General features: G+C 44.3%; 3 protein-coding genes and 1 long non-coding RNA gene across 5 annotated transcripts; 2 read left to right on the forward strand and 2 right to left on the reverse strand.

Annotated features, from left to right (window-relative positions):
• The first annotated feature begins 3073 nt into the window (after positions 1-3073).
• LOC141153684 (uncharacterized) lies at positions 3074-60026 on the forward strand. Its single transcript, XR_012247332.1, has 3 exons — positions 3074-3228; positions 3872-3987; positions 59503-60026. It is a non-coding gene; the product is annotated as an uncharacterized lncRNA (long non-coding RNA).
• On the reverse strand, positions 49700-101580 carry SLC38A6 (solute carrier family 38 member 6). The gene is made up of 16 exons (XM_073638717.1): positions 101324-101580; positions 93989-94119; positions 93248-93321; positions 88910-88962; positions 88496-88535; positions 76764-76842; positions 74895-74977; positions 74364-74422; positions 67005-67070; positions 63921-63971; positions 61508-61587; positions 60952-61052; positions 59978-60102; positions 59721-59865; positions 57871-57965; positions 49700-57387 (listed from the first exon to the last, which is right to left on the reverse strand). Exons 1-16 carry the CDS (start codon positions 101405-101407, stop codon positions 57304-57306), a joined length of 1350 nt encoding a protein of 449 aa, XP_073494818.1. The 5' UTR covers positions 101408-101580; the 3' UTR covers positions 49700-57303.
• TRMT5 (tRNA methyltransferase 5) lies at positions 101445-112699 on the forward strand. The gene is made up of 5 exons (XM_073638716.1): positions 101445-101648; positions 103766-104400; positions 105713-105837; positions 106995-107646; positions 109688-112699. The coding sequence occupies exons 1-5, from the start codon at positions 101644-101646 to the stop codon at positions 109753-109755; spliced, it is 1485 nt and encodes a 494-aa protein (XP_073494817.1). The 5' UTR covers positions 101445-101643; the 3' UTR covers positions 109756-112699.
• Positions 110920-239956, reverse strand: MNAT1 (MNAT1 component of CDK activating kinase). 2 transcript variants are annotated; one of them, XM_073638718.1, is made up of 8 exons: positions 239611-239956; positions 222182-222334; positions 218810-218883; positions 214547-214650; positions 211486-211626; positions 206206-206325; positions 164193-164314; positions 110920-111331 (listed from the first exon to the last, which is right to left on the reverse strand). In XM_073638718.1, the coding sequence occupies exons 1-8, from the start codon at positions 239697-239699 to the stop codon at positions 111211-111213; spliced, it is 924 nt and encodes a 307-aa protein (XP_073494819.1). In that variant the 5' UTR covers positions 239700-239956; the 3' UTR covers positions 110920-111210. The 2 variants fall into 2 exon arrangements, with proteins under 2 accessions (XP_073494819.1, XP_073494820.1); XM_073638719.1 differs by lacking the exon at positions 110920-111331 and adding an exon at positions 149922-150015.
• Between the last annotated feature and the right edge of the window lie 4463 nt (positions 239957-244419).

The following is a 244419-nucleotide window of genomic DNA, read 5'->3' on the forward strand; positions in this document are numbered from 1 at the left end:
GCATTTTACTGAAGACACATTTGCAGTGTGTCTTCAGCAAAATGGCGCCGAACAGCGCAGTGCTCCGCCGCCGCACTCCTCCCCCAGCCTCCGGCAGAACAGGACGCAGCAGCTCTTGAGCACAGAGAAGAAAGGTGAATATAACTGTTTATTGTTTTGTATGTGTGCACAGCGTGAAAGGTATGAGGGGGCCACACATGCCAGGATTGGGGGATGAGGGTGCCACACCTACCAGGATTGTGGGTTGAGGGGACCATGCATACCAGGATTGGGGGGGTGAGGGGACCATGCATACCAGGATTGGGGGGTGAGGGGACCACGCATACCAGGGTTGGGGGGGTGAGGGGACCATGCATACCAGGATTGTGGGGTGATGGGACCATGCATACCAGGATTGTGGGGTGATGGGACCATGCATACCAGGATTGGGGGGTGATGGGACCATGCATACCAGGATTGGGGGGTGAGGGGTGCCATGCATACTAGGATGGAGGGATTGGGTGCCATGCATACCAGGTTTCTGGGATGAGGAGGCCATACATACCAGAATTGGGATGAGGGGTGCCATGCATACCAGGATGAGGGGTGCCATGCATACTGGGATTGGGGATGAGGGGTGCCATGCATACTGGGATTGGGGATGAGGGGTGCCATGCATACCGGGATTGGGGATGAGGGGAGCCATGCATACCAGGGTGAGGGATACCATACATACCAGGATAGGGATGAGAGATGGGGTACCATGCATACCAGGATTGGGGTTGAGGGGTGCCACGCCCTCCAGGATTGGGGTTGAGGGGTTCCATGCATACCAGGATAGGGATGAGGGATGGGGTACCATGCATACCAGGATAGGGGGTGATATATGTGTGTATATGTGTGTGTGTGTATATATACATACACATATATATATATAATATATATACACACTACCATTCAAAAGTTTGGGGTCACCCAGACAATTTTGTGTTTTCCATGAAAACTCATACTTTTATTTATCAAATGAGTTGCAAAATGATTGTAAAATATAGCCCAGACATTGACAAGGTTGGAAATCAAGCGTTGTCCACAGGGTATGGCATGGCGTTGCAAAATGGAGTGATAGCCTTCCTTATTCAAAATCCCATTTACCTTGTACAAATCTCCCACTTTACCAGCACCAAAGCAACCCCAGACCATCACATTACCTCCACCATGCTTGACTGATGGCGTCAGGCACTCTTCCAGCATCTTTTCAGTTCTGCGTCTCACAAATGTTCTTCTGTGTGATCCAAACACCTCAAACTTTGATTTGTCTGTCCATAAAACTTTTTCCAATCTTCCTTTGTCCAATGTCTGTGTTCTTTTGCCCATATTAATCTTTTCCTTTTATTAGCCAGTCTCAGATATGGCTTTTTCTTTGCCACTTTGCCCTGAAGGCCAGCATCCCGGAGTCGCCTCTTCACTGTAGACGTTGACACTGGTGTTTTGCGTGTACTATTTGATGAAGCTGCCAGTTGAGGAGCTGTGAGGCATCGATTTCTCAAAGTAGAGACTCTAATGTACTTGTCTTGTTGCTCAGTTGTGCAGCGGGGCCTCCCACTTCTCTTTCTACTCTGGTTAGAGCCTGTTTGTGCTCTCCTCTGAAGGGAGTAGTACACACCGTTGTAGGAAATCTTCAGTTTTCGCATAGAATAGCCTTCATTTCTAAGAACAAGAATAGACTGTCGAGTTTCACATGAAAGTTCTCTTTTTCTGGCCATTTTGAGAGTTTCATAAAACAAACAAATGTAATGCTCCAGATTCTCAACTAGCTCTAAGGAAGGTCAATTTTATAGCTTCTTAAATCAGCCAAACCGTTTTCAGCTGGGCTAACATACTTGTGCAAGGGTTTTCTAGGATTTTCTAAACATCCATTAGCCTTCTTACACCGTTAGCAAACACAATGTACCATTAAAATACTGGAGTGGTGGTTGTTGGAAATGGGCCTCTATACACCTATGTAGATATTGCAATAAAAACAAGACGTTTGCAGCTAGAATAGTCATTTACCACATTAACAATTTACAGAGTGTATTTCTGATTCATTTAATGTTAGCTTCATTGAAAAAAAATGTGCTTTTCTTTCAAAAATAATGAAATTTCTAAATGACCCCAAACTTATTTTCAGTTGTTTCACACTTTTTTGTTAAGTATATAATTCCACATGTGTTAATTCATAGTTTTGATGCCTTCAGTCTGAATGTACAATTCTCACAGTCATGAAAATACAGAAAAATCTTTAAATGAGAAGGTGTGTCCAAACTTTTGGTCTGTATTGTGTATGTATATAATACACACAATTCATGGAAAAGGGTAATGTGTACACCCTGAATCGGTTGTGTATTCTAAATTAACATTCCATTTATTACCATATTAGACACTACCATTAATGGACTAAATAAACCCCATCGTCAATTAAACATGAGGAACACATAAGAAACAAAAGACGATAAAAGGGCCACTGGATTTGAAAAAATTGTGACAAAGTTTATTATCAATAATTAGGCACACAGCAGGGGTAAGTGCGAGTACAATAGGGAAAGCTAAAAAAGCTTAAAAACAACCCACTCCACATGGCAGTCACCATAATAAGCCCTACATTATATATAATTAAGTCATTAATTTGAGACATACAAAAACAGAGGATATCACCATGAGGAACAACAACAAGTGACAACTCTATAAAAAGTTCACAGAGTAATCTATCATAATGCCCTTATAGCATATAAAGAGTGAAAAATCACTCACTAGCTCTTACACATGTATTTTCCCCAGAGCGTTCACCATATACATACCAGGGAAATCAAACCCAGGTCACGAAGCAGTCAAAGGGCAACCAGGAACTAGGGGACATAATAGGAGAGCGCACATGTGGAGCGGGATGCCCCGACGTGCGTTTCGAACTCCGTTCGTCAGGGGACATACGGGTGAGGTGGATACATACGATTTTATAGGCGCCAAGTGGCACCGTAAACCGGAAGTGACACTGGTGTCACCATGGAAATCAAAGACGCAGGCCGGCGTCCGCGTGAACCGGATGTGACGCATGCGTCACCATGGAGATCAGGGCGACGGCCGGTGTCCGCGTCACATGACATCCGGCAGCAGAAAATTGCAGTGCCGCATGCCAATACAGACACAGAAAGCAGGCAGGCGCCGAGAAACCCACAGCACGCATGCGTGCCCAGTCACAACGTTCCCTTGCACGTAGGTACCAGATAAAATGAAAGAGTTCAAAGTTGGATTATAAAGAGTGAAAGACACATGCAGGGGGGAGGGACAAGCAGGCCACTAATAGATCATAGAATATTAAATCCAAAAGATCACAGACAACATAATACAGAGAGGTTACAGAATTGATTATAAATATAATCAGACCAAGTATATCATTTAGAACAGGTAGATAGTTGAAAGCCACATATATTTATGAATATATCACATAGATGGATAAAGAAGGATATATAGGGCAACCTGTCAATGAAAAAGCAGGATGACAATTAGTGATAATACACTAGGGAACAATAAGGTGACCTGGTTCAAACAGAATATAAGTATCTCTAATTTACTGTGGATTACAACAGGATGCACTATACTAGGCCGCAACCATCTACTTAGAAAAGCACAAAAGTGCCACACAAAATTGAATATAATATACAAAGGTTAGTATACACTGTTCATTTGTCTTCAAATAACATATATTGTATTTTATTGTATTAATATAGAACATCAAGGCATATACATACTGTATATCATAACCACGCATATATATGCAAATAACAAAAGCCACAAATGCACACTGTTCTTTTCCATTTTTTCTGTGGTAAATGGTCCTTTGTGATCTTTTTTGCAGATGGAAAATTATATATTCAAACAACCAGTGGAAGGGTCCACGATAAAAAGCAGGCAGGGGACAACCAGAGAGGAAAAATTATCCTAAATGATGTACAAAAAGATAAAGACACTGGGGTAAGTGAACAAATAATAACAAACGTAAAATCAAAGCACGGACCTATTGAACCAATTTAATGTAATATATATATATATATATATATATATATATATATATATATATATATATATATATATATATATATATGTGTATATACACACATATACACATACACACACACACACACACACACACATATATATATATATATATATATATATATATGTGTGTATATATATATATATATATATATAGCTGTGGTGGCAGGTCAGAGAAAGGGAGAGTAGCTTATACTTTCATTTAGGCCATTGGGGTGCAGGGTGTTAAGAGTCCAGCTCCAACGGGACTCCAATTGGGCAAGTTTAAGCCCCACCCTGCCACCCCGTATATTAGGTACTATGCAGTCAATACCCCTTATTTTGAACAGTGAAGCATCACAATTATGATGGGTCTTGAAATGCCGTGGGATGGTTTTTAAAGTGGATGTATCCGTGTGGTCAGCTGCAGCAATAATACCCAACACGTGTTCACGGATGCGTACTTTGAATTGACGGGTAGTCATGCCTACATATATGAGTCCACAAGGACACGTGGCAAAGTAGATCACATATTTTGTAGTACAGGTAATTGATCTACTGATTTTATAAGTCTTAGATCCGTCAGATTTAAAAAATGTGTCACTCTGTTCGACGTTTGGGCATGCCACACACCGACCACAGGGGACACATCCACTTTTCTTTGATTGCCCATCCAAAAATGTGGTAACCGCCGAACCCTCATAATGGGAATGCACCAGGTAATCACGGAGATTCCTGGAGCGTCTGATGGAAATAGACGGTCTATCAGGGATAAACCGTGATATTATATTGTCAGCTTTGAAGATGTGCCATGATCGGGCCAGAATATTTCTCATACGAGAGAATTGACAATGAAAATTAGTGACAAAGAGCACTTGTTCGTTATTATCTCTTCTAGTATGGCTCCCGTAAACTAAGCCATGCCTAGGAGAGAATTTTGCCCTATTATATGCCCTCTTGATCTTACGACGACTATAGCCTCTAGTGTAGAATCTCTCTTTAAGTTCTGAGGCTTGCCTCTCAAAGTCGGAATCAGTGGAGCAGATCCTCCGGATGCAAAGGAACTGCCCCACCGGTACCGACTGAAGCATGTGCCTAGGATGTGAGGATGTAGCATGCAAAAGCATGTTAGTTGACGTGGGCTTACGGAACACAGAGGTTTGTAAACAATCGGATTCATCCCTCCTCAGAGAGACATCCAGAAACTCCACTTGATGTAAATTAAATTGATAGGTAAGATGGATGTTGAGGTTGTTAAGATTTAATTGACCCATAAATGTTTGTAGGGATGATGATGAACCCTGCCAGATCATGAGGACGTCATCGATGTAACGCGTCCAAAGGAGGACACGGCACATCGCGTCCTCACGATCTGACTGGCAGAGGTCTCTTTCCCACAGACCCAGGAACAGATTGGCATAGGCGGGCGTGAAGGCCGCGCCCATGGCTGTCCCCTGGAGCTGCAGGAAGAAGGACCCCTTAAATGTGAAAAAATTATGACTAAGCGTGAACTCCAGCAACTCAAGAATGAGGACCCTTAATGGTACTGGTAGAACCGAAGTGTCGAGGAAGAACTTGACCGCAGAGAGACCATCAGTATGTCTAATATTAGTGTAGAGTGACTCATCTGCAGTCACCAGGATGGTATTATCCTCAATGTAAAGACCGTCCACCTTCCTCAACAGTTCACTCACCAGTGTCCTTAAGAAAGCAGGACACACACTCAACCAACGACTGCAGATGCGAGTCAATCCACTTATTGACATGTTCAAGGAAGTTACCCCCTCCTGAAATGATTGGGCGGCCAGGGGGGGTGGCGGCATCTTTATGGATTTTGGGTAAGAGGTAGAGTGTAGGGAAAGTTTGTTCGGCTACCAAAAGGGCAGAGGCCAATTCCTGGGTGATAGTTTGGTCGGCTACAGCCCGATTAATGATAGACTTAAGTTCAACCACATATGAGATAATGGGGTTATAAGTTAATTTTTTATAACAGGTCTTATTGTTTAGTTGTTGGTATGCTTCTTTCTCATATATTGGCCTAGGCCAAATGACAACATTCCCCCCTTTATCTGCAGGCTTAATTATGATGTCTGGTAGTTTTTGTAGCACAGCCAACCTATCCCGTTCATCCTTTGATAAATTGCCGCGTGAAATATGGCGGGGAAGCGCCAAGAATTCATGCGCGACAATTTTAACAAAAAGATCCACATTGGCGCATGACGTCAGAGGGGGAAACTTCCTAGAACGGGGACATATAGAGTCCGGGATCTTACCTCCAATTGGGGGGTTATGTTCAATGGACAAGTCCTCTAATGTTCTCACCGCAGCCTGTTCCCCCTCTGTAGGAAAGAGATCATGGAGACTACCATCAAAAAAGTACCTCTTAAAAAGCAAAGCCCTTGCAAAGATATGTAAGTCTTTGATAGCCGTAAAGGCATCAAACTGGGCGGCTGGAGCAAATGATAATCCCTTACTTAGAAGGGACATATCAGACTCTGTCAAATTATAGTTGCTAAGGTTAATTACCTTAAAATCATTCCTCTTATGGTCTGGTGATGTATAGTCCTGACGCTTGTAAGGATGAAAGTTAGCTTCCCGCGTTCTTTTGTTGGAAGTACCAGACCTTGTCATCATAGATGAGGTGGAAGCTTCAGAATGATCACTCAGTGATGTAGCAGAGGAATTGGATAATTTGCGTGGAGGATTGGAGACTTGCGTACCAGATTTGCACCAAAAGTATACCTTTTTAAGATGGTAGTCTCTTATGTCTCTATTAAATTTAGATATCTGTGTGTCGTGGATCTTCTTAACAGTGGAATCCAATACCTTATCAATTTGTAACTCGAAATTAGGGAATTTCTCAGGTGGACAATTAGGTCTAAAGTCCGCCTGTGCCGTATCTATTTGGCCATCTAATTCCGAGATGGATTGGGAATTGAGATCCACCAATAGCTGCATCAATGCTAATGAGCAATTAGTACATGTTTCCTCCCATTTGGTAATAAATAGTTCATCATCTACTAGAAATGTGGGAGTAACACGTACACGTAATCCTCGTGGGATCATTTGGCGGGTAATATATTTTCCCAAAAATGCTCTGTACCACCATAATTTTGTTCTTTTAATAAGTAATTTTTGGATTGACAGCGATTTTTCATCCCATCCCCGATCAGCCACCACAGAGCCATCCGTCACATTACCCCCAAAGGCCTGATCAATCTGTGACAGCCAGGATTTCTCCTTGGCCTTGTAGTCCATGGTGCCAGAAAAGACAAAACCTGTGCAAAACACAGCATAAACAGTATAATACACACAATTCATGGAAAAGGGTAGTGTGTACACCCTGAATCGGGTGTGTATTCTAAATTAACATTCCATTTATTACCATATTAGACACTACCATTAATGGACTAAATAAACCTCATCGTCCATTAAACATGAGGAACACATAAGAAACAAAAGACGATAAAAGGGCCACTGGATTTGAAAAAATTGTGACAAAGTTTATTATCAATAATTAGGCACACAGCAGGGGTAAGTGCGAGTACAATAGGAAAAGCTAAAAAAGCTTAAAAACAACCCACTCCACATGGCAGTCACCATAATAAGCCCTACATTATATATAATTAAGTCATTAATTTGAGACATACAAAAACAGAGGATATCACCATGGGGAACAACAAGTGACAACTCTATAAAAAGTTCACAGAGTAATCTATCATAATGCCCTTATAGCATATAAAGAGTGAAAAATCACTCACTAGCTCTTACACATGTATTTTCCCCAGAGCGTTCACCATATTCATACCAGGGAAATGAAACCCAGGTCACAAAGCAGTCAATACAGAAAAATCTTTAAATGAGAAGGTGTGTCCAAACTTTTGGTCTGTACTGTATATATATATATATATGTATATATGTATATATATATATATATATATATATTAATATATTATATAGCCGGGGATGCATGTCTCTGTCTGAAGCCTCGATAGACTGCGCTGCGCATGCGCGACATGCAGTCTGGCTCCAGACAGAAGCAGGCATCCAGCCGTTACAGGGAAGAGGAGTGTATGGCGCCGGAGATCGCGGTATGCGCTGGCACTGAACGCATACCTTTCTCTCCGGCGCCATACTTAATACTTACCTGACTGGGAGGAGCGTTGCCGTGGCGCCTCTCTTCGCCAGAGACCAGGGCAGGAGTGAGGCGTCATATCGGCGCATTTTACTGAAGACACATTTGCAGTGTGTCTTCAGCAAAATGGCGCCGAACAGCGCAGTGCTCCGCCGCCGCACTCCTCCCCCAGCCTCCGGCAGAACAGGACGCAGCAGCTCTTGAGCACAGAGAAGAAAGGTGAATATAACTGTTTATTGTTTTGTATGTGTGCACAGCGTGAAAGGTATGAGGGGGCCACACATGCCAGGATTGGGGGATGAGGGTGCCACACCTACCAGGATTGTGGGTTGAGGGGACCATGCATACCAGGATTGGGGGGGTGAGGGGACCATGCATACCAGGATTGGGGGGTGAGGGGACCACGCATACCAGGGTTGGGGGGGTGAGGGGACCATGCATACCAGGATTGTGGGGTGATGGGACCATGCATACCAGGATTGTGGGGTGATGGGACCATGCATACCAGGATTGGGGGGTGATGGGACCATGCATACCAGGATTGGGGGGTGAGGGGTGCCATGCATACTAGGATGGAGGGATTGGGTGCCATGCATACCAGGTTTCTGGGATGAGGAGGCCATACATACCAGAATTGGGATGAGGGGTGCCATGCATACCAGGATGAGGGGTGCCATGCATACTGGGATTGGGGATGAGGGGTGCCATGCATACTGGGATTGGGGATGAGGGGTGCCATGCATACCGGGATTGGGGATGAGGGGAGCCATGCATACCAGGGTGAGGGATACCATACATACCAGGATAGGGATGAGAGATGGGGTACCATGCATACCAGGATTGGGGTTGAGGGGTGCCACGCCCTCCAGGATTGGGGTTGAGGGGTTCCATGCATACCAGGATAGGGATGAGGGATGGGGTACCATGCATACCAGGATAGGGGGTGATATATGTGTGTATATGTGTGTGTGTGTATATATACATACACATATATATATATAATATATATACACACTACCATTCAAAAGTTTGGGGTCACCCAGACAATTTTGTGTTTTCCATGAAAACTCATACTTTTATTTATCAAATGAGTTGCAAAATGATTGTAAAATATAGCCCAGACATTGACAAGGTTGGAAATGATTTTTTTTTTAGAAAGAATAATTTTCTCCTTCAGACTTTGCTTTGGTCACAGAATGCTCCTTTGCAGCAATTACAGCATTGCAGACCTTTGGCATTCTAGCTGTTAATTTGCTGAGGTAGTCTTGAGAAATTTCCCCCCATGCTTCCTGAAGCCCCTCCCACAAGTTGGATTGGCTTGATGGACACTTTTTGTGTACCATATGGTCAAGCTGCTCCCACAACAGCTCAATGGGGTTGAGATCTGGTGACTGCAATGGCCACTCCATTATAGATTGTATACCAGCTGTCTGCTTCTTCCCTAAATAGTTCATGCATAATTTGGAGGTGTGCTTTGGGTCATTGTCCTGTTGTAGGATGAAATTGGCTCCAATCAAGCGTTGTCCACAGGGTATGGCATGGCGTTGCAAAATGGAGTGATAGCCTTCCTTATTCAAAATCCCATTTACCTTGTACAAATCTCCCACTTTACCAGCACCAAAGCAACCCCAGACCATCACATTACCTCCACCATGCTTGACTGATGGCGTCAGGCACTCTTCCAGCATCTTTTCAGTTCTGCGTCTCACAAATGTTCTTCTGTGTGATCCAAACACCTCAAACTTTGATTTGTCTGTCCATAAAACTTTTTCCAATCTTCCTTTGTCCAATGTCTGTGTTCTTTTGCCCATATTAATCTTTTCCTTTTATTAGCCAGTCTCAGATATGGCTTTTTCTTTGCCACTTTGCCCTGAAGGCCAGCATCCCGGAGTCGCCTCTTCACTGTAGACGTTGACACTGGTGTTTTGCGTGTACTATTTGATGAAGCTGCCAGTTGAGGAGCTGTGAGGCATCGATTTCTCAAAGTAGAGACTCTAATGTACTTGTCTTGTTGCTCAGTTGTGCAGCGGGGCCTCCCACTTCTCTTTCTACTCTGGTTAGAGCCTGTTTGTGCTCTCCTCTGAAGGGAGTAGTACACACCGTTGTAGGAAATCTTCAGTTTTCGCATAGAATAGCCTTCATTTCTAAGAACAAGAATAGACTGTCGAGTTTCACATGAAAGTTCTCTTTTTCTGGCCATTTTGAGAGTTTCATAAAACAAACAAATGTAATGCTCCAGATTCTCAACTAGCTCTAAGGAAGGTCAATTTTATAGCTTCTTAAATCAGCCAAACCGTTTTCAGCTGGGCTAACATACTTGTGCAAGGGTTTTCTAGGATTTTCTAAACATCCATTAGCCTTCTTACACCGTTAGCAAACACAATGTACCATTAAAATACTGGAGTGGTGGTTGTTGGAAATGGGCCTCTATACACCTATGTAGATATTGCAATAAAAACAAGACGTTTGCAGCTAGAATAGTCATTTACCACATTAACAATTTACAGAGTGTATTTCTGATTCATTTAATGTTAGCTTCATTGAAAAAAAATGTGCTTTTCTTTCAAAAATAATGAAATTTCTAAATGACCCCAAACTTTTTAACGGTAGTGTATATGTATGTGTGTGTGTATGTATGTGTATGTATATATATATATATATATATATATATATATATATATATATATATATATAATATATATAGTAGTCATATCCCATGTGATGTTTTTATATATATATATATATATATATATATATATATATATATAACATCACATGGGATATGACTACTATATATATATATATATATATATATATATATATATATATATATATATATAGTAGTCTCAATATATCCTATGTGATGTTTACAGCATTCTCAGTGTATCATGTGTTGCATACAGCACAATTGCAAAAAGAACTTCAGCACTCCATACATGAAAATATAAGAAATATTGTATCTAGACTAATGTCACTTTGAAAAATGAAGGTTTTTTGCGCATAATTTGGCCAATTTATGTGTGCCCATCAACCACGACAAGGTCACCTTCGTATGATGGGAAACTACACTATGCTACCACTGGATATGCCACTCTTGGGCTGTAAGCCTGTATGGACAATATGTCTCTGCTTGGGCTTTTAACCTACAATGTATGGGCTGGTAGAGCTAGTTAAAACCACCTGTGACTGAATGGGAGGGACACATGGTCAGAAAAAAGGCTGTCAAACTTCTAATAGTGTGAACACGTACCTGCTGCAATGCTCCAGGAGCGGGATCCCAAAAATGATTAATAGAAAAAAGAGAGGGGTCGCTCACTGGTCTATTCGGGTGCTCTGAAGAAAAGAGTAATCTCAATTGCAAAAAGAACTTCGGCACTCCATACATGAAAATATAAGAAATATTGTATCTAGACTAATGTCACTTTGAAAAATGAAGCCCATACATTGTAGGTTAAAAGCCCAAGCAGAGACATATTGTCCATACAGGCTTACAGCCCAAGAGTGGCATATCCAGTGGTAGCATAGCGTAGTTTCCCATCATACGAAGGTGACCTTGTCGTGGTTGATGGGCACACATAAATTGGCGAAATTATGCGCAAAAAACCTTCATTTTTCAAAGTGACATTAGTCTAGATACAATATTTCTTATATTTTCTTGCATACAGCACAGTCTCATTGTATCTTATGGCCAAAAAGTTTGGGACTGATGCAAATTTTGCTTTTGTCAAAGTTTATGCTTCATTGTCTTTCAATATTTTAGTCTGATATTTCTATGGTTCTTGACATACAATTTTAAATATTTGATAAGTTGTTAAACTTTTTTTTTGACAAATATGTCAAGTTTATGCAAAGACTTAATATGTACAATGTTGACAGTTATATTTCAATATGTCTGCAATTCAATCTGGCAGCTGGATATCAGCTTCTGGGCCAAATCCTGATTGATAACAGCTGATTCTTGCCTAATCAGTGCTTGGAGTTTCTCACAATTGCAGTGTTTTTGATTGTTCACTTGCTTTTTGAGAATTGATTCCAGCTTTTCAATTGGATTGGATTGATATGTTAGGAGTTTCCTGGCCATGGACCCAAAATTTCAATATTTTATTTTTCACTGAGCCACATAGTTAGCATTTTTGTCTTATGACATGGTGCTTCATCATGCTGGAAATACATTGTTCATCAAAAATTGTTCCTGGATCGTTGGGAGAAGTTGATCATAAGAGGATGTTTAGATCCCATTTTTTATTCTTGGCATTATTGTTAGGCAAAATTGTGTGAGCCCACTCCACGGATGAGAAGCCCCCACACATGAATGGTCTCTGAATGCTTTACTGTTGGCATGAGGTAGGACTTATGGTAGTGCTCACCTTTTCTTCCTGGGATAGTCATTCTCCCAAATGTCCCAAACAGTCTGGAGGAGATTTCATCACCAGTATCTGTATTATTCTATAGATCTACACTGTACAGAACTACTTCTCCTGTCTTGTATACTGGGTGCAATTCTTAGTATAAATATATACACTGCTCAGAAACATAAAGGGAACACCTAAACAACACAATGTAACCTCAAGTCAATCACACTTCTGTGAAATCAACCTGTCCAGTTATGAAGCAACACTGATCGTGAATCAATTTTGCTCGCTGTTGTTGCAAATGGAATAACAGGTAGAAATGATCAGCAATTAGCAAGACACCCCCTATACAGTGGCGGTTCTGCAGGTGGTGACCACAGACCATTTCTCTGTTCTCATCCTTTTAAGCAATTTTGGTCAGTTTTGCATTTTGTCATTGCCCTCAACCTTAGAGATACAGTAGCATGAGGAGGTGTCTACAGTACAACCCACAGAAGTTGCTCAGGTAGTGCAGCTCATCCAGTATGGCACATCAATGTGAGCTGTGGCAAGAAGGGTACCTGTGTGTCAGCACAGTATCCAGAGCATAGAACATTTAACCGGTGACAGGCCAGTGCACCAGGAGACGTGGAGGGGGCCGTAGGAGGGCAACAACCCAGCAGCAGGACCGCTACCTCCGCCTATGTGCAAGGATAAACAGGAGGAGCAGTGCCAGAGCCCTGCAAAATTACCTCCAGCAGGCCACTAACATCCATGTGTCTGCTCAAACTGTTAGAAACAGACTCCATGAGGGTGGTATGAAGCCCGATGTCCACAAGTGGGTGTTGTGCTTACAGCCCAACACCGTGCAGAGCGATTGGCATTTGCCAGAAAACACCAAGGTTGGCAGATTCCACATTGGTGCCCTGTGCTTTTCACGGATGAAAGCAGGTTCACACTGAGCACATGTGACAGACGTGACAGAGTCTGGAGACGCCATGGAGAGCGATCTGCTGCCTGCAACATCCTCCAGCATGACCGGTTTGACAGTGGGTCAGCTCACTGATCCTTCACTGACCTGCCTCCTATTTTACATAATGCATCTAGTAGTGCGGGGCTAGGTAAAATAGGAGGCAGCTCAGTGAAGGCACAGTGAGCTGTCATAAAAGCATACAGATGAATATGTAAGCAGAGCACCAGATAGACCGTCCCCCACAGCCCACCCTGAAGCACGAGCATATCATTATCTCCATACTGAAAGTAAAGATTACACAAGAACCACAGGATGGATTTCATTAACCAAGGTATCATTTTAATCAGTGTAATGTCGCCCACCTGACAGTGTTATGTGGTTTACTGAGCACAATCCTGCTGACAGGTGTACTTTAAACTCATGGTAAAGAGTAGTCAATACACAGCTATTATCTTTTTCAGGGATTCTGATTAACCCCACAGAAAGTTTAGCTGTTGTAGTTGGATTTTCTTGACTTTTTCTTAGTTGCCATGATGTCTCCCATACGCAGCACACACAGGAGGGATTTCTGCTCTCCTGTTTCTATGTAGCACATGTTCAGAAGCTGCTGCAGGATTCACATGTCTTTAGACACTATGTAATTTATTAAGATAACTCTTCACTTTAGTGTTAGATGGGTAAAATTAATCAGTCAGTCTCGTATATTCCATAATTCATAAAAGTGACCCAAGACCCATAGATAGCAAATAAGAAGAATAATATTTGTATTGGAATTAAAAGTGAAACCCTGATACACTCAGAGAATAATTCTTGATGAGAGGATGTTGTCATTAATCCTTCTGGAAACTTGTATTTCTTCATATCTTCAGAATATACAAACCACTAATTTTTTTGTCTGGATAAAAGTCCCAAAACAAAGCCTTGTCTGGAATATATTATTTCATGGCATGAAGGCAGGGGGGAGGGGGATCTGAACGCGAGGTGAATCTATGGATGTAGAAAGCCAAGAACCTGTCAAAGCTATTTAGATTGCCAAAACACATAAATGTTTTAAACATTACTGCTGCCTCATCCCATGTCGGCTGGATGGGGAGAATGCCAGGGTTATTTTACAGGTGAGATTACTCTCCATAGAGAGAGATACCTGAGGAGACCATTACACCAATGCCAGCAGCGCTGTTTAAAGCTGAAATACGACACATCTAGGTGCGCTCTAACCCGTTTATAGGGATCATTGCACTGGAAATAATTATTTTAGAAACTAGCGGAATGTGTGTTGTCCCTGGCATGTACTGTAGGTCTGACCGGCTGATGACGAGGGGGAGGAGAAGCTTTTAAAAAGACAAATTTAGGTTCAGATTAGTGTGAAGCTGTAATAGAGCAGTCATAGTCATAGCTACTGTCTGCCTCTGGACTATAGCGGGGCATACAAATGCTTCTTCTTTTCTTCGTCATCTGATGCCATTTTATGGAGATATTCTTGCTTTTGAAGAATTGCTACTGAACACATTCTGAGCACATTGATTATCTTAATAATAATAATAATAATAATAATAAATAGTTTTATTTCTATAGCGCCAACATATTCAACAGCACTATACAATTAAGCCGGGACATGTACAGACAATTAATACAATGCAAAGTAACACATAGTTCAATAGTTACAGAAGGAGTGAGAGCCCTGCTCACAAGAGCTTACAATCTATAAGGAAATGGGGGGACGCAAAAGGTAAAAAGTGCTTATCATGTACGGTCCAGCCATCATTCTAATAAATAGGGCATTTCATATAAAGCTGCATGAACTGGTCATCAGCCAGTATCTAAGCACAGTTGCCAAGTGTTATTGGGGGGGTTTGGAGGATGGGTATACAGAGGAATGGGAAAGACCAGGTTCTGATGATAATTTAGAAAGAGGGAACAGGGAAAAGTTAGATTAGTGAAGTGAGGTGATAATCCTGTCTAAAGAAATGTGTTCTTAAAGCACACTTAATAATGTGGAGGTTAGGTATTAATCATATTATCTGGGGCACGGCATTCCAGAAAACTGCCCCAGCATGAGAGAAGTCTTGGAAACGGAGGTGCCAGGTTTCAGATCATGGAGGTTGTTAGGCCACGGCCCCACTATCAGTAATTGTCAGTATTTTTTCTCAGGAGTGGGAGACAAAACCAGGTGAGGAACAATCAGAGAAAAGGTATAATAGAAACAAGTCACCAATTCTGCATTTATCACCCACTCCTGGTTTTGGCTTCCACTCCTGAGAAAAAATACTGACCGAATACTGACCATATACTGATAGTGGGGCAGTGGCCTTAGTCTTAGATCAGTTGCAGAATGGAGAGCAAGGTAGGGTGATAGACAGAGATGAAGGAGGAGATGAAGGGCGGTGCAGAATCGTGGAGAGCTATTGCGAGTGAGCAAGATGAGTTTGTATTGTATTCTGTAGCGAATGGGTCACCAGTGTAATGACTGGCACAAGGTGGAAGCATCGTTGTAGCGGCTGAACAGAAATACAACCCTGGATGCCGGATTGGGGAGGACAAAGTTTGGTTAGAGGGAGACCGATCAGTAGAGAGTTGCAGTAGTCCAGACGAGACTCAATAAGAGTGACAGTAAGAGTTTTTGCAGTTTCAAAAGGTGAGAAAAAGTTGGTTTCTGGAGATGTTTTGTAGATGACATGTAACGATAACATGAGCGATTGAGTAATTGGATACAGGGAATAAAGGAAAGTTCTGTGTCAAATATGAGCCCAAGACAGCGGGCGTGCTGCTGGGGATTTATGGTTGAACCCTCCAAGCCAATTGCAATATCGGACATAGGTAGATTAGTTGAGGGGGGGAAACTCAAGGAGTTCAGTTGTGGAAAGATTCAGTTTCAGATGGTGGGAGGACATGATGTTAGAGACAGTGGACACATTATCCCTGGTGTCTTGTATTAAGGTAGGGGTGAAGTCAGGAGATTAAGAGTATAATTGTTTGTCATCAGCTTAGAGATGATACTGGAAACCAAATCTGATGGTTTGTCCAAATGGGGGCCGTCTATGGAGAGAAGAGGAGGGGGCCTAGGACTGAGCCCTGAGGAACCCTGATAGTAAGGGGACGAGGAGAGGAAGAAGAGCCGGCAAAAGATGCAGGGAAGGAGCGGTCAGAGTGAATTCAATATCTTATAAGCAATATAGGCTCTTATCTACTTAAATCAGTAATGCAGGGAAAATATACATCAAAGCAGTCTTATTTTGGACCTTTTTTTTCCTTGTGGTCATATCCTAGCAAAACAGCGGCATATAAATAACTAGATGCGTTTTGTAATATACCCCACATTTCTTTTAAGCTCCCTGCATCAATCCAGTGACGAGCTGTTTGGGTGTGTCATAACCTATAAATGAGAACTTTCTATTCTACAATAATTTGGATCGCTATAGCATTGTGGTATTTGGGTTGCATGAGATTGTAATATTTTTTTCCAGAAGCTGTGCCATTCCTGTCCATGAGATGTGTCTGGCATTGCAGCTGAGCTCCTTCACTTATTTCTGCAATACCAGAAACACTCTATGAACCAATTCGGTGCATTTCTGGGAGACAAGCGCACCCTTCTTCTAATTTCAGGCTACCCACTTTAAGACAAACTACTATATTGTGGAATTGCTAAAGCAGGGGTTCAGCAACCTTAGACACCCCAGCTGTTGTACAATTACAACTCCCAACATTTGCATGGCTGCCATGGCATATTGAGAGTTGTAGTTTCACAATAGCTGGAGTGCTGCAGGTTACTGATCCCTGTGCTAAACTAACATGGTGACATCCACCTGAATGCTATATTCTGCTTTAAAAGGGAATCTGTCACCAGGTTTTTGCCACCTAATTTGAGACCAGCATAATGTAGAGACAGAGACCCCGATTCCAGTGATGTGTCACTTACTGAGCTGCTTAATGGAGTTTAGATAATCTCCTGCTGATGAAAAAAGGATTTGATCACTAGAGGCAGGGCCGGCGTCAGCACCCGGTGCACCCGGGCAAATGCCGGGGCCCTGAGCAGGCAGAGGGGCCCACTGGCGGTCGCGCACCCCGCTGGGCTATGTGCGGAGGAGAGCGGTGTCAGCGCTCGCCCTTCCCCCCGCTTGCTCAGGGCCCCGGCAGCTGGATACTTACCTCTCCCCTTGCCTCCGCAGATCAGCTGTCTTCCTGCTCTGCGCTCCCTGTGACGTATCAGGTCAGAGGGCGCGGTGACGTCTTTTCACCGCGCCCTCCCCTGGCCGTCACAGGGAGCGCTGAGTGGGAAGACACCGACAACGCTGGAGTTCGGACCCGAGCAGCGGGCAGCAGGTAGCAGGTGAGGAGAAGGGAGGTGAGTATTTGATTTTTTTTTTTAATGTATGGAGGCATGGGGCATTATAAAGAGAGGGGGGGACATCCTGCATGGGGCATTATAAAGAGAGGGGGGGACATCCTGCATGGGGCATTATAAAGAGAGGGGGGGACATCCTGCATGGGGCATTATAAAGAGAGGGGGGGACATCCTGCATGGGGCATTATAAAGAGAGGGGGGGACATCCTGCATGGGGCATTATAAAGAGAGGGGGGGACATCCTGCATGGGGCATTATAAAGAGAGGGGGGGACATCCTGCATGGGGCATTATAAAGAGAGGGGGGGACATCCTGCATGGGGCATTATAAAGAGGGGGGGGGATTCCTGCATGGGGCATTATAATGAGGAGGGGTGACAGCCTGCATGGGGCATTATAAGGTGGGGAACAGCCTGCATGGGGCATTATAAGGTGGGGAACAGCCTGCATGGGGCATTATAAAGAGAGGTGGGGAACAGCCTGCATGGGGCATTATAAAGAGAGGGAGGGACATCCTGCATGGGGCATTATAAAGAGGGGGGGGCATCCTGCATGGGGCATTATAAAGAGGAGGGGTGACAGCCTGCATGGGGCATTATAAAGGGGGAGGGGGCAGCCTGCATGGGGCATTATGTGGGGGGTAACAGCCTGCATGGAGCATTAAAAGGGGGGGCCTGTATGGGGCATTATGTGGGGGGAACAGCCTGCATGGAGCATTATAAGGGGGGGGCAGCCTGTATGGGGCATTATGTGGGGGGTAACAGCCTGCATGGAGCATTAAAAGGGGGGGGGGGCCTGTATGGGGCATTATGTGGGGGGTAACAGCCTGCATGGAGCATTATAAGGGGGGGACAGCCTGTATGGGGCATTATGTGGGGGGTAACAGCCTGCATGCAGCATTATATGGGGGCCAGTATCCTGTATGGAGCGTTATAAGGGAACCGGTATCCTGTATGGAGCGTTATAAGGGGACCGGTATCCTGTATGGAGCGTTATATGGGGGCCAGTATCCTGTATGGAGTTTTATAAGGGGACCGGTATCCTGTATGGAGCGTTATAAGGGGACCGGTATCCTGTATGGAGCGTTATATGGGGGCCAGTATCCTGTATGGAGTTTTATAAGGGGACCAGTATCCTGTATGGAGCGTTATATGGGGGCCAGTATCCTGTATGGAGCTTTATAAGGGGACCAGTATCCTGTATGGAGCGTTATATGGGGGCTAGTATTCTGTATGGAGCCTTATATGGGGGCCAGTATTCCGTATGGAGCCTTATATGGAAGCCAGTATTCCGTATGGAGCCTTATATGGGGGGCCAGTATTCCATATGGGGGCCAGTATTCCGTATGGAGCCTTATATGGGGGCCAGTATTCCGCATGGAGCCTTATATGGGGGTCAGTATTCCGCATGGAGCCTTATATGGGGGTCAGTATTCCGCATGGAGCCTTATATGGGGGTCAGTATTCCGTATGGGGCCTTATATGGGGGCCAGTATTCCGTATGGGCGTTATATGGGGGGCCACTATTCTGTGTGGAGCGATTCACCGGTTTCTGAGCTATTGTGGAATTTACAATAGATATCACTCATGTAATGTAAGAAGTGAAATCTTTGCATTGTACTATATATATATATATATATATATATATATATATATATATATATATATATATATATATATATAATATTTCTCCGCCGTATCTCTGCATCATGAATCGTGGTATGTGTTAAAGGGGCCCACTGAGACTCTTTCGCCCGGGGCCCAGAAAAACCTGGAGCCGGCCCTGACTAGAGGACTAGTAAACCTGCTGCCATGTATTCCTCCATATTCATGAGCTCTGTGTAACCCCGCCCCCAGCTCTGATTGGCGGCTTTTTATGTGCACTGTGCATAGGCAGAAAGCTGCCAATCAGTGTGAGTGGGGTTATATAGAGCTCAGAATTCAGAGAACTGCTAGATCGGCAGTAGAGAAAAGATTTTATCAAAACTGCAGCAAGAAGCCCAGTAAGTGATACATCGCTGGAATCAGGGTCTCTGCCCCTACATTATACTGCTCTCAGATTGGGGGCAAAAACCTGTTGAAATTACTTTTAATTATGTTTTTCCATACCCCATACCTGAGAACATAACATTTTACAAATTTGCTTAATAAATAATGTTAATTTCCGTGTACGTGTAGGCAAGGAATATATCTGTACGATTGTTTAAAAATCCTGGTGGAAAAATGAAAGAGAATTAAGCTATGGAAAATATGACAAGGTTACTCCATGTCCAGAATTAATTTAGCAGCCTGATTAATCTAGAAGCCATCATGTAATTCTTACAAAATGCAGAAAGTCTTTTATGTAGAAAAGAAAAAGAATTTGTCTTCATCAAGCTGAATATTGGGTCTGTAACTACAAATAAAGCCGGATTCCAAGATGGTCAGGGCAAGAGATAACAGAAGAAAAAAACATTATCCAAATACTGCAAAATTCATCGAACGTCAGGAGCCTAAGCAGAACCAGGTGCAGAAAATATTCCAGAACGCCATAGACGATAGTGGAGGCTCGAAGACTTGGGTTATAACAAACAAAACTAAATAGGGGAACACACAAGAAATGACTAAATAAATAAAACCGAAAAACAAACCACATGTCCATATCTAAACACAAAATGATGTTCTAAAACAATGTACTTGATTACAGTGAAACTGAGTAAAATAGGGGAAAAAAAGGTTCTCCACAAAACTTTTGTGGGGTGTTCTGATCCGCTTGATCTTCTAGAACATGGAAGCAAAGGTGCATATTTTTGGATAAAATAGAGTCCAGACATCACTAAAGACAACTGGACTAGCATGCTATGGAAGAAACATAGTGCACGGACCGCTAAGTAAGATGTTGGGGGCTTCACACTGCTCCTATCCTGAATTTTTAATTAAATGAGATGTCAAGGATTAAAAAAAATATAGCTGCTTTCTTTCAAAAATAGCATCACCATAGGTTGTGTGCGGTAGCGCAGCTCCGCTGTGTTCACTTCAATATCAGACCCCATGAATGGCCAGGGGTGGCAGGGTTTCTGAATGAAAGCCGCCATGTTTATCTAATCCTGGACATCCCCTTTAATATTCAGAGTTCTACTTTAAAGATATTTTATTTTCCCCCGGAAACACAGGGCCAAACATATCATCGGTGCTACCTGTGCAGCCGCACAGGGGCCCAAGAGGTCAGGGGGCCACTACCATCTACAAAGCAGGTGGAATTATGCATTATGAGTTATTGGACGGCAAATCGCCTGTGTCTTTTGTCTCTCCGCCAGTGCAGATACAGCACCGACGCCTGTAGTTCTTCCCCGTTCAAATAAATGTGGTTTTCTGCACCTATATAGCCTATGGACTAGTGTGACGCAGTTTTTAGGGGGAGGGAGAAGCATTTTTTTCTTCCCCAATGAAAAGGACAAGTCTTCTATTTGTTATTCTCCAATAAATTTACTCCCAATAAAGAAAATATTCTTGAGGATCTTTTATTAGGTTTACACATTGTGGTGTTCCTCTGTTATTTTCCCTTAGAAATCTGGGTAGAATTTTACCATTGGGTGTTACTAATTGAGGTTAAGTTCATTGGACCTTATTCAGTCAATTATAACCCAAAACTAGATAAAAAAACAAACAAACTATACTATTGTGGCACCCCAGGGGTCTGGTTTTCCACAGTAACAGCAATGTTATGTCTGAGAGCAGGTGGGAGGTCTCTTGGTCAGGGATCCTATGCATGCCACACCTCCTGCCCAGTCCTGGGAGGGGAAGAACTTCCCCTATATAAACCTAGGGCTGAGGCAGGGTGAGGGAGTGGAGAAGAAGCAGAGAAAAGAAGCAAATATAAGAAGAAACAACAGGAGCTCTGTGGGAGCAGTGTTACAAGGAGTCAGGGGCTGGCAGCTGCAGAGCTCGCCCTGACTGAGAAGTTATCACCGGACCCGGAGTCCGAGGCTGTGGGGACTAACTCCTATCCAGCAGCAGAAACCGACCGGCAGGGGATTGCAGGTCCTCTGGCCCAGAAACCCGAAGGCCCCGAGTCACCGGCCATACGGGTGAGCACCACACGGTACACTCAGGGACGTGGGCTACTTATACCCGCCTCTAGCAAGGTAGCCAGAAGAGTATCGTTAGTTTGGGAGGCCTGAACTACACAGTACCGTCTCCGAGTGGTTCCTGCTACCCCCATCATCCACGTCGGCTGCCCTGAGGCCATACCCCTCCTGTTGGGGGTTATACTATCACGCTGCACAATCCTACCACCGGCCTCAGCGGTCTGCCCTGCAGCAGCAGCTCCCTGGCTGCACTCAACGGGTGGCGTAGTCGTCCAACATCTACCGCTAAAACAGCGCCACTTAGTCTGACTCCCTGGGCACGGACCGGGTCACGCCACGAGACTACAACCCTCAACAGATCCGGCTCCGGGTAAGCTCCCGCGTGCGCAACGCAGCGCGACACAGGCCCAGGGGCGCGTCAACTTTTGGCGTAGTCGGCAGGATCTCGTGCCCGCAACCACCGGGTACTGCGTGCCTGAAAAAGACTGTGAAAACTTACCCGTGGTGAAGATTCCCGCCATCGGTGGAGTTTTCCCGCCATCCGGCGCCATCTTCAGCCTTCTTCCCGCCATCCGTGGAGTTTTCCCGCCATTGGACGCCATCTTGAGGACGCCGCGCGGGAAGAAGAGGGGCGTGGACTCCGAAAACGCGCGAGAACTGAAGCCCCGCCTCATGTCCGGACGTTGCGTAAGGTCCTGGAAGGAGCCCAGCAGACGCCGACGTCACAGGAGCGCGACGGAAGGTCCTCAACCCTGACGATCCACTGCGGAGCCGCGGCCTACGGAAGAGGATCATCGCAAGGTAGGCCACGGTCCACTAGGGGGGAGAAGGATGTCGGATACGGAGGAGAGCTTCACCGCTCCAACCCCCGCCAGCGCCACCGCTGTTGCGGTCATGCCTTTCACCATGCCCTATATCCCGGGGGCAGCCTGGCTACCCCAGTACTCAGGGGAGTCACATACCCTGCAGGACTTTAGAGAAAAACTGGATAGCCTCTTCCAGGTGTACCCCCTCACAGAAGAGCAAAAAGTAAGCATCCTGGTGGCCCAATTAACCGGGGCAGCCCAAAGGGAGGTAAAGTCCTGGCCACCTGGGGGGAGGACTGTCGCAGGGATACTAACCCGGCTGAGGGACACCTTTGATACCCGCACCTCAGCCGAGATCAAGCTTAGATTCTACGGGTGCAAACAGCGGGCACATGAGAGTATAAGGGACTATGCCCTGAACCTACAAGAGGCCCTGAGAGCCATTAAGCAGACAGACCCTGACGGCGTGGGAGACGAGGACAGGCTGTTAACTGAACAATTTATAGAGGGTTTATATTGCAATGCCCACCGAACCCAGTTGCGGGCAATGGCCTTACAGGACCCTCATCTGGGATTTGCACAGTTCAAGGACAGAGCCATCCGGGTGCTCCGAGAACCGGCACCAGGTGGCGTTGTGACCCACAGACGCCCCACTACCACCTACCACCAGGAGGCGGCGCCCTTGTCGGCAGGGCCTGTGGGAGCTGATGCGCAGGCTTTGAACAATGACTCGGCTCCAGACCTGCACCATCAGGTCCAAGAGCTAGCTAAAAGCGTTGCTGCGCTAACCCGAACTGTGCAGTCTTTACAGGTTTCCACTCCAGGGAAGATCCAGCTGGCATCCGGACCGGAGGACATCCCGTGGCGTCGACCAAGGAGAACCCCACCGGCCAGAGGAAGACCCAGCGACCGATACAACGAGGACGGACGACCCATCTGCCGCCGCTGTAATCAACCCGGACATATGGCAAGGTACTGTCCTTTAAACTGGCACAACCTAGGGTAGAGGGCCAACCCCTAGGAAAAAGATCATCAGGCCCATCAAACTGGCGCGACAAATATGTGGGAGGACGTCCAGTCTTGCCTGTGGTACTGGATGGCATTCCTATGAGTGCCCTACTGGACACCGGGTCACAGGTCACCACCATCCCGTACGTGCTCTTCAAGCAGTACTGGAATGACTCGGATATTACCCGCTACCCTGACGACGACTTGAGTATCATCGCCAGCAATGGTCAGCCCGTGCCACAGATCGGATTTAAAGAGGTGACCATTAAAATTGGTAGAGTTGAACTGGCAGCACAGGGACTGATCATTGTAGACATTGACAAACACGAGAGTCACCCAAAGATAACTCTAGGAACTAATGTAATTGAAAATTGTCTTGCAGAGGTGATTTTCCTTTTACAGCAGGTTGCCAAGAACGCCAGCTCCGGCGAGCAGCGAGTGCTCCAAAAAGAGATCCGGGCACTGATGCGACGGCAACAGGTGGAACTCTCCGGCGGTGAGATTGGTAGTGTGAGAATGTGTGACCCTTTCCCTATTGCCATGCCCCCAAAAAGTGAAATGATGATTTGGTGCCGGGCAGCTATTGGTCTGAGAGGTAGAGATTACCAGGCAATGGTAGAACCAGTTTACTCAGACAGTAGGCCCACCATCTTGACAGCACGGGGGGTGGTTAATGTACGCCATGCGAGGGTGCCCGTTCGCATAATCAATATCGGGAAGAGGGAAGTGTACCTGCCCCGGTATGCCACGCTAGCCAAATTATATACCATTAACCAAAATGCTATACAATCTGTGGAACCCTTGCCTCCATCTCACCCGGAGGAAGGTAACGGCTCTAAGAAAACAATGGAGGACTGGTGTCAGCAACTACATTTGGGTACTGACTCCACTCCCTCACATCAGAAACAGGGAGTCTATCGGGTGGTTCAAGAGTACGAGAGAGTGTTTAGTAAACACCCGTTAGACTTCGGGCGAGTCAAGGGGGTAGAACACCACATCCCCACGGGAGACCATCCTCCCATAAAAGAGAGGTATCGACCCGTACCCCCTGCACACTACCAACACGCCAAGGGGATGCTTAGAGACATGAAGGAGGCTGAGGTGATCAGGGATAGCTGTAGCCCCTGGGCAGCTCCACTAGTCTTAGTCAAAAAGAAAGACAACACCATGAGGATGTGTGTAGATTACCGGAAAATCAACCGTATCACACACAAGGATGCGTACCCCTTACCAAGGATAGAGGAGTCTTTGGCTGCGTTAAGATCTGCTAACTTCTTCTCTACCTTGGATCTCACTAGTGGGTACTGGCAGGTTCCTGTAGCAGAGGCGGACCGGGAGAAGACCGCATTCACCACCCCGATGGGACTTAGCGAGTTTACCTGCATGCCGTTCGGACTCTGCAACGCACCAGGAACCTTCCAACGATTAATGGAGTGCTGTCTGGGCCATAGAAACTTCGAGACGGTCCTGTTGTACCTGGACGATGTCATCGTATATTCTAAGACTTATGAGGACCACCTGAAACACCTGGCGGAAGTGTTCGAAGCTCTGGCAAGCTACGGCCTAAAGGTGAAACCCTCCAAGTGTCACCTCCTGAAACCAAAGGTGCAGTACCTGGGACACGTGGTGAGCGCTGACGGAGTGGCTCCCGACCCTGATAAGATCACCGCAATTAAGGAATGGCCAAGTCCCTCCAGTGTAAAGGAAGTGCGGCAGTTCCTCGGGTTGGTAGGCTACTACCGCAGGTTCATCCCCGGTTTCACCAAAAAGGCAGCTCCTATGCAGGACCTCCTGATAGGCCAGTCCCGGAAGGCCAAGAACCAGAAGCCGCCCTTCAGATGGGAGAAGTTGGAAGAGGAGTCCTTCCGCCAGCTGAAGATGGCCCTCACGGGGGATGAAATCCTGGCGTACCCGGATTACAGTCAGCCCTTTATCCTCTACACCGACGCAAGTAACATCGGGCTAGGAGCCGTGCTGTCCCAGATCCAGCAGGGGAAAGAACGAGTAATCGCTTACGCCAGCCGAAAACTGCGACCCACCGAGAGAAACCCTGAGAATTACAGCTCATTTAAGCTAGAGTTCCTGGCAGTGGTGTGGGCAGTCACCGAACGCTTTAAGCACTATCTCGCTTCTTCCCGGTTCGTCGTGTACACGGATAACAACCCGTTGACACACCTGGACACGGCAAGACTCGGTGCCCTAGAGCAGAGATGGATGGCCCGTCTGTCCAACTACGAGTTCACAATCAAATACCGGGCAGGACGCTCCAATACCAACGCGGACGCCCTGTCCAGGATGCCAAACCTACCGGACCTAGGAGAAGATCCAGAGGGACTGGAAGAAGTCGAACTCCCTGCGTTCCACCGGCATGGGACTATCCAGTATTCCCACCAGGTAAGGAGTAAGCAAGCCGCTACGTTTAACCCCTTGCCTCACTACAACTGGGAGGAAACGCAAGACAGTGACCCTGCCGTCCGACTGGTGAAGGAGATGCTGACTCGGCCAGAGGCTCGCCTTGACCCAGACGCTCCGGAGGAAGCCAAGCAACTGTGGGCTGAGAAGAGTCGACTGTTCCTTTATAAGGGGAAGTTGTGCCGCAGAATGGTTAACTCCCGGACGCATGAACTAATCTGGCAAGTAGTGGTGCCACGAAGAGACGCAGCCATGGTGATGGAGGCATACCACGACGGAGCTGGACACTTCGGATGGAAGAAGCTGGAGTTCCTGCTGCGCGAGCGGTTCCACTGGGTAGGCATGAGGGGAACCATCGAGAGGTGGTGCAGAGACTGTGGCCCGTGCAACCTAAGAAGGAAGGACCGTGCCAGCCAGAAGACTCCCCTGCAGTCCATCGTCACCCGGCAGCCGTTGGAACTGGTAGCCTTGGATCATGTAAAACTGACCCAAGCAGAAGTGGCTACGTCTACGCACTAACCATCGTGGATCACTACTCCCGGTTCTTGGTTGTCGTCCCCGTCAAGGACTTAACAGCTCGAACAGCAGCGAGAGCCTTCCAGCAGCATTTCTGCCGTCCACACGGGTACCCGGACCAAGTGTTGACAGACCAGGGACCTGCCTTTGAAGCGGAGGTCTTCCAAGAATTCTGCACTCTGTATGGCTGCCGGAAGATAAGGACGACACCCTATCATCCGCAAACTAATGGACTTTGTGAGAAAATGAACCAGGTGGTAATGGATCTTCTGAAAACGTTGCCCCTGGAAGAACGCAGTCTGTGGCCTGAGAAGCTGCCCGATCTGGTGGACCTATACAACCACATCCCGGTAGGTTCCACCAACTGTACCCCGGCTTACCTAATGAGGGCGAGACCTGGTAAGTTACCTGTTGACCTGGAAATGGGAGTCCTGACACCTGAGGACACTTCACCAGAAGCAGACTGGGACACAGAGAGGCAGCAGCAGTACCGGAGAGTACAGGAGAGCGTGGAGCGAAGTCTCTGTCAGGCTAGGGAAAGACAAGAGAAAACTTACAACCAGTATGCTCCCGCTGTTCCCCTGGTACCCGGAGAGCAGGTCTTGAAGAGAAAAAGACGGCTCCACAAGTTGGACGACCAGTGGGAGAAGGACCCGTACACCGTACTGCCCTCAAGCCACGACAACCCAAAGGTCTGTACCATCAGTAAAGACGGAGGGGAAACCACAACCATTGTATCCCGGGATCACCTGAAGAAGTGTCCCGAACAGCTACGGAACCCTGAAGAGGAACAAGAAGACCCTCGACCCGTAGAGGAAAGGGAAGACATGGTTAATACTGTGCTCGGAGACTTCCCTCGGTCTTGGACTCAAGTCAATGGTGCAGTTGTGGTACCCGTACTCACCTTCCTCCAACCAGCATCCCAAGCACCTATGGAGCAACAGGTAGAGCTGGAAGAACAGCCGGTCCAGGAGGCAGAAGACCCCACACCAGCAGACCAGGAGACTCAACCCTCTGCTTGCAGTGAGCCTGCCATATCCCTAGTGAGCCAAAGGGCCCGTAGACCGCTGCCCAGTTTACCCTTAACAGCTCCTACACCCTGTAGTTCAGGGCCAGACAGTCAGCTCCGTAGGTCCACTAGGGCCACTAGGGGCCAGTTACCCGCACGTTGGAGGATTTGAAGTGTATAAATTGTTTTATTTGTGGTTACCTGTTTTTCTTGTTGCTTGTGTATAATTATGTGTTTCTAGTTATTTTTAGGAGTCCTTGGTGGATTTACCGGGAATCCTTTGTACATAGTTGGAGCGTAACCCAGGACGGACTAAAGACTGTTAAGGACTCGGGGCAGGACAGACCCCTACCTGGTTACGTCTCCCTGTTTTGGTGAAATGGACACCTTGCTTTCTTCAAAGACTGCACCCGGTTACGGACATGCCGTGACCACCTTTATGTGTTTCTTTATTGTTATTGTTATATCTTGTTATGTTTTTCTAAAATATGTTTAGTCCCGGAGTACTAAATTTCACTAGGGGGGAATGTGGCACCCCAGGGGTCTGGTTTTCCACAGTAACAGCAATGTTATGTCTGAGAGCAGGTGGGAGGTCTCTTGGTCAGGGATCCTATGCATGCCACACCTCCTGCCCAGTCCTGGGAGGGGAAGAACTTCCCCTATATAAACCTAGGGCTGAGGCAGGGTGAGGGAGTGGAGAAGAAGCAGAGAAAAGAAGCAAATATAGGAAGAAACAACAGGAGCTCTGTGGGAGCAGTGTTACAAGGAGTCAGGGGCTGGCAGCTGCAGAGCTCGCCCTGACTGAGAAGTTATCACCGGACCCGGAGTCCGAGGCTGTGGGGACTAACTCCTATCCAGCAGCAGAAACCGACCGGCAGGGGATTGCAGGTCCTCTGGCCCAGAAACCCGAAGGCCCCGAGTCACCGGCCATACGGGTGAGCACCACACGGTACACTCAGGGACGTGGGCTACTTATACCCGCCTCTAGCAAGGTAGCCAGAAGAGTATCGTTAGTTTGGGAGGCCTACAACTCCGCCTGGCCAGGGGAGATCCCATCTGCTCAAGGACTGACCAGGCCCCAATCGCTAGCCAGTACTCCGGGAGGGTCTATCTTTGTCACCAGTAAAGACCCTGAACTACACAGTACCGTCTCCGAGTGGTTCCTGCTACCCCCATCATCCACGTCGGCTGCCCTGAGGCCATACCCCTCCCGTTGGGGGTTATACTATCACGCTGCACAATCCTACCACCGGCCTCAGCGGTCTGCCCTGCAGCAGCAGCTCCCTGGCTGCACTCAACGGGTGGCGTAGTCGTCCAACATCTACCGCTAAAACAGCGCCACTTAGTCTGACTCCCTGGGCACGGACCGGGTCACCGCCACGAGACTACAACCCTCAACAGATCCGGCTCCGGGTAAGCTCCCGCGTGCGCAACGCAGCGCGACACAGGCCCAGGGGCGCGTCACTATCATAAAAAAATAAAGTTTCAAAAAGCAGATATGAACCAATAAATAACTTAAGATTTATGACAATAAAAAATTAGTCCAAAATAAAAAAATTAGAATACAAAAAACAAAAAGAAATATATATAAAAAAACACTCTATAAAACCTAAAAAAAATCAGAGGGGAATCACATTATGGCAAATCAAATATGAAATAAATAATAAAATGTAATGACTTCACAGAGAAAAACAAGAGGGGGAGGGAAGAAAATCCCTACACAGGATAATAAATATATTCAGGGAATCAAAGATATGTGTAACGGGTCTGGGAGGCGGAACTTCTGAGCTACTATACAAGGGGGCAGTCCTTGTAAGGGAGCGGGTGGCGACTAGGGAAGACGGGCAGGCAGTCACAGCAGGTGACCGGGACAGTCTCTGAGTGAACGGGCTGGAGGTCACGGCAAGTGACCGGGGCAGTCTCTGGATGAACGGGCAGGAGGTCACGGCAAGTGACCGGGGCAGTCTCTGGATGAACGGGCAGGAGGTCACGGCAAATGACCGGGGCAGTCTCTGGATGAACGGGCAGGAGGTCACGTCAAGTGACCGGGGCAGTCTCTGGGTAAAGGGTAGGTACGAACGGTGATGGCAGAGCCTCCAGGTAGGCTAGCAGGCAGATGGTTGATGTGTGCTCCCAGGTGAGCAAGCGAGAGTCTCTGGAATGGCAGGTGGTCACAGCACGTGATGGCGGAGCCTCCAGGTAGGCTAGCAGGCAGGTAACAGGTGTGCGCTCCCAGGTGAGCGGGCAGGAGTCTCTGGAATGGCAGGTGGTCACAGCACGTGACGGCGGAGCCTCCAGGTAGGCTAGCAGGCAGGTAGCAGATGTGCGCTCCCAGGTGAGCGGGCAAGCTGGTCTATAGACAGACTGACAGGAGTTGGAGGGCAGACCGTCGGACCTCAGGCTAGCAGGCAGGTAGCAGAGGAGCGCTCCCAGGTGAGCGGGCAAGCTGGTCCTTAGACAGACTGACAGGAGTCGGTAGGCAGACCGTCGGACCTCAGGCTAGCAGGCAGGTAAGCAGAATATCAGGCAGGAATCAGACAGCAAACTGGCAGGAATCTGGCAGGTAACTGGCAACGGGACCTGAGGGCTGAAGCAGAGTAGTGAACAGTGCAACAACATTGCTCGGGCACCTCCATTTTGGAGGAGGTGCCTTATATATGGTGAAGTCCTCCGGCCATTGGCCGGGGACTCCTTAGGACGGCGCGCGCGGCCCCTTTAAGAGGGAGGGAGCGCGCGCGCCCTAAGCACAGTGGCCGGGAAGGAGCGCGCGCTGCCAGCAGAGCGGGAGGAGGACGCCGGGCTCGGAGCAGAGAGGTGAGGGGAACAGCGTCCCTGCCTAGCAGAGGGCAGGGACGCCGGCGCTACAATATGATTGACTAGAAGGAAATATAAGCCTTTGTTATATATAAAATATTTAGTTTGAATAAATATTTTTGGGGATTTTTCATTATCATAAATCTTGATAAGTTATTTATAGGTTCATTATTTAGCCAATGGTATCAAACTGCGTAGGAACACGACACCCTGCAAAGGGTAATGGTATCACCAAAGCTGTCATTTTTAAGTGGAATAACAGAGGAATGATGCAGCAGAATTTTATTGATTGGACATACAAGTATTATCTGTAATAGGACGGCAGCCCGATCCTCTATCAAAACTTGAACTAGCAGAGGCGTCAGGTTTGAGAAATAAAATGCATTATTAACTAGGATCTTGCATTATGTTACCATGTCCTTACAAAAAAAAAAAAAGACTGATTTTTTTTTTCCAATAATGAAAAATGTTAGCAGACTGCTCCACACTTGACTATATCTTATATAGCTGAAAAAAACAAACAAAAAAAGGAGCGCCAGCTGACTAGCACGGTAGGTCCACACAGGGAGTAGGAGAGTTGAAGGATTGACGCTCGATTTAGGATCCTGACGAAGGGGAAACCTGAAACTGGTAGATTTGGCTCTGTTTATTTGTTATTGAGTTGTAAAAGTTTTTTTTTATCTATTAAATTATTTCTGCGCGCCCTAAGCACAGTGGCCGGGAAGGAGCGCGCGCTGCCAGCAGAGCGGGAGGAGGACGCCGGGCTCGGAGCAGAGGGGTGAGGGGAACAGCGTCCCTGCCTAGCAGAGGGCAGGGACGCCGGCGCTACAGTACCCCCCCCTTTAGGCCCCCCCTTTTTTAGGCCAGAGAGAAATTTAGCTAGGATGAGAGGGGCATGGATGTTCTCCCGGGGCTCCCACGTTCTCTCTTCAGGACCAAACCCCTTCCAATCTACTAGAAAAAAGGTCTTCCCTCTTACCCTTTTGGTGGCCAGAATGTTCTCTACCTCAAATTCGTTTTCAGCGGAAACCGGAGCAGGAGGCGTACCTGTAGACTTGGAAAAAGAGTTAAGTACCACAGGTTTGAGGAGAGATACATGGAAGGAGTTAGGGATCCGCAAGTTGGCCGGGAGTTTCAATTTATAGGCCACCGGGTTGATCTGACTGATGACCTCCAGAGGACCGATGAACCGAGGCCCTAACTTATAGGAAGGAATCTTGATCCGGACATACTTGGACGAGAGCCAGACCTTATCCCCTGGACGGAATTGAGGAGGATCCAGACGTTTTTTGTCAGCATGTCTTTTCATACGCTCGGATGACAGAAGGAGTGCGGATCGGGTACTCTCCCATATGGAGGAAAATTTGTTAACAAGAGATTCCGCAGCCGGATTGTCCACCGAGGTGGAGACGGGAAATGGGATCCGAGGATGCTGACCGAAGACAACAAAAATCGGGGATTTGGAGGAAGATTCGCTCTCGTGATTGTTGTAAGAAAATTCGGCCCATGGCAGGAGATCCACCCAGTCTGAATGGTGGGCATTAACGAAGTGCCGGAGGTAACTGGTCAGGTTCTGATTGATCCGCTCCACTTGACCATTAGACTGTGGGTGGTAAGCGGAGGAGAAGTCCAGGGTGACGTCTAGCAGTTTACAAGTGGCTCTCCAGAAGCGTGAGGTGAACTGTACCCCACGATCCGACACGATGTGGAGGGGCAGGCCATGAAGACGGAAGATGTGGCGGATAAAGTCTTTAGCCAGCTCGGGTGCAGACGGGAGGCTTGGCAGGGGAACGAAATGAGCCATCTTGGAAAAGCGGTCAGCGACCACCCAAATGACCGTACAACCGGCAGAGACGGGGAGATCAGTTATAAAGTCCATTGCTATATGCTGCCAGGGGGCAGCAGGTACTGGGAGCGGAAGGAGGCGACCGGCTGGCAGATGTCTCAGAACCTTGTTGCGGGCGCAGGACACACAGGCAGAAACAAAGTCAATTACGTCCTTGTGCAGGGTAGGCCACCAGTAGTGCCGGGTAATAAGCTGGAGGGTCTTTTTCTGACCGGCGTGGCCAGCTAGTTTAGACGAGTGACCCCAGTGTAGGATCTTCTCCCGATCAGGTACTGATACGAACGTCTTACCGGGAGGGAGACGATTTAGACTCACGGGAGCCACCTGCATTACTCTGGCGGGATCGATGATGTGTTTCGGTTCCTCCTCGAGATCAGACACCAGAAAGGATCGGGACAAGGCGTCCGCCTTGATGTTTTTGTCAGCCGGGCGAAAATGAAGAATAAAATCAAAGCGAGCAAAAAACAAGGACCACTGAGCTTGGCGCGGGTTAAGTCTCTGGGCATGCTGGAGGTAAGCCAAGTTCTTGTGGTCAGTGTAAATTATTACCGGGTGAAGAGCCCCTTCGAGCAGGTAACGCCACTCTTCCAATGCCAGCTTGATGGCCAATAACTCTCGATCTCCTATGGAATAGTTGCGCTCAGAAGAGGAGAAGAGTTTGGAGAAGAAGCCACAAGTTACCATTCTCCCGGAAGATGATTTTTGGGTAAGTACCGCTCCGGCTCCAGAGGAGGAGGCGTCAACCTCCAGGAAGAACTGCTTGTTGCCATCTGGGCGATGCAGCACCGGGGCGGAAGAGAAGGCCTGTTTTAAGGAAAGAAAGGCCTCCTCTGCTTCGGGCGGCCACTCTCTGGGATTAGTGCCCTTACGGGTGAGCGCGGAAATTGGGGCAGTCCGGGAAGAGAAGTGCGGAATGAAGAGGCGGTAGTAGTTGGCGAAGCCCAGGAACCGCTGAATGGCCTTCAACCCCTCCGGTCGGGGCCATTTCTCGATGGCAGACAGTTTCTCTGGATCCATTCGAAGGCCGGTCTGAGAAATAATGTAGCCCAAAAACGGAAGCGAGGTCTGCTCAAAGAGGCACTTCTCATATTTAGCGAAGAGGTGATTCTGCCTGAGCCTGAACAGGACCTGACGAACGTCTCTCCGGTGAGTCTGGAGATCCGGAGAGAATACCAAGATGTCGTCCAGGTACACCACTACGCAGGAGTAGAGAAGGTCCCGGAAGATGTCATTGACCAACTCTTGAAAGACGGCAGGAGCGTTACAGAGACCAAAGGGCATTACCAGATATTCATAGTGGCCGTCCCGGGTGTTGAATGCAGTCTTCCATTCATCCCCTTGACGGATACGGACCAGGTTGTACGCCCCACGGAGGTCCAGTTTGGTGAAGATTCTAGCCCCCCTCAGACGATCAAATAATTCTGGAATGAGCGGAAGGGGGTACTTATTCTTCACCGTGATCTGGTTAAGGCCTCTATAGTCTATACAGGGACGGAGAGAGCCGTCCTTCTTTTTTACGAAAAAGAAGCCTGCTCCCGCCGGGGAGGTAGATTTCCGGATGAATCCCCTGGCCAAATTCTCCTCAATATATTCGGACATCGACCGGGTCTCAGCAGCGGACAATGGGTAAATACGCCCACGGGGAGGCGTAGTACCGGGTAACAGGTCGATAGGACAGTCGTATGGTCTATGAGGGGGTAATGTCTCTGCCTCCTTTTTATTAAAGACATCAGCAAATGACCAATAGGGAATCGGAAGTCCAGGTAGATTAGTTGGGGTAGGAGAAGGACGGGCGGGATGAACAGGAACCAAACAAGTCTTATGACAGTCCTGTCCCCAGCGAAGGACTTCTCCGGTCTGCCAGTCAAGCACGGGTGCATGTCTCTGGAGCCAAGGTAGACCTAGTAAGAGGGCGTGAGAGAGTCCAGGCAGAACATGAAAAGAGATGCTCTCAGAATGCAGCATTCCCACCTGCAGAGTTACGGATTCGGTGATGAGTTGGATGGGACGTGGTAAGAGGCCCCCATCCACAGCAGCGACAGATAATGGTATAGCCAGAGGTTTGGTGGGAATGCGGTATTTTTCTACCAGGGCCTGTGAAATAAGATTCCCGGCCGCTCCAGAGTCAAGTTGGGCTAGTTCGAAATAACGATTCTCCCCGCAGATAATTGAGACTGACAGCAGCAGAGATGGAGAGGATTTATTCTTGTCTAGGTCGACCTCTCTGAGCGAACCTAGACACAGGCGTTTCCCGACCTCTCCGGGCAGGTACGGATCCGCTGCTCCTTACTACCACAGTAGAAGCAGCTCCCCTCGGCACGGCGTAAGTCCTGACGGGTTTTGACCATCTTGGTCTGGTCGACCTGCATAGGCTCAGGAGAGTGTACCTGGGGAGAAACGGAGGGAGTGACGGATTTCTGAAAAGTAGGAGCTAGACGTGGAAACCTCCTCTCACGGGTGACTTCTTTGGCACGCTCCTGGAACCGTAGGTCAATCCGGGTGGCAAGAGTTATTAGGTCATCGAGAGTGGTAGGAATGTCTCGACCGGCAAGTTCATCTTTAATACGGCCGGACAGACCCTCCCAGAAGACAGATACCAGAGCGTCGTTATCCCAGGCCAGCTCCGAGGCAAGGGTACGGAACCGTATGGCATATTGGCCCACGGTGAGACTTCCCTGACGGAGGCGTAGCGGAGATGACGCGGATGAGGTCTTCCGTCCAGGTTCGTCGAAGACTTTCCGGAAAGCCGTGAGAAAGGCAGGCAAGTCGGACACCAGGGGGTCTCCTCTCTCCCATAGAGGATTTAGCCAGGCCAGGGCCTCCCCGGTGAGATGGGACATGATGAAGGCAATTTTGGCCCGGTCGGAGTTAAACTGGTGGGACAGGAGTTCAAAGTGCAGGGTGCACTGATTTATAAAGCCCCGAGCCTGAGCGGAGTCGCCTCCGAAGCGAGGAGGTGCGGAAAGCCGGGGTCCGGGGTAGGATACCATAGTATTGGTGGGCAGCGGAGCTGCAGGATTGCGAGTCATGGCTCTGGCGGTGGTTGCTGGTGGAGCAGTCAGAGTGTCCAGGCGAGTATTGACATTCCGCAGGTGACCCAGGATGGACTCCTGTTGGGACCTCTGACGGGACAGTTCATGACACAGGTCCGAGAGTGAGGGAGCTTGGGTGCCACCGGGTTCCATGGCCCGAGCAAACTGTAACGGGTCTGGGAGGCGGAACCTCTGAGCTACTATACAAGGGGGCGGTCCTTGTAAGGGAGCGGGTGGCGACCAGGGAAGACGGGCAGGCAGTCACAGCAGGTGACCGGGACAGTCTCTGAGTGAACGGGCTGGAGGTCACGGCAAGTGACCGGGGCAGTCTCTGGATGAACGGGCAGGAGGTCACGGCAAGTGACCGGGGCAGTCTCTGGATGAACGGGCAGGAGGTCACGGCAAGTGACCGGGGCAGTCTCTGGATGAACGGGCAGGAGGTCACGGCAAGTGACCGGGGCAGTCTCTGGGTAAAGGGTAGGTACGACCTGTGATGGCAGAGCCTCCAGGTAGGCTAGCAGGCAGATGGTTGATGTGTGCTCCCAGGTGAGCAAGCGAGAGTCTCTGGAATGGCAGGTGGTCACAGCACGTGACGGCGGAGCCTCCAGGTAGGCTAGCAGGCAGGTAACAGGTGTGCGCTCCCAGGTGAGCGGGCAGGAGTCTCTGGAATGGCAGGTGGTCACAGCACGTGACGGCGGAGCCTCCAGGTAGGCTAGCAGGCAGGTAACAGGTGTGCGCTCCCAGGTGAGCGGGCAGGAGTCTCTGGAATGGCAGGTGGTCACAGCACGTGACGGCGGAGCCTCCAGGTAGGCTAGCAGGCAGGTAGCAGATGTGCGCTCCCAGGTGAGCGGGCAAGCTGGTCTATAGACAGACTGACAGGAGTTGGAGGGCAGACCGTCGGACCTCAGGCTAGCAGGCAGGTAGCAGAGGAGCGCTCCCAGGTGAGCGGGCAAGCTGGTCCTTAGACAGACTGACAGGAGTCGGTAGGCAGACCGTCGGACCTCAGGCTAGCAGGCAGGTAAGCAGAATATCAGGCAGGAATCAGACAGCAAACTGGCAGGAATCTGGCAAGTAACTGGCAACGGGACCTGAGGGCTGAAGCAGAGTAGTGAACAGTGCAACAACATTGCTCGGGCACCTCCATTTTGGAGGAGGTGCCTTATATATGGTGAAGTCCTCCGGCCATTGGCCGGGGACTCCTTAGGATGGCGCGCGCGGCCTCCTTAAGAGGGAGGGAGCGCGCGCGCGCCCTAAGCACAGTGGCCGGGGAGGAGTGCGCGCTGCCAGCAGAGCGGGAGGAGGACGCCGGGCTCAGAGCAGAGGGGTGAGGGGAACAGCGTCCCTGCCTAGCAGAGGGCAGGGACGCCGGCGCTACAATATGATTGACTAGAAGGAAATATAAGCCTTTGTTCTATATAAAATATTTAGTTTGAATAAATATTTTTGGGGATTTTTCATTATCATAAATCTTGATAAGTTATTTATAGGTTCATTATTTAGCCAATGGTATCAAACTGCGTAGGAACACGACACCCTGCAAAGGGTAATGGTATCACCAAAGCTGTCATTTTTAAGTGGAATAACAGAGGAATGATGCAGCAGAATTTTATTTATTGGACATACAAGTATTATCTGTAATAGGACGGCAGCCCGATCCTCTATCAAAACTTGAACTAGCAGAGGCGTCAGGTTTGAGAAATAAAATGCATTATTAACTAGGATCTTGCATTATGTTACCATGTCCTTACAAAAAAAAAAAAAAGACTGATTTTTTTTTTCCAATAATGAAAAATGTTAGCAGACTGCTCCACACTTGACTATATCTTATATAGCTGAAAAAAACAAACAAAAAAAGGAGCGCCAGCTGACTAGCACGGTAGGTCCACACAGGGAGTAGGAGAGTTGAAGGATTGACGCTCGATTTAGGATCCTGACGAAGGGGAAACCTGAAACTGGTAGATTTGGCTCTGTTTATTTGTTATTGAGTTGTAAAAGTTTTTTTTTATCTATTAAATTATTTCTGCGGGTCTCTGGCAGGATTGGCAATCACTACAGTAATGTGGTGTAATTTCCACTGCATTGCTCAGTGTGCAAGGAGGAGAGGCTGACCTGGAAGAAGGTGGGATAGGAATCTTTCTCCCCTCTATGAAGTAAGTGGAGCTTCAATCCTTCAACTCTTCGTGTGGACCTACCATGCTCGTAGGCTGGCGCTCCTTTTTTTTGTTGTTTTTTTTCAGCTGTCTTACAATACGGCAGCTGATAAGAATGCCTGGACCTGGTAGCAGCAGTCTGATTGAGCTGTAACAAAGTTGTCCACATTCAAGATATCTATTTCGTGTGTTTTGTTTGTTTTTCTTCCCCTCCTCAGAAGTGCTCCTTTTCAGCCTTTTTTCTTGCTTTTTCCTTATATTATATATAGCTCATTATATTTCTGCAGGAAAGTATTAGATATTTTTATTTTAGTATACATTTGTTCTGATACAAAGCAAAGTACTCTATAGAGTTTAATTCTGAGTTTTGGAATTTTTCTTAGTTTCCCTCCTGGAAAAATTGCTTCACCGGCCACTGTCCCGACCACAAGGTCACTCATCCTTTGCAGCGGGATTAGTCACTCGGAGACAAATAAACAAAATTCAGTCTTAAAGCTATTGTGGTTTTATGGAGCAAATGTGGTTCCCCACGAGAACAAATCCATTTTTTCACATTTTTTTTCTACAGAAAGATCCAGCTGTGGTTTGTCTAATCTATGGGAGTTTCAAAAATGATTTCAAGTCTCAAGGGGGCGAATATGTGTAATTTACAAATACTGTCTATTTTGTAAAATATAACAGCATAGGTTATCCTGGCTGGACCATCCAGACATTGATAAATAGCATCGCCATTAAGTCTTTAAATTTCAATGTCACATTTGATGATAATTATCAAATGTGATATGTACAGGGGCGTAACTGCGACTGGGCCTGACTGGTCAGGGGCCCAATGAGGCCAGTAAAAACTTCAAGTGGATGTGCGTCCTCAGTCGCACATCCAGCTGAAGTGTATTGCACCGTGTAGACTCAGTGTCCGTGCGCGGCAATACACACTGCCGGACAATCAGAGTCCAGCAGCTAACGTTGGCGTGCACGTGACCAGGGGCGTATGGCAGTGATGACATGCGCTCCTGTCGCACACTGAAGTCAGCTGCTGGCTTCAGAAGAGGACGCCGCACAGAGGGAAAGTGAGTATTTATTTTAACACCAAAGGCCGTTTGCACGTTAATGACCAGGCCAATTTTTACAATTCTGACCACTGTCTTTTTATGAGGTAATAACTTTGGAACACTTCAACGGATCCCATTGATTCGGAGACTGTTTTTTCATGACATGGAAGTTGTACTTCATGATAGTGGTAAAACTTATTTGATGTGACTGGCGTATATTTGTGAAAAAATTGGAAAATGGGCAAAAATGCCGCAATTTTGCAAAAATTTTGCAATTTTCAAACTTTGAATTTTCATGCCCTTAAATCAGAGATATGTCACACAAAATAGTTAATAAATAACATTTCCCACATGTCTACTATACATCAGCACAATTTTGGAACCAAAATTTTTTTTTGTTAGGAAGTTATAAGGGTTAAAAGTTGACCACTCATTTTTCCAACAAAATTTACAAAACCCATGTTTTTAGGGACCACATCACATTTGAAGTGATTTTGTGGGGCCTTTATAACAGAAAATACCCAAAAGTGACACCATTCTAAAAACTACACCCCTCAAGGTGCTCAAAACCACATTCAAGAAGTTTATTAACCCTTCAGGTGTTTCACAGGAATTTTTGGAATGTGGAAGAAAACAATGAACATTTAACTTTTTTTCACAAAAATTTTAATTTAGACCCAATTTTTTTTACTTTCACAAGGGTAACAGGAAAAACTAGACCCCAAAATTTGTTGTGCAATTTCTCCTGAGCACGTCGATACCCCATATATGGGGGGAAACCACTGATTGGGCGCACGGCCTGGCTTGGAAGGGAAGGAGCGCCATTTTAACTCCCAGGTGCTTCACAGAAGTTTATAACATTGAGCCGTAAAAGTTAAATTTTCAAGTTTTTTTCCACAAAATTTTTTTTCAGCTCCAAATTTTGCATTTTCATTTGGGTAACAGGAGAAATTGCACCATACCATTTGTTGTGCAATTTCTCCTGAATAAGCCAATACCCCATATGTGGGGGAAAAACACTGTTTGGGCGCACGGCAGGGCTCGGAAGGGAAGGAGCACCATTTGACTTTTTAAATGTAAAATTTGCCTGAGTAATTATCGGACGCCATGTCACGTTTGGAGAGCCCCTGATGTGCCTAAACAGTGGAAACTCCCCACAAGTGACACCATTTTGCAATCTAGACCCCTCAGGGAACTTATCTAGATGTGTGGTGAACACCTTGAACCCCCAAGTGTTTCACAGAAGTTTTAGAACACGGAGCCGTGAAAAAAATAAAACAATCCAATTTTTTCCCACAAAAATGTTTTTTATCCTAAAATTTTGCATTTTCAAAGGAGTAGCAGGAAAAAATGGACCTCAAAATTTGTTGTGCAATTTCTCCTGAGCACACAGATACCCCATATGTGGGGAAAAATATTGTTTGGGCACATGGCAGGGCTCAGAAAGGAAGGAGTGACATTTTGGAAGCCAGACTTTGATGGAATGGTCTGCGTGTCATATCGCGTTTGAAGGGTCTCTGATGTGCCTAAACAGTGGAAAACACCCACAAATGACCCCATTTTGAAAACTAGACCCCTCAATGAATTTATTTAGATGTGTGGTGAGCACCTTGAACCCACAGATGCTTCATAGAATTTTACAACGTGGATCTGTAAAAATGAAAAAAATATTTTTCCCACAAAAATGTTGCTTGAGCCCCAAATTTTGTCATTTTCAGAAGGATAGCAGGAGAAAATGGACCCCACAATTTGTTGTGCAATTTTTCCTTTGCATGCAGATACCCCATATGTGGTTGAAAACTACCTTTGATGCACAGTGCAAAGCTCAGAAGGGACGAAGCACCATATTGGAGTTCAGATTTTGCTAGACTGGTTTAAGGGTGCCATGTCACATTCGCAGAGCCCCTGAGGTGCCAGAACAGCAGACCCCCCATAAGAGACCCCATTTTACAAACTACACCTCTCAATGATTTAATCTAGGGGTGCAGTGAGCATATTGACACCACAGGTGGATCACAGAATTTTATACCATTGGGCAGTGAAGAAAAAATTACCGTATTTTTCGGACTATAAGACGCACCGGACCATAGAGACGCACCTAGGTTTTAGAGGAGGAAAATAAAAAATAAAAAAATGTAAGCAAAAAATGTGGTCATGATGCACTTTTAAGGGGGAGTGGGTCTTTTGCTGACACTGGTATAGGGGTAATGTCCCCCAATTCTGACAATATCCCCCATCCTGGTATATATCCCCCCCCCCTTCCTTTTATACGGGGTCCCCATCCCCATCCTGCCTGGCATCCCTCCATCCTGGTATGCATGGCACCCCTCATCCCTATCCTGGTATGCATGGCACCCCTCATCCCTATCCTGGTATGCATGGCACCCCTAATCCCTATCCTGATATGCATGGCACAGCAATCCCCATCCTGGTATGCATGGCACAGCATCCCCATCCTGGTATGCATGACACCCCTCATCCCTGTCCTGGTATGCATGGTACCACTCATCCCTATCCTGGTATGCATGGCACCCCTCATCCCTATCCTGGTATGCATGGCACCCCTCATCCCTATCCTGATATGCATGGCACCCCTCATCCCTGTCCTGGTATGCATGGCACCACTAATCCCTGTCCTGGTATGTATGGCACCCCTCATCCCTGTCCTGATATGCATGGTCCCCCTAATCCCCATCATGCTGCACATTAAAAAAAAAAAAAAACACTCCTACTCACCTTTCTTCTCTCCTCCAGCGCTGTATCCTGTCTGCCCGCACTGATCTCTCCATCAGTGCGGGCAGTGCGGATCTTGCCATGCGCGGCTCACATGGAGAGATCAGCTGCCGTAAATCACTGCTCCCCACGCCGGGTCTGTGTGCGCAGGGAGCTGTGACTTCACTATAAGACGCACCCCCCATTTTCCTCCAAAATTTTGGAGGAAAAAAGTGCGTCTTATAGTCTGAAAAATACGGTACTTATATTTTTACAACCAAAATTTTGTTTTAGCCCCAGATTTTACTTGGGAGGAACGGAGCTATATTTGCCTCCTGGAGCGTAGATTTTTCTAGAATAGTATGCGGACTCCAAATTCAGAGCCCCTAAGTGCTAGAATAGCATAATCCCTCCTCAAGTGACCCCATTTTGGAAATTATACCCCTTTAGGAATTTATCTACAGGTGTAGTGACTATTTTGACTCCATGTGTCTTTTCCAGAAACAAGCAGCAGCGGATGTTGCAGAGTGAAAATTTCAAACTGCCGTTGTAGTGAACTGAACGTTGTGCAAAACATATGGACACTAACTACGGTTTAGGCACACACTGGAGCTCAGAAGGGGTGAGGGGCATTTGGATCTGGGAGCACAGAATTTTCTCAGTTTCTTTTGGGGGATGATGAGCCATGGTGCTTTCCCAGTACCTTTGTGCTACCTGTAATGTGGAAGCCCCTATATTTCCGATAACAGATGACGGACCTGAGTGGGGACTTGCTTTATTTTTTGGATTGAGTTGAAGCTTTTATTGTGAACATTTTACATAACATTTTGGATCACATTTATCCTGCGTTTTACGCTGAGCACTTATATCCGGGTTTCCATCTAAATCTCCTAGTGACGTGATTCAGATGAGACTCCAGAGGGACCCGTTCACTAGAATGAGGCAGCACAGTTATTCTGGACTCTGTTCAGCGTTGTCCTTTTCAGAAGTGCACAAAACTGTGGGCAACGGCACTTTTATGCACTCCTATGATACCAGATATGACACCCGCAGACCATTCCATCTGCCTCATTAAAGGGAATCTTCTGCCAGGGTTTGTCTGAATATGTATTTCAGATATTTATATGGAAACCCCGGTGTAAGTGCAGAGCGCAGAATAAATGTGTGTAGAGCATTACTATGATCTTTGGGAGGCAGAATAAAGAAATAAACAGCAGATGAAGAATTGGTTTTATTTATTTTTTACGCCGTTCCTCGTGCGGTATAACTGATTAGATTACTTTATTCTTCGGGTCGGTGCAATTACAGCGATATCAGATTTATAGCGGGTTTTTATGATTGACAGCTGTCACACACTAAAAGACGCCTTTTATTGCAAAAGTAGGCATTAGACCTACCGGTAACAGGGTTTCCAGGAGTCCCTCATGACTCTGTCAGCCGAAATATGGAAAAATTATAGCTATCAAAATATGGCGACTAGTTTTGCGGGACGTCCCTCCTGACCGCACCATCGGGAGGTCGTCCTTCATAGGGACAGGAAACACACAAGAGGTTAAAAGGCCCCTCCCTCCATGCCTACTCCAGTGATTTTTCAAGTACCAAACCAGGATGGATGCAACTCTATTTTATTTGCTTTTCTACAAACCATGTTAACATCACAAGGTCGTTTAAGGAATATCTAGGGAGGGAATGTAATGGGTGCTGTCATGAGGGACTCCTGGAAACCCTATTACCGGTAGGTCTACTGCCTACTTTCCAGGACGTCCCTCCTGACAGCGCCATCAGGAGAATACCAGAGTATACATTTTAGGGTGGGACTACTGCCTGGAGGACCTTCCTTCCGAAGGCCATATCCTGACCTGACAATGTCTAATTTGTAATGTTTGCAGAAGGTGCTTAAATTTGACCAAGTTGCGGCCTTGCAGATTTGGTCCACAGATGCCCCTGCTCTTTCTGCCCATGATGTGGACATAGCTCTGGTAGAATGGGCTCTAATATTCTCTGGAGATTTCCCCTCAGATGAATAGGCCAGCCTTATTACTGAAGTGACCCATCTTGCTAAGGTAGATTTTGTTGCTTTTTTTCCCCCAAACTGTATGAACAGGTTGGAATCTAAACCCCAGTCTTTTGTGACCTCTAGGTACTGTAGCACTGATCTCCTAACATCTAGTGAATGGAAGGTCAATTCTTGATCGTTTTTATAGTCCTGACAAAAAGAGGGTAGGACCACCTCCTGATTCATATGGAAAGGTGTAACTACTTTTGGTAAGAATGTTAGATCTAATCTGAGGATAATACAGTCATCTAGGCATTTCAGATATGGGTCTCTGATTGAAAATGCTTGATCTCTTGGTTATTATTGATAAAATAATTCTCTTGTCCAGACCGACCATCTTCCGATTCCAAAATGACAGTATTTGTTGCTGCAACTGTCTCGAATGGAATTGGCTCCACCTGAACCCTGGTATGGAAGCTGTCATGAGACCCAAGATTTTCATGCATTCTCGGGTGGAGACTTTTCTTCTCCTTGCGAATCTCTTGATCCTGACCCTGAGTTCCGTCTGCTTCTTTTCCGGAAGAAATGACATTTGTTGTTCCGAATCCAGGAGGATTCCCAAAAAGATTTTTCTTTTATCTGGAATAAGGTGTGATTTTTCCCAGTTTATAATCCATCCTAAATTGTTTAGGGTCAGTATTGTTGATGTTAGATTGATCTTCAGCTGTTGAGGAGATTCTGCTAACAGGAAGTTGTCTAGATACTGGATTATCAATATTCCCTGTTCTCTGAGGAATGTCATAACTGGTAAAGATGCGAGGAGCCGAAGAGAGACTAAACGGAAGACAAGTAAACTGGTAATGATGAATGGTGTCTCCATCTTTTAGTGCGAACCGTAAAAACCTTTGACTGTGGTGGTGGATTGGAACATAATAGGCCTCTTTGAGATCTATTGTGCACATGACCATGTTGCATCCGATCAGGGGGATTGTCGACCTGATTGATTCCATTTTTTTTTGTAATCTCCTGATTTGTTTAGTGATTTTAGATTCATTATTGTACGAAAACTGCCTTCGGGTTTCTTTATTGAGAAAAGACCTGAGTAGTAACCTAGGAAGCGTTCAGTCTCTGGCACAGGTATTCCAGCTCCTGAATCCATGAGGTTTTTTTTTACATGTTAGCAGCCTTTTGGAGACCCGGTCGGACTGGGTCGTCAGATGGAATCTTCCCAGCGGGATCTGATCGAATTCTATTTTGTAGCCCTGAGCAATGGATTGGAGAATCCATGGGCTGTTGGAAATGACGGAGTCTTCCACCCACTTTCCTGGCGTCATTTTCTGCGCGTGCTAACACCTGTAGGGGGAAGGGGATTTGTCGAGCTACCTCCTTTCTGGTAGCTCCATCTACCCCCTGACTTCCCTTTCCCGGAATATTCTGATCTCTGCTGCTGGTAACGAGGTTTCCGAAAGGAAGATATCTTAACTTTTTCTTCTGGAAACCCTTTCTTATCGTCTGAAGCTTTCTCCAGGATCTCATCCAATACTGGACCAAAAACCCGGAGACCAGAAAAGGGAATGGCGCATAATTTGTTCTTGGCCTGACTATCCCCTGACCAGGTTTTTAGCCATATTGCCCTTCTTGTTGCTGTAGAAAGGGCTCCATTCCTGGCCGTGAATCTGATTGACTCTGCCGGTGTATCGGCAACAAAACCTGTCGCCATTTTGAGAAGTGGGATTGAGTTGAGGATCTCTTCTCTGGAAGTCTTCCTCTTTAGATGGTCTTCCAGCTGTTCCAGCCATTTGCTCATAGATCTTGCTACCGAAGTGGACGCGATATTGGCTTTTATTATTGCCGCAGAATTTTCCCAGGGTTTTTTTTAAGGAGACTGTCTGCCTTCCATCCCATTTGAGGACTCATAGTCTTTGAAAGATGCAAAATGGGATGGAAGTTTTCTTTTCTACTCTGGCAATCGGGATGTCAATCTTGGGAATCTCGTCCCATAATGTAATATCTTCTGGCTTGAATGGGAGGCGAAATTTGAAGCTTCTGGGAATGACAAGCTTCCTCTCTGCCTCCTCCCACTCTTCAAGAATCATTGTTCTAATATGGTTATTAACCAGGAATACTTTATTCCTGCGGGTTCTCAACCCTCCAAACATTTCATCTTTTACCGAAGATTGTTGGCGAGTGTCCTCAATCTGCATGGTATTCCTCACTGCAGATAATAGAGTATTCATATCTTCCCAGCAGAAGAGATATTTTTTCTTCAGCTTTTGGGGGAATAGCCATAGATCCTTCCCTATCCTCAACCGGAGTCCGAGAAGATTGACAACTCCTCCCCCTCTGAACTGGATTCCAGCTCCTGGCGTGGCCTTTTGTGACTGGGCACACCCTGAGGAGCCTGCGGGGAAACTAAATCCGTAACTGTACTCTGCACTTCCTCACTAACTATAGCCCTCAAGTCCGACATGAAGGAGGAATGCTCTTCTTTAAACACTTTTGCAACACAAGTGGAGCATAGTTGTTTTCCGTAAGCGTTTGGTAGTTTTTTGTTACAAATGGCGCATCTCCTTTTCTTAGGAGCTGAAGTCATAGTGTGTTTCTTAGGTGCCTCATCCTAAAATGACAAGGAGCACAAGACTTTTACTACCATAGACAGATGGAAAAAAAACAGGTGACCAGAGAGGAATGAGCTCAGAACTTACTTGGACTGGAGGTTCAGACATAGCCTCAGAGCGACCAGTGGTTAGATTCGCCATTACTGGTCAACTGAATGAACTGAGAACCTTAGCAGCAAACCCCCTTTAAGTAGTATCTCTCACCTGTCTTCCATCTGAATTGTCAGACAGAAAAAAGGCGTTCTCCCTTTAATTTTCAGTCTGTCGCCTTTTTTTCAAATAGACCGGAAGTGCGTTCCACCGTGGAATGCACGTCGATTACTAGAGGTCCGTGTGTTGCTCCCTCTGTAACCGGAAGTGCGGCTTCCGCAATCTTGGCTGCATGCTGGAGCAGAGCGCAGGGCTGCAGCCGCCGGAACGGAGAGCCCCCTCTGCGAGGGAGACAGATCCCTCTGGCTGAGGGACCCCTGGATACAGCGGGGTTTCAGCTTCCGGACTTCAGCAGGAGGGAAGGGAGGAATGTAAAGACCGCGTCCCGATCCTCCTGCATTCAGATCTCAGGAACTACGCAAGTACTCCTCTTCTGTGTCCGTCCCTGATAGGGACAGTAAAAACACTGGAGTAGGGGTGGAGGGAGGGGCCTTTTAACCTCTTGTGTGTTTCCTGTCCCTATCAAGGATATGAAGGACGACCTCCTGATGGTGCTGTCAGGAGGGACTTCCTGCAAAACTAGTTTTTGCATCACCATATTTTGATAGCTATAATTCTTCCATATTTCGGCTGACAGTCACGTGACGGCTTGTTTTTTGCGGGACCATTTTCTGGCACATGACACTTTTTGATCGCTTTCTATTCTGATTTTTGGGAGGCAGAATGAACAAAAACCATCAATTCAGGAATTGTTTTTTTATGTCGTTTCGTGTGTGGTAAAATTGATAAGGCAGCGCTATTTTTCAGGTCCGTATGATTACAGAGGTACCACATTTATAGCGGTTTTTTTTGTTTTGGCGCTTTTACAAAAAAATTTTATAGAACAAAAATTAATTTTTGCATCTCTATATTCTGAGAGCTAGAACTTTATTTTTCCGCTGATGGAGCTGTATGGTGGCTTGTTTTTTGCGGGACAAGATGATGTTTGCAGCGGTACCATTTATTTACATTAGTCTTTTTGATCACATTTCATTCCACTTTTTGTTCGGCGGTATAATCATTTTTTGCCTTTTTTTTTTTTTTTACGGTGTTCACTGAAGGGGTTAACTAGTGGGACAGTTTAATAGGTCAGGACATTCTAGACGTGGCGATACCAAATGTGTGTACTTTTGTTTATTTGCGCGCAAAATCGCGGAGACTTATCTATACGTCCCTGGTCAATAAGTACCAGGTCACAGGGACGTATGGATACGTCTCACATCAAAAAGTGGTTAAATCAGTGACCATACTACTATATGGATGACTATGGGCTGTGCATTATACTTTATGGATGCCTATGTGACGTGTAGTATATTATATGGAGGACTATGAAGAGTGCATTATACTTCTGCTATGGGACCCCATGACTTCTATGTACGCCCCTGGTTAGTATAATGGTCTATTTTTTTCTATAGGTTAAAGAGCAGTGGCAGAATGGGGGACATATACATATCAGGATGGAGGGTGCATATATTTTATTCAGGTCCCTCAGACTCTACTTACGCCTCTGGATATGGAAATTTAAAGACTTATTTCCCCATTAACAGTAATGTCACCAAACCATAAAATGTAATGAAAAGTTTACACAGGCAGACAGCGCTTCATCTATGCACTGAATGATCTGTAAAAATTCAGTGTGTATAGGCTGGTATGGTTCTCGACAGCATGAGTCCTGTTTACACAGAACCATGTGCTAGTGAGAACGATAATCTTTTGTGCAAAATACAATTATAAGACCTGTACACATTAACTAGTCACCCAAATCATACCGTCAGTCATGTGTCACGATATGCCCCTTGACGCGTGTTTCGAATCTTGCTTCATCAGAAGGGGTTCTGATGAAGCAAGATGCAAAAAGCGCATTCGTCTTTGGTGATCGGCAGCCTGTTTGGACTGAGATTGTGACATGAGCATTCATAGGAACACTCGATGATAATCTTGCACCGTAAATGGACCTCAGGGTCGCAATATCCTCTCTATATACCTCTACAGCTCACCAATGGTCTTAATTTTTTTCCTTACTGTTTTTTTTCTTGAGCCAGCAGTGTATATTGTCTGCATATTTGCACTTATATATCTATATCTGACCTAAAAAAAAATATAAACCATATAAAAATGTTCTATGTACCCCAAAACGGTATTCATAAAACAATTGGCTCGCCATGAAAAAAAAACAAGACCCAAACACTGCTCAAATTGACAGAAAAATCAAAACATAATGGGTCTCAGAAAATTGCTACAGAAACCAACATTTTTCTTAATCACTTCTATAAAAAAAAAAAAAAAAAAAAGTGTTCAAATTTGGCATCACCATAATCATTGACCTGCAAAATCAGGTAATTTTTACCGTAAGATGAACGCTGTTAAAAGCAAAACCCAACAGACATTGCAGGTTTGTTTTTTCACCATTTCATCCCACTTGGAATAGTTTTTTTTTCCTGTTTTTCTTTTCACTGCTTCATGCAATAAAATTAATGGTGTCATTCAAATCTACAACTCATTCCACAAACAAAAAGCTTTCATATGGCTATGTAGACAGAAGAATAAGACGTTATGGCCGTTAAAATCAATAGCGGGGTGGTCCATAGGTCTCACTAAAAATCTGCCTCCAGAGCTTATTTGAAATAAAGTGGGATGTTACCAGTGTGAGACATGTAATGACGGACAGCCTGCTCTCTGCAGAGCTCTATATACCTGACATCTGCAGATTCCTCTCAGGGCTTCAGCTTCCATCTCACAGGCAGTCAGTGCCTCAATATTGTTGCAATACAGCAGAGCTGTGAGAGCTGCAGCTGCTAACGTGTTTGTAAAGAAGCAAAGTTCAGTTCTACTGCTGTGTGTTATTACACATCAGACTGGTAATGCCTCTTTTCATGTAATATAAGTTCTGGAGGCAGATTCTCGGGGAAATCTAAGGCCAGCCCATAGATCTTAAACAGCTCATTTACATTTGAAAAACATCCATTTCTCTGGAATAAGTCATTGGATCGCAGATATCAAGGTATCATTTCATGTCTATTACCTACATGCCCATATAGATGGCTTAGGAGGATTGTTCTTACTGACCTATTCCCATTAAAGAGGGTTATACCAAGTTTTTTAAGGAGATCGAGAGTTTCAAGTAACTATTAAAAATAAGTAGTACTTGTTTCATGAGTTTACCAGCTTTCCCACTTCAGGCTCTAGCTCTAATTTGCAATCAGATCTTAAAAAGTGGGAAGGGACAAGCTGCTATAATGTCTCCTACTCACCGAACACATAAAACGGGAAACTTTATCTTATTTCCTTTGCTAGTACACAGACAAAAGCGACAGAGACATAATAGTAACGAAGATCATCTAGAACAGTACTGAGCTGTGCGGCTGTGAATCCAGCTCTGGGGTAAGCTGGCTACAATCTGCACAATCACTCTGCTTTTCACGCTCTTCCATAGACTTTATTATGCTGTGTGGACCTGCTAGTTTCATTCTGTAGATGTAGTGGGGGGGGGTCTGAATTTTAAAGCCAAGATACAATGCCTACAAAACTTTCCCTCTGGACTAGGTATAAGTGTGCAATTCCCCAAAAAACTAAAAGGAACAAATGTGTGAAAACCAAACAGTGTGACTTTCCACATAAAATATTTATAAATAAATCTAAAAAGACAAAATGATCTCTAAATTGGAAGGTTTTATTGATAGATTTTACAAAAAGATAAAACAATTGGCACAAATATTACAAATCTTAGCAGCAATTATCAGTTTTTGGTTGGAGATAACATAAGTCTGAGTGGAAATGAACAATATTCCATACATATGTAAGGCAACTGAGTGCATCGGTGGTTCTGAACATAATGAGGTATGGTTGAGGCCCTATAGACTTCATGGTGCCCAACTATGGTGTCTGTACAGAGCTGTAATACACCAACATACACAAGGCCTTATATATTCTGAAGGGTTTTACTTTTTTTTTTTTTTTTTTTTTTATAAAACATATGATGAAGAAACATCTAGATCCCATTTTAGTAAGTTACTGTGTACTTGGATAGTGAAAAGAAATAGTACACAGACAAACCCAGCAGAGACATAATAACAGAGAGGACAATCTACAACAGTACTGAGCTGTGTGGTTGTGAATCCAGCTCTGGGGTATTTGGATAGTGTATCCCCAGTTACTACGTTACTGTGTACTTGGATAGTGAAAAGAAATATATTACATTGTTAAAATGAAAAATACTGAGTCGGGAATAGACTATATATAAAATTGAGTATAAAAGTCACACACAGCCACAGAAAATACTAGATATTAAGAAGAAAGACACAGGGGCTAAGGATTATATGCACAGCTCTTTCCCTATCCTGAAATTGAGGAATAAACCTATTGTCTTTTTGAATTAGTGATAGAAATTATGACACAGTTCTCCTATTTTCTATCACAAATAGAAGTTGCATAGACTACCCATAGCCCGATAAAGCCCAATAAGTCGGATTCGAAAGACAACTTCTTAATATATGGGAGGTTGGTGAGGATCCGACTGCCAAGAATGTAGTGACAGTGGTTATGGTCAACCACCGCTCCTCTGATCATTCTCTATTGGATGCCAGAGTACAGCGCTGCAAGGTCCCCCACCGGCCTAGAAGGTCTCACGTATCCAACTCTTCCGGGCTCATGACATTATCTTTAGGCTAATCAATATCAGGTCAGTGGGGATCAACTGTTATAAACTCCAGATGTAAAAGGTGAATGGAGTCGAAACAGCAGCAGCTCTGTTTACTATGCAGTGGACTCTGCCAGGAGTTGCAGCTCCGCTTCTATTCAAGGTAGCAAGTTTATTTATTTTACTCACTTATATAATGTCACTAATTCCACAGCACTTTACAGACATCATCATCACTGTCCCCATTGGGGCTCACAATCTAGATTCCCTATCAGTATGTCTTTTGAGTATGGGAGGAAACCCAGGCAAACTCGCTTGTGGTATTTACTACACAACTCCAATAATACTGTAATGGACATGAAGAGCATCCCTGCCTGGTAAATGTAAAGGGGGGGGGCAGAAGGGCTGGTGGTTTTTAAAAACAAAACCATGAGACCATCACACCGGTCTCAATAGGAAGAAGATCTAATTTGCTCATCTCTACTAGATCAAAACTAGCCACACCATGAGGATAAGAATCCAGTAGATCAATTGTATATCAGATCACCGGTATGAACAATCAGACTTGGCTTTCAATGTTTTTTATGGCAAACAGATCGAGTTCCAGTTTAAAAATAAAATAACTTAAAAAAAAACCTCCAATATGACCCATGATCACTGTTTCAGTACACAGTAGTCTTAAAGGGAACCTGTCACGTGAAAAAACGCTATTAACCTGCAGCTATTGGGTTAATCTGCCGGTGAATAGTGTTGTGAACCTGCCCAGCGCCCGGCACTGAGAGCCCCTCTGCCGGCAGGAAATTAACTTTATTTCCCCGCGGTGTTCGAGTTTTAGTCATGAGGGTGGCACAGGTTCATTCACCGCTCGGTGTATGGAGAGCATCGGCTGTAACAGCACCCTGCTGTACCTGCGCCCCTGGCACTGACTGACAGCAGCAGAGCATTAAAGCCGGCTGTCAGTCAGTGCTGGGGGAACTGTTACAGCTGCCACTTTTTATACACTGAGTGGTGCCTGAACCCACGCCAGTGCTGCCCCCACGTCTGAGGCCCGAACACTGCAGGGAGGAATAAAATGAATTTCCTCCCAGTAGCGGGGGTCTAAGAGCTGGTGCCAGGCAGGTTCACGATGCTATTAACCTGCAGATTAACCCCATATCTGCTGGTTAATAGAATTTTTTTTCACGACAGGTTCCCTTTAAGGCCAACATAAACATTAGACTAATGTGTATGGAGACGCAGGACAACTGATTGTAGGGGGAAGATGTCAATCTGGCACATCCAATTGCGGACTGCCTATAGCTTTGTTCTCCTGGAGATAAGCCGCCGGCACAGGCGACTGGCGACTGCTTTCTCACAGAGAATACACGAGCGCTCGGTAAAACCATCATTCCCCCAATAGCCATCTTTAGTAATAGACAAGTTAGCAAGCCATCCAAGTTAATTCGGATACTGTCTAGAAAGCTCAATACTTGCCCCTCTCTTGTCGACTACTACTATCTTTTCAACAGCAAGCAATCAGATGATTAAGGCTATGTTCACACATCATGGTTTCTTCAGCGGTTTTTGATGCAGATTTTTAGGCAAATTTTCAGCTGCCTTTACTAGTACCAGCAAAGTCTGAGAAACCAGAATTCTCTGTTCACACATCATGGTTTTTTTTCTATTCAGGATTTTGTGCTTTGCATATTTTTTTTGGAAAAATAGAGCATGTCACTTCTTTCAGCGTTTTTCACCCATAGGAAGTAATGGGTGGTGAAAAAACATCAAAAACGCAGCAAAATTTGTATCAGCGTTTTTGATGGCAAAAAAGAATGAGGGTCTTTTTTTTCACAGAACTTTAATGTACATGCATAAAAAGAGACAGAAGAACAGTGAAAAAAAACACACCAAAACTGCAAGAACAATCCTGAACAAAATTCCCTTGAAGATCAGGTTTTGCTGCAGAAAATTGACACAAAAAAACCCCATGATGATTGAACCTAGCCTAAGGCTAGCCGTACATATAAGATATCTGCCAGCAGAACAGCTATCCTTTCCCCCTGACAATTGTGCATAGTGATTCAGCAGCAGAGGTATAATCTTATGTCAGTTCCTCCCCGCAGAACAAGGGATCAGGCATGTTGAAATCCATGCTTTCACTCGGGATGCCCCCATACACATCGGATTATCTGTAAGATCTGCTGATACTAGATTCCTATATAAGGTCAGCTTAAGGAGAACATAAAGCATAATTTTTGGCATGTAGCCGCTGATTTTTCAGATAAGCAGGTTCACGTGATACCATGTCGTTTTTATCTCTGCAGTTGGGAACATTTACTGAAGAGATTATTCCCTTTCTTTAGTGCTAATTCCCTTTTTTGACACTTCAGCCAAGTACAAACACAGGGCAGTGACCATAAACCTCCTCTCCCAGAATAAGGACAAGCTAGTAAGTGATTAGAAGCTTTTCCTCCAAGACAAAATGACAATGCTAAACTAAGACCATAAACTGTTTGTTAATGGGGCGGCCGAATCTGCAAAACAAAACCACCCGAGCATTCACAATTAGGCTTAAAATGAAGATTGCAAAATCAGCTGAGTGTTCAGCAGTAGGGTTACCCAACGTTAAGATCTCAGCCGCCGCCGTACTGAGGGCCAAAGCCTGAACGCACAGTTGGGAGGCAGATCCACCCAAGGCAAGGAGCTGTAGATCAGCCATGTGCACAGTCATAAACCTCCCTCCATACTTCTATATACTTTTGCTTATAAAAAGTAACTGCACTTTGTAAAACTTTTGATATGTAATAGAGACAGTGAGGGGTCCGGGTACTGATATTGCTAAAGTGAAGGGGCAGAAGCACTCAGCTGCACTCATCAGAGACTAAAAAAGGGGTCACAGACTCCATCATCAGTCTGCAGGGTGGACAGCTCTCAGCTGAGCGCTTCTGCTCTTTTATTTTTAGACATTGATGGGGTCTCGGCCCCCAGAACGCCACAGATCAAAACTTCAGACATGTGTCTAGAGAAGTAAATTTTTTATAAAAAAGTGCAAAATTGAACTAAATGTCAAAACTTGTTGGCATTGACAAAGAAATGGACACAGCTGGCAATTTATTTCCAATATGTCCTAAAAGATTACCTGTGATTGTAATTTGGGTAATTGTATTTGCTGTCAGGAAATCAGCCAAAATTAGCTTCGGACGGAGGAGAATTTTTTTTTTTTATCTCAATAAGTAAATAAAAGTATCTGCAAAGTAACTTCTATTCAATGTGCAGATGTTATTCAAGTTTATCAGCACCGAAAATATAGGGAGAGTATTCCCAATATATTGAGGAGTCTATACAGCAGTTTCCGAACAGAGGAGAGGACTTGTGAAAATCTCAGCTGATATATATATATATATATATATATATATATATATATATATATATATACACACACACATACATACACACACACCGCATGCAGAATTATTAGGCAAATGAGTATTTTGATCACATGATACTTTTTTATACATGTGGTCCTCCTCCAAGCTGCATAGACTTGAGAGCCAACTACCAATTAAGTAAATCTGGTGATGTGCATCTCTGTAATGAGGAGGGGTGTTGACAAATGACATCAACACCCTATATAAGGTGTGCTTAATTATTAGGCAACTTCCTTTCCTTTGGCAAAACGGGTCAGAAGAGAGATTTGACGGGCTCTGAAAATCCAAAATTGTGAGATGTCTTGCAGAGGGATGCAGCAGTCTTGAAATTTCCAAACTTTTGAAGCGTGATCACCGAACAATCAAGCGTTTCATGGCAAATAGCCAACAGGGTCGCAAGAAGCGTGTTGGCCAAAAAAGGTGCAAAATAACAGCCCATGAATTGAGGAAAATCAAGCGTGAAGCTGCCAAGATGCCATTCGCCACCAGTTTTGCCATATTTCAGAGCTGCAACGTTACTGGAGTATCAAAAAGCACAAGGTGGGCGATACTCAGGGACATGGCCAAGGTAAGGAAGGCTGAAAAACGATCACCTATGAACAAGAAACATAAGATAAAACGTCAAGAATGGGCCAAGAAATATCTTAAGACTGATTTTTCAAAGGTTTTATGGACTGATGAAATGAGAGTGACTCTTGATGGGCCAGAGCCTGGATCAGTAAAGGGCAGAGAGCTCCACTCCGACTCAGACGCCAGCAAGGTGGAGGTGGGGTACTGGTATCGGCTGGTATCATCAAAGATGAACTTGTGGGATCTTTTCGGGCTGAGGATGGAGTGAAGCTCAACTGCCAGACCTACTGCCAGTTTCTGGAAGACAACTTCTTCAAGCAGTGATACAAGAAGAAGTCTGTATTGTTCAAGAAAAACATGATTTTCATGCAGGACAATGCTCCATCACATGCATCCAACTACTCCACAGCGTGGCTGGCCAGTAAAGGTCTAAAAGAAGAAAAAATAATGACATGACCCCCTTGTTCACCTGATCTGAACCCCATAGAGAACCTGTGGTCCATCATAAAACGTGAGATCTACAGGGAGGGAAAACAGTACACCTCTGGGAACAGTGTCTGGGAGGCTGTGGTGGCTGCTGCACGCAATGTTGATCGAAAACAGATCAAGCAACTGACAGAATCTATGGATGGAAGGCTGTTGAGTGTCATCATAAAAAACGGTGGCTATATTGATCACTAATTTTTTTTGGTTTTTGTTTTTGCATGTCAGAAATGTTTATTTCTAAATTTTGTGCACTGATATTGGTTTACCTGGTGAAAATAAACAAGTGAGATGGGATTATATTTGGTTTTTATTAAGTTGCCTAATAATTCTGCACAGTAATAGTTACCTGCACAAACAGATATCCTCCTAAGATAGCCAAATCGAAAAAAAATCCCACTCCAACTTCCAAAAATTTGGATATTTATGAGTCTTTTGGGTTGATTGAGAACATAGTTGTTGATCAATAATAAAAATAATCCTCTAAAATACAACTTGCCTAATAATTCTGCACACAGTGTATGTGTATATATATATATAATGGCAGAGAAGTGTTACTTGCATAGGGGAACAATGCTAAATGATCAGAGTACCAGACCTTCTTGCCCCCAGTATAATCGGAGAACTCTTTCAATGATGGGAATAATAATAAAAAGCAACTGTAGTGAACAAGTTTCTGGAAATGCTGACATCAACATGTATCTGTAGTCAAATAAAAGCAACTACTACGATATTTTACATCTTTGAAATATGGTAAATACCTGTTAATAGTCTAAGTCATTCCCTAGTGATAGGTCAGTACTGATCGCTGGGACCCCCAGTGATTTCAAATACGGGGTTCTGTGAAGCCTGGTCTGAATGGAGCAGAGATCGAGCATGCGCACCTCCGCCCCATGCATTTTCTATGGGACTGCTGGAGATGGTACAGAGCTGCAAGCTCGCTGGTTGTCCAGTGATCAGTAAGTTATATCCTATTCTATTGATCGGGGAGAGCTTAAAAGTTTGGTAAAATCCCTTTAACATTCTCTATTCTCCCAACCTTTATAACCAATTTGTAAACATATACAGACATTAAAAAAAATAAAACAACAGCGCGATGAAACCATTCTAAAAATGCAAAAAAAAAATGGTGAGATGTTTGCGTTTGATCCGATTTGCAGACTTAACCGGCCAATTCTAATGACGGGGTCCGCAATTCATAAAGACAGCCCACGGATGCCATCTGCGTTACATTTCTTTTCTGTCCGTCCCAAACTCAGACGTGGGCATTCTGCCTCTAGCTTTGTTCAAACAAGTGTGTTTTCGGTCCATGTGTACAGCGTACCCACATGGTCTGAATGTGCACCAATGTTAGTCTATGTGCTACTGCACATCGGAGGTTTATCACATGGACCTCGGCTCTGCATGGAAAGTAATCACGGAGCAAGTCACAGGCATGACCGGTCTGCAAAGATCAGCGCTAGTCTGAACTTACCCTTAGTATTAGAAACAGAAAAAGAAGCAGAGAGTCGTTACTTAAGTTTGTTTAGGGTGTTCGGGTATGCACAGAGTATTGTGGGTGCTCGAGTGACATGTTCGAGACCCTATGGCTGCATGTTTAGCGGCTGGTAGACAGCCAAAAAACATGCGGGGATTGCCTGACAAACACGGACAATCCCTGCATGTTATGTGGCTGTGTAATATGCGGCCACGGGGACTTGGAACATGTCACTTGAGCACCCGCGATACTATGAATACCCGAACACCCTCGACAAACTCGAGTAACGAGCACTTGCACTCATCACAAAACAACAGATAAAATGGCATTTCTGGAGCTGCACATTCACAGCATCTGGAAAGTCATACCGCTTTAAAAACATCTTTTTTGTGAGTAACAGAACCAGTCCTCAGTTTCTTGGCGTAATTAAGGGATGACCTGAAGCTTTGGTCATGTAACATTATTCCAAAACTAACCCCCTCCCCTCTTCCCTTTTAATGAACAGAATAAATCCACCCGGGAAAGTAAATGGTCATTCCCTAAAATATGGAGGAGTGGTTGAGTGTCGTGCGTTCAACATAAACTATTTCTCAACCAATTTCCCCCTGACACTGGATATCCCATGGCTGTAAATCGTTGCACATTCTGCTCAGATGTAAAACTCAGCCGGTGCGATCCTCTCATTCATTGTAAGCCCAGTTCATGGTAATTAGCGTTAAACTGCAGGCACCAATACAAATACCGAGAACGACCAACCCACAGGCCTGGGAACACAAAGAAAACAAACACTAATTAGTACTTGTGGAAGGAATCAATTTACACTGTGTGAGAACAGCCGATCAGCCCGGCCTCAGCTCAGATCATTTCCCCATTGTTGGTTTGGGAAAACAGGTTGACGATGGCTGTTATTGTGAGCAATAGTTCAGGAGACTGACGGCATAAAGCCAGTTCACGCGGACTGCTGTAAAAAAAAGTCTTCACATGATGGGCGATCCCGCATAAAAAAAATATATATTCAATTTAGGCGAAAGGAGTCTTTGCTTTTGTACGGAGGCTGATAAAGGGGTCGGCCTTACCAACAAAGGAAAGAAAATTACCGACCAGAAGTCTTGTGCCTATATTAGTGGGCACGGTTCTCACCAAGCTGGGGACGCTACATAAACACGCAGCTTGGGAATATGCCCACAAGTTACAGCAATTCAATACAGCGGTTTGTACAGAATACAGGAAAAATAAAATCCACATACCCCAAACTTCTGGAGGGATAAGAAGTCCTCAAAACTAAGCTTCATGTAAAAGATTCCAGGGAAGACAAAGAGCAGACATGTAGAAGTGGTGGATCCTAAACAGGCGAGGAAAATACTCAGAAATCTGCTTTTCCCACAATAAAATGAACATAAAATGTGTATAACCCAAATCAAAAAGCATTATTTAGCAAATGCTGTGTTTAAAGTGGACAAATAAGCACAATGGTTTCGAGGGTCTTACACCGGTTAAGCCTCAATCACATTTGAGCTTTTTTGTTTTTTTGCACATGAGAAAACAAGTACATTTTTTGATCAGTGTGCTGGATCCTATATAAATTTTTCCCATAATATATATATAAAAAATAAAAAAAAAATTGCAAGCTTGCCTACCCATTAGGCCTCATTCACACGTCTGTGAAAAAATGATACCTATGTCATCCGTGTGTCTGTTTTTACCATCAGTGTCGCCTGTGTTTTGGAAGGTTGTAGAAATAAATGACAAAGCTCCTATACTTTGCAATGTTAAACACGGACTGACCATGAAGTCATCCATTTACTGTACGTGTTTTTGAGACCCATAATTTTGTATTGGGCCTTGTCATCTGTGCTGCTGGAAAACATGGACATGTGAACAGCACTACTGATAATAAAAATGAAAAAAACCCATAAAAGTATGTATTTGCAACACAGACGTCTGAATGAGGCCAAAGACAATTATAAAAAAAAAAACAAAAAAAAAAAACAGCACCCTGATGACAGATGGATGGCGTCAGAGTGCTAGATGTTTTTTTGACAGCGCTACTCAAATGGGCAAGATTAATCCACATCAGCGGACATATCTCGTTCTGATGGTCAGAAAACGGGCTGTCTCCAAAATAGGGTCAGAACATGTACAACAAAAATGTACACCTGAATAAGGCCTAAAGGGGACCTGCCCCGGTGCCTGGGTTCAGTAGGTCTGTGCTTATTAACACCTTGATAGATTTTCTTTGACTTGTAATCTTTTTGATACATATTAAAAAAAACAAACACAGAAAAAAGTAGTAGAGCAAGTATGGATGGAAAACAAAATTTCAAATTTTTAATACTTCCTCTACTAATGGGTCCTCAGCTTTGTTCCCCTGATGAAGCTCGATACACCAGAGGGGAAACGCATCGGAAAGAGTTGAGTACTTAGTGACGGACCTACAGTGATTCCAGATGATTACCTTGTACAATATTTGTTGCTACATTATTATCTATTCCTTATTGGTATGTTACCATTTAGTTCATTTTGATAGCTAAGCATTATATTCTATATCCTTTTGTATCTATGGGAATAATCTTGGGACTGTTCAGGGCACAGTCTTCATTGAGCAGTGGGGGGGGGGGGGGGGCGACACCATTTTTGTACTTTTTAGAGTGCCAATGTCCGCGGCTAGGTAGTGACAGATATCAGGGAATCCTAGCATACATATAGTACCCATTGTGAAATGTATGCAATTTATTTGCGGTGTCCTGATATACTATTCTGCATATTCGTTGCTATTTTCATCGTCTTTTTAGAAAATATTATCTAATTTAAAAGTTTGTGTTTTTGTTTCTAGTTTTCTATGGTGCCAAGTGAAATGTTTTTATGTTCCTTCTTTTTAGGATACATCCTATTGACAATCCATGCCCAGTTGTCAATTTATTCATCTACTGCGAGGAGGAATAACATGGGAACGGTACAATGCAGGGTTGTAAGAAGACACTCAGAATTGTTATGTAAGGAGGATTACAAGTATTTACCAGGACAGGAGGGCGACTGGGCCACATATACATAGATATAGAGAAAAGAGGCAGATAGGCCGGGATTTTTGTTAACTCACCAACAACACCAAATACGCTCCTTATGTCTGGAACAAATATGGCAAGAAGTACGATAACTATATTCAGGAACAGGGTCACTGCTATATGGCGGAGGTAGGAGAATTGTTGGTTAGAGAAGAACATCATCATTAAAGCCTTTCTTGCCTATAAAAAAAAATAATAAAAACAAAATGAAAATGTAATTTAGGAAATGTTATTGAATTTCTACAAAAGGATATATTATATTATATATATATAGCAACTGTGTGCTACTTACAGGAAAATGAATAAGTGGCACTGTCAGGAGCACGGCCAGGAGAATGACGAGCCGGAGAGTTATAATCAGAGTGTCCCGCGGCAGAAATCTGCTGTAACCTTGTAGTAGCTCAGACTCCACCTTGTCTGCAATGGTGACATATATACAGAATATATAATGTACAGAGCAGTGACACAATCACAGTGGTGCAGAGTATTAGCACTAACACACAACTGTTAAAATAGACAATCCAGGACTACCCATTTTTGGATTATTCAATCCTCATCAATACTACTTAAGATAGACTCGCATGAATAGGAGCTGAGCTGCAGTACCCTGGAGTGGCCACTACGCGGAGTATGGAGCTGTGCTGATCTGCGGGGTTGCTGGGTACCAGACCCCCGCCGATCTGATATTGAGGACTTACATGCAGGATAGGTCATCAATATCATTGTAGTTGAAAAGAAAAGCCTTTAATTGAATTACTCCCTGCCTTTCTTCCCTTTTCAGCTACACGACCCATTTCCACATTCGATGCTGCCATACTTAATCAGGGGCCTGACAGTCTACGATGAGATGATAGTGCCCTGGTGTGCACCTCTCGGGATATGCCCGCTGCTATGGAATATGTGTCTTCTCAATTCGCTCCTTCTGGAGTCATTACGATCTGTTATAATGCAGATGTGAACAGAACCTAATGGTCTTCTCTGTTACATACTACAACTATAATAAAATCACCATTGTACATACACAGTTTACATTTCTGGCTACACAGCGACTTTGATGGTGGCCAAAGATGGCACTATGCTGCCACCATACCCACCTGTGTAGGTAAATGTAGTTCATTTCCAACCACCAAGTTCAGGAAACTTTCTGAATTTTCTATTCTTTATTTTTGTAATTTGTGATGCACTTTATCACTGAACGCTGGTGACAAACTTTCATATACAGAAAATTGTGAAACCTGGTCTCCACAGTAGAGATAGAGAACATACCATAAAAAGTAAGGTAACCAAACAATGCCGAAATAAAATAGATGAGGAAGCTTAGAGATATTCCGAGGTTTGCCACATTCTGCATCCGGCTCTTGGACGGACTGAAAAAAAAACAAAAAAGGACAAAAAAATTGTTTGAAATGATCATCAGAAGGTTTCCAATAAGAGGATATTAACACAATTCCTTCCATAGTTCATCAGGTTGAGACATGACACACAGCCCATGGAGCAGGCACATTACAGTAAAGTTGGCCGGCACTATGGGGTATGAGGACCCACTGACTCCCGACAGATGTCAGACAAGCAAGGATCCGTCAGCTGGAATTTAATCAGAAGATCCTTTTTCTTGGTGGGAAGATAAGATGGCGTCACAATTGGTAAATACAGAAAAAAATAAGTTGTAAAGCAAGTTTTCTTCGCGCTCTCCATTGGGCCATTTCATTCTTCTCCCAGAAGCATCACAAGCATGAAAAGGTAGAGTAATGAAAATAAACCCCAATTTTTTTGGAGGGATATCAATGCGTCTAATCTGGGAGTAGATCACGGACTTACTCACCTCCTAAGCTCACAGTAAATGGGCAAAACGGACGTATGGCAGAGAAATGAGAAAGCCATGGTGGGTAGTGCAAATGCGCTCTAAGATGCAAGACAAAAATAATAAAAAAAAGTGTTTCCAACAAAAAAGAAAGTGGTTAATACTACATGAAAGAAATACTACGATGAGATGGTGCACGGAGGAGAGGATAGTTTATGGAATCAATGCAGTGCACTTGGGTACCCAAAAATTGGGATAATTTTTTAGCTAGTATAATATAGTCCGATCCGCTACCTCCATAGTGGATAGGAAGAAGCGTGGGCTAAAATCTGTATTTCTACCGTGTGTCGGCATCATGATCATGCATTCAGTCGCTCTACCATCAACCTACTTCTATTTAATGTGTATGGATATCTTTCCTGATATGTATTTTTAGCAGAATTTCCATAGTAAATTCTATAATCTACAGTGCTGATCAGCATACATGAAATGTCATCCATAACGCTGGGCGTCTAACACCATATCCAACCCTAAGAGTATGTGCAAATGACGACATCTTCTTCATACAGATTCCGCTCAGGAACCCACCTGAAAAAGAGCTTAAAAAAAGCCAAAAAGAATTAAAGGGGATGACCACTACTCAGACAACTCCTTCCGAATCCCTGTTTCCCCTCAAGAAAATAATAACACCCATCGCAGTTTCAGTGGTGTCGGCACTGGCTCTATGGGGGCTTGCATGTTATTATGTCACGCCATCCATGCAGGCAATCCGCGCTGGCTTCACTCTTCCCTTCTTTGGACAAATTAAGATATCTGAAGGAAGAGAAAGAAGTATCAGCACTCACATCCTCCGGATGTCAGTTACCTCCGAAGGAGAAGAGCGTAAAGCCAGTGCTGATTGGCCGCAGGGATCTGACATTATGTCACGCAAACCCCGGAAGTGCTAGTCACGACACTGCTGGAACAACACCGGAACCGGAGGAGAGTATAGGTGTTATTTTACAGGGGGAAACATAGGGATATAGAGGGGGTTGTCTGAGTAGTGGACAATCCCTTTAAGATATGTGCTGAAGTGTCAAAACAATTTGCTGTGCATATGTTCCATCTTTTTAAGATTCTTTGAATTGCTTAAGACAAGTCGTGAAGTGGCTAAAAGAAGTCACCGGTCCATTCTTCAGGCAATGGAAGCCGCTTAGTAGTTTGTAGCAATTTTTTTAAAATTGTGCATATAAAGACGCCAAAGAAAAAGCTTCAGGAAAATCGCTGCCAGTTTCCTTTAAGAGTCTTAAAGAGGTAGTCTCATCTCCAAGATCCTATCCCAATATGTAGTAGGTGTAATAATAATAATTATAATAATATTAGCAAATACCTCCAATTAGAAATATAGTGTTTTTCTGATTCGCTATGTCTCTTTCCTCATGCGCAGGCTTAGCTTGACCTTAGGTATCCATGGTTACGACCACTAGCAACTAGCTAACTACTGTATCAGTGGTCGTAACCATGGATACCTAAGGTCCTGCAATGCCCTTCACATGAGGAAAGAGACATAGCGAATCAGAAGAACTATACTACATTTCTAATTGAAGGTATTTGCTAAAAATATTATTATTACATCTACTACATATTGGGATAGGATCTTGGAGATGGGAATACCCCTTTAAGCGTCTAAAAGACATCATGTGCACATAACCAAAGCGTCCCAGATATCAGGTCCGTTTAGCTAGTGGGTTGCATCTGTTAGTACACTATAATTAAAGGCTTTAATGCAGAAAATCAAATAGTTACATAAAATGAGGTAAATTCCTCACCTTTAACACCATAAAAAGGGAAAACAACACGTAAAATACCAATACAAAAGAAAAACAAACCATTTCACACTCGGCCTCTCTGGATGTGACACAATCTCTGCAGTTACCACGCACAGGTAGCCATATCCCAGATAATAACCAAGGACGGACACTTAAGTTTTGTTGTGTTTGTAACCTAATACTGCTATAAAAGCCAATGGTTAAATCAAGCCTGACAAGAACAAGCATCCTTGGATTAGGTTTCTAAATGTCCCCAACTTTTTAGATCCCACCATCGGTCATCCCTGGTGTAACCCAACTCTCCCTTGGGGCCTATTATCCCCTTGAATGGTGCCAGCTTTTGAAGTTCAGAAGATCAGAGGGTCTCTGATCCTTGTAACTCCATATCAGTCCATCATTATTGTTATGCCAAGGACCTCTTAAAAAGATCTATTAGAGGGAAATACAGTGATTAAGTTTCTACATTCACCAGGACTATGACATGAGTAAATTGGTGTCCTACTGTAGGAACAAACCACTTTTTAGCTCCGCGGCATCCCATTATTAGATATTATCACATTAATAACCATATCTTCAAGAAAGACATCTAAACATACAATTCTTATCTAAGCCAACATATAACTCACCTCTTTGGAAAACTCAAAAAGTTTTGGTTTACATTCAGAACTGTTTGAAATCTATAAAAAAAAAAAAAAACTATTACAGTCAGTTCGGTAAAGTAAGAATAATAATCCATAGACACGATCTGGATTGTCCGACAACAGAACCTCTCCAAAATAGGAGGTGAATGGAGATGTCAGTAGTCTGTGCTGTCATCTCTGTCTACAGACACTTCAGTGTCAACCACTGATCTGGGATCCCAGAGCGAGGAACAGAAGTGGTGACCAGTAGGGGAAGGACATTCAGTTTAATGAGTTGTGGTCTGGGACTCTGGAAAGGGTCAAGCATGGGGCAAGACATTTGACATTTTGTTGTTTTCTTTTCTTTTTGCTTGTCTCACTATATACATTTTTAACCTATCCACAGGATAGGTGATAAACATGATCGCTGGGGGTCTAACCGCATGGACCTTTAATTGGTCACTAAAACAAAAGGTTCTAAGTCATCTGCGTGGATTAGGCGATGTGTGACCACTACTTTATTCACTTCTAAACCACTGATTGACATGGCCGAGCTGCGAGTCCAATAAAAAGGAATTTAGTGGTGGTCAACTGTGCACACTATCACTGCAGACAGTCCTCACCTGGGGCTCTTGAATCTCGTTAACATAATATCACCCAAGTGTCAGCAATTTAGGCAAGAACTTCTGGCAGACCATAGTTCTGTCCTCATATAGATATTGATCTCTCGTGCCATATTAACTCTAATCTCTGACTTACCCCATCACTAATCTCCTAATACACTGCTCAAAAAAATAAAGGGAACATTGAAATACCACATCCTAGATATCACTGAATGAAATATTCCAGTTGCAAGTCTTTAATCATTTTTATGTTTTATTGTTCTCAACACTTTATTCCACCATGTAATTATTAATGCAAATCAAAATTAATATCCCATGGAGGTCTGGATTTGGAATGATACTCAAAATCAAAGTGGAAAATCAAATTACAGGCTGATCCAACTTCAGTGGAAATGCCTCAAGACAAGGAAATGCTGCTCAGTATTGTGTGTGGCCTCCACGTGCCTGACCTGGACTAACGCATCCGCCAACTCCTGAACAGTCTGTGGTGCAACGTGATGTTGGTGGATGGAGCGAGACATGATGTCCCAGATGTGCTCAATCGGATTCAGGTCTGGGGAACGGGCGGGCCAGTCCATAGCTTCAATGCCTTCATCTTGCAGGAACTGCTGACACACTCCAGCCACATGAGGTCTGGCATTGTCCTGCATTAGGAGGAACCCAGGGCCAACCGCACCAGCATATGGTCTCACAAGGGGTCTGAGGATCTCATCTCGGTACCTAATGGCAGTCAGGCTACCTCTGGCGAGCACATGGAGGGCTGTGCGGCCCCCCCCCCAAAGAAATGCCTCTCCACACCATTACTGACCCACTGCCAAACCGGTCATACTGGAGGATGTTGCAGGCAGCAGATCGCTCTCCACGGTGTCTCCAGACTCTGTCACGTCTGTCACATGTGCTCAGTGTGAACCTGCTTTCATCTGTGAAGAGCACAGGGCGCCAATGTGGAATCTGCCAATCTTGGTGTTCTCTGGCAAATACCAATCGCTCTGCACAGTGTTGAGCTGTAAACATAACACCCACTTGTGGACGTCGGAAACCTCATACTACCCTCATGGAGTCTTTTTCTGAGAGTTTGAGCAGACACATGGATGTTAGTGGCCTGGTGGAGGTCATTTTGCAGGGCTCTGGCACTGCTCCTCCTTGCACTGCTGGTTTGCTGCCCTCCTACGGCCTCCTCCATGTCTCCTGGTGTACTAGCCTGTCTCCTGGTACAGTATCAGCTCCATGCTCTGGACACTGTACTGACACACACAGCTACCCTATTTGCCACATCTCACATCCTGGATGAACTGCACTACCTGAGCAACTTCTGTGGGTTGTACTGTAGACACCGCCTCATCCTACTGTACCTCTGGGGGTGAGAGCAATGGCAAAATGAAAAAGTGACCAAAACAACAGCCAAAAAGGATGAGAACAGAGAAATTGTCAGTGGTCCCCACCAGCAAATTGCCGATCATTTCTACTGGTTGTCTGTTCCATTTGCACAACAGCAGGAGAAATTGATTCACGATCAGTGTTGCTTCTTAACTGGACAGGTAGATTTCACAGAAGTGTGACTGACTTGGAGTTACATTGTGTTGTTTAAGTGTTTCCTTTACTTTTTTGAGCAGTGTATATAGAATTCTAACAATGTTTAGTTTATTTGGTTGTTCCTTTCTATATTAAAATTCATGGTATACGTCTTTTCAGTACAGGCATGGTGAACCCCTGGGAATTATGTAGCTTTATCTACTTTGAAGGGCGTCGACATCTCCGTAACTTAATTTACTGTATGATGAGATTGCATGGACTGTACAGCTAAAGTTCTCCAAAACGGTGAACAGAAACTCCTATCAGAGTTACTGATGATGGTTGCACAGCTCCTGTACAGTTATAATGAAGGCGATCAAAGTACAGCTTCCTGGCTGTATAATTATAATTCTCTGAGCTAATTTAGGAAACCAGAGAGAAAAAGAAGAACTCAAACTGAGTAGAAAACAGTGCCATAGACCAAAGAAAAATTAAGAATCCTGTATTGTAGGGGCAAGGAGTCTGCCACATTTGTATGGTTATTGCTTTTGTAGCAGCTACGTTTGTGGGCACTTTTACAAAATGCAATAATCTTAAAATCAATGTTATAGATAATTTTGGGTGATGGCGATTACAAGGTTATTCTGTGTTGATATTGCAATGTAGGCCGAAGTTTGTATCGATACAATATCTGGAAGGTGGTACCACTTTGTAGTGTTACCAAAAGCCATGAAGCCCACCAACCGGGGTCACTGGCATTGTGAAGCCTGTGGGCATGTAGAGAATATCATATTGAATTACAATGTTGGTTGCCTTTGGAGGGGTACGTCTCATATGTGAAATATTTGCTGTGGCTGAAGCTATCCATGTTTATTACGGATTGGATTACCTATGGTCCTGTCACCTTCAACCCATTTCCATTTCTCAATCTACTGACCCAAAGGCAAAATCTTACCTCCGTGTACATTAAAGTGTGATTCTGAGGAAGAGGACAAGGAATGTACCATTTTTTAATCACTACCTGAAAAGCAAATGGATAAAATATTAGGATGTGGGAACTGTGGTTATGGGGACATAAAAGCAAACCCTTATGATCAATTTCTCAGCTCGTTAGTTCAGCTAAGAGTCATAACCTGCGGCCAAATTCAGAAGCAGAAGAGGAAATGTATGAGCAATTACTGTTTAATGCAGAAGGCCAGATATTCAGGAACGGATGACACCTGCACAGCCATGTACCGCCGCCATGCTGCCGCTCTCGCTGCGAGGAAAGTTTGCATCATGTTGTAGATCTCACTAGATCACCTAGAAATGACTACGGTAATTGGAAAGAGGCCTCTCTGGAGGCTGAGCACATACAGTAGTGTCCTCGGGGATGAACTGCTCATGGATTTGCTGACTTAAAGCCTTGTTTATTATTAAAAAGACACCAAATTGATCACTAATATCATTCAATAAAAATCATTTACGTTTGTCATGTGCCCAAAAAAATACAGAAAAAAAAAAATGTCAGAACGTTACATCTGGGCTTTTTATCATCCAATAGTACAGAAAATCTAAAGAGCAGAATTACTGAACCTAATTTGACGTTGATAACAGAACTTCGTTTATAAGAGCATATTAAAGATAAAACTGCTTTTTGTTAACATACTAGTCTAATAAGTCCAGGAATTATCCCGAACTTCAGGCTTTCTATCTTCTCACCCACTGAATGAGTGGATGGTATCTCTTCGTTAGCATTCTGCCAGCACTATAGGTGCTAGAACTTCCTTTCACTTAATTCTAAGCATGCATTGCACCAGCCAAGGTCTTGACTGCCCCAAAACGGAACAGCCTCTCCATTCTGCTCTCTTGTCTGTCAAACTGGCATGAGCAGAGAGATAAAGTCTCAACTACATATTCCGTAATAGATCTCGGCATTTGTATTAGAGATCGATTACACTAAATGTAGGTAATGGGTAGCAAGTTAGACAGAAGGGAGGCACCAAGCGATTTAAAAAAAGATAAATAGAAGATAATCTGTAACTTTATCAAAAAGTTGTAGTTGTCTGAATATGCAGGAACTTTTTAAATGAGTTCAGTACATTTTTTTTTTTTTTTTTTACTATAAACTTAAATTATTCGCTACACATCTTCTAATCCTTTACACGGCCATAAAGATAAAAAAAAGAGGTTTCCCTATCAGAGTGAAACACTTTGAAAACAGGTCACTCCTGGCAAAGGATGGAGGGAAAATATACTATTACATGGCAGCCATTAAAATGAATGGCTGTCCAGCAGATCACCATCCTAACTCATAGATTGAGGGTCTCCAAGCAGGAAACCCACCTCTCAGACATCCTTATGTCCTTTAGAGCATATGAAGAGGGTTTGTCTTTGAGACAGCCCCTTTAAATTACATAAATCTGGCTGACAGCAGAGAAAACCTATTATTGAGTGGGAATAGGATTTTAATATGATTACTAAATATATGGTGCACTCCAGAGCTCCTCCTAGTGGTGGCAAAGAGCAACTTTTTAAAGGGGCATTTCACTGGATTTTTTTTTCCATTTAAATGTAATGCCTCCTCCACTTATTCTGGATCAGTTTTCCTTTTTCTCCTGTGCTCCTCTGTTCTAAAGTTATGCCCCCAAGTAATAATGGGGCAAATTTTTCTGTCAATCACCTGGACATCTCTGTGGGCGTTTACTTTTTATTTTTATTCACCTCTCTGATGCCGGCCAATCAAAACATGGCCACGCCCATACAGAAGTTCTATGGTACACGCCCAGTTAGTTGAAGGGGGAAAAAAATAGACCTTTATTATTGCAAAATTTTGAAAATAAGGGGCACAGAAGAAAAAGAAGAACAGTTTCAGAATCAGTGAAGCAGCGGTAATTGGGGGAGGTACTCAGTTTAGATTTTAAAAAATCCATGAAAGGTCCCCTTTAATTCTTCAGCTCTGTGAAAGGAAACGGGGAATTAGGAGCTCTGTAAAAAATGGTACTCTCACCACTATAAAGAAATCATTATAAAACCGATTCTGCGTATCCTAGCTATGGTGGACATTTTTGATATAACACGTTTTTTTTTTTTAACAAGCTGACAACAGACAGACACAAGTAAAAAAAAAAAAAATGTAATAAAATGCAAAATCATCACCCAAACCACAAAATACACAAAGGACACAATTATTCCAATTTTAGGAATGAGAAGGTAATATTAAGAGCCAGAAACAGAGTCCCTGCAGCAGAGACAGGAGGAACAGACGAGATGAATGCTGCAACAATTATTGCAAATCATGGTGGTCCAGCCATTTCTCTGGGGTCATGGATATACCAGATTTTTGGCTTGTCCATTAATTTTCTTTTCGCAAGCTACACAACAGTTTCCTGACTGACTGCTTGGTGAATACTGAAATTCTAAAAAAATTTGGCTCTTGTGATGTTCCCAGAGGTGTGGGCTGAACAACGCAAGTAAAACTTCATCCTGGCAATGATGACATGGTTCCTTCAAGGTCTCGAGAAATCTCCATCCACATATACACTGTAAACAATTCTCTACAAGCACAAACACTGGACCGTTGCTTATACATCTGCCTAATTATATTACAGAAGTAATAAAAGAAACCCTGGAGTAGAGGATAAGGTTGTGTATTTTTTTGAAAAATGTCATTCTAAATTTGCATTTTTTTAATTTTATTTCTCTTTGCATTGAGCTCTACTGCATGTGATGACTGTGGCTGGATTTACGATGAATGGACTGGACCGCGGGTCTACTGACCCCATCTCGACAGCCACATATATGCTGCCTATTAGGTTGTCAAGTTTGGGTCAGGAGACCACGCCGATTCTTTCGCATGAGAAAATCGGAACACACTGTAGAGAAGATGGAGAACTTAATTTCTCCATCTTCTCCATGGTTGGAGTGTGCAGAAAGCAAACTTCCCTCAGATGACATCAGAGTGCAGTCCGATGTTTCACACGCACCCACAGACTTGTATGGGTGCGCATCGCCCGATTTGGGGGATCTACTTGCAGCACGCTGCGATTTTTTTTCGCATGCTGAATCTGTATGAGGGAAAAAAAAAAAAAAAAAAGCAGAACTGCACTGCCCCATAGTATAACATTAGTCTGTCTGCTATCTGATAAAACATCGGCGAGCACTCGTCCGAGTTATACGCTCATGTGGGCAAACCCGAATAGTAATTTTTTTTTTGCCTTACAAAAAGGAGTCTATTAGCTTTTCAAATTTTGTAAATAATTAGAAATGACAGCTGAAAATATTGCACATTGTGACCTAACGAAAATACAAAATAAATGTAAAAACCACACGGCATCCTCCTTTGTTCTCAAATTTAATTAACTATCGCTTCTGACCATGTGTAAAACGCTGTTTTTGGTTTGGGGTTCTTGGCCCTTGTTGGTACCGAACAAAGTACTGATTAGATGGTGGTCTCCCTTAGGGAGACCATTTCTCCTTAGACCTCACCACCCAACCAAGCAGTATCCTACTGTGAACTGATGAGAGGCAAGAACCCCGAAACAGTTGTTTGCAGATTATGTCTCTGAGGAGAATACTCTGGTTTGGTATACAAGACTGGTTAACAAGACTTAAAGGTTCACTGACTTCTAGAGTAGTAATCTCCAATAGGGGGCATTAGTTTTTCTTCTTTCTGGAGGTGAACAAACTTGTATATATCACTGAGTTCAGAACAATGAGTGCTCTTATAATTGTTCCTCGTGGTCATGGTCGGTGTCTAACCATCTACATTACCTATAGTTAACACTCCCTGATCACTAATAATAACACTATATCTAGCCATGATATGACTTGTACCCTACATTTTCACTATTTTTTTCCCTTTGCAGACTTTTGCCCTGATTCATCATTGCTGTTTTTTCCATTTTTCTACAGTAATTTCCTCCTTTTTTAGTGGCTTTAGTACTTGTACCTTATTCTCTATACGTTTTGCGCCACTTTGTAAGTGCTTTGTCTTTCTTTTTTCTTTTTTCCCTCTCGACATCTTTGCTTATTCAGATGTTTTCGACAGATTCATGAAATTAGATTTTTACCAAATGTCGTTTTTATTTTTTAGCGCATCTCACTCTGATTTCTGCCTGGAGAAAGGTTTCTGATGAAGTTTTCAATTTGGAGAATTTTTGCAAAAATGGTTAAAGACAAAAAATGTAGAGCATTTTTTTTTTTGCACCAAATTAATGAACGGGGTGTGCCAATTTAAAGAATATCACAAGACAAAAGAAAAGTCATTTTAGAAGATAATAAGTGATGAATTGGACACCATCTCTAATTTTCAGTTCTTTCTGAGCTGGTGGGTGGAGATTCGTCGCTATGAGTTCTCCCATACATAGCACATACAGACATGAGAAATTCTTGCTCTCCTGTCTCTCTATAGCACATGTTCAGCATTGAGGATATTGTACCGCAGAACTGAGCAGTGTGTCTGTGAATCCAGCAAAATTAACTAATAGATGCAGCACGGTAAGAGACCAGGCAAAATACTTCTCTGCTCCACTATAGTTTCATAGCAGCTGAAATCTCGTATTTCTGTGAGCAAACAATCCCCGCTCTCTGTAAGGGTAAGTTCACATAATCAATATCTCCATATCTGATAAAAACGGTCTAATTATTCTGATCAGAATGACATCTCGGATGTGGAGAGAGTAAAAAAGAAAAAAAAAATACATTTTTTTCCACCTTCTCCATTCTGTCAGTCCATGAAAATCGGGCTGCACTCAGATGCCATCCAAGCCATAGATTTGCATTGCGGATTTCGATCAAAATGAGACATATCTTCAATTTTATCTGCAAACCACTCTGTCCAAGAGGGTGTGTGTGTGTGTGTGTGTATGTGTGTGTGTGTGTGTGTGTGTGGGGGGGGGGGACGGACGGACGTGCACAGCCCCATAAAATATCATAGATACTAGTTCTATCCGTGAAAATCCTGAATAGCACTCGTCTGAGAAAATAGGTCATGTGTACCAGGGCTGTGGAGTCGGAGCCCATTTTGGTGGAGTCAGAGTCTGAATAAAATGGACCAACTCCGACTCCTAAAATATATAATAAATTGGGTACAGTAGTTCAATGCAGTTTGTGGGGAATATTTTTTCATAAGAATTTGGGAAAGTTATGAAATGTCCTATAAATGTCTGTCCTATTCCTGATCTAAGGGTGTAGACTTTTAGCTGAGATGAATCTGTGCTACAGTAAATTTATCACTTAAACATGAGCCGTGTATGAGGGAGTCAGAGTCGTGGAATCGGCGTCATGGAAATTGAGGAGTCGGAGGTTTGGCTTACCGACTGCACAGGCCTGGTGTGTACAAACCCTAACCAAGAAACAGTTGAGCAATTTTTTTTTAAGAGAGGATGATGTTCAGGAAGTAGGGTGGAGGAGAAGTGGCTCATAAGTGGAGAAAGAAGCAGATTTCTCTGTTAAGATACATTACAAAGTTTGCTACTTGTACTATTGATCTATTCAAAGTTTGATGACCATTTAAATAGAGGCTGTGATGGATGCCAAACCATGACTTCCATTTAACATGCACGTCATGAGATTTTTAAGAAATCTACATTAAAACAGGTGGCGGCATAGCCTATGCATGATGGGTCTCGCTGTATGGTATACAACAGATGCCTGGGCTATGCATTCTAATGCCGTGAAGGTCTAGCAGTCGTATAATGCGTCAAATCATTAGTGTCATCAATAATCAGTGTGAAGATCCGGGGTCTTCTGAGGGCGTAGCGCTACTCAGACAACACAGGGTGATGTAAAACAGTGTGGCAATACTTTATTGAACCACAAAGCAGACAATAAACAGATAGAACAGTCCCAGCAAATACCCAAGATGGTACAACATTACACAGTCCTCACCCTTCCTTCTCCGCCTGCCTGGGAATAGAAGAGCTGCAACTTTGGAGTCTCCAAGGGCCAACTACCTCAACCAGTGGCCCCCCCGCTTCCGGCGGGCCCCCACAGAGAGGAGGTAGCGGCAAGCTTAGGAAGCTAGCAGTCCATCGAGGTACAAGACGAGGAGACCTGAGAGTCCCAATCTGGCCTCTCCGAGAGTTTCCATGGGGCCAGGCAACCGGTGGGTCCATCCTGGCAACTCCAAATGTCTCCATGGGTTCTAGGCGACCGGTGGGTCCCTAGCAACCCAAAAACAACATGTCCATGGGGCCAGGTGACTACTTTGTCCTCTCCTGGACTCCCCAAAATGTATCCATGTCTCTCTGATGGTTAATGGAGAAGATCCAAATCTTTCCAGTCAGGGCTGTTACCCTTAGGCTAGAATCATGTAGAATACAAATCTGTGTCTCTTTGGAAGTCGTGCAATCCATTTACTTTCCTGAAGGATGTGTCTCATACTCCTCCTAAGGTCTTTCTAATGTTCCTTGATTCTCTGTCCCAAGTCTCATTCTGTCTCAAGCACTACAGACATCCCTGTTTATATTTACATCTGTGTGAGATCATCAGGCACAGGTAAGAGGTAAAAGGTGCATGGCTAAGCTATTATTGTTTGAGCTAATCTATTTACATAGTTGGTATCACCGGGACTCTTGTAAATACACATCATTGTTTCAGAATCAAAGAGCAGATAGCATTCAAGTTTATACAAATAATAGTTTGTTATTCAACTAAAGAAGAACACAGATTAAAGAGTCAACATAAAAATAAAGGTATGCTGCTCTTGCCATCAGAAAGTATGTCTGGCATAATTAAGATTTTACTCTGTATTGTCACAATCAGCAAAATACTTAACATTTCGATGTAAATCATGCCTTCATCAGACAATCCGCAAACAATAATCCATCGTATATATTTAGTAAACATGGATATACATTTTACAAATCAGTTTTATTTTTTCTTACAGCCACAACTCGTACACAATGAGAAAACCTTTGTGTTGTCTGGCATACAGTTTCGCTCCTCACAGCACAGAATTCCGCCAATAAACTGGACGCTACATGACTCCTTTTAAAAGGTGACACAGTTGGGTGCAGCCCAAGTCAGAATTTTTCCCCTTCTCTTTATACAAGGTATGAAATAATATTTGTCCTCTAGAGGTAGATTAAATTCTAAAGACTTCCTAAAACTTTAAAAATCAAAATTTATTATTTCTGCATATTTTACTCCTGAAACCCACCATGACCTAAAACTCCATCCAAAGAGGTGTAAGTGATAAAAATGCATTAGGAGAAAGTAGTTAAAAAAAAAAAAAAAAAGTCCTTTCAGCCCGGACTCATTAAAGAAGTGTAAAGGGAGCAAGTCATTTTGGCCACTTAAGCCCCCCGAAAGAGTTATTTTAAGGACTTACCACAATGGCAAAGTAGACCATAAAGAAAAATGACAAACTACTTGTGTAGCCAAGAAAGCCTGTAAAATAACAGTAAAATAAAAAGCAATTTATATGGAACCCGATCTTAATGCAGAGCTAAGGTTTTACATTTCTGGTATGTTTTATTTTACAGTGCGTGGTATCTGGAGCTTAAGGCTCAGAATAACAGCCTTTTCCCAGTGCCTGTCACAGATCATTCATGTCGTTTTGTAGGGCCGAATTAGGACGAGCTTTACCGCTAATGGAATGCCGTAAGTAAAAGCTGCCCTTTTATGTTCTCCTGTAAAGATTTTTTTATTTTTTTGTGTAACAGACAACATACTACTGCAACCTAAGTAATGGCTTAACAAGCCAGGCCCCCTGGCTGCAACAAATTAAAATATCCCAAAAGAAGAAAAAAAATAAAAGTCTCTTTACCTTTTACCAGGGCCCCTTTCCTTTTGCCATCCCATTAAAAAAAAAAAATCCCATAATACATAATTTTTATCCCCCCCCCCCCCCCCTCCTTACCTATTTTGGGGAGCAGAGCCAACGGGAGTACAATGCACACTGCTGTAATTATTAACAGCCATCTACCGTCCAGGTACCAGGCCCTGAAAAACAGATATAGATACTGAAGGGTTAATATGACAAAATGATTAATCATAAAGAAAAACGGACCGGTTTGATAGCTGTAGGAGGTTGTTTGCTGGGAATTTTAGTTCTGTCGCTTTCTTAGGAAAGGTGTCACGGTGATGTCACAACAGAGGCCAGAAGATCACGGCGTCTGGTCACGCGCACTCCTGCACTGGTTAGAACTGCTTCACCATCCTACTAAACAGTGCAGGTTTTCTTTGCTCTGGTATTGCTCTCCATCCTGGATTGCCTCAGCTGTTCTGTGTTAGACACTCCCCTTTGCTACATATGCTCACCACTGGCATTTGGGAATTGCCAGTGATAACTCTTCCAACTCCAAACCAGGCAGAATGAACTATTAGGTGTTTGGTGTTGACGAATGGAGAGTTGTTCTGGAGATTTCTGCATGTAGTTTGTTTCCGTGTTGTTAATAATAATAATAATAAATAATAATAATATTATTATTATTTCTGTGTTCATCCTCATCCTCTCCTATTTGGTTTCACCTTCCTATACCTCCCCTGTGTACCACTCTGTTTGGTGAGTATCTTGTATGATTGTAGTTTTCATTTATCCTTGTCTGCCTGGTTAGTGTAATCCTATACACTTCAGCTTCAGCCCTTCCTGGGTGGGGGAGGAACGTAGCAAGGCACGGGACCCCGGCATCTCCACCTTCAGGAGTAATTTGGGGGACAGGGATAGACTAGGGCTTCCCCAAGCTTGAAGGATAGGGAAGGAGAGCCTTGCCCCGGGATATCCTGCAACAGTACCATGACAAAAGGGATTTATCCACCAAGAACTGTCTGCAGCGGAAACAAAACCATGGCTGCATTGAAGATTTGATACACATTTCACCCTTTTCGCATTGTCAAGAGTGATCAGATCTGCTGCATAAATTGACATGTTGTATTTTTTAAAAATGCAGCGACAGTCAATTCATGCTGCGGCAGTTCCTTCATAGTGCGTGGGCGAGATTTCGTGATGGATGCATTCACACTTCAGTTATCGCACGGAGCGGCCGCAAGTTTCCTGACCCAAACGCAACTGTCTCTGTAAAATGCCATTGTAAACTTTATTTTTTTCCCCCACATATGTTCTGTATGAATCAATGGAGGGACTTGGGTGATGAGACGAACATTATGTGCCCATATACTTCGATAGGTGCTGCACGACTTGAAACTAACAGGGAGCCATAACATGGCCATCATGTAACAAAGGCAATTCTAATAACTTTATATTAGAGAAATGCTGAAAGGGAATCTGACAGCAGCATGATGTAGGGGTAGATAGCCTGATTCCAGCGATGTATCACTTAGTTTACTGGGTGCAGCAGTTATGATAGAATCACAGTTTTCTCTGCTGCAGATCTAGCAGAGCTCGGAATGCAGAGCTGTGCATAACCCCGCCCACACCCCTGATTGGCTGGCTGCTTTCTGTGTGCATTGTATCAGTGCTGGGGGTGTGGCTGGACCAGGAGGCACAAGACGCCTATTCCTGTAGTGATAATCTCCTGCTGATTAATTAAAATCAGTTTTTTAACAGTAGCACACAGGCCAGTAAGTGACATGACTAGAATCAGAATCTCTGCCCCTACATTATGCTGCTCTCAGATTACATAGCAAAAAACTGCTGACAGATTCCCTTTAAATATCCAGTTCAGTGTTCTAAAAGAAAGAGTGTAAAAATTGCAAGATATTATTGTAGAATTGAAATGAAATCCAGTTTATTTTCTTCCCCCATAATGCTATCACATGTAACACTCACCCACTGTGGTCGTCAGCCAAGAACCCAGCAATAGCGGCTGGTAATTCAGATTTAACAATGAACAGATAGGAAGACATTGCTGCAAAACAAAAAAAAAAAAAAAGTTAAGTAAGACCTATCACCTACATGTAACTACGGACTGCAGATCATGTGTGAAGAGTTAGTTATGCAGATACTTCTATACATTAACCCTTTTCAGCAGCGGACAATATTTTTTGCGCTTAGTTTTTTCTCTCTTCTTCCAATAGTCAGTTTTTTTGTTTATTTTTTAATTCTCCCTTTATTCAAGACGAGAATGACGTCATTCAATGTAGTGAAATGGGGAAAAAAAAATCTAATTGTGGTGAAATGGGAAACAAAATACACAGTTCTCCCATTTTTTTTTTGTTTTACATTCTTTATTGTGCGGTGAAATGACTTGGCAATATGGATATCCATGCAAGTAGGATTCTGATTACACCACTTACTGTACGATAGTGTTTTGGTTTTTTTTTTTTGTTTTCTTATTTAGGTGGTGAAAAGAAAACTTTATTTGAAGAGGAAAAAAAACACTGGCCATTTTCTTTCTACTGTAACACTTATTTCTCTCCTTATTGTTATATTTTACTTATTTTATGTTTTATTTTTTTTTTCCCCACTGACATTTCTATTGATACCAATTTTGGTACATATTAAAGTTTTAGGCAGGTGTGGTGACCAAAAACAGCCATTCTGGCGCTTTGATTTTTTTCTCTTGATGTTTTCTGTACTGATTATTTTGATAAATCTGGACTTTTACAGGCGCAGTGTTACCAAATATGCCTATTTTTTTCCCCTTTATATTCTTAATTGGGGGGGGGGGATTTCATTTTTTTTTTTACTTTATTTTTTAAAGTTTTTACAGGACTTGTGCCAGCAATCTTTTGGAGGGCTTTTTTTTTCTTCATACTGCAATACTACCATATTCCATTATGTAGAGAAAATTACATTTTTTCCTTTGAAGCCTAGCTGAAAGACAGTCATAACAACCAATTGGAATCCCCCGATCACGTCACAGGGGGCGATGAGAACCACTGCGTACCCACCAGAAACCAAATTTGTATGCTTCCATAAGTGACTGACAGCAGCAAGCGGAGAAAGCTCTGGTTGCTGCTGTTACAGGCAGAAACCGACTGTAAGATACAGCCGACATCTGCTGGGCATGGTGCAGCTCTATACATGAGGACATGACATTGGATTACACCCCAAGGTCAGTTAATTTATTTATATTTTCATCCATTTCATTTTCTTGTACCTTTTTAAAGAGTTGACTGCACAGAGAAGTCCTCTGTTACTGAGTAGGACGTGGTTACAGAGAGCGTCTCTCAATCTGACGGACCCGTCCTGCACATTTATTTGAATAGGCGCTGTGTAATACTCAGTCTCACCTGTGGTGGCGCTTTAGGGAAATTGAAAACGTTACTACCTGATTTCCAGACACAACCGATTGCGGGGGGGATGGGCAATGGCTGCTATAATGGTAACCGTATGCTATACACTGATATAACACCTTAGCCAAATGACTGACAGCCTCCTATTCTACCATCCGCTCCCAGAGCTGCACAATACGATCCTTTATCCTAATAGAAGAGCCTTTTAATGATATTTGCACAGAAGCAATATTCATCAGAAGTAATAGGGAAGGAGAAACCCGAGAATGTTATTTTATGTGAAATGTCACCGATGTGATTGTTAAAGTGCCCGATACCTACTGGAAGGTCAAGTAAAAGCAGGAACCGGGTCAGTGCAAAAAAAGGGCGATATTCCTGAATTCTGGAGAATCTCTCCCTCTGCTATATGTGGCCTGAGGAGTACAGCTGCCGCTTGCACCCGGTGCTGCGCCTCCGCCGGCGTCCTCACCTCTCTAGTCGGAGGAACAGAACAGCAGGTCAGCTAAAGTAAGTAATATCGTGTTACAGGCGATTACGAGCAGGATTAACCCCTTCAGGGCCAGGCTACACACCTCCCGGGACCTTACACTACCCAACAGGAAGAAAAGAAAGCAGAACATAGACTAATCCAATACCATTTTTTGGGGATTTTGCAATTTTAAATAACATGTGCCGCCATTCAGGATGCATACTTGCTTGCGATTAATCTCGCTCTATCTGACCTCCATCTTCAAAAATTTGTTTTAGTTTCTCTCTCTTGTAGAAAGGAATTTTCCCGTCTTTTTGATCATTGCAAAGATTTAAAGTGCCCCTCCAATCGCCAAAGAGAAGCACTACTGCACTCTGAGCGGTATTGGGGTAGCGGCAATCCCATCCTGCTCGCAAATGTTTATCGGCACTAACCCAGGGGTCTCAAACTCAGCCGGGTGTAGGGGCCGGACGTAGGAAAAATTTGAATATGAAGAGCGGCTTTCTTTACAGAAGATGATTACATTTTGAGTGATACCATTATTTTTCTTTACTTTACTTTTTGATCATAATTTTTTTTTTTTTGGCAGGTTTTTATTCTTTTCAATGGTGTTTATCATATGGGTTATGATACAGGTTTTCCCTTTTCACTTCAATTTTTACATAAAACAGCATTTTTGATAGCCAAATATTATTACATTATTTTTTCATTCTTCATTTTACATTTTCTTTGAAATGTTTTCCTTTTTTTAACCCCAAATCAGCACCATACAGTAGTATAGTTTTTCAATTAGCCCCAATCCTGCAATAATGTCCCCTGTCCTTTAATAATGGCTTCTGTCCTGTAATAATGTCCCCGTCCAGTAATGTCGCTTGTCCTGTAATAATGTCCCCCGTGATGTAATAAGTGTTCCCTGTCTTGTCGCAGTATCCCCAAGCTTGTAATAATGTCCCCTGTCCTGTAATAATAGTCCCTCGTCCTGTAATAATGGTCCCTGTTCCGTAATAAAGGTCCTCTATCCAGTAATAATGTCCCTGAGCCTGTAATAAGGTCCCCAAGCTTGTAATAATGTCACTCGTCCTGCAATAATGGTTCCCGTCCAGTAATAATGTCCCCATCCTGATCCCATCTCATGGTAATGTCCCTATCCTGGTCCCATCTTATAGTAATGTCCCCATCCTGGTCCCATCTTATAGTAATGTCCCCCATTCTGCTGCTCTTTACATACACACAAAAAATAATCTTCTCACCAGATCTCGCTCCCTTGGCGAGGACGCACATTTAGTTGAAAAGAAGCGCTGACGTCAGCAGTCCCTGGCTCGCTGGACGCAATTGTTTCAGGGGACAAAGGGCCGCATCCTCGGGCCACATGTTTGAGACCCCTGCACTAACCCATTCATGACCGGGCGATTGTTTTTGTGCTTTCGTTTTATCCTTTTCTACGAGCCATAACTTTTTTTTTTTTTTTCCCCCGCAACAATATAGGTGCTATAATGTCCCCTACACACTGAACACACAAACAGGGATTCCTGCTCTTTAATCCTTTGCTAGAATATAGACAAAAGCATGTAGGACATTATACAGCAGTACTGAGCTGTGTGACTGTGAATCCAGCTAGATTCTAGCTGGAATTTGCACGACTCCTTTCCCTCCTTCCATAGACTTCAATATGCTGTGTAGCCTGATCCCTTAGTGAGCTGGTACTCCATCTAGCTTTGACGAAGACAGATTTTAACAGGTTTTTTTTTCAGCATGGAGGACAACTTTTTGAAGGGAAGAAGCGGCTCCAAAAGGGGCAAAAGAAACAAAAATGGATACACGTGTGATTTTGATGCAAGCCCTAGATCAAACTCCCCCATTCAAATCAATGGTTCCTTACATTCAACCAATGCACTTTTCATCTTCAGAGGGGGTTACACACAGGTAGATTTCCCATTTCGGCCTGTACCAGAGACAATGTGGAGTGTTTACACTGAATCAGGAGGGCAATCGGACTTTCAGCACTTGGGGGAAGGCTGTCAGCTACTTAAAGGATTAATTAGCCATCACTAAACAAACAGATGCACTATGGGAGGAAGTCGCCTGTTTATCCTGCAGCTTTGGGATTCTTTCATTTCTATAATAAACATTTGTAGGGCGAGTCTGGCGAGGACAGAACATGTCAAATTCTCCCCGACCCCGAAAAGTAATGGACTTCCTATGTGCAATGTATTATATGTCCGAGCAGTGAAAGACGGAGCGAGATGTTATGGACAGTGCGCCGATCACTGTAGCCGAGAGGAGGCAGCAATACAAGGTTGTTCTATTTAAAGAGCCACTCTCCTCTTATATGGAATAACTAAGGAGTTATCTAAGGACACGTGCAGTGGCACCCACGGAAATCTATGGCCGCCCCTTGCTTCCCACGGAAATCTATGGCCGCCCCTTGCTTCCCACGGAAATCTATGGCCGCCCCTTGCTTCCCACAGAAACCTATGGCCGCCCCTTGCTTCCCACGGAAATCTATGGCCGCCCCTTGCTTCCCACAGCAGAGGGGGCCGCCCCTTGCGGAAAAAAAACAAACCAGAAAACCTTTTATAGTTAACGGGTTTTCTTACCCCAGCTTGCTCAGTGGAAGTCTGACCACTGTACAGGATGCCCTTGAGTTCTTATCGGCCATCTATTACAATAGCAATAAGTCTCCTTTCTTATTAATACACTATACATTTTAGAACATGATCTTCTGCTTTCTGTAAATAAAACAAAATAAAAGAAACATAAAACAAAAATCCCTATATTTCTGAAAAGCTTTGACCTATAGAGTTTCTGGCTAGATGGATAGAAAAGCCCATTCCTCTAGAAGCCTGGTGGCGCATGCACATTTGCATCCAGCAGATGGCAGTGTGGCGCCACAGCTCCCGGACAGGCGCTGATCTCATTAGATGGCTGACCATGTTTTCCATCCTCACCGCTCTTTCATCACACAGTCTAGTGCATTTCCAACGTAAAGCATCAAGTTTCCTCAGCCTGACTCCAGCTATCCAGAACTGTGACAGTAGGGAGTGATTTACTATCAGAAGTTCAAAAGTGCGCAATAGCAGTAACTCATAGCGACCAATCCCACGTCAATATTTGTCCGACCCTACAGACCGTCAAATTAATTTGAGGGTGTTACATAATTCTACAAGATCACAGGGTGGGAGGTAGCACTGCAACGTCCTTGCCATAAAGAGTACACTAATATGGCCTACATTAAAGGGGTTGTCTCTTTTGGGACAGTATCTTTTTTTTTTTTGCTTTTTAAATGCATTTCAGGCTAAAAATAATTTTTCCTATTTAGTTTCATTAAATATTTTGCACCAATTGGCTCTTTGTTTCTCTGCGCATTCAACTCTGATGTGGTCTGTGGTCATAAGTCAGCTGAAAGAGTTAAAAATTCCTAAAACTCCTAGCAAGCTCACTGACTGATTCTCCGTTAACTCATTCTGCAGCCAGGAAAAGACAGTACAACACAGAGGCTATTAAAGGCAAACGATGCAATATTTTTAAAGAAAAACTATTTTTTTGTTCAACTCTGAATAAAGGGATTTAAATAAAAAATAAATAATTGTCCTTAAATGTGGACGACCCTTTTAACAACAGTGATTTTTCCAGGACTATTCAGCGAAGTACAGATCCTATATGGTATGGTGTTTTTGTGGTGATATGCAGTGCCTTTTGGCCTCCAAACATGGTGCGTATTATGACATCCAAAGAGTTCAATTTTGGACTCATCTGACCAGACTATATTCTCCCAGTATTTCGCAGGCTTGTCTAAATGTTGTTGAGCAAACATTAAACGCTCTTGAACATCCTTTTTGCTCAGCAATGGAGTCTTGCGTGGTGTGCGTGCATACAGGCCATGGAGGTTGAGCACATTACTTATTGTTTTTGTTTTTTTTAAACAATTGTCCCTGCTGATTCCAGGTCTTTCTGTAGGTCTCCACAGGTCGTCCTTGGCTCTTGGACAACTCCTCTGATAATTCTTTACACTCCTTTGTCTGAAATCTTGTTGGGAGCACCTGGTCATGGCTGGTTTATGGTGAAATCTTGTTTTTTCCACTTCCGGATTATGGCCCCAACACTGATCACTGGAACCTTCAGTAGTTTAGAAATTCTTCTGTAACCAATGCCATCAGTATGTTTTGCAACAATAAGGTTGTGAAGGTCTTGAGGCAGTTCCCTAGTTTTACCCATCATAAGATGTTTCCTGTGTTGCACCTTGGTAATGAGACCTCTTTTTATAGGCCATCAGTTGCACCAGCTGATATTTTTCACTAAGTAACAGGATTGCTTTCTAATTATTGTTAATAACCAAATGTGCGGTAACATCAAAAAACATCCAATTCAGTAAGCAAGAGGGCAAAATATAACTTTTAATCACTATATAAAATGTAATAGACATATAAGGCTTAAGCCAACAAAAAACAAAGCGCGCTGTGCAGAAACAGATAAAATCTTCATTGAATGGTATGACCGAATGGCGAGAACACCTCCTATTCTGCCCCACCAACAGGATACCGCGCATGTAGTGTTATTTCGGTATTCAAGGTGCTATAGGGCCATAGCAGCTGAGTGGCCACTTAGTGGATTTTCGATGTGGAATACCGGCCTCAATCCTCATCAAATGCTGCTGACGAAACGCCCCCTACTGGCAATAATGCAATTACAACTGCTGAAAAAATATCATCGCTTTAGGACAGTAATGACTTATTTTTACTTTGCACAAAACTTCTAGTTTCCCATATAAATCGCATATAGACAGAATACAACCCGATCTTGTTAAAAAGCCGACATCCACCCAAAGCCGCACTGCAGAGGTCAGCGCCGCCAGACAGTGAAAGCCGAGAGTATCGGGTTTCCGACAGAAAAGGTTGTGGGGGTAAGGAAAGGTCTGCAACGTTTTTTAACAAATTTTAGCAAGTAAGGTGTTAATTAGGTGTCAGGGATTTTGGGAGGAGATGATTAACCCTGTTCTTCTGGCAGCAGATGCGTCTTAAGAAGGCAGCAAGTAGATTTTGCAGAATTTCTGGGGGGAAAAAAAAAAAAGTGTAGGATGTGTGTTCAGTAATGATTAATAGGAGCCGCGCTGCAATAGGGTTAACAGCACAGTGGCCGTAAAGAAGCCTCAAATCAAAGGCAGACAAATTGCGCTAACCCAGCAGTTTACGCTCCCGCTGTGACACTGAGGGTACGGCCGCGGGCTGGGGGGGGATTGGCTATTTTAATCCTTGGCGTCACCGGTGCTAGCAGCGCGCAGGCCGTATATCAGTCATTAAGAAATAGCAATCCAAACAAACGGAGCGGGAACATATAATCCTCGCCTGCTGAAATCCACATTTTTCCATTCGCGCCGTATGTTGTAAGCAGCGCAGAGGGAAATGGACGGATTTGTTGAGGTTTCGAAATCCAATTCTATGTAACAATAGTGTAAATGTCTGAAATTCGGGATAAGCAGGATTTTTAATGCACTTGCACTGAAAATTGCTGTGGAACAATCATTACACCAAACAGTACGGGGTGAATGCAGGGGAGCAACGATCAAGGTTAGAGACTGTGCAACAGGGCCCTGTGCGGGAGGGGGGCCCACCGACACCAGCGTGTATTTCAGCTGTAATGTATTGCGGCGCAAAGACCCCCCAGGGTCCCTGCACCGCAATACACACGCTGGGCAATCAGACAGGCAGCTGACGTCAGTGTGAGAGTTACAGGCCGCGCACAGCTATGGCATCATGCAGTGCTCATAGCAGGCACGCTGAAGTCAGCTGCGCGCCTCTGTTCCGGCTACAGAAAACAGGGAAGCCATAAGGGGATTAGGATGGAGGGGCCTTGTAGCCAGAAGGGGCTTTGGATGGAGGGGTGGACATTATAGCAGAAAGGGGTTTAGGATGGGGTAGGACATTGTAGCCGGAAGGGGCATTATGCTTGGCTGCACTTGTATTACATGCAGATTTTACTCAGTAATCTAGGTGGATGAGATTTAGAAATATTTGGTAAGTATTACTGGTACTGTGATATGCTGTGGATTATGCAATTGCAAACCTGCCATGTGTGAACATATCCAGAAGATATGCTCAGAAGGACCCAAGTGGTTTTACGGATAATGGCCACCCATTTTGTGCCAACAGCGGGTGAAGTTCTTTAAAACCTCAGCAATTAGCTCTGGTTTCCCCTCATGTGGTAGGAACCGTGGCACACGTGCTGTGTCTAAATACGCTCTCTTGTATCTCAGATACGGGTTGGACGATCGTTATCTCTCGTTACACCCCTGCACAAATGAAAGCTCGGCCTGGCAGAGCATTTGTGTTCTTGGGAGGAGCGGAGTACACCGCTGCCGGACTTATCAGCCTGCAGAGCCAACGGATCAGGTGATTAAATTTAACCCTCCGGTTCGTTATCACCCCAGTGGAGGGTCGGTGGCCCCCCATGCATATAAGATGATCAGCCGCTCCACTCGACTCATTTTCTCATGTTCCCCTCCATTGATTTACATGGGACTGACAGCCTAGACTCTTGGAGGGAAGCTGTAAGCTGCCACACATTACATGGTGGTAACCCCTGAGCTTTCGGGAGCGGCTTTGGAACAGTTTTCCACTGTAATAGGACATGTGATTGATCCTACAATGGATGCATGTTACTAACAGATGGGCGGTGCGCCCGCAGCCAACCCGCCGTCTATCCGCATCAGACCTCCACGATTACTGGGATAAGCATCTCCTGGATGCGCGCGATTCCTCTTGTGGGGGCTTACATATAGGGGAATACTGGGTGGATGTAACCGTTACATAAGTGGAAGGAGGTTTCTTAAGGATAGTGGGAGAAACGCTGTAAACAAGGAGTTTCAGAACATGTGTTTCTACAGCGGAACTAATGGGAGCGCGCGGTCTGGGAGATTTACCTTTTCTCCTCTCCAATGAAATAAGCCAGGAACTAGATGCCAGCTGTAGAGGTGTTTGGCTTCCTTTTTCTTACAAATGTTTCTAAATGGTATTACATGGTCTACTGAACCTGCACTTACAGCCTCAGAGCCATGTAAAGTAGGGGGAGCGCACACAGGGTATACAGCGGAGGGAGGATATGTATACAGAGCGCAGAAAGTGAAAAATATGTGCCCAACATAAAGAAAGCTGGTAAATCTGATTAGCAGTGGATCCACTGGGACCTCCACTGATAACAGGGGGTCTCATGCCCCCATGTAAGTAGTGTGCATGCGTGGCCACCGAGCCATTCACTTCTATGAAGTGTACATGTGACCATGGACGGTGAATGCAGTGGTGGTCACATCTGCTATATTCACTTATACCTAGAATAGGGGGTCACAAGTGGGGGCCTCATGGATAATTCCTTTATTGGTGAAATGCTATTAAACAGTCACCACTGCAGGGGCTATAAAACAAAAGGACCACCCGACAAGGCTCACACTGCAGCTGATGGCGTGTGACCACATGGTTGTGGGATTCTGCTAGGTTAAGTGACCATATGACCTAGGATCCATTATGTAACATTTGCCCCAAGGAACAAGCTCAGATTAATGACGTCTGACTTAATCATGTCTGCTACAGGACCAAGGAAAGCCATCCCAGGGGGAGAGGGACAGCGGAGACCGGGGAAAGCCATCCCAGGGGGAGAGGGACAGCGGAGACCAGGGAAAGCCATCCCAGGGGGAGAGGGACAGCGGAGACCGGGGACAGCCATCCCGGGGAGGGACAGTGGACAATCAGCTATTTACAGAGCAAGACATACAGTACAGACCAAAAGTTTGGACACACCTTCTCATGTAAAGAAATTTCTGTATTTTCATGACTATGAAAATTGTACATTCACACTGAAGACATCAAAACTATGAATTAACACATGTGGAATTATATACTTAACAAAAAAGTGTGAAACAACTGAAAATATGTCTTATATTCTAGGTTCTTCAAAGTAGCCACCTTTTGCTTTGATGACTGCTTTGCACACTCTTGGCATTCTCTTGATGAGCTTCAAGAGGTAGTCACCAGAAATGGTCTTCCAACAATCTTGAAGGAGTTCCCAGAGATGCTTAGCACTTGTTGGCCCTTTTGCCTTCACTCTGCGGTCCAGCTCACCCCCAAACCATCTCGATTGGGTTCAGGTCTGGTGACTGTGGAGGCCAGGTCATCTGGCGTAGCACCCCATCACGCTCCTTCTTGGTCAAATAGCCCTTACACAGCCTGGAGGTATGTTTGGGGTCATTGTCCTGTTGAAAAATAAATGATGGTCCAACTAAACGCAAACCGGATGGAATAGCATGCCGCTGCAAGATGCTGTGGTAGCCATGCTGGTTCAGTATGCCTTCAATTTTGAATAAATCCCCAACAGTGTCACCAGCAAAGCACCCCTACACCATCACACCTCCTCCTCCATGCTTCACGGTGGGAACCAGGCATGTAGAGTCCATCCGTTCACCTTTTCTGCATCGCACAAAGACACGACGGTTGGAACCAAAGATCTCAAATTTGGACTCATCAGACCAAAGCACAGATTTCCACTGGTCTAATGTCCATTCCTTGTGTTCTTTTAGCCCAAACAAGTCTCTTCTGCTTGTTGCCTGTCCTTAGCAGTGGTTTCCTAGCAGCTATTTTACCATGAAGGCCTGCTGCACAAAGTCTCCTCTTAACAGTTGTTGTAGAGATGTGTCTGCTGCTAGAACTCTGTGTGGCATTGACCTGGTCTCTAATCTGAGCTGCTGTTAACCTGCGATTTCTGAGGCTGGTGACTCGGATAAACTTATCCTCAGAAGCAGAGTTGACTCTTGGTCTTCCTTTCCTGGGGCGGTCCTCATGTGAGCCAGTTTCTTTGTAGCGCTTGATGGTTTTTGCAACTGCACTTGGGGACACTTTCAAAGTTTTCCCAATTTTTCGGACTGACTGACCTTCATTTCTTAAAGTAATGATGGCCACTCGTTTTTCTTTACTTAGAATTTGTATTATGGCAAGAAAAAAGCAGCTAACAGTCTATTCAGTAGGACTATCAGCTGTGTATCCACCAGACTTCTGCACAACACAACTGATGGTCCCAACCCCATTTGTAAGGCAAGAAATCCCACTTATTAAACCTGACAGGGCACACCTGTGAAGTGAAAACCATTTCCGGTGACTACCTCTTGAAGCTCATCAAGAGAATGCCAAGAATGTGCAAAGCAGTCATCAAAGCAAAAGGTGGCTACTTTGAAGAACCTAGAATATAAGACATATTTTCAGTTGTTTCACACTTTTTTTGTTAAGTATATAATTCCACATGTGTTAATTCATAGTTTTGATGCCTTCAGTGTGAATGTACAATTTTCATAGTCATGAAAATACAGAAAAATCTTTAAATGAGAAGGTGTGTCCAAACTTTTGGTCTGTACTGTACAAGATGTGCATCATGTACAAATGTGAAAAATACATCATTCCTGTACTTCAAAGCAGCCTAGAAGGGTTGGCACAATCCCTTTTCGTCAGAAGAGCTTTCTTAATAAATTGATTACAGGTTGTCCCACTGTTAAACGCCCATAGATCAGCTGTCATCTGTGGCGGAAACCAGGAGCAAGAGATCCCTGCACTGCCTCCACAGGAGAAATAAGGCATTACACAGGTTTAGTGCCGGTTCCTCAGGAGACAGATTGTCTTCCACGACCACTTTTAGAAACAAATTAGAGTCCTAAATGTAGTTTACTAATGAGTTTCCGAAATCGGATAAGCCCTTTAGGCCCTGCAAATTTTACCATTTGAATTACAATAAAGAAAAGTGTCAGTGTGAGTTTTACTTTACTGTTTTTAGGACAGACTTGTCATTTGCACTGTAGAAATGCCTCCACAGGCCGCTCTTACCTCCCATGTTCTGGACCAGGATTGTGCTCGCCACTAGGATCTAGGCAGAAAAGAAGAAATAATGGGCAATAAGAGGAATGAGCAATTACGTCTGGCTGAAATGAGAGACGGATGGCCGTAACTGCAGATATCATCCTGTGGTTATTTCCCCTCCGATGATCCCGCGTTCTCAGTGCACAAATTACATCTGGTTACCGCCGAGCTTACTGGAAATAACATTAGAATTTATTCTAATGATCAGGAGAAATCAGAATAAGTGGTGGGGGAAATACTGAACTTTAATTTTATTTTTGTGCAAAATGGTTTTTGGAGATATCTAGAATTTCTGTTCAGGGACAAAAGAATCCAACCACAGGGCGCATGGATATAGGGTTTGATAAAAAAAAAAAAAAAGTGAGAAAACAACAACTGTACCTTCCCTGGTGAGCCGAATGCAAGAAGCCCGAGGTCCTCATACGAGGTGACAGCTGCGAATAGAAGGCAATGGATCAGTTTTTTAAGAAACACTTTTTTTCTCCACCATCCGCACAATACACCTGCCAGCACCATAGAGAATGAATGGAGCAGAGGTCGGGCATCCAACCGGCCGCTAAATTATGTAAAGGGGATAGAAATTCCGCGTTTGTTCCTCCGATCGTTGCAGGTCCCAGCGGTTACAGCCCCACCGATCAACACAATATCGCCTACCCCTTTAAGTCAAGTGTCACTGCATCTCATTTATGATGCCAGCAATGGTTTGTGTACGATTACTGGATTCGGCACATTTTTAATTGCATGTGACAAGGGCAAAATAAACCAAAAAAAAAAAAGGATGGCACGTGTATACCACCTGTGTCATCGAAGTGTTGTCCATTTTTCTCCTTGTGGAGAGTGACATGATAATCCTGACAATGTGAGGAGACTTATAAGCCATGCATGCTCCTCTGGGACATGAAATATACAAATTGCCTCTTTACTTTAGAAAGGAAGAGAACTGGAACTCTAGTGCCACCTATAGGAAGTAGCGATCCTAAAAGTCATTATCGACCTTTTAACGAGCCTTAGGGTCCGTATTAGGCCAGGGTCAGACGAGCGTATGAAAAATCGTCTGATTTTCATCCAGACAACTCATGCGATTGTCATCCGTGTGCTATCACAGTGTGTCCGTTTTTTTATACATGTACATGATCAAGTACAGCTTCCTAGGTTAACAATTGCAATGTATTCGTAAAAATTGGAGGCCACACAGATGATCAGTATGGGATCAGATTTTCTTCTGCATAGACTTGTACAGGCGATTTTCATCAGATACTTGAAAGAGACATGCGGCATGGTCAATGTAGGAAAAAAAAACTGTCATCTGAACAGCCCTATTGAATTGCATTGACTGGTCAGTGTGGTGTCAGATTTCTACTGACAATATACATCTGTATAAAACGCTCGTCTGAACGAGCCCTTAAGGCTGTGTGCCCACTATGCGTTTTTCAAGCATTTTTTGATGCGGAATTTCCACAGCATAAACGCTTGGTAATCCGTGCCCCATGATCCCCAATGAAAATCTGCATGTTCTGTGCCCATGCTGCGGATTTTTAAGCAGCGGATTTTCCTTGCGGAAAAATACGCAGCAAGTCCATTATTTGTGCGTTTCTGCATGCGGATTTGAGGTCCCAATGCATTTGTAAAACGCAAGTCAAATCCGCATGTAAAAAAGCGTGTATAATCCGCAAGCGTTTTTACAGCCAAGAACATGCAGAAACGCTGCGGAGATTTTCTGCTTCATTTCTGCATCGTAGGCACATAGCCTAAAGGCCCCGTCACACTTAGCGACGCTGCAACGATCCTGACAACGATACGACCTGTCAGGGATCGTTGCTGCGTCGCTATGTGGTCGCTGGTGAGCTGTCAAACAGGCAGGCTCACCAACGATCAGGGGAGCAGCGACATCGTGGAAAGAATCTTTCCATGATGTCCTGCTCCTGGTTACCAGCCTGCTGAAGCAGGAGCAGGCTGGTAACCATGGTAAACATCGGGTTACTAGGGGCACACGCGCACCTAGTAACCCGTTGTTTATCATGGTTACCACTCTGCTACGGTGAGCGGGAGGTTACCGCTCACTTTAGCAGGCTCGTAACCATGATAAACAACGGGTTACTAAGTGCGCGTGTGCCCCTAGTAACCCGATGTTTATCATGGTTACCAGCCTGATCGCTGCTCCCGCTGGTCACACACAGCGATGTTTGCTGACCAGCGGGAGGGCAACGACCAAAAAATGGTCCAGGACACTTTGCAGCGATCAGCGACCTCACAGCAGGGGCCTGATCACTGCAAAGTGTCACACATAGCGACATCGCTGGTGAGGTCGCTGTTGCGTCACCAAAACCGTGACACAGCAGCAATCTTGCTACCGATCTCGCTATGTGAGACGGGGGCTTAAGTCTCTGCACTCACTCAAGCCTTTCTTTGGAGTTATACGCTCGCAACAAATAACTTCCTTCAATGTATGGCACCGCACAGGCCCCCGGAGGAAGATGTTCGTCCTAACCCCCGTCCGTCCGGCACCGCACAAATTCTGTCCACCAATATCAGAGGACTCATCAGCAGAGCGTAAATGTATCTTAGAAGTTCTTATGTGGTTCCAAAATTTAGAACCACTTTAAAGTCACAGGGACCGGAATGTGGAGGAGTAACTCAGGTTAGGGGAAACCCTCTCCTGGCAGCAGAGTGCAGCCTGACTCACAGAGTAATAGCCTCAGCAATCACTGAGTCAGGCAGCTCTCTAACATACATTTATGCTCCCGAGTCCTCTGATATTGGTGGATGAAACGCATCAGGGGAGATATAAGGTACATTAGTTAGGACAGGACTACACTTGGGGACTGTTCATTGTGAGGACGGGAGACCTGCACAGCTCATGACAGGGTAGCTCACAAGGAAGTATTACCCTCCCCGAGTCTCTTCTAGGACTATGGATGGCTCATCTGGGACGTCAAAAGGATGAGACCAAACCATATTGTTAAAGTGCACTGGTTATTATCCACTTTTTGTGGATTTTGTTTGTCTATGCTCCCTGGTTTTTAATCTAGGACACTAAAAGTTAGGTTTTATTATCTATCCTTGCAGCTAGCACTGTAGATTGATAGGATTGCATTTATTATTATTATTGCATTTGCTTTTGCAATGTGAAAACCCAGACTAATATGTACATCAGCCAAAAGATTTTTCAAGTGCTTCAGAGACCACGTTAAGGCAGATAGTAGATCACCTTTGGACAGGAGGATGCAAAACCGCATGTCTAGTGAGACCTCTGACGGTTTATATGGGGGGCAATGTGCACAGAATAGCCCAGTACAAAGATCAGGTTTGTGAAGGTAATACAAGTCAAGTGTTTGCATTATTTTTCTATTTGCCAAGCGTCAATAGTAACAGGGCTATAATATACGACCATGAACTGGAGATGATCCTTACACTTCTGTCCAAAATGGATTTTCCACATTTCAGGCCACCCCACTGCTGGAGAGAGATTTTCAGCTTTTTTAAAGAGGACCTGTCACCAGGTGATCAGTTTTTGCTCTTTATTCCCGCTGCTCTTCTGAGTTTTTTCTTAAAATATTCCACATGGTTCCAAAGATAATGGGCCTTTATTAAATGCAGATTTTTAGGGTCTTTCCCAAGGGGGCATGGCTCACCAGATCCTCTGGGGCGTGTCTTTAGGCTGCTCTGCATTATTACTCTGTGAGCTCCGCCCCCTTGGTAAAGACTAGAAATATTAGGACTGACTAAAAAGAGCAATATCTTTGGCAGCGCATGGCGGATTTAAAATTAATAAAACATAAAAAAAAAAAAAACCTTAACACTCGGGAGCAGTGGGAATAAAATAAGAGCAAAAATTGGCCTGGTGGGCACAGTTCATAAATCTCAAACGTGTCAAAAGCGATAGAAAACAGCAAAAAGTTGCACTAAAACAACGGGCAACATAATTTGTGACTTTCTGTTGGCAGAAACCTGTCCAGAAAGCCTTGATACATTCAAAGCAGACTTCCACTTGTTCGGACATTAAAAGGAAGTCTGTCAAGCCCAGAATGACTGTTCAAACCAAGCACAGGCGCTTGGTGCACTCTTGGTGTGGCCAAACAGTTCCGTGCACCTTCTCACCTACTCCGCCCCATCTACCTTCGCTCTTCTCTCGCTCTATAAAGTCAGAGCTGTCAATCAAAATAGAGGCTGGATGGAGATGAGGGAAAATAAATAGGTGGGAAGGTGCTCTGAACTGTTTGGCCACACCAAGGGTGCACCAAGCATCTGTGCCTGGTTTGAACAGTCATTCTGTGCTGATAAGACTCCCTTTAAGATAAACAGTAGTTTGTGCAAGCAAAGATCATTACTAACTGGAACTAAGAATATCTGTAGGAACATGATCTTCAAATGCAGACAGCGAGCAACTGATTTTACATTCCATTCATTGAAGGGGTCTTATCTTAAAAAGGGTAAAAACAAGTGACTTTGCACTTGCCCCTTATTAAAAATCCTCTGTCAGCAGGTGGCCGGCCTCCAAGCAAGGAGCGCAGTGCTTACAGGCTCTTTTCTATAGAGCTTATAAACGCTGCTTTGAAGTTAACTAACTCCTTTGCTGTGGGGGAAAAACTGCTTCTTGCAGCATCAGAGAGCGATTTCTTCGGGCCCAGCTGTGCAATGACGTTGGTCCAATCTGTCAATCATTATGAGCGCACTGATTTATACAGAGGTATAAGACCTGTACAGATCTCATTAACTTACCTGTGTGAAGGCACAAGCAAAGCAGCAGATGAATGGAGTAGGCGGCCAAGAGTGCGACTAATAGCAGCAGGATACTGCGGGACAGAGAAGAGTTATTCAGGGCTCATTTATACAGTGTATAGGAGTATATGGGGGAATTCACTGGGACAGATTTGCACAAGTTATTTTTTGCAGAACAATTGGACACTTCGTGACTAATGACATTTCCAGGTCAAAGGACATTTTAACAAAATTTCTGCAAGTAGTAGGTGGAAAGTAAGACTCACAATCAGCACACAGCCTGCTGACCGGCTTCCTCTTTCATTACCTTGCAAAGCTGCAAATTATTCACAGTCCTATATTTATTAAAGGGTCGTATGGCATATTAGGCTATTTTCACATGTCCAATAATGATCCGTTAGATCAGACACAACTTTTTAGCCCATTATTCACTAACTGATCTCTGCCAGATTCGTTTTTTTTTTTTAACATTGGAATCAATGGATCAGTTAACGCGGCATCCATTGCCGTCCATTTCTAACGGATCCATTGACTCCAATGTTAAAAAAAAAAAAAAAACAGAATCCAGCAGAGACCAGTTAGTGAGTAATGGGCTAAAAAGTTGTGTCTGCGTAACTTTTTATCTTAACGGATTCTGCTGGATCTGTTCTAACGAATCATTACTAACATAGACCGAAGACAATTGTCCACGTAGGTCACAACCCCTGATGTTGGTTCTATAGTAATCGATAGCAAACACACCTAAATCCAATTATTCCGGTGCTGGCCATGGCGTACGATAAACCCAGAATACCACTTCCCATGATGGCATTCATTAAGTTAAACACAGAAAATCCAAAAGACGCTCCGGGGGACGACCTCCGCTGGGGTCTCTGCAAGACACAAATTCATGATACAGTCTCTAGAGCCACCGACACGTGATAGCAGCAGCCTGTAGTCTGCAGACACTGAGGATGTATAATGTGTGGATTCAGATAATGACGGCACAATGTGTGTGTGATACAGTAACATGCAGCAAAGCCATAGATAAAGCATTAAAGGGATAGTCCATTGAGACCTTGAGGGCATATATAGTGCTGGCCAAAAGTATTGGCACCCCTGCAATTCTGTCAGATAATACTCAGTTTTTTCTTGAAAATGATTGCAATCACACATTCTTTGGTATTCTCTTCATTTAATTTGTCTTCAATAAAAAAAAAACACAAAAAGAATTGTCCTAAAGTCAAATTGGATATAATTCCACACCAAACCTAAAAAAGGGGGTGGACAAAAGTATTGGCACTGTTTGAAAAATCATGTGATGCTTCTCTAATTCGTGTAATTAACAGCACCTGTAACTTACCTGTGGCACCTAACAGGTGTTGGCAATAACTAAATCACACTTGTAGCCAGTTAACATGGATTAAAGTTGACTCAACTTCTGTCCTGTGTCCTTGTGTGTACCACATTGAGCATGGAGAAAAGAAAGAAGACCAAAGAACTGTCTGAGGACTTGAGAAACCAAATTGTGAGGAAGCATGAGCAATCTCAAGGCTACAAGTCCATCTCCAAAGACCTGAATGTTCCTGTGTCTTCTGTGCGCAGTGTCATCAAGAAGTGTAAAGCCCATGGCACTGTGGCTAACCTCCCTAGATGTGGACGGAAAAGAAAGATTATCGAGAGATTTCAACGCAAAATTGTGCGGCTGGTGGATAAAGAACCTCGACAAACATCCAAACAAGTTCAAGCTGCCCTGCAGTCCGAGGGTACAACAGTGTCAACCCGTACTATCCGTCGGCGTCTGAATGAAAAGGGACTGTATGGTAGGATACCCAGGAAGACCCCACTTCTTACCCAGAGACATAAATAAGCCAGGCTGGAGTTTGCCAAAACTTACATGAGAAAGCCTAAAACATTTTGGAAGAATGTTCTCTGGTCAGATGAGACAAAAGTAGAGCTTTTTGGGAAAAACCATCAACATAGAGTGTACAGGAAAAAAAAAGAGGCATTCAAAGAAAAGAACACGGTCCCTACAGTCAAACATGGCGGAGGTTCCCTGATGTTTTGGGGTTGCTTTGCTGCCTCTGGCACCGGACTGCTTGACCGTGTGCATGGCATTATGAAGTCTGAAGACTACCAACAAATTTTGCAGCATAATGTAGGGCCCAGTGTGAGAAAGTTGGGTCTCCCTCAGAGGTCATGGGTCTTCCAGCAGGACAATGACCCAAAACACACTTCCAAAAGCACTATAAAATGGTTTGAGAGAAAGCACTGGAGACTTGTAAGGTGGCCAGCAATGAGTCCAGACCTGAATCCCATAGAACACCTGTGGAGAGATCTCAAAATGGCAGTTTGGAGAAGGCACCCTTCAAATATCAGGGACCTGGAGCAGTTTGCCAAAGAAGAATGGTCTACAATTCCAGCAGAGCATTGTAAGAAACTCATTGATGGTTACCGGAAGCGGTTGTTCGCAGTTATTTTGGCTAAAGGTTGTGCAACCAAGTATTAGGCTGGGGGTGCCAATACTTTTGTCTGGCCCATTTTTGGAATTTTGTGTGAAATGATCAATGATTTGATTTTTGCTTCATTCTCTTTTGTGTTTTTTCCTTGCAAGCAAATTAAATGAAGATAATAATACCAAAGAATATGTGATTGCAATCATTTTCAGGAAGAAACTAAGTATTATCTGACAGAATTGCAGGCGTGCCAATACTTTTGGCCACCACTGTATAACATGTATAAGACAGAGCCACACACATCTCTTGGAGTTTATAAACTTCTGTAAGCAGCGGAGACCATAATGCACATACACTGCTCTCCTATGTGCTCATCACCTGCTGTTTTGGGTTGAAAATGAGGGTAAAGGAACTAATTGTTTACCCCAATAATAGGCAGGATCCTGTAAAAGGTGCCAAAATTATCCTTTAATACTTCTTGAAATGTCCTTATAGTTATAGGAATACAGTATGTGAACCACAATAGCATCAAAATGCAGAATCAAAAGATGGCTACTATGTAATATATTGTATATACAACTAGGCAGCTGTGTGTATATAGCAGATAGCATATAATGAATTCAGGGCATGCAGCCTGCAGGGACTGTATCCACACTGATGCAGAGAGAGGATACAGCATGAATCTAATTATGTTAATGTACTGGTTCAGCAAGGGGGTGGGGATCCCAGTTTGGGTCCTTTTTTACTCAATGTGCCTCCAGTCAGTAGAGCTACTGGGAATGTCAATCAGGCTGGTATATAGGGAGGTATTTGGCATCCCATTAGGAGGCCGTCAGGGCTTAGATATGTAAAGTATGCACAATCTATATTCTCTGTACACAGTAAATTCTCAAATCCAAGTCACAGTGAGATGCAGGAGCTCAGTACAGAAGATACTAAACCTTAGTGTATGGCAGTGATCTGCAACCTATACTGGTCACCGGGACTCGGACACGCACACACAGAACCTCATATACTGGTCACCGGGACTCGGACACGCACACACAGAACCTCATATACTGGTCACCGGGACTCGGACACGCACACACAGAACCTCATATACTGGTCACCGGGACTCGGACACGCACACACAGAACCCCATATACTGGTCACCGGGACTCGGACACGCACACACAGAACCTCATATACTGGTCACCGGGACTCGGACACGCACACACAGAACCTCATATACTGGTCACCGGGACTCGGACACGCACACACAGAACCCCATATACTGGTCACCGGGACTCGGACACGCACACACAGAACCTCATATACTGGTCACCGGGACTCGGACACGCACACACAGAACCTCATATACTGGTCACCGGGACTCGGACACGCACACACAGAACCTCATATACTGGTCACCGGGACTCGGACACGCACACACAGAACCCCATATACTGGTCACCGGGACTCGGACACGCACACACAGAACCCCATATACTGGTCACCGGGACTCGGACACGCACACACAGAACCTCATATACTAGTCACCGGGACTCGGACACGCACACACAGAACCTCATATACTGGTCACCGGGACTCGGACACGCACACACAGAACCTCATATACTGGTCACCGGGACTCGGACACGCACACACAGAACCTCATATACTGGTCACCGGGACTCGGACACGCACACACAGAACCTCATATACTGGTCACCGGGACTCGGACACGCACACACAGAACCTCATATACTGGTCACCGGGACTCGGACACGCACACACAGAACCTCATATACTGGTCACCGGGACTCGGACACGCACACACAGAACCTCATATACTGGTCACCGGGACTCGGACACGCACACACAGAACCTCATATACTGGTCACCGGGACTCGGACACGCACACACAGAACCTCATATACTGGTCACCGGGACTCGGACACGCACACACAGAACCTCATATACTGGTCACCGGGACTCGGACACGCACACACAGAACCCCATATACTGGTCACCGGGACTCGGACACGCACACACAGAACCTCATATACTGGTCACCGGGACTCGGACACGCACACACAGAACCTCATATACTGGTCACCGGGACTCGGACACGCACACACAGAACCTCATATACTGGTCACCGGGACTCGGACACGCACACACAGAACCCCATATACTGGTCACCGGGACTCGGACACGCACACACAGAACCTCATATACTGGTCACCGGGACTCGGACACGCACACACAGAACCCCATATACTGGTCACCGGGACTCGGACACACACACACAGAACCCCATATACTGGTCACCGGGACTCGGACACGCACACACAGAACCTCATATACTGGTCACCGGGACTCGGACACGCACACACAGAACCTCATATACTGGTCACCGGGACTCGGACACGCACACACAGAACCTCATATACTGGTCACCGGGACTCGGACACGCACACACAGAACCTCATATACTGGTCACCGGGACTCGGACACGCACACACAGAACCTCATATACTGGTCACCGGGACTCGGACACGCACACACAGAACCTCATATACTGGTCACCGGGACTCGGACACGCACACACAGAACCTCATATACTGGTCACCGGGACTCGGACACGCACACACAGAACCTCATATACTGGTCACCGGGACTCGGACACGCACACACAGAACCCCATATACTGGTCACCGGGACTCGGACACGCACACACAGAACCTCATATACTGGTCACCGGGACTCGGACACGCACACACAGAACCCCATATACTGGTCACCGGGACTCGGACACGCACACACAGAACCCCATATACTGGTCACCGGGACTCGGACACGCACACACAGAACCTCATATACTGGTCACCGGGACTCGGACACGCACACACAGAACCTCATATACTGGTCACCGGGACTCGGACACGCACACACAGAACCTCATATACTGGTCACCGGGACTCGGACACGCACACACAGAACCTCATATACTGGTCACCGGGACTCGGACACGCACACACAGAACCTCATATACTGGTCACCGGGACTCGGACACGCACACACAGAACCTCATATACTGGTCACCGGGACTCGGACACGCACACACAGAACCTCATATACTGGTCACCGGGACTCGGACACGCACACACAGAACCTCATATACTGGTCACCGGGACTCGGACACGCACACACAGAACCCCATATACTGGTCACCGGGACTCGGACACGCACACACAGAACCTCATATACTGGTCACCGGGACTCGGACACGCACACACAGAACCTCATATACTGGTCACCGGGACTCGGATCATCATGTAAAAAGTAACAAACCATCAGAAGTGAACAGTTCATATCATACACACATCCGACCTCTTTCTACACGCCGGCTGAGGATGTATGAAGCCATTTACACTGATACTTTAAACCTGTGATCTCTGTATGTTGGGGATATATAACTTAATTGTAAAGTGCTGCAGAATATGTTGGTGCTATACAGTTAGGTCAGTTATATTATACAGTTATATTTGGACAGAGACAACATTTTTCTAATTTTGGTTCTAGACATTACCACAATGAATTTTAAACAAAACAATTCAGATGCAGTTGAAGTTCAGACTTTCAGTTTTCATTTGAGGGTATCCACATTAAAATTGGAAGGGTTTAGGAGTTTCAGCTCCTTAACATGTGCCACCCTGTTTTTAAAGGGACCAAAAGTAATTGGACAATTGCCTCCAAGGCTATTTCATGGACAGGTGTGGGTAATCCCTTCATTATGCCATACTCAATTAAGCAGATAAAAAGGCCTGGAGTTGATTTGAGGTGTGGTGCTTGCATTTGGAAGGTTTTGCTGTGAAGTAAACATGCGGTCAAAGGAGCTCTCCATGCAGGTGAAACAAGCCACCCTTAAGCTGCAAAAACAGAAAAAACCATCCGAGAAATTGCTACAATATTAGGAGTGGCAAAATCTACTGTTTGGTACATCCTGAGAAAGAAAGAAAGCACTGGTGAACTCATCAATGCAAAAAGACCTGGGCGCCCACAGAAGACAACAGTGGTGGATGATCGCAGAATAATCTCCATGGTGAAGAGAAACCCCTTCACAACAGCCAACCAAGTGACCAACACTCTCCAGGAGGTAGGCGTATCAATATCCAAATCTACCATAAAGAGAAGACTGCATGAAAGTAACTACAGAGGGTTCACTGCACAGTGCAAGCCACTCATAAGCATCAAGAATAAAAAGGCTAAACTGGACTTTGCTAAAAAAACATCTAAAAAAGCCAGCACAGTTCTGGAAGAACATTCTTTGGACAGATGAAACTAAGATCAACCTCTACCAGAATGATGGAAAGAGAAAAGTATGACGAAGGCGTGGTACTGCTCATGATCCAAGGAATACCACATCATCTGTAAAACACGGCGGAGGCAGTGTGATGGCTTGGGCATGCATGGCTGCCAGTGGCACTGGGTCACTAGTGTTTATTGATGATGTGACACAGGACAGAAGCAGCCGAATGAATTCTGATGTATTCAGAGCCATACTGTGTGCTCAGATCCAGCTAAATGCAGCCAAACTGATTGGTCGTCGTTTCATACTGTAGATCGACAATGACCCAAAACATAAAGCCAAAGCAACCCATGAGTTTATTAAAGCAAAGAAGTGGAATATTCTTGAATGGCCAAGTCAGTCACCTGATCTCAACCCAATTGAGCATGTATTTCACTTGTTAAAGACTAAACTTCAGACAGAAAGGCCCACAAACAAACAGCAACTGAAAACCACCGCAGTGAAGGCCTGGCAGAGCATCAAAAACGAGGAAACACAGCGTCTGGTGATGTCCATGAGTTCAAGACTTCAGGCAGTCATTGCCAACAAAGGGTTTTCAACCAAGTACTAGAAATGAACATTTTATTTACAATTATTTAATCTGTCCAATTACTTTTGGTCCCTTTAAAAACAGGGTGGCACATGTTAAGGAGCTGAAACTCCTAAACCCTTCATCCAATTTTAATGTGGATACCATCAAATGAAAGCTGGAAGTCTGAACTTCAACTGCATCTGAATTGTTTTGTTTAAAATTCATTGTGGTAATGTCTAGAACCAAAATTAGAAAAATGTTGTCTCTGTCCAAATATATATGGACCTAACTGTATATAAATAAAATTATTATTATTCTGTGCTCATCTAAGGATGCAGCTCTCCCACTCCCAGTATGTGTTGTCCACCTTTGGGGACATTATTTTCTCCAATGCATGCATATTTGGTTATAAATCATTTTCTGTAATTAGGTTTCATAGAAAATGTCGCCCCGTTTGCCTCCTCTAGCTGCTGTGTTGCACCGTCCATTGCTGGCTGCAGAATGAACTCACAGAGCGTCGGTCAGTGAGCTCATTCTGATAGCCTGGCTGGAGACTGTAACTCCCTCATCTGTCTTTTCTGAGTTCCTCTCAGCTGATTTATAACCACTGACCACAGCAAAGCGGAACGTGCAGGTAACAGCAAAGGGCTGCACCACTGTACAGGAAACCAAATCGCAAAAGGTATTTTTAACCTTAAAAACATGAATTTAGTCAAAAAGAAAAAAAAGTTGGGCAACCCCTTTAAGCCATGTAGTCATAGATGAGCAGCACTCACGGTTCCCAGCAGAGGCGCGGTCTCGTCCTGAGCAGACACATGGTGCCCATAGCTCGCATTGATGCTGTGTCCTGCAGGCAGCATTGTCACCCTCCTTATAGGAGAGTCCTGCGTGTAATACAGAGGTGATCGGCATCAGATCCCTCCGCGCTCACATCCCGCCCCGGCAGCGGCCACTACAGCTGATCACCGCCCGCTGCTTCCTGTTTACTACAGTCATCACGTGACTGTGGCGTCGCGCAGAGATGAGTCACGTGGATGCCGGCTGTGCCCTCAGGCGCGGAGTGATGACGTAAGCGCTGGTATGGAGCCGAAGCAGCATGAGGTGAGTGTGGGGGGCTGCACACAGCAGCATTGTGTGACACATACATGAGGGCATGCTGGGACTTGTGGTTCTATATTTATTTTGTACCTTGGTAACACAGTGGCCACAGATGACACGTTCTATGATTTAAAGGACATGTCCATCACTTATTGCACTGCAGACATGTATGGTTTTCCTGGTTATAGTCCTTGCGTTACACTGCAGACAGTTCTGCTGGCTGCTATTGGAAACAGTCAGCAAGGTTGTAGTCAGACCCATAAGGTGTATAGGATGCTACGTGCTGTGTGTGACACCGGTCCCTGCTGTGCGCCCAGTCCTGACCCCTCGTCTAAGGCCGAGCACTTGGCGTTTTCTTCACTGCCATGTGTAACCTGTTGGGGGCAGCGCGCCTGTCACCCCCTTTCTTACCCATTGTTCCACCCGTCTGGCACAGCCTCGTCTCTCTGCAGTAGGCGGACGTGCTCAGCCGATGCAAACATGGATGTTCATGTGGCGGTTGTAGAGATTTCAGCTCCGAAACCTGCAGAATTGTGACTGCAGCTCTGGATTGGATCAGATCCGCACAATTAAGGGAAGTAATGAATGTGTTATTAAGGCTCTGCAGTCAGAGGGATCACGTCTATATTTGGCCGCCCTGACATTACTTCTCAAATGATATACTGGACACAGTGGATTTATTTTACTTGGCTGGTATATATCAAGGAAGTGACGGCAGCAGCCAACATACTTATCTTCCGGTGTGTGCAACTTTAAGGGAACCTGTGGCTCGACTAATCCGGCCAGGGACGAGGCCAGTCCAGCGGTGCCCACCAGCTAATCCGGCCACGGATGAGGCCAGTCTAGCGGTGCCCACCGGCTAATCCGGCCGGGGACGGGGCCAGTCCAGCGGTGCCCCCGGCTCCTCCGGCCGGGGATGGGGCCAGTCCAGCGGTGCCCCCGGCTCCTCCGGCCGGGGACGGGGACAGTCCAGCGGTGCCCCCGGCTCCTCCGGCCGGGGACGGGGACAGTCCAGCGGTGCCCCCGGCTCCTCCGGCCGGGGACGGGGACAGTCCAGCGGTGCCCCCGGCTCCTCCGGCCGGGGACGGGGACAGTCCAGCGGTGCCCCCGGCTCCTCCGGCCGGGGACGGGGACAGTCCAGCGGTGCCCCCGGCTCCTCCGGCCGGGGTCGGGGACAGTCCAGCGGTGCCCCCGGCTCCTCCGGCTGGGGACGGGGCCAGTCCAGCGGTGCCCCCGGACTGGTCCCCTGGCGTCACCCCACACCACTCAAGTTAATTGACAGTGTTAAGCTCACCTGGTGAGGTGAATCCACCAAGCCTCAGGTCCAGGTGAGCTCACAGACCCCGGCGTTGGTGTAGCAGGCAGGAGGGCAAATGTGGAGCGAGGACTTGGAACACTGGAGATCACAGGAGGATGAGTGCAGAGAGGACACAGGAAGATCCAAACTGAGCTATTTATTTCCGTTTTCATGCTTCTCAAACGGATCATAAAAACTTGATATGTGAACACAGCCTGAGATAGTGGTTAGCAACAGAGGGCTGCATGCACCAAGCTCTGTGTATATGCAATGTGTCACGAATTGTCATACACCAATATGACTTTTTAAGCATCGGGCAGTAAGGCGCGCACAAGAAGGGGTATTCCGGGTTTCACTCACTTTTACATCAGGAAGTGAGAGGGACCGTAGGACACGTCTCCTGATACTTGCCAGACAGCATTCGAGACTGACAGGTACTGTGCACCTGTCCTATTGTAATTAATAAAACAGGTACCCAATAGACCCGGAAGGCATCGGTATACATCACCAGCCCTGCTCATCTCCAGGTGCAGAAATGAGCGGAGCTGGAATACTCCTTTATTCATCTCGATTATGGTAAACCCGAGGAACCACCTTGAGCTCAGCATGCTGACTTATCTTGGAGGGGAACTGCATATATGCGAACCTCGTCCTTGTAAATGGGAGAAGGTGCATAAAATGTCATTTGTGGCTCCATTAATGGGCTAAGTTTCACTATCGCTCTAATGGAGGTTAAAAATTAAAAAAAACTTCTAGCTTTTTGTATTTTAGTTGTGTTTTTATTAATTTTGGGTCCTGTTGTTTTTATGTGTTTGTTTTCCAGACTTATTAGACAGTTTTACCATTCGGTGTCTCGTCTAAACTCTTACGTCATCGTCACCTTCAGTAAATTAGAAGTTAAACAATTTAAGCCGAGGTTTTGTGAACGACTCGCATTCAGTACATGCCAGAAAGTAAGAAGTTCAGCCATGATGGAGGTAAAGGAGAATAATGAGGACGCCGGATTGTTCGTCCCTAGTCCCAGTATCCGTGGGATGGTGATTCTGGACCGCGACGCCTTCACTAAAACTATACAGCTTCCTGTTCTCCACATAAGAAAAGAAATCATTAATAAAGTCATGAAAACTCTTAAACCCAAACTCCTCCACCGACCAAATCTGAAGAGGATCATTGATGACCCGACAGATGCCGACAACAAGCAGGTGTTACTGGACCCATTCATGGTCACAGCCGAGGACTCATTCGATGACCGCGATCTGGAGATGTTTAAGCAGCTGGACATCAGCCCGCAGGTCTTACAGGTGGATCTGCAGCTCACGTACGAGCATTTTAAGACTGATGAAATCTTAGAAGCAGTTTTACCTAAAGGACAAGATGTCCCCACTAGTTTCAGCCGTGTAGGTCACATCGCTCATATGAATCTCCGAGACCACCAGCTTCCTTACAAGAACCTGATCGGTATGTACCGGGTTTTATGATGGCTCCTTGTGATGATCACTCCATAAAAGTAACATGAGCCATGAGGACCATTATATATGTGCTATGCTACAAAAACCCAAACCTGCCCTGGAGACCCGGATTTGCTTACTACTTTTCATGCCTTTGTCAGTAACTTATTTAAAGAGGATTTGTTTGCTCCTCAAATACTTCTCCATCATATTATAAAAATTAAGCTTAATTTTTTTCTCAAAACTCTGTGCTGTTCGCCTCTAGTATCTTCTAGAGATGGTGCCAATCGATACACATGACCCAGTCCAGCGGGCGCGTACCTAGAGTCTGGCCATTGAACCGCCTTTCTCCCGGCATCCGCGGCTCTTCTTTTGATTAGCCCGCCTGGCACAGCATCACACGTACGTCAAGTCGGGCCGGCTAATCAAAAGAGGAGCCAGGGATAAAGTAATATGCGGTTCTCGGGGCTTCTGTCTGATTGCCACAGATTACTGACCTGGACGATGGACCGCATCTTGCAAACAAGTCACATCATCTTTAGTATAGAAAACTTGGTCTCATTATACTTCTTGTCAATTTATTCAGGAGGAATAATTGAGGAGCAGAACAACACAGAGTTTTATGAAAAGTTGCTCCAGAATTTACTAAAACAGATGTCAGGGTCCTCTTTAAAGGGTTTGTCCCAAAATGGACCTATGTTGGGTAACCATAGGATAGGTGATAAATGTGTGATCACTGGGATCGTTATCAGTCACTAGAACAAGGTCCCAGACCCCTGATACAGTATGGAGGACTGTAAATGGAGTGAGTACCGAGTATTTCCATGGCTGCTTCCGTCATTCCCTTAGGCATTGAGCATAGTAGTATGGTGCTCATCTGCTATTCCATCCATACTCACCGTCACTGGAGGATCTAGTGATCGGTTGGGCCCCGAGTGATCAGATATTTATCATCTATTCTATGCATAGGTGATAAATGTCCATTCTGGATCTCACACCTGCAAGTCTTGTCAATTAATGCTGCAGTTTTTTTTGCATCGTATGCATGAAATTTCTTAGAATCTCATACTCCGCGCTGGCCCGGTACAATGCAGAAGAGTTTCTGCAAGGGAAAATCTGCTAATTTTTTGGTACATGGGAACATAGCTTTACTGCGTTTTGGAGAGAAGGTGATGACTAAGGACCCCTCCTGATCTGAATCCATCCCTGGCTGTAAATAACCTGCTTGTGTGACCGGCCGTACTTCTGTAATGAGCTTTAGATGCAACAAGAATCACCAACGTTCAGTGACCAAAATGTCTTTTTTTCTTCCCTTCTGTCAGGTCAGGTGATATTGGATAAGAATCCGGGGATTACCTCTGTTGTGAATAAAACCAACATTATTGACTCCACATATAGGAACTTCCAGATGGAAGTGTTGGCTGGAGAGGGAAACATGATGACGAAGGTACGTGACCCCCTGCGATCCTCACACTCCTCTAGCTACCTGAACCTCCTCGATATTTGTCACGTGTGACCGGTGATTTGGAAGTAACGTCTAGTCTCAGTGCGGTCACCGCAAGAAAGGTTTGGGGGGATTTCCTGATATTTCTTGTGAGAGGATTTAATTTAATTTTTGCCATGTAACATTGCTGCAAATGAGGTCTTAATTTTGGCTAGTTTCACACAATATGTGATGTACAGACTGGCTGCGGGTCTCCTCAACTTGACTGCCTCATTGGTATATGTGAAACTGTCACTAGGGATGAGCCATGGATGGTCGGGTTCGAGCAAACTTTAGTCCAAAGTTCGGTTCTTGTACCAGAACTCTACCCAAACCCCATAGAAGTCAATGGAGATCCAGACTTTGGTGCTGTAAAGTGGACGGGAGAAGTCTGTGTTCGGAGTTCAGCACCGGACACCTACAAACCCCAAACTATACAGTTCGAGTTTGCTCTTCTCTAGCCGTCTCATTTGGGGCAGGAGACCCACTGCCGGATTGTGGTTCATACTTAGGTCTGATTCATACGTCCGTGTGTCGCAGCCCCAAATGTTCAATAAGGCCAATGTCATCCTACTCCCATTAAAGCCAAATTTGATTATTTTACATGGTTGATGTCATGGGTGGCAAGTGTTATACCCCTACCCCAAACTGCACATCTTTGCGGTGTGAATTAATGCAATGTTTGATTTTAAAAAGTACAATGAAGGGAAAAAAACTGCATCCAAATCCCCTTATTTTGTATATTTGTTACATAAAGTAAGAGTCATTATGCACGGGGTAAATGGAGGCCCTTTCTCTCTGTCCTGCAACCTGGACTCTGTATGATGGCACTGTGTTATGGAGATATCCTTCCATAGAGGCAATGGATTCAGAGAATAGCTTCACAATAGGGTATCAAGCTTTTATTTTATTTTTTTTTAATTCATACCACCAGAAAGTGGAGATCTGAATAAGGCCTGGCTTACTGATCACCCAGCAGTGGTCCTGTGCTCTATGTGCTGCTGACAGCTCACAGCTATATGGCTGGAGGTGGGATGGCGTCGGGTCTCTGGCCACTACATTATGTACCTATAGTGACCGTCTTGTGTCCAGTTGCTTAGTTTGTCCTCTTATTACTCCAGGTGAAAGAGAACGGCGTCTCTTATGAGTTTGATTTTTCCAAAGTCTACTGGAACCCGCGCCTCTCTACAGAACATGAGCGGATCACTGGCTTCCTGAAGAGCGGGGATGTGGTGTTTGATGTCTTTGCTGGAGTGGGGCCATTCGCTATTCCTGCCGCTAAGAAAAGTTGTATAGTTTACGCCAACGATTTAAACCCAGAATCGTACAGATGGCTCGTCCATAACTGCAAACTGAATAAAGTGGATAGAAAGGTTCAGGCCTGCAACACCGATGGTCGGGAGTTCATCAGGACTGTGGTGAAGGAGGAACTGTCAAAGCATATCAAGTCCTCCTCTCCAGATGGGAAAAAGAGGCTTCACATTGTGATGAACTTGCCGGCGTTGGCTCTAGAATTCCTCGATGCCTTCAGACATCTCCTCCCCGAACAGCCGCACGACAAGATCCTTCTGCCGACCGTGCACTGCTATGGCTTCTCCAAAGACGACAACCCGGAGAAAGAGGTAAAAGAGCGGGCGGAGGGGATATTAGGAGCCACCGTGGAGGGCTCCTCCATCCATCTCGTAAGAAAGGTTGCACCTAACAAGGAGATGATGTGCATCAGTTTTCAGTTACCCGCTGAGGTTCTTTTTGGAGACCAAATGAATAATGAAGGTGAGTTGTAGTAAATGAGTGGCCGGGGGCTGCAGAGGTTCTTGTTTAAAATGCAAAAATTGCAAAGATGTAAGACTGAGGGGGAGATTTGACAAGATATAGAGCGTCTCCATGCACTTGGCCGTATCCTGGCTCTGTACAAAATCTAGTATAGTACCAGTAGTATCTGGGGCAATGCTGTTCTTCCAGATCGCATATTGAATATGCACACTTTTTTTGGTGAAATCAAGCTTTGCTCCATGAGAGCATAGCTCTGTAATATAATGCTGTGTAGAGGCACCATATGGCAGTGCAGAGCGTGTGCCACACCGCACGGCAGTGCAGAGAGTGTGCCGCGCCATGCTGGATCAGTACATGCCACATGCACATGGGTTGTCCACCTTTTTAGACCATTTTTTATTTCGCACTAAAATGTATATTTTATTTTCTTTAAGCTAAAAATCATTTTTGGAATTGGGTTTTATTATTGGCTGCAAAATGAGTTCAGAGAATCCATCAGTGAGCTCGTTCCGACGGTCCAATGGGAGATCTTCTCACTCTTGTATCTGTCTTTTCTGAGCTCCTCTCAGCTGATTTATGACCGCAGTCCACAGAAAATTTAAATATGCAGGAAACAAAGAGCCTGTAAGTTTGCACGTTTTTGCGTTTAATGAAACCAAATTGCAAAAATGATTTAAACCTTAAATCTGTGCATTTAATGAATAACAAATAAATTGTCCTCATATGTGGACAACATCTTTAAAGTGAAATAAATGAAATCCTCTGAGATGGGGTTCTGCGATCTTATGCTTATGGTCAGCTTTAGTTATTTGATAACTTCAGTAGATCACACATGGCTCAGTTTGTCCCAGTATGGCAGAAGCTTTACCAGCAGCCATATAATGAGGATACCCGCAGGGAGACAGATTTCCTATAGAAACTTACTCTGATTATTAGATATACTGTGTGCCCAATGCACAAAAAATGAGCAACTTTAAGGCTATGTTCACATGTTGTGTTTTTGCTGCTTTTTTATGCAGATTTTAAGCTCTGTTTTACAGAACCAGTAAAAGCTATGAGATTTCAGAAATCTCATGCACACACCTTGGTTTTTTTCCTGACTGAATTGGAAAACTGCTGTGTTTCTGAAACCTACAGCGTGTCACTTCTTTCAGCGTTTTTGCAGTGTTTTTTCATCCATGGAAAGCAATGAGTAAGAGCAAAAAATGCAGATATCAGGTTTTGCTCCGTTTTTGGTGCAGAGACCACAGGAAGTTGCATCATGGGGTTTTTTAATGCACTAAACTTTATCTTCATGCACAAGAGACAAACGTACCTGATAAAAACACAGCAAAAAAAAAATAAAAAATTGTAAGCTGCTTCTTTACTGCCAAGAGCAGGTTTTGCTGCAGAAAAAATGCAACGTGTGAACATAGCCTTGGACTTCTTCAGCCTTGTGGGTATGTTCCCACACGACATATCTACAGCAGCAGAAAATATTTTAGATTTTGTACCAGATTTCCAGCACATTTCATGCCTTGTATTGCAAAGGGTGAATGACGTTAAAGATTTTAATATCTGCCGTGCAGATCAATTTTTTGCTCCAGATTCTTATGTTCGACTTTAAGTCTCTGACATTTCTGTTACTGTAATAAGCAGCTAATTTTCCATCTCAAACTTGCTGTGTATCCAATCCATGGGAACAAACCCTAAAACTATCACAGGCTGCAGCAGTCAGGCCCTCGCCTGTTCTTGTGTTATAGGCCACGGCCCCACTATCAGTATTCGGTCAGTATTTTTTCTCAGGAGTGGGAGCCAAAACCAGGTGAGGAACAATCAGAGAAAAGGTATAATAGAAACAAGTCACCAATTCTGCATTTATCACCCACTCCTGAGAAAAAATACTGACCGAATACTGATAGGGGGGCCGAATACTGATAGGGGAGCCGTGGCCTTACTCTGATTCCAGTCTGAGTATCTGAGAGAGAATCCCCGAGACGCCTTTACTTTCACAAATGCTTAAAGATGTTTTAGACATAATGTTGTTTCATTTTGGTTCCAGGAGAACCGGTTCCAAAACGTCCCCGGCTCGAGGAAGACGGCGGAGGGGACAATGAGGCTGAAGTATAGATTCTTGACAAACAGATTTTTTTTTTTTTTTTTTAAATTTCCAGATAAGTCCAAGCCCAGGGGGCAAAGTTACTTTATTCAATGCGAATGTTACCTTTAATAAAATAACCAAATATTATTTACATCACTGGTAAACATCAGACTGGACCTTTACATGCAGTAACTTAAAGGCCACGTTCACACCTTCAGTATTTGGTCAGTATTTTACATCAGTATCTGTAAGGCAAAAACCAGGAGTGGGTGATGAATACAGAAGTGGTGACGGGTTTCTAATGTAAAATACAGAATGTGTGAATGTGGCTAAAGGGTTATTGATACCTTGTTCCAATATATAGGTTATCCACAGGATTTGTCAGACATGCCTGACGGACATGGACCTCATATCTATCAGAACAAAGGAATCAGGTTGTACTATACCACAGTTGCACGTCTCTCTTCATTCATTTGAATGGGCGTTCCAAATATTGCTCTCCCCATCCTCCTGTTTGGCTATTTAATTTATTACCCAACAGCAGAGTGGTGTTATTATAGTGGGTAATGGTCAGTGTCTAGGCATCTAATCTGGAGCTCCACAAGCCTGACCTGTGATCTTATCAGTTAATGTCGTCCTGTGCAGATAGGAGGACGTTGAGAGCCACCTCTGAGCTGATGGCATCTGCGTCGCCTCCTGATCAGTCTGGCGCAACGTCAGCATTGAAGCAGGCCGCACGTGACACCTTGCCCAGGCAGGTAGGAGGTGGTCCGTAGGACTCCCAGCCTGGGACCACTGATTACTGACGTGGCCACTGTGCCGGGTTCTGTGAATTGATTTGCACCATCTCCAATTTTAGCATCCATAGAATATAAGATGAACCCCCCCCATATGTGCACAGTGCTACAGGCCTTAATACAGTGGGTTTATCCTGTGGTCCAATAGCTGTTGCACAACTACAACTCTCATCATGCCATACTGAGCGTTGTTCTTTATCACCATCAGGTTACAAACCGTTGCATTTGGATGAGGGTCATAGCCGTAAACCTGTGCACCGCTTTGACAGCCAAAACCCCCCGTCTCGTACATGTGCCCCTTCAGCTTTACACACAGCTCCACATTCTGTGAATAATTCCGCACCAATATTTATTTAAAAGTAAAAAATCCTCGTAGAAAACGGAAAACCACAAAACTAATAAAACTCGGCTTTACTTAAAAATAAACAGAAAATTTACAACTTCTTAAGAGAAATCCCCGATATAAATGGAATTATTCATTGCTTCCAGCAGATGGAGGGACTTGTTGTTTCAGTTGCTCTCGGCTGCGCCATAAGAAGAAGAAGAAAAACACAAAAACATTCCCCCTGAAACACAGCTGTCTTTATTCCAGTGCCTAGGTATGGTGCAGATGGCAGTCACTTCACCAGATTGGCTGGTTAGATGCTGGTCCGGGGCCCGCGGACCGTCCAGACTGCGGCACGGGCGCTAACGTGGCAGCCAGAAGAGCCCGCTGAAGGCGTCCTGCAGTGCCCGATGGCAGGCGAGGGAGGAAGTGTAGCCTCCGGCCAGATCCTGTGGGGAAGCAGCCCGTACATGGTTTAGATACCTAGAACAAAGGAGAACATTGTTTTAGCTGGTAAATATATAAATGAAATGCTAATTCATGTTCCTGGGGCCGTCCAGATGGAGGCGATTCACAGGCCGCTCCTCCGTGTCCTTACAGAAATATGCTTCAGGTTTCAATCACAATCAGCTTCTGGGGAAAAGCATCTGATACATCTGATTACAAGCCCATTAGACTACTGGTTCTGCTGTGATTAGGAACATCTTGGCACGGCCGAGCTGGGGGGAGGCATGAACATTGCTTCATACAACAAACAGACCCACAATGCGGGCGATTCTTTCTGGGGTCGCACCAAGAAACTTAAAACAGATGCAGTTCTGGCAGGAGACGGGGAGAAAAAAGAAAACACAGGACCACCAGTAAAACACCTCCGAAGGTTTCAAGCTGTGTGGATGCCATCATGCTTGGAAAGGGGCATCCCACACAGGAATAGGAATTATGATGTGTTAATACTCCTGCGGTTATACGGCTTCACCTGGCCTCCTCCGAAATCCTGAATTACTGCTGACTGTGACCTGCTCGGACTGATCCGTGCACAACAGATACGTGATGAGGAACGTAGGAAGATATGGAACGCAAGAGGCAAAATCAGTGCCAGACAACAGAGCGGACGCAGGTTAGAAAACACCAAACATCTAACTGGTCACTGTGAAGAATCCAAGGAACCGGGTAGTAGCCTTCAAAAAAGTGTACACACAAAAAAACAGACATGGGAATTTTCAGCCACACAGGGCCTAACTTGTCACTGGATGGTAAGTGCACATCAGGTGGAAAATCCCCTGTGTATCACAGTCCAACAGTGTGGATAAAATTTATGCAAATTCATTTGCTGCGCAGAAAAACCTGCAGCATAAACAGGCCTGCGCTATACTTACTACTGCCTATTTCTCCCTGTGTAATTCTAAAGGGGTGAACACTGCAGGAAATGCACAACATTTCTGCTACTAAATCTCCATGATTAGGTGGGGATTGTGCAGCAGAGTTTCTGGTTTTGAAATGTCAAGGTTTCGTGTTCACTTAACCAAAAGTAATAATCTGTACAAAGCAACGAGAAGCTGAAGAACTGTCCCCAATAGCCTCGGCTGACTTCTCTCACTTGCACCGTTATGGCTTTTTCATGGTAGACCACATGAGTAACAGCGATCTTTTTCCATGACTCCTTTATTCCCACATCCCCTCTGGTAGATGTAGACTTTATTCACACCTGTGTATTCTGTGTGAATACTGCCATATTCCTCCTACACCCCTATGGCCCTGGTACAAGACTTGCAGTTCTTACTCCCGCTCCAAGGAACCGCATAAATCACTCACCAAGATTAGAAATCATTTCACTTCTCACACCTTATAGTCTAATAAGTAGGGTTGAGCGAGTATGTTCTGTCCGGGTATGCTCGGGCCGAGCTCCGAGTATTTACAGCTGCTCGGTGATATGGTTGAATCGCTCCCGTGTGCATGATTTGTGACTGTTTGACAGCTTTAATACATGGGAGGAATGTCTATTTGTTACACATTCCTCACATGTAGTAAAACTGTCAAACAGTCACAAATCATGCACACGGGAGCGATTCAACCATATCACCGAGCAGCTGTAAATACTCGGAGCTCGGCCCGAGCATACTCGGCGAAAGGGTTAACAGAACATACTCGCTCATCACTACTAATAAGTAGCAACCGGACTGTAGAGCTCCTATCCATCATACATGAGCACAAGAACAGGACAACTGCCCAGACTTACTATTTCTTCATAAATCATACATTAATGTATATCTTTTACATGACCCCTTAACATTATATATGGGGTTGTGCCATTAAAAGGACTCACTTTCAAAACAAACCATTTTGCCATCTATTAACAAGTCCTGATGTGTATGCAGAGAGCGCATTGCGCCCTATACAAGCCATATATATAGGATGCCCCTCCATTAATGGTATGAGTATCTTGTACCTGTGCGGCCCCCGCCTTTATCATGGGGGGCTGCTGTATGCCGTATTGTGACCTGGTGTTGGTATATACGGCTGCTGGTGTATCAGTGTAGTGTTATATTCCCCATATGACAATCTGTTCGGTATAAATTGTGTTCTAGGGGTGAAGGACCCTCTGTAATATGACCACATCCAGCATATAATGATGACACCATTAGGACTGTCTGATCGGGTGACGCTATCAGCAATGACACTAGAAGTTTGACACCCAGACTCAGAATTTTTCATCGCTCCAGAATGCAGGGACTGAAAGCTCAGCAAATGTGGAGCGGGACGACGTCTGTCCTCCAGAATCAGCAGAGTCTGCTGCGATCCAGCATCTGATGCTGAAAAACCAGAACCTGCAGACAGTCCATACACATCCATGGAAAGCGGAGAGATTAAACCGTAAGGAAGCAGCGACTGAAGGGAGAAGCGCCCAATAGGGTAAAACCCCAATATAGGAGACAGTATAAATAATAGTTTGCCACCCTGCATCTTTATCAATTGTAAAAAAGAAAAACTGTAAAATCTGTTAATTTTTGACAACTGATAAATGTCAGTGCGGCATTGAAACGCGCAGTAGACAATGAAGAACCTTCAAAGGACACCGCAACTAGAGACTTCTTTCTGGCGGCGCTGACCATTTTTAAGTGCGTTTTGATCCTGTTTAGGTAAGATTAAAAGAGATAGTTTTAGGAAATCTGTGAGACCATGTACATTAAAATGATAAAGCAAGAGTTTACATAATGCTGAACGGCACAGAGCAATCAGCAGATTACTGCCATCTTTACAGGGACAATAACAAATGCTCACTTTTTTAACTTTATATATTACTTTAAGGGGGGTAAACTCAGCAAGTGTTTGGAGAGGAAGACTTCAGGAAACGCGGCTTTTTTATGGCTTTTTGTAATCATTCTTGTGGAGTATTTTTTACTCGACTATATGAAGCAAACACACTGGCAAAACACTCAAAGGCCCAGGCATTTCTGAGCCGCTCCATTGACTTGTATTGTAAAGTATAGAGCGTCTTCTTACTGGAAAATGCCTGGAGAACGGCGGGGTCACTTATTTTAACCACTTGGCGTCTTTGGAAACCTGAAGCTCAAGTTAAAAGACGCTCAAAAGCCTAAACAACAAATAGTTTCTACACAGACATGAATACGTTCATTCTTTCCAGCGTTTAGTTAGTGCTTTTTTTTAGGTGGGTTTCGGAGTGGACCCACCTGAAAAGAAAAACAGGTGTACATAGCCTTACCTTGTGCCAAAAATCAAGCCACACAAGTCACAAAGTGGCTAAAAACACACCTGTGTGGTGCTGGGCATAAGCAAATAGCAGCAGAATGGTGGCACCGGTCAGTAAATCTGCACATTGTTTTTCCCAGGAGTAAATGTCTGTACGGTGTAGTGAACCTTTCTATACTGTTCTGGTATATACATCTCACTATTAGGGGATTCCTACATAAAAACACTTTTTTTCTACTACTGTAGTAGAAGTGTAACATCCTGACAGTCGGCATTAAATCCTAAATCTCTTCGCACGCAGCCCCTGAGCGCGGCCTCGGTGCAGAGAGGAATTTCCCATAGCGAAGAGACTGGGCCGTTCTTTCCTAGCACAGACCACATACAATTACAGATTTTATTGTTCTAAACCTCAACCTAATAGCGACAGATTGTCCAGAGACGATCTTTATAGAAACACCACTGCGGCTGAGGCATATATGGTGTCCCGGAGTGAACCTCGGCCTCGTGCTTCATATTTAGTATCGGAGACTTCTGCACTGCAGCTAAAGACTGCAAATGTCTGCTCGGTCCTCCATTATATACACAGAATATAATCTGCTCCCGCTTGTGGGATGATGACATGTAAATCACTATATGGCTACAGACTCCATGCAGAGCACATTATATGTCATGATCAAAATAACCCAATACTTCTGGTAGGACACAAGGTAAAGGTAACAGTTTTTCTTAAAGGGAATGTGTCAGTGGGTTTTTGCTTCCTCATCTGAGAACAGCATGATGTAGGCAAAGATACCCTGACTCCAATGATGTATCACTTAGATTACTGGGTGCAGCCGTTCTCACACAATCAGAGGGTTTAGATTTAGAATGAAGCAGAGCTGAGAAAGCTAACCCCGCCCACACACCAGCTAACCCCGCCCCCACACCAGGCTCTATGTGTACAAAGTCCATACACAGTGAGGTCTTTTGTTGCCGGACTAGTCTGGCAAAATCCTTTACAGTTAGTAAACTACAGCACGCACTGTGACAAGTGACATCCCTGAATTCTGTGTTTCAGCCTCTATCTCCTGCCGTCTTCAGATTACATAGCAAAAGCCTGCTGACAGATTCCCTTTAAGAAAGGCTGTTCTGTTAAAAGGGAACCTGTCCGCTAATACATTCTGCCCGAACCATGTGCAATAAGAATCAGAGACTGGCTTGGTTATGGCAGCCGTAGACGTCTTATTCTGATGTGAATAGGAGGACTAGTCCCAGAGGCAGGTCTGTGGCAGCTTCTCTCCACCCCGCTTTACGGAGAGGTCTCTCCCTCTGTGTGTCTCACTCTGATGAAACACCACAGACTTTCAGAATGAAACGTACACGACTGTAATAAAGGAGCCGGTGTCGGATTCATACTACTCATAGTTCGGGCAGCATGAATCAGCTGACAGGTTCCCTTTAAAGTTTGTTGGCAAGAGCTCTACCTCCTGGAAACCCACTGATCACTAGTAAGGGGGCTCTGCTTTAGGACCAGGAACATATACTTATATGACGGGGCCCCAGCCCTCCAGTGAGCTTCTTAGATTGCAGGACGCCCATTAGTTAGGCTGTTACCCCTACAGAGCTGCATATTACCGTGTACTATCTAATGACTGCAGGGCACTTTTATTAGTTTCCAGTAAGTTATATTGGAGAGGAAATCAATGTATTTCTGGGAAAAGAAATCCTTTTAAGTAAACATTTTTTTTTTAAAAATGCACATTTTTGGTACATCAATCCTTTGAGGGCAATGCCATTAAAAAAAAAAAGGTCACCAAGAGATGTATTTTTTTCCCCTTCTGTCGACATAGCCATATGAGGTGAAGGCTTTTAAAGAGGACTGATCCTACTGACAGATCCCCTTTAAGGGCACAGTTTCATAAGCATGTGTCCCCATCCCCCGCAATGCCGATAGACTTATGTTCCATTGACCATAGCACAGTATCTGCAATACCGATGAGTCTATTGTGATTATTTCAGTCTGTATAGAAAATAAAATGAATTTTTTTCAATTCAAAACTTCCGTTAATAAAACTTGTGTTACTGTTCTCATTTATACTTATACAGAGATCAGCAGAGAGCTGACATCTACAGGAGCATTACACATTACAGGCAGGCCAAGCTTCGGAGTATTATTGTATAGATGATGAGAAGCACGTGTCCTCAGGACGCTTCCTTCCTTCCTTGCTACTCCTGCAATCACACTGGGATAAATTACACTCATATGCGCCATTCGGTGTCTTAGGGCTCATACTCATCTGTGTGAAAAACGGACGAGTGCATTCGGATAAAAAAAAAATCGTACTGCACTCTGACCAATGTTAATCTGAGTCGCTGCTCATCTGCGTTTTTTTTTTCTCAGCTGAAATCAGACTGAGAAAAAAATTGCAACATGCTGCGATTGTCCTCGTATCTCAGACGAGACTGGCCAATGCAAGTCAATGGGTGCGATTAAAAAAAAATCGGACGGCGCTCGGACCATGCGAGTGCCGTCCGAATGCAATGCGATTTTAACACAGTAATTTACATAGAGGAATTCTCTGTCATTTACACAGTTTTCCAAGGAAATATTGATCACATATATCGATATAGATCTATATAAATAGATACATATAGATGTAGATGTGATTGAGATATATAATCAGTGCTTTGCGTGTGTAGCTTACTGTACATTAATTTTAATTACAAAATAAATTATTTACTGGAAAAAAAATGGATTGGGGTCCCCCTAAATTTTAATAACTCGCTGATATTTGTAGTCTGGGAGGGCGAGGGGGGAATACCAATGGCGCTTCCCAGGCTATTAATAGCAGCTCTCAGCTGTCTGTGTAGCCTTTACTGGTTATTAAAATGGGGGACCCCCCCAAAAATGGCATGGTTTCCCCCCTATTTTAATAACCAGCAAAGGCTAAGCAGAAAGCTGTGGGCTGATATTAATAGCCTAAGAAGGGGCCATGGATATTTGTCCCCTCCCAGACTAAAAACATCAGCTCTCAGCCGCCCCACAAAAGGGCGCTTAGCCTCCGCTCTTCTCACCTGCCTTGGTGCGGTGGCAAATGGGGTAATAGGGTTGGGGTTGATGTCAGCTTTGCATTGGCAGCTGACATCAAGCCCAGAGGTTAGTAATGGAGAGGCATCTATAATACACCCCATTACTAACCCCAAAGTCAAATTGTTAAATAAAAAGCAAAACACCAAGAATAAAGTATTTTATTTCAAATTAAAACACGGACTCCTTTATTAAATCTACATTTACCTAAAAGCCTTATACTTATTATAATGCCCAATCCATTGAAGCCCATGCCACCTGTAAAAAAAAATAAAATAACAAAGCAACATAATCTTCACCTGTGCTCGAAAAGATAATAATCCATTTGTCCCACGACGCATCTAGCTCAGCTACATCTAGGTGGCAGGATGATTTGTTGCATGATGCGACCATTGAGTCTGCCATCCAGCAGAGCTATGCGTGCTTGCGCAGCTCAGTGACTCGCAGTGGCGTGATAAAGTTGAGCGGGGTTCATATCCAATGAATGCTGTTCACCTCACTGACGTCACCGCGACCGTGAGAACTTTGGGAGGGGACAAATATCCATAGCCCCTTCTTAGGCTATTAATATCAGCCCACAGCTGTCTGCTTAGCCTTTGCTGGCAGAAAGGTCAGCGGGGTTCATATACAATGAACTCAGTTCATCTCAATGACATCCACGCGAGCGCGGTGAGAACTTTCTCACGCTCGTGGTGACGTCAGTGAGGTGAACGGTGTTCATTGCATATGAACCCCACTCAACTTTATCACGTCACTGTGCGTCACTGAGCTGCGCAAGCACGCATAGCTCAGTGCCTCTGCTGGATAGCAGGCTGTATAGTTGCTTCATGCAACAAGCCTGCCATCTAGATGTAGCAGAGCTAGACTCATTTGTGGACAAATGGATTATTATCTTCACGTTCCGCAGAGGTCAAGATTATGTTGCTTTATCATTTAAATTTTTTTACAGATGACATGGACTTCAATGGATTGGGCATTATGGTGAGTGTAAGGGTTTTTGGTAAATGTAGATTTAATAAAGGAGTCTGTTATTATTTCAAATAAAGGACTTTATTCTGGGTGTTTGTTTTTTATTTAACAATTTGACTATGGGGTTAGTAATGGGGGTGTATTATAGATGCCGCTCCATTACTAACCCGTGGGCTTGATGTTAGCTGCCAATACAAAGCTGACATCAACCCCAACCCCATTACCCCACTTGCCACCACCAGGGCAAGTGAGAAGAGCGGAGGCTAAGCGGGAGAATTGGTGCATCTTATGGATGCGCATTTTCTGGGGCGGCTGAAAGCTGATGTTTTTAGTCTGGGAAAGGGGCAATATCCATGGCCTCTTCCTAGGCTATTAATATCAGCCCCCAACTGTCTGCCTAGCCTTTGCTGGTTAAAACAGGGCAGTCCTCATGTCATTCTTTTGGGGAGGTCCCCCATTTTAATAACCAGTAAAGGCTAAGTATACAGCTGAGAGCTGATATTAATAGCCTGGGAACCTCCATGGGTATTACCCCCTTCCCAGGCTATAAACATCAGCCCCAGCTCTCCACTTTCCCTCTGCTGGTTAATAAAATTTAGGGGGACAACCACACCATTTTTTTTTCAGAAAATAATTTATTTTGCACAAAAATGCATGTACAGTAAGCTACATACACAAAGCACTGATATCTCACTCACATATTTACATCTATCTATCTGTATATCTCGGGTCGCATTCACATGACAATCAGATATAAATTGGATGCTAGGTGAGAAAAATTGCATTGTTCTTGCATGAAAATCGCATGACACTCGTCCAACTTTTCGGTCCAGATATTGGAACTTTTTTTTTTTTTTTTCCACGCAAATGAGTATGAGCACAATGATCCTGATATGCCATAGACTACCAGGAAAACTACTTCAGCCAGGAGGGGAGAGTTCACCATTACACCCTGCAGAGCTGCGGCCATATAACAAGGACATAATTAGTGGTTTGCTGGAGGAGATCTGTCACATTCCACACCCATCCGGGAAAGAACTTTACTCTGGTCAGTGACAGACCTGCCATGGGTTACAATCCATATAGTGCTTTACAAGCCTCCTCTTATTAACACAATTAGCTGATTATAGCAGCTTAGCATGCCAGAGTAAGTGACCTCACATTACAGCAGTTTTTTTGAGGATTTAAGGTAGTTAAAGAGTAACCAATGTTTTAATTTTTATTTCATAAACCAAAATTCTTAAAATACTAAACCTTATGGAAAGCAGCTTCTTTCTCCTCCGGGACTGATCATTCATTCTCAATTCAGGAGTAAAATCTGTCTTCAGTGAAGATAGATTTTCCCATTACTGAGATGACAGTTGGTGCCTCTAAAATTCTATGGAGGAGGAGGAGCTAGAGACCAACAGATATTCTACTGCAAGTTCTATAGAACTTTATGAGCACCAATTGTCATCTCCTATCTCAGTAAAAATCTGCCTTCAATGAACACAGATTTTACCCAAGTATTGAGAACGAATGATCAGTCCAGGAGGTGAAAGAAGCAGATTTCTCTTTATTAGATATATTACAAAGTTTCTTATTTTCATGCATACTATTGATTTATCAAAATAAATTGATGGTTACTCTAAAAATGTAAAGCAGTTAAAAAGCATAGTAGTACCTAAACACTAGAGTGCCAGACGTGGAAATTTTGAAATAAAAAGGTCTTCCGCCCCAAAATATTAATCTAAATTATACTCCAGTTACGACATGTTATAAGAAACCTGCTACTGCCGGCCAAGCGCAGAGTCTCATCAGCTACATACTAATGAAAGTGTAGGTCCTTCATGGGCCACCATATTCTGTTGGTTCTGTGCCATACTGTGGAAATGTTCCCCGCACTGCACTATGCCATCCAATGTAGCATATGGCACCTAGAGATACAATAGGACGTCACACATCTATATATATATATGTGTCGCTTTACAGCTCCGTGCAACAAAAGGGCCACCATAATGTTTTGTGATCACATTTGTTGGACTGCATTTTATGTGTGTGATTATTTTATTCTTATTATAGTTCGTTCTATTGTTTCCTAGGTTTTACTGCAATTGTCTCATACTTTAGACAAAGTGGGGGAAAAAAAAGTTACAAATAGTCGAGTCACCCCCTTCCCGTAGAGGATTACAATTTTCAGATCTTCACTCGTCTTTGAAATGTTTCTGAGATCATTTCTGTGCCCTAGTAAATCCACGGTGGTTGATTCCAGATAGTAATTACTACAATGGATCCCAGTGGGTTTGTAGTAATTAGGAGTGTAAAGCTTGGACTCCGGCCCGGCAGTTCTGCCGCTCATTTGGACAGGCGGAATTCATTTCATTGACCAAAAGGTCTGCACTCGTCGGCTCGGGCCGATGGTTACAAATCACACAAACATGTTCAAAAGAAGTGGACTTTCTATCACAAGGAAACAGCAGAAAGTATAAATGGTTTGTGTTCTCTGCAAATGTTGACGTCATATAAACATCTCTTTCCTTCTTCAAGAAATACAGCGGCGTAAGAGCAAGCGACCATAGCTGACAGATATAAGAACTGCAGCTACAAACCCTCCGCGTTAGGGCTCATTCACACATCACGTCTTCATGTATTCTATGGAGAATATATATTGGGAATATTTCTGCTTCATTTCCGCATGTCCTCTCCCGGAAAAACGCTTGCAGAATTTTGCAACCGTTTTTCGCGTGTTTATGATGCGTTTGGGACATGCAGAATTGCCTTGCGTTTTTTATTGCATTGACAAGGCAATTCCGCATGCGTCTGCAAAATTAATGGACATGGAGCGGATTTTTGAGCGCAGCATAAACGCCCCTTAGGGTAGCGTTTTACAAGCGTATATGCTGCGGAATTTCCGCAGCGTAAACGCTTGTGAAACGCTTGTTAATCCGTCCCCCAATGAGAATCCGCAATGTCAATGCCCATGCTACGGATTTTTCCGCAGCGTTTATGCTGCGCTCAAAAATCTGCAGCATGTCCATTCATTTTGCGGACACGCATGCGGAATTGCCTTGTCAATGCAATAAAAAACGCAAAGCAATTCCGCATGTCCCAAACGCATCATAAACGCGCGAAAGACGCTTGCAAAATTCTGCAAGCGTTTTTCCGGGAGAGGACATGCGGAAATGAAGCAGAAATTTTCTGCTTCATTTCTGCAACGTGGGTACATAGCCTTACCCTAAAGTTTAGGAAACTTCCATTATTTATTTTTTGGATACCACACGAACCAAAAACAGATAAATTTTTTAGGCATATGAGGGGGGGGGAGCTGACGGGTGAATTCTGCTTAAGAATACGGTATATGCACACAATTTCTTGAAGGGGTATTCCCATCTCCAAGATCCTATCCCAATATGTAGTAGGTGTAATAATGATAATATTAGCAAATACCTCCAATTAGAAATGTAGTATAGTTCTTCTGATTCGTTATGTCTCTTTCTTCATGTGCAGACATTGCAGGACCTTATGTATCCATGGTTACAACCACTAGCAACTAGCTAACTGTTACAATATCAGTGGTCATAACCATGGATACCTAAGGTCCTGCAATTCCTGAACATGAGGAAAAAAACGCAGCGAATCAGAAAAACTATACCAAATTTCTAATGGGAGGTATTTGTTGATAATATTATTACACCTACTACATATTGGGATAGGATCTTGGAGATGGGAATACCCCTTTAAGTTTCCTAGGAGGTGACAGGTCCTTTTTAAAGGGGTTGGCACAAAATCAAAATGTATCACCTATCCTGTGGCTAAACGTATAGTCACTAAGATCCCCACCAGTCATGAGAACACGGTCCTCTTTTGACTCACGTGACTAAAATTACAACTCACCGGATCACAATGGGGTTTATTATGTTTGAACCCGAAGTCTCTTTTACAGCGTCAGTCTATAGAGTCTCGTTCTGACCCTTCATAGACTAACATTATAAAAGAGACTTCCGGTTCACACGGAAACCCCAATGTGATTAATAAGGACCAGAGCGGAGCTGGAAACCAGGGAAGACGCGAGTATAATCTTCACATTTAGACAAGTTTAGGGAATGCAAAAAAATTCCCTGGAGTTCTTCTTTAACACAGAAGACTTGATACCGGTCTCCTCGTTATTGGTGGGCAGTATCCCACTGGTTTGGGGCCTAGCCCTTATAAAATGATTCCCCATTATGGCACTGGAGCAGCATTTGTTAGGGTAGAATACTAGGATAATCCAGGTTTAGTACACTGAAACGTCAGGGGTGGTGTGAATAATGGCCATGCTGCAGATGTGAAAATGCAGTCATATTACAGTCATTTCACATCCGTTTAGAGTGGATCTGTTCCTAGATATCAAAATACACACTGCATACAATATTAACAAGGTCTCAGTCCTGATGAGGCTGGAGTACTTGCTTTGAGAACCCATGTTGGAATGGCTGTATAATCCTCATACTAATATGCAGCTGGACTCAAAATAGTTTGTTTTACAATTGGGAAAGGAAATTTTTGCCAAAAGGATTATACCAGCCATTCTGACAACTTTATTAAAGTAAGTACACCAGTCTCGCCAGGTATGAGGGATCTAGTTAGTAATGTAGGCACTGTGTATGGTAAAATCTGGTGACAGATCAGCTTTAAAGGTTTTTTTCACTGTTTATACAACCCCTGGCAAAAATTATGGAATCACCGGGCTCGGAGGATGTTCATTCAGTTGTTTAATGTTGTTGAAAAAAATGCAGATCACAGACATGACACAAAACTAAAGTCATTTCAAATGGCAACTTTAGGGCGTTAAGAAACACAAAGAAATCAAGAAAAAAAATGTGGTACTCAGTAAGGGTAATTTTTTTCAGACCAAGCAGAGGGAAAAAATTATGGAATCACTCAATTCTGAGGAAAAAATTATGGAATCATGAAAAACAAACACACAAAAGAAAACCCCAATACATCACTAGTATTTTGTTGCACCACCTCTGGCTTTAATAATAGCTCACAGTCTCTGAGGCATGGACTTAATGAGTGACAAACAGTACTCTTCATCAATCTGGCTCCAACTTTTTCTGATTGCTGTTGCAAATTTGTATGTTCTCTTCATGCAGTCATCTTTATAAATCTCATTGGAACGGCACCAAACAAAAGTTCCAGCATCATCACCTTGCCCAATGCAGATTCGCGATTCATCACTGAATATGACTTTCATCCAGTCATCCACAGTCCACGATTGCTTTTCCTTAGCCCATTGTAACCTTGTTTTTTCTGTTTAGGTGTTAATGATGGCTTATGTTTAGCTTTTCTGTATGTAAATCTCATTTCCTTTAGGCGGTTTCTTACAGTTTAGTCACAGACCTTGACTCCCATTTCCTCCCATTCGTTCCTCATTTGTTTTGTTGTGCATTTCCTGTTTTGGAGATATATTGCTTTAAGTTTCCAGTCTTGACGCTTTGATGTCTTCCTTGGTCTACCAGTATGTTTGCCTTTAACAACCTTCCCATGTTGTTTGTATTTGGTCCAGATTTTAGACACAGCGGACTGTGAACAACCAACATCTTTTGCAACATTGCGTGATGATTTACCTTCTTTTAAGAGTTTGATAATCCTCTCCTTTGTTTCAATTGACATCTCTCGTGTTGGAGCCATGATTCATGTCAGTCCACTAGGTGCAGCAGCTCTCCAAGGTGTGATCACTCCTTTTTGGATGCAGGTGTTAGTTTTGGAAAACAAAATTTACAGGGTGATTCCATAATATTTTCCTCAGAATTGAGTGATTCCATAATTTTTTCCCTCTGTTTGGTCTGAAAAAAATTACACTTACTGAGTACCACATTTTTAATCTTGATTTCTTTTAGTGTTTCTTAAAGCCATAAAGTTGCCATTTGAAATTACTTTAGTTTTGTGCCATGTCTGTGATCTGCTTTTTTTCAACAACATTAAACAACTGAATGAACATCCTCCGAGCCCGGTGATTCCATAATTTTTGCCAGGGGTTGTATATTGATGACCCATTCTTAGGATAGGTCATTGACATAACATTGGTGGGGATCTGACACCAGGCACACCCACGATCAGCTACTATCAGCTCCAATGGCGGCCAGATGTAAATAGTATGTGGAGCAGAGGATAGTGGCCGCTGCTGAAAGCTGCAGATCAGCTCCTTTTGAAGAGAATAGGAGCTGGTCTGCAGGATCGGGGACTATCCTAAGAACAGGTCATCGATATAAAAGAAGTGGAGTACCCTTTAAGGAAGGAAGCAAATCATCAAACTATTGTCTCCACTCTTAAAGGGATTGTCCAGGACTGAATAATTTATGACATTTCTTACAACTACTGTCAGATCTGTCCCTTTACTTCTCTACTTTTAAGCTTCCTCAGGCTGCATCCAGTCTCCTATATGGTGCCTTTCATTGTTTTTTAAATCAAGGCTATGTTCACACGTTCAGTTTCTGCAGCGTTTTTTTTCTGGCAGTAAAAAAAAAAAACCTCAAAAAAGCAGGTTTTGATGAGTTTTGGCTGAGTTTTTTTCCTGCGTTTTTGTAAGGGTACATTTGTCTCTTGTGCATGCTGATAAAGTTTGGTGCATAAAAAAAAAACCTGATTCAGCTTCCTTAGGTTTTGGCACCAAAAATACAGCAAAACCTGATACCTGGGATTTTTGCAGCATTTTTGCACTACCTATAGCTTTCAATGGGTGAAAAATGCTGAAAAAATGGTTCATGTTGCATTTTGGAAAAACGCAGCTCTTAGACAAAACAGTCAGGAAACAAACACGTGTGTGCGTGAAATTTCTGAAATCTCAGACTTTGCTGGTACTGTAAAACTCAGCTGAAAATTTGTATAAAAAACGCTGCAAAAACGCAACATGTGAACATAGCCTAAAGCTTCCTCAGGCTCCATCCAGTCTCCTATATGGTCCCTTTACTTCTCTACATTAAAGCTTCCTCAGGCTGCATCCGTATCCTATATGGTATCTCCTATACGGTCCCTTTACCTCTCTATAATAAAGCTTCCTCAGGCTGCATCTGTCTCCTATAGGTTCCTTTACTTCTTTACGGTAAAGCTTCCTCGGGCTGCACCAGTCTCCTATATGGTATCTCCTATATGGTCCCTTTACTTCTCTACAGTAAAGCTTCCTCAGGCTGCATCCGTCTCTTATATGGTATCTCCTATATGGTCCCTTTACTTCTCTACAGTAAAGCTTCCTCAGGCTGCATTCGTCTCCTATATGATCCCTTTATTTCTCTACAGTAAAGCTTCGTCAGGCTTCATTCATCTCCTATATGGTCCCTTTACTTCTCTACAGTAAAGCTTCCTCAGGCTTCATTCATCTCCTATATGGTCCCTTTACTTCTCTACAGTAAAGCTTCCTCAGGCTTCATTCATCTCCTATATGGTCCCTTTACTTCTCTACAGTAAAGCTTCGTCAGGCTTCATTCATCTCCTATATGGTCCCTTTACTTCTCTACAGTAAAGCTTCCTCAGGCTTCATTCATCTCCTATATGGTCCCTTTACTTCTCTACAGTAAAGCTTCGTCAGGCTTCATTCATCTCCTATATGGTCCCTTTACTTCTCTACAGTAAAGCTTCGTCAGGCTTCATTCATCTCCTATATGGTCCCTTTACTTCTCTACAGTAAAGCTTCGTCAGGCTTCATTCATCTCCTATATGGTCCCTTTACTTCTCTACAGTAAAGCTTCCTCAGGCTTCATTCATCTCCTACTATATGGTCCCTTTACTTCTCTACAGTAAAGCTTCGTCAGGCTTCATTCATCTCCTATATGGTCCCTTTACTTCTCTACAGTAAAGCTTCCTCAGGCTTCATTCATCTCCTATATGGTCCCTTTACTTCTCTACAGTAAAGCTTCGTCAGGCTTCATTCATCTCCTATATGGTCCCTTTACTTCTCTACAGTAAAGCTTCCTCAGGCTTCATTCATCTCCTACTATATGGTCCCTTTACTTCTCTACAGTAAAGCTTCCTTAGGCTGCATTCGTCTAATATATGGTATGTTCCCCTTCTCCATGAACAACCAGGATAGCGCCAATCTAATCAACGTCTCCATCTAAATGAAGTGTACTTTGGATCTCTGGATATCCTATGGATGGGCTGAGGGCCACGTACTGGGGGATGTTCAGTGAGTGAATCTCCTGACCCTGTGACTGCACACCGAGAAGTGCTTCTTGTCCTAATCACGTTATCCCACATTACACATTGTAGGGAAGGGTTTTCCCCCTAAATGATTCCGGAATTCATTATCTTTCCATCTTAGTAATGAAAGGTTAATGATTATTTCTGGTAACCGTCATATCACTGGCAGGAAACATTCCTTCAGCAGTGAGAAGCTTCCGACGGTAAGAGTTCTGGAAATGGAGCGTTTAAATGCATTGCCCACGAATTGGACACCTGACTCCACATTTGTCATATTCCCATATTCCCCCTCCCCGGCTGCCCTGAGCAACTGTCCCTGCTCTCAGCACCCTGCACATTGAGCCCGGCCTGCCCCTGGTCAGCACTGCTGGGTGCAAGGAATCCATCATCCCCTGCAGACCCTCCAGAAGTCGCTGCATAGAAGCGTTCTCCCATTCCTACAGTGGGTGCACAGCAAGGACACCGCAGTCTGCCGGATTCCTGTAAGAGCTTTCCCTGCAGGACTAGTATGGATTACACTGGTCATGGCTGCAGCCGCTCCACAAATAGATCTGTGACTAAGACAGGAGTCACGTGCACTTGACCCTGAGATGGGAGAACATTCAGCGGGGGCCACTTTCTCTCCAGGAGGGTTTTTAACAAGCTGTAAATTAGCAGTTCACTATGTCAGCAAGCAAACCCCAAGCAAGATGATAAAGTCTTCATCCCCGCGTACTATTCACTGCAGTCCATATTACGGTCACTTTGCAAAACAGCAGATTTACAAAATAATTTTTCTTCTAGAGTCCATCAGAAACAAACATGCCAGCAAGCCGAATAGTATATAAATATATATATATGTATACACAAGTCAGCCCTGTATAAGCACAAAGCAAAGAAACTTGCTGAAAGACTGGACACTGACAGAATCAGCTGCAATATACGAACTCCAGAAGCATAATCAAAGTGGAATAGAGGAGCTAAATGGTAGAAGACAGTGAAGAATTTTATTATATCAAAAACTTTTATATCACATCATAAATAATTGGATCATAGCATAGATGAATAAAATATCAGGAACCAGGAATTAAATTGGAAGGGCCAAAAGGTGCTGATGAGCCTCTTGAGAAAGCCAACAATCCACAGGCGAAACATGCGTTGAGGCTTTTCTACCACAGATCTGTCTTCCAGCTCCCTTTGGCCCTTCCAATTTAATTCCTGGTAAGGTTCCTGATATTTTATTTGACTATGGGCACATTCTAATTAGAGGTGAGCGTTGTTCTACTCGAACTGTTCGCCAATCTCAAATTCGAGCTGTTTTGGGCGGTGTTCGAGCCGGTCGGCGAACACGAACAATTTGAGAAAAATTCGGCTGTTCGAGGTTATGTTCGATAACTGTTCGTGCACCAAAATCATAACTGGATTTTTTCTCAGTAATGATGAAAATTAATGATAATACGCAGTTTGAGTGTACAGCGGGGCGGGGGGAGGGGCAGGGGATGGATCTCTGCAGGAACAATGAAGATCTCCATTTTTTTTTCTCTTTCCCGCATTTGCAGTGGGGAGGTGCAATCTGTCAGCCTATCAGCAGCGCACACACGGAGCGAAGTGCTTTTTTTCACACAAGCAAGGGCATGTGTGATTGGCAGTGTATGTCACATGTCCTTGCCCTATAAGACCAAGCCATTTTCCCCGTCGCCACCATTTTCTCACTGCTGCAGCTGCGTGTTAGACGGCACCGCTGTTGCTGTGTGCGCTATACCTTGTTAATTTCAAGCCAATTTTCGCACAAATCTACAGATAGCTTGGGAGTAGGGAAGAGTTGTGATTGCAGTCCTTTTAAGGACTAGGTTACAGCATTTCCTACGACTTTTATCAGGCAGGTCTGTGCTCTTAAATAGATAGATTGTGGGAGTAAAGACTAATTGTAATTGGAGTCCTTTTCAGGACTAGGTTACATCAGTTCCTATCAGGTCTGTGCCAGTGCTGTGCAAGTTTTTTTCACAGCATTTGGCTGAATCTAGCAAAGCTAATCCTTTTTGGCCTATTGCAGAGTGTGTTAGTCAGTGGAGTAGCCTATCTGTGTTGCAAGATATACCACCTGTGTATAGAATACCAATTTTTTTACTGCACCTAGTGAAGTAAAATCTTTTGGGCATAGCATCATTCTATTAGTCCATCTATACTGACCTCCATCAGGTTGCAAACTGAATATAATTTTTTTCTGCATCTACCTCTGAAAAAATATTTGGGCTTCTAGCAGTGTGTGGGACTTGGTCTATTAGTCCATCTATACTGACCTCCATCAGGTTGCAAATTAAAAATATTTTTTTTCTGCATCTAGCTCTGAAAAAATATTTGGGCTTCTAGCAGTGTGTGGGACTTGGTCTATTAGTCCATCTATACTGACCTCCATCAGGTTGCAAATTAAAAATAATTTTTTTCTGCATCTAGCTCTGAAAAAATATGTGGGCTTCTAGCAGTGTGTGGGACTTGGTCTATTAGTCCATCTATACTGACCTCCATCAGGTTGCAAATTGAATAAAAAAAATTTCTGCATCTAGCTCTGAAAAAATATTTGGGCTTCTAGCGGTGTGTGGGACTTGGTCTATTAGTCCATCTATACTGACCTCCATCAGGTTGCAAATTAAAAATATTTTTTTTCTGCATCTAGCTCTGAAAAAATATTTGGGCTTCTAGCAGTGTGTGGGACTTGGTCTATTAGTCCATCTATACTGACCTCCATCAGGTTGCAAATTAAAAATAATTTTTTTCTGCATCTAGCTCTGAAAAAATATGTGGGCTTCTAGCAGTGTGTGGGACTTGGTCTATTAGTCCATCTATACTGACCTCCATCAGGTTGCAAATTGAATAAAAAAAATTTCTGCATCTAGCTCTGAAAAAATATTTGGGCTTCTAGCGGTGTGTGGGACTTGGTCTATTAGTCCATCTATACTGACCTCCATCAGGTTGCAAATTAAAAATAATTTTTTTCTGCATCTAGCTCTGAAAAAATATTTGGGCTTCTAGCAGTGTGTGGGACTTGGTCTATTAGTCCATCTATACTGACCTCCATCAGGTTGCAAATTAAAAATAATTTTTTTCTGCATCTAGCTCTGAAAAAATATGTGGGCTTCTAGCAGTGTGTGGGACTTGGTCTATTAGTCCATCTATACTGACCTCCATCAGGTTGCAAATTGAATAAAAAAAATTTCTGCATCTAGCTCTGAAAAAATATTTGGGCTTCTAGCGGTGTGTGGGACTTGGTCTATTAGTCCATCTATACTGACCTCCATCAGGTTGCAAATTAAAAATAATTTTTTTCTGCATCTAGCTCTGAAAAAATATTTGGGCTTCTAGCAGTGTGTGGGACTTGGTCTATTAGTCCATCTATACTGACCTCCATCAGGTTGCAAATTGAATAAAAAAAATTTCTGCATCTAGCTCTGAAAAAATATTTGGGCTTCTAGCAGTGTGTGGGACTTGGTCTATTAGTCCATCTATACTGACCTCCATCAGGTTGCAAATTAAAAATAATTTTTTTCTGCATCTAGCTCTGAAAAAATATTTGGGCTTCTAGCAGTGTGTGGGACTTGGTCTATTAGTCCATCTATACTGACCTCCATCAGGTTGCAAATTGAATAAAAAAAATTTCTGCATCTAGCTCTGAAAAAATATTTGGGCTTCTAGCGGTGTGTGGGACTTGGTCTATTAGTCCATCTATACTGACCTCCATCAGGTTGCAAATTAAAAATAATTTTTTTCTGCATCTAACCCAGCCAATAGTTTTGGCCTAATACCACAGTTTGGCCACTCAGCTCTGCTCGGTTACCATCCATTGTTTTTTTGTGCAAACAACTCCAGAGTTGTGAATTAGTTAACCACCAAAATGAGTGGAAAAAGGCCTGCTGCTGGTGGAAAGGGGAATAGGCGTGTTGGGAAGGGGAAAAAAGGTTGTGTCCGTGGGGTAGGTGCAGAAGAAAGACCATCTTCCAGCCAAACTAAAATGTCTACTTCTTTTAGCGGACAATGTGATAAGATCCCTTTCTTACGGCCACGCCAATCGCTACAAATTCCAGATGAGGCACAAAAACAGCAGGTGCTTCAACGGATATCAAGTGCTCCTTTAAGTGGGCTCTCCTCCACATCAACTTCAACATCACAAATACTCCAGTCCTCAAAGGTGTCACCCAAATCGCACTTGCTTCCTCACAGCTCCCAAATCTCCAGCTGCCCGTCTGAGTGTGAGGTAGAACAGATGGTTGAGTCTGCAGAGCTGTTTACTCATACTATAGCCTGGGAATCAGAGGTCGACTCCAGCGCTTCTGTGAATCCAGACGAGGAAATGATCTGCACTGATGCCCAGAATCTTTATGAGTCGGATCCAGGACCAGACGCAGAAGGTTCTGACCATAATGTAGACCCTCATTCCCAAACTGTAACTCCTGTTGGTGGAGACAATGAGGAAGACGATGATAAGACTCTAATACCTGATTGGAGCGACAACTTTAGTTTTTTGTCAGGGCAGGAACAGGTTGGCTCTGAGGACGACGGGTGTGATAACGCACAGGGTGATGATGATGAGGTCGGAGATCCCACTTACTGTCAACCCACAGTCAGTCAAGAGATGAGGTCAGCAGAGGAGGTGGAGGAAGATGCTAGTGACGACGAGGTCAGGTTGCGCCTTCCTGGACAGAGACGTAGTACTGGAAGCACGTCAACAACTGCATCCTCAAACACAACTCTGCCTCTCACCACAAGTCGTGGTGGCTCTTCAGGTCGCATGGGTGCTAAGCCTTGCATAGCCTGGGCATTTTTTCAGATCGATAAAGATGACCCAACTCGTGTTATCTAACATTTGTCAGCAAAAGCTAAGTAGAGGCCAAAAAATACATAGTTTGAGTACTTCATGCATGAACCGGCACATGGACATGAAGCATAAGTTGCAGTGGGAAGCTCAGTGTGCTACAATGCGGCCTAGCCGGCCGGGCCAATCACCGTCTGCCATATCTTGTGCATCCGCGGCCTCTTCATCCTCTGTGACTGGGGGGACAGCAGTCACACCTGTTTTGGGGCGCAGACCTGCCACCTCTTTACCCGCAACAGCCAGCGTGATTGGCAGGTCATCATTTTCTTTGGAGGTGGTAACACCAGCTGGTGTTGAGCGCTGTCCGACATCGATAGCACCACCTTTGGATCAAGGCAACCTAACATGTCCGCCTGCATCTTCCTCACAGACCGGCAGTTTGCCGTGGACACCCTTATCAACCCCGTCTAAGCACAATAGCCAGCCCTCGGTCCCTCAGATGTGGACAAGTAAAAGACCATTTCCTCCTAGCCATGAGAAAGCTAAGAGGTTGAATTTCACCATCTGCAAGCTCTTGGCTACAGAAATGCTGCCTTTCCGCCTGGTGGACACAGAGGATTTTCGAGACCTTATGTCCGTCGCAGTGCCCCAGTACCAGATGCCCAGTCGGCACTACTTCTCAAAGAAAGGTGTGCCTGCGCTCCACCAGCATGTCGCACACAACATCACCGCTTCTTTGAGAAACTCTGTGTGTGACAGGGTGCATTTCACCACAGACACTTGGACGAGTAGGCATGGACAGGGGCGTTACATGTCGCTGACTGGGCACTGGGTAACTATGGTGACAGCAGGACAAGGGGCTGCTGTCCAAGTCTTGCCGTCCCCACGAGTTGTGCGTCAATCCTCTTTATGTCAAAGTTCCTCCACTGCTTCTGCCTCCTCAACCTCCTCTCGGTCTTCCACCTGCACCCAAAGCCTGTCTGGTCATGCCACAAGCTTTCTAACTGCGCAGAAGGGATCCTGCACACCTCCTTACTATGCTGGCAATAGGGCTCAACGTCATCAGGCGGTTTTTACATTGAAATGTCTGGGAAATGTGAGTCACACAGCTGAGGAGTTGTGGTCAGCTCTGGAGAACCAATTTCATGAATGGTTGTCTCCACTGGACCTGAAACCAGGGAAGGCCGTGTGCGACAATGCTGCAAACCTGGGTGCGGCCCTTCGCCGGGGCAATGTCACACACGTGCCTTGTATGGCTCACGTGTTGAACCTGGTTGTCCAGCAATTTTTAGCCCACTATCCCAGACTAGATGGCCTTCTGCAGAGGGCACGGTCGCTGTGTGCTCACTTCCGCCGTTCGCATCCCGCAGCTCAGCGACTTACATCTCTACAGAAGTCGTTGGGCCTGCCACTTCACCGGCTAAAATGCGATGTGCCTACCCGGTGGAATTCAACTCTGCACATGTTGCAGCGACTGTGGCAGCACCGACAAGCCCTGGTGCAATACGTTCTGACGTATAGCCTGGGCCAACGAGATTCAGAGGTGGGGCAAATCACGCTGGAGGAGTGGTGTCAGATCAGGGACCTATGCACCCTTCTGCACAGTTTTGAAATGGCGACGAAGATGTTTAGTGCTGACGATGCCATTATCAGCATGACTATTCCGGTGATTTACATGCTGGAGCACATGTTAAACAGAATTCGGAGTCAGGTGGTGGCACAAGAGGAGGTGGAGGAAGTAGAGGAGGAGGAGTTGTATGCGGAAGGGCTAACATCTGCAAGGTCCAGACGGTCGGCAGCACCAAGGCGGCAGGCATGTGAGGGTGGGGGAGATGGTTTTACCAGGGCGCATGGTAGCAGCCAAACTAGTGAGGAAGGTGCAGGAGCCCAGGAAGAAGTGGAGGACGAACTGATGGAAGACTCATCAGATGAGGGAGACCTTGATCACATTTCTGTTGTGCGAGGTTGGGGGGAGAGGACAGAGGAAGGAAGCATGATTGTTACCTCGCCACCAACACAACAGGGACTTCGTGCTCCTGGATGCGCAACACACATGAGTGCCTTCTTGCTGCACTACCTGCAACATGACCCTCGAATTGTGAGAATTAGAAATAATCCTGACTACTGGGTTGCCACACTGTTAGATCCCTGGTACAAAAGTAAATTTGCAGAAATTATTCCTGCCATAGAAAGGGATGCACGCATGCAGGAGTATCAGCAGAGACTGTTGCAGAATCTTACATGTGCTTTTCCACAAAATACCAGTGGTGCACGTAGTGAATCTCACAGTTCCAACTTGCCAACCGTGGGACCGTCAAGTGTTCAGCACTCAAACCGTAACAGAACCACAGTATCTGCTGGTAACATCAATTTTGCGGAATCATTTCACCACTTTTTTAGCCCATCCTTTGCAAGGCCACAGGAGACAAGAAGTCTGACACATAGTCAACGCCTAGAGACGATGGTACAGGAGTATCTCCAAGTAAACATTGAAGCCACGACTGTGTCACTGGACCCTTGCTCTTTTTGGGCTTCCAATCTGGATAAATGGCCGGAGCTAGCCACTTACGCCTTGGAGATCTTGTCATGCCCCGCAGCCAGCGTTCTGTCTGAACGTGTGTTCAGCGCTGCTGGTGGTGTGCTGACAGATAAGCGCACGCGGCTCTCCACTGATAATGTAGACAGACTCACGTTCATAAAGATGAACAAATCATGGATCCGAAACGACTTTTCTACCCCTGTGTCATCCTGGGGAGAGTAAAAGCTTGATGATTGGTTAAAATCACCCTACCAACCGTTTTAAGCTTTCAAATTACTAATCATGTTTATCTGTATCTTGACTGGAAAATAATTTGAGCTTTGTAGCAGTGTGCAGCACTGATCCTATTAGGCCATCTATACTAAAGCTTCACCAGATTCAAAATTAAAAATAATTTTTAGCTGCATCTAGCCCGGAAAATAATTTTGGGGCTCCGAGATGCGCAAGGCACATAAGTGCCTTCTTGCTGCACTACCTGCAGCATGACCCTCATATTGTCAGAATTCGAAGTAATCATGACTACTGGGTTGCCACACTCTTAGATCCCCCAAACTTTTCGATCAACCTTTTCATTTTAATAAAGACCAAAAAAATGGTCATTTTTGAAATTATAAGCATTAGCAGGTTGTTAGAAACTGAAATCAAACAGTTTTCAACTCAAAACTTTATTCTAGGTGATGTTACATTTTCACATAGGACCCCTTGTTCGAAAGGAGCTTCTGAACTCTCTCGTCCATTGAATTTGTCAGGTTTTGGATGGTTTCTGCTTCAATTGTTTTGCATGAGGACAGAATACCCTCCCAGAGCTGTTGCTTAGATGTGAACTGCCTCCCGCCATCACAGACACTCCTTTTGATGATGCTCCAAAGGTTCTGAATGGGGTAGAGGTCAGGGGAGCATGGGGGTCACACCATAAGTTTGTCCCCTTTTATGCCCATATCAGCCAGAGATGCAGATGTTTTATGTGCAGCATGAGATGGTGCATTATCATGCAGAAAAATGATCTTGCTGTGAAATACACGGTTCTTCTTCTTGAACCATGGCAGGAAGTGCTGTTTGAGAAAATCCACATACATTATGGAGTTCATCTTTAGCGCCTTCAGGGATCCTAAAGGGGCCGACAATCTCTCTCCCCATGATTCCAGCCCAAAACATTACTCCACCTCCTCCTTGTTGGCGCTGTAGCCGTGTTTGCGTGGGGTGTCCATCAACCAGCCATCCTCCACTCCATCCATCTGGACCATCGAGCGCTGCACGGCACTCATCCGTGAACAAAACAGTTTTGAAATCAGTCTTCATGTAATGTTTGGCCCACTGGAGCCGTTTCTGCTTGTGTGAAGTGGATAGAGGAGGTCGACAGGATGGCGCATGCACAGCTGCAAACCTCTGAAGGACCCTGCATCTTGTTGTTCGGGGGACGTTGGAGGCACAAGCAGCTTCAAAAACTTGTCTGCTGCTATGACAAGGCTTTTTTGCCGCTGCTCTTTCAACCTGACGTAATTGCCTGTAGGAAAGAGTCCTCAATTTGCCCTTATCAGCACGCACACGTGTGTACTGTGAATCAGCTACATACTTCTTGATTGCCAGGACACTTCATCCTGATCATCGCACAATGTTGATTGTAGTCATGCCTTGACCTAAACACTCCACAATTTGTTGCTTCTCAGCAGCCGACACATCCTTTTTCTTTCCCATTTTGGCAGAAAATGTAGGCTGCTTAATAATGTGAGAGAGCCTTCTTAAGTAGTCTTGCCTTTCATTGGACACACCTGCCAAACTAATTAGCACAGGTGTCTGCAATTGCTTACAGTGATATAAAGAGCCCTGACACACATCACCATCAATGAGTTTAACTGACAAACAAACAAATTCTTCCCTTATCACTCCTAAACACTTTTTGTATAATAATTTGGAACGCAGTGTACATGCGCTTTTCCACAAAACACCAGTGGTTCACGTAGTGAATCTTACAGTTCTAACTTGCCAACCGTGGTCTGTATGGAGTTGTTCAATAAAGGGCCCAAAATTAAGATAACATAGATGGGAGAGGTCTCTATGAATAGGAATTCCTAAGTATTTGATACCCTGTGAGGGCCAGGCAAAGGGAAAGTTGGACTGGATGGAATCCTATATGGATTTGGGGAGGGAGACATCGAGGGCCTCAGACTTCGCTGCATTGATTTTAAAATTTTACCATGTAACAAAGTGATCTATTTCAGCCATAACAGCATGGATGGATATATGTGATTGAGTGATATATACTAGGACATCATCAGCAAATAGAGAGCACTTGTACTCGGTGCCTCCCACCTCAATCCACCTAATATTGGGGTTATGGCGAATTGATGAGAGCAGGTGCTCCGTCACTAGGATGTATAAGAGAGGGGACAGAGGACATCCCTGCCTTGTCCCATTGGTGATTGTGAAAGGTGATGAAAATGTTCTGACGCACCCCCTGGGCCTTGGGACACCCGGAGCCGGACCCTTTTTGGTGGATGCTGGTGGTTGTAGTCTTCGTGGCGGCGACCCAGTTCCGTGGCTCAGGGCGGTCAAACCAGTGGCGGAACTATTTATGTGGTTTTGATGTTTAAATGTCCGACTACGCCACCCGTGGATTGCGGTCAGAGTGAACCGCCGCTCCAGGGCAGACCGCTGAGGCTGGTGTTGTGGGTGCAGCAGAGCGTAGCATAACTCCCCACGGGAGGAGTATAGCCTCAGGGCAGTGTATGCGGAGGATGGGGGTGATGGTGCAGGGCAGCAGCAGTAACGACACGGAGTCAGTGATGCAGTTCAGGGCCTTTACTCACAGTTCTTATTATCCAGACCACGTCTGCAGGTAACGGCTGCCCACGTCGTACTGTGCTCACCAGGTGAGGGGCTCAGACAACTCCCAGATAACTTTGGAGCACTTCACAGGACCCCCTTTGTGTGTCCTTTGTCTGGCCTTTCTTACCAACACTTCTGTCCGGCTGCCTCGGGCCTCCTCTTGGTAAACTTGGCGCCAGTTTCCCTGACCCTATGTGGTGCCTTCCTAGCGGGTGTAGCGAGGGGCTGCGCCACATAAAATGTCAGAGCCTCCGGTTTCTAGCTGAGGGTCGTTTCCTGCCTCCACTAGTTCGGGGACCGGTCTCTCCCTTTGGCCTGACCCCTCCACGCAGGTGGATTCGGGCGTGCGGTGGCGACTCGCCCGTCCGCACCCCTGGGATCCCTTCATTCCTCGTTCCTGGAGCCTTCTCCGCTCCTCTTCCTTCCTTCTCCCTCTTCCAGGCCTGGGCCTCTGTTACTAGGCCCGCCTCCGGAGCAGAGCTCATGCAGAGCCCCTGCTCCCTGCCACTTCTGCTCAGACTTCTCTGCACTGAACTAAGATGGTGCCCACCTTTTATACTCCCTTCTGAATGCACCCAGGAACTGCTTCCTCTCTGCTCCTGCACTACAGGGTTCCCCTTCCTCAGTGTTCCCTCCCCCCACTCCAGCCAGGGACAGGGACTGTCGTGCCCATCTCAGGGGCATATTGGTCGCCCTGCCCCACGGCAATGTGGTGTAATGCATGCAGGTGTCGGGTCCTGATCCACACTCCATCCTTACCTGAGAGTGAGATATCACACCTCTGGGTGAGGTGCAATACGTCTTTAGCAACCGAGCCCTCAGGGTGCTACAGTTCCATTTATCTTCAGCCTAGGTGACGTATTGCGATACAGGGCCGTGATTTTGGCTATAAAAGGGTCCCCTAGACCCCTACCCCAAGCTTTTTAAGAGAATCATATATGGCGTGCCAGGAGACTCTATGGAATGCTTTCTCAGCATCCAACGAGAGTATCTAATTACAAATTTTTAACTGCATCTAGCCCAGGAAATACTTTGTGCCTAGTAGCAGTGTCTGCTAGTAAGCGGATTATCCCGGCTGTTAAGCAAGCTGCACCACCTGTAGTTTAGACACTTAATTTTTTCAAAGGAAATGCTTCGGGACCATGGGATACTTAGTGAAGAGCATCAGGAGGCACCCCAAGGCATAGGGGCTGGGACTGGCAGTAGGATGCCTTGCGGTGGACAGCCGAGCTCGATCCTTATAAAAGCTTTTTAACTGCAGCAGCTTTAGTGGACGCTACTGGAGCTGGAATTACCGCGGCTGCTGGCATGAGACTTGCCCTCCAATAGATCCTTGTAAATGGATTTAAAGTGTATTCATTCAAATTAGAGAGACAATTTAAATTAAAAAGCTTAGAGCTGCCTCCACCACAGGGGGGCTCGCTCGACCCACCAGCGGACAGGCACCAGTATTGGGAGAGGGGGGCTGGCCGTCAGGGTTCACCGCGGCTCTGGCACAAACCCGGCGACACGGAGGTGGCACGGGCAGGAGCGGACTGGCCGTGTCGGCTTCTCACTTTTTGGATTTTAGAAGGGCATGACATGCCTATATCTGTGTCTCCCCCTCCTTTTACTCCTCCACCTCTTTTATTTTCGCATGACTATATGTACTTGTCACTTTTCCATGTGTTAGTTATGTCTTCTGAGCAGTTTGTCAGCTTTTGGACACCTTTGAAGGTGTTTTCTATGTGTTTCTATGTGTTTTTGTTTGCCTGCCATTGGTTTTAACGGTGTTCGAAGGTGTTCGACGAACCGAACCGAACTCGAACACTACGCGGGTGGCTCAACACTAATTCTAATGTTGCCGCAGACTGCTACTTATAAATGCATACTATTATTTCCCATAGCCTGTATTCATTTACTCTGTTCACCTTACTCAGGTTTCCTAATCCTACTGGTTACATCTCCATGCAGTGGGTATGGCTTTGCGGGCCAATGGGTGCAGTGTGTTTCTGACATCATGCACCTCTGTTCATCTATGCTATGATCCAATTATTTATGATGTGATGTAAAACTTTTTGATATAATAAAATTATTCACTGTTTTCTACCATTTAGCTCCTCTATTCCTCTTTGTTTAAATATATATATATATATATATATATATATATATATATATATATATATATATATATATATTATATATATATGTGTGTGTGTGTGTATATGTATGTATGTATATACACCTATACAGGCCGATTACATGACTGAATATCCGAGATCTTGAGTGGTCACTGCCTACACAACAGCTACTGCATATATAGATACTGAACACTTCTAGAGAGATACACATATTACCCTGTTTTCTATAGGGGTATTACATAGGAAAAGCCATAAATACACTGCTCAAAAAAATAAAGGGAACACCTAAACAACAGAATATAACTCCAAATAAATCAAACTTCTGTGAAATCAAACTGTCCACTTAGGAAGCAACACTGATTGACAATCAATTTCACATGCTGTTGTGCAAATGGAATAGACAATAGATGGAAATTATTGGTAATTATCAAGACACCCTCAATAAAGGAGTGGTTCTGCTGGTGGGGACCACAGACCACATCTCAGTACCAATGCTTTCTGGCTGATGTTTTGGTCACTATTGAATGTTGGTTGTGCTTTCACACTCGTGGCAGCATGAGACAGACTCTACAACCCACAGAAGTTGCTCAGGTAGTGCATCTCATCCACGATGGCACATCAATGCGAGCTGTGGCAAGAAGGTTTGCTGTGTCTGTCAACGTAGTGTCCAGAGGCTGGAGGCGCTACCAGGAGACATGCCAGTACACCAGGAGACGTGGAGGGGGCCGTAGGAGGGCAACCACCCAGCAGCAGGACTGCTACCTCTGCCTTTTTGCAAGGAGGAACAGGAGGAGCACTGCCAGAGCCCTGCAAAATGACCTCCAGCAGGCCACAAATGTGCATGTGTCTGCACAAGCGGGTAGAAACCGACTCCATGAGGGTGGTATGAGGACCCGACGTCCACAGATGGGGATTGTGCTCACAGCCCAACACCGTGCAGGACGCTTGGCATTTGCCGCAGAACACCAGGATTGGCAAAGTCGCCACTGGCGCCCTGTGCTCTTCACAGATGAAAGCAGGTTCACACTGAGCACATGTGACAGACGTGACAGAGTCTGGAGACGCCGTGGAGAGCGATCTGCTGCCTGCAACATCCTTCAGCATGACCGGTTTGGCAGTGGGTCAGTAATGGTGTGGGGTGGCATTTCCTTGGAGGGCCGCACAGCCCTCCATGTGCTCGCCAGAGGTAGCCTGGCTGCCATTAGGTACCGAGATGAGATCCTCAGACCCCTTGTAAGACCATATACTGGTGCGGTTGGCCCTGGGTTCCTCCTAATGCAGGACAATGCCAGACCCCATGTGGCTGGAGTGTGTCAGCAGTTCCTGCTAGATGAAGGCATTGAAGCTATGGACTGGCCCGCCCGTTCCCCAGACCTGAATCCGATTGAGCACATCTGGGACATCATGTCTCGCTCCATCCACCAACGTCACGTTGCACCACAGACTGTCCAGGAGTTGGCGGATGCTTTAGTCCAGGTCTGGGAGGAGATCCCACAGGAGACCATCCGTAACCTCATCAGGAGCATGCCCAGGCGTTGTAGGGAGGTCATACAGGCACGTGGAGGCCACACACAATACTGAGCCTCATTTTGACATTACATCAAAGTTGGATCAGCCTGTAGTGTCTTTTTATACTTTAATTTTGGGGGTGACTCCAAATCCAGGCCTCCATTGGTTAATAAATTTGATTTCCATTGATGATTTTTGTGTGATTTTGTTGTCAGCACATTCAACTTTGTACAGAACAAAGTATTTAATGAGAATATTTCATTCATTCATTCAGATCTAGGATGTGTTATTTGAGTGTTCCCTTTATTTTTTTGAGCAGTGTATATTGCAGATATGTCGAGAACAGGACCCCCGTCGCCCGATTCTTTCATAGTGGAGGTGGGTGTATTTCTGATATAAATGGATGTGGACCCCCTCTCCACTGACAGCGGAGGACATCAGTGACCTGTTCTCATATACATGCAAGTCCCATATCTAGTGCACGTTTATGGCATATCCAAAGGCTATAAAGATGGGAATATTTCAGTTTTGGGACACGTGGACGGGTAGAGATCGGCAGATTCTTTCTTTACGGAGGAAGGAATTATAGTCTAGCTACAAATGTATGAAAAGTACTATGATGACCGATCGTATTTCACACAGTTTGTGCCAGATGTATAATATGAAGAAGGATGTGCCCTACTATTATTTCTCCTGCGCCCTGTACACATGAATGTTCGGCTCCACCAGACTCCTCTAGTGGCATTTATCTCCAGGAAAAGGGTTGGGCAGCAGAGATCAGCATGCTCAATCCTTTCTCCCCAAACATCATCTGTCAATGCAGAGTCAGGAGGCCCCCCAGTCACATTATTCCAAATATAGTGAATATAACGGGTGTCCGATACGGCCGTGGGCGTCCGGACCCAACAACCTCATATATGCCTAGAAGACTGTTCAGTCTGGTCAGGAGACCCACGGCTGGTCTGGAAATTCTTATCCGTATACTGACTTTCAGCGAGTCCGGAAATCACAGATCATTTAAAAGTGGACGTGTGAATGCGGCCTAATAAAACTTTTTTTTTTTTTCATCTCCTTTTGCCTTTTATTCTATGCAATGTCACATTCCTAATCATATGCCAGTGTAATCATGCATCTAACATCTCTAGTGGTTGATCGGCTACTTAAACATATGTTTTCCTATGGGACTAGCTATATTAGTGCTTTACTACTGTGGAAAGAAGAGCTTAATGTCCCAAATTGATCGCTTGAAATTATTTTTTTCACCCTATTTTATAAAAGGAGTAAACGAATTTATTACAAAATGTACAAGAAAGCTGTAGTGTTTTTTGTTTTTTTTTTATAGGAAATTTTTGCATCAAACAAAATAAGATTACTTCGAAAAATGTACTCAATTGCAATATGAAAAACTGGCGCAGCTTTAGCTTTAAACCCCAACAAGACCTTTTCAGGCTTATGGGCTTCATAGAGGGGGGTTGTGGATTATTCGATTGGTTTACATGTAATACAACCTGCAGAAGTCATAATTAAAAAAGGAAGAAGTCTCACAAATAAAAGTCACGGAATTTTTTAATTAAATATTTTTTAATGTCACATTCATCTGAATGATGTTTGCAGAAATCCTTGCACAGCGGCATTCAGATATATGGAATTATTGTAAAATACACAGAAATCTCTGCAGTGTGTCAGGATGAATTTACTGGAGAAACCTGCATCTTGCAATATGGGGATGAATGCCCCTCCATAACAGGAGGGCTCGCAGCCACGAGTCTGGTCACCTCCAGCTGCCGGAGGACACAAGTAAGCACGCTAATATGAAAATATAGCTATGCAAGAATGCAGCTCTGAATAGTGTAATAAATCATTACTCAGAATTCCTGTGCCAGCAACTAAAGATATAAAGGGCAAGGACATGCTGACCATGGACGCTTCTATTTCTGGAAAACTACAAGGGACCTATGCAGAAACCTACAGACAAATGGCCAGGAATAAGAGAGCAATGGAGGGTATTCCTGAGCAACACCTCCACTTATTTGGACAGCACATTGTGTAAAATATACAGTCATATGAAAAAGTTTGGGCACCCCTATTAATCTTAAGCTTAATGTTTTATAAATATTGGTGTTTTTGCAACAGCTATTTCAGTTTGATATATGTAATAACTGTTGGACACAGTAATGTTTCTGCCTTGAAATGAGGTTTATTGTACTAACAGAAAATGTGCAATCTGCATTCAAACAAAATTTGACAGGTGCATAAGTATGGGCACCCTTAGCATTTTCTTGTTTTAAATACTCCTACCTACTTTTTACTGACTTACTAAAGCACTTTTTTGGTTTTTGTAATCTCATTGAGCTTTGAACTTCATAGCCAGGTGTATGCAATCATGAGAAAAGCTACTTAAAGTGGCCACTTGCAAGTTGTTCTCCTGTTTGAATCTCCTCTGAAGAGTGGCATCATGGGCTCCTCAAAACAACTGTCAAATGATCTGAAAACAAAGATTATTCAACATAGTTGTTCAGGGGAAGGATACAAAAAGCTGTCTCAGAGATTTAACCTGTCAGTTTCCACTGTGAGGAACATAGTAAGGAAATGGAAGAACACAGGGACAGTTCTTGTTAAGGCCAGAAGTGGCAGGCCAAGAAAAACATCAGAAAGGCAGAGAAGAAGAATGGTGAGATCAGTCAAGGACAATCCTCAGACCACCTCCAGTGAGCTGCAGCATCAACTTGCTGCAGATGGTGTCACTGTGCATTGGTCAACTATACAACGCACTTTGCATAAGGAGAAGCTGTATGGGAGAGTGATGCGAAAGAAGCCGTTTCTGCAAGCAAGCCACAAATAGAGTCGGCTGAGGTATGCAAAAGCACATTTGGAGAAGCCAATTTCCTTTTGGAAGAAGGTCCTGTGGACTGATGAAACCAAGATTGAGTTGTTTGGTCATACAAAAAGGCGTTATGCATGGCGGCAAAAAACACAGCATTCCAAGAAAAATACTTGCTACCCACAATAAAATATGGTGGAGGTTCCATCATGCTTTGGGGCTGTGTGGCCAATGCCAGCACCGGGAATCTTGTTAAAGTTGAGGGACGCATGGATTCCACTCAGTATCAGCAGATTCTTGACAATAATGTTCAAGAATCAGTGACAAAGTTGAAGTTACGCAGGGGATGGATCTTTCAGCAAGACAATGATCCAAAACACCGCTCCAAATCTACTCAGGCATTCATGCAGAGGAACAATTACAATGTTCTGGAATGGCCATCCCAGTCCCCAGACCTGAATATCATTGAACATCTGTGGGATCATTTGAAGAGGGCTGTCCATGCTCGGCGACCATCAAACTTAACTGAACTGGAATTGTTTTGTAAAGAGGAATGGTCAAAAATACCTTCATCCAGGATCCAGGAACTCATTAAAAGCTACAGGAAGCCACTAGAGGCTGTTATTTTTGCAAATGGAGGATCTACTAAATATTAATGTCACTTTTCTGGTGAGGTGCCCATACTTATGCACCTGTCAAATTTTGTTTGAATGCAGATTGCACATTTTCTGTTAGTACAATAAACCTCATTTCAAGGCAGAAACATTACTGTGTCCAACAGTTATTACATATATCAAACTGAAATAGCTGTTGCAAAAACACCAATTTTTATAAAACAATAAGCTTAAGATTAATAGGGGTGCCCAAACTTTTTCATATAACTGTATACGGTACATAGACACTACTGTTGGGAAATACGCTGGATAAAAAAAACAGCTAAGTAATAGAAGAAGTTACCATGGGCTTCTAATACATAAAGAAACAAGACAAAATAACAAAATAGGCAAAAAATATGTATAATTTTAAAAATAAAATGTATACTTCTAAAAAAAATATATATACATAAAAATTAAAAAAATATGTACAAAAGTTTAATAAAATGGACTTTTCACTGGATATTTCACTGATTGTGGAACAGTTTTTATTTATTTTTTAAGTGCCCCTCCGTTCCATAGTTATACCCCCTGGGAATCAATAAATTTCCCTTTCAATTGGCAGGATGTCTAACATAGAACTTCTCTGGGGGCGTTTGCTTTTTCTCCTCTAGGACAGAAGTTCTGTAGTAGACGCCCAGTAGGTTGAAGGGAACATTTACCTATTTATTACCCGGAGGCAAAACTATGGAGCGGAGGGGCATAGAAAGAAAAACTGGTCCAGAATCAGTGGAGTTGCAGCAATTTGGCTTTAAAAAAGCACTCCTTCCATCAAAGCTTTTATCTTCTTAATATATTGCATTCATCATATTATATAGCTCTGTGCACTTACAATTGCTCATTTTGCCTTTCTACCCAGTTAATTCTCTTTTCTCTGCTCTATGTAGAAAGAGGAAATCTCGTGTCCCTGCAGAAATCATTCCTCTCTTCAACTCCTGGACCCAGCTGTCCACTCCTTCAACTGCCACAGATTTTTGCAGTGACTCATGAGTCATACGGGGAAATTGACCTCCTGTTTGTACATAGAGCTTAGAAGGATTCAGCTCGTCAGTTTTTAATCATGTGATGCCATAGACCTGATGGAAAAGAGGAGAATTAACTAAGCAGAAAGGCAAAATGAGCAATTGTAAATAGACAGAGCTATGCTATATAATATGATGATTGCAATATATTAAGAGGACAAAAATTTTGATAGGAGGAGGAGGCCTTCTTTAAGCAGCTGAAATCAAGATGTTCGGATATTATCTCATGACATATTCTAGTGTTGTCAGACAACTCCCCTTAAGCAGACCCCCAGCCCAGCCTCTCAGACATCATAAAAGAGGATGGACGCAGACAGGCTGCAGTAATACTGTGGTGCACTAATAAAAAGAGCAATCCTGATAACAGGAGCATGTTAGGGAATCACTGTAACTGCGGCTCTCGGATGTCACTCAAGATGACTCCGATCTGAACTCGGTGCTGGTGGATCGGAAAGGACATTCTGGCAAGATTGGAGGAGTGCCAGAACGAAGCTCTGTGGCGGCAATCGGCTAATAACTGCGGCCGGTGCCTTGTCTGCTATCAAATATGATATTTATTAATCAGCATTAGGGATAATGGATACTCCCACTATACACAAGTATTAATATCCATACTAGGTGATGAGTGCAAGTGCTTTTTACTTGAGTTTGTCTAGGGTGCTCTGATAAGCACCGAGTATCGCGGGTGCTCGAGTGACATGTTCAAGTCCCTGTGGCCGCATGTTTCACTGCTGTTAGACAGCCACAAAACATGCGGGGATTGTCCGTGTTTGTCAGATTATTCCCTCATGTTTTGCGGCTGTGTAACAGCAGTGAAACATGCGGCCACAGGGACTTGAACAGGTCACTCGAGCACCCGCGATACTCGGTGCTTATCAGAGCACCCTAGACAAACTCAAGTAACGAGCACTTGCACTCAACACTAGAAATGGGGACTGTCTCACTGGCTGGTGGCGTTTTTTTTTTGCCTTGTTTAACCCCTAATGCAGCCTGAAGCCAAAACCCAGTAGAAAGCAAAAGTATTTAAGTTGGTCAAATAGGGAAGTCCTATGTGTACACAGAACCAAAACAGAAGTGAGATTTGTGGGTCATAGATCTATGTTGTCTTGTATCCCTGCATCATTAAAATTCATAGCACACAGTCTGACCTGCAAGGTGGTATTGGCTTAGTCCTCATTCACACGTGTTTTTTGCGTACGAGTGCTCTACGTGTTTTCATGGATAAAACTCATACTTATAATAGTGAATGGGGTCACTGACATGTCCGTGATTTTTTTTTGCATACAGAGATGTCCGAGCAAGATCGCAGAGACATATCTGACTATGATCAGTGTCAGATGAAAATCAGTAATGAAAGTCTATGAGTCGGTGAAAAGCACTCTGAGGACATCGGTGTGCTGTCCAATTTTCACAGATTGTTAGATAAGAGAAGGTGGAGAAACTATTTTTTTCACGTATGTGAAAAACTGATGACACTCGGACCAAACACTGATGAAAAATCACTGTTGAAACTCAGAGTTTTTCTCGTACTTGACATAAAACGGACGTGAGAATGAGGCCTTAGTGTAGCTGAAAATGTGGCAACTGCTGCTGGGAGCACACGGATGACTTGTAATAACTGCTTGATGATGGCAAGAAAAAAAAATAACTTTCTTGACTTTTCCCTTAAGTCGGTCACTCAAGTTTTCCTTGAGCAAAACATAAAAGATCATGGCTTCTTTTGTAATGCTTTTCTGTTATTTTCTATGAACTTCACAAATCTACTGCGAAACGTTAAAATGCTGTGATACATGTTTTTATTCTTCTTTCCTTTCTTGCAGACTGGTTAGGAGGACTACTAAATCTGGCCATACATGAGATAGCCATCGGTCCAACGTTTACTCAGCAAACCACATTCTATCCAGACTTCCCTGTACACGTGAGCCCTCAGGAGAGGGGATAAAGGGGAGAAAGCAGTCTCCCCTGAAAACAAAAAGATTGGCTGTTGAAATTCCAATGGTCCAAGCACTCGGGAGCTCTCCATACACATCAGATGATTGGCGGGTAGACGTCAAAGTAACATAAGTAATGTTTAAGGCTATGTGCACACAATCCTTTTTGGCAGCTGCGTCCAAAGCGCTGCACGCAGGTGAATCCGTATGTGTCCATTGAACACATGCGGATTCACCACATCCTATACATTGCACTGATAGAATTTCTCTTGCAGAGACTAGTGTCTCCGCAAGAGAAATAGCCATGCTGCAGTCTGTGAAGACGCGCCACATGTCTGTCTCTGCGGGTGATCCACAGGAGCACAGGAACGCATAGTGGACATGGAATTTGTATAAATCCCATCCACTATGCTGTAACATATGGCCGCTGCGGACTGCACGCAGCGCGAGTGCGCTGCGTCTGATGCGCGGTGTTTACTGACCGTGTGCACATACCCTAACTGGTCACGCCACATGCCATAAAGATGTTACTCCCTACACCATCTATGACCACCAACGCAAGTTGTATTTGTGCGGTTCTTGTGGAAACTGGTCTCTACACATGGCTCCACAACTGTTTGCGCGCCCTGCCCATGCGCGTCATGGTCAGGGTATGCATGTATGAAGCGGACTCAAGAGCAGTATAGGCTGAGCTTCGAAAGAGACCACGATTTATACTATATACTACTACTACAGGTTAAAGTCCGCTCGAGAAGGGGGATTAACAAATTTAAAAAAAAAAGTGTTGAACATTTTAAAAAATATTAAAAGTTTAAATCGCAAGTTTTCAAATAAAGAAATAAAAAAATAAACATTTTGGTAACGTCGGGTCTATAAAGGGCTGGTCTATTAAAACAAAATTTGTTTAAAACATTAGTTGAACGCAGGAAAAAAAAAAAAAAAGCATTCAATTTTTGCTGTTTTTCAGTCACTACAGTTGCTTGAGAAAATGCAATAAAAAGATCAATATGTCGTATGTACCGCAAAATGGTATCAATAAAAACTACAGCTCGAACACAGAAATGAAGAACTCACAAGCTCCTTTCACAGAATAATCAAAAAGTTACGTCTCAAAATAGAGATCCCAAATTATTATTTTTTTTTTTACCAATTTGGTTTTTACCAAACCAGAATTTTTTACTAAAATGTGTATGAAAAAAAAAAAGATTACGGTATATACACACACACCCGCGCACAGCGTAGGTGAAATACGTATTGAGCACATCACCAATTTTCTAAATTAAGTTATGTTTAATAATGAGAAATGACAGGGAAAATGTACTGAATATGCTTACTGAAATAAATTTAATACTTCATATAAAAGCCTTTGTTGGTGATGAAAGCTTCAAGATGCCTCTTGTATGGAGAAACTAGTCGCAGGCATTGTTCAGGTGTGATTCTCCCATTCTTCCACACAAATACTAATCAAATCCTGAAGGTCCTGTGGACTCCTATGAACTCTGAGCTTTAGTTTCTACTATACATTTTCTATTGGATTCAGGTACGGTGATCAGCTGGGCCATTCTAGCAGCTTTATTTTCTTTCTCTGAAACCAATTTAGAGCTTACATGGCTGTGTGTTTAGGATCGTTGTCTTGCTGAAATGTCCACCCTCGTTTCATCGTCATCATCCTGGTGGATGGCAGCAGATTTTTATCAAGAATGTTTTGGTACCTTTGTCCATTCATCCTTACGTCAATCATATGAAGTTTGCCAGTGCCATATTCGGAAAAACTGCCCCACACCATAAAGTTCCCACCTCCAAACTACACTGTTGGTATGGTGTTTTTGGGGTGATATGCAGTGCATTTTGGCCTCCAAACATAGTGTGTATTATGGCATCCAAAGAGTTCAATTTTAGTCTCATCTGACTAGACTGCATTCTCGCAGTATTTCACAGGCTTGCCTAGAGCCTGAATACCACACTGCCAGTATCGGTTCCAGTATTCGGCCCATCTGAATGAGCGGCTACATCTATAGACACTGTATCCGGGGTCCTGCATTGTATTCTTAGTCCGTTCTAATGTTCTGATCCATGGGATCAGCTGCCGCAGTACTGGGATCTGTCCACCTGGGCCTAACCCCACCATCAGGGGCTCTAGTGAAAACTCAGGTGGTCTGTTACGCCCCTTCAGGCTCTCCCTGATCCGTGGCGCAGTGGTTCCATGATCCACGAGCATGACAGTAATGAGATACCTTTTTATAGGCCATCAGTTGAACCAGCTGATATTATTTTTCACATAGTGGCAGGATTGCTTTCTAATTACTGATAGATCTCAGCTGGTGGCATGACTTTCATGGCTTTTTGCATCTCTTTCTTCATGTGTTCAATACTTTTTCCCTGTGTCATTTCTCATTATTACACATAATTTATGGACATGTATGGTGATTTCTTTGCCTGTGTGAATTGGATGTGTTACTGACATCTGGTGAGAATTTCCTACCAATAGCACCCTTAAAAATATATTTACTTAGAAAATTGGTGACATGTTCAATACTTATTTCAACCGCTGTTTATACACTTTTGGTGTTGCTGTAATCGTACCGACCTGAAGAATCAAGTTCCAAGTCACTTTTACTGCACCATTATCTCTCTAAAAACAAAACCCGAAAAACAGAGGCAGAATTGCAGTTTGTTTGCTTTGTTGTTTTTTTTCTTCCCAATGTCATTCCCACTCGAAATTTTGATTCCATTTTTCAGCACATGATACAGTAGAATGAATTGCGTCATTCAAAGCTACAACTCGTCCTGCAAAAAGCAAGTTCCCAGACGGCAAATTATGTCTCTTGGAAAACAAACGACCAAACAGATAGAAATCATGGCGGCTTTATTACTTTTTTATGACCATCTCTGCAGATCTTTATTTCTCAGTCTTCATCACTTCTGTGGACCATTCAATACAGAAAGTGATGAATCCGGACGGTGCCTTCAATAATCTGAGTTACAAGCCGTTCCTCCGCGACTGTAAATTGGATGGCGCACTGATTTTCTGCCGACTTTCGCTGGTGTAAATATGAATCCTGTTTAGAAGCACAAACCGCAGGAAATTGTACCAAATGAAAACCATGTTTCCTCCTCCCTACTTCCATCCTAAGGACGGCAATATATGTGGTTGCATTTAAAGCTGCTTGTACCCAAAGAATAATAAGGGTTGAATTTTAGTCTGTAGAAAGGCCGCGGTTTCCTCGCAGGAGTGAAATGAAGAATGCTTTCATATCGGAATTCTTTCCAGGCAATATTTCACCGCTTTTATTTCGGGTGCTATAAACACATAGGATGAGGAGGAATATTGGAGGCTCTTATGAGGTGAATAAAACATGTTTGTCATCTACTAAACCTCGTTTCATTAACGGCTCATGTGTTTGATGAGAAAATCCTTTAACATCTTTTGGTGATTTGTTAAGACTGAGCCGCACGTCAGGATTTTTTTTTTTTTTTTTTAATTTCGGCTTTATTAAATGCACTTCATAGGAAATGATTCAAATGTCACGGCCACATAATACAGGTCTAGAATGTCACTTCATTTCCATGACTAACATTCGTTTTTCAAGTTAATAATAAAATCCTAAAACAGCTGAAAATTAAATACAACATGAAAAGAAGAAAATGTATCATGTATTTTATACTAGTTTCAAGAGGTAAATAAGTTTGGAGAAGACTTGGAAACTTTCCTGGGGCGGCCATACTGCAGGCACACACTTCCCACCACCACAGTCTATATAGATAGCATAGCAGTGTGTGACAAATGGGTCATATGTGTCAGAAGACAAATATAGTCTTTGGGAAGAGACGGCGTAAATGTCGCCCCTATAGACCAGGGAGGGGCAGAGGTGCTGCATACAGAACCTCGTGTGTATAGTGTCACCGTTATTAATGTCTCTGCCTTCTGCTGACCCAGTCTGAGAAGTCAGCTGCAGGGAAGAGGAGACTCCTTATTCATGTTCTAGTAACCAATGTGAAAACTGCAATATTCCAGCATATGTATAGGAATTTTCTAAAAGTTTTAGGCAAATGTGGAGAAATGCTGCAACCTCACAAAGCTTTCAGAAGTAGAAGTGCTTATAGATTCTTTTTAATCAATTAACAAAATATAAAAGCGAGCGTGACGGCCATTTGCTTTCCAGACAGCATGGAACAATCAGGTCACTTGCACACAGTGTTTCAAAGATCTTGGCAGGGAAGTTGTTCCAAAAATCTTGGAGAAATAACCACAGACCTTCTGTGGATGTAGACTTGTGCAAATCCTTCTGTTTCTCCATGTAATCCCAGACCAGGGCTGGACTGGCCATCCGGCAATTCTAGCAAATGCCAGATGGGCCGGTCCGGCTATGGGCCGCATTGGCTTCTATGATGTTAAAGTATCAGTGTCCTCAGGACATCGATACTGTTAACAGTTGAAATGAAGCACAGAGCCACCGACTCTGTGCTCTATCACTTACCCTGGCAGGCCGCAGGCCACCTCTCTGACAGCGATCTGCTGGAAGGGACATCGGCGGTGGAATAACGTCACTGCATCACACCGCCAGAGTACAATTTGACACTGGATAGAAGACTAGGTGGAGGCTGCGGAGGTCAAGGAGTCTGGATTAGGTGTGTATAAGGATTTATATTTTTATTTTGGGGGGCTGTGTGGGACCATTATACTAGATTGATGGTCCACCCCACAGCCTCCTTACTATATAAGGGATTGTTGTGGTGACCATTATACTATATATGTGGCTGTGGGGTGGATCATCATACTATATAGGGGACTGTTAGGTGGAATATTGGTGTTATCAATACTGTATATGCTAGTAATATTTGGTTATGGTTTGTTGGTATTTGTCTGATATATTGCTATATTATTATGGTGGTATTATTATTCAATCTTACATGGCGGTATTATTAGAAATATTGGTCTTGTAGTAAATCTTGATCATCTCCAGGCGGGGATATTATTAGTAATAGATAATCCCATTTAAGGATCGGGTGCAGGGACACCATGGGCCTGTGTGCCTTCAAATGGCAGGGTTGAATTTCAGTCCCAGTCAGTCCTTGTCCCAAACAGACTGGAGGATGCGAGATCAGGGTTCTATGGGGGCCGTATCATCACTTCCAGAACTACTTCTTGCCCTTTATGACATTGGCTGGATGTTTGGGGTCATTGTTCTGCGGCAGTATAAATTTGGAATAAATAAGACACCTCCCTGATGGCACTGCATGATGGGAAAGTTTCGGCCTGTATTTCTCAGCATGAAGAGTCAGAAGGATTTCCACAGGCTTACACACACACACACACAAAAGATCTGTGGTTAGTTCTCCAAGAGGTTTGGACCAATCTCTCTGCAGATTTCCTCAAAAACGGTGTACAAGTACCTAGAAGAAGTGCTGCTGTTTTAAAGGCAAAGGTTGATCACACCAAATGTTGATGGGACTTAGATTTTTCTTTTGTTCTTTCACTTTGTATTGTATTAGATAAACTATTAACACTATTTATGAAATCTTCTTACTTTGCAGCAATTTTTTTTCCACACCTGTCTAAAACTTTTGAACAGTACCGTCACATAAAAATAGTGAAAAAAAAATTAAGTATATAAAGAAAGCGGTGAATGAAGAACATGGGCAATATTAGACTCTGTCTCATGAATACGGAAGAATCCAGAGGGCTCAGATGGGGCAGGATAAGCCAGATGACAACCGGGACCATAGAAGTAACTTATTAGCATAGTGGTAGTGTCATTTGGACAGACGCCCCTATTGATTCAGGCAGCTCCTACTATGACAATGCATCAAGTCCTGAGGATTACATAGTTGTATTGAACAGCATTTTCAGCATGGCTCCATTGATTTCTGTGGGCTATTATGTTACTATACATTTCCAAGTAGCCATAGACTGCATTATGCCTAGTCCTGAGGCTGATGGGAATTCATACAGCACAAATATAGAAGTCATATTATATATCATAATAGAGCGTGACCTGCATTAGGCAGAACTCATAGGACTTTCCCTTTAAATCACCTTTTTCCTACTATGATCTTGGAGGAGTGTGTGTCCATTTCCCTTTGAGGCTGAGCAATGAAATAAATTTATGCATAAATGTTGTTCTGATTATTTAAGGCAATAAACATCATAATGGTGACAAGCACTGGTAATAAAAGGCATTAAACACACTTAAAACATATAAGTGACAGAAAATAAATCCTGCGATCAGATGCATCAATCCTCCCAGGTTAAAATTCGTTTGTAGAAAAAAAAATTGATGAACGCAGCATTTTTTCTTTTTTTTTTTGGACCTAAGCATAAAAATGTGGTGGTCCCCCGAGACATAATTACTTGGGAGTAAAAGAATCCGCATGAATACAGGAAAGACTTCAACATCATGAAAGACAATACTTCATGTACTGAGAGTAAATATTTCCAAAAGTTAATTATTTTTCTTTTACATTTTCTTCAAGTATTTTACCATGCACTACATTAAAATAATAATAAAAATGACTTTCCCATTTGTTTTTTAACTTAATGTCCTGGATACGATATTATTCATACGGGATAAACAATGGGATTTACAAATTTTAAATCCCACCCTCCAAATAAGAGTATTCTGTATAATTACATTTCCTACAGTGAATGTAATCTCCTGGGTATGCCGTCCAGACTAAACAGCTCCATTCAGCTGCCTTACGTCTGATTGTCGATGAAAGAAACTTGTTTGACAACTGCTTCGAGCAGAAACATATTTTTCCATGATTACATAAAAAAAAAAAAGAAAAAAGTTTGAAGAGGAAAAAAAAATTGGGGAAAAAAAAAAAAACTCGGCCAGACGAGCATTCCAAGCGCAGAGGTTCATGTAAAGATCGATGAGTTAATATTGAAGGTAAAAGCCAACAAAAACAATTACTATGGATATTTTGCCGTCATGGCCAGCTTTTGAGGTTAATTTAGTGGTGTGCTCTCGCAGCAGCCAAGTTTTAATATAACTAACTACACCATGCGAGCAGACTTCCTCTAGGCTTCTTTCAACATTTTCCATATTCTGTGCATTTATCGCACTCCTGGGACCCCTTGCTGTTACAGGGCCCACACCAATACCCCCCCAGGTGGGCGGAGAAAAAAAAAAAAAGAAAAATGTCTCCGCTTCATAAGCGGTCTACCTTTAATTTCCAGTGTCTAATAGCATTGACAGAGAAGTTCTGCAGGAACCCATGTCCTACAGGAGGCAGCTCTGCGAGATTACGGTTATTGTGTTTGTGGGTGCAGAATAGTTTGCTGGCGGCTCGGAAAAGTTGTTGTTGGCTTTACTTCATCACATTTTGTCATTTCTGGTTGGGAGAAAAATTGAGTTTTACATACGGTCTACTATACTTAAAGAGAACCATGTGCGCAGCCGCGAACTACGATCTGCTCGCATAATATAGGGCAGGGACGGCACCTGACTCGCCGGCGGCAGGGCAGAGGGGCAACGATGCGCTTTGGTATTTTATTTAACCATTATATAAAATCGATAAAATTATTCGCTTGGAACAGACATCCTCAGCATTTGTGGACAATCATATCCAACTGCAAAATCAGCAGATGGACGACTGTGTAATTCCACTACTTAGTTTTGATCCCAAAATTCTTCGCCAATGACTTTTACGATATTCTAACTCCATTTTCCGATAGCAAATGTGTACAAATGATGGCAGTCCTATGGCTTGAGCGTCCGTACACACGTGCACTGCAATTCCATTTAAATAATTTTGATGATTGGCGAGGGTCTCAGCAAACAGACCCCTACTAATGTTGTAGTAGCGGCTCTTGTGATTACTTTTTTTAGTTGATGTCCCATTTAGAAGTCATTTGCCACCTTGGCCACTTCCCCTCTCATATGGTTCCTATAATGCAGCCGATATTTCCAATTATTCCTCTGGATTTTCAGAGCTAATTCAGCGTAAGAAGCCAGTACCAGACACTTCTGGTGGTAGACTAGCTCCCCTTTTCCACCCTGAGAATAAAAGGATTTGACATGTTGACATCTGACTGCCCAGTCCTCCTTTCTTCAGACATTTGCCACCAGGAAATGTTAGGAGGACCTTCTACACATTAAAAAGCTGGTAGGTACTGCCAAAGTTGGCAGGCTTACCCGATATTATTATAACATTTGCTGGCAGCTTTATACAAATGACATAGAGCTGCTGTCATCTGACTCAGACTGCAAAGTCTTCGTATGCAGCCTCAGTCTGTCTCCCCTGCCTCCTGCTTGTGAAAGGTTCCAACCTGCCAGATATTACCAGCTGAAAGAAGATATAGAGTCAGGGTAGTTTTAAGTTGTGTTTATCATTCATATAACCTCTGCAGCCAATCATTGGCCATTGTGCCATACAATAAGATGCGGCCAGTGACTGAATGCAGTGATCACATCAATAGTGTAACATCACTGCAGGACTGGCGTGGACCACCAGATCGATGGTGCAAGATTAGCTTAATGGTGTCTATTTATTGACATTCTCTATTTTAAAATAAATTTTGGAAAGAAAAAAAAAAAAGAAACCCCTTTCAATAGAAAGTGGTAGGCTCCGTACAGTGGTGGCCTCAGGAGGCTAAAATGTTATCTTTTTAGATATGTGCCCTTGCACGGGATTTGGAGCTCCATAACAGAAAAATGGAGCTCAAGCCACTTCAGTAGAGTTTCCGAACAGATGAATTCACTATTATTTAAAACATTCTGCCTTCGGAGATAGTTGTAGTCACTTTTGAAAGGGACAAATGCTGGTTTTCTCATAGCACTGCCCTGGCATTATTAACCAACCCATCAACTCAGTAACCAAGTCTACATCTACACAACCTAGAAGACATCTGATCCTCTAATTAGCGACTAACCAATATGCCCCAATAGGGCACAGGTACAACCCTTCTTCACTGATGTCAAGTACTCGTCCTTACTCCGCACTAGCATGCTGGGGCTATAAACATGTTAGCAGACTGCCAGGACCGATTCCTAAATAAAACCACTCATTGTTAAACCTTTGAAAGAGAACAAATGGACCAGCAAATATGGTCTCCAAACTCCACTCCTCGTATCAAAATATATTATTAAATTAAATAGCAGCAGGATCTCAACAATACATCCTACGCAGTATCGTATAACCGTCGTCTTGGATGTAAGTCTTCTGCTAAAGTCATTGAAGCTCTTAAAAGACTGAAACACTCAGAGAATATGTATAAAGGCCTACAACCAGCAAAGCCAAAAACATTGTACTCAAGCACTTTCACAGACCAACATAAAACAATGTGAGGAATTCTTCTGAGAATGAGAATGCCGCAGAGAATATTTGATGGTCATACAAAAAGAAAACAGAGGTATGATCACTCTTCCAAAGACTCACTAAGCGGCCAAATATATGCAGAAGTGCACACCGAAGAAGCCTACAGAGACAGCCAAAGCGAATATCCAGCTCTATAGATGAACTCAAGTGCATGAATCACAGCGGGGGAAAAAAAAACAGTGGCCAGGACCAATTTTTTAGTTATATACAGTCATGATATATGGCGCCGTGGCTCAGATGTTCCCCTAAAATTCCCAGACTTTTATGGAGAGAGCCTGCCGAGCTGGCTTTCTCCTCCGTATCTCTTTCTTGGCCACCATTAACCATTTTGCGTGGGACAGGTATTAAGGAGGGATGGGGTTGTCAAAGAACCGCTAGTCTTCCGAAAAAGGTCACAGTGGCAAGACTTCCCAAGAAATCAATTGCCATTTTAGCAACAGTCTGCATAGTTTTTATACTTGAGAAAGTGCAATGTATCTTTCTGCATCTTTAGTTTGTCTAATGTGGTTTATAGTAAAGAGACTAATTGGCCTTCAAGGGTCTTTGCTCAGGGGAACTCATCATTATGCAGCATGGAGGCTTTTGGAGCTCTTGTCGCACTTTACAACATGCATACGATTTTCAGCTCTCCTACGTAACAGATACTTCCTCCTCTGGTCCGTGCGAGCTGGTGATTGAATTACCCTTCTCGCATGTTTTGTCTATAATCCACATTAAAATGTTTAAAATAAGGGTTCAATAACCGCCTAACATCTGGTGTGTAGCGGCTTAGCAAATCCAACAGTGAGCACCGCAAGTATGTAAAGACTTCACCCAGGGATTGATCAGGTATCAAAAGGTCAATGGTCTGAAGACAGATGGAAATGGTTAGATCGCAGGTCCATCACTAAGTCAGATAGAACACATTAAAGACCATACCCATACTGGATAAAGGCTTATGTGCCTGAGACACCAAAGAGAAGGAGGACAGAATTAATGTACAAAAAACTTTCAAAGAGAAAAGGACTGGCTTAGGATAGACTTAGGTGCCACAATGGTTGGACCTCTTCAGAGGTGCGGAGAGGACCACTTTAATTGCAAATGCAACAATTTGGGTTTTCTTTACCTATTGGCGAATCCCAAACATAAATTTTATATATACCGTATTTTTCGGACTATAAGACGCACTTTTTTCCTCCAAAATTTGAGGAAAGTGGGGGGCGTGTCTTATAGTCCGAACATATGTTCTGCAGTGGCTGTGGGTGGTGGTGGTGGTGGTGGTGGTGGGAGGGGGGGGGGCTGGGTTATAGCAACAGCATGGGATGAGTGGGGCACACGAGGCAGCAGCTGTCTGCTGCAGCCTACATTGCGCCCTCTACTAAAGAAAATGAATATTCACTGCTCCCCACTCCCATGGGTGTGGTGAATATTCATGGGCTTTAAATAACGGGCACGCTGACAGCCGAGCGCAGCAGGAGCAGCGCTGCAGCTACAGCGTGTGCACTATTAGGGAGAATGAATGGTCACTGCTCCCCACGCACGCAGTCCTGGCATGGGGAGCAGTGACTATTAAGGCAGCAGAGCAGGACACAGAGCTGGAGGAGAGAGTAGGTGAGAATAATTGTTTGGGTTTTTTTTTGTGCATCGCGAAGGGGATCAGGGAGTGCCAAGCATACCTGGATGAGAGGGCCATAGATACAGGGATGAAGGGTGCCATACATACCAGGAAGAGGGATGAGGGGGCCATACATACAGGGATGAGGGGGGCCATACATACAGGGATGAGGGGGGCCATACATACAGGGATGAAGGGGGCCATACATACAGGGATGAAGGGGGCCATACATACAGGGATGAAGGATGAGTGGGGCCATGCATACAAGGATGAGGGGGGCCATACATACCAGGATGAGGGGGGCAATACAAACAGGGATGACGAGTGCCATACATACCAGGAAGAGGGATGAAGGTGCCATACATACCAGGATAGGTGTGAGGGGGGGCCATACATACCAGGATGAAGGATGTCATACATACCAGGAAGAGGGATGAGGGGGGCCATGCATACTAGGATGGTGGATCGGGGTGCCATGCATATCAGGATGGGGATAAGGGCCAGGTATAACAGGAAGGAGGGGGCCATATATACCAGGATGGGGGATATTAACCGAATTGGGGAACATTACCCCTATAACAGTGTCAGCAGCAGACCCCCTCCCCCTTAACAGGGCATCATAACTACATTTTTTGCTTAAAATTTTTTTTTCTATTTTCCTCCTCTAAAACCTAGGTGTGTCTTATGGTCCGGTGCGTCTTTTGGTCCGAAAAATGCGGTAACTATTTTCACATTTCATCATCACATGAACATTTTTGGTCTGTGTACAGAAGACATTCTCATTCATTTGAGTTAATAGTGGTCTTGTCATTCTTTATATCTAGTCATCAGACCAAACATAGACAATGCCACCATTTTTCAAAGGCTTAGAAGAGCTTCTTTTACAAGGTCTTCTGCTCGGTTTTCCACATGTAAAACTTGTTATTTTAGCCAAATAGAAATATACTTTTCATACTCGTGAATCATCTTTGAGATGTTGGCAACAAAAATGTCTTTAAGAAGACTCTTATCCTTCAGTATAAAGTAATGTCTCATGGGTAAAACTTTTGACATCTGGAAGCTATTTGGCTGACAATGGACTGATGGAGGCCACACTTTTTAGACATGGTTTTGTAACCCTTTCCAACATCATTAGCATCATCAAACATCTTCTAGCTGGTTTCTCAAAAATGTTACTTTGATCAGAGTAGATATCAGATTTTGGAAACGCTGAAAACAGTTCAGAAGAAGAATCTGATGGTAACAACGAAGTATGAGCCTGGTAATTTTTGAAGCCATGAACTCAAAGAGCTTTTTATTGTACATCGTGTCTACTAGTGATAAATCTCAGATCCGATCAAAAGGCTTATTCCCATCTTGTACATTTATGGCATAGCCACAGCATTTATTGTGAGAACCGAGCCCTTTCGCCCACTACTCCCAATGGTGAGGTGGTCTGAAGTCCCATTCATTTGCATGGAAATTCTAACCATCTCTCCACTGACCGGTTCTCGAGATAGTTGCAGGTCAATTAGTGGGATAAGAATTTACTATATTTTTACAACATATCCTGTAGATCTAAAAATAGTGAGATACTTAGCACTTAAAATATCTCATTAGCACTTAAGATTCGGAATGGATATCCGGCTAAATGAGCGCTCCCAGGGTCACAAGGAATGAATATCCAAAAAAGATTTTCTTTGGCAGATCTTGTATCAAGGCTTTTCGACCAATTCTGGTCTAATGTAGGTATCTGGTCCCACCGGTATGCAGCTTTTATCTGGATTGAACGGATCCCCCAGCTGGAGTCCGTAGGAATGAGATTCAGAGTGGGTATCCGGCTGAATAAGCGCTCCCAGGGTCACAAGGATTGATTATCCAAAAAAGATTTTCTTCTTCAGAGAATTTATTCAAGTTATAAATAAATGATACATAAAACTAATATATAACACAACGCGTTTCGGCTATTAAAATAAAAGATGTATAGCCTTCCTCAGGTCTAATGCATTATAAATATTTGCATATTTTATAATCAGAAGGATATGCCGGAAAATCTTTACTCTTAGAAAGCTGAGTCTCTATAGAATGGGATTTGGGTGTGCCAACTAAAACTAATTTACATGTGATTAGGATAATCATCTCATTAGGTGGGTTTACACTGACCATATAACCACCACTATTGACTCTCCTGCATTAGACCTGAGGAAGGCTATACATCTTTTATTTTACTAGTCAAAACGCGTTGTTTTATATATATTAGTTTTATGTATCATTTATTTATAACTTGAATAAATTCTCTGAAGATGAAAATCTTTTTTGGATAATCAATCCTTGTGACCCTGGGAACGCTTATTCAGCCGGATACCCACTCTGAATCTCATTCCTACGGACTCCAGCTGGGGGATCCGTTCAATCCGGACAGAAGCTGCATACCGGTGGGACCAGATACCTACATTAGACCAGCATTGGTCGATAAGCCTTGATACAAGATCTGCTAAAGGTCAGCAGTTCACTTTTCTTCTTTTTTCATATTATATATACAGTTATATGAAAAAGTTTGGGCACCCCTATTAATCTTAAGCTTAATGTTTTATAAAAATTGGTGTTTTTGCAACAGCTATTTCAGTTTGATATATGTAATAACTGTTGGACACAGTAATGTTTCTGCCTTGAAATGAGGTTTATTGTACTAACAGAAAATGTGCAATCTGCATTCAAACAAAATTTGACAGGTGCATAAGTATGGGCACCTCACCAGAAAAGTGACATTAATATTTAGTAGATCCTCCTTTTGCAAAAATAACAGCCTCTAGTCGCTTCCTGTAGCTTTTAATGATTTCCTGGATCCTGGATGAAGGTATTTTTGACCATTCCTCTTTACAAAACAATTCCAGTTCAGTTAAGTTTGATGGTCGCCGAGCATGAACAGCCCTCTTCAAATGATCCCACAGATGTTCAATGATATTCAGGTCTGGGGACTGGGATGGCCATTCCAGAACATTGTAATTGTTCCTCTGCATGAATGCCTAAGTAGATTTGGAGCGGTGTTTTGGATCATTGTCTTGCTGAAAGATCCATCCCCTGCGTAACTTCAACTTTGTCACTGATTCTTGAACATTATTGTCAAGAATCTGCTGATACTGAGTGGAATCCATGCGTCCCTCAACTTTAACAAGATTCCCGGTGCCGGCATTGGCCACACAGCCCCAAAGCATGATGGAACCTCCACCAAATTTTACTGTGGGTAGCAAGTGCTTTTCTTGGAATGCTGTGTTTTTTTGCTGCCATGCATAACGCCTTTTTGTATGACCAAACAACTCAATCTTGGTTTCATCAGTCCACAGGACCTTCTTCCCAAAGGAAATTGGCTTCTCCAAATGTGCTGTTGCATACCTCAGCCGACTCTGTTTGTGGCGTGCTTGCAGAAACGGCTTCTTTCGCATCACTCTCCCATATAGCTTCTCCTTGTGCAAAGTGCGTTGTATAGTTGACCGATGCACAGTGACACCATCTGCAGCAAGTTGATGCTGCAGCTCACTGGAGGTGGTCTGAGGATTGTCCTTGACTGATCTCACCATTCTTCTTCTCTGCCTTTCTGATGTTTTTCTTGGCCTGCCACTTCTGGCCTTAACAAGAACTGTCCCTGTGTTCTTCCATTTCCTTACTATGTTCCTCACAGTGGAAACGGACAGGTTAAATCTCTGAGACAGCTTTTTGTATCCTTCCCCTGAACAACTATGTTGAATAATCTTTGTTTTCAGATCATTTGACAGTTGTTTTGAGGAGCCCATGATGCCACTCTTCAGAGGAAATTCAAACAGGAGAACAACTTGCAAGTGGCCACTTTAAGTAGCTTTTCTCATGATTGCATACACCTGGCTATGAAGTTCAAAGCTCAATGAGGTTACAAAAACCAAAAAAGTGCTTTAGTAAGTCAGTAAAAAGTAGGTAGGAGTATTTAAAACAAGAAAATGATAAGGGTGCCCATACTTTTGCACTTGCCAAATTTTGTTTGAATGCAGATTGCACATTTTCTGTTAGTGCAATAAACCTCATTTCAAGGCAGAAACATTACTGTGTCCAACAGTTATTACATATATCAAACTGAAATAGCTGTTGCAAAAACACCAATTTTTATAAAACATTAAGCTTAAGATTAATAGGGGTGCCCAAACTTTTTCATATAACTGTGTATATGTATATGTATATATATATATATATATATATATATATATATATATATATATATATATATATATATATATATATATATATATATATATATATATACATATACATATACACACACACACAATCTACACTCAGATCTGCGCATGTTTTTTGTCGTCCCCCCCCCCCAGACCTACAGCCTTGAGGTCGAACACATTGAATCATTAGCACTTAAAATATCTCATTATTTTTAGTCTAATTGAGAGGAATCCTTTTCGTCCACCCAATCTTCCTCACTGGATAACTATATACATCGAATATATTTATCCTCTGGGTATGCCATTAATGTACAAGATGAAAATAAAAGCCTTGATATTTTTCCCTGCTATTACTCACTACTATTTTTATTGTCAGATCTAATAGGTACAATTATTTTCCACATTTACACCTATTCGGGCTCGGTGCACCCTTGGCATGGCTAAACACCATCACGTACATATAAACCTGTAATATTACGTATTACTAAAAATACACTCAAACCCCTAATAACCCCAAATAAATTCACTGAATTAAAAAACCCATCTATGCTCTCTAATGTAGAGTAACAACATTGCCATCTGATGCCTCCATCATGTACCATGACGGGTTAGTGGGCCCTGATGGGGCATGTTAGATTACAGCTCTCTTGTCTGTGGGAGATTAGCCTCTGTCTGAAAGCATTTTACTCCACTCTCCCCATTGAAAGCACATGTACGTTCACTCAGAGTGTATGGGTCAGGAGAGATGGCCATCAACCAAACTAGTCTTCGGCCTAATGCTATCTAACGTGTTGGCAATCAATCAAAAATTGTTAGACTCTTTACATGTTACATATTTAGAGGGGGCAGAGATCTTATGAAAGCAGAGGATTTGTACTTCTATACGAGGGAAACTGAAGTAATTTCCCAAAGGGAAGAAGTTTAAAAGGAGTATTCCCATTATAAAAAAAGAAGGCATATCTATAGGGCATGTTATTACTCCATGATCATGGGGAGTCTGATATCTGGGAATCTCAACATATCCGTGTCCACACTGAGCCACCTGCTGTATCAGAGCTTCACTGAAGTCAATGGGGTGATGCAGTAAATCTGTTCAAGATCTGTATCCCATAACTATACACATACAACAGTACTGAGCAGGGTAGATGTGAAGCCAGCACTGGAGTTAAATAGAAAACTTGCAGGAAAGCAGCAGCACCATCTGTACGTGTGTCTCGGCCTCTTTCCTCACTATGTACCAAAGGGAGAAATGCGGGTGTGCTGAGCTGCTGGATATGAAATCACAGGATTCAGATAATAGAAATAGTTTATTTCCAACGCGTTTCTAGGTTGAACTGATTGACAGCACGAACAAGCCATTAAATTAGGGTCTCATCTATTGCACGTTAGAAGATGGGTAATTTGGCAGTAGAAAACATTAAAGGGGGTTGAAAAAGTTTTGGAGGGGCCTCAAAGATAAATTCTAACAACCTTACCACTTCTTCTCCAGTCCACAACTTCCAATTTCCTACACCTCCCCTCTCTTCATGTTCCTTATGTACGACACCTCAAGTGACTGCAGAGGCCAATCTCATGCCATGGCCGTTTCAGTCCAGTGTCGCCACCGCTGCAGCCACGCAATGTCTGCGGAACTTACCGAAGTGTCGTCACTATGGACAATTTGTCCTCATGCAAGAAGGAAGACGACGAGGTGTGGTAATGGAAGCGAGACAAGTGTTTTAAGGCTCAAAACAAATGTTTTTGAAGACTTCATCCACAAGACCAACATGGCGGCTTACGGCTTTTAGATATTTTTTCATTTTATTTTAGATTGAACCATGCCTTAACTACAAGCGAGGTTTAGGTTTTCAGAGCTCCCTCAGAAATGTTTTCTAGTAGAAACCGCAGAATGTGTTAAAATGTTTAGGGCTTATTTTACAAAGTGTAAGGTTGACTTACAAAGCTCTAAAAGCTTCACTTACGTCACAGTAAAATTCTACACGTCCTACGGTCGGCACATTGTTTACTGAACCAGATGTTCGCCAATTAACCATGTATATATTTGACACTCTGTTTCCTAAAGACGGTGTATGTCTGTGAATGATTCCAAGTTGTTGGCCCATGTATGAACAGAAAAAAAAAATACACTTACCCCATTCGACTCAGCACTTCTATTTCGGGTACTGGAGGACCGTACATTTCTATGTTAACAGGTTGATACCGATACAAAGTTTCCTCCAGTTTTGAAACTGGCACAGAAGAAACATGCTGACCCTACAAAAACATGAAAAAAGAACACAAATAAATACATAAATTTTTTGTAAGAACTGAATCCTAAACCGTAAATCAATAAAAGTTTTGTGCATTGATCAGGCCGGTACAAGATGGCAGCTTTTATTTCAAGAATCTGTCCATGGTCCCGGTATATAAGATTTAGAATTCTCTCTCAACTGTACTTTTCGCTGTTTTTTTTTTGTTTTGTTTTTTTATTCTCCCTCTTAAGCCGTCCATATATCATGGTCCGAGTACAGACCGGCCATGGGTCTCCTGGCCCAAACCCGACAGCTTCACATAGACTGTCAAGTCCAGTCAGGAGATCTGTGGTCGGTCAGTGCATCGCAGACTGGACTCGGACCATGATACATAGACGTCTGAATTCGGTCTTAAATGGGCAGATTGGCAGAACAGAGGCAGAAACTTTCCCTATGGAAATGTTAAAGGCGACTTCCATTCTCTCTTGTTCAGGGATTTTTTATCTCCATTCAATCACTGAAGGGGGTGTGTCAGCACAAACCAAGCACAGGCACACTTGGTGCACCCTTGGTGTGGCCAAACGGTTCAGTGCACTTTCCCACCTACTTGTTTTCGATTTATCTTTCTTCACTTCCTTGACAGATCTCACTCTAAAAGGAGCTAGCAGAGGGCAGAGATAGATAAAAAAAACAAGTAGGTGGGAAATTGCACATAACTGCTTGGCCACACCAAGGGTGCACCAGGCGCCTGTGCTTGGTCAGAACAGTCTTCTTTTTGTTCACATGGTGCATGGTAGTGTTGGGAGTATGCTACGGCCAAAAAAGAGGATCGGGACAACCCATCACAGATATAACCCCTATAAAGGCTTTCTCTGCTTTGTCCTAAAGGGATACTTTTTGGCAATAAATATATGGCTATTGCTACAAGAAAACTTAATAAAAAGGGTTAGTGTAACTTAGTAGTACGCCATCACTTTATAAGATGGTCGTATTCCTCGTTTTAATGTATTGCAAATATTGAAAAGCTGGAACATCTGTAGCAATTAAGAAAGGAATTAATTTCTTACAGTAATACAGTATTAGCCTAAAATCTCTGATCCTAATGATAGCAATTAATGAGTTCCTGGAAGTATTAGCTTATAGAGTAATTAATCGTGTGGAGAAAACTACGTGACACAATCCAACAGGGGATATGCAAATTAGGGGAAACAGCGTAAATTAGTCAGGGAAGGTAGTTACAATGTAGCAAATGTTGCTCTCAGCTATCTCCATTGACAGAGTGGAAGCTTGACAATGCCCAGGTATTGTGACTGCGGGGGTCCCAGACACTAACCACCTGTATGGGGGATGCTTATGTCTGGGAAAGAAGGATCAGGTATGTTGGATTTTACAGGCCCAGTAATTTATTCCACCTGGAGGATCGGCCCCTGGCACTGGTATTTGGCAAAAGATGGAACCATCTCCCCAGTAAAATAAAGATGCACGCTCAACCGAGCCGAGTGTGCGTGTAATGGGGGAGTCAGGAGAAATAACAGTTATATAAGGTGTATGGGCTGCTATAACTATTTAAATTGCCACTTGACAGCCATTTTCCCAGTGGCTTTGATTGCAGCCAATCATCAGCTGTAGCAGTAATGTGATGGTCACCACTGCAGCCAGTGTTTGGCTGCAGCACAAATCCATCTTATGGAACAGGAAGTTCAGGGACAGGTGGGTGACTCAGGAGCTTTGAAAAAGGAGCAGTAGGGATTAGTAGGCGAGTATTCCTTATTTTAGACAAAGCAGAACATTTTTTTTAAAGGAATTTAGCAGTTTTCACCCAGACACTTCCATTTATTCACATGCATAATATATACATTATATATGTATGCATGTGTAATTGTATATACACACACAGTATTTTAGAGGGAGCATACTTTAAAAGAGAGAGAGACAGAGAGAGAGAGAGAGAGACACAGAGAGAGAGAGAGAGACACAGAGAGAGAGAGAGAGAGAGACAGAGAGAGAGAGAGAGAGAGAGAGAGAGAGAGAGAGAGAGAGAGAGAGAGAGAGAGAGAGAGAGAGAGAGAGAGAGAGAGAGAGAGAGAGAGAGAGAGAGAGAGAGAGAGAGAGAGAGAGAGAGAGAGAGACTATACATATGCGTATATATTACAGTCATGGTCAAAAAGGGGTAGGAGAGGGACCAAAAGCTCCCCTGCTGTTTATATCATTGAAAATTATTATATTTTCCTATTTTCAATGATATAAAACAGCAGGGGAGCTTTTGGTTCCTCTCCTACCCCTTTTCCCCTTCCTTTTTCTGGTGACTGTAATTTTTATTCACATATTGTTCCATGCTGTATGTAATTTTTTATAATATAAAATATAGGGGGTTAGAAAACAATATATCCTATTAAGTATTATGATGATCGGATTCGCAAGTTTTTATACTGTGAATCCCATCTATGAGAACCCTATTAGGATTTTTAGAAATTAGTACCTAATAAAAGTGTTTACTCTATTGGGCATAAATGAACTCAAGGGGTTAATATAGATATCGCTCTGTATTTAGCCCCGTCCCGCTGAAGTAATTGTATACCTGGTCAAATGTATATAAGGATCATTTGTTTGCTGCTTGTCACACCTGATGAAGGTGGCCTTATCCACCGAAACGCGTTGTGTGTTAATAAACCAGTTATTTTAATTTAATTTTTGCCCTGTTATTGGCGCTCTGATACCGCTATTCACATTCACTGATTGTTTTTTCCCCTGTTTGGGGTGCGGTAGAGCGGCCTCCATTTACCTGTTCATCCACCTGTGGGATGAAGATAATTAAGTAGTCACTACCTTGGTTTCCAAGCTGCGCTGCCCTAACCCCTCCGGAACGCTGCCGGGTGGGTGGTGAAGCTGAGCATCCATTTCGGCGGTAAGCGCAACTAACCTGATCATGTGACCCACCATCGTGAGATCAGGACCTGTTAACGCCACTGAAAGCAGATGACAGCCACCAACGGAGCAGAGCTGGTGGAGCTTTACACTGGGGTTGTGCAGAGATGCACAACTCCATAAGGTTAAGTAGCCATTCCCACACCCCCCTACAAATTTTATTACTGAGTGACCCATTGTACCCTGTTCTCTCTCTTTTTTACTTACAGCAGGACAATGACCCCAAACAAGGGGTCATTGTTCAAGAAGCCCCCAGAAATGGATGGAAACAAAGCACAGGAGAGTTCTGAAGTGGCCAGAAATGAGTCCTTATTGTGGTCATATGGACAGATACTACAGTCTCTGCTGGGAACTCTGCAGCTCCTTCAGGGTTATCTTTGGTCTCAGTGCGGCCTCTCTGATTAATGCCTTCCTTGCCCGGGCTTAGAGTTTTGGTCAGCGGCCCTCTCTTGGCAGGTTTGTTGTGGTACCATGTTCTTTCAATTTGATGATAATGGATTTAATGGTGCTCTGGGATGGGGAACATCATCAGCGATTAGGATTTTTTTTTTTTTTTTTTTTAATATAACCCAACCCTGACTTGTACTTCTCAACAACTTTGTCTCTGACTTGTTTGGAGATCTCCTTGGTCTTCATGGTGTTGTTTGGTTAGTGGTGCCTCTTGCTTAACAGTGCTGCAGCCTCTGTCGCCTTTCAGAAAAGGTAAGGTGTATATACTGACAGACATGTGACACTTAGATTGCACACAGGTGGACGTCCTGTCACTAAGCATGGGACTTATGAAGGGAATTGCTTGCACTAGAAATTTTTAGGGGCTTCATTGCAAAAGGCATGAAGACATGTACATGCTAATTTTTAATTATTTGATCCCATAAATTTAATTTCTGCCTATATTTTTCTCACTTCACCAACTTAAACTATTTAGTACTGATGCATCACACACAAAATCAGATTACAAAAATATTTAAACACAGGTTGTAATGTAATAAAAATCCGAGGTGGGTGAATACTTTGGATGTGTTGTTACCGACATCTGGTGAGAATGTAATGTTAATAGCACCTTCAGAAATATATTTAGAAAATTGGTGACGGTTCAATACATATTTCACCCACTGTATGTGTGTGTGTATGTGCGCATATATATTGCTGTTTTTGTAAGTTTGCCCACTGACAAAGACATGAACAGTCTATAATTTTAAGGGTAGGTTAATTTTAAACATTGAGAGATAGAATATCCCCCCCCCCAAAAAAAAAACAAGAAAATCACATTATATAAATTGGATATATTTATTTGGATTTTGCAGTGAGAAATAAGTATTTGATCCCTCTGGCAAACACTTAATACTTGGTGGCAAAACCCTTGTTGGCAAGCACAGCAGTCAGATGTTTTTTGTAGCCGATGATGAGGTTTGCGCACATGTCAGGAGGAGTTTTGGTCCATTCCTCTTTGCAGATCATCTCTAAATCATTCAGATTTTGAGGCTGTCGCTTGGCAACTCAGAGCTTCAACTCCCTCCATAAGTTTTCTATGGGATTAAGGTCTGGAGACTGGCAAGACCACTCCATGACCTTACTGGGCTTCTTTTTGAAACACTCATTTGTTGCCTTGGCTGTATGTTTTGGGTCATTGTCTTGCTGGGAGACCCAGCCACGACCCATCTTCAATGCTCTTACTGAGGGAGGGAGGTTGTTGGCCAAAATCTCGCAATAACATGACCCCATCCATCTTCCCTTCAGTACGGTTCAGTCGTCATGTCCCCTTTGCAGAAAAGCACCTTCAAAGTATAAATGTTTCCCCCACCATGCTTCACGGTTGGGACGATGTTCTTACGGTTGTACTCATCCTTCTTCTTCTTCCTCCAAACATGGTGAGTTGAGTTAATGCCAAAGAGCTCAATTTTTGTCTCATCTGACCACAGCACCTTCTCCCAATAACTCACAGAATCATCCAGGTGTTCATTGGTAAACTTCAGACGGGCCTGCACATGTGCCTTCTTGAGCAGGGGGACCTTGCAGGCACTACAGGATTTTAAAACTTTAAAGGTGTTACCAATGGTTTTCTTGGTGACTGTGGTCCCAGCTGCCTTGAGATCATTAACAAGTTCCCCCTGTGTAGTTTAAGGCTGATCTCTCACTTTCCTCATGATCAAGGATACCCTACAAGGTGAGATTTTGAAGGTGCCCCAGATCAATGTCGATTGACAGTCATTTTGTATTTCTTCCATTTTCTTACTATTGCACCAACAGTTGTCTCCTTCTCACCCAGCGTCTTACTTATGGTTTTGTAGCCCATTCCAGCTTTGTGCAGGTCTATGATCTTGTCCCTGACATCCTTAGAAAGTTCTTTGGTCTGGCCCATGTTGTAGAGGTTAGAGTGACTGATTAATTGAGTCTGTGGACACGAGTCTTTTATACAGGTGACTATGTAAGACAGTCGTCTTTAATGCAGGTAACAAATTGATTAGGAGCGTCAAACTGGTCTGTAGGAGCCAGAACTCAATGGTTTGTAGGGGATCAAATACTTATTTCTCACTGCAAAATGCAAATACATTTATCTAAATTTATACAAAGCGATTTTCTTGATTTTTTTTGGGATATTTTATCCCTCAATGTTAAAATTATAGTGTGTTCATGTCTTTGTCAGTGGGCAAACGTACAAAAATAGCAAGGGATCAAATACTTATTTCCCCCACTGTATGGGATATATATATATATTTTATTTATTTTTTTTGTATTTTAGAGGGAACACACTTAATAACAGGATTTCATGTGATGACTAGGGTTATGGCAAATATGACAAAGTACTTCCCTCTATGTTTGACATTATCATGGTCAGGGGGGATTGAAAAACAAAATATAAAGATGATCAAAACTTGCTGCTGTAATTTATAATATTAACCCTTTGAAGTGACACATTGTCCCCGAAAGACACAGGAGACATACTATTTGTGAATAGCGAGAAAAGAGGCGAAACAGAATAGGTGCAGTTTGCTTCAATAATCGCAAGACGCAACTTTAACCCTTCCAGGCCTGAAGAGGTATTTTGGGTCCTAATGACTAAACAAGGTTAAGGTTGCAAACCCCCTTTGGATATGGAAAACTATCAAATTACTGAACAACCAATAATGAGGAAAAAACATGCAGTGACAAGACATGTTAGATAAACAGCGCCTAGCGAATAAATGACGTGATTGATGGCCTAATTGGCTTTGGCAAAGGCAGAGGTCATTCTTCTGAGCCGCAGCCCTGCAGGGGGCACTCAATCACCAGTCTGCCATAATGACATCACAAGTTCTCATGTCAAGTTTACGGACTGTGGAAATTAGAAACATAGGAAACCAGTTACGACTCCGATACAAAAAAAAATGATCCAGGCCCTGGGCCGGCCGAATAAAACCAACATAGTGCGCCAGAAGGTAAATGGGAATGTCATTAGCGCAGCTCTGTGTTCAACCCAGTGAAACATTATAAATCTCTTTTATTTTGGTTTTTTTGAGTGATGCAACTAAACACTCGAAAATGTTACATTTTTTACCATTTACAAAACATTTACAGACTTTATAGATCTTTGACTGAGCACTAATATATGAAACACGCCTGCTTTTCTACTGTATGAGCAAACTCCTAACTTAGGGATATAGGAACCAAAATTCTGCCCAAATGGCAGGATATGGGCAAGGTAAATGGCTCTGTAGGGTAGTCCCCAAAATCAATACTTTTATAAATTTGGGTAAAAAATTAAAAAAGTTAAAAGGGTTTTTCAATTTATTTTTTTTCTTAATGGGCTTATAGCTGGAAACGTGTTGGGAAAATAAAATAACCCTTACCTATTCAATCCCCCGCCACTCCAGCAGGTGCCGCCACCAATCCTGCACTGATGATGGGAAGGCCACCGTGAGCGTGATCAGTGCAGCCACATGACCGCTACATCCAGTTACTGGACCAAAAGGTTTGTCCATCAAAATCGATATCAGCAGACTGATTGTGAAGGTTTCAAATTTAGACATTTTGCTCAAAAAAAGATGGGAATTTTATCCCCCAGATAATTGTCAGAGAAGTCTGGTCCGCATTGTGTGAAACGCTCTGCACTTTTTCTGCTCACTTTCTCATGCAGCCATTTTCCTGCAGTTATTCTCACAAAGAAAATACTATACTACATATTTTTCCATAGACCATGCTCAGACACCACCAAACAATAAGACCCCTCCTAGCGTGGAGAGGTCATGGCTGGAATACTGTACCGAGAAACGCGCTGTGCCAGACCCAACATTTTGGGAGAAATGCAATTTGGACGGTAATACTTCTGCTTTCCCATGTTTTAAAGTAAAGTTTTCAATGGTTTTCATATACCTGAAATGTAATAATAATCCCCCTATATCTGTAGGCAGACCGGCTGTATTTACACTGCGTCCAGGAGATCCATTCTCATAAACGCCTCTTTCAGTAAAAAATGGAGACGAATACCAGAAGGAAATGAAGGAGACCACCACCTCCTGTGTGCCCCATTGTTTGCTCTAGGAGCATCTCCTAACTACAGCCTATGAGCAACCTTCCTACTCTTGGTACTAAATTCCGCTTATACCCTAAAGTTTATCCCTGTCTTTTATCATAAGTCCAAAAACTGTGTGCCGATTAATTTTATAATATGGCTTTATGGCTGCTGGAGTCTTGTTTTTGTGATACACTGCTCCAAAACCTCTGCAAGACAGAGTTGATGAATGAGGGGGATACCTGCAGCCTCCACTAGAGGGAGCTCATTGCCGGCAGCGTTATTATGAACACCTAGTGGCGGCTGCAGGTACAAGATAGCAAAGCCTCAGTGAGGATTGGGGGCATCGGATCAGAAAAACATGGCTCTGACCACTAGAAAGATTAAAAAAAAAACAAACAGAATATCGCAGTTTTTTGTTTTATGTACCCTTCCTTTGAACAAAAATAACTTTTTATTTTGACTTTCTAGACATTATTTGGTATCATGTAAAAGTTTGCATTAATTTGTATAAAATTTTGCATAAAAGCAGAATTTCATTGGGAGGGGGGTTGTCACCATTTTTTTCTATTTAGACTGTATACTGTACTACCTCCATATTAGATTGCCGGTACAGTGACAGGGATGCCAAGTCTATACAAGTTTTTTATTTTTTTTTAGTGGCTGTTGTTGGTTTTTTTGTGGTTTTATTCTCTACTTAGATTCTATTACCATTAAAGGGGTGGTCTCACTGTCTTAAAGGGAACCTGTTAAGGTAAGTCATGCTGCCCAAACTGCAGGCAGCATGAATTGCAGCCAGGTGTATTATTTTTCTGAAACGCTCTGGAGTTTCAGAGAGATTATACTTGGGCCATAGCCGGAGATCAGACTTGTCCGGCTCTTCCCAGGACCGTAGCAGGTGATTGACAGGTCTCTCCCTATGTACACACAAGGGAGAGACCTGTCAATCACCTGGAGAAATGCTGGGAAGAGCCGGCTGGAGGGGGAGCCAGACTAGTCTGATCTCCGGCTATGGCCCCTGGACAGATCTTCAAGTATACTTTCTCTGAAACGGCAGAACATTTCAGAAAAATAATACACCTGGCTGTGATCGTGCAGCCAGGCTATGCTTCATGGTAGGTTACCGGCCACCATGGAGGTGGTCCAATCTGTCAATCAGCAGAGCTCTACTTCCCAACTAAAAGAGGTATGAATAATTTGTAAAAAGTCTCAAAATTATTGTGAGTTAATTAAAAAAAAAAAAATTCTCCCTGGTGTCCAATAATCCAAAATGGCTGATAATATGGCGATTTTTTCCTGCACAGCGCTGCAAAAGCAAGCAAAAGTCTGAACTAAATGGGTAACCTTCCTGCTTTCTATTTTGGTATGCTGGGAAAAAGTGTAGGAAATTTCAAGGCTTCAGGGCAAAAAAAAGAAAAGAAAGGAAAATATAAAATAACACTAGTTTAAAAGACGTTCTGGAGATGGTGTGTGCTGTAGATATTTGCATACAGAAAAATACAGGGCGTGGATGATAGAAAGCAGAAAAGGTGATGACCGGGGAATATTTTGTTAGTCAAATCTACACAAAAATGATCCGGGACGGCGGTGAGCGCTGGAGAATATTCACATAGGAAAATGCAGCAAGGCCATCCTGGGAAATCACATATCGGCTGCTGGAGGTGACGGCCGGCTCAGCGCGGAGGAGAGCTGCATTGATTCTGGACTGGCCGGGCTTTTAAAGAGACACAAGTTAAAGCCCATAAAGTGGAGCACAGCCTATTTCAGAATTTAATGAGCCTTATCAAGTGGAGGAAAGCCGAGTGCTCGGAGGTTTCTGCTGTGATTACATTTCCCATACTAACTGCTGCTAAAAAAAAAAAAGCATTCAGCACTTTGGGAAGCTTGATGCCATTCATTGTGCTGAACGTTATCGTAGGGGCCGGCGTGTCTGGGAAGGTCTGCTGTCATCTTGCACTAGTAGTGATCGATCCCATGGATACTATGCTGGTATAAAACATGGAGTCATATAGAAGATATTGGTAAACTGGTGTTGCTTCTTACAGGGATTTTCCACTACTTTTACTACATTTATAGAAGAAGAAGAAGGAGAATACAGAAAAATACATATTTACCTACCAGCTTCCTTTTCCAATGGTGAGGAATCAGGTGACTGCTGCAGCCAATCCGCTCTTTCTTCCAGCTCAGACAGAATGTGACCCCTGCAGCCAATTAGTGACTGCTGATTGGCTGTGGTAGTCACCTGATGCCCCATGGCTGGAAAAGGAAACAAGTAGGGGTTCAGTGGGAGAGTAGGGCTTATTATTTCATGTTAGACCACCATTCTACTTATTTATTTTACTCACTTATACAGCACCATTAATTCCTCAGCGCTTTACAGACATCATCGCCGCTGTCCCCATTGGGGCTCACAATCTACATTCCCTATCAGTATGTGTTTGGATGAGCCTATTTTTAACCCCGTAATGGTACGTCACAGCTGAGCTGAGCGCACACCGTATGCGGCAGATGCCTGTAACAGCTGTGACTGAAGTGAGCCCAGATTGCTGCAGTCTATCGCTTTAATTACTGCTATCACTGCCGGCAGCTATTCAATGGCACAATTTGCAGATTGCACCAGCTCTCATCCACACAGAGGTGGCTATAGGGTACCTCGGCAGCCAGGAATATGATGAAGGCTCCATCGCTGCCATGTTGCCTGTGGCTGGGCTTCATAGGAAGACATCAATTGAAAGGAAACCTAACATATTGAGGATTTATCTGGTCTGCAGGCGTGATGACATCGAGCAGGAGGAGCTGATCAGATTGCTATACATTATTGTGTGTTTCCATGCATAGGAGTCCAGTGGGCGGTCCAACTTGTCGCTGACAGTCTTCCCTGCAGAACTGTGCATGCAGAGATAGATGTCAATCACTAGTAGGACCGCCTACTGGACTGATAAGACAAGGCCGCCCACGGGACTCCCATGTATACAAACAGAAGGGATATCAATGAATAAAATACAAGTTATTCCATCATCCTTTAGGTCATTCTACTCAGCTTCTGCCTCTCTATACGCTGCTGTCCACAGATCAGACTGCATGTACAAAATGACGGGTTTCCTTAAACTATATACTGCATTGCTACAGTATATAGCATAAACGATGAAACCAACTACAAGTCCATGTCCCCCAAGTAACACTTGGTACAGCTAAAATTCGCTAGGTATCGCTGACAGGTTGCATTGTGACCCTGAGGGTACTGTGATGGCAACAAGCAAGTTGCAAAGTCCAATATTTCGGATTTTTGCAACTTGCAGTAACCTAGTGGTCAAAATGCAACCCTCCTTATGTGTATTGTGCTGCGATGCATCAACACCTAGAGAACCTTGGGCGCACAATAGGTGTCACAGCCAAAGTCACCATGTAACCCTAGCCTTAATAAATATATTAAAAAAATAGTAAATCTAAATATATCTATATTATGTATATTATAGATATCTAGATATAGATATATATAAAGAAAGCGCAGCAGCATTCTACTATGCCATAATGGAGTGCTGCTGCACTTTCTTTATATATATTATGCAGTTTCTGCAGCTGGCACCTGTTCACACTTAGGATGTGCTGATCAGTTTTCTTGTTACATTATATATATATATCTCACAGTTTAAAATCACCCCCCTTTTTCCCATTTAATAAATTAAAAATATCAACATAACTTTGTATCATTGTGTCCGTAAAAGTCTGATCAAGATATAAAATAAAAAAAAAATAAAAAATTGAAGTCATCATATTTGTGATTTTTCAGCTGATGTTACTACATCATAAATGCAATTAAAAATGATCAAAACGCAAAAGGATATCAATAACAAAAAAATTAGCTCAGCTCACAAAATAAACAAGCAGTCACACAGTTACATTGAAGGAAAAATAGACAACTCGTCATGCAAAAGAACACACACAAAAAAACCACAAGCCCTCGTATGGCTATGTGGATGGAGGAAAAAAAAAAGAAAAAAAGATATGGCTTTTGGAAGAAGAGGAAAAAAATGAAATCACAGAAATGGAAGAAAAAAAATTGCTCAGTCAGGAAAAGGCTAAGGCATTATTCTCAGCAGTGAAAGTGATCACCTAGCCGAGTGCTCTGCCTTCCCGGCACTGACACTACGGTGCTCTCTGGTCTCTGCAGCGAGCGCTGCACAAACTCTTCCCTTTGCTCCCGAGTGTCGGCAGTCGAGGCGCCCGATTTGCTGCAGGTTTACTATTTATTCACCTGTTCAACCGTTAGTCTGCTGACAGCTCCTATTTAGGATATGTGCACATGATGTATTTTACAGACGGCCCAAAAAAAAAAAAAGTCTGTTTTTAATTTTTTTTTTCCTTCAATATTTTTTGGGGTCATTTTCCCCAAGTGCTTTTTCAATATTTTTGACAATTGCCACATTTTTCCAACCTTTTTTTTACTGGCCTTTTCAACAATGAAAAAAACAATTACCGTTTTTTCAAGCAAAAAAAAACAAAAACGCAGGGGGTGTCTTTTGAGCCTTCCCGCTGACTTGTTTTGTAAAAGTTCTGAGTGTTTTCCAAGCAGAAAATACCTGGAGAATTATCAGTTTGCTTCTTTTATTACTTGTCGTCTTTGGAAAGCTGTTAAAAGGCAGTGGACAGACTGAAGGAAGGAGGGGCGCAACTCTAGTTGAGCCTTGGAGCCTAGGTGGTCCAAAAGGTCCCTTTTGGCCCATATGAAAAGACCATTACTATTAATGACCTGTGATAGTTGAGGGCCCTGTTGGAGATTCGACATCGTGGCCCATGAGATTCAAGTTACGCCACTGAACACAAGTCGCTTTATCTGTACAGACATGAACATATTCATTCATTGGAGAGTTATATCAGCACTTTCTCAGGCACAACAGTAGCCCAAATAACCGTGTTCATCTCCACCCCATTATTTTATACAGCTGTCATAGTGGATTATTATCCGAAATAACATCTACGGAGGGAAGAAACCAGAACACTATCCCAGTCTCCGAAGATATTCTGTCTATAGATCTTCACTAAGCTGATCGTGAAACCAGCCGATGGTAAGATGCCAGAAACAAGAGCCGAAATGTCTGAGAAACGTCCTGGCGGAGGAAGGCTCGCCTATACTTCAGCTGCTCTGCAGCCTGTTTAGTCAAATTCAGGCAAATGTCCAGAATGTATTCGCTGTGTGGCTTCTTGGCACGACTGTATAGTTTGTATATTAAAAACGGTGTGGGTAGGATTTTTCTAGACATGTTTAGTGTGTTTGTGAAAAAAAAATACATATATACCCAAGAACAAGTTTTTATGGACTGTTCATGTAATGGGACTGAAATGGGTAGAAAGGAATACTTAAAGGCGGTGTTCAGACTTGACATCTCATTTCAGAAGTACATAGGAATGTAGCGCAACCCAGTTAGGGTTAGATTGGCAGGTTGAACACCATAGGGTAGCCTCACACAATGGCCTGGCTTCAGGAATCTGAAATATTGATTATGTCTACCCCTTTGTATTATAAGTCTGTTTCTCCCGTTTCTAGAAATCCATCAGGGAATATCTGTGCAAATGAGCTTGTAAGTTTAGGGGACTTGGCCTGCAGTTACGGCACACCGGCTTCTCGCTCTTTCTCCTCCCACCGCCGGCCTCCTGTCAGTGACTGACAGTTCACTCCTCTCTGTGAGCTGCCCCTCCGCCCAAGATCTCAAGCAGGCGCTGTCATCACCGGAAGTGGCGCATGCACAGATCGATGGTCCGGCTCATTAGGACCTTAATGCGCATGCTCTGCCCCAGGGAATGACTGTGTGTAACATACCTGGCGGCGTCCTTGCATGGTGGTCCATCTCCCACTGTGCAAGAGAGCGCACTTGATCTCCTGTCCAGAGTGTCTCTCTGGCTTCCCTCCATGCTGTCTGTTTGTGTCTGTCTCTGCTGCTTAAGGGCGGCGCCCGATCACTTCCTGCTTTTTGTACCTGCTGTGGGTCACACCCCTTGTGCGTCCTCAGCCTATTGCTGTCTGACACTTGGTATATAGCTCAGCAGCTCCCTTCTATCCCTGCCTGAGCATAAGTGTTTCTTTCAGTGTGTGCTTGCACTCTGAAGGTGCCAGGTCCCGTTCTGTGTTCTCTTGTCTGCCTATCCTGGAGGCTGTATTTCCAGGCCTGTCTGAACACGCTCCTAGCCTGTTCCTCCTGCCTTCTAGGGGCCGATTACCTAGACCTGTTCCTGTATCTTGTCTTACCTGTCTGAACACGCTCCTAGCCTGTTCCTCCTGCCTTCTAGGGGCCGGTTCCCTTGACCCGCTCCTGTATCTTGTCTGTCCTGTCTGAACACGCTCCTTGCCTGTTCATCCTGCCTCTCTGGGGGCCGTATTCCCAGACCCGCTCCTGTATCCCGCTGCAGTGTCGGTCTCCTCCGTACACTCAGTTCCAGTCTGAACTCTCTCCTATCCTTTACCTGTTTTTCCTCTATGTCCGTTCCCTTCCTTTTTCTGCAGAGTCTGAACTCGTACCTAACTCCTGCTTGTTGTCTCTGTTCTCCCGTTTGTGAGTTTGTGGTCCACTCGCTACTTCACTGCAAGTACCCTGTGGGTGTCTGGCTCTGCCTTTCCCTTCCTGTCTGTTCCGTGTGAACAGAGCCCTGTCCCCCCTACTCAGCCTAGCCTGCTCTGACTCCTCTGGCCGCTGCTCCGGCAGTCCTGTCCTGCCCTGCTTCTGCCCGCTGCTCCGGCAGTCCTGTCCTGCCCTGCTTCTGCCCGCTGCTCCGGCAGTCCTGTCCTGCCCTGCTTCTGCCCGCTGCTCCGGCAGTCCTGTCCTGCCCTGCTTCTGCCCGCTGCTCCGGCAGTCCTGTCCTGCCCTGCTTCTGCCCGCTGCTCCGGCAGTCCTGTCCTGCCCTGCTTCTGCCCGCTGCTCCGGCAGTCCTGTCCTGCCCTGCTTCTGCCCGCTGCTCCGGCAGTCCTGTCCTGCCCTGCTTCTGCCCGCTGCTCCGGCAGTCCTGTCCTGCCCTGCTTCTGCCCGCTGCTCCGGCAGTCCTGTCCTGCCCTGCTTCTGCCCGCTGCTCCGGCAGTCCTGTCCTGCCCTGCTTGTGCCCGCTGCTCCGGCAGTCCTGTCCTGCCCTGCTTGTGCTCGCTGCTCCGGCAGCCCAGTCCTGCCCTGCTTGTGCTCGCTGCTCCTGCAGCCCCGTCCTGCTCTGTTCTTGCCCACCGCTTCTGCAGCCCCGTCCTGCTCTGTTCTTGCCCACCGCTTCGGGCGTTCCCTCTCTGCTGTGGTTGTCTACCGCATCTGCGGTTCTGTGACCCAGTCTGTACTGGGTCTTAACCTTTCTGTGCTCCAGCCCGTCCTTTCGGCCAGTACCTCCCTACCTGCTAGTGCCTCCCTGTCTGCACTCTAGCTGCGCTTGCCTTTACCCGCCTGCCTGCATACCAGTCGTGCCTGCCTATACCCTCCAGTCTGTGTGCCAGCCTACCAGCCTGTTCCTGTATTCCCCTGTGTGGGTCAACAGCCGTGTCCGGGGTCTGTCCTGGAGTAGCACCTGGTCCCTCTGCTCGGTTCCTCCTTGGTGCACTGGCGTCGTATGCCGTCGTGCGACCCTGGTCGGATCGGGTGAATACTTAGTCACGCCCCTCCAGGCATTCACTCTCCGGCACGGTCCAGTGGAATCACTACCAATCCCACGCACACGCCGCTTAGCCCGGGCGTGTGCATAACAGCATGCTCAGGACATGGTTCCCGTTGAGCCCCACGGCCTTCGCCCTCTGAGAAGTTTTCCAGCGAATATATGCATTAAAATAAATAAATAAATTTTTTTTCTCTTAGCTGAGTTCCAGGCGAAATTACGCACCGTCCAGATGGATCTATCAGCTCTCGTTCCTGCGGATCCGCCACGTTACTATGGGGATCCAAGACAGTGTCGTGCATTTGTGGAGCAATGCATGCTACACTTTAAGGCCTACCCTCTTTATTTTCCTTCCGATTGGGCTAAAGTGGCCTTTATGATGTCTTACCTGGCGGGTGATGCCTTGGAATGGATCAACCCCCTATATGAAACACAGGATCCGATCCTCCGGGACCTAATGGCCTTCCTGGTGGCCTTTCTAATGGTCTTCGATGATCCTAACCCGGAGGCTCCTGCTGAAGCTTCACTTCCCAATATCCCGGAGCAGCCCCAATGGGTAATGTGTGTGGGTAGCGCAATAGTCCTCCAGCCCAATGAGACTACTGCCCACCCAGAATCCTCTCAGGGTGACTACGCTTTCCGGAATACTTCTCTCAACCTCAAGAGGCAGTCCAGACGTGCTAGACTTAGAGGCAAGCCGTCACGCCAGGGCCTGTCCTCCCTGAGACCTCCTGACCCCAACCTTGAAGTCCCTACTGAAGCTTCATCTCCCTGTATCCCGGAGAAACCCCAATGGGTAGTGTGCGTGGGTAGTGCACCAGTTCTCCTGCCCGAAGAGACTTCTGCCCATCCAGACTCCACACAGGAGAACTTCCTGCACCCGGCATCAGATGCTTCTCTCTCTTTAACCGGTGTGCATGTCCAAGGATGCTCCAAAGCTGTGGTTACCTCTGAGTCTGTGCACCTCTCCTACCTGGCGGAGGATCCCCTGTTGCCTCCTGAATCCTCCGGGATACCACTCGATGACAAATGGAGAGAGACTTCTCTACACCCGGTACTCAATACTTTGTCCGCTTCGTCCTGTGAGCCTGACAATGGGTACCCCAAAGTGGTAGTTACCTCCGAGTCTCTACACCCCTCCGACCAGGCGGAGGATCTCCAGTTGTCTCCTGAACCCTTCGGGGTGCTACCTGGTAGCGAAAGGACAGAGACTCTCCTATACTCTGTACCTGATACCTCGCTCGCTTCGTCCAGTGAGTCCAACCTAGTGTACTCCGAAGCAGAGGTTACTCCTGAGTCTCTACACCCCTCCGACCAGGCGGAGGACCTCCAGTTGTGTTCAGAATCCTTCGGGGTGCCACCTGGTGGTGAATGGACAGAGACTTTCCTATACTCTGTACCTGATACCTCGCTCGCTTCGTCCAGTGAGTCCAACCTAGTGTACTCCGAAGCAGAGGTTACTCCTGAGTCTCTACACCCCTCCGACCAGGCGGAGGACCTCCAGTTGTGTTCAGAATCCTTCGGGGTGCCACCTGGTGGTGAATGGACAGAGACTTTCCTATATCCTGTACCTGATACCTCGCTCGCTTCGTCCAGTGAGTCCAACCTAGTGTACTCTGAAGCAGAGGTTACTCCCGAGTCTCTACACCCCTCCGACCAGGCGGAGGACCTCCAGTTGTGTTCAGAACCCTTCGGGGTGCCACCTGGTGGTGAATGGACAGAGACTTTCCTATACTCGGTACCCGATACCTCGCCTGCTTCCTCCAGTGAGTCCGACCTAGTGTACTCTGAAGCAGTTGTTTTCTCTGAGCCTCTGCACTCTTCTGACCCGGCGGAGGACCTCCAGTTGTTTCCTGAATCCTCCGGGGTACCACCAGATAACAAAGAGACAGTGACTTTTCCTCATTATGTACCTGATAACCCGTCTATTTTTTCCTGTGAGCTTGACAAGATGTACCTCGAAGCAGAGATTACCCTCAAGTCTCTGTCCCCCTCCAACCCAGTGAACGACTGGTCCTCGAATTCCCTGCGGAAGATTCTGGCAGGCCTGAAGAAGAGGGGGCGTAAGGGGGGAGGTACTGTAACATACCTGGCGGCGTCCTTGCATGGTGGTCCATCTCCCACTGTGCAAGAGAGCGCACTTGATCTCCTGTCCAGAGTGTCTCTCTGGCTTCCCTCCATGCTGTCTGTTTGTGTCTGTCTCTGCTGCTTAAGGGCGGCGCCCGATCACTTCCTGCTTTTTGTACCTGCTGTGGGTCACACCCCTTGTGCGTCCTCAGCCTATTGCTGTCTGACACTTGGTATATAGCTCAGCAGCTCCCTTCTATCCCTGCCTGAGCATAAGTGTTTCTTTCAGTGTGTGCTTGCACTCTGAAGGTGCCAGGTCCCGTTCTGTGTTCTCTTGTCTGCCTATCCTGGAGGCTGTATTTCCAGGCCTGTCTGAACACGCTCCTAGCCTGTTCCTCCTGCCTTCTAGGGGCCGATTACCTAGACCTGTTCCTGTATCTTGTCTGACCTGTCTGAACACGCTCCTAGCCTGTTCCTCCTGCCTTCTAGGGGCCGATTACCTAGACCTGTTCCTGTATCTTGTCTTACCTGTCTGAACACGCTCCTAGCCTGTTCCTCCTGCCTTCTAGGGGCCGGTTCCCTTGACCCGCTCCTGTATCTTGTCTGTCCTGTCTGAACACGCTCCTTGCCTGTTCATCCTGCCTCTCTGGGGGCCGTATTCCCAGACCCGCTCCTGTATCCCGCTGCAGTGTCGGTCTCCTCCGTACACTCAGTTCCAGTCTGAACTCTCTCCTATCCTTTACCTGTTTTTCCTCTATGTCCGTTCCCTTCCTTTTTCTGCAGAGTCTGAACTCGTACCTAACTCCTGCTTGTTGTCTCTGTTCTCCCGTTTGTGAGTTTGTGGTCCACTCGCTACTTCACTGCAAGTACCCTGTGGGTGTCTGGCTCTGCCTTTCCCTTCCTGTCTGTTCCGTGTGAACAGAGCCCTGTCCCCCCTACTCAGCCTAGCCTGCTCTGACTCCTCTGGCCGCTGCTCCGGCAGTCCTGTCCTGCCCTGCTTCTGCCCGCTGCTCCGGCAGTCCTGTCCTGCCCTGCTTCTGCCCGCTGCTCCGGCAGTCCTGTCCTGCCCTGCTTCTGCCCGCTGCTCCGGCAGTCCTGTCCTGCCCTGCTTCTGCCCGCTGCTCCGGCAGTCCTGTCCTGCCCTGCTTCTGCCCGCTGCTCCGGCAGTCCTGTCCTGCCCTGCTTCTGCCCGCTGCTCCGGCAGTCCTGTCCTGCCCTGCTTCTGCCCGCTGCTCCGGCAGTCCTGTCCTGCCCTGCTTCTGCCCGCTGCTCCGGCAGTCCTGTCCTGCCCTGCTTCTGCCCGCTGCTCCGGCAGTCCTGTCCTGCCCTGCTTCTGCCCGCTGCTCCGGCAGTCCTGTCCTGCCCTGCTTCTGCCCGCTGCTCCGGCAGTCCTGTCCTGCCCTGCTTGTGCCCGCTGCTCCGGCAGTCCTGTCCTGCCCTGCTTGTGCTCGCTGCTCCGGCAGCCCAGTCCTGCCCTGCTTGTGCTCGCTGCTCCTGCAGCCCCGTCCTGCTCTGTTCTTGCCCACCGCTTCTGCAGCCCCGTCCTGCTCTGTTCTTGCCCACCGCTTCGGGCGTTCCCTCTCTGCTGTGGTTGTCTACCGCATCTGCGGTTCTGTGACCCAGTCTGTACTGGGTCTTAACCTTTCTGTGCTCCAGCCCGTCCTTTCGGCCAGTACCTCCCTACCTGCTAGTGCCTCCCTGTCTGCACTCTAGCTGCGCTTGCCTTTACCCGCCTGCCTGCATACCAGTCGTGCCTGCCTATACCCTCCAGTCTGTGTGCCAGCCTACCAGCCTGTTCCTGTATTCCCCTGTGTGGGTCAACAGCCGTGTCCGGGGTCTGTCCTGGAGTAGCACCTGGTCCCTCTGCTCGGTTCCTCCTTGGTGCACTGGCGTCGTATGCCGTCGTGCGACCCTGGTCGGATCGGGTGAATACTTAGTCACGCCCCTCCAGGCATTCACTCTCCGGCACGGTCCAGTGGAATCACTACCAATCCCACGCACACGCCGCTTAGCCCGGGCGTGTGCATAACACTGTGCTGTTGCTTTTAAATTGAGCAAGGAATTGTGCTGCCAGTCATCATGTCAAAAAAGGGGGCAGCAGTATTTACCTGCCCAAGTCTCAGAACTAATGCACTATCAGGGTGCAGCAAACCCATATAGTAAAGATGGCGGCAACACAGGTGCAAAATACTGATGAGACAATCACTCCCAACCTACCAATTCATGAAGGGGGCGATTGCTTAGTATTAAAATTGGCTTATATAGGGCACTGGTCACACACACAGGTAATGCACAGTGTCTAGCTTACAGCCTTTTAGTGACACCCGTAATATTAAATTAGGCGGGCTGCCCAGCACTATCTGAGTGCACCCCATGAGAACAGACACCCTAGTTTACAAGGCCAACACTGACGGGCCCGGCTGCACCCGGAGAAATGACGTGCTATACAAGCCGCTTTTGTGCAATTTTAATACTAAGCATTCACCCCCTCCATGAACTGGTAGGTCTGTGAGTGGTTGTCTCATCAATATTTTGCACCTGTGTTGCCCCCATCTTTATTATATGGGTTTGCTGCATTAGTTCTGAGACCTGGGCAGGTGAATTCTGCTGCCCCTTTTTTTGCTTTATTAATTCAAGAATTTTTGGAGGATTTTTTAGTCCTCTTTTTGTGCCCTTGCTTTTAATTTAAGCCATCATGTCAGTCCCATTTTCACTCCAATGACTAAAAACAGGTATCATAAATGGCGCCATCATTCTGTTGAGAGAGCAGTCTCAAGGAATTTGCTTTTCCTCTGCTGCTCCTCCCAACTTTCTCCCATCTTAAGAAGGGATTGATTTGTCTACCAGAATTATTGGAGATTGTCTAAGCATTAAAAAGATTATCACTAGAGGACTTGTAGAACTGCTGCCATGTAGTCCAGCCACACCCCCACCACTGATTGGCTGTTTTCTGTCTACTCTGTGCAGAAAGCAGCCAATCAGTGGTGTGAGTGGGGTTATACAGAGCTCAGCATTCAGAGCACTGGTAGATCAGTAGCAGATAAAACAGTGATTGTATCAAAACTGTAGTAAGCAGTCTAGTAAGTGATACATCGCTGGAATCAGAGTCCCAGCCCCTACATCATGCTGCTCTCAGATAGGGAAGCAAAGTGATGCCAGATTCCCTTTAAAAAGAAAAAAAAAAAAAAACGCACTGAGAAATCACCTACAAATGGGGTATTATTCTCTGTGCACACATTAAGTACAGTGAATTTAACAAAATAATGACAGTACCAGGAACTGGCAAGATTACCTTACCGAATCGTGTGAAAACATGTTGTAACAGCTGGCTCTATTCACATTTTAATCTGAAATTAGTGCCCGAGTGTATGCTTTTATGTTGTAGATCTCCAATTCTCAACTACATCAATATAGTAATTAGAAAGCAGGAGGAATCTACTCTTCTGTCCTGAGACGACACGGATACATTTTATATGTCCGGTATACTTCGTAAAGACTGGGCGAGATAACGACTTCAATCACACGGTTTTATCGCTATATTTCGTGATGCTGCCGCTTTATAAATCCCCTTTCGAAATAGTTGAACTGTTCCATCCCTAATTAAACCGGGGATGTTTCGCAGGCAGCAAATTAGTTCCAACTTACAAAAGTAGAATGTGGCTGAGAACTCTTAAGCCTTTTTGGAAATCTCGGAGCAGGAGAGCGGGACGAGCCGGCCACCAGTTGCTAGAACAGATGTGGCTGCCAATCACACACATTTGCCCTAGCACATTCCTGAGTTTACTAATTAATCTCCGGGCTCAATGCTTTTAACAGTGGGTGAGTCTGAAATGATGGCTTGTTTATAGGAAGGAAATGCTACTTTATTCTTCATCTGATTATAAATGTTCAGAATTGCCATTTTGGCAGAGATTTATTAGTCGCTTTCATCCCCCCCCCCCCCCCACCTTTCATTAGGACTAAGCCCTTAGGGCTCATGCACATGACAAAGTTGCATGAATGGGTCCTGTATGAAGTCTCACAGAGCCATAACTAAATTCAAAGAAGAAAAATAAAAATACTGAAAAAAAAATCAAGCTTTGTAGCCACATGTAATTTATCCAAAAAGTGCATTGGGGGCATGTCAATACACTTCGCATATATCAACAAGCCCCCAATGCACTTCCTGGCTGATTTGCATGGGATTTGAATTCTCAGCTCTTGAACATCAGATTACTACAGGACAGGTATTATTTGTATTGTTGTTCTAGGACCTATATAGCCGGACCACTAATAAGATTAGTAAAATTGTCCCCTTAACCACTTCCGGACTGCCCATAGACTGTTAATGTCCGGGTGGTCTGCATTCTACTCTAAGGTGATGGGAGTGAGGATACGCCTGTCAGATACAGCTTCAATTCCCATAGAGAAGACAGGGATGGTTTGATACCGTCTCTGCCTTCTCAATCGCTGTATATACAGCAAGGAACAAGCGCTGTGCTTAATAGGAAGCGTGAATGGCACTTCCTCTTCTAAATCAAGCGGTCAAATACCGGTAATCGTTGGGTGCAGGGAGGGAGCAGGCAGGAGCTTCTACATCCTAGGAGACCCAGAAAAACCAAAGACAAGCAAAATACCCAAATAACTGGAAGTAAATGGATAATTCGCAAGTGCAAAAAAATAATGATAAATAATAAAGGGTATTTAGTTAACATAATTTTGATCAAAATAATGTAAAAGCCATCCCTCCACGTCACGGCAACCCTTATGGGACTGTCCTAACTCTAATATTAAAACCTTACTATTTGTCAAGTGACATACATATGGATAAGAGCAGAGAGACTGAACCCTAGTAGAAGCATGGACCTGAGAGGCAGAATGAATCTTTCAGCTCAGACAAAGGGCGGCCACACCCTTATATGCACTGAAGCACACAGTTTAGTTTTAGAGTTAGGACTGTCCCATAAGGGTTGCCGTGACGTGTTGGGATGGCTTTTACATTATTTTGATCAAAATTATGTTAACTAAATACCCTTTATTATTTATCATTATTTTTATGCACTTGCGATTTATCCATTCACTTCCAGTTATTTGGGTATTTTGCTTGTCTTTGGTTTTTCTCTGTCTAGTGGCCTTATGTGAACATGCATTTACATTTTGCATGCACATCAATTTACATTTCAGTTCAGACTCCCAGGTTTTATCCTAGGAGACCCAGTCAGCTCTGCTATGCAAGTAGGAGGCTGAAATTCCCCCTGTAACTGGGGCTAATATACCAGCCCCAGGTACAAGGAAAACTGTTTGTTTTTGTTTTTTTAAAGTACTTAAATATTGAAATGCCAACCTCAAGAGGTCTTTTGTGACAATATGGGTTCATGAACATAACCGTATTTTTATTTATTTATTTTTTTACGGTGCTCATTCTGTGCTAACAATGACTCCGAATCATGATTTTCCAGGTCAGGATTATAGAAATGCTAAATTTGCATAGATTTGTTTTCCATTTAAGTGAAGAAATTAAAAAATAAAAAAATCGATTTGCATTGTCATTTTAATAAGATTATTATTAATTTTTATTTATATTGCGCCAACATATTCCACAGTGCTTTACAATTAATTTTTTGAAACCCTTAACATTTGAGTTGATGAGACCCTTAATGGTTGAGCAGTGTGAGGACGTGTTTTTTGTGTGGCGAGTGGACGGTTTTATTGATACTAGTATGGTTTACACACAACATTTTGACTGATAAAATCAAAATTCCGCAGTTTAGATTTTTTTTCTAGTAACATTGTTAACTAACTTTATATTTTGATAGATCAGACTTTTATGGACGCAGAGATACCACATATGTTTCATTTTTTTTTAATAGGAAAAAATGAAGAATGATTCTAATTTTTATTTTTTAAATGTTTTTTTTTTTCATATATTTTTTTAGTCCCCTCAGAGGACTTGAACCTGCGAGATGGACAGTGGTGTTTAAAAGGTTCCCATCAGAAACCACAGCTCCACTGTTAAAGACAGATGTCGGCTGTGTAACATTGCTGACATCTACTCCACACATGTAGAGAGCTCAGCTCCTGAGCCCACTCCACACACTGGAATCACGTATATGTATATGGATTTGTGTTAGGGGTTAAAATGTGACTCTTAAGGTATATTTGTACTCGCTGATAATGGTGAACTAGTGAATGCTTGTTTCCCCGATTATCAGCCTGTCTAAACAGGCTTCCGATCACCCGTGGAACGAGCAAAACACTTGTTCCTTGGGTGAAGTTATTTTTAAGCTGGTCTAAAAATAATCATCATTCTCGGCAGTATGTCGTCCTGTGTAAACAGGAATTGTACTGTTAAGAAAAATGAGAAGAGAACGATCACATTAACAATAACTTAAGAGACAAAGAGAGACAGAGGCACACAGAGGTGCTGTTGCAGCTTCTAGTAAGTGTTCTACCATCCCACCCCCGAGCTGGAGTCACAGCAGCACTGCAAGTGCTACAATTGTTCTCGGCAGTATGTCATTCTGAGTAAACAGGACATGTACTGTTAAGAAGAATGAGCACAGAATGATCACATTAACAATAACTGAAGAGAAAGACACACAGAGGTGCTGTTGCAGCTTCTAGTAAGTGTTCTACCATCCCACCCACAAGCTGGAGTCACAGCAGCACTGCAAGTGCTACAATTGTTCTCGGCAGTATGTCGTTCTGTGTAAACAGGACATGTACTGTTAAGAAGAATGAGCACAGAATGATCACATTAACAATAACTGAAGAGAAAGACACACAGAGGTGCTGTTGCAGCTTCTAGTAAGTGTTCTACCATCCCACCCACAAGCTGGAGTCACAGCAGCACTGCAAGTGCTACAATTGTTCTCGGCAGTATGTCGTTCTGTGTAAACAGGACATGTACTGTTAAGAAGAATGAGCACAGAATTATCACATTAACAATAACTGAAGAGAAAGAGACACACAGAGGTGCTGTTGCAGCTTCTAGTAAGAGTTCTACCATCTCACCTCCAAGCTGGAGTCACAGCAGCACTGCATGTGCTAAAGAGAGATAGGGGAAAAGAATATTTCATTCTCTGTGTGAGCAGTGTATGGGAGATATAGTAACTAGTCTCCACATACTAGTACAGTGAATACCTGAGGCTGATACTTTGGGTTCGGCAAGGTATGGCGGTCTGTACGCAGACTGTATAATATATTAGTGTAAACGTATCCTAAGAGAGCCTGCAGAGGGGGAGACTGCTTATTAAAGCAATATATAAGTCATATAAAAGGGCAGATACAGTGATCATCCTCATGTACATACACAACAATAGCTTATTCTGAGAAAGTAGCATTTTAAAAAACATTTATAAATAAAGAGGAGAATTCAGCATGGCAGGTCTAAGAGGTCTTTGGCATTCTTTCTGGGAGGATTATTTAGTAAGAATTCAGCTTTGTTGGTTTTATTGTGAGAACAATTCTTTTGCAGGTCTATTCATGCATTGTGAGAGCAGAGTATGGGAAAAATCAGCAAGGTAACTCTATATATGAGAACATGATTATCCCACAAAGAGGTGTTTAAAAGGGGACAGTGGCGATCAGAAAGTGTTGGCATACCCAAGCGATAATCACTTTTTACAGATGAGAAAAACATAAATTAAGATTTTTTTTTTTCTTAAAGGATCAAAGCGATAATTGCAAAAAAAATAATACACAAAAAAGAACAAAAGACAGGCTGCAATAATGCAAGTGCCATCTGATGCATGTTGCCCGTGGTTCGGGCAGCATAACTCAGCTGACAGATTCCCTATAAAGAAAAATGTCTGTCGACGCGCTCTGGTCTTTACACGTAATGTAAAGGGATATTCTGTTAGCAGAATTTAGAAACATATCCCATATCTTCAGGGTCACATAAGTGTCAGTTCAGGAACTGTCAAGAATGAAGGGTTCCAGGATTGATTGCATAGGTTCTTAGGCCCCAACCAATGCTACCCCAATGACCTGTTTGTTTTATACTTCTACGATAGAAAAAGGCTCAGTAACATTCTAAATGGGAAGTCTCACAGCTCTGAGATCAGACGACCTCCAGAAACTAAGAAAACAGATTAGGAAATTGTTACTCTAACCAAATGCTACAAATTCTTGCTTATAGCTTATATACGGGAACCCATCTTAACACGTCTTATAGTTTGTACGACAGGAACCAGAAATGTTGACAAAAACCTGATGGAACCATGAACGGAATCTGCTGGAATTTGTAAGGACCAGTTACCCCTGAAGGACAAAGCCTCGTATAAGACAGGAGTGGGCTGCAACTTTATTATTTCCAGCATTTTGAAGGCCATAACTTTTTAATTTTTCATGTAAATTTTTTTGTGGGCTGCATTGGATAAAATGGAGTACATAGAATATATTGTGCTCATAATTAAAGAAAAGAGGACCGGTCACCTGGAAGAAAACGTTCTCATTCTTCTGATTACAGAACTGTTTGAGAGGGCAGCTTTGCGTAACAAGCTGTAGTTGATATTGGTACTATTTTGGGATACATACATCTTTTTGATGATTTTTTTTTTTACTTTCATTTTCTGTGAGAAGACATTAACCAAAATTGCAATTCCTGCATCGTTTTTCGTATAATTTTTTCTCTGTTCTCGGTGTGGGATAAAAAATGATATATCTTTATTATACTGGTTGTTACCGATGCAGTGACACCAGATGTCTGGCACAGTCTATTCTGCTATGATATATGGCAGACCTGGAGGCCATTATTAGGTCTCCAGCAGCCAAAGCAACCATCAGCACCCCACGACTGCGGTGCAGGGAGCCAATGGAGTGACAGAGGGAGCAATCTCCCACTGTCACACTCCCTATATGCAACATCTCTGCGAGCAGAGGGAACTGAATGCTGATAGGCAGTTAATCATGGTCCTGAAGGACCTGAATAATTACTGCCTTTTCACATCCTAATGGAAAGTGGCATGTAAAGAGGCAGTGAGGCGACGGGATTTTGTTCAGGTGGGAAGTGTGTTATAGGGGGTTGTCCGGTGAAAACAAGTTATCACCTATTTATCAGCTAGGTGTTAACTTACTGATCGGTGGGGATCTGACTGTTCGGATCCAAACCAATCATCTAAATGGGGCACTTTTATCCCAGTTACAAAATGGAGCAGCGTTGCCAATCCATTTATTCTCTATAGGGGTACCGGAAAAAGTTGGGCGCAGTGCTTGGCAGCCCCATAGGTAATGCATTAAGTGGTGGGGTATGAGCATTACTACTCCACTCCAATGAGAATTAATGTGCCCTGTTCTGCCAATCGGTGCGGGTCCCTGCAGTCAGTCCTCCACCAATCTACTTTATCGCCTATCCTATGGATAGCCAATAACTTGTTTTCACTGGACATCCCATTTAAAGATTTTTTTTTTTTTACTTTATTTCTTGGAACGTGCAATCATACAAACTTCTGGGGAATACCCATCATACAATGCCAGAAGTGAAGAACAAACTCTCTGACCTCTGCTGTGACCTCTGCCTACGCAGTTGTGCAGTCTACTGGGCTGTAAATCCTTAAAGACAGGTCAAACCTGTTCTTCTTGGCACAGCGCCCTTTAACTGAATACATGGAGGAGATTATTCGGAGTGAATGAAGAGACGATTCTTACACAATGGTCGGGTTTCGTGTCCACGGCTAAATATAATCTCGCTTTCAAAATACATAAATAAATGCAGAAAAAAAATTAAAATAAACAATTATGTTCCTTGTTCACCATTACATCATGGAGCACTGTTAGGAGAATGCTAGAAGTTCTGAAGCCATTATTGGCAAAGTCCTTTCACTGGAGAAGATTTGATTTTCCAAGGGGCGAGACTATCCCTAGATTATGTAGAAACATTACCGAGAAAGAATAGGGTCACAAATGCATCACAGCCACAGTTAGGAGGCTGAACAGAGGGACTTTTAGTTCAGTATTTACCGCTCGTTATTCAAGTTACCGGCCACCGCTGCAGCCTATCACAGGTGGTTGGTTTCTTAGAAAAAAAGAAGATTGTGAGCGCGCTCTCCTTGCCTATAGACAAAAACTACAAGAAACAAAATGAGCAAAAACCCTGCTGTAACTAAGTTAGTAAAAGGCAAAAGTGCATTTAAATAGCATAGGGTTTTTAGTAAACACTGTTTCTGATCAAAAAAGCATAAAAGCCATCCAACCAGCGTCAAGATGACCCTATTTGGGATGGTCCTACACAGCCTAGCATTAAAACCTTACCATGTGTCAGATGTGACCTCAGTGTGAATAAGGACAGACAAAGGAGTGAATCCCAAACTCTGGGCACCTCAGCCTTGGAAAGCTTGGTAAGATCTTAACACTAGACAGTGTAGGACCGTCCTGAATAGGGTCACCTTGCTACTGGTGGGAAGACTTTTATGCTTTTTTGATCAAAAACAGTGTTTACTAAGAACCCAATTTTATTTACATGCACTTTTGCTTTTTACTTATTTAGTTAAAGCAGGTTATATGCACTGTTATGCACACGCCCGGGCTGAGCGGCGTGTGCGTGTGATAGTAGGGATTCCACTGGACCGTGCCGGAGAGTGAATGCCTGGAGGGGCGTGACTAAGTATTCACCCGATCCGACCAGGGTCGCATGACGGCATACGACGCCAGTGCACCAAGGAGGAACCGAGCAGAGGGACCAGGTGCTACTCCAGGACAGACCCCGGACACGGCTGTTGACCCACACAGGGGAATACAGGAACAGGCTGGTAGGCTGGCACACAGACTGGAGGGTATAGGCAGGCACGACCGGTATGCAGGCAGGCGGGTAAAGGCAAGCGCAGCTAGAGTGCAGACAGGGAGGCACTAGCAGGTAGGAACACAGGCGGGATAGGACCCAGTACACACTGGGACTCAGGAACAGGCAGGTTAGGCTGGCACAGACTGGTGGATATAAGCAAACACGGCTGGTATGCAGATGGGTGGATACAGGCGAGTATGCAGGCAGGGAGGTACTGGCCGAAAGGACGGGCTGGAGCACAGAAAGGTTAAGACCCAGTACAGACTGGGTCACAGAACCGCAGATGCGGTAGACAACCACAGCAGAGAGGGAACGCCCGAAGCGGTGGGCAAGAACAGAGCAGGACGGGGCTGCAGGAGCAGCGAGCACAAGCAGGGCAGGACAGGACTGCCGGAGCAGCGAGCACGAGCAGGGCAGGACAGGACTGCCGGAGCAGCGGGCAGAAGCAGGGCAGGACAGGACTGCCGGAGCAGCGGGCAGAAGCAGGGCAGGACAGGACTGCCGGAGCAGCGGGCAGAAGCAGGGCAGGACAGGACTGCCGGAGCAGCGGGCAGAAGCAGGGCAGGACAGGACTGCCGGAGCAGCGGGCAGAAGCAGGGCAGGACAGGACTGCCGGAGCAGCGGGCAGAAGCAGGGCAGGACAGGACTGCCGGAGCAGCGGGCAGAAGCAGGGCAGGACAGGACTGCCGGAGCAGCGGGCAGAAGCAGGGCAGGACAGGACTGCCGGAGCAGCGGGCAGAAGCAGGGCAGGACAGGACTGCCGGAGCAGCGGGCAGAAGCAGGGCAGGACAGGACTGCCGGAGCAGCGGCCAGAGGAGTCAGAGCAGGCTAGGCTGAGTAGGGGGGACAGGGCTCTGTTCACACGGAACAGACAGGAAGGGAAAGGCAGAGCCAGACACCCACAGGGTACTTGCAGTGAAGTAGCGAGTGGACCACAAACTCACAAACGGGAGAACAGAGACAACAAGCAGGAGTTAGGTACGAGTTCAGACTCTGCAGAAAAAGGAAGGGAACGGACATAGAGGAAAAACAGGTAAAGGATAGGAGAGAGTTCAGACTGGAACTGAGTGTACGGAGGAGACCGACACTGCAGCGGGATACAGGAGCGGGTCTGGGAATACGGCCCCCAGAGAGGCAGGATGAACAGGCAAGGAGCGTGTTCAGACAGGACAGACAAGATACAGGAGCGGGTCAAGGGAACCGGCCCCTAGAAGGCAGGAGGAACAGGCTAGGAGCGTGTTCAGACAGGTAAGACAAGATACAGGAACAGGTCTAGGTAATCGGCCCCTAGAAGGCAGGAGGAACAGGCTAGGAGCGTGTTCAGACAGGTCAGACAAGATACAGGAACAGGTCTAGGTAATCGGCCCCTAGAAGGCAGGAGGAACAGGCTAGGAGCGTGTTCAGACAGGCCTGGAAAAACAGCCTCCAGGATAGGCAGACAAGAGAACACAGAACGGGACCTGGCACCTTCAGAGTGCAAGCACACACTGAAAGAAACACTTATGCTCAGGCAGGGATAGAAGGGAGCTGCTGAGCTATATACCAAGTGTCAGACAGCAATAGGCTGAGGACGCACAAGGGGTGTGACCCACAGCAGGTACAAAAGGCAGGAAGTGATCGGGCGCCGCCCTTAAGCAGCAGAGACAGACACAAACAGACAGCATGGAGGGAAGCCAGAGAGACACTCTGGACAGGAGATCAAGTGCGCTCTCTTGCACAGTGGGAGATGGACCACCATGCAAGGACGCCGCCAGGTATGTTACAGTACCTCCCCCCTTACGCCCCCTCTTCTTCAGGCCTGCCAGAATCTTCCGCAGGGAATTCGAGGACCAGTCGTTCACTGGGTTGGAGGGGGACAGAGACTTGAGGGTAATCTCTGCTTCGAGGTACATCTTGTCAAGCTCACAGGAAAAAATAGACGGGTTATCAGGTACATAATGAGGAAAAGTCACTGTCTCTTTGTTATCTGGTGGTACCCCGGAGGATTCAGGAAACAACTGGAGGTCCTCCGCCGGGTCAGAAGAGTGCAGAGGCTCAGAGAAAACAACTGCTTCAGAGTACACTAGGTCGGACTCACTGGAGGAAGCAGGCGAGGTATCGGGTACCGAGTATAGGAAAGTCTCTGTCAATTCACCACCAGGTGGCACCCCGAAGGGTTCTGAACACAACTGGAGGTCCTCCGCCTGGTCGGAGGGGTGTAGAGACTCGGGAGTAACCTCTGCTTCGGAGTACACTAGGTTGGACTCACTGGACGAAGCGAGCGAGGTATCAGGTACAGAGTATAGGAGAGTCTCTGTCCTTTCACCACCAGGTGGCACCCCAAAGGGTTCTGAACACAACTGGAGGTCCTCCGCCTGGTCGGAGGGGTGTAGAGACTCGGGAGTAACCTCTGCTTCGGAGTACACTAGGTTGGACTCACTGGAGGAAGCAGGCGAGGTATCGGGTACCGAGTATAGGAAAGTCTCTGTCCATTCACCACCAGGTGGCACCCCGAAGGGTTCTGAACACAACTGGAGGTCCTCCGCCTGGTCGGAGGGGTGTAGAGACTCGGGAGTAATTTCTGCTTCGGAGTACACTAGGTTGGACTCACTGGACGAAGCGAGCGAGGTATCAGGTACAGAGTATAGGAGAGTCTCTGTCCTTTCGTTACCAGGTAGCACCCCGAAGGGTTCAGGAGACAACTGGAGATCCTCCGCCTGGTCGGAGGGGTGTAGAGACTCGGAGGTAACTACCACTTTGGGGTACCCATTGTCAGGCTCACAGGACGAAGCGGACAAAGTATTGAGTACCGGGTGTAGAGAAGTCTCTCTCCATTTGTCATCGAGTGGTATCCCGGAGGATTCAGGAGGCAACAGGGGATCCTCCGCCAGGTAGTAGAGGTGCACAGACTCAGAGGTAACCACAGCTTTGGAGCATCCTTGGACATGCACACCGGTTAAAGAGAGAGAAGCATCTGATGCCGGGTGCAGGAAGTTCTCCTGTGTGGAGTCTGGATGGGCAGAAGTCTCTTCGGGCAGGAGAACTGGTGCACTACCCACGCACATTACCCATTGGGGTTTCTCCGGGATACAGGGAGATGAAGCTTCAGTAGGGACTTCTAGGTTGGGGTCAGGAGGTCTCAGGGAGGACAGACCCTGGCGTGACGGCTTGCCTCTACGTCTAGCACGTCTGGACTGCCTCTTGAGGTTGAGAGAAGTATTCCGGAAAGCGTAGTCACCCTGTGAGGATTCTGGGTGGGCAGTAGTCTCATTGGGCTGGAGGACTATTGCGCTACCCACACACATTACCCATCGGGGCTGCTCCGGGATATTGGGAGGTGAAGCTTCAGCAGGAGCCTCCGGGTTAGGATCATCGAAGACCATTAGAAAGGCCACCAGGAAGGCCATTAGGTCCCGGAGGATCGGATCCTGTGTTTCATATAGGGGGTTGATCCATTCCAAGGCATCACCCGCCAGGTAAGACATCATAAAGGCCACTTTAGCCCAATCGGAAGGAAAGTAGAGAGGGTAGGCCTTAAAGTGTAGCATGCATTGCTCCACAAATGCACGACACTGTCTTGGATCCCCATAGTAACGTGGCGGATCCGCAGGAACGAGGGCTGATAGATCCATCTGGACGGGTGCGTAATTCGCCTGGAACTCAGCTAAAGGGGGAAAAAAAATTTATTTATTTTATTTTAATGCATGTATTCGCTGGAAAAACTTCTCAAAGAGCGAAGGCCGTGGGGCTCAACGGGAACCATGGCCTGAGCATGCTGTTATGCACACGCCCGGGCTGAGCGGCGTGTGCGTGTGATAGTAGTGATTCCACTGGACCGTGCCGGAGAGTGAATGCCTGGAGGGGCGTGACTAAGTATTCACCCGATCCGACCAGGGTCGCACGACGGCATACGACGCCAGTGCACCAAGGAGGAACCGAGCAGAGGGACCAGGTGCTACTCCAGGACAGACCCCGGACACGGCTGTTGACCCACACAGGGGAATACAGGAACAGGCTGGTAGGCTGGCACACAGACTGGAGGGTATAGGCAGGCACGACCGGTATGCAGGCAGGCGGGTAAAGGCAAGCGCAGCTAGAGTGCAGACAGGGAGGCACTAGCAGGTAGGAACACAGGCGGGATAGGACCCAGTACACACTGGGACTCAGGAACAGGCAGGTTAGGCTGGCACAGACTGGTGGATATAAGCAAACACGGCTGGTATGCAGATGGGTGGATACAGGCGAGTATGCAGGCAGGGAGGTACTGGCCGAAAGGACGGGCTGGAGCACAGAAAGGTTAAGACCCAGTACAGACTGGGTCACAGAACCGCAGATGCGGTAGACAACCACAGCAGAGAGGGAACGCCCGAAGCGGTGGGCAAGAACAGAGCAGGACGGGGCTGCAGGAGCAGCGAGCACAAGCAGGGCAGGACAGGACTGCCGGAGCAGCGAGCACAAGCAGGGCAGGACAGGACTGCCGGAGCAGCGGGCAGAAGCAGGGCAGGACAGGACTGCCGGAGCAGCGGGCAGAAGCAGGGCAGGACAGGACTGCCGGAGCAGCGGGCAGAAGCAGGGCAGGACAGGACTGCCGGAGCAGCGGGCAGAAGCAGGGCAGGACAGGACTGCCGGAGCAGCGGGCAGAAGCAGGGCAGGACAGGACTGCCGGAGCAGCGGGCAGAAGCAGGGCAGGACAGGACTGCCGGAGCAGCGGGCAGAAGCAGGGCAGGACAGGACTGCCGGAGCAGCGGGCAGAAGCAGGGCAGGACAGGACTGCCGGAGCAGCGGGCAGAAGCAGGGCAGGACAGGACTGCCGGAGCAGCGGGCAGAAGCAGGGCAGGACAGGACTGCCGGAGCAGCGGCCAGAGGAGTCAGAGCAGGCTAGGCTGAGTAGGGGGGACAGGGCTCTGTTCACACGGAACAGACAGGAAGGGAAAGGCAGAGCCAGACACCCACAGGGTACTTGCAGTGAAGTAGCGAGTGGACCACAAACTCACAAACGGGAGAACAGAGACAACAAGCAGGAGTTAGGTACGAGTTCAGACTCTGCAGAAAAAGGAAGGGAACGGACATAGAGGAAAAACAGGTAAAGGATAGGAGAGAGTTCAGACTGGAACTGAGTGTACGGAGGAGACCGACACTGCAGCGGGATACAGGAGCGGGTCTGGGAATACGGCCCCCAGAGAGGCAGGATGAACAGGCAAGGAGCGTGTTCAGACAGGACAGACAAGATACAGGAGCGGGTCAAGGGAACCGGCCCCTAGAAGGCAGGAGGAACAGGCTAGGAGCGTGTTCAGACAGGTCAGACAAGATACAGGAACAGGTCTAGGTAATCGGCCCCTAGAAGGCAGGAGGAACAGGCTAGGAGCGTGTTCAGACAGGTCAGACAAGATACAGGAACAGGTCTAGGTAATCGGCCCCTAGAAGGCAGGAGGAACAGGCTAGGAGCGTGTTCAGACAGGCCTGGAAAAACAGCCTCCAGGATAGGCAGACAAGAGAACACAGAACGGGACCTGGCACCTTCAGAGTGCAAGCACACACTGAAAGAAACACTTATGCTCAGGCAGGGATAGAAGGGAGCTGCTGAGCTATATACCAAGTGTCAGACAGCAATAGGCTGAGGACGCACAAGGGGTGTGACCCACAGCAGGTACAAAAAGCAGGAAGTGATCGGGCGCCGCCCTTAAGCAGCAGAGACAGACACAAACAGACAGCATGGAGGGAAGCCAGAGAGACACTCTGGACAGGAGATCAAGTGCGCTCTCTTGCACAGTGGGAGATGGACCACCATGCAAGGACGCCGCCAGGTATGTTACATGCACATTTTGTTTCTTGTAGGTTTTGTCGGTTTAATGGCCAATGTGAACATGCGTTTAAGTGTTGCATGTATACCAACTCAAACTCCAGCTCAATTTTTGTGTTTTCTCTTTTCTATAGAGCTTGCATGCGGTGTTGTGAAGCTGGCTGGATTGCTGGATCTCGCCAGCTTCTCCTCCAATGCTGCAGAGGGAAAGTGGCCAACGGCGCAAGAATGACACAGATCCGAACGGTCAAGCTTTTAGAAGTGCAAAATCTTATGGCAAGCAGCAAGTCAGAGGACCGGTGCGCCTGGAGAACAAAGTGAAGAAAAACCCTTCCTCTTATTAAATAATAAATTGAAGGCAATGAAGCTAATTCAATTCCAATCAATTTAATAAATATCCAATTTAAAAACTAGGGCCCCGATTCATCATCACTTTTGTACCTGTTTTTGTTTAGTTTTGTGTCTTTTTTTCTTTTCAATTCACTATTCTAGTTATGCCTGTTTTGAAGTCTATTTTATAGGTGTTCACCTGGTTTTTTTTTCTCTTTCCGCTTTGTGGGCAGAGTTTAGCGATTCCAAATGTGCAACTTTTTAAAAATTAGCAAAATTTGGCGCAACTCCACTCAGTTCCCTCCCTGGAGTTATTTTATGTAAGCCATTTTTTGTTTGTTTGTTTGTTTGGGGGGGGGGGTCATTTAGCACTAAAAAGTCACAAAAAATAAAACACAGAAAAAGTCTATTTTTGACTTTGCGTACAATTCATGAACCACGTGGGCCTTTTTGAAGAATTTGGGGCAAAAAAAACAGCAGTGAATGCCCTATTACAAAAAAGAAAAGGGACTTTAAAAAAGCATAAATGATGAATCAGGCCTCGTTGTCTATTTGTCCATAAGGCTAAATTCACACACATTCAGTGCTATCTGCTGAGCGCTGCGTCTGGATTTTGGCCAGAATCAGTGTGTGTGTGAACCTAGCCTAACTCAGGACACAAAAATGGATGATAAAGCCATTAATTTAAAGGGAAAATGTTTCTCAATTAATTCAATAACAGAACAATTGTGCAGCTCATCGCTTTGATCTTTATTTGCTTCATTTTTTATCTAATTTGTCATTTGTTAACAACAACAGTCTAGGTAAAAGCAGAACTTTAGCCCAATTACTACGCTTTTCCTTTGGCATGTATACAAAATAAATTGGAGGAGAGGCTCTGTAACTATCAATTGTTTTACTATTACAAATACTTGTAGAGCTGTGAATCAGTCAAGGAAAACATATGCGTTCCAAAATAAGCAAATAGTACCATGTTGATGAATATTTCCAGCTGTTTTATTTTAACCGTACAATTTTATGTTATATTTTAAAGGGAATCTGTCACCCCCTGGGAGTTATCAGATCTCTAGTATGGGCATACAGGTTATAGAAAAGTAAATCTATACATACCTGTATGGCCCATATTAGAGGTCTGATTGCAGAGAAATGTCTTTTTATAAAATCCTTTTTCATATGCTGGATGCCCGGTGGACGCCAAGAAATCCCCGCCTATCTGCTTAATTTCCATATTCCTCCCCTCCCCTCCACATCACAGGGCCCTGGGACTTGCACTCTTCTCGTTCACCTCCCGCGCATGCGCAAAGCGCCTCTAACGTTAGGTGCACTTTATTTTGCTCCCGGCCCCATTTTTCCCTGCAGTGGCCTAGTGCGCAGGCGCCAGGGAGTCAGTGTCAGACACAGTGGAGGAAAAAAATGAACATTTAACTTATTCAACAAAAATGTTACTTTAGACCCCAATTTTTTTAATTTCGCAAGGGTATCAGGTAAAAAAGGACCCCAATATTTGTTGTGCAATTCCTCCTGAGCACGCCAATACCCCATATGTGGGGGAAAACCACTGTTTGAGCGCACGGCAGGGCTCAGAAGGGAAGGAGCGCCATATGACTTTTTGAATGTAAAATTTGCCTGAATAATTAGTGGACGCCATCTTGCGTTTGGAGAGCCCCTGATGTGCCTAAACAGTGGAAACCCCCCCACAAGTGACTCCATTTTGTAAACTACACCCCTCCAGGATTTTATCAAGGGTTATAGTGAACATTTTGAACCCAGAGGTACAACACAGAATTTGATAACATTAGGTCATCATATTGAATATTCTGTCATTAGTCTTGAGCGCAAGTGCTCGCTACTGGAGTTTGCATCGGGTACTCGGGTATGCACCATGTATCGCGGGTGCTCAAGTGACATGCTCGAGTCCCCGCCCACGTGTTTCACGGTTATTAGACACCCAAAAAAAAACATGCGGGGATTACTTGTGCATGGCAGGCAATCACAGAGAGGTTTTTTTGGGTGTATAACAGCTGCAAAACATATGGGGCGGAGACGCGACCATGTCACTTCGAGCACCCCCTATACTCTGCGCATACCCGAGCACCCGATGCAAACTCAAGTAGCCAGCACTTGCGCTCAACACTAGTCGCCATATTGTCATTTTTTTTTTTCTTTACTTTTGAAAAAATCCCAACCCTAGCACAACCCTAATCCTACCCTAGCACAACCCTACCCCTAGCACAACCCTACCCCTAGCACAACCCTACCCCTAGCACAACCCTACCCCTAGCACAACCCTACCCCTAGCACAACCCTACCCCTAGCACAACCCTACCCCTAGCACAACCCTAACCCTAGCACAACCCTAACCCTAGCACAACCCTACCCCTAGCACAACCCTAACCCTAGCACAACCCTAACCCTAGCACAACCCTAACCCTAGCACAACCCTAACCCTAGCACAACCCTAACCCTAGCGTTTATTTTTTACGCCGTTCCTCCTGAGATATAAGTGATTAGACAACTTTATTCTTTGGGTCGGTGCAATTACAGAGATACCAGATTCATATCAGGTTTTTATGATTGACAGCTGTCACACACTAAAAAAAAACTTTTCTTTTTTTTTTGCAAAGACTAGTTTTTGCATCCCCCATATTTTGAGAGCTATAATTTTTCCATATTTCGGCCAACAGTCATGTGACGGCTTGTTTTTTGCGGGACAAGTTGACGTTTTTATTGGTACCATTTTCGGGCACGTGACATTTTTTGATCGCTTTCTATTCCAATTTTTGGGAGGCAGAATAAACAAAAACCAACAATTCAGGGTTTTGGGGTGTTTCTTTAATGCCGTTCCACGTGTGGTAAAATTGATAAGGTAGCTTTATTCTTCGGGTCAGTACGTTTACAGTACGTTTACCACATTTATATCTTTTTTTATGTTTTGACGCTTTTACACAATAAAAACTATTTTATAGAAAAAATAATTTTTTTGTATCGCTTTATTCTGAGAGCTATAACTTTTTTATTTTTCGGCTGATGCAGCTGTATGGCGGCTTGTTTTTTGCGGGACAAGATGGCGTTTTCAGCGGTACCATTTTTATTTAAGTTCGTCTTTTTGATCGAGTTTTATTCCATTTTTGCTTTTTTTTTTTTTTTTTTTCTACAGTGTTCACTAAAGGGGTTAACTAGTGGGACAGTTTTATAGGTCAGGTCATTCCAGACGCGGCAATACCAAATATGTGTACTTTCTTTTCTAGAATATTTATTCATAGGTACAGTATATTTGTTTTTGATTATTTTTTCAATTTTTTATTTATTTATTTTTTTTTAATGTTTTTACAATGTTATTTTTTTTTCCACTTTCTGAATCTTTTTTTTACTCTTACACTTTGTCCCACTATGGGACTTTCATTTTTTTAACCCGGATCGCTTGCATAGCATAGCAATGCTGCAGCACCATCTCTATGCTATGCAGACTGCAGCCCTGCACACACAAGTTAGTTAGACTATGCACCGAGCACGATCTACTTAACTTCCTGTTGTCTGGTGATCCGGATGTAGTCATCGACATTGGGTCACCATGACAACCACCGGGACCCCGCACAGACAGCGCGGGACACCGGAGAAGAGGTAAGTATGCAGCGCTTACCTACCCTTGCCACCGGAATAATGCGATCGACTTCGATCACAGAATTTTGGGGGTTAATAAACTGGGAGAGGTGCAGGACCGCTCCTGGCACATTGTCACAGCTGACACCCAGTACTATCAGCTGACATCTGGTGGCGATCGCCCCGCACCGGTGGTGTGCGGGCGTGATCACATTCTGCATAATAGCATGGCCCTGGCCCAATAGGCCCAGGGCACAAGGACATACTACTACCACAAATGTCAGAAAGGGGTTAAGGGAAAAAGAAATCCAAGCCTACAGGGTCCTGTGTGAAAAAAGTGATTGCAGCCCACCCCTCCCCCTGTCTTCCTTAAACCACAAATGTGGTTTATCACATCTTTGGGAAGCTGAGTACAATTTCCCTAGTCACACAAGGGCCTGATTACTGCCACACATGTTCTCAATCAAGAATAAACTTAAATAGGACCTGCCTGACAAAGTGAAGTAGACCAAAAGATCCTCAAAAGATAGACATCATGCTGCAATCCAAACAAATTCAGGAACAAAATGGTAAACAAAGTAATTGAGATTTCTCATTCTGGAAAAGCTTATAAAGCCATTTCTAAAGCTTTGGGGCTCCAGCGAACCCCAGTGAGAACAATTATCCACAAATGGCGAAAACATGGAAGAGTGGTGAACCTTCCCAGGAGTGGCTGGCCGACCGACCAAAATTACTCCAAGAGAGCAGTGACGACTCATCCAAGAGGTCACAAAAGATCCCACAACAACATCCAAAGAACTGCAGGCCTCAGTTGCCTCAGTTAAGGTCAGTGTTCATGACTGCACCATAAGAAAGAGATTGGTCAAAAATGACATGCATGGCAGAGTTCCAAGACAAAAACCACTGCTAAGCAAAAAGAACATAAAGGCTCATCAGTTTTGCTAGAAAACATCTTGACAATCGCCAAGACTTTTGGGAGAATACTCTGTGGACTGACGAGACAAAAGTTGAACTTTTTGGAAGGTGTATGTCCCATTACATCTGGCGTAGAAGTAACACAGCATTTCAGAAAAGGAACATTATACCAACAGTAAAATATGGTGGTGGTAGTGTGATGGTCTGGGGCTATTTTGCTACTTCATGACCTGGAAAACTTGCGGTGGTAAATGAAACCATGAATTCTGCCGTCTACCAGCTCACTTGCGTTATGCAGCAGGACAATGATCCAAAACACACCAGCAGGTCCACCTCTGAATGGCTTAAGAAAAAACAAAATTAAGACTTTGTAGTGGCCTAGTCAAAGTCCTGACTTTAATCTGATTGAGATGTTGTGACATGACTTTAAAAAGGCGGTTCATGCTCGGAAACCCTCCAATGTGGCTGAATTACGACAATTATGCAAAGATGAATGGGCCAAAATTCCTCCAGATCGTTGTACAAGACCCATTGCCAGCTATTGGGAACATTTGACTGCATTTGTTGCTGCTTTGGACGGCCCAACCAGTTATTAGGTTTAGGGGGCAATCACTTTTTCACACAGGGCCCTGTAGGTTTGGATTTCTTTTTCCCTTAATAATAAAGATCTTCATTTAAAAATTGCATTGTGTGCTTACTCGTGTTACCTTTGTCTAATATTTACATTTGTTTCGTGATCTGAAACATCTAAGTGTGGCAAACATGCAAAAGAATAAGAAAGGAAGGGGCAAACACTTTTTTTCACACCACTGTATGAAAAGTAAATAATTTTATGTACAAATGCATATGGGTTTTTTTTAGGCGGAATAAGAAAATGACATCATGCGCACATAACCTAAGAACAAAACCCAAAACACATTGGCAGAATTGTGTTTTAGTTTCTTTTTTTTGGTTCATTTTTCACTTTTTTTTTTTTTTTTTTTTTTATTCTTCACCACATCATCTAATAAAATTAATGGTGGCATTGAAAACTACAATTTGTCCCGCAAAAAAATAAAACCCTAATATGGTTATGTTAATAGAAAAATAAAAAAAACTTAAAACGTTACAGCTCTTGGAAGCAGGAGGGGGGGGCGACGGACGGCTTCACACAAACTTATTATGCGGTCCATGTACGGACAGACCAAGGGTCTTGACTTCAACTTACAGCCTAAAATAGAGATCTGAACACTAAAGTTATATTATGAGATTTATCTATAAACTTTTCTAGATGGAAAAAGAAAAATATTATTGGATAGCGGACTTCCACTTTAAGGGATACCGTAGACGAATGTTTGCATTATGGTGGTCAGCGGTGGGCCGGTCACACCAAGCAGACTTCTATAAAGCAGAGGGCTTCTACTCTTGACAAATTCTCTTTAGGACGAGAGAAGGCGGCTGGACAGTCATAGGTTATGTTTTATGCTGCCAGAAAAAAGCACATTTTTCTATAGATCGGGTTCAGAATTGGTGTCTATTCCAAGATTTTTTTTTTTTATTCTTTAATGAGAAAAAATAAGGAAGAGAGGTTTGGAAACAAAATGCATGGGGAATATAAATAAGCTGAATCCACACATCCCCAGCCCACCCACATCACCATTTCTCAGCTTTTCCCTCTGCAGGAAATTACTGCACACTAATAAAACATAAAAACAGTCATTTCACAAATCTCAGCCGCTATAAAAGGAGCGTATTAGCCAACGTTAGCCAAAACCTACAAACTGCGGCGAATACGGGATAGTCGCTGCACACCGCCCGGTCGCGTACATGGAACTTCTGTTTACTACCATAATATCCACGGTTCCGTCTGAATAATTTCTATCGTTGTATAATAAGGATTTATTTACTAAATTAAAGGGGTCTGTATTTCTATTCAAGCGGTTGCCCCATTTCAAAATATTAATCAGCCTATGGATTCACAGGATTTTAATAAACTGGGCTCTTACTCGCCTTCCCCAGATCCTTTGAGGCTGCTCTGGTCTTTGTTGACAGCACTGCAGCCAATTGCTATGTTTAACTGGCTTGTTCCATCTTGAAAGGCAGATCCGCTAAGTCCCGTAATTGACTGAAGAGCTGTCAACGCTGCAGCCCATCAAAAAGACAGAAACAGTGGTGGAAGGGCATTGATAAATCCGGGGGAAGGCGAGCAAAAGCTCAGCTTATTTTTTTTACTTTTTTTTTTTTTTTAAGTCTGCGAGCTTATAATTTTGAAACAGGACAGCCCCTTTAAGTTAATGGCAAACCCCTGAGCTCTTTCAGTCGATCAGACATTGATGACCTATCCTAAGGATAGGTCATCAATGATAAAAGTAGTGGACAACCTGTTTAAAATTTAAAACACAAGTATAAAGAGGCATATTAGTAAAAAAAAGTACAGCTAAGGGGAAGGTAAGATTCTCTTAAAGGAGCTGTACACTACCTGGACAATCTTTTTTTTAAAGAAGTACTACCCCTTGTAAAAAAAAAAAAAAAAGCAAATAGTTACCTCCAGCACTGGTGCTGTTCCAGCGATGTTGGCGCTGGGTCTCGAGCAAGTGATGTCGTTATGCCTCGTAAACCCTGCAGCTAATCCCTAGTCACTATTGGGCTGCTGCAATCTTACTTCCTTCGGACAAACCTTGTACAAGAGGAAGATGTGAGAGCAAAGCAACAAATAGGGACTGCGGATTAGCTGCAGGGCTCATGTGGCATAACAACGTCATGTGAGCCCTGGGATATTGGTGCCAGTGTGGGAGGTGAGTATCTTATTTTAATTCTGCAAGGGGCATGGGTTGTCCAATTAGTGGACAACCCCTTTAATGTACAATAAGCTCTAAAGTCCTCTACACATCATGGTTAAAGAGAATCTGTCAATAGGCTCAGGTAATCTGAGAGCAGCATGATGTAAATGCAGAGAGCCTGATTCTAGTGATGTGTCACTTGCTGCTCTGCTTGTTGTCATTTTGATAAAATGACAGTTTTCTCTGCTGCAGATGTAGCAGAGCTCTGAATGCTGAGCTCTGTATAACCCTGCCCACACCTCTGATTGGCTGCTTTCAGTGTACATTGACAGAAAGCTGCCAATCAGCGGTGGGGGCGGAATTGGACCAGGAGACACCTAGTCCTGTAGTGATAATCTCCTGCTAATAAAACACTAATCTTATTGAAACAATAACACACAGCGGAGTAAGTAACATCGCTGGAATCAGGGTCTCAGCCTTTACATCATTCTGCTCTCATATAGCAAAAACCTGGTGACAGATTCCCTTTAACAGAGACCTGGAACTGGAAACCAAAACAGGCAAGACATCCATATCCGTTTGGTCTGAATAACCATTTCTCATGTACAATATAATCTGAGAAAAACAAGTGGGCACAGTTTTAACCATCCAACACATAATGAAACGGACTTACCATTTTGATGCCAGTAGAAAAAGTGACTGCTGGTCTTGTCTTCTCAATCTGCACTTCGATCTGAGTGGTTTTACCCTTGTGTTGGGCCAGGAGGATAGATGCCGGAAGGTGAGAAGTCTCCTGCAACGGTTGGAAGGAAAAGGGAGTGAAATGTAATAATCATCTTTACATTAAAAACATGATGAAAGCATACAAATAAGTGAGACAAAAAAAAGACAACCGATGTCAGAAGAGAGTGGAGCATATCGACCTGTGCTCCGCGCTCGTCTGCTCAATTCACTGTTTCTCAAATGAGACTGGATAAAGATCTAGAATGGTTGAAATGTCAAATCATTGTAGCCCATCATAAAATGTAATGTTAGCGTGACCCATGGCACTCACCAATAGCTGCAAAGCTCAATCCATCTATGAGCATATATGAAAGATGGATGGATCTGTCTACGTGGAAAACAGATATATATATATATATATATATATATATATATATATATATACACACATACATATATACACACACACACACACACACACACACACACACACACACACACACACACTATAGACCAAAAGTTTGGACACACTTTCTCATTTAAAGATTTTTTCCGTATTTTCATGACTATGAAAATTGTACATTCACACTGAAGGCATCAAAACTATGAATTACCACATGTGGAATTATATACTTAACAAAAAAGTGTGAAACAACTGAAAATATGTCTTATATTCTAGGTTCTTCAAAGCAGCCACCTTTTGCTTTGATGACGGCTTTGCACACTCTTGGCATTCTCTTGATGAGCTTCAAGTGGTAGTCACCGGAAATGGTCTTCCAACAATCTTGAAGGAGTTCCCAGAGATGCTTAGCACTTGTTGGCCTTTTTGCCTTCACTCTGCGGTCCAGCTCACCCCAAACCATCTCGATTGGGTTCAGGTCTGGTGACTATGGAGGCCAGGTCATCTGGCGTAGCACCCCATCACTCTCCCTCTTGGTCAAATAGCCCTTACACAGCCTGGAGGTGTGTTTGGGGTCATTGTCCTGTTGAAAAATAAATGATGGTCCAACTAAACGCAAACCGGATGGAATAGCATGCCGCTGCAAGATGCTGTGGTAGCCATGCTGGTTCAGTATGCCTTCAATTTTGAATAAATCCCCAACAGTGTCACCAGCAAAGCACCCCCACACCATCACACCTCCTCCTCCATGCTTCACGGTGGGAACCAGGCATGTAGAGTCCATCCGTTCACCTTTTCTGCGTCGCACAAAGACACGGTGGTTGGAACCAAAGATCTCAAATTTGGACTCATCAGACTAAAGTACAGATTTCCACTGGTCTAATGTCCATTCCTTGTGTTCTTTAGCCCAAACAAGTCTCTTCTGCTTGTTGCCTGTCCTTAGCAGTGGTTTCCTAGCAGCTATTTTACCATGAAGGCCTGCTGCACAAAGTCTCCTCATAACAGTTGTTGTAGAGATGTGTCTGCTGCTAGAACTCTGTGTGGCACTGACCTGGTCTCTAATCTGAGCTGCTGTTAACCTGCGATTTCTGAGGCTGGTGACTCGGATAAACTTATCCTCAGAAGCAGAGGTGACTCTTGGTCTTCCTTTCCTGGGGCGGTCCTCATGTGTGCCAGTTTCTTTGTAGCGCTTGATGGGTTTTGCAACTGCACTTGAGGACACTTTCAAAGTTTTCCCAATTTTTCGGACTGACTGACCTTCATTTCTTAAAGTAATGATGGCCACTCGTTTTTCTTTACTTAGTATTTGTATTATGGCAAGAAAAAAGCAGCTAACAGTCTATTCAGTAGGACTATCAGCTGTGTATCCACCAGACTTCTGCACAACACAACTGATGGTCCCAACCCCATTTATAAGGCAAGAAATCCCACTTATTAAACCTGACAGGGCACACCTGTGAAGCGAAGACCATTTCCGGTGACTACCTCTTGAAGCTCATCAAGAGAATGCCAAGAGTGTGCAAAGCAGTCAAAGCAAAAGGTGGCTACTTTGAAGAACCTAGAATATAAGACATATTTTCAGTTGTTTCACACTTTTTTGCTAAGTATATAATTCCACATGTGTTAATTCATAGTTTTGATGCCTTCAGTGTGAATGGACAATTTTTATAGTCCTGAAAATACAGAAAAATCTTTAAATGAGAAGGTGTGTCCAAACTTTTGGTCTGTACTGTATATGTATATAAAGTATAATAATATATTATTTTTATTTTATTTATTTTCTTTTACAAGGAGCCAGATCAGTAAAAATCAGGGAACAGATAAAACAAAGCCCACTGTCGCTTCATGATCACATCGTTGTTTCTTAAGACAGTTTCTTCTTGTGAAAATAAAAAGGACTGAACTTTGCGACGATCAATGATTGCTGAGGATTTTTCTCTTCTCATTGGAATTCCCTAGAACTACAATAATACCGTAATTCTTAATTAAAAATAAAATGTAAAAAAAAGTTTAGATTAAATTGTCAGCACTTTCAAACTAGACATGGATGAGTACTTTTAATAAAGCGATGGGTGTTAATCACCGTTAAGCCGTCCAAAATGAAGGAGATCTTATACCGTTTGTTCTGTAATTCGAGATTTAGTCATTAAAGTAGGATTGAATCTATCTCACAAGATGTCGATGATAATAAATCACCTATAGAAGGCTCCGCTCCAAATAATATATATCATGTATTATTTAATAAAACAGCGTTCACATCAGATTGGACCGGAGGATCAGACTTCTGCCAATAAAAGCAACTAAATGAGGATTTCAATGTTTTCATTCTAAAATTCCACCAAATTGTAGAATGGGGAAAAAAATATGGCAAGTTTTATAATGACAACAACTCGCTTATATCGCAAAAAAAATATAGCTGAAAGTACACAATTAACTTAAAGGGGATGCCCAAAAAAAGACGTAATTTAGTGGATGCTCACATCTCATTTAACATAGATTGAAGAACTAGTGCTGGATATTGTGCTTGGCATTTAGCTGAAAAGGACATTTGGGAGGTGCACTGCTAGCCAGGCATCCAACTGGAGAGGACATTAGGGATGAGGCGAGTACGGGCTCGGAGTCAGATAGCCCTGCTGAAAATACGCCCGGCAATGCTGATTGGCTGAGAGAATGAAAAAGACCGTGCTCCTTTCACAATGCTCCTCCCCCATGTCCTTTTCAGCTAAATGCTAGGCTTTAAAAGTTTTACTCTGTGAGCTGCAGTGTTATAAGTGTAACTGCATGACAAATGTCTAGAATATTAATAAAGAAACCTATGCAACACCGTAATAAGCGCTGCCTCACCTTAAAGCTGCAGTCCTCGACTCAAGGACTGAATTTTACTGAAGACTGTATTACAAATGTAGAGCACCATGTCCGTTGTTGTATTTGAGCTATATAACACGTGAATGTTTATGAGTACCAGGACTGGCGCTTCTATTATGGTTTGACAGTGGCATCACAAGCGCTGGCACATCTGTACGGGCACTACTGCGAGTCCTACATTTGGTGCATTTGTACAGACACTAGCGGGCTCCATTTTGATGTGCACCACTTTATACCTACAGGTACAGGTAAGCTTTTCGCTTCAGCATTCGTCAGATATCAGAATACACCATGTGCTCTGTTAGAAGCCTAGGAGTCGCCAAGCATAGAAAGAGTTCGGTCAAGGGAATCCATTTTTATTGGCATTGGTGGTGTAGGTTTCAGGACCACCGAAGCATAGACGACGGGGGAAGATAATGTCACAGGATCTCCATTGTATGAATCCAGTAAAAGACAAAAGCTTTTTATATGGCAGAGTGGAGCCCAGTGGCACGGGTAATTGTAAAATAGGTAAAACCGCAAAGAGCAGTGACTGCCCGGGTGCGATTATTAATGGTGCAAGCACATGATCCTACGACTCCGCAGCTAATGCACCTTAAATCAATTAAAAGCAGCAGGAACGTCACAACTGACCAGAACGGCTGAAGCTTCGCATTCTCAGATTTCCGTGCATGCTTCTAAATATAGGGAAGCGCTGATGATATGACATTGCGATATACAGGCGGCAGCTCTATACTGAATGCCTGCATCATTACACTACACCTTGGGGGGAATTTGGCGTTCCATACAGAGGACTTAAAGCCAAGTAAGGTGCGCAAAATTATTGTAATTTGGGCTTTTTGTGCGACAGAAAATGACATTTACATTGACGATGTTCTGGCATATGCAATTGCATGACCCTTGTCCATGTACGCTGACCCCCATTCACTTTTTAGAAAACCGAGCAAGGGTAAAAAGACACAACATTGAGGTGCATTGAGGGAATGACAATTTCAGCCTTTGTGTATTGGGTCATAAAGAACTCAACAAAGCAGGAAATATTGTCCCTACCTCCCCGATATGAATAAATGGTCAGTCCACTCGGCTACTGAATCCACTGTGATCAGTGGGGTAATTTCACCGGTAGCCCTATGTATGGGAATGAAGAATTGCACAGCGCTCACGGAAGCAACGTTTCCTTCCGCGGCAGCTTTTTACTCTAGCTGATGCAACATGTGGACAACTAACAATCAATAGCTTAATATGTGAAGTGCTTTACCATGATAAAAGGCCTCATGCGCGCTGCCGGATCCATGTTGTACAGATCTGCGACTTGTAAGGCTATGTTCACACCTTACGCTTTTTGCAATGTTACTTTGTGCACATTTTCAGTTGCGTTTTACAGTACCAGCAAAATCTATTTCAGAAATCTCATGCACACACATTGACAAAAAAGTCAGGAAAAAAAAACAAAACAAAGATCTGTGTTTTGCAAAATGCAGCATGTCACTTCTTTCAGTGTTTTTTTCAGCGTTTTTCACCTATTGAAAGCAATGGGTAGTGCAAAAACGCTGCAAAACTGCTGCCAGAAGTCATTAAAACCTGCTGCTTTTTTTTAGGTTGCTTTTTTACTGCAAAGAGAGCAGGTTTCACAGCAAAAACGCAAAGCGTGAACATAGCCTAGCCCATCTTACAGATCATTACACAACATAAACTGGAAAAAAAAATTTTTTCCTCCATGAATAACTGGAGGTAAAGTAAGGCCCCAGAGAGTTCTGTGGGTGCCATATTAGTAACCGGTTCTGCACACATTGAGAATATAATTGTGCGCCAATATTGCTGCCGTCCGTCTCCGAATCTGTTGTGCTTGCAGACTTGACCAGTAAGGGCGCTGACCAATTACAGATATCGTTAATCAGCAATGCAAAAAAAAAAAAAAATAATAAGCTATAGAGAGGTAAAAGTGAACATCGACTTGTTACGTACCAGCTGATCCAACAGCTCCTGCTTATTCTTCCTCTTCATCATCTGCTGAAGATGCTCTTCTTTCTGTAGATGGATCCTCCGCTGCTCATTCTCATGTCTCTCCAATTCCAGAGATTCTTCCAACTCCTCCTGCTCCCTGGTCTATAAGAAGTAGATTACTAGTGAGGAGTATTATTCTTACTAAATATTATAGTGACATTTCATTTTATACAGTCTGAGCCAGTGACTAAATATCGGGGAATTTGCATTTTTTATATCCACAAATATTTATTCCCCTCTATCTATCTATACACACACACATACTAACTTTTTATCATTTTTTGACAACCGAAGTATATACTTTTATTTTTTTATTTCATATTCTGAAAATAAAAAAGGGTTTCTGGATTGTATTTTATCCCCCTATTTTCAGAAAAGGGAAAAATCAGTGGCGTAACTGGAAGCTCGAGGGGCCCAATGCAAAATCTCCAACAGGACCCCAACTATCGTGGGTCTTTAACAGTAATAGTTTTTTCATATGGGTCAAAGATATTTTTTGAGCCGCTCTAGGGCCTGGGTGCGATTGCAATTAATACACCTATTATGGTTACACCCCTCAGGATAACTATCAGCTAACGCGGTGTCCCCACCATTCCTGAGAACGTGGCATCTAAATGGAGCAGAGGTGCACATGCTCAACATCTGCTCCGTTCTGGAACGGCTCTGCAGGGTCCCTTTCTCGGATTGGTGGGGGATCACCCAGCAGCAGACACCCAGCTATCAGTAAGTTATCCACTTTTCTATAAATAGGGGTAACTTACAATCTTAGTGCAACCCCTTTAAAAGGATATTTCAACAGCAATATTTAACCCCTTCACGCCGCAGCCCATTCAGTTTTTTTGCTCCCCTTCTTTCCAAAGCCATCGCCTTTTTATTTTTCCGTCAACATGGCCATGTGAGGGCTTGATTTTTGCGGGACGAGTTGTACTTTTGAACGCCACCATTGGTTTTACCATAACGTGTACTGGAAAACGGGGAAAAAATTCCAAGTGCAGTGAAATTGCAAAAAAAGTGCAATTCCACAATTGTTTTTTGTTTAACCATGTTTACTAAATGCTAAAACTGATCTGCCATTATTATTCTCCAGGTCATTACGAGTTCATAGACTCCAAACATGTATAGGTTCTTTTTTATTTGAGTGATGAAAAAAAAATCCAAAGTTTAAAAAAAAAAAAAAAAAAGCGCCATTTTCCGAGACCAATAGCGTCTCCATTTCTCGGGATCTGGGGCCGGATGAGGGCTTATTTTTTGCACGCCGAGTTGATGTTTTTATTGATACCATTTTGGGGTAGATATGATGTCTTAATTGCCTGTTGTTGCATTTTATTGCAATGTTGCGGCGACAAAAAAACGTAATTCTGGCGTTTAGATTTTTTTCTCGTTACACCTTTTACCGATCACAAATTTTTTTTTATATTGATAGATCGGGAGATTCTGAAAGCGACGATACCAAATATGCATATGCTTGATTTTTTTTTATTGTTTTATTTGAATGGGGCAAAAGGAGGGTGATTTAAACTTTTACATTTTTTTTTTATATTTTTAAAAACTTTTTTTTTATACTTTTCTACTTGCTTTAATAGTCTCCTTAGGAGACTTGAAGCTGCGATTGTCTGATCGCCTATTGTACACATAGGAGGGCTTCAGCCTTGCTATGTGTAACAAAAGTGCTCATCTGCTATGAATGCCGACCACTGGGTGGCGCTCATAGCAGATCGGCTATGAAAACCACAGGGGTTCTCATCCAGACCCCGGGTTGTCATGCCAACCCATCGGTGACCCGTGATCACGTGAAGGAGGTCGCTGATGGGCGGAGCCAACAACACACTTCCCGGAAGCGCAAGTTAAATGCCGCTATCAGAGTTTGACAGCGGTATTTAACTAGTTAACAGCAGCGGGTGGATCGCGATTCCACCTGCTGCTGTTGCGGGCACATGTCAGCTGTAAAAATCAGCTGACATGTGCCCGGAAAAATGCGGGCTCAGTGCCGGAGCCCGCACCACAGGGTAATTGTCCTGTAGGGGCATAAGGGGGAATTTGTGTGTTTCAAGTCAGGGGAGAGCAGCAGCAAAAAAACATTTCTCATATTCGTGATCCTGTACTACTTGGTTTCCTATTCATCTGAGGGGATGCCACGTAAGATTGCAATCGGGAAATAAAATGATAATAGGTTCCAGAATTGGATGTGTTAAAAAAAAAAAAAAAATAAAAAATAAAAAACATCCTGCGCTGAGATAATCTTATAAACTTGCCCCTGCTATGTACTGTGTAATGTCTGTGTCTGACCGTGCAGAGCTGTTACACTTCATGGTTGGCACATAAGCTTCCTTCCTGGCCAGGAGATGCCGTAGGTCACTTATGTGAGTATAAAGACATTACATAGCAGGGGCTCGCAGCATCTGCTTTCTGAGGTAACAGATTTCCCTGCCTGTTTTATCACAGGAGCAAGTTTTTCTGCCCCATCAACAGTTGTGTGTGCTCATCATAAATCAAGTCAGTGACCTAGGAACTCCAGCAGCCACTTGGCTTGTATGTCACTGACTTGATTTATGATTAGCCCAGAGGGCTGAAGATGCGGGCAAAAAACACTTCTGTGATAAAGCAGGCAGGGAAATGTGTTACCTCTAAAAGCAGCAACTGCGAGCTCCTGCTGTTTCATCTGTATACTCACTTATTATAAGTGACTCACTAATGCTTTCTCCACTGGTCAGGAGCTGTTGTATGTGTTGGCCATAAACTGGAGCAGCTATGCATGGTTGGAAACAGCAACTAAAAGAATACAGCAGGGGCACATTTATAAGATTATCTCAGCACAGGAACATTTTTGTAACACATCCAATTGTGGAATATCTTATTATTTAAAGAGCAATTGATTAAAATGTACTTTATTCATGAGACAACCCCTCAAAAGGCTGGACCTTACATCTTACATTCAACAGTTCTACTTTTTAAAAAGTCCCCTTTTTTCATTGGATTTTACTATGTCCAATAATAATAGGTTGGTATTTGATACAGTACTGACCATTTTTATCTTGTTTCGTTGAATTGTGTCCTTGTTTAGTTTTTGGTAATATTCCATTTTCTTCTTTGTGTCATCCAGATCCACATTGTTTGTCAGATTAAATACTGTCCAAGAGAGAAAAAGAAAAAAAAAAAGATAAAAATTTTAACCAGATAAAAGAAATAAAAGCCCAAATACATGAGTTTATGAAGAGCCGTCAAATGTGCCGAAAGAGGTGGAAATAAAACTATTCATACAGAAGAATGCAGCATGTTACAGTACATATAATATAGTCAATAAATAGATGGTGTAATAAATCACGCATGAATAACTATACATTCAATGGTTCAATTCCCTGTATTCATAAAAAAGCTATTATCTATAAATAAATGGACATCACTGACAGATATAGAGAGATTATTTTTTTATTATTTTTTTATTTTTTTATTTTTTTTTTCGGGGGGGGGGGGGGGGTAGGGTGATACGGAAAGGGCCTTTCAGGCATTACCCTTGGTCTTGAGAACACAATATAGAATTGCTATGCCGGCTATATTGGAATCACAGTGGTAATGTCAGGCTAACTAGGATTTGCAGTATGCAGCCTATGCTACTTTAAAGGGAACACTGTCAGCAGAATTTCACCCCCGCCCCCAAACGATTTATTTGCACATGCAGCTCTTTTAAAGAGAAGTCCAGCAATACCTTTACATGGCCAGTCTGTTACTGAGAAATCAGGGTTTGAATTGATGTGCAAATGAATCTGAAGAGCTATGATAGATCGGAATCCTCTGGCACTCCAGCTCTATTCCCTGCCTCCTACTTAATTAGCAGCTCATTGGCCTGAAGTCACACAGCAAAGAGGCTGTCAGTTAAGCAGGAGGTGGCAGTGTTGGGCGAAGAATAGAGCTGGAGTGCCAGAGGCTTCAGATCTATCATAGCTCTTCAGCCTCATTTACATATAATTTCAAATGCGGATTTCTCAGTAACGGAAGAACGGACTGGCCATGTAAAAGGTATTGCTGGACTTGTATTTGAAAGAGCTACATAAGCTACATACTGTGGTGTTGAATCCTGCTGACAGATTCCCTCTAAGAGCTCCAGCATTAGTCATGATTAAAGGGGTTTCTGCTTTGGGCAATCCTTACTTATTGTAATAGTCCCTTGACAGTAGATACACATAGAGTCCCCATCTGAAACCCCCAGTGATTAGCCATAGTGTGCTGTTATACACACAGACGTGTTTGACAGTTGATAAACAATGCATCGTACGGCACACATTTGTATTAATGGGTTGTCGTGAACTGTAGGACAGGAGGATCATCGAGAACGAGAGACGCTCTCTGTAATTGCTCTCCAAGGTGGAGGAGACATGAGGATCCTCGAGAACAAAACACGCTCTCTGTAACGGCTCTCTGAGGTGGACGAGATCTGAGGATCCTCGAGAACGAGAGACGCTCTCTGTAACTGCTCTCCAAGGTGGACGAGAAACGAGGATCCTCGAGAACAAGAGACGCTCTCTGTAACGGCTCTCGGAGGTGGACGAGAAAAGAGGATCCTCGAGAACAAGAGAAGCTCTTTGAGGTAGGCGAAATATGAGGATCCTCGAGAACGAGAGACGCTCTCTGTAACGGCTCTCCAAGGTGGACGAGACACGAGGATCCTCGAGAACGAGAGACGCTCTCTGTAACGGCTCTCCAAGGTGGACGAGACACGAGGATCCTCGAGAACGAGAGACGCTCTCTGTAACGGCTCTCGGAGGTGGACGAGAAAAGAGGATCCTCGAGAACAAGAGAAGCTCTTTGAGGTAGGCGAAATATGAGGATCCTCGAGAACGAGAGACGCTCTCTGTAACGGCTCTCCAAGGTGGACGAGACACGAGGATCCTCGAGAACGAGAGACGCTCTCTGTAACGGCTCTCCAAGGTGGACGAGACACGAGGATCCTCGAGAACGAGAGACGCTCTCTGTAACGGCTCTCGGAGGTGGACGAGAAAAGAGGATCCTCGAGAACAAGAGAAGCTCTTTGAGGTAGGCGAAATATGAGGATCCTCGAGAACGAGAGACGCTCTCTGTAACTGCTCTCCAAGGTGGACGAGACACAAGGATCCTCGAGAACGAGAGACGCTCTCTGCAACTGCTCTCCAAGGTGGACGAGACATGAGGATCCTCGAGAACAAGAGAAGCTCTCTGAGGTAGACGAAATATGAGGATCCTCGAGAACGAGAGACGCTCTCTGTAACTGCTCTCCAAGGTGGACGAGACACTAGGATCCTCGAGAACGAGAGACGCTCTCTGTAACTGCTCTCCAAGGTGGACGAGACACGAGGATCCTCGAGAACGAGACACGCTCTCTGTAACTGCTCTCCAAGGTGGACGAGACATGAAGATCCTCGAGAACAAGAGAAGCTCTCTGAGGTAGGCGAAATATGAGGATCCTCGAGAACGAGAGACGCTCTCTGTAACTGCTCTCCAAGGTGGACGAGACAATAGGAATCGTGAACAGAGGAGCCCTATACCAACTCCTAGTTCCCAGACATGGTATAACATATTTTTTGGAAACTTTAAATTGTCTGCATCAGCGAGAGACTTAAAGAAATGCCAACAAGGTAAAGTAAACTTTGCACTGTATTATCAGTCATTTATTTATAGGTGAAGGAGGACAAGAGATAGGACGGCTTGATGGCCCCTCTCTATCTTAAAGAAGGACTTAAAATCGACCTGTCAGATAAAGCAAAAAAGAAAAATATGCTTGCAAGCAGCGAGTTTGTGGTTCAGTCGTGAACTTGATAGCTTCTACTCCTCACACGAGTGATTACAATCCTCCTCCTCACCCATGCTGCTGAGCGAAGAGCGGTTACGATAGATTTAGGGACATGTTCAGCCTTGGCAGATTTTTTTTATGCTGCAGTCAATTTGTCCTTTGAGTGTTGGATCTGATTTTCAATAATTTTTGATCTGTGTATCAGTTTTTGCTAAAAAAAATTCAAAGATTCTCCTGCCCATTAAAAAGTAAAAAATAAAAAACCCAAAAAACAGACCGCACTCGTATGACATGCGGAGGCCGTGGTGGCTATTTATTTTCACAAACCTATTGATTTCGATCCTCGTTTTCTCTCTCTGGATGACAAGAGATCGGGCATACATTGAAATTCAACATATTCAGTTCTTTCTTAAATCCCAAGATCTGTCACACTAACATCGGCTGAACACCTAATCAATATTAAACGCTCAGCGGATGAGCAAGTTTGGCCAACCTTAAAGGGGTTGTCCGGCAAAAATAAGATATTACCTATCGAACGGATTATTGATTGGCGGGGGTCTGACCCTAGGACTCGCACTGATGGGCAGAATGAGGAACTTTTGTCCTCAAATGGAGTTACAGGGCACATGCCCGACCGCCGCTTTATTCATTCTCTAAGGAGCGACAGGAAAAAGTTGAATGCAAAACTCAGTGTCCCCATAGGGAATGAATGGAGCGGCGGTAGCACATGTGCACAGCTGCTCCATTCTAACGGGAATAAAAGTTCTCGGTTTTGGCGATCGGCGAGTTTCCCAGCAGCTGGACCCCCGCCGATCAATCCCTTTAAAGAGTATTTCCATAGGCCAAGAATCAGTGAGTAAAATACTGATTGTTCTGCTCCCATAAGTCTACATTCTCCTTTGCAGGCCATTAAACGAGTGAGGATGAGCTTGTATATTATTGATCAACGCTCAATAACTGACTCAATATTGGCCCATCTAAATGCACCTTTAACCGAACCTGTATGGCCACTTTTGCTATCTGTCAAGACGAGAAGGACATGGCTGATCTACTGGTTCACGTGGTACAATTTTTTTTTTTAATGATTTTTCTGCTTTAATTGCAATATGAGATAATATAGGATCAAAGCAGTAAAGGAGAAGGTTGGAGAGGGGAGTGCAGAAATATTTTTAATATTTGGTGCATTTTCTTTTTCATTTTATATATTTATATGCCCTATAAGTGCAAAATGACCGTGCAGAGTAGAAGTCATCAGCTCTAGACTCCCCCGTCCGAAATCCAGAGTCAGCTAAAATCTCTCATCCTGCAATATTTATCACAATGTAGCTCATTAATTTTATGGGGGGGGGGGGGGGGGCTGTTAACATTTTTAGAGGGGTCAGAAAGGTGATTGTTCCAGCTGAAGAACCCCTTTAATAAATGGTTAAACTACATCTCCACAATAATTGTTACCCCAGCTTGGTAAATGACAGTTTCAGGAAGAGATTTGATTGCAACTTCACAAAACTTCCTCATCAGACTTACCTATTTCCTCAATTTCTTCCAAAAAATCATTATATTCTCTCAGAGATGGAAAGTCTTCTTCACGCTTATTATATCTAGTGAGAAGATGGAGAAAATCACATGTAATTCAATAATTTTAGCAACATCTATTCGGCTTAATGGACATCCAATCAATAGAAATTCAGTTTATTCTATTTTCTCGATGTGAGGCGTCAGTATGAAGAGCAATTTAGCACAAGTGGCAGAAAGCAATTCAGGAGACGCTCCGATCGTTGCTACCTGGATATTAGTACAAAACACAAAATAATGTTGGATGGGATAATATATATTATATATATATATATATATATATATATATATATATATATATATACACATATACATACACACACACAGTTTTTTGTAGTAGAGCCAAGCAGTACAGTGTTAAGTCCTAGTTCTGCAGGATTTGATTAGATGCATCAGACTTTTTAGATGCCAAGCTGCGAGCCGGTGAGTGTCCAGCCAAGCTGCGAGCCGGTGAGTGTCCAGCCAAGCTGCGAGCCGGTGAGTGTCCAGCCAAGCTGCGAGCCGGTGAGTGTCCAGCCAAGCTGCGAGCCGGTGAGTGTCCAGCCAAGCTGCGAGCCGGTGAGTGTCCAGCCAAGCTGCGAGCTCTAGCTAGGAAAGACAAGCCAGAGTGTCTCTCTGAATGGAGGCTGCATGGGTCAGCTAGGAAGGCTGAGTAGTCTTTGTGTTGGAGCTGCAAAATAAAATGTGGAAGCTGCAGCCTGTTCAGTGTGAACTGTGCACGGAGTTGAAAACTTCTGTTTGGAGCTGGAAGTTGCGGGAGCTCGGGCTGAAGGTGATACAGAGACTAGTGGGATCGTGCCTCTTCAGTGTATTAAGTTTTCTCTGGGAGAAAGGACTGTAATCTGTTTGGATGAGCCTGCACTGACATATATGTGCATTGCTAAGTGAACGGTTTATTTGCTGTGAGACCTTTATGCCCAGAAGAGGCAAATTTTGGCTTTGAATTCCTTGAAGTTTTATGAAAGCGATAAAACTGCACCTGTTTGGACCGAACCGCATTATCTGTGTGAACGATCCCTAATGCCTACCGGAGAGAGTGAAATCCTACAATGTATGTCTGAACGGCAGGCATGCCGTAGTGGCTTATCACTAGGTGTTTCTGAAGCAATAACCGGGGCAATCAGCTGATTACCGAGCAGACGTTCACATAAAACAGAACGGTTAAGAGAATTTCTTCCAAAATGGTCTTGTCATAAAAAAAAAAAAAATCTTGATCAGATCTCCTAAAATTGATTTTATTATCTACACAAACCATTAAACCAAAAGGCAAAAAGCTGGAAGATTCAATCTGGGTCATTGTTGAATTTTATGCATATGGCACTGTACGGGGCGGATGAAAAACTCTGAAAATACAATTTTACGAACACCAGCGAAAGCAAAGAAATGGGAAGAAAATGCGATAAAGCACATGGGAGAGTAGCTATATACAGAACATGTGATGAGGACATTATACTGAAATGTAAAGATGTTCTAAACCCATTAGTCATTACACAAAGTGGGATCTTCTCTGAATGCAGCCAGAAATGAACACAATGGTCATGTGTGCTCTGGTTACGTCCCAGGACACGTCAGTCTATTGTTATTGTGCTTCTATAGGAATAACACCTGTGCGATACCGTAACCAGGGGATGTCTGGTGCCCTATTAGGGTATTCGGAGTTACTGATGGGGGGGGGGATTCCTTGTACAGACACTGATTCGATGACCAAGTGTGAAGAGCAGCTAAGAAGAGCGTATTTCACTCTGACGTGTCCATGTATTACACGGGCAGCATATTAAATTTAGTTTGACCCATAAAATGTTTAATTTCTCTTGTGGCGCTGAAAGTGGAACTGATCATTTGATGCCCCGTTCCCCTACAAATTACAGCAGGTTGGTGGGGGTCCCAGCAAACCGGACACCATAAAATTGGGTTATAGTCCTACGATTCTACTAAAAGGCGATTGTCCGGAGTAAACAATCCCTTTAACTTTACAAATGGAAATGAGGATATCAAGTGTGGAGTGGAGAGAAAGAAACTACTTACATGTCCATCCCCTATACTCCATACATCATTAGACAACACTTCCATACACTCCTACCCTCACTGATCGAGGGGGATCAGTGCAGGATGAACCCTCTTTAGGTTTCTTACGAGTATTTTCCATGTCAGAAAAAAAGGGAAGAGCAAAACAGAAGCAAACCCTTTAATGTTCATCTTTATAGGGGGTTGTCCACATTTTAGGACATTTTTTTATTTATTTTTTTACTTAAGTGTATGTGTTTTGTACTGAAGATAATTTTTGCAATTGGGTTTCACTCAAAGTTTTGCACCGTTTGCCTTCAGTAGCCTCTGTGCTGCACAGTCTATTGCCGGCCGCAGATTGAGTTAACTGGGAATCCGTCAGTCAGTCCACTATGACAGTCTGACGGGAGAGTTTGTAACTCTCCTGTCTTTTTCTGAGCTCCTTTCAGTTGATTTATGACCTCATCAAAGGTGAATGTGCAGGGAAATTAAATGTCTTTTGAAAAAGCAAAGCAAAAAAAGGTGCAAAGTTCTTAATGAAACCCAATTGTAAAAATGACGGGTGATTAAGTAAAAATAAATAAAAAGGTGTTGCTCACTTTTGGAGACAATTTTTTTTAAGTGTCTGGCACTCTTGTAGGGGAGCTGTGAAGCCTGTATGGGTGCTATTGTGAGCAGATTACCGGTAATTGAATTTTACTGGCTGATACATTTCTTCAGTCACTCTATGTGACTGCCGAGAGCAGCGCAGAGAGCGCCAGCCGAGCCCCGGCCGCGCAGGGAGCGCCAGCCGAGCCCCGGCCGCGCAGAGAGCGCCAGCCGAGCCCCGGCCGCGCAGAGAGCGCCAGCCGAGCCCCAGCCGCGCAGAGAGCGCCAGCCGAGCTCCAGCCGCGCAGTGGGCGCCAGCCGAGCCCTGGCCGCGCAGAGGGCGCCAGCCGAGCCCAGGACGCGCAGAGAGCGCCAGCCGAGCCCCGGCCGCGCAGAGAGCGCCGGCCGAGCCCCGGCCGCGCAGAGAGCGCCGGCCGAGCCCCGGCCGCGCAGAGAGCGCCGGCCGAGCCCCGGCCGCGCAGAATCTCCTTCTATAAGCCATGTGGTATGGCATACGTCATGTACTGTTCATATAGCATGAGTGTCCCAGATGGCAGTACCCCTTTGTGTTTTGCTAGGGCCCTTAGCCACTCCACCCAGATAAATGGAGTGTGCATGTTTAGGGCAAGACGGCCGGACCCGTATTCAGCTCTCTCATATGTATATACAGTTTGAAAAGGCCATAGTTACAGAGTGATCTATCTCGGGGATCCTGCACATGGTCAGACTTACATTTTTAAGATCTTTTTGCGAATCTCCACCTCCTTATCAATTGTGGGGTCTTCGAAGAGCTGAACTCGAAAGTTGCTTTTCCTGAGAGGAGTATTGCATTCCTGACATGTGCCAGAACCACGGACAAAAAGAAGATCCACACAACTCTCACATCTAGAAAAACAAGAACAAGTAAAGTCTGAGAAATGCACAATCATAACGAATATATCACAGTACTCAAACTGGTACAGGCAGGCGGCACGAAATAGGTACCTTGCTATATTATATAGATATATATTTTTTAATTTTATTTTTTTGGGGGGGGGGGGGGGGGACTAAGAAATATATTTATTTACACAAAAAATTGGTTATTAAAATGCATTAGCCAATGGTCATTTAAAAAAAAAAAGTGAATTTCGATCCTGCAGATTTATCTGTGGATGTGTGCATAAAACATCCAGAAATTATACTAAAACAAAAAACACCCACAGCATTACAAAGTATTTTAGTATCCAATATACTTTTTTTTCACACCCCCCTTCAAACTATTTACATGGCACATGTAGCTCTTTCCATTACAAGTCTGGCAATACTTTTACATGGCCAGTCCATTCCTCCGTTACGGAGAAATCAGCGTTTGAATTGATATGCAAATGAGGCTGAAGAGCTATGGTAGATCTGAAGTCTTTGTCACTCCAGCTCTATTACCCGCTTCCTGCAGCTTGATTGACAGCTCCTTTGCCTGAAGTCACAAATCATAGAGATGGTCAATCAAGCTGGAGGAGGCGGCACTAGGCTGGGAATAGAGCTGGAGTGACAGAGGCTTCAGATCTACCATAGCTCTTCACCCTCATTTGCATATCAATACAAACGTTGATTTTTCAGTAATGGATGAATGGACTGGCCATGTAATGGTACTGCTGGACTTGTCTTTGAAAGAGCTTCATGTGCATGTAAATAGTTTGAGGGGGCGAGTTCCTGCTTACAGGTTTCCTTTAAGATGAAGTTCAGATCTACCATAGCTCTTCAGCCTCATTTGAATAGCAATGCAAATACGGATTTCTCAGTAAGGATGTAACGGACTGGCCAAGTAAAGATATTGCTGGACTTGTCTTTGAAAGAGCTACATGCGCATATAAATAGATTGGGGGGTGAAATCCTGCCGACGGACTCCCTTTAAGGGGTTTGGTTGGTCCAAGGAACTCAAATATCCCTCACTATCATGAACTACAAGGTGCATTTCTCGCAGGAGAACTGAATCTGGTCCTGCAGAGCAGTGCATCAAGTGCAAATGTAGTTGAAGGCTACTATTTCGTGAAAAAAAAAATTCTTGCAATTGGTCAAATCCTACAAAAATGCGTTATCATAGTGCTATAAGTCTGGACACGGGCAGATTACCTCTGCAGCTTTATTCTGTACAGATAGGAGAGAATCCTACCAAACCCCCTGCACCTGCACTAACCACAGCGCACCGGTTATCTGTTCATACGCTCACAATTGCACAATGCCCGGCCTCCACAGAGGACCATTATACAGAAGAATCCGCTGAATACTTCAAAGTGAATGCACGGAGCGTGTTTACTATGGGATCGACAGAAAACAGGTTTGCACATGTTTGTTTTACAAGGTGTGTATTTTTTTCTTTGTGTGATTTTTTGCAGGAATCAAACATGCTGATTTGCGGATGAATTATCCTGCCCGTATGCAGCGAGGCTTTGGGCTGCGTTCACATCTGTGTGACGGTTTCACAATGAATCCATGCTTCGATTGGCACCAACGGTGTCGGACGGACTATACGGACCTATAATACAGTCCTACCGGCTTCTAAAGCCCCCGTCTCACATAGCGAGATCGGTAGCGAGATCGCTGCTGTGTCATGGTTTTGGTGACGCAATAGCGACCTCACCAGGGATGTCGCTATGTGTGACACTTTGCAGCGATCAGGCCCCTGCAGTGAGGTCGCTGATTGCTGCAAAGTGTCCTGGACCATTTTTTGGTCGTTGCCCTCCCGCTGGTCAGCACACATCGCTGTGTGTGACCAGCGGGAGCAGCGATCAGGCTGGTAACCATGATACACACCGGGTTACTAAGGGCACACGCGCACTTAGTAACCCACTGTTTATCATGGTTACAAGCCTGCTAAAGTGAGCGGTAACCTCCCGCTCACCATAGCAGAGTGGTAACCATGATAAACAGCGTGTGCCCCTAGTAACCCGATGTTTACCATGGTTACCAGCCTGCTCCTGCTTCAGCAGGCTCGTAACCAGGAGCAGGACATCGTGGAAAGATTCTTTCCACGATGTCGCTGCTCCCCTGATCGTTGGTGAGCCTGCCTGTTTGACAGCTCACCAGCGACCACATAGCGACGCAGCAACGATCCCTGACAGGTCGTATCGTTGTCGGGATCGTTGCAGCGTCGCTAAGTGTGACGGGGCCTTTAAACACTGTCCATTGTTTTATTGGAAAAATGCCATATTTTTTCCACTAAATATGATGTTATCTGTGAAGTGGGCTTCTAGAATTAGTAGGGAAGTGACCCCACAAATAACTGTCCGTATTTCAAATGAAACATTGGGACCCCGTTTGTTCTTCTGAAGGGACATTGTAGTTCCACGCGGTGCTCTAATTTCGTTTCAATGAAACCACGTGGGTCCGTACGTACATCAGATATACGGAAAGTCTCTGTTGCCGTTTTAGTAAATAATTGGAATAGTCGTGAAATAACGATTCTGGAGCATCTCTTCTCCTAGCTTTACATTGTGACATTCCTCTGTCATTCCTCCTGGAAATGTATGACTACCTTGACCAATGGATTTTTACCAGTTAAGGATGTATCTCCTATACCAGGGATGTCAAACTCAAATACAAAAAGGGCCAAAATAAAAAAACAACCTTGATGGCTATGAACAGCCCTCCACACAGAATAATGGGCCCGCCCCACATAGCCCTCCATACAGTACAATGGCCCCCACATAGCCCTCCATACAGTACAATGGCCCCCACATAGTCCTCCACACAGTACAATGGCCCCCACATAGTCCTCCACATAGTACAATGGCCCCCACATAGTCCTCCACACAGTATAATGGCACCCACATAGTCCTCCACACAGTATAATGGCACCCACATAGTCCTCCACACGGTATAATGGCACCCACATAGTCCAACACAGAGAATGGGGGGGCGGTGCCGGTTTCATGAGCCAAACATAATTACCCTGTGGGCCAGATTTAGACCCCGGGCCAGAGTTTGACATGTGTGTCCTGTACAGTTGCAGTACAAACACTGTTGATCATGAAGTAGCGCCCGCACCTTTGGCAATGGGGAATGGCAACACCCAGATGTCAATTAATTCATAGCTTTTTAAGAGAAATAATACAGGAATGGGCACAATGCAAAGTTATAAGAATGGTGTTTCAGAATTTTTAATTTATGGAGAAATTGAGAATTTACTGAACCCATCAATCCTTTAAACTCCTACGCCAAAATGGTTAGTGACCCAGTGGGTGCAAATCTCCCGTCAGGGGATCCGTGGGTATTATATTTGTAGAGAGCAGCCAGATCCTCAGATTGCCTTTAATTTGGTATTTGCAGATTTTTCTTTTACCCTTTTGATGCATCGTTATTTCTAGCATATAACCCCTGAGCCCACAGCGTGCACCAACAGACGTATCAATGGATTTCTCCCTGCTTAATATTTCCTCCAAAGTCACAAACGTGGTGACGCTGCTGTTCCCATCCCTCAGTCTGAACACCGTGTTCCCTGCAGTCCCATCTGTGTACACACAGTCACCGGCGAAGTCACTGGAAAGCCGCCACCATCTTTATAAGGAAAGTATCAGCGTATTAGACGTTATGGAGCTCAACTCCTGATCTCCAAGTGGACAAGGTCCTGAACGCAGATGGCAAATAGTGCTGTCTGCAAAGAAAACCTTCTGCCGACTGCTGCTGATCCAGCAGAACACGGACACAAATAGAAGCAGTGAGCGTCCTCGACCTGCAGGGTGATGGATAATAACCATTGTACTGACTGCAGAGTATGAGGAACATCCTGGGCCAACACAAGCCACGAGCTTCCCAGGTAACGAGCCACACTCCTGGCATAGGACGGCAATGCACTTGTAAAGATGTCCAGTGCAGAAGTTTCATGGCGAAACGAGCCAAATTATAAACCCCAATGTCAGCGCAGGTTTTATGTCTTATATGGTTCTGAAAAAAATAAATGAAAATGAAAAAAAGACACAATCTTACTGTTAGATATGAGACCCAAATGTCTTTAATCAGAGATGCCATCAGAATCACTCAGTACCTATACCGAAAGCAAAAAATGGTTATCCTCCCTTGGTGCGGGGCAATAGAGGCACGGGGAGGGCAGCCGCCAACGAGGGCGGGAGGAGGGCCGCCGCCAACGAGGGCGGGACAGGCATAGACTTGTGAGGAGGCTGGTAAAACACTGTCCTGTGGCCAACTGAGGGCAAACAGACATGGGAAGGCAGTCACCAGAGGGCAGGGGAGCCCCCTGTCACCTATTTTATTGCTGTGGTTCACATGAGTAATTGTTGTTGTTTTTTTGGTTTGTTTCTTTTAAAATCCACCATACAATTCCCAATATTGTGTGATTATTATATACACTGTGTTACAAATTATTATGCAAAAAGTGTTTAGGAGTGATAAGGGAAGAATTTGTTTGTTTGTCAGTTAAACTCATTGATGGTGATGTGTGTCAGGGCTCTTTATATCACTGTAAGCAATTGCAGACACCTGTGCTAATTAGTTTGGCAGGTGTGTCCAATGAAAGGCAAGACTACTTAAGAAGGCTGTCTCACATTATTAAACAGCCTACATTTTCTGCCAAAATGGGAAAGAAAAAGGATGTGTCGGCTGCTGAGAAGCAACAAATTGTGGAGTGTTTAGGTCAAGGCATGACTACAATCAACATTGCCAAGACACTTCATCCTGATCATCGCACAATCAAGATGTAGCTGATTCACAGTACACACGTGTGCGTGCTGATAAGGGAAAATTGAGGACTCTTTCCTACAGGCAATTACGTCAGGTTAAAAGAGCAGCGGCAAAAAAGACTTGTCATAGCAGCAGACAAGTTTTTGAAGCAGCTGGTGCCTCCAACGTCCCCCAAACAACAAGATGCAGGGTCCCTCAGAGGTTTGCAGCTGTGCGTAAGCCATCCTGTCGACCTCCTCCATCCACTGCACACAAGCAGAAACGGCTCCAGTGGGCCAAACAATACATGAAGACTGACTTCAAAACGGTTTTGTTCACCGATGAGTGCCGTGCAACGCTCGATGGTCCAGATGGATGGAGTGGAGGATGGCTGGTTGATGGACACCACATGCAAACACGGCTACGGCGCCAACAAGGAGGAGGTGGAGTAATGTTTTGGGCTGGAATCATGGGGAGAGAGATTGTCGGCCCCTTTAGGATCCCTGAAGAGGTAAAGATGAACTCCATAATGTATGTGGAGTTTCTCAAACAGCACTTCCTGCCATGGTTCAATAAGAAGAACCGTGTATTTCACAGCAAGATCATTTCATGCATGATAATGCCCCGTCTCATGCTGCACATAACACATCTGCATCTCTGGCTGCTATGGGCATAAAAGGGGACAAACTTATGGTGTGACCCCCATGCTCCCCTGACCTCAACCCCATTGAGAACCTCTGGAGCATCATCAAAAGGAGTGTCTATGATGGCGGGAGGCAGTTCACATCTAAGCAACAGCTCTGGGAGGGTATTCTGTCCTCATGCAAAACAATTCAAGCAGAAACCATCCAAAACCTGACAAATTCAATGGACGAGAGAGTTCAGAAGCTCCTTTCGAACAAGGGGTCCTATGTGCAAATGTAACATCACCTAGAATAAAGTTTTGAGTTGAAAACGGTTTGATTTCAGTTTGTAATAACCTGCTAATGCTTATAATTTCAAAAATGACCATTTTTTTGTTCTTTATCAAAATGAAAAGGTTGAAAACTCTGCTGTGCATAATAATTTGGAACATGCATTTTGAGTGCAGTTTGAGTTTTTTATTTTTTAAAAAATATACTGTTATCATAGGCAGTTTGTACAAAAACCTTTCAATTGTACTCTAATAGTTATTTGACTGGAAAATTACAATGACTGCAATTCATATAGGTAATTTGGGAAAATCTGAGAAAATATTATTTGCATATTAATTAGGAACACAGTGTAATATATATATTGAAAAAAAAAAAACACTAAATAAAAACGCCTGTATCTCTGAAACCGTACGGCAAGTTTAAAAAATTACTAAAAACAAAAAAAACAGAACACACCATGGAGCAGCAGGTATAAAGTACGAACAGACACTGGCCTCCTCAGACCTGGTGACAGCGCCTCTTTAAGGTCATCTTAGCAATGCCGTGACCCCAGGAATTACAAAGATCAGAAAAAAAAGTGACTGATGTGAGCAGCTACATGTGTGGTGGTCATTCATGGACAAGTATAGCTGTGAAAATAGAAATCAGGTCATGCAGTCCGGAGCTCCACTATTTTAATCCAGGCACATACCTCAACCCCAGGAGGGGCTTATTTCCATTAAAGAGACACTACACAATAATATCTGAGATAGAAGACATCTACTGCAAAATATTGTAAATCACCAGTGTGAAGAATTCAGCAACTTCCTATGACCCTGCACTCTCAGACATGTGGACAGGACGGGGGTCCCCCAATCCCAACTGATATATATATATATATATATATATTTATATTTATTTCATGACTATGAAAATTGTACATTCACATTGAAGGCATCAAAACTATGAATTAACACATGTGGAATTATATACTTAACAAAAAAGTGTGAAACAACTGAAAATATGTCTTATATTCTAGGTTCTTCAAAGTAGCCACCTTTTGCTTTGATGACTGCTTTGCACACTCTTGGCATTCTCTTGATGAGCTTCAAGAGGTAGTCACCGGAAATGGTCTTCCAACAATCTTGAAGGAGTTCCCAGAGATGCTTAGCACTTGTTGGTCCTTTTGCCTTCACTCTGCGGTCCAGCTCACCCCAAACCATCTCGATTGGGTTCAGGTCTGGTGACTGTGGAGGCCAGGTCATCTCTTGAAGCTCATCAAGAGAATGCCAAGAGTGTGCAAAGCAGTCATCAAAGCAAAAGGTGGCTACTTTGAAGAACCTAGAATATAAGACTTATTTTCAGTTGTTTCACACTTTTTTGTTAAGTATATAATTCCACATGTGTTAATTCATAGTTTTGATGCCTTCAGTGTGAATGTACAATTTTCAAAGTCATGAAAACACAGAAAAATCTTTAAATGAGAAGGTGTGTCCAAACTTTTGGTCTGTACTGTATGTATGTATGTATATATATATATATATCTATTAGGCCGTCACGTTCGAGCCAGAAGACCCCCAGCTGTCAGGCATCTGAATGAGCCTTTAGTCTTGAAAATCAATCCACAGTTTTGACTACTAACGTGCTGTTTACTATATCACGGAACGGAGAAGGTCGGGGCGGATCTGTGTCACGTGTCTCTCTTCTCCTCCTCCTCTCCTGTCTGTCAAACTGCATATAAACATAACAGACAGGCTGACTAACAATATAGGGCAGGGAAGTCATTGGACAATGGCAGGAGCAATGTGTGCTGGGAAGTGTGGTGAAAAGAAAGTTCCAGCTCCTACAGGGCTGGCAGAGTGCTGACACAGATAAACCACATATTCACAAAGAATGGATGGCAAGTTCTCGCACCTCATTAGTATATAACTTTAATGGGTGATTACTGGACAATGACACCATGGATTGCACCAAAGAAAATATATCAATTTAATGTGCATTATAGCGCCATAATTGCCATGTCTTTACATTGCAATATCGTGCGTAGAAGTCCGCTATGGGGATTTCTAGTCTAATTTTGCACTTTTTGAAAAGTCAAGACAGCCCCAATAATTGCACTGACTTTTCAAAAAGTGCAAAATTAGACTAGAAAATTATTTTGCACGCCTCGCTGGGAGAGGGTCAAAATGGAAATGTTCAATGAAACGGAAATAAAAAGCAGATTGTAAAAGTAAATTCTTTGAGCTCCCCAGAAATAATGAGGCTAATTGAGTAACGGCTTGTGGTGGTCTCACACTTTTTCATCCAATGACTTCAGGTTATAAGCCGGCTTCGGCATCTTTCAGCACCCCTGTGTCTGCTGCTTGTGCCTGTTTTCTGTGTCTTTGAAGACTGCTGGTTCAGCTGCTAAGGCTTTAAAACATCCATTGCTTCAAGGGCACGGCAGCTGAACCTGCAGACGGCACAGAAGATGCTGAGGCCGCTGGTGTGGTTTTCATGAGTGATGCTACGCCTGGCACCAGCCGGGAAGCGAGTGACCTAATTGAGGAGGAATCCTCTCTGGATTGGGTAACAAGTCAAGGAGCCATTGAGAGAAGACGTCAACCATGGAAGTAATGCTCATCATCATGGATATGTGCTCCAAAGACAGATTCATCTATACGGACTAATGGAAGGCAGGAGGGGTCTGTAACAGGAGTCTTTTTCCATTTAAACTTTCATTTGCAATTCTGAATAGGGTTTGCAGACATCCATGTGCTTTCTGTAGACACAGACCTATTCACATATATGGAGCAGATTTTCAGCTGCTAAAATTGCTGCAAAAAATCTACCATGTGTGATTGTGAAAGTATTCACCCCCTTGGCATTTTTCGTGTTTTGCTACCTCACAACCTTGAATTTCACAGTATTTGAGGGTTTGCATCAGTTCATGAAAATGCCGACAACTGTGAACATTCTGGTTTCTTTTTCTTGTGAAGCAAACAACAAATAAGACAAATAACTGAAAACTTCAGCATGCATATCTATTCACCCCCCTAAAGTCAGTACTTTGAAGAGCCTCCTTTTGCTGCAACTACAGCTGCAAGTCGCTTTTGATAAGTCTCTATGAGCTTTCCACATCTTACCACTGGGGTTTTTGCCCATTCCTCAAGGCAAAACTGCTCCAACTCCTTCAAGTTAGATGGTTTTCTCTGGTGAACAGCAATCTTCAAGTCTGACCACAGATTCTCAATTGGATTAAGGTCTAGGGTTTGACTCGGCCACTCCAGAACATTTACACGTTTCCCCTTAAACCACTCAAGTGTTGCTTTAGCAGTATGCTTTGGGTCATTGTCTTGTTGCCCTCCATCCCAGTCTCAAATCAAAATCACAGACAAACAGGTTTTGCTCAAGAATATCCCTGTATTTCACACCATCCATCTTCCCCTCAACTTGGACCATTTTCCCTGTCCCTGCTGCCGAAAAACATCCCCACAGCCTGATGCTGCCACCACCATGTTTCACTGTGGGGATGGTTTTCTTGGGGTGATGAACTGTGTTGGTTTGGCGCCACACATAGCGTTTACCTTGGTGGCCAAAAAGTTCAATTTTGGTCTAATCTGCCCCCAGCACCTTTCTCTGTACATTTGGGGAGTCTCCCACATGTCTTGACACTCAAAATGAGCCTTACAATGTGTGTGTGTAAATAAAGGCTTTTTTCTGCCCACTTTTCCATAAAATGCCACCTCTAAGGAGTGTACGTCTTATTGTGGTCATATGGACAGATACTCCAGTCTCTGCTTGGAAACTATGCAGCTCCTTCAGGGTTACCTTTGGTGTGCTGCCTCTCTGATTAATGCCCTCCATGCCCGGGTTGATAGTTTTGGTGGGCAGCCCTCTCTTGGCAGGTTTGTTGTGGTACCATGTTCTATCCATTTGATGATAATGGATTTGCTGGTGCGCCTGGGGATCATCAGAGATTGGGATATTTTTTTTTATAACCCAACCCTGACTTGATCTTCTCAACAACTTTGTCCCTGACTTGTTTGGACATCTCCTTGGTCTTCATGGTGTTGTTTGGTTAGTGGTGCCTACTTTCACAAGCCATTGTACAATAATTGGGGAATAATCTGATTTTAACCATTGGGCTCTCTCTTTCTTTTAAGTCAGTTTCACACTAGGCTGCAAGTGTCGAGCCGATCTATGGACCCATTATGCTCTCGGATCAGGCCATTAGACGCATGGCCGTCTGGGACTTGTGGCCATAATATAGGCACAGATATCAGTCTGAAGCTGGCCTTATGAAAGTCACTGCTAGGCTACTACATTTTTTTTTTTTTTTCTACCAAACTTTTGGCTCCTACTTATTAGGACACCAAATTCTTCCATTCACAAAGACATTTTTTTGGAATAAAGTCTTATAGGGGCAGTACTTTGATATTGTTGACCTCTCATTTCGATTGAAAAAGAGCTGACCCGCGCAGCAGCCGGCAGGGCACGGAGCGGCCCCGCACAGCAGCCGGCAGGGCACGGAGCGGCCCCGCACAGCAGCCGGCAGGGCACGGAGCTGACCCGCACAGCAGCCGGCAGGGCACGGAGCTGACCCGCACAGCAGTCGGCAGGGCACGGAGCTGACCCGCACAGCAGCCGGCAGGGCACGGAGCTCCGATCTGATATTGCTCCTAAGGATAGGCCATCAATATAAAAGTACTGGACAACCCTTTATGTATCTATGCATATCAGAGTTCCGTTATTTTAAAAATATTCTATAACTAAATGGTATCAATCACAACTCACCCACTGAACAACTTCTGCGCCCATGAAAATCTCTACTACTCCTGTATTCAAACAGATTACCAATCTGATTACTGGAACAAAAATCTTCTGAAATGTGGCCATAGCCAAGCTTCATTTGCACAAATTTTGTAGCTTTTTTGGGAGTTTGTGAAAAAGTGTCAAGAACAGTAAGCGACACTCAGTGTCAGAGAAAAATTAAAATCCATAAAGACATCTCCGGAGAGGGAACATATCACCCTGACACTGAACATATGGGATTAATTGTAACTGGGGAAGTGAGAAAAAGCTGACCCTTCAACCTCAGTTGAAGTAGAACCTCCTGCAATGACCAGGTAATTACAACACAAGATCTGTTCTGAGAACCAGCCACCAAGACACGGATTCGTTTACTCAGAGGCGGAGAAGTATACTTCCAAGGCAAGAGCTTCCTCTGTTCAAAGCACTGATCGCAGACTTTTTGGAGTCAGTGGTCAGCAATGAATATTGGGGTTTGAATCGATCATAGATTTATAGGAGATATATTTTCGGCGTTGTAGCGAAGGGAAGAACATAATGCGTTCACTCACATCACCGTAAAGCCATTCTAACCCCTCCACCTTAATATTGGTCTGATGGATGATGCTATTTCATGCCATATTTCATCCCTATAGAAAGGTAAAATCATGATAAGAAACAGGACGACGATATCTCCCGCCTGGGACCTCCAGGGGCAAAGATATCCTGAAAGTTGGGTATCTCAATCTTCTAAAAGACCTAGCACATCCCATGATCAGCCCCCATATGAGCTCGCCAAGGGGAGGTATGTTGGCGTAACCTTATCTAAATATCTTTCTGGTTTAAATATATAAAATTCAATAGCTCTGTTCCTCTTGCTCTGTAAACTGCACCCCTGAAGCCATACGCTACCTGTAATGGGCGTCCAATCGGCCTGTATAAATAATTGGTGGTGGGGGCAGCTAGTAGATCCTTTTGTTATTGTGGAGTTGGCGGGGATCATATATTGAACGCCACTGTCTTTTCAGTAATGAGAAGCACAGGGAACCTCTACAAAGCCTCTTTCACACGGCCGTAAACAAACAGTACTCACAAACATATATATATATATATATATATATATATATATATATATATATATATATATATATATATATATATATATATATATAATAGACTTGGGTAAAGTTAAAAATACATTTTCCTTTGTAATTTAGGCAGAAAATGAAAATATATTTTATCTGTTACGTTTTAAAAAGTACAAAAAGGAAAATGGACCGATGCAAAAGTTTGGGCACTCTTGGAGATTTTTTTTTCAGACCTTAAGTAGCCTGTAAGGCTGTGTGCCCATGATGCGTTTTTTAAGCGTTTCCGCAGCGGCAAAAACGCTGCAGAAACGCTTAAAAAACGCATGGTAGAAGGTCTGCCATGTTCCCCAATGATAATCCGCATGTGCTGTGCACATGCTGCGGAAATTTCCGCTGTGGATTATGATTGCGGAAAAAAAAAGCAGCACTACCAATTATTTTGTGGAAGCGCTGCGTTTTCGCTGCCATTGACTTGCATTAGACCGCATGGAATCCGCATCCCTGCATCTGTACATGCAGAATCCATGCGTTTCAATGTGCGGATGGTACCCGGGTGTGGAGGACAGGAGACTCTCCTCCGGACCTGGGTGCCATAGAAACTGTGAAAAAAGAATAAAATAAAAAATAAATGTTATATTTACCTTCTGACGGCCCTCGCTGCGCTCCTCCTCTCATGCCGGCAAATTGCGATGGACTCAAGGACCTGCGCCGACGTCATAGTCATGTGACAGGTCACGCGACGCTGACATCGGCAGGTCCTTCAGTGTACCGCTGCCATCAGCCGGGACGGAGGGAAACCTTCCGATGGCCCCCGCAGTCTTGTAAGTATAGATTTATTTTTTTATTTTTTACCATTCTCTCGGGTCACACTATATAAATCCATGCCGTTTGCATTGATTTATATAGTGTGACCAAGTTGACAAGCACTTTCCAAGTGATGCTAAAATTGCTTGGAAAGCGCTTGTCAACCCGCATGCGGAAATGCAAGTGAAGAACGCTTCACATCCGCATGTCCCTGGCAGGAAAAAACACATGTACAATCCGCATGTACAATCCGCATGTGTTTTTTCTGCCAGGGAGATGCAGAAAAGCTCAGGAAAAATCCAGAGCATTTCTGCATCGTGGGCACATAGCCTAACAGTCATTTTGACCAGGGGTGCCCAAACTTTGACATACCACTAATATAAATATATATATTTTCCATGCGTTGGAATCAGAGATGTGAGTGGAGGCAGCGGAGTTGCATCTCTGTGACAAACTGGTGGGCAGTGAGATCTGTGTGATCCCTCCCCCCTTCCCCCGATGTTATCCTTGACACTTATGGGTTTTTTTTTTTGTTTGTTTGTTTTTCCCCTTCTTCTTTTTGGTGGTTTCCCATAAACTTTTCTTTATGTGAAACTAAATCCTATCTAATGCATGCTGCATTATGAAGAAAACACTGGTGACCAATTGACGTCTGGCTGCCCAGGTTGTGATCACACCAGTTAGGCTGTGTGCCCACGATGTGTTTTTTAAGAGTTTCTGCAGCAGCAAAAACGCTGCAGAAACGCTTGGTAGAAGGTCTGCCATGTTCCCCAATGACAATCCGCATGTGCTCTGCACATGCTGCGGAAATTTCCGCTGCGGGTTATCATTGCGGGAAAAAAACGCAGCACTACCAATTATTTTGCGGAAGTGCTGCGTTTTCGTCGCTATTGACTTGCATTGGACCGCATGGATTCCGCATCATTGGATCTGTACATGCGGAATCCATGCGTTTCAATGTGCGGATGGTACCCGGGTGTGGAGGACAGGAGACTCTCCTCCGGACCCTGGTACCATAGAACCTGTAAAAAAGAATAAAATAAAAAATAAATATTATACTTACCTTCTGATAGCCCGCGGTGTGCTTGTCTTCGCTTGCAGGCAGATCGTGGTGGACTGTAGGACCTGCGCTGACGTCATAGTCATGTGACGGCAGGTCCTTCAGTGTACCGCGAGCGGCCGGCAAGCCAAGACAGAGCGAATAAAGACTCTGGGGGCCATCAGAAGGTAAGCATAGATTTATTTTTTTCCATTCTTTTAAGGTCACACTATATAAATCCATGCCATTTGCATGGATTTATAAAGTGTGACCAAGTTGTCAAGCACTTTCCAAGTGATGCTAAAATCGCTTGGAAAGCGCTTGTCAACCTGCATGCGGAAATGCAAGTCAAGAACGCTTCACATCCGCATGTACAATCCGCATGCGTTTTTTTTCTGCCAGGGAGATGCAGAAACGTTCAGGAAAAATCCGGAGGATTTCTGCATCGTGGGCACATAGCCACAAGGTGCTTAACTATACTGCTGGATAACTGGGCACAAGCACTCAGCTGAGTGTTCAGCCTTTTACAGCCCACTTTTGGAAAGCCAATTATAGCAGTGGCTAAATCCTTTAGACATTTATGTCTGAACTACAACACCACATAACCCGCTGACCAAAGTGGCACTGCTGCAAGAACAAAAAAAAAAAAAAAAGATCCTTTGATCTCATCCTGGATGACCCCTTTAAACTGCTTATTAATGGAGGTTTTTAAAACCTCAGTGACTAATATTGACTTGTACTTTGTTGCAAAATTTTGGTGTGGATTTTACAAGCAGCTTTCCTCCATGTGCAGAATATCCGCACAGAAATTAGCTTTTATTTACAATTGGGAGGTTTTCCATTTGTCATTTTTAAATGCCCATCAACTTGTTAGGGTTGAGGATAATGAGCTTGCCATAGAGCGGGCACATTAGATGGCTGCTGACCGAAAGATCGATTGGCTGACAGCACTCTGAGCTGAACACCCGGCCTATCTTCCCGCTTAACAAAAGAATTAGGAGATTGAATTCTAACCCGCCGATCCTTGTATCCCCTGACAAACTGTTGTGGGACATCCAGGACACCACCATACACATTTAAGGGTAGGCTGAGCCCTTCAAAATCAGCAGGTTCAGCTGCCTTTTATCTAATGTGCATGGGGACCTTTACCCTTACACATTTTTGTCAAAACTACAGCACATCTCACCGCTGCAGCCAATGATTGAGCTCATCCGATGCGAATAACAATATGCTAACACATGGTCTAAGCTGCCTCACTCACTCCCAGCATAAAGATAAGGAGATAAGGTATACAATTGGCATAAGTAATAGCATAAAAGTAACCCTAAACAGAAAGGTCCTAACGTACTACACAAAAGTGTATGCAATTATGACACGATGGCATAAAATACAAACCACTGAAATACTAAGGTCGCCCTTCAAACTGCGGAACTTAAACAGAATTTGTCATCTGTGCATTTTTAGTTTTATGTTTTTAGTAAACACTTACAGGCTTAGGAATCAGAAGCCTGTGTTTTTTACAGTCCGACATCTGCACAATCAGCAGGTATTGCGCCAACGTCGGCAGGGTCATGACTAAGGCCGATGTGAATAGATTTGCATGACCCGGTTCAGCAGCCACGTCAGTAATCTGTGGTCACTGCATTACAGCACTAAGAACTGCCTCCTACCTGACGGTATCAGTGGTTCTTCTTCGGATTATCCAGCCTGCTTAGTCAAAAGAAGAGCCGCAGATGCCAGGGGGTAAGAGGCGGCCCTCAAGGCTCCTGTCTAGAGACCACAGATTACAAACGTGGTCCTGTGAATCACTTCGCACCATCAGAACATCATCACCATAGTTCTCATTTGATGCAGGAGTAAGCATCGCAGGACAGCGCCAGATACCCTAAAGGTGTTATGTGCAGCAGAAAAATCAGCAGAAAATACATACGTTTTTGATGCATTTCTCTCATTTATTAACATGGGGTGAAATCTGCAGCAAAAACACTGGAAGAATTGACATGCTGCAGAATCAAATTTGCAACAAATTTGCAAAGTAAAAATAAGCAACATGTTCAAGAGACTTCAGGAATCTAGTTCAATTTACTGGCACTAGAAAATCCTTCAGGTTTTGTGACAAATCTGTGCAGGAAATAAAAAAGGCAAGGTGTGAACAGACCCTGATAATTAATAAGTCTTTTTACACATGCGATCAGTGGTCAGGACAAAAAAAAAAAAAGATCTGCTGCCTGCAACAACCTTCAGCATGACCGGTTTGGCAGTGGGTCAGGAATGGTGTGGGGTGGCATTTCTTTGGAGAGTAGCACAGCCCTCCATGTACTCGCCAGAGGTAGCCTGACTGCCATTAGGTACAGAGATGAGATACTCAGACCCCTTGTGAGACCATATGCTGGTGCAGTTGGCCCTGGGGTCCTACTAAAGCCCCCCGTCTCACATAGCGAGATCGCTGCTGTGTCACGGTTTTGGTGATGCAACAGCGACCTCACCAGCGATGTCGCTATGTGTGACACTTTGCAGCGATCAGGCCCCTGCTGTAAGGTCGCTGATCGCTGCAAAGTGTCCTGGACCATTTTTTGGTCGTTGCCCTCCCGCTGGTTAGCACACATCGCTGTGTGTGACCAGCGGGAGCAGCGATCAGGCTGGTAACCATGGTAAACATCGGGTTACTAGGGGCACACGCGCACTTAGTAACCCGCTGTTTATCATGGTTAAGAGCCTGCTAAAGTGAGCGGTAAGCTCCCGCTCACCGTAGCAGAGTGGTAACCATGATAAACAACGGGTTACTAGGTGCGCGTGTGCCCCTAGTAACCTGATGTTTACCATGGTTACCAGCCTGCTCCTGCTTCAGCAGGCTGGTAACCAGGAGCAGGACATCATGGAAAGATTCTTTCCACGATGTCGCTGCTCCCCTGATCGTTGGTGAGCCTGCCTGTTTGACAGCTCACCAGCGACCACATAGCGACGCAGCAACGATCCCTGACAGGTCCTATCGTTGTCGGGATCGTTGCAGCGTCGCTAAGTGTGACGCGGCCTTAATGCAGGACAATGCCAGACCTCATGTGGCTGGAGTGTGTCAGCAGTTCCTGCAAGATGAAGGCATTGAAGCTGTGGACTGGCCCGTCCGTTCCCCAGACCTGAATCCGATTGAGCACATCTGGGACAGGGTGGCAGCACTCACAGGGTACGGCCGCGCACACACACAGGGGGGGCAGCACTCACAGGGTACGGCCGCGCACACACACAGGGGGGCAGCACACACAGGGTACGGCCGCACACACACAGGGGGGCAGCACACACAGGGTATGGCCGCGCGCATGCACACACACACACAGGGTATGGCGGCACACACAGGGTATGGCGGCACACACAGGGTATGGCGGCACACACAGGGTATGGCGGCACACACAGGGTATGGCGGCACACACAGGGTATGGCGGCACACACAGGGTAGGGGGGCAGCACTCACAGGGTAGGGGGGCACACAGGGGGGCAGCACTCACAGGGCATGGCCGCACACACAGGGGGGCAGCACTCACAGGGCATGGCCGCACACACAGGGGGGCAGCACTCACAGGGTATGGCCGCACACACAGGGGGGCAGCACTCACAGGGTATGGCCGCACACACAGGGGGGCAGCACTCACAGGGTATGGCCGCACACACAGGGGGGCAGCACTCACAGGGTATGGCCGCACACACAGGGGGGCAGCACTCACAGGGTATGGCCGCACACACAGGGGGGCAGCACTCACAGGGTATGGCCGCACACACAGGGGGGCAGCACTCACAGGGTATGGCCGCACACACAGGGGGGCAGCACTCACAGGGTATGGCCGCACACACAGGGGGGCAGCACTCACAGGGTATGGCCGCACACACAGGGTATGGCCGCACACACAGGGGGGCAGCACTCACAGGGTATGGCCGCACACGTTGACCATCAGCTTCAGGGACGGGTTGCGGTACTTGGTGGTCTTACACCTCGGGCAGCCCTGGTCATCCATCTCTTCTCGAGCGGTGCGCCGCTAACACTCTTCCCCCGCAGCGCGTTCCCCCGGCAGGTTGGTTCCGCTTGTCAGGACGCCGCGGCCCGTGGTGAACACTGTGTGCAGCCGCTGTGTGTGCACCGCCAGGACAGACACGAGGGGAAATACGGGGAGACCGTGTGGGGGGCAGCTTATTAACCCCTTAGTACCAATGGTCCTGTCTGGCACTGCAGCTCCTTTCACCAGAAGTGACTGCTGCAATACCAGATATAGACCAAGGTGGCGCTATTTCTGGAGATCCAGTTTTGTAATGTTGGACTGCACAACATGACACCTGGATTGGTTAAAGACCACTAGTATTCTGGTGAAAACCGCATCAGGAAATCTACTTTTGGGGAAATGGTTTGAAGAATTTTTCATTGGTTTTGGAAGAGGTTTTGGGGTTTTTTTTTGCAGCCTTCTGATAAAACAGCGCCTGGTTTGGAGCATTTTCCTTCAGGACTTATGACATGCGCTTTTTTTTCTCTCCGGGTGTTCTTTAAAGCCTGAAACAGAAGTAAACGCTCAGGCCTTGTTCACATGTAGCATAAATGCTGCATTTGTTCTGCTGCTTTTTATCTGCAGGTGTCTGCACCAAGATACACAATACCATTCCTCGTTTTTTCTGCATTTTACCCATGTTTGGTGCAGATTTTAAAGGGGTTGTCCATTACTTTATACCCCCCCTCCCTCCTCCATGTATCCCCCTGGGGCCCCTAAGACTTTTTGTAAATACCTTCTGTTGCCGATAATGCCTGTGAGCGGCGCTATCACTGGCTCCTCACAGGCATCACGTGACCCCCGGCTGCAGCCAGCTCTGACATCCGCTGATGTCACAAGTGTTGGCAGCAGCCGAGGCCTTCTTCTTCCTGGTTCCAGGTGGATGCCAGGCTGTGGGCGGAGTTACCCCGTGCATCACACCCGACATCCACCGCACGCTCTGCACGCCCTCCCCACAGTATAATGGCCTCACATAGTCTTCCATATGGCGTCGCAGGCCAAATATAATCACCCTGAGAACCAAATTTGGCCCAAAGGCCAGAGTTTGATGTGTGTCCTCTAAAGAATCCTGACAAAACAACTCACAATGGTGGCACTGAGATTAATATAGACTTTTCATGGTTCACAATATTTTGGTGAATAAATTCTGTGATGGAAAAAAAACACGGCACTCGTCAGCAGCCATGAAATAATATACAGAGCTGTGGTGTTCTGCTCCGTTCACTGTATGTATGTATATATGGTTTCCTAGCAGCTATTTTACCATGAAGGCCTGCTGCACAAAGTCTCCTCTTAACAGTTGTTGCAGAGATGTGTCTGCTGCTAGAACTCTGTGTGGCATTGACCTGGTCTCTAATCTGAGCTGCTGTTAACCTGCGATTTCTGAAGCTGGTGACTCGTATAAACTTATCCTCAGAAGCAGAGGTGACTCTTGGTCTTCCTTTCCTGGGGCGGTCTTCATGTGAGCCAGTTTCTTTGTAGCGCTTGATGGTTTTTGCCACTGCACTTGGGGACACTTTCAAAGTTTGCCCAATTTTTCACACTGACTGACCTTCATTTCTTAAAGTAATGATGGTCACTCGTTTTTCTTTACTTAGCTGCTTTTTTCTTGCATTAATACAAATTCTAACAGTCTATTCAGTAGGACTATTAGCTGTGCATCCACCAGACTTCTGCACAACACAACTGATGGTCCCAACCCCATTTATAAGGCAAGAAATCCCACTTATTAAACCTGACAGGGCACACCTGTGAAGTGAAAACCATTTCCGGTGACTACCTCTTGAAGCTCATCAAGAGAATGCCAAGAGTGTGCAAAGCAGTCATCAAAGCAAAAGGTGGCTACTTTGAAGAACCTAGAATATAAGACATATTTTCAGTTGTTTCACACTTTTTTGTTAAGTATATAATTCCACATGTGTTAATTCATAGTTTTGATGCCTTCAGTGTGAATGTACAAATTTCATAGTCATGAAAATACAGAAAAATCTTTAAATGAGAAGGTGTGTCCAAACTTTTGGTCTGTACTATATATATATATATATATATATATATATATATATATACATATATATACAGTGGGGAAAATAAGTATTTGAAACACTGCTGAATTTGCAGGTTTTCCCACCTACAAAACATAGGTTTGAAATTTTTATCGTAGGTACACTTCAACTGTGAGAGACAGAATGTTAAAACCCATTATCTACCAATGTTCTTTTTTTTGGGACGCCTAATTTTTTGCTTCTAGCAACTAAGATTTTCTAATTAGGTCCAATTAGGTCAAAAAAAAAATGAAAATTGCTAATTTGGCAAGTAATGGGTTAAAAGAAATCCAGAAAATCATATTGTATGATTTTTATAGAATTAATTTGCATTTTATTGCATGAAATAGGTATTTGATCATCTACCACACAGACCTGTTAGTTTACCTGTATTAATTGAACCTGTTAGAACTCATTACCTGTATAAAAGACATCTGTCCACATACTCAATCACACTCCAACCTCTCTACCATGTCCCAGACCAAAGAGCTGCCTAAGGACCCCAGGGACAAAATTGTAGACCTGCACAAGGCTGTTATGGGCTACAGGACAATAGGCAAGCAGCTTGGTGAGAAGGAAACTACTGTTGGCACAATTATTAGAAAATGGAAGAAACACAAGATGACTGTCAATCTTCCTCAGTCTGGGGCTCCATGCAAGATCTTGCCTCGTGGGGTAAGGATGATTCTGAGAAAGGTCAGGAATCAGCCCAGAACTACACGAGAGGACCTGGTCACTGACCTGAAGAGAGCTGGGACCACAGTCTCAAACATTACCATTAGTAACACACTATGCCGTCATGGATTAAAATCCTGCAAGCACGCAAGGTTCCCCTGCTCACGCCAGCGCATGTCCAGGCCCATTTGAAGTTCGCCAATGACCATCTGGATGATCCATAGGAGGCATGGGAGAAGGTCATGTGGTCAGATGAGACCAAAATAGAACTTTTTGGTATCAACTCCATTCGCTGTGTTTGGTGGAAGAGGAAGGATGAGTACAACCCCAAGAACACCATCCCAACTGTGAAGCATGGTGGGGGAAACATTATACTTTGGGGGTGATTTTCTGCAAAAGGAACAGGACGACTGCACCGTATTGAAGGGAGGATGGATGGGATCATGTTTCGTCAGGTTTTGGCCAAGAACCTCCTTCCCTCAGGAAGAGCATTGAAGATGGGTCATGGCTGGGTCTTCCAGCATGACAGTGACCTGAAACACACTGCCAGGGCAACTAAGGAGTGGCACCGTAAGAAGCATTTCAAGGTCCTTGATTGGTCTTGCCAATCTCCAGACCTAAGCCCAATAGAAAATCTTTGGAGGGAGTTGAAATTCAGTGTTGCCCAGCGACAGCCCCGAAACCTGAATGATCTGAAGAAGAACTGTATGGAGGAGGGGGCCAAAATCCCTGCTGCGGTGTGTGCAAATCTGGTCAAGAAGTACATGAAACTCCTGACCTCTGTAATTGCAAACAAAGGTTTCTGTACCAAATATTAAGTTCTGTTTTTCTATTGTATCAAATACTTATTTCATGCAATAAAATGCAAATTATTTATTTAAAAATCATACAATATGCTTTTTTGGATTTATTTTTAGATTCTGTCTCTGACACTTGAAGTGTATCTACAATAAAAATTACAGCCCTCTCCATTCTTTGTAGGTGGGAAAACTTGTAAAATCGGTAGTGTATCAAATACTTATTTTCCCCACTGTATCTGATACCCTTCGTATAAAAGCTGCTGTTCCTCTGTTCTTAAGCTCCGTTTACCCGCAAGCAAAATGGTCACCGCATATATAAACTTCTTAATGCATAGTATGTATAGGAAATCTTAAGAGACACACAGGGAAAGGTAGGGATATCCAGACGTTTTTTGGATAAAAAATTGCAAAAAAAATTTATTTGGAGAATTGAATAAAGCAGAACATTCCCTGTACTATAGAAAAAATAATAAATGTGAGAGCTTTTCCTTCAACTTTCGAACTTAATCTCAGTCTTTACTCATGAGTAAGAACTGAGATTCAGTTTGAAACCTGTAGGAAAAACTCTATTTTTTTTTTCTATAATACTGGGAATGTTCTGCTTTATTCAATTCTCCAAATACATTTTTTTTTTCAATTTTTTTATCCAAAAAATGTCTGGATTGTCCCTACCTTTCTCTATTGCTACCACAGAGCAGCAGTGGTTTTTCATCCGTGCTGAGGATTTGCTGGCTAGTTCAACGTGGGTGCGCCAGAACGCACTTCCAAACTAGGCTGTGCATAGTGTAGTTTGAGGCGATTTAGCAGACAAGCAAATGGAGGAACGGAAGCAGCAACATTTAAAAGTAGGACACCAGGTATGTTGGCACACATTGGCTACGTATGGTAAAATTTTATCACCTTAATAGATGCAAAGTTTCCCATTCAGGACCTGGCAGCTGAGGAGAGGCTAGACAGAGTACCTGTCTCCCTGGAGGACCCTCCATGACATGACCGCCCACTGGTTTCAATTCACTTATTACCTGGACAAAATAAAAATGACTTTAAAAAAAACCACACATAGTCGCCTAGTCCTGGAAAATGTATCCTGTTGTATTTTGGAGAGTGATGTAAATTAGGTTATAGTGCAAATTCTTCATCCTATGAGTTTTCAGGCCCTATGGGACAATTCCAAAGGGGCCT

The sequence above is a fragment of the Phyllobates terribilis genome, unplaced genomic scaffold, assembly GCF_046119375.1.
Source record: "Phyllobates terribilis strain yellow unplaced genomic scaffold, ASM4611937v1 Scaffold_7__3_contigs__length_470593459, whole genome shotgun sequence".
NCBI lineage: Eukaryota > Metazoa > Chordata > Amphibia > Anura > Dendrobatidae > Phyllobates > Phyllobates terribilis.

Bases quoted from the DNA above. Each gene is read 5' to 3' on its own strand.
- SLC38A6 (XM_073638717.1), bottom strand. From the start codon at position 101,407: ATGCTGCCTGCAGGACACAGCATCAATGCGAGCTATGGGCACCATGTG. The intron at 88,536-88,909 runs GTACAGTTGTTG...TTTTCTGCCTAG, and splicing joins CATTCGGCTCACCAGGGAAG to ATCCTAGTGGCGAGCACAAT. The intron at 57,966-59,720 runs GTGAGTTAACAA...TCGCCTGTTTAG, and splicing joins GAGCGTATTTGGTGTTGTTG to GATCCACCACTTCTACATGT.
- TRMT5 (XM_073638716.1), top strand. The intron at 104,401-105,712 runs GTATGTACCGGG...CCCTTCTGTCAG, and splicing joins TCCTTACAAGAACCTGATCG to GTCAGGTGATATTGGATAAG. The intron at 105,838-106,994 runs GTACGTGACCCC...TTATTACTCCAG, and splicing joins AGGGAAACATGATGACGAAG to GTGAAAGAGAACGGCGTCTC.
- MNAT1 (XM_073638718.1), bottom strand. From the start codon at position 239,699: ATGGATGACCAGGGCTGCCCGAGGTGTAAGACCACCAAGTACCGCAAC. The intron at 218,884-222,181 runs GTAAGTCTGACC...TCTTCTCACTAG, and splicing joins CGCAAAAAGATCTTAAAAAT to ATATAATAAGCGTGAAGAAG. The intron at 206,326-211,485 runs GTACGTAACAAG...CAACCGTTGCAG, and splicing joins AGGAGCTGTTGGATCAGCTG to GAGACTTCTCACCTTCCGGC.